Below are 288,358 nucleotides of genomic sequence, written 5' to 3'. Positions count from 1 at the left end.
GAGCCTTCCCTCGGGGTACTCCTTGCGGAGCCTTGGAGCTCTATCTCCACGGTGCTCTCCCCGTCTTCTTCCGTGCCGAGTTCTCTCTCGGTAGCGTTGTATTCCTCCCGGGGCTCATCGGGGACTACTTCTTCAGTACTGGCGGGGTGTGAAGTCATGTCTGGTTCCCACTGGTCCCCACCGTGAACTTGGTCAGTTACATTAGAACCCGTAGGGGCCTCTATGGTCGGGGTAGTCTGGGCGTTGGGGTTAGACATACTTTTACTTTCTAGTTTTACCGCGTTTACTGTTAGTAGAAGACTAGGTTGTTGACTGACAGCGTAAGCCTCTAAGTACTGAGGGAGCCGTCGTTCGCGCTGCGGGCGTTGGTTAGGAGGATCGTTTCGTGGAGTGTTCATCATAGGCCATTTCAATATTAATAACACTATATTAATATTACACTAATTACCATCCGGCTCGAAGGACCAATTGTAACTGAGGGGTACAATTCCCTGACTGTATTACTAGATATGATACTTACTACCACTACCTTTGTACTTAATATTCGGCCACCCAGTACTCGGCATAAATATATTATGATGAACACTGTCACGTAGATGAAACGGATCCAACACAAATGTACGAATTAGAAATAGGTCTTTATTTCTACACAGCGATGGTGTGTAGAGCAAGCACTTAATCAAATCAATCACATTTATGAATGGGAATTAGTATGCACTTTTATGGCAAGAGTATTCGTCGGTATATCAATAGAGAATGTCCAATCTCTGAAGGCGCAGGTGGTACATATACGACCTGGAATAGTTTAAGGAATAACAGCAATGATACTTGAATGATTATAGACTGGATACACTAGGGGGGGTTAATCCGGTCGCTTGTAAGCCGACAGGAGTAGGAAGGGGGGGGGGGTAGAATCCGGCTGCCTCATCCGGCCAAGGGTATCCCAGGTGAACCCACTGTAGTGCCGTTCAATGCGCCGGCGATCCTTGGACCACAGATGAAAGCAGGTGGACTCTTTGTGGGCCGGCGTCCTCCGGTCCACGGAGGAGAGACGTGAAGCGACCTCGTCTTGCAGAGCGTCTCCTCACCTTGCGTCCTCTCCAGGGGGGGGGGTTCCAACACACGGCAGTGTCGGGGGTCTTTATCCATGGAATAATCAACGTATACAAAGCATAATCCGTGCCGGGGAAGGCGGGCTGTCGTCGGTAGAATAATCCGGTATACAGGTCCACTCGCTCGTCGGCTCTGGGGCTCCTCGGGTGCAGCTTCACGTGGGGTCAACCACCCTGGATAAGCAGCCAGTTCTCTGCCCGAAACGATGGGGTACTGACTACGGTAGTATTCTCACCGCACGAAGCACTATATATTAACAGACTATTATTAGCTTAATAGACTACGTCCAACTCGACGATATAGTGCCAAATATGACTATTCAAATATTAATATACACGATGTCTCAATACCGATGGTAAGCCGAACTTGGCCTTACTCCCACACGTGGCGTCGCGGGGAGGCTTTACGTCTGTGACTCTATTGGAGGGTAAGAAACTGGACTGAAAAGGAAGTCCTACTTTAGTAGCGCAGTATATATACGCACTATGAACAAATAGTCCCATTAGTGGTGCGGTAGCCAGATTCCTACGCGGAACTAGGACTTGTTCGTACATGTTGAGCGGTACGTTTGAACTGGGTCTGAGGGGTATGGCAGCCTGGCACCAAGGTCTCGACCAATAGTAGAATGGAGACTATTATGGGATGTTCAGTAGGCTAGAATGGATATTCAATGCATATTGTACAAGGAATATACAAGGGATATCAGGGAATATTAGAGAATATACAAATACAATTAAATATATATATATAATAAATATATATATTCGGTTTAATCTGGCCCTTCACAACATATGCCATTGAAATATATAGCAGAACATTAACAGCTCGTTTGTTGTTTTGATTGTGTGTGTGTTCCTCAGGCGTCTGAGGTAGAGGAGGAGATGCGTCAGCTCCTGGAGGAGACGGAAACTAACAAGAGAATCGTGGAAGAGAAAATGAGGCGTCTCACCAGTGTCCTGCATGACTTTGAATGAGTTTACCCCTTGTGCTGTTTTGATTGAAATTTGTATTAACAGATTGCAGAATGGGTACAATACAGTACAGCTCAATACACACAATTGTTAAGGAGATGCAGACCAGAGAAAGGCGTTCGTCTTGTTTACATCATATAAATGATACATATATAAATGAATTGTAAATGTCAGATCTTCCATCACTAGCTTTCATGGATTTCCCACTTGAATGTCACAGTTGTTGCCAAATTTATTTCTCTCTCTCTCTCTCTCTCTCTCTCTCTCTCTCTCTCTCTCTCTCTCTCTCTCTCTCTCTCTCTCTATTCCATGTTAATTTATTAAAATAAACTTGTTTATATTGGGATTTAATAAAAACGTGTGCATTTGTTTGTGTGTGTGTACAAAGGGTGAACGTTTGGGCGAATTAGTTGAGTTTGGGAGGTAAGCAAGTTGGAAGCAACTTCCTTGAAAAGCAGATTTATTTTCTTTAAGCAGGTGGGGGAGGGGAGGGGGCGGGCTACCTAGGGGGAAGGGCACCAGAGGTACCATGGTAACTGTAATCGAACGTAACATCCGTCCATTTAAAAACCATACAAACTTAGAAATGTACGGTCGTCTTTCTGAACTAGTTTAGCTGAATGGGAAGAAAATCATTTTCTTTGAAGCCAACAAAAAACGAATCCATAAGTAGGACTTTGCCCGAAAAAGGATTTTTTTTAACCCGGAGCCAGAGACAATGGCAGAGTCCGTGCGCTCGAGCCAGTCGAACGGGACGCCTAGTCGACACGAGAAAAGTTTGGGTCTCCTCACCATCAAGTTTGTCAGTCTACTTCAAGAGGCGAAGGACGGCGTTCTTGATCTGAAAGTGGTCAGTTATCCCGACGATCAAGCTCACTTTATTACGTGTGGTATTTGTATACCTATGTGTGTGATGTTTTTTTCCCCAGCCAAGGTGAACAAAGGGCTGGCAGCTCGTGCCCCCTCCCTGTCAGTCACAAACAGCAGGTGCAGTGATTTGTATCCACGTGCGCGAGCCGCACCACCGGCACCAGCACTACTAACGCTAGGCTCGAGCCACAGTATTACAACTGGCCGTTTTAACTACACCTCACACACGACAATCAAACCAATATTGTTATGTTGTGAGTAGTAGCTTGAAGGCAGGATAACCAACTACTTGACAGTTCATTCAGTGGGATGCGCCAGGCAGATTAACTTGGAGGTGCCTTCAAAGTTCCTTGCCCTTATCCCAAAGCTTTCTATGTTCATTGTTTTCTCCAGTCAATAACTAACCATTTTCAAAAGTGGTTAGCATAAATAGGTGTGAGCAATGCTGATATTTCTAACCAAAACAAAGCTTTCAACAATCCATTCAATCATGCATATTGCCTAACTGGCTCCCTTGACAACCCCTTGTGGCTGTCCCATAACTGAAATGCCAAATAAATTATCTGCAATTCTTCCCTTTCCTCCTTGGCTGTAATGATAAGGAGGACTTTTCCCTCCCTACTTGCGCGCCAAAGCCGGGTAATGTTTACACAGCAGGCATCTTCGCCCCACCTCCGCCTCCCTGCTCCCTCTGCTATTGTGTGGCTCTTCATGTGGCTGAGCTGTGGGTTTGTTTGGGCAGCTTAATTAGCTAAATAACTTCAGTTCACTGGGTTCCACATGTGTCTTCCTTTTTAAAGCGTTTCCCCCTCGGGAATGTTGATTCCTCGCTAATCCTTGTTAAAAGTGTCTGCTGTGATACACCTGGTCCCCATAGACCTGTGTGAAGTACACACACACACACCGAGGAACACCCTCCGCAAAGTGTCTTTTGTCTCCACTTGACAGGCAGCGGACAGCTTGGCTGTGCGACAGAAGAGGAGGATCTACGACATCACCAACGTGCTGGAAGGCGTGGGGCTGATTGAGAAGAAAAACAAGAATATAATCCAGTGGAGGTGTGTATGAACTTGAAAGCTGGTCATGTAAAGCATCTCGGAACATATCCCGTACTCGAACGCCACACACACACACACCTTGAACCTCCTCTTGTCACCTCCCAGGGGAGATGACATGGGCGGCCAGAGCCAGGAGGTTCTGGAGCAGCTGGAGATGCTGAAGGCCCAGATCTCTGAGATGGAGGCCCAGGAGGGGGAGCTGGACAACCAGAGGACCTGGCTGGAGCAGAGCGTTGATCACATGAAGCTTGACCCCCTCACCTGCACATATCCTTTCATTATTCCTGGTGTTCCAACGCAGGCGTTCTGTCAGTCTCCTGCTGTGCTCCCTTGTCTTCCACCTGCTAGCCTTCATACTTCAGTCTCCTGCTGTGCTCCCTTGTCTTCCACCTGCTAGCCTTCATACTTCAGTCTCCTGCTGTGTTCCCTTGTCTTCCACCTGTTAACCTTCATACTTCTGTCAGTCTCCTGCTGTGCTCCCTTGTCTTCCACCTGTTAACCTTCATACTTCTGTCAGTCTCCTGCTGTGCTCCCTTGTCTTCCACCTGTTAACCTTCATACTTCTGTCAGTCTCCTGCTGTGCTCCCTTGTCTTCCACCTGCTAACCTTCATACTTCCCCAGCAATTCTCATTGACGGCTAATTAGGAGCCTTTACACCATTCATTTGGACTGATGAGTTATTCATCACATCCCTCTCTTCAGCATTGAAAGCCTGGAGCGATATAGGCTAATGGTGTAGGTTTGACAGTTTCCAAGATTAAATTTTATTGCCCGCCAGTTAGGTCCCCTATCTCAAACCCTGCCCTCTTTTCTTGATCCTCACAGCTGTTGTTTTCCTCTTGTCCGTTTTGGTAAATTTTGAGATGGGTCAATTAGGTCACAGGCAACATAATTGAAATTGAATCACTTTGGCAATGAACAGTAATTGGATGCATTTAAGGATCAATAGAAAAACGATATACAATGAGCAAATGCAATGATCTCACACCCTAGAGTTCAACAGAGCTATATTACACTATGGGGACACATGAGATACCTATTGGTTGGGAATCTATATCGTAACCCAGAGGTTAAGATCTGAACGTCTGTGTAAATTGGATGGACAGTGTCGGACACAACAAATGTAGCCTTCTTCCCAAAATGCTTACGGTACAAAACCGCCAGACTGAACCCCAGTGATATCGCTGCCCCCATATTGACAAATTGCACCGGCATGTCGTTTGATTTTATAGCCAAGACACGCCAAAGGAAAAGTGATGACAGACTGTATGAATTGTAGAAAAGAAAAAAATACTCATTAGTCACTTGACTCCATTGCAATTAAAGTGATTATGGAAGTTTTGTAGAACGTTCCTTTCACCCATTATGCTGTCACTCACTTTCCTCTGTGGGCGCTGTGCAGAGAATGAAGATTTACCCCCCCCCCCCTCCATTAATTTCCATGTGTTTTGCAAATCCTTCTGCAGCTAAGATATGAAGAAGGTTGAAACCGACAACATGGTCTCATCAGAAAACGTAAATAAAGTACTAATCGACCACAGGAAAAAAGGTACATAATGTATGTTATGTTATAGCCATATGTAATATATTTACTTATTGTATAAGTAATATATTTACATTTTGCATTGGCAAAAGTACAAAACAAACAGCGAAACCAGGAGTCGAACTAAAATTCAGATTCAGACAACTTTACTGATCCCACATGGGGCAATTTATTTGTAGCTTTGCACGAGTAACAAAACATTTTAACGATGGCAACAACAACATTCCATGGTATACAAAGTCCAGTAAAACAGAAAACTAGGTGTATAGGCTACTTAAAGTGACTACCGGTACTGTCTGAATTTAGAAGTCTGATAGCCGAGGGGATGATTGTGAAAATGATTGTGGTCGCAGGCGAGTGCTCTCACCACTAGACTAAGACACCCACCCACCCTGATACAAATACAGCAATACTATGATGATGATTTTATTTGAATTGATTGATTGAATTGAATTGATTGAAAACGTTATTAACAGATTGCAGAATGGGTACAGTACAGTACAGCTCAATACATACAATTGTTAAGGGGATGCAGACCAGAGAAAGACTTTCGTCTTGTTTACATCAGGGTCCCCCATTTTCAATTCATCGTAACATATGACATACATGACCTACAGATAGACAGTACTGCTACATCTATATATTTATGACATTCCAGATTTGTAAATACAGTACTGTTTGTGATACAGAAAGAGTCCAGAAAAAAAAGAGTGGGGGGTGTTTTTTGAGTGTTTTTGAAAGTGGGTAGTGATTCACATTCCTTTACAGCTTTGGGTAGGGCGTTCCACATTGATGTGGCATAATTGCGAAACGCGTTTAGTCCCTTGTTTGAGCCGAATCTGGGTTTAACATGATTTGTGGAGCTCCCTCTGGTGTTGTGATCGTGGTATTCACTGACCTTTGGGAAGTATTTTGACATGTACATGGGTACCTTGGTCGTGTAGTGTATCTTGTAGATCAGGCCCATTGCAGGTTGCTGTACTCTGTCGTCTACTCTAAGCCATCCTAAGTTGTCAAAGTGGGCAGGGGTGAGGTGGGTTCTAGGAGTAAGGTCAAGCAGTAGTTTAATGTTTAATTTAATGTTTAATGGTTAAGGTTAGGGTTATGGTTAGTTTAAGGTAACAGTGTGGTTACGGTAAGTGTTAGGGTTTGGGCGAAGCTATCAGAAAAGTGGGTCTTGGTAGTCTTGAGGATGCCTGCCATGCGAGCATCCTGGGTTCATTCCCCAGCAGGTGAACTGAAACCTTTTCAGATTTTTTAATATGTAATATATGTACTTATTTGGAAAATACGTCAATATATATTACTTTATATAACAGCTAGCTATAACATACATTATGTACCTACATATTTTAAGCGATATCTGGCTGAAACAGTCATCAAAAAATTGTCTGTGGTACAAGAGCTTTCAGCGCTATTCACTTTTACAAAAGAGGATCCGTCATGAAACGTAAAGGCTGCACATGTTTTGTGTCTTCCTGAGCTAGTGTGAAGATTTACTGTATCTATGTACTCAGAGTGTACCGGGCACATTTATGCACATGATGTGGGACTGTCCAGAAGTGGGAGAATTTTGGGGGAGGGTGGCCCTGACTCTATCCAATCTTACTGGCAAGATGATCCCCAAGGAACAGATTATTCTATTGCTCAATGATATAGAGCTGACAAGTAAAGAGTGGAAATTATGGTTAGCTGGACTGACTGCAGCAAAAAAAAATAGTAGTACAACGTTGGGTCCAGCCCCATACACTATGCACAAAGAAATGGCTGGAATACTTCTTGGAGGTCATAATGCTAGAGCTTTCTACAGCGAGGTTGAATAGAGCCAAGGCGGGGACGGTCGAGATGTGGAAGGGAGCTGCACTTATGGTTGGAAACCTTTTAGGTAGATGGAAAATGAAAAAGTGGAAGATACTTTCATGCCGAGACTGGAGAGGGAGGGAGGAGGGGGGGTGTACAGTGTGACAGGGGTATTTCTTTTTTATGTTTATTAATATGTGAAGTGAGTAAAAATAAAGGAAATTGATCATTTGCCAAATTGCAATTGCAAAAAAATGTATGATAAAAAATAAAATAAAAATGTACTGTCATTTCAGAGAATCTGGAATTTTTAAGAGGCCCCGTATTGTTCTTCCACTACGGTTTGAAATTGTGCTCTTGACGGCCCTCATCCCGTCTTCTGAAGAGGACACACTTATTTCATCCTGTTTTAAGTTGTTTGCTCGTTCGAGTGGAGCAAGTGCCAGATAGGGGGATTATAAATATAATTGGCACGTTCGTGTCTTTTTGAAGTTTTGCTTCGTTGTACAATCATCTTCCAGCCATCTTGTTTTTCCAGTTCATTGTCTCCCTGTCCTCGTAATCCTGTCTCTTGACTGTTTCCTTAACGGCCCGCACTTATAAGTATGTGACGCATGAGGACATCTGCAACGCCTTCAACGGAGACACTCTCCTGGCGGTGGTGTCCCCCTCGGGGACGCAGCTGGAGGTGCCAGTACCGGAAATGGTTGGTGTGACCAGTCGCTCCCCTAGCTTTTTAACCTATAGTCACCATTTCTCTCTCCGTCACAGGGCGGAGTAGCCTCATATAAAGGCAGGGTATATGTTAAAATAAGTGTTAAAGGGGACATGTCTTGCTATTCCTTTCACTATTTGGGCAACTTTACACAATTCCTGCCTGTGAGTCTATGGAACACATCTGTAACGTTTTTTTTTTCCAAAAAAATTCATTGTTTTGTATTTCTAATCAAGTACTCTAAAGCAGCATTTTTCCACTTCAAGATTTCAAGCTGTTTTTGGCTGGGCTCCGCCCATAAGCGCTTTGAGTGACAGTCACCCACAGTCTGCACTGGCAGAAAGAGAGATATAGAGAGATTGTGGGGGATACTAATTAATTTCGCTGCGGGGTGCATAATCCCACGGGACAATGCATTGGTAACTTGTTTCAATTGACAATATATACCCCTGTGAATATTATTATCATCAGACTCATATCTGAAAGCAGATACATTTGTTCCTCTTGAATCCTACTTTGAATGCGTCTCAGCCAGCCTTGCTTCCTTTCTTTCCTCCAGGGTCACAATGGACAGAAGAGGCACCAGGTGATCCTGCGTAGTCAGTCGGGTCCCATCCAGGTGGTGCTGATCAGCTGTGGGTCGGACTCCTCCAGGCCGCTGGTCTTCTCCCTGCCCCCCGTCGACAACATGTCCGCCATGCTCACTCCTCCGAGCACCCCCGCCGGGCCGCAGAGGTTTCCCCTCCCCCCCTCCTCTTCCTCCTCGTCCCTCTCCACCTCCTCCTGTAGCCATGACTCCCTCTGCTCGGACCACCAGATGGCAGTGGTGGAACGCGATGACTCCTTGACCCCATCGTCCACCCCTCCTGATGTACAGATGGGTGAGAGGAAGTTGAGGAACCACCTGTCCGGGGTGCATGTAGATCGTCTGAATGGCTTCCCTAAAACCCCTCTCTAAACCGAGTAGAGGCCAACGTATATCTACTGTAGCCGGCCCTGACCAGACTCTTTCAACCAAGAGTCTTGAGTTTCTCTAGAGCTTTGTTAGCGTAGCCGACAGATATTGCGTGGGTCGGAGCACCACTTTTGTCTGAGTAGAGCAATTGCATAGAACTGACCTAGATCAATGAAACATGACTCGTGTCCCCCCCCCCCCCTTGTGACCTTGACTTGGCTTTAGCGGTGAGCTTTTGCTGATACTTGTGTAACAAAAGAACCAAAACATGGGACCCGGGGCTCCTGCCAGGCCAACTAACCCACTGAATTCCTCCTTGCAGAGTGCCCGGTCCAGCCTGTGGCGGTCCTGGTGCAGCAGATGTTGGGCGGCCAGCAGGAGGTTCAGTCCATGCTGGATGTGGGCAGTCTGCTGAGGTTCAGCACCTCCGGGGACCACATGAAGGAGGAGAGAGAGGGTGAGTTGGAACAAGGGCCGTCTGTGAGCCGACTAACAAGCTACACTTGTGGCTAAGCGCTCCAGAGCAGTGGCGTCGCGTGGGTAAAATGACAGAGGATGCCAAGTCAGATAATCTTTTTCACAACCTATGTTTTGATAATGGGTTAAACGTTGCAGTGTCAAAACCACTAATATTACGCTCAGACGGTAGGTGCCGACGGTACGTGAAATAACAAGCCAGGAGACTAGAGTGTCAACTGTGCGTTAACTGTGCAAACCTGATGAACATCATAGCTATGATGGCTTACATCCTGGTCCCTGCTGGGACGTACCAACTGCACACACCACTGTGGGGGTGTTTATATAACATCCCCCATTCCCTTGTAACAATAAATATATAAAAAAAAAAAGCTATAAAAAGGAAACGGTTTAATGTGACTGAGCTAGAATCAGAATATTCTACCCATAAATAGCTAATGTCAAGTATAAATAACTTGACGGTCATACCAAACCACTAACTTTAGCTAGTTAGCCAGATAGCATCGGTGATTGTCTGATTTCGGTCGACTAACGGTTAGCTAATAGCTAGCTACAATAAATATGGTTGACATTCATAAATTAGTCTTCAGAACTCATACCACTGGTTTCATACCACTGTGTGTTGCACAATAACATAGTCTCCAGAACTCATACCACTGTGTCTTGCACAATAACATAGTCTCCAGAACTCATACCACTGTGTGTGGCACAAGTGTTCCAAAGTCCCAGGCAGGCGGGTCATTCACTCAGACATTGAGGAGTTCTCGGTGCCTTTCAGGTGCCTTGGGTGTCTTTCAGCTGAGTACTGAGGTTTATGATTGTAGTTGCTCATTAGCCTTTCCAGACACTAAAACACTTTTTATAGACCTTTTCACAAGAATTCTGTTGCTGTTGCGTTGCCAGGGGAATGGCTTGTCCCCCTGTTTATTTCCTCTCAGCAACTGTATTAACAAACATTGCAACAGGAAATACAAACAAGTGTTTATGTTGTCCAGTTAGAAAAGGTTTGGATGAGAATTGGACCAATAATTACGGAGAAAAGGACAAAACATCTCACCTCCTTCCCTGTGTTCAGAAGACCATTCTACTCAACCAACTAACCAACTGCTGCAGTTTTACACCCCGATATGAATGTAAATCTATTTTCAATGGTTAATTAAAGGTGCTATGGATAACATTCAGCCACTAGATGTCGCACTAGAGCACCAGCATGTCATTTATCCAATCGCGTGCATACTAGTGGGAAAATGGGAAGTAGGGAGGGGATACATGTGTGCAACATGTAAACATTAATTGTGGACCCACAAAAAAATATAATTAAATAGTAAATGGATCAATCAATAAAAACATACATTTGATTGGCATAGTGTCCATACAGTATATAGATCATCAGTTGCAAATAGTAGCATATTACCAAATGAATGATGATTTGATGCATGGTTAGATTAATGACATTTTATTAACAGGAAGTGCATCCAAATCTCTTTGTGTTTTTAATGGATAATTTTTAAGAAGCATTTGTACAGCTGTAACAAGCCTGCACACTTGTATCTCTCACTAGTGAAACCCTCCCCCATAGACCTACAGTTGTGATTGGAGGATCAAGGAAAGAGGGTGTGGTTTGAGAGGTCAATTGAATCACAGTGGAGCGCCATTATCTGGGTGTCTGGTGTTTTTAAGGAAAGGCAGGAAATTCAACTATACACCTTTTTTTTTTATAAAAATAACAAACAACATTTTATTTGACTAAAAACACACCTTCAAACAATAATCTGGAAAATAACCCTAATCTGTTTACTATTATGTACCTTACTACTACTAAACAGCGGTGTGACTCCACGACAACAGTTCCATTAGTGAGGGGAGGGGGGTATATTGATGAGGCTTGACAACAGAGGTTCAAAGATAACTTCACATTTATTGGCTATTAGTTTCCTTATATTGCTTCATGGATCAAGCTCCTCCAGCTTCCAAACCTGTGTTGATATTCTAGTGTGGCATCAACTAGGAGGCTCAAAACTCAAACCTAATGACTAAATGTCTGTTAGTTGTAAATGTAAACGGTTGTAAAGTGAGAGGTTTAATTTGTGTTATTGCCTTCTAGGAGTTGCTGACCTGATAGATGAGCTGATGTCCTCTGGTGGTAAGTAAGCACAACAACACCGAGTCTCGTTCAAAATATTGTCGACACATATTGTACATAGTATGTTTGGGTGACATTTAGGTCGTCCCATTCATCCCCATTGGTCTTGGAAGAATTCCCATTACTGCACCCCCCCCCCCCCCCCCAAAATGCAGGAGTCGACTACAATTTCAACCTGGATGACCCTGAAGGAGCGTGTGACCTGTTCGACGTGCAGATCCTCAATTACTGATGGCCGGCCCAAGCGTGTGTGCGGGAGCTTCTGGAAGGTTCCAGCGATACTCGTTTTCCTGCTCTTTTTGCCATTATTGCACTGCACCTGCCTAAACAAACTGCCACCCTAATCACCTTCTACGTATGTGGGGATTGGTTCCCGTGCTCTAGGGAACTCCTGTTTATTATCATGACCTCTTGTGGCTCTGCAATAACACAATATAGCGATAATATAGCTATAGAGATGATGACACAGCCTCGTGTCATTTAACTGCCAGAAGATATTTTATTGAAGTAACGGAAGAGTCATGATGTCTCCATTGTGTTTGTTTTTTTATTAGGGGGTTTATTTGGGTATTTGATTTGTAATGGAGTCGTGGTAAGTAACCGCTTACGAGGGGAAAGTCGACAACCTTTCGGCGAAATTGTAATTTATTCAGGACAAGTCTCTATGCCTCCCAGTGCACCTCTATGTGTATTTTAGTCGTCAACAGGCTCGAATTTATCAGAAGGCCTGAGGAGGAGAGCGGGGAGGCAGTGGGAGAACCTTTTGTAGCATAAACATATTTAGGCCCACGTCAGTGTTCACCTTTTTTATTTTTATTTATACCCCGTTCGATGTGAACGGACAGTGGCTCGAGACTCTCGGGTACTGGAGTGAACGGTTATTTATTTCTCAGTGCGTTAGTGGCGTTAGTGGATCTAGAACAGGGTATGTGTGATTATTCTTTGACTCTGAGCCATCTGTTTATGTGCCATGTTGACTTATTGCTCCACCGCGGCCCACTCCCTCCAATCATATTTCACAATATGGCATTCGGTTCTATTTAACCCTTTCACTGCCACACCACAGAAGGTTAACCCTTTACTATCACACCGTCGGTAGTGTGATAGTAAAGGGTTAACCTTCTGTAGTGTGGCAGTGAAAGGGTTAACCTGCTGTCATGCGGCAGTGAAAGGGTTAACCTTCTGTGTTCTGTGTATTGCCGCAGTAAAAAGGGTTAACCGTTTGGTAGTGCGGCAGTGAAAGGGTTAATGAGGGTATGTGTTTTTGGTTTCATCTGTAACCTTAAAGGTGCCGTAAGCAGTATTTCTTTGTTTAAAATAAGTGGTCTGGGTTTTAAAATAATAGCTCTACATTCCAACAGCTATCACTGATGTATACTCCTTGGTCAGTAACATGAGTCTCTTCCAGTCCCTCCGCTCTGCAGTAAACACAAAATACATGTTCTGGTATCCCGTTCCCACTTTATCCAATCAGGAGAGAGAACTCCACACTGAAAAAATTGTCTGACAAAAACAAGTTTAAAGGAAATGCTGTATATGCTTGAAACAAGTAAACGAATATGCCTGTGCAGTAAGCAAAAAGAAAAACGGGGTTCTCTCTCCTTATTGGATAAAGTGGGAAGGGATACCGGAACATGTATTTAGTTTACTGCAGAGTGGAGGGACTGGAAGACCCATGTTACTGACCAAACACTATATCTGTGATGGCTGTCAGAATGTAGAGCTATTTAATAGATATTTTAGCAAAGATATGCCACTTACAGCACCTTTTTAATCTCATGTTGAGACCCCACGTGTGAATGTACTGTTATGTTGTTTTGCAAATGACTGTGAAACTGCCATTTTAGGCAATTTTTTTTCCCTCATAACTATTTATAGTTATATGTTTGAATAGATACAATCATTATTTAAGTTAAAAGAGAAATTATTATTGGTTCTAGTTTAATGTTGTATTTGATGCTGGTTGACTGCCTTAATCGTAACTTAAAAATTTAATCGGCCACAAAATTATTGGTCTGTGTTTTCATGGACCAAAAGAAATGTTAAGTGCCTTTGGTAGCACTTTTTGTATATTTATAGATTATTTTATATATATATATATATAAATAATTAAGAGAATTGTTTTTGTTAAATGTTTATTTGCACATTTTTGGACCAATGTTTAATTTTTTCCCCTTTTCAATAAATCCATTCAAGCTTGGGTTTTGAACTCTGGTTGAAATGTATTTTCTTTTTTTTTTATCAATTTTTTCTATATTTTTCTCCCATCCCAATTTCGTATCATCCAATTCAACCCTCCCCTGTCACGAACGTTGTTTCTTGCCTCCCACAAGCCGGCTGCAATGTGGACTAAGTCATACATAGCACAAGTCCCCTCCGGTACTTGAGGTAACAGCAGTCGCATCTTTTCACCTGCGCAGCTCGATCTCTCAGTGGCGAGGAGTAACGCGTGGGAGGCTCACGCTGCCCCCGACACTTCCTGATTCTACTGCGCAGGCGCACCAACCGACCTGTAGGAGTCGCTGTCCACAACGCCCGATCCCCACCCATCAGTTTCCCACCCCCTAATACGGCCAATGTGTATTAGTACGGACGACCAGCTAAACTGAAAGCAATGTGGATCGCTGGGATCGAACAGGCAATCCCAGCGTCTCCGCATTCGTGGCGAGCGCCTTGCCCACTACGCCACGTAGCCGCCATGTATTTTTATTTTTTTTAACACTTTGACTGCCGGAAAACGCTTTAGAGCGCCATTCACGGCCATGCTCAAGTTGCCGGAGGACGCTGTACAGCGTCCTTATATCAATATTTCAAAAATCTGCGATCGGATTCATATTTCCCCTCCGCTGGCCTGAGATCCACCAGGAGGACCCACTGAGCTCTCTGGCGGTTCAGGAGCGCCATCTGGTGGCCGATCGGCGCAATCGCCAAACAGGAAGTGCTATGGAGGTTGTGCTGATCGACCATATTACTTCCGGGCACTCTGTTTGGCTCACGGGACTCGATCTCGACACAATACATAGCGATCGATTGCCAATAACTCGATAAACAACATGATTTGGACATATATACTATTATACAAGCTGGAAATGGACCCGATATTTCTACATACCATAATAGGTAAATGACTGTTCCACGCTCATCGCCCAACGGCGCGAGGAGGATACGGTAAGATTCAGTGTTATTTTTGATCGTATTCCATATAAACTGTTATGATGAACATATCACCCACACTAGATGAATGATATAACGCTGCCCACGGAATTATAAACGATCCCCCGCCCATCCGGTCATCATCAGATCATACGTAGATCATTCTAGCAGTACGTCCAATTGAAATTTTTTATATTGCCCAGATTGCCATCAAACTATTTCATCATCAATATAATGCATTTGGGGCTATATATCACGTTCTGGAGAAAGCTGCAGAAAGAGATGAAAACATACTTATACATTAGACCATACTTTACTATGAATATGTGAATGAAAAAGTTTAACGTTGCTACACAATGAACAATACATATAGGACTTTGAATGGACCCTAATAATGGCAATGTAGCAATAGAATTTAAAAAGTTATAGCCATGCAAAGAAGGGGTACTTCTCCATAGACAAATAGAGCCGGCAACCTATGGTATATAATGAATTTAACCCATGGCACCCAAAGTGTTAACATGCATTTGGTAACTACACAAATTAATTCATGACATGTTTATTAGCCTTTTGCTAATATGATTTGTATTCCTCGCTGTATATAAGAGGACAGTATAGCTACTACTGAACTGTCCTGCTTGTCCACCTCACAGCAGGCCATCGGAGCACTCTGGCATAGTTGAAATAAACCAACTGTGTAGTTCTGACCACTTCTTGTTTACAGATAGTGAACAGAGATCAAATCCTTTCCACATGTCGGCCTTAATCACATTGGACAAAACATCACTATTCAAGCATCAAAGACCAAGAAAACAAAGACTGGACACCAGACCGATAGTAGGGATTAAGTTTTGGGCCAAGGAGGAATTGCTGGAATTCTTCAGGGAGGAAGCTGCCTGATGAGCGTATGGTTTGGGAGGAAACCGGTTTGAATTGGTCTGAGATTTTGGTTTTGGCTGAGAATTTAGACTATTTAGTCGTCTGACTGAAACGCTACACATGTCTTTAAACAACTGGGCATAAGTGCCGGAAACCCGTCTCTAAATGACTACAGGAATTCCAAATGTAGGTCTAAGGTGTCCACAGGTGGACATGTGTTTGTGTGTCTATTTAGAAGACTTTCCACATGCTTACTGCACATTGTACTTAGCAGAGAGAGGATCTTGAGTAATGAGTGTATGTGTGGGTTTCAGATGTCTTGAAGAATGTAGGTCACACAGAACGGGGCCTTTTACATCAAAGGGAAGACATTCCCACTGGACATAGTGGTACCGGCAGGGGTGTAAAAAGTACCCAGAAATTATACTTAAGTGAAAGTATGGGTACCATCTCAAAATCGTACTCAAGTAAAAGTCAAGAGTATCTGGCAAAAAACACACTTGAGTAAAAGTAAAAAAGTGTCGACTTTTAAATGTACTTAAAAGTAAATACTTTTTTTTTATTGCAAGGGATGCACCAGGGGTCTCAAACCCATTGCATTGTGGGTAGGGATGCTCGATATTGGCTTTTATACCGATATTGTCCAACTCTTAATTTCTGATACCGATATCAACCGATACCGATATATGCAGGGTTTCCCCCCCCCCCCCAAAAAACTGAATAATTTCAGGTAATTAACATTACATATATCTTGTTGTGGAATTAACACAACATTATGCATACTTTTGACAATAAATTAAATCAGAATTTGTTCTTACTTGCTTGCCTGGGTAAATAAAGGTTAAATAAATGTAAAAAAAAATAAAATAAAAAATTTTAAAACCGATACCGATATTTTCCGATATCACATTTTAATGCCGATATCGGCCGATAATATCGGTAGGCCGATAATATTGGACATCCCTAATTGTGGGCCAAGTTTTCATTGTAACTACACATTTCACCAGGTGAGTTAGTTGAAGAGGTGAGCCAATTAGTGAAACCATCAGCTGGTGTTTAGGCAAGGCTGGAATGAAACCAAGCATACACTCACACAAGGACCAATGGGTATGGGTGGGTACATTTTCCATTGATGGGGGATTTGATTGGCTGTTCTTAAATAAAGTGCGGCCGCAAGTTAATAACGTTAACGTTAGTTCGGCCAGAGAAACAAATATACTAATTAAAATGGTTTGGACCAGTGAGATTTGTACTTTGTAGGACTGCATTTTAAATGTAAGGAGTAAAAAGTATTTTTTTTTCTCTGAAATGTAATTGAGTAAAAGTACAAGTATACAAACCTAATAATACTTGAGTAAAGTACAAATCCCCCAAAACAGTACTTAAGTATTGTAACACAGTACAATTACTCAAGTACTTTACACCCCTGCGTACTGGGCACCAGAGTGTTGTTGTCTGCAGTGTGAGTGGTCAGAAGCTCTACGTTTCTCCGAAAGATTTCATATGGTTCATATTATGCTTTAGAGGCAAAGTCCAATGATTAATGATGCACTGCTTCATGAATGGAGTCGGTATGACTTCCCAGAACACTTCGTCTTGGGCAAAATGTTTGCATTGGCCTCTTTAGATAAAAGAGGGGGAAAGTCTTGGCTGAAGCCATTATGATATTAAATAAGAAATGTAAGGGGGCTGAAAATCGGCACATGACATGTTTTTGGCAACACAGGAAAACCTCTCCATACAGCCCACATGTTGCTAATTTTAAAACGCCAATAAGAGGTCTGACAATAATATTTATTCTACTTAATTATCCAAAATGAAACCAGATATACTTTCCGTGTGGATAACAAGTGCAGTACAACGAAACGAGATCCTTTGTTATGCCGGCCATGGACAAGACCAAAAGCCGCCGCGAAGACGAGGAAAGAGAGCCGGGGTCCGGAACAGACTGAGGTCCAAACGACACAGAACCACATTGCCCAGCATATTGTTGGCCAATGTGCAATCGATAGGAAACAAATTGGACGACATCAGAGCAAGGATCCAATTTCAGAGGGACATTCGGGATTGTAACGTCCTCTGTTTCACAGAAACTTGGCTGAGTCCAGATGTCCCGAATCATGCAATAGAACCGGCAGACCACTTCTTCGTTCTACGCAAAGACCGGACGGCATTAGAGTCACTAAAGACGAGAGGAGGCGGCATTGCCTTCATGATGAACAAGGAGTGGTGCGATTTAGGCAACACAAAGGAAATGTCTAACCACTGCTCCCCAGACCTGGAGTTTATCACGATAAAATGTCGACCCTTCTTCCTCCCAAGAGAGTTAACGTCCATCATCCTCATCGGAGTGTACATTCCACCACACGCGAACACTGAGGTCGCACTTTCAAAACTTCACGACGAGGTAAACAAACTCCAGGCAGCTAACGTTGACGCGGCCATTTTGGTCTTGGGGGATTTCAACAGCGCGCGTCTTAAAAAGGTGCTGCCGAATTTCTATCAGCATGTGACCTGTCCCACCAGAGGCGAGAACATATTAGACCATGTATACTCGCAATTCAAGAATGGGTACAAGTCACAGGCTCTTAGTCCATTCGGTAAAAGCGATCACGCCGCAATTTTTCTTTTGCCTAAGTACAAACAGAGTCTCAAGCGAACGCCGGTGGTCTCGCGAGAGGTTAAGCGTTGGGCCGTGACGTCAGTGGAGTCACTCCAAGCAGTGCTGGGAAGCACAGAATGGAGTGTATTCCGTGATAACACAGCCAATATTAACGAATACACCGAAACGGTGATTGACTATGTCTGTACTCAGGTAGAAGTAATAATCCCCACCACCAAAATTAATATCTACCCAAATCAAAAGCCCTGGGTAGACAAATCCGTCCGTGAGGCTCTGAAAGTGCGCACATCAGCATACAACACCGGGCTGGTGACAGGCAACATGGAAGAACACAAGATGGCAAGATACAACGTCAGGAGAGCAGTAATAGAGGCAAAACGGCGTTACAGGGATAAAGTTGAACTTCAGTTTGAACAGGCTGACTCTAGAGGCATGTGGCAGGGCCTCAGAACAATGACAGACTACAAAGGAACCCCCCTCAAACTGAACAGTGACATCTCCTTAGCAAATGATCTCAACTCCTTCTATGCGAGGTTTGAGGCTGTGAATAACAACACCAGCCTACAAACCACGGCAATGGGGGGGGGGGGGGTCTGCTGATGGAGACTCAGTGTTCAGGGTAACAGAGCATGAGGTGAGACGGATCTTTAAAAAAGTGGATATCAGGAAGGCAGCAGGACCGGACGGCATCCCCGGCCGCGTCCTAAAAGTCTGTGCCGACCAACTGGCCCCGGTATTCACTGACATCTTCAACCTGTCCTTGGAACAGGCCGTCATCCCCACCTGTCTGAAGAAGTCCACCATCATCCCTGTACCCAAAAAATCTACGCCCGCTTGCCTCAACGACTACCGCCCTGTAGCCCTCACCTCCATAGCCATGAAGTGCTTTGAGAAGCTAGTGAAGGGCTACATCTGTTCCTCCCTCCCCATCAACCTGGACCCTCTGCAATTTGCATATCGCCCCAACAGGTCCACGGAGGACGCCATAGCCCATGTGCTGCACACAGCAGCATCACATCTGGACAAGAGGCAGGGGAACTATGTGAGAATGCTGTTCATCGACTACAGCTCAGCATTCAATACCATAGTCCCCTCCAAACTCATAGCCAAGCTCAGGGACCTGGGCTTGAACTATGACCTGTGCCAGTGGGTCCTGGACTTCCTGACGGGCAGACCCCAGGTGGTAAGAGCCGGCAACTGCACCTCCTCATCCATCACGCTCAACATAGGGGCCCCCCAGGGCTGTGTTCTGAGCCCCCTCCTCTACTCCCTGTACACACATGACTGCGTAGCACAGCGGAACAACAACACCATCATCAAATTTGCTGATGACACAGTAGTGGTGGGCCTGATCTCTGCCAACGACGAAAGGGCCTACCTGGAAGAGGTAGAGAACCTGTCACAGTGGTGTCAGGAGAACTGCCTCTCCCTGAACGTCAGCAAAACAAAAGAGATGATTGTGGACTTCAGGAGGTCGGGGGTCAAGGACTACAGCCCCCTCAGCATCGACGGGGCACCAGTTGAGAGAGTGAACAGTTTCAAGTACCTCGGAGCCCACATATCCGAGGACTTGACATGGACCACACACATTGACAGTGTTGTGAAGAAGGCACGACAACGCCTCTACTTCCTCAGGCGCCTAAGGAAGTTCCAAGTCAGTCAGAAGATCCTTAGGAACTTCTACTCATGTACAATAGAGAGCATCCTGACCGGCAACATCACCTCCTGGTTTGGGAATAGCACTGCACAAGACCGTAGCAGACTACAAAGAGTGACACGTTCAGCCGAACGCACAATTAGAGGGGGGCTTCCCACCCTCCAGAACATTTACAACAAGCGGTGCAAGGGGAAGGCTAAGAGAATTATTAAGGACTCGAGCCACCCGAACAACTGCCTCTTTGAACTGCTGCCGTCAGGCAAGCGATACCGGAGTCTTATGGCGAGCACAGAAAGACTCAGAAGGAGCTTCTATCCCCAGGCCATCAGGCTGCTAAACGAACAATAATCGCTAAACGAACAATAATCACTATGCAACAACCATCAAATGCACACAGCACACACACCCACACGCACACACTCACTCAAACAAACAACACACTGCAGCACCCACTCTCCACACTTTAGATCACACAAACACACTTACACTTTATATTTATTGATAAAGGATTTGCACTACAACTCGTACACCTACTGTGAATTGTACCTAAACTGCACCTCGTCCATTTATGCCTTGCACTATATAGTATTGTATATTAGTACACTGCACAGTATTGTATATTGTATGGTAACTACGTCTACGAACATTGTACATATGTCTAAACTGAACACTGTGACCTCTTTTTTTACTTCTAATTTTTACTATGTTTTTATTTCATACTTATCTTGTCATGCACAGTCTCTGGAGCGCAACAGTAAGAAGCATTTTGTACAAAAGTATTCTGTACTTCTGTATGACAACTATTAAAGAAACTTGAAACTTGTCATCTAACCAGAGTGCAAAGTGGCAGTATACTGTATAACATGTGAATATGTAGAGTATACTGTATAACATGTGAATATGTAGCAGTATACTGTATAACATGTGAATATGCAGCAGTATACTGTATAACGTGAATATGTAGCAGTATACTGTATAACATGTGAATATGTAGAGTATACTGTATAACGTGAATATGTAGCAGTATACTGTATTGATTGATTGAAAATTTTATTAACAGATTGCAGAATGTGTACAATACAGTATAGCTCAATACACACAATTGTTAAGAGGATGCAGACCAGAGAAAGACTTTCGTCTTGTTTACATCAGGGTCCCCCATTTTCAATTCATCATAACATATATGATACGTGACATACAGGTAGACCGTACTGTTGCATCTAGACATTTATGACATACCAGATCTACAAATATGCCGTACTGTTTATGTGTACAAAAGGAGTCTGAAAAGAGAGTATATACATTTGAGGGGGAAGAAACTGTACATTGGAGGAGGTTGGGGGGGGGGGGGGGGGGGGGGGGGGTTGGATAGGTGGGGTGGGAAACTGTACATTGGAGGTGGTTGTGAGGGGGGGACTTCATTGGAGGGGGTTGGGTTTAGACATTTACAGAGGCCAGTTTCGAATTGCAGTCTCCCGTAGGTGCTCTTTGAGAGTGGTTTTGAAAGTGGGTAGTGATTTACATTCCTTTACAGCTGTGGGTGGGGCGTTCCACATTGATGTGGCATAATTGCGAAACGTGTTTAGTCCCTTGTTTGAGCCGAATCTGGGTTTAACATGATTTGTGGAGCTCCCTCTGGTGTTGTTGTCGTGGTATTCATTGACCTTTGGGAAGTATTTTGACATGTACAACATGGGTACCTTAGTGGTGTAGTGTATCTTGTAGGCCAGGCCCATTGCAAGTTGCTGTACTCTGTCGTCTACTCTAAGCCATCCTAGGTTGTCAAAGTGGGCAGGGGTGAGGTGGGTTCTAGGAGTAAGGTCAAGCAGTAGTCTGACCAGTTTGTTTTGTGATGTTTGTAATTTTGTTTTTAGCGCCTTAGAGGTGCTTTGGTACCATGAGGTGCAAGCATAGTCGTAGTACCCTTGAATGAGTGCTCCTGCCATAGTCTTCAGGGTATTCTTGTTTACCAGAGAGGAGATCCAGTACAGGAATCTAGTTTGTTGGTTGACTTTTTTTATTACATTGGATGCCATTTTGTCACAGGAAAGATTTGCCTCTAGGATGGAACCCAGGTATGTAATTTCATCTTTCCTTGTGACAATATTGCCACCCACTGTAACTGAGAAGCCGTCGGTCTTGCTGAGTTTGTTATTTGAACCGAAGAGAATGGACTCTGTTTTACCCATGTGTAATTATAGTTTATCAGCGAGCCAGGTGCAGATTCTGCCTAGTTCCGAGCTGAGGGTTTTTTCAACCTGTAACTTGTTCCTGTCAGAGACCAGCAGGGCTGAGTCATCCGCAAACAGGAACAAGTTGCAGTCACAAGCTGACGACATGTCCTAGTATGCTTCCTTGTGGAACACCACAGCTCACTGGGGGGGGGGGGGGGGGTACCTTCACCATCTGTTCTCTCCCCTCCAGGTAGGATTGCATCCAGCTCACTGGTAAACTATCAAAACCAATTGCCAGTGTCGAAGGCCTTATAACATGTGAATATGTAGTAGAGTATATAGTCATAGCTACGGAGTAAATATGCCCAGCTAATGTACTGTGTACAATATTACATACAGTGGTACTAGTATGAATACATTATGGTAGTAACCCATACTAGCCAGTGGTATAACAAGTGTACTGTAGCTATGGAATGTATACAGATATATATATACAGAAGTATATACAGTGTGTACAGTCATATGTCAAAGATATTTGGTAAATATTTAGAGAAATAGAAGAGAAATAACCACACCACTGAATAGTCCCTTTAGTGGTGCATCAAGTTCACTGAAAAGTCCCTTTAGTGGTGCATCAAGTTCACTGAATAGTCCCTTTAGTGGTGCATCAAGTCCACTGAATAGTCCCTTTAGTGGTGCATCAAGTCCACTGAATAGTCCCTTTAGTGGTGCATCAAGTCCATGAAGAGATTTACCTCTGCATTCATCTACAAAGTGTCTACGTTTGGTCTCGATCTTCCTCAGGGCCTGTGGAAACACAAACACAGCAACACACTGACTGTACATCACATGGAGAACGTGTCAGTCTCCTGAGACTCGGTGTGAGAGTTAAATGACATGTCTATTCCCGGATCTTCGCTTTTAGCTCCTCTCCTCCTCCTCTCCCCGAACATCTTGGCCGCCTTCACCATGTGCTGGCGGAAGGAGGACCACACGAAGGCGTAGAGGATGGGGTTCAAGCAGCAGTGAGTGAGGGCCAAGCTCTCCGTGACCTGAGCCGCCCGGTCCAGTGCCTTGCTGACCCCGCAGTGGGTCACTAAGGCGTAGGCGTAGTCCACGGCCCGGTAGAACTTCACGACGTTGTAGGGCAGCTGTGTGACGACGAACGCCCCCACGATGACCAGCAGAAGGCGCAGAGCTCTCCACCTCCTGGCACGGCTCTCGGCCGGGAGACCGCTCAGCGCCCGGCCCACCTTCCAGTAGCAGATCGCCATGACCAGGAGCGGAACCAGGAAGCCCAGCAGGACCTCCGCCACTTCCAGACAGGCCTTGACCTCCCGCGCCATGCGAGGAGGGTAGACGGCCAGACACACGTTCCTGCTGCCCATCGACCTCACCTCGGAGAACACCAGGTCGGGGAGGCCGAGGACGAGAGCCATGACCCACACGGCCAGACACACCCTCCCGCAGTGTCTCCGGGCGAACGTCTTCCCCAGGCGTCCTCGGCCCGCGCCCTGAGCCCTGAGCGACATCAGGTAGCGGTCCAAGCCGACGCAGGCCAGCAGCAGCATGCAGCAGGTGAAGTTGACTGTGTAGCAGGCGGACACTACCTTACAGAGAGCCTCGCCCAGCTCCCAGCCCCTGGTGGCGTCGGCGGCCCAGAAGGGCAGAGTGACCAGCAGGAGGAGGTCGGCCGTGGCTAGGTGGACCAGGAAGACATCGGTCATGGTCTTCAGCCGCTTGTGGTAGGCGTACACCGCCACCACCAGTGAGTTTCCGGCCAAGCCCGCCACCAGACATGCCGCGTAAGCGACGGGGAGGAAGACGCCGGCGAAGGAGCGGACGTCGCTCTTCTCGCACATGGCGGGGTAGTCCTCGTAGCTGTAGTTCAGGCTGACGTTGTCGTGGTAATCGTAATCGTCTTCCTCAGAGAGATGCATTGTGATTGAATAAAGCTGTAAAGAGAGATGATTTGGTTCATTTGGAGACAAAAGAACGTGAGTTGTTTCTGTGCAGTAATTTACTGTACCAGAGTACATCTCTGGTAAGCACTAGGTTTAAAGCTGCAGTAGGCAACTTCGGAGAAAAGCAAGAGTGAGTTTACCTGGATTTTCCCATTCTAAACACTCGCACGGACCTGCCTGTATCTCCCTGGCACTGCTGCCTACATAAAAATGGCAATGACGATCAAATCCCGACAGGTGGCAGTACCTCGGGCTGCAGGAATCCCCTCCCCCTCAAAGTGAGCAGCACACAGCCATCTGTCACCGATTTGCTTGCCTGAAACCTATTGTTTTACGTATTCTAGCCAGGCCCAATGCACGCCGGTAATGGCGATCGCGATGGTACCTTCTGACAACGGTAAAGTCTATTTTAGGTAGTATTTTACCAAACCTAAAACATGCTTTTGGTAACGATCGCAGCTTCGTAAACGAAGCTTTTGGTAACGATCGCAACATCGCCCCCCCCCCCCCCCCCCCCCCCCCCTTGATGACTTTGTGTGGAAACATCTATATGGTATATACCTTTGATTTGGAAATAATATAGGTTTCAGGCGAGCAACCCGAACAATTTGCACATATGCATATAGCACGTCATATCTCACAATCTAGAAAACGAGACTGGATTATTTTGAAACGGGCGATGTTTAGCATGGAATAGCGCACAAACTAAAGTATGTAGAAATGAACTGGTTTGTCCCTGTTGGACTATAAATAGTGCCTGTCAATTGAGCCATACTATTGTCTCCATAGCTATAATATAGAATATACGATGGGTCCGCAAACATCGTGAAAATGGTCAATAGAGGTGATAGAGGCGCTGCTTTGCCTTTTTTACCACAGTGTCTATGTGTGTTGTCCATGTCAGGTCCTCTGTGATGCGGACTCCCAGGTACTAAACTGCTCAACATGTAGCCCCATTTATCCACAGTGGTGTGTGTGTCCCCTGCTGTATTCTCCTAAAATCCACGATCAGCTCCTTGGTCTTACCAATGTTCAGGAGTAGGCAGTTATCTTGGCACCAGCGTGCCAGGACATCAACCTCCTCCCGGTAGGCCTTCTCGTCGTTGTCAGAGATCAGACCCACCACCACCGTGTCGTCCGCAAACTTCACTATGGAGTTGGAGCTGAACCTGGCCACACAGTCATGTGTGTACAGTGAACACAGCAGGGGGCTGAGAACACAGCCCTGGGGGGACCCGATGCTCAGGGTGATGGTGTTGGAGGTGTGTCCACCCACCCTGACCGCCTGGGGCCTGTCGGTCAGAAAGACCAGGATCCAGGCGCTCAGGGTGGGCTTCAGACCCAGATCGATCAACTTGTCAGCCAGTCTGGTGGGGACTACGGTATTGAAAGATGAACTATAGTCAATGAACAGCAATCTCACATATCCCCCCTTCTGACTGTCAAGGTGAGAAAGGGTGTTGTGCAGTACCTGGGAGACCGTGTCGTCAGTGGACCTGTTTGTCCTGTATGCAAACTGCAATGGGTCCATGGTACTAGAGAGAGAGGGAGGCACAGATGTAATCCTTGACCAGCATTTCATGACCACAGAGGTGAGTGCCACCGGTCTGTAGTCATTTAGGCCTGCTGGGGAGGAGTTTTTTGTTTGGTACATGGATTATAGTGGACACTTTGAAGCAGGCAGGGACCACGAACTCAGCCAGGTATAGGTTGAATATAGTGGTGAACACTGGGGCTAGCTGGTTAGCACAGGACTTAAGTATTCGTCCTGTTATCCCATCTGGGCCTGCAGCTTTCCCAGTGTTCACCCCCATAAACGCTATATTCAAAGTGAAAGTAAATCTGGATATTAAGTCAAGCATTCAACAGCTATCATATCATACAGTATTTAGATTCGATTCGATTCTAATGTATTGTCATACAGCACAAGTACAGTACAACAAAAAGATGTTTGGCATCCAACCAGAGTGCAAATGTAATAGTACAGTCCAGTAGTAATATACTATGTACAGGTGATTAAACTGGGTATAAAATATATAAATGAGTACTACTGAGTATAGTGCTAATCATATGTATGTATTGTAAAGAGTTGTAGTATTAATATGTACAGTGATACAGGTACAAAGACACTATGGTAGTAGTAAGTCATACTAGCCAGCAGCGTAACTAGTAAAAGTAGGTAAGGGATATGTACAGATATAGATATAGAATCTACAGATATGTAAAAAGGATTATATGCAGGTATGTACAGACAGATGTGGATATATATATATATATATATATATATATATATGTATATATATATATATATGTATATATATATATATGTATATGGTAAGAATAAATATATATATACACTATATACAGCATTATTGTACATGCTATCATACAGTTATATGGGTTATATGCAGGTGTATAGAAGGATTATAATGCAGGTATATTCAGACAGATATGGATATATATAGAGGTCCACAATGGAAATAAGCCTTTTGGCTTTATTGTGTTTTTAACCTCGATGATTTTTTTAAATGTAGGTATGTATTCCTGCTGGGCAGTTTTATATGTATCTTTTATGAATTAACAAATAAATTCAAACAATCAATATACAGTAAATATAAATGTATATATGGTATATACAGCACTATTGTACATGCTATCATACAGAGTTATATGGGTAGACTATAGTATGAGTTGTAGACAGTGAAAGCAGTAGGCAACAGTTCAGACACAGTTCAGAGCTTTACTTACTTAGAGTTATGAGAAAGCTTCAGCCTCAAGGCTGGTGGTTTACAGTCGGGCATCAATAACAAAAACATCCTGGTGTTTAAAAAGGACACGTCAGTATGGAGATCAGCCATACCTTCTCTGTGTTGGTTTCTCTGGTTGCAGAGAATGAAGTGGCATTGATGAACGTTACCGTCCAGCTCTGGGCTCAGACGTGGGCGTTTTCTTCAGGGGGTGGGGGAGAGAGAGAGAGAGAGAGAGACACACACACACACACACACACACTGGCTACATGTTGTCTTCAAGGCCATGTTTACTCTGAAAATCATAACTAAATATTTATGTTATCTATCTGGCTCAACTGTATTTCAAAATCACTCCCTCTAGACTCTAGCAACAAAAACAACCGATTGGCAGAGAAATGTGCTGATAATGAGCTGGATTATGAAACTCCGTTAGCAGGGGCGTACCTCCCGCGGGGGACATTGGAATGTGTCCCCCGCATTTTTTCAGAATGCAGTTATGTCCCCCCCCCTTCTGACTACCTGTCCTATTATTATGCAAAGAGGAGTAGATGGGGGTCGCATTCTTACCCTTGCCTAGAGCTAAACCAGCAGCAGTGACGACACCAGCAGTGTGTGTGCAGTGGTGCGTTCCTGAAATCAACTGGGATTGCACTCGCTATTTGCATATCAATAGCGCCGGTCGTCAGGTGTGTTAAATACGACCGGCGCTATTGATATGCAAATAGCGAGTACTTATCTGGGCTTGCACTTAGTGCACCCCCGTCCCATGAACAGTGATGTACCTGAACGCGTTCAATGAACGATCGTTCATGAACGCGTTCGTATTTTGGGCGAACGTGAACTGAACGTACTGATTATCCGCTAAATGAACGTAATTGAGAACGCGTTCATTCTCAGCGCTGTGTAACGGAGTTCAAAAGTGCGTTCATTCTCAGCACTCTGTTATAACGGCGTTCAAAGATGTTCCAGATTTCATATGTATTTCAGCCGAAAACCCAGTTAAAATACACCGTAAACAGGCTTTAAAATTATGTGGAAAACCAACCGATCTGGCAACGCGCCTGTCAACCCCTGCTACGTCATCAGACTCATCACAACAACAGCTGAATTTGCGAGCAGAAGCTGAGAGCTGCGCAGCAGCAGGTCGAGAGCAGCACTCGCTCAGAGAACTCTACCTCTTGACGTCGGTGCTTGGGGATTTAAAATAGTTTAACGTTAAAGTCAGTACTGACTCAGACGGAAACAATCTAACGTTTGTCTGTAAACTTTGTCCACCCGGTTTGAAGAAGCAAGTCCCCACATCGACGCGACGACGTCGACAGCAACATTGAGAATATGCAAACGTCCTGTTTTAGTTTTCATAATAAAGACAATTCAAGCTAAGTTGTTCCTCATGTTTTTGAAAATATACTGTAGAGATGAAAGCTGCAGTGTGGACTGAATGCGCAGTGGCAAAGCGTTATGGAAATGCCAGTATTCTGATTGCTGTCTGTGTGGTTCAATATTTTTTACAAATAATAGTTTGCAGCAACGTATTGAAAAAAGAACTAACAAAATGGGCCGTTCAATATCTCCTTTAAATATGTTCGAAATGTCAAACAGACCTGGGTACCTACAGGCTACAGTCTATCACTACTTTTGGGAATCTAAGTGTTTATCCAGGTTCTGGGGCCAAGTGATTGATTGATTGAACACTTTATTAACATATTGCAGAATGGGTACAGTATAGTACAGCTCAGTCATGAATTGAAAATGGGGGACCCTGATGTAAACAAGACGAAAGTCTTTCTCTGGTCTGCATCCCTTTAACAATTGTATGTATTGAGCTGTACTGTATCAGGGTCCCCCATTTTCAATTAATCAGGACATACATGACGTACAGATAGACAGTACTGCTACATCTATACATTTATGACATACCAGATTTGCAAATACAGTACTGTTTGTGATACAAAAAAGATACAAAAAATGCGGTATTGCACCCCTGGTATTTAAAAAAAAATCTAGGTAGAGAGGGGGGGGGGGGGCCCCCCTAACCCCCCCCAGCGACGTCACTCGCCACGCCCACAAATCTGTCCCCCGCACACCTGGAGAGAGAGTTACGCCACTGTCCGTTAGTGACACTCCAGGTTAATCAGCTGAGATTTTCGGGTAATTCGTCTTCCGTGCGACGAGCTACTGAAAGTCAAGTTCACTGGACAACAGGCCAATAGTATCCAGCTGCAGCTGCAGCCCGGCAGACCATACTGGGCTCCTCCCACTGCCACACTCTCAGACCCCACACTCTCAGACCCCACGCTTTCAGGCCCCTCTCTCCCAATGGCTGAATTGGAGTATTGCACTGTGCGGGATTGATTGATTGATTGATTGAAAACTTTATTAACAGATTGCAGAATGGGTACAGTACAGCTCAGTGTAATAGTGTGTAACTAGTATGCATGCCCTCTCACACACTATTACACTATTACACACTATTACACTAGCACACTATTACACACTATTACACTATTACACACTATTACACACTATTACACTATTACACACTATTACACTAGCACACTATTACACTATTACACACTATTACACTATTACACACTAGCACACTATTACACTAGCACACTGTTACACTATTACACTAGCACACTATTACACTAGCACACTAGCACACTATACTATTACACACTACACTATTACACACTATTCCACTATTACACACTATTACACACTATTACACTAGCACACTATTACACACTATTACACACTATTACACTAGCACACTATTACACACTATTACACTATTAAACTAGCACACTATTACACTTTTACACACTATTACACTATTACACTATTACACACTATTACACACTATTACACTAGCACACTATTACACTATTACACACTATTACACACTATTACACTAGCACACTATTACACACTATTACATTATTAAACTAGCACACTATTACACTATTACACACTATTACACTATTACACTATTACACTAGCACACTATTACACACTATTACACACTATTACACACTAGCACACTATTACACTATTACACTATTACACACTATTACACTATTACACTGAGCTGTACTGTACCCATTCTGCAATCTGTTTATAACGTTTTCAATCAATCAATCAATCAATCAATCCCGCACAGTGCAATTCAGCCATTGGCAATTCAGCCATTGGGTGGGTGGTGCTGCTGAGCGGGCCTGTGGCGGTCTCGTGACCCAAATCAGCCATTGGGAGAGAGGGGCCTGAAAGTGTGGGGTCTGAGAGTGTGGGGTCTGAGAGTGTGGCAGTGGGAGGAGCCTGCCGGGCTGCAGCTGGATGCTCCTCCAACAGGCCAATTCTGGATATCAGTGTTGTGTAATGCTGCGCTGAGAAAGCTTGTCCCCTTCGCACCAAGTTCCAACATACCTCTGTGAGGCCGGATTTTCAGAGTAGAAGCGGATCTCCGCCAAAGCGCACGTGAACCATGAACGCATTTTCTTTTCATGTTCTGGCATGTTCTCGTTTTATAAATGTTTATACAGAAACAATTACGTTGCTTTTGTTGATAATATTAATTAATTTCATTGATAACATAGTGCTGTGATTGAATTTTCTAATAAATATGCATGATCATACCACGTGAACTTTGGAAATTACACAATAATCAACTAGGCTGCAGTAAAAAACTTAAAACCAGATTCTCAAACATAAACATAAAGACGGACAAAAATATAATCTACGAATTCCAATCTGGCTTCAGAACATCCCACTCCACTGACACATGCCTTCTCTATTTGAACGACCACATCAAACAAGAGGTGGACGCGGGCAAATACTGCGGCATGGTCATGCTGGACCTACAAAAGGCCTTCGACACTGTCAATCACTCCATTCTGATTGACAAGCTAAAAGCAATTGGTTTTGATAGTTTATCAGTGAGCTGGATGCAATCCTACCTTGAGGGGAGAGAACAGATGGTGGAGGTAAACAGTACTCTATCCCCCCCCCTCACAGTGAGCTGTGGTGTTCCACAAGGAAGCATACTAGGACCGCTACTGTTCCTAATTTATGCAAATGACATGTCGTCAGCTTGTGACTGCAACTTGTTCTTGTTCGCGGACGACTCAGCCCTGCTGGTCTCTGACAAGAACAAGTTACAGGTTGAAAAAACCCTCAGCTCAGAACTCGGCAGAATCTGCACCTGGCTCGCTGATAACAAACTATCATTACACCTGGGTAAAACAGAGTCCATTCTCTTCGGATCAAATAACAAACTCAGCAAGACCGACAGCTTCTCAGTTACAGTGGGTGACAATATTGTCACAAGGAAAGATGAAATTACATACCTAGGTTTCATCCTAGAGGCAAATCTTTCTTGTGACAAAATGGCATCCAAGGTAATAAAAAAAGTCAACCAACGAACTAGATTCTTGTACCGGATCTCCTCTCTGGTAAACAAGAATAACCTGAAGACTCTGGCAGGAGCACTCATTCAAGGGTACTACGACTATGCTTGCACCTCATGGTACCAAAGCACCTCAAAGGCGCTAAAAACAAGATTACAAACATCACAAAACAAACTGGTCAGACTTCTACTTGACCTTACCCCTAGAACCCACCTCACCCCTGCCCACTTTGACTACCTAGGATGGCTTAGAGTAGACGACAGAGTACAGCAACTTGCAATGGGCCTGGTCTACAAGATACACTATACGACTAAGGTACCCATGTACATGTCAAAATACTTCCCAAAGGTCAGTGAATACCATGACCACAACACCAGAGGAAGCTCAACAAATCATGTTAAACCCAGATTCGGCTCAAACAAGGGACTAAACACGTTTAGCAATTATGCCACATCAATGTGGAACGCCCTACCCAAAGCTGTAAAGGAATGTGAATCCCTACCCACATTCAAAACCGCTCTTAAAGAGCACCTACGTGAGGCTGCAATTCTAAACTGCCCACCGTAAATGTCCATACCCCCTCCTAATACTCAGTCTCCTCCCCACCGTATGTATATATTCTCTCCCCACCGTATGTATATTTCTCTCCCACCCACCCACCCCCTCCTAATGTACAGTCTCCTTCCCACCGTATGTATATTCTCCCCCCACCGTATGTATATTCTCTCCCCACCGTATGTATATTTCTCTCCCACCCACCCACCCCCTCCTAATGTACAGTCTCCTTCCCACCGTATGTATATTCTCCCCCCACTGTATGTATACTTCTCTCCCACCCACCCCCTCCTAATGTACAGTCCCCTCCACATCATATGTATATACTCTGGCAGGATCTATGGGTAACAGTACTGTATATTTGCACATCGTATATGTCACAAATGTAACAGTACTATATACCTGTATGTCATGTATGTCCCTATGCCATAAATGTCATGATGTCATATAATTATGTTGTGTATGTCATAAATGTCACTATGAATTGAAAATGGGGGACCCTGATGTAAACAAGACAAACGTCTTTCTCTGGTCTGAATCCCCTTAACAATTGTGTGTATTGAGCCGTACTGTATTGTACCCATTCTGCAATCTGTTAAATAAAGTTTTCATTCATTCATTCATTCATTCATTCATTCATTCATTCATTCATTCATTCATTCATTCATTCATTCATTCATTCATTCATTCATTCATTCATCAAGTTCAACAACGTGTGCTTTTATTTTGATATTCCTTATTTCCATGTTGAAATTACGCTATACATTCCGGTCACAAACTCGCTTCTCTACCCTTTAGGCCACCACTGCTCCTAAAGGTCGGCACCTTGCATGTTTGCCTCCGTGGTGTGTGAATGTGTGAGTGAATGGTTTAAAATCTGAGGAACAAATTGTAAAGCTCTTTGGATAAAATCACTATATAAATGCACCATTTACTATTGTTAATTATACATAGTTGTATGTATATATGATGCACATAGATACTGTGTAGACCTATCTGTAGCAGCACCTTACCATACACCAGAGCCCAACAATCGTTATAACCTCACCACAACCAAAACAACAGGGACGTACAGATTTACAGTTTTTATGGAATAATGTCCTGCTGAGGTCTGTGATCCAGGACATACCAGAGGCTGTGCTGCACCCCCTAGTGGCCGTATGAGGTAACAGCAAGCTGCTTCACTGGAACGCTGTAAAGCAGTGGTGCCCAACCAGTCGACCAAGTAGATCTCGATTAATAAAATTGGATTATAAAAAATAAATGATTTTTTCCCTTGTAATTGCTACACTACACCGTTACAATGATATATAAAATATCATATTATATTATATACCCATTCAATATGCACATGACAGAAAATATTATATGCCATATAATATGTTTTGTCATGTTCATATTGAATGGGTATTACTAATACTATTAATACTAATACTAGCCGAGAGTAGGTAAAATGTTGGCTGGTAGCTCTCGGCTAGGTGGTAAATTAAAAAGTAGATCTTGGTTCAAAAAAGGTTGGGCACCCCTGCTGTAAAGGACTGCGCTCCTCCTGTTTTCAACAAGCCTGTTAGTGTTGAATGATCCCTCAAAAGAGAGATACTGTATATCCAGAGTTCTCAGTACAGGATACAATTAAGATATATAATACATCCAGGGCAGGTTGAGAGTTGTGGCTAAAAATACATCATACATAGGCTACATATGGCTGCATGTTGAATGAAGTTCAAAGAACATTTCGATGAACGTTAGCATAAAAAAACGTTATTTGGTGTGCAAGAAAGTATAGGCTAAGTAATATATAAACTATAACTTTTAAAATATATCTTCCAAGTAGAAAATCTGAAAACCACACAATCATCCAAGTGCCTCATTAAAATATTGCTGGCTGCTGCCACCTGGTGGTCGCAATATGCAACACCAGCAATCAGTGGTCCCAATTATTCCCTGTAGTATTTCACTGATACTAATTACATATTAATTACTGATGTATTAATTATGTTTCAAACATTCTGTATGCGTTTACTGGCATTGAGGCCTCTGTGTGTCTGGTTCCTGATAAACATGTTACATGCCATAACTCAAGGTTTCTCATTGCTTGTCTGCAATAAAAAGTGTCTGGGAAGGTACAGATAACAGATATAGGAGGTACCAGCTCACAGTGAGTCTTTGTTAAATTGTAACTGAATTATGAGTTGAAGACAGAAGAAGATACCAATTGTCTGGTTTCAGACAGTTCTAAGCCCAAGGTCCCAGCAACTGACCATGTCGAACGGAGAAGCCATATTTGGACCCCAACTCTCATTGGTGGATTCTCTACATGTGGTTTGCCCGGAACATTAAGTATCATTGGTTAATTGCAGATCTACCTTCTATAGTGCATCCCAGGGGAGTCAATAAAGGAATATCTCATCTTAAAATAAGATCTTATCTTAAAACCGTGACCACGTTACACCAGTCCTGGCTTCACTCCATTGGCTCCCCATGAATGAATGAATGAATGAATGAATGAATGAATGAATGAATGAAAACTTTATTTAACAGATTGCAGAATGGGTACAATACAGTACGGCTCAATACACACAATTGTTAAGGGGATGCAGACCAGAGAAAGACGTTTGTCTTGTTTACATCAGGGTCCCCCATTTTCAATTCATAGTGACATTTATGACATACACAACATACTGTACGTGACATCATGACATTTATGGCATAGGGACATACATGACATACAGGTATAGTACTGTTACATTTGTGACATATACGATATGCAACGCTTTCGTATTGACTTTAAATGACTGCTGACTGTTTTTAAAGCTTTGAATGGGCTGGCTCCATTACACCTTGCTGAGCTCCTGTGCCAGTGCCACCAAACCCCAACCAGAGCCCTAAGGTCTGATGACCAGTTGCTGCTGGAGGTGCCCAGGACCAGGCTCAATACCAGGGGGGACAGAGCCTTCTCGCTCTTTTTTAGACTCTTTTTGTATCACAAACAGTACTGTTGAAGTCAGAGATTCTGTGTAGGATTGTTAGTAACTGTCTAACTGCACATATGGCTGTTTACATTAGTAACTGTTTAGTTGCATATATATCTGTTTCCACTAGAGGGCGCTCTAGGCGGAGCCACTCAGGTACACCATCTTGTGGTGAGTATAAAAGGAAATGTATCCTCCCACTTCCTTTTCTCCCCCAATGTCTCTCAGTGAGAGAAGACTTGTGTTACTGCTGCTTACCATGTGAATAAAAGAAGTCACGCCAGTTCAGGCTCAAGATAGAAACCAGGCCTCTTGACCACATTATTGTCGCCCTATAGTTGAATTCTGTTAACAGGTTATGGGCCCAGATAACGCCGGGGCGAAATAGTGGAGGTACTGTAGCAAGCTTAGCTGAAGTTATAGGCTAGGATAGCACCGGGAGCACCGTGTGGCTAGTCGCTAGGCCAACAAGAGCAAAAGCTAAGCATACCATTAACGAAGTGGATGAAAGCCAAGAAGACCCACAGGAGAGTCAAGAAGGCAGCAGCCAGGAGTCGCTGGAAGGCAGCGACCAAGAGCCCCGAGGAGGCGGCGCCGGGGGAGACGGAGCATGCTGAGCACGGCGGAGGCGAGGGGGAAAACCCCACCTTGGAACGCGTGGCGGCCAGAGGGAGGAACAAAGGGCCACCATTCAATGGAAAAGCAGAGAACTACGAACTCTGGGAAGAGCGCATGCTATGCTACATGCACGGTACGGGGCTGAAGAAGACGATCCTGATGGCCCCCACGGGAGAACTGACCGCGGAAGAGCAAGCCCTGGACGACCAGCGGAACGCAAGCGCGTACTGTGAGTTAGCGCCGATGCTCAACGACACCAGCCTGGGGCTGATATTCCGCGACACTAAAGACAGAGGTCGAGAAAGCCTGGCGGTACTGAGAGAGCATTTCATCGGGCGAGGAAGACCCCGAGTCATGGCCCTCTACATAGCACTGACGACCCTGAGGAAGGGACCAACCGAGACTGTGACCGAATACGTCAACAGAGCGGAGCAAATCACGACGCCATTGAGGGGTGCCGGAGAAGCACCAAGCGATGGGCTAATGATGGCGATGATAATGAGAGGACTACCGGAGCTGTACAAACTGTTCACACTCCTGGTAACACACGGTTCAACGGACATGACGTTGGGACAGTTCAAGGCTAAGTTAAGGAACTTCGAGGCCTCAGAAGATACCCAACCAGCCGCCGCGGAGGCGAGAGAGAGGGCACTAAAGGCCAGAGCGACGCCAAGGGAGAGGACCAGGACCACGACGGAGCAGGCATGCATGATGAAACGCAACCAGGGCGCGCGACATGCGCATGGACAAGATGGTGGCGATGGTCGGCGTGAGACGGGTCGAAGCGACGACTGGAGAGTAGCGGAACGAGAGGACTTCATCCCCAGGGCGCAGACGGCGTACGTCACTAGGCCAACGCAGCTGCAACAGGCCCAAAGGAAGGGACTGATCGTGGACACAGGTGCGTCGTCCCACGTCATCAACGACAGCAGTCTGTTCAAGAACTTTGACAGAACTTTCCGCAGAAGGCGCATCCACGGGTTGGCGAGAGGAAGAGGGGACGCACAGGTATACCTCACGGACAGCGGGGGGCGCCGGCGTACAGTGACGTTAAGGAACACTCTCTATGTGCCATCGTTCCCACAAGGACTATTCTCTGTAATGGCTGCTGCTGCGAACGGGGCCAGAGTGTCCTTCATGGAAGGTAAAAATGTTCTTGTAGAGCCCAATGGTACACAATTTGACATAGACGTGTATCAGAGAATGTATTACCTGAAAACAGAGTGTAATGACAATAATATGTGTAAAGTAACCGTCAGCCACGATATTCAGACATGGCATGAGATTATGGGTCATTGTAATTACGAGGATTTACTGAAACTGCAAACGGTGACAGAAGGCATGCACATTGAAGGCGAAAAGCGTAGACCTGATAAAGAATGTGTCTTGTGCATAAAGGGGAAGTTTGCTCAATTGAGAAACAGGAATCCCACAGAAAAAGTTAAAGTATCACTTGCATTGATTAACACAGACCTTGCCGGTCCAGTAATGAACGAGTCCATAGGAGGCTTTAGATATGTACAGTCTTTTACAGACGTGTACACAGGGGCAGTGTTTGTTTACTTTCTTAAAGCAAAAAGTGACACACTCCAGGCCACGGAAAAATTCCTGGCGGACATAGCCCCTTATGGTACAGTAAGATGTTTGAGGTCCGACAACGGGACCGAATTCACAAACAGAGAGTTTCAATCACTGTTGAGGAAGAACAGGATAAGACACGAGACGTCATGCCCATACTCCCCACACCAGAACGGAGTGGCAGAGAGAGAATGGCGCACCCTTTTCGAGATGGCTAGGTGTAAGCTAGTAGGCAGTAACTTACCTAAGAGCCTATGGCACTATGCGGTACAAGAAGCCGCCTACACCAGAAACAGGTGCTTCAATAAGCACACGGGCACCACCCCATATACAGCACTGACAGGAAAGAAGTGTAATCTAGCCAGAATGCACCGTTTTGGATCAGAGTGTTATGCATACCTGCAGGACAGAGGAAAGCTAGAGTCCAGGTGTGTAAAAGGGCTCTTTGTAGGGCACGACAAGGGAAGCCCCGCTTTCCTGGTTTATTATCCCGGTAAAGGGATAGTGCAGAAACACAGGCTAGTCAAGTTTGTCACAAAGACAACATGTGAGGGCGAGACACAGACAGAGGAGCCAGAGCTGGACGCCAGAGTAAGGTGAGTAGAAACCGAGACACATCAGCCCAGTGTACTTGTCACGGTCGTGCAGGCAGACAGTCAGCCACCCCCAGAGGGCGGTGATGAGGAGCACCCGAGGGTGGCGCCGAGTGCCCCAAGCAGTGGGAGGTACCCCTCGAGGGAACACAGACCCCCAAAGTATCTGACAGACTATGCTCGGAAAGAGAGTGACGAGGAGGAGGACAGTACACCCATCACCGTTGATTACTGCTACAGGGTAGACAGTGGGGTCCCGCAGACCTTTAAAGAGGCCATAATGTCCCCTGAAGCAAGTAAATGGGAGAGAGCGATGGACGAGGAGATGAGGTCCCTAGAGGACAACCACACCTTCACTCTCACCAAGTTACCGGAGGGCAGACAGACAGTGGGAGGAAATGGGTGTATTCAATCAAGGAGGGAATTGAAGGCCACGATAAATACAAAGCTAGGTTTGTAGCTAAGGGTTTCAGTCAGAGGGAGGGGATAGACTATGGTGAAACATTCTCCCCCACAGCCAATCTGACCAGTGTAAGGGTAGTGGTTCAGAAAGCAGCTGAGGACAATCTGATTCTACATCAGATGGATGTGTGTGGATCTGCACGCACCCATAGATAGGGAGATCTATATAGAACAACCCGAGGGTTACGAAAAGGAAGGAGAGAAGTTAGTGTGTAAGCTGGAAAAATCCATTTGCGGCCTAAAACAGTCTGGGCGAAATTGGAACGAGATGATTCATACATGCCTTATCAAAGATCACTTCCTACAGAACCCAGTAGACCCCTGTGTTTACTCGAGGGAATCAAAGGAGTCAGGGAAAGTGATCATCGTCATCTGGGTAGACGATTTGATCATAGCAGCGGACAACACCAGGAGCCTAGCTCAGGTGAAAGAGATGCTCTCCAATAGATTTAAGATGAAAGACCTTGGGAGGTTAAAACACTTTCTAGGTATGGATTTTGAGCAGTCTGCCAATTGTGTAACAGTATCCCAGAAGAGATATGTGGAAAAGATTCTGAAACGTTTTGACATGCAGGAATGTAGAACAAGGGATACACCATGTGATCAAAAGCTCGACTACCAGGAGGATGCTCAGAAACTGACAGATGTAAAAATGTACAGGGAAGCAGTGGGTAGCCTCATCTATTTGACGACATGTACTCGCCCTGACCTATGTTTTGTAGTGAGTAAGTTGTCACAGCATTTTGCTGATCCCACAGAGGAGCACTGGATTACGGTAAAACATGTTTTTCGTTATCTTAAAGGTACAGCCGACAGACAACTGTGTTTCAGAAAGAGCAGCGAGGGTCTAGGGCTTAAAGCCTACAGTGATGCAGACTGGGCAGCTGACACCACAGATAGAAGGAGTACCACCGGATATTGTGTGAGTTTGAACGCAACCAGCTCATTGGTTTCGTGTAAAACAAAGAAACAGCCCACCGTGGCTTTATCAACTTGTGAAGCCGAATATATGGCTCTAGCTATGACCATACAGGAGTGTATCAGTGGAGGTTTCTCTATGACAACACGTGAAACACAAATTCACTCATAATTAATTATTATTATTAATTTACATATATATATATATTTTTTTTTTTATTATTATTATTATTTTTATTAGAAATGTTTTCCTCTGTAAAAAAATGCCAGTGAATTTTTTTTCTTCAAAAATGGCCATAATTTACAGCTCTGAGCAGGCCTGCACTGCAGTAATGACTGCAGTAATATTCGTGCAGAATATCTGCACAGGTTGACCCAATTTAAATAAATAATAAATAATAGCCAATCAAAATAGGCTATTAACTTGATCTAAGCACTGTCTGTGCAGTTAAACTCTTGCCATTGAATGGGGGATTGAATTATTGACAGCCTTGACAATCCAATAATACACAGAGGATGAATGATTGGCAGCCTTGAAAATCCAATCAGAGATTGCTGCATCGCACAGTCAAAACGGGTCCAGCTGCAGGTTCGGAGGTTAGATTTAGCTCGGGCCAATCTCAAGTTTCATTATTAGTTGTCATACAGAAGTACAGAATACTTTTATACAAAATGTAACAGAAAGAAGCATTTTGTATAAAAGTATTCTGTACTTCTGTATGACAACTAATAAAGAAACTTGAGAAACTTGAGATTGGCCCGAGCTAAACCTAACCTCCGAACCTGCAGCTGGACCCGTTTTGACTTTGTGAAACATAGCAAGCTAGTAGTTTAGTAAGCTGTACAGCTATAACAACACAGGCTAAATTAAACTTTGCGCCAACATTAGGACCGAAGTATAAACCAGCAACTGAGCAACATGAAGAAGTGGACTTATGCATCTGGATCAGAAAAAAAGTTGTGGATGAAAAAGTAAGTAGGCTACAGTGTTTGTAAAAGCTTGTATGCTAACAGTAGCTAGCCAGCTTAGCCTACATCACAATGATGATCACCAAGCTAACTTACTGTACACACTGTAGGGCTGGGCAATTAATCTAAACAGATTCATAGACCTATGCAATCTCATTTCTAAGTTATGACGATTTTTCTTTTATTAAAAAAAAATGTTATAGTTTTTTTTTTTTTTTTTTTTACTTTTTAAATTATTTTATCTGGGTTGAACATGATTTGTGGAACTCCCTCTGGTGTTGTGGTCGTGGTATTCACTGACCTTTGGGAAGTATTTCGACATGCACATGGGTATCTTAGTGGTGTAGTGCAGGGGTTCCCAAACTTTTCAGGCCGGGACCCAGAAAATAAGGCGTCAGAGAGCCGCGGCCCAATGCACATCGTCAGGCTTTTTTTATTTATTTTTTTGCCAGGCGACCGATTTTTTAAGCCAAATATCACTTCAATCCTATTAAGTTAGTTCAAGGTAGTTATTCATTTATATGTGCTATTTATGAAAGGGCTAACTTGTTGCAAAATAATAATGATAATAATAATAGCCTCATTAAAATACTATTGTAGCTTCGGTTGTTTTCAGCGTTTTATGTGCATAATCTGTTATTTAGTTTGAAATGTTCGTTGAAATAATTAGATTTTTAGTTTTTGTTTATTTATTAAGTTAATATAAAACCATATAGTCACATTTTAGAATACAATAGAATAGAATTTTAGAATACAACTAGAAACACTGTCCTGGCCTGCTTCTAAGTTCAGTGGCCTGAAAAGAAAAAAAAAACGTTTTTTTTTTTTTTTTTTTTAAATCATCTCGCGGCCCTCCCGTGGCTGCTCGCGGCCCACCTTTGGGAACCACTGGTGTAGTGTATCTTGTAGACCAGGCCCATTGCAAGTTGCTGTACTCTGTCGTTTACTCTAAGCCATCCTAGGTTGTCAAAGTGGGCAGGGGTGAGGTGGGTTTTAGGAGTAAGGTCAAACAGTAGTCTGACCAGTTTGTTTTGTGATGTTTGTAATCTTGTTTTTAGTGCCTTTGAGGTGCTTTGGTACCATGAGGTGCAAGCATAGTCGTAGAAACCCTTGAATGAGTGCTCCTGTTAGAGTCTTCAAGGTATTCTTGTTTACCAGAGAGTAGGCCTGCCGCGATAAGCAATAAATCGATTAATTGCTGCGATAATTAAAATGAATGCAATGATTTTGACGGGCGCGATTAATTGCTATTTGCGCGTTTGTTTTAATGAGGCGGAACCAGTGCCGCTTGTCAGTCACTGTCCGTGTTGGGAGGCGGGCCGCTGACGTTACTAGAGTACAGCACGGGAGCTCCGTGGGGCAACGCCACAGCTTAACTACATTTCTCAATAGTGTTGCTCCTTTTAACCAAGTAGCATTATTTGTAGTGTAACGTTAGCTATTTTTAGACCCAAGTAGTTACTCGCTACTGCCCGGAGAAACTGGACTGCTAAATAAAGATGAAAGATAGAGCGTTGATTCTCATTCCATGCTAACAACATTAGCTAAATAACTAACAAACGAAATACAACGTATAGCATAGCTACAAGTACAACACAGAATAACGTTAATACAATTACATGCATCATTGTTTACAATGAACGGGTGGGGCTAGTCAAAGGACTGGACACGGGGACAAGTTAAACATGAATTAATTTATTATAACACTCCGGTAGTTTCGAGTCGTGCTGCAGTGCTTACGCACCACAGCTATTCTATTATATACTGCTTTGACGCTTCCTCCTCATCGTTGATTGCCTGTAGTAGCTGCATCTAACGTTAGTAGCTAACGTTAAAACTAACCTAAAGTTAGTTGTTCACCAACAATCTCAACATTTGTTATTAGCTCAAAAACAACCGGACGAGACAAGTTGTCGGCTCATATGTTCTGCTTAGGATAATCACAACAATACTTCCGGTCCGGTCGGTGGGCTTCAAAATAAAAGTCTAAAACCGGAAAAGACGGAGCGGTGGGCTTCAAAATAAAAGTTTTGGGAAATAAATTTCTCAAAAAAAATTCTCTAACCGGTCGCAATAATATCGCTTATCGCGATATTTTCGGGGGCAATTAATCGCCCAGCAAAATGTGTTATCGTGGCAGGCCTACCAGAGAGGAGATCCGGTACAGGAATCTAGTTCGTTGGTTGACTTAGTTTTATTACATTGGATCCCATTTTGTCACAGGAAAGATTTGCCTCTATAGGATGGAACCCAGGTAGGTAATTTCATCTTTCCTTTTAAGATAAGATAAGATATTCCTTTATTGATCCCCTTGGGGAAATTCAGGCATCATAGCAGCATGGGGGAAGTGGGGTACAGGTAGTGAAAACAACACAAGCAGTGTAAACAAATAGGTCAATATAATTTACTATCTAACTAACTGAAATATATTTTCACAGTGTCACATAAGGTGTAGTATGCATGAGGTAGTGTTATAATTTACTATCTAAATAACTTAAATATACATTATTCATTATTCACAGTATCACAGTATCCACATAAGGTGCAGTATGCATAAGGTAGTGTTATTGTCCTACTTGGGTTCCTATTAGTTCTAGGTCGATGTCTGGCAGCAGTCCCTGCCCACTGTTGTGGAGCCTGATGGCCACTGGTATGAAGGACTGTCCGAGGCGGTTAGTTGAGTGTCGGGGGGTATGAGTCTGTGGCTTCCTTGTCACCTTCACCTAATATGTTTTGATCTGGTCAGGTGCGCTGTCACCTAATATGTTTTGATCTGATCAGGTGCGCTGTCACCTAATATGTTTTGATCTGGTCAGGTGCGCTGTCACCTAATATGATTTCATCTGGTCAGGTGCACTGTCACCTAATATGTTTTCATCTGGTCAGGTCCGCTGTCACCTAATGTTAATATGTTTTCATCTGTGTCCACTGACACACAGTGGGGGATGTTTTAAAAATATAATTTAATATATAATATAATATAATAATTTGTGCTTCACCTAAAAATTTGGTCAGCAGCCTCCACTGGAGTGTATCTACCTGGAACAACTGCTCGAAGGGATGGATACCTATGTATATAAGAAGACTGTTGTTTATGAGGACAACCAGGGAACCATTGCGATTGCTAGAAACCTTGTGTTCGGCAGAGATGTAAACATGTCGATATAAAATATCATTTCATTAGATCTGTCATCAGAGAAGAAAGGATGACACTGATGTATTGTCCCACGGACGACATGGTAGCAGACGCAATGACGAAACCTGTCTCCAAATTGAAATTGAAGAGATTTGCAGAGGCCATGTTTGGTGTGTAGATATTGACTGCCATGTTCTATTGATGTTTTTGTGATTATATTATTTCCTTTGTAAAATGTTTTTTCAAGAAGTCAGCCAGTATGCTAATACAAACCTAAGTGGGAGTGTTGAAGTCAGCGATTCTGTGTAGGATTGTTAGTAACTGTCTAACTGCACATATGGCTGTTTACATTAGTAACTGTTTAGTTGCATATATATCTGGTTCCACTAGAGGGCGCTCTAGGCGAAGCCACTCAGGTACACCATCTTGTGGCGAGTATAAAAGGAAATGTATCCTCCCACTTCCTTCTCTCCCCCAATGTCTCTCAGTGAGAGAAGACTTGTGTTACTGCTGCTTACCATGTGAATAAAAGAAGTCACGCCAGTTCAGGCTCAAGATAGAAACCATGCCTCTTGACCACATTATTGTCGCCCTATAGTTGAATTCTGTTAACAAGTACTGTATTTGTAAATCTGATATGTCATAAATCTATAGATGACTGTCTATCTGTATGTCATGTATGTCATATATGTTATGAATCATAACATATATGACATACATGAGTCACATACAGATAGACAGTCATCTATAGATTTATGACATATCAATGATTAATGGAAAATGGGGGACCCTGATGTAAACAAGACGAAAGTCTTTCTCTGGTCTGAATCCCCTTAACAATTGTGTGTATTGAGCTGTATGTACCCATTCTGCAATCTGTTAATACAATTTTCAATCAATCAGTCCTGCGACAGGAAGATTATGTGAATTCTTTAAAAACTTTCATATAGGCTGACATTATGCGCGTCTTCAGTCTGATGAAAAACAACCAGCCTATATCTTCGAGGAAAGAAGCAAAAATAATAATAACAATAAAAGACATCAGTAGCGAATCAGTAAACCAATTAAGTAATTTCAGTTTTGAGCAATCAGTAATCAGTTACTAATTCGTTTAAGATCAGTGGGATTTTGAGGTTATTCTCGGTTTGCATCTCAAATCCAGCTTTTCTCCCGTGATAAAGGCAGATTGTAAGCACTATGAACATGTTTGAAACTGCAGAAATTGCTTTGCAGACCTTTTTATTCTCAGCATGTCGCGGTCAGGAGGACAGGAGTGGAACACAGGATACCCGTCAAACGGTTCATTATGATGAGCGGCTCCTCGTGGAAACAGCCTGTTGGTCTGGTGCCAGACGCGCGCACTGGGCAGGTGGTCATGGTCTTCAACTCCAGAACAGTCCTGGGAAAACAGACAGATGTCCTGCGTGGCTTGGGCCAAGGGGTCTTTCGTTGATTTTTTTTCTATTGTTATTCGTGAATGATATGACTGAGAATGAGATAGATTGTGAAAAGCGCACTATCTTTCCTAAGTACGAATCGCGTCGCGCGCACTGACACCCGGCACCGAGGTGCGCACAGCCGCTCCTGCTGGGATTTACTAGGCGACTACAGGTGACTAGGATTCGGACGGAGCGGTGAGTTTTGTTTGACTAGTTGGAGCAGATTTGTGTCACGCAAATATCAAATATGTCATAGATGTATGATAGTCAGCACGTTTTTTGGAACATATACTGCCAGGTACAATACTGTATCTGTATGCAGGGGTCCAATAGGCTATGTTTTCTTTTAGGCTAGCTAGACCACAGAACAATGATCAAATAGACTTGATACATGATAGAAGTACACAGTTCCTTTACATAATAAGTAAAAGTAGAAATACCCAGATAAAGTAATATAATGGTTAAAGTAAAAGTCCTCCATTTGAAATTCTACTTAAGTAAAGAAGTAGAGAAGTCTTTGATACTTTAATGTACTTAAGTATCGGCAGTAAAAGTACTTATTCTATATGACATCCTTGTATTTCTGTACATTCAAACCTCAATCTATTGACCTCTGGAGGTTATTTTTAAGTGTTAAAGTGGTCCAGTTATGCTGCTCTGATTATGTCCCCCCTAGGATTCCTACTTCACTTAATCTTCATCAATCCATGCAATGTCTTGTAAAATATATCTTCTTCCTCAAAGTAACTAGTAACTAATGGGGTCAGATAAATGTAGTGGAGTAAAATCTACAACATCTACTTCAAAATGTAAGTAGAGTAAAAGTACAAAGTTCCATAAAATGAAAATACTCCAGTACCTCAAAATTATACTTGTGTGCCGTACTTGAGTAAAAAGCGACTTAGTTATTTTACACCACTGGATACATGTTTTTGGTATTGATATTAATGACGGCTCCTCTCAAACAACGCTGTAAGGGTATTTTATGCTCATGATCAACATTTAGATGTTTTAGGCTACGTTCACACTGCAAGCTTTACTGATCAATTCAGATTTATTGCTCAGATCAGATTTCTCTGTTGTTGTTTGGTTGTTCACATCGTTCTTTTTAATGTGGCCAATATCAGATTCCAGTGTGAACCGGTCACGCTCCTCAACTGACCAGCATGCGCAAACAAACAATAAAGAAGATAGACGTAAAAATTATAATTGTGAGAAGTGTCGATCTAGAAGTGACGTGAAAGTCGCATGACTGTCCAGACTGAGGTCGCATTGCAAACAAATCTGACCTGTATCTGATTTAGGACCACAGTATGAAAGTGGCCCGAATCACAATCGAAAAGATCAGATTCCATGTGATTTGTGTTGTTCACACTGTTGTGAGAGAATCAGATCTGGGTCACATATGAGCAAAAACTAAATCAGATTTGGGCCACAATGGCTTACAGTGTGAACAACAGTGCCTTAATTGGGGCAAGAAAGTGCTATGGACCCCCACTGTCCCTCAGGAGACAAACTGTAGCCTTAGTTCCTGCAGGAAAATAAATGTCTGTGCATGGGAGATACACAGAGGTTAGATTTGATCAGTGAATAGGTTCTAACCAAAGTAGGAGTGCAGCTTTATAGACCCAATAAAAACCCTATAGTGAGACCATGATGGTCTACACACATTCATCAATATCAGTCTTCGAAAAGTTCTCACAGTCTCCCAACTCTTTTGTGAGAGGGATGAAACGTTTACTTTCAGGAATGCTAATGCGGAACAAACTAAATCCACTGTTGATTCTATTGAGTGCGCGGCTTATCATGTTGAAATGACCGTTCGTTCACCACCGGCCCACGGACAAGTGACTGTAACGAACCACCCTTCAGACTCAGAGTCACCCGGCGCCGGGTGTCTGCCCGCTTCGGTCAGCATTCAGGTTGTCTCCACACATCTGGTCTGACTCTGAATGCGCACTTAAGCCGTCCGCGGAGAAAACGGCTAATCAAGAGAGGCGGCTTTTCAATCAGCGCTTATTGTCGTAGCTAGTCCCACCACGTAGCAAAGCGTCGCCGCTGAATGGTGTTGAACCTAATAACCTTTATTTCAACTCGTAAGAGGTACCCTCATTTACAGCGACAACAAGCTTACAAAACAATATGTAGCAATCAGCAATTTCATACATATATAGACACAATAAATAAGAATGAACAATAACAAATCAGCTAAGACAAGACGACACACGGTGGTCGGAAATCATACGTTTAAATTTAGCAAGAGAAGGAAGATCCATTCCAACAGGGCATGCCAGGTGTTGGAAGCATCAAAGGGAAAAGCAGTTAAAGTTTATTTTCCCCCTTTGTAGGTGAGGAGAGTGGAGACACCGATTGGCCAGAGGGTTTGAGTGTGCGGCCAATCCTCCTGAGCCAGCGATGGGTTGGAAGCTGGATCTGTCGGGACTGACGGAGGACGAGGCAGAGCATGTGCTGGAGGTGGTGCAGAGGGATATGAAGCTACGCAAGAAGGAGGAGGAGCGCCTCAGGTGAGTCCTGACCCCTGACCCCTCAGTGTGTCCTGACCCCTGACCCCTCAGTGTGTCCTGACCCCTCAGTGTGTCCTGACCCCCTCAGTGTGTTCTGACCCTCAGTGTGTCCTGACCCCTTGCCCCCTCAGTGTGTCCTGACCCCCTCAGTGTGTCCTGACCCCTGCAGTGAGTCCCCAGGGTGACCCATTACTCAATGACTGTAGCGAAAATGTTTTGGCAAAACATCCTTAAAGGAACATGCCAACATTATAGAAAATGTGCTTACCGTCTTCTCCAGAGTCAGACAAGAAGATAGATACTAATTTCCTCTCTGTGCGTTCAGTAAAAAGCTATCCGGCTGCACGCTAGCCTAGCTTAGCACTAGCCTAGCAAAAACACCTCTTAACACATTGACTGCCATGCAATTCGGTTATCATTACCCTTAGAATGCCAGCCTGCTAGTAGTTTCCGTGGTCGTTGCACTATGTTTGCGAAGCTGTGTGTGTTCTGTATTATAGCTGTAGAGACACGGTGTGGCTCATTTTGACAAACATTACTTGCATGGGTATAATAGTTTGTTTCCACACGCTGTAGTTTGTAGTTTATTACACGCTAAACATCGCACATTTACAAGATAATACAGTCTTTTTTCATAGATCGCGAAATAAAACGCGTTATGTGCAATAAGCCCAAACAGTTTTGGCTGATCCCCTGAAACCCTGAATACTCCCAAATCGAAGGTATATGACATGTATATATATACCATCACAAAATCATCAAGGGGGGGGAGGGGTCGTTTTAACTCAAAACTATGATTGCGTTTGCCGAGCATGTTTTCCGGTGAAACACAGAACTGTGATCGTTAGAAAAACACATTTCAGATTTGGTAAAATAGATATTGGAATGTACCTTACCTTAACCAGAAGGTATTCCAAGAAGTATAATTCCAAGTGATCGCATTGCCATTGCGATTACCAGTGTATATGTCTATACACGTTTCGATGGTCAAATACGCTTAGGCGACGGAATTTCTAGGCGATCAATGTGAATCTATGTCCTAGCTGGAGGAGTGGTTACTGGCCAAGCAGAAATGAAAGTTAGAGTGTGATTCAACCCAAGCCATCGCAGTTCAGACACGGACGATACCGCCACCTGGTGATAGTCGATCGGCATTGCAGTTCTAATGTGTGGGGATGGTCTAAAATGATGCAGATCGCTCTGGGCAAGTCTGTAGAGCGGGGATCAAATTAAAAAAGATCAAACAATCCACTTTTTACGTTTTTGGCACTCAACCGTTGGGCCCAATAATAACTTTTTACGTGTTTGGCACAGAAAGTGTTAAGCTAGGCTAGTGGTCCATATCCACTTCCATTAATTTGTGCTAAGCTACTATAGGCTAGCTTGCAGCCGGATAGCTTTCTACTGAACACACAGAGAGGAAATTGGTGTCTATCTTCTTTTTTTTTGGATCCACTTTTTCTCCTTATTTTTTCAATTTTTCTCCCATCACAATTTCATATAGCCAATTCTCCCCTCCTCTGTTTTGGAACGTTGCTAGACTATGCCTCCCACTGGTCGCTTGTAGTGAGGATAGAAGCCTTGCATCACGTGTCCCCTCCGATACACGAGGAGGCAGCCTGTCGCATCTTTTCACCAGACAGCGTGGACTCTCAGTGGCGAGGAGTAACGCGTGGGAGGCTCACGCTGCCCCCGATACTTCCTGTCTCTGCTGTACAGGTGTCACCCAACCGACCTGTAGGAGTCGCTGTCCACAACGTCCAATCCCCACCCATCGACTTTCCACCCGCTACCTCTGCCAATTGAGATAGTATGACGACTGGCCCAAGCCGGAGGCAACGCTGACTCGGGGAGTCGAGACCGCGTCTCTTGCATTGGTGACAAGCTCAATCTCCGCTACGCCACCCAGCCACCCTGGTGTCTATCTTCTTGTGTGACTGGAGAAGACCTTAAGCACATTTCCCATAATGTTGCTGTGTTCCTTTTTTTTTAGAGATAATTTTTTTGATAGATTTTTTAATTGGTTTTTATTGGACAACCCCGGCAGAGAGGAAGGATGGGAGAAGATATGGGGGGAGGACATGTGGCAAAGGTAGCCAGGTCTGGGAGTCGAACCCGGGACGGCCGTGTTGCACTGCAGTGCGTTATGTGGTACGCCACCCTGGCACCCCGTTGCTGTGTTCCTTTAACTGTTTCAGGCATACAAGCTCACACATGACTTTGAGAACTGAACCAATGATGATGTCACAATGGCTACTGCATCACTGAAAGATATATAGACCGCAGTAACTATACTGCCCTGCAGAAGCTAACTGCAGTAACTATATTACCCTGCAGAAGCTAACTGCAGTAACTCTACTGCCCTGCAGAAGCTAACCGCAGTAACTATATTACCCTGCAGAAGCTAACCGCAGTAACTATATTACCCTGCAGAAGCTAACCGCAGTAACTATACTGCCCTGCAGGAGCTAACCGCAGTAACTATATTACCCTGCAGAAGCTAACCGCAGTGACTATACTGCCCTGCAGGAGCTAACCGCAGTAACTATACTGCCCTGCAGGAGCTAACCGCAGTAACTATATTACCCTGCAGAAGCTAACCGCAGTGACTATACTGCCCTGCAGGAGCTAACCGCAGTAACTATACTGCCCTGCAGAAGCTAACTGCAGTAACTATATTACCCTGCAGAAGCTAACTGCAGTAACTCTACTGCCCTGCAGAAGCTAACCGCAGTAACTATATTACCCTGCAGAAGCTAACCGCAGTAACTATATTACCCTGCAGAAGCTAACCGCAGTAACTATACTGCCCTGCAGGAGCTAACCGCAGTAACTATATTACCCTGCAGAAGCTAACCGCAGTGACTATACTGCCCTGCAGGAGCTAACCGCAGTAACTACACTGCCCTGCAGAAGCTAACCGCAGTGACTATACTGGCCTGCAGAAGCTAACTGCAGTAACTATACTGCCCTGCAGGAGCTAACCGCAGTAACTATACTGCCCTGCAGAAGCTAACCGCAGTAACTATATTACCCTGCAGAAGCTAACCGCAGTAACTATACTGCCCTGCAGGAGCTAACCGCAGTAACTATACTGCCCTGCAGAAGCTAACCGCAGTGACTATACTGCCCTGCAGAAGCTAACTGCAGTAACTATACTGCCCTGCAGGAGCTAACCACAGTAACTATACTGCCCTGCAGAAGCTAACCGCAGTAACTATACTGCCCTGCAGGAGCTAACCGCAGTAACTATACTGTCCTGCAGAAGCTAACCACAGTTTCAAAATTGAGTTATACGTGAAATTGAACTTCTCAATATCTGTTTTATATTGTGACAAAGTTTCAGAGTTCAATCTTGCTCTGTTTGAGAGAAAAGGGGTATAAATAATTGCAGTAACTACAAAATCACTGGATAGTCAAAGAATTTTAAAGCCATTTGTTTGTGTAGTTACTGCGGTTAGCTTCTGCAGGGCAGTAATTTACAGTTACAGCATAAGCAATTGTCCATTTTATACACATGGTGGAGAGCACACATGTTTGTCCTCCTCTGTACGCATTCCAGGCATTGTTAGAAGTGATTGTTAGAAGTAATTTCCCAGCCGGCCTCTGCGCCGCTGAGTGTGTCCCTCAAAACAGCAGACAGGAAGAGACCTCCCTTTCCTGTTGTACCCTTGACTCACTGCCTTTGCCTGTCTTCAGTAATCACACACTGTAAAACATGTCTACAAACACAGATTCCTCCTACAGCGGTGCCGTGCGTGCCGCTTAACCCACATGGTTTGACGTGCGGTCGTATGATAGCTAGTAGCTACAAGCGCCTTGGTTAGGCTAATGTGGCTGAAACGCAGCGCTGGCAGCCTGGGTTTGGACTGAGAGAGAGTGGCTATGTGCTCCACCCACCTCTTCAAGTACACAATAGAAGGAAACCAGTCGTCCGGTGTCTGAAAGGCCCATTCAGAGGTTAAGAATAACAGCATGATGTCATCGGCTAAACACTGTCGTCCAATAGCTCCTCCGGGCTAGACCGCATCCCACATGTGATGAAAACCTTGACCCCTCCCTCACAATATGTTATTCTTCTCCCAGGGTCTGTCAGTGACTGGGATGGTGCAGCATTGAGGATGTTTATTTACTGCTTAACTCATTGACTGCCATAAGCTTTCGTCATCTTTGCTAAATTGCGCCAGCGTTATTGACAATTTTAGCGATGTTTGTAGACCCATTGTGTGTTCTGTATTATAGCTATGGAGACAATAGTATGGCTCATTTGACAGGCATTGTTCATAGTCCATTACCGACTAATTAGTTAAATTCTACACACTGTAGTTTGTTACACGTTACACACTAAACGTCGGCCCATTTCCAGAATAATCCAGTCTTTTTCCATAGTTCGCGAGATATGACACATTATATGCAATAAGCCCAAATCGTTCTGGTTGATCGCCAAAAGCTCCAAATACTCCCAAATCAAAGGTATATACCATATTATGTGCATTCACAAAATCATCAATCATAAAAACTGTGATCGTGTTTGTCGAGCATGTTTTACGTCCGGTAAAACACAAAACTGTGATCGTTACAGAAACATGTTTCAGGCTCGGTAAAATAGACATAGAATATACCTTACCTTAGCCAGAAGGTATTCCAAAAAGAATAATGCCGAGTGATCGTATCGCCATCGCGATTACCAGTGTATATGTCTATACACGTTTATATGGGAAACACGCTTCGGCAACAACATTTCGAGGCGATCGCTGTGTGTCTCTGTTCAGGCAGGAGGAGGAGCCCTTGCCAAAAAAGAAAAAAAAGGAAAACGTGTATCCAGACCAAGCCATTCCAGTTCAAAGGTAGGCAATACTGCCACCTGGTGATATTCGATTGTCATTGCAATTCCAACGTAGGCATGTGAATCAGAGACACCTAGATGGCTCCGGCTGACAGTATAGAACGGGTATAGTATAGAAATCTCGGGTTTTGGAGTTCAATGCATGGCGAGATAACCCGAGAAATCTCTGGTATGGCAAAGAAGGAGTTAAAGGTGCTGTAAGTGGTATTTTTTTGTTTGTTAAAATAAGTGGTCTACATGTTTTCATCACTGATGTAGAGTGTTTGATCAGTAACATGGGTCTCCCAGTCCCCCCTGCTCTGCAGTAAACAGAAAATACATCTTCTGGTATCCCGTTCCCACTTTATCCAATCAGGAGAGAGAACTCCACACTGAAAGAATGGTCTGACAAAAATAAGAAAAAAAAATACTTTGTGCTTTAAACAAGTACAATAATCTACCAGTGCAGTTAGCTAATTTGGCAAGATGTCTTGAAATAAGTACAAATATCTAGGGTTCTCTCTCCTGATTGGATAAAGTGGGAAGGGATAACAGAACATTTATTTTGTGTTTACTGCAGAGTGGAGGGACTGAGAGACACATGCTACTGACCAGACACTATATATGATGACTGTTGGAATGTAGAGCTACTTAACACTTATTTTAACAAAAAAATACCACAGCATCTTTAAGCGACAACACACTGATGTTTACCATAATGGCACACGTCCAAGATAAACGTATGGTTATTACTGATAATCTCTTGAGATTTATTCAAGTGCCTTAACGTGGAAGGTGGTCTGAGCCCTGTATAATTTCTCCGCACCCGCTTGATGCCAAGTGGCTTTCATTCTTTTTGAATAATGCACACACCCCGTGAGATCCCCCCCCCCTGAGATTTCCCCTTGAGAGAGAGAGAGAGAGAGACTTCCTCTCATGTCTGATTTGAAGCTGAATGAGTTATGCACATTTCTGGCAACACATTCATACATTTAGTAATTTAGCTGATGCTTTTATCTAAATTGTGTACAACAAGTCAGCAGGAGGGGTACATCTCTCGTGGCTAAGGGTAAGTGGTATTGTTCGTCTAGCACTGCTGAACTTGAGTGCTTCACTTTGAGTACATGGCTGCTTTTTTATATAGCGCTTTTATCCAAAGCGCTTTACAATTTGTTCCTCACATTTGACCCAATTAGGGGTCAAGGATCTTGCTCAAGGACACATCGACACGCTGCCCGGGAGGAGCGGGAATCGAACCGGGAACCTCCGGATTGCCAGACGACTGCTCTACCCCCCGAGCCACTGTCATACATAGTAGTATAGACACATATTAGCATAGTAGGTAGTAGTATAGGCATAGTAGCATAGTACATGGTAGATATAGTAGTATAGTACATTATAGATCGTAGTATATAGACATTAGCATAGTAGGTACTCTAGTAGTATAGTATAGTAGCATAGTAGATAGTAGTATAATATAGTAGCATAGTACATAGTATAGTATAGTAGCATAGTACATAGTAGTATAATATAGTAGCATAGTACATATTAGTATACTATAGTAGCATAGTACTTAGTATTATAGTATAGTAGCATAGTACATATATTAGTATACTATAGTAGCATAGTACATATAATATAGTAGCATAGTACTTAGTATAGTAGCATAGTACTTAGTAGTATAGTATAGTATAGCATAGTACTTAGTATAGTATAGTAGCATAGTACATATATTAGTATAGTATAGTAGCATAGTACTTAGTGTAGTATAGTAGCATAGTGTGGTAACATCATGGCAGTGGTGTTGTTTCTAAAGGAACCTTCAGTTTCCTCTGCCCAGCTGCAGCTCCGCGTGACGGTTGTTGCAGGCGATTAGCTTGTGAGCTTTCTGGTGTAACGTGGACTGGAACTCTAAGCCAGGTGCTTACTGTACCAATAACTAATCTCATTGTTATTTTCTAAGTATGACTAGACTTGTACTGCAATTTTACTGCATTCCTCAAGTTTATTTATTTATTTGTTTGTTTATTAACCAAATTCATTTGAATTAATTAGGTTATTAGGTAAGTCTGGTCCTGGAGCTCTGAGACCTAAACTCCTTCCTTTCTATTCCTGATTCCACCTCATTGCATCCTGTTATTTTCTCAAGAGCCGTACAGAATTATAAGCAACATGAAGTTAAAGAGCACAGCCAGCTCTCAGTATGTTGAGGGGGCGTGGCTTAGTGCACTCTCTCTGAGCACAGCCAGCTCTCAGTATGTTGAGGGGGCGTGGCTTAGTGCACTCTCTCTGAGCACAGCCAGCTCTCAGTATGTTGAGGGGGCGTGGCTTAGTGCACTCTCTCTGAGCACAGCCATCACTCAGTATGTTGAGGGGGCGTGGCTTAGTGCACCCTCTCTGAGCACAGCCAGCTTTCAGTATGTTGAGGGTGTGTGGCCTAGTGCACTCTCTCTGAGCAGCACAGCCAATTATCTGTATGTTGAGGGGGCGTGGCTTAGTGCACTCTCTGAGCACAGCCAGCTTTCAGTATGTTGAGGGTGTGTGGCCTAGTGCACTCTCTCTGAGCAGCACAGCCAATTATCTGTATGTTGAGGGGGCGTGGCTTAGTGCACTCTCTCTGAGCACAGCCAATTCTCAGTATGTTGAGGGGGCGTGGCTTAGTGCACTCTCTCTGAGCACAGCCAATTCTCAGTATGTTGAGGGGGCGTGGCTTAGTGCACCCTCTCTGAGCACAGTCAATCCTCAGTATGCTGAGGGGGCGTGGCTTAGTGCACTCTCTCTGAGCACAGCCAACGCTCAGTATGTTGAGGGGGCGTGGCCTTCTGTTTATTGATGTCAAGTCATAATATGTGCAGCTTTCAAATGTAAACAAATTCATGGAACCAGTGAGATTGGTTGCTATGGAAGATTAGTCTGGATCACAGGACTGAGACTGTGGGCATAAGCTGCCATTGGCCGACTATTTCAGCCGGAATTCTTCTCCCCTTCTGCTATTTGCAACAGGCACCGTCACTGCATCCTGGCCTTAGCCCCGCCCAGGATGATTGTGATTGGTTTAAAGAAATACAAATAAACCAGAATATCCCCCCCCCTATAGCAGAATGACAATAGGTTCAGCCAGACCTCTCTTTATTATTATTATTTATGTTTTATTTAACCTTTATTTAACCACATCATTGAGATTAAAAATCTCTTTTACAAGAGCGTCCTGGCCAAGATAGGAAGCAGCACAGTTACAATTTCACATTTACAGACGATTTTTTTTTTTTTTTTTAAACATATACTGTAGCAATTAAAACAAAAAAAACAAGGACAATTCACAGAACCTTTCAAAGTCATTCAAAACATCTGCAGCCAGATGTGCTGGATTCCATATAACTTAGAAATGTTTTAAAAGCAACCAGTGAGACCAGCTCATGCAAATTCAGGTGGTTTTGTAGCTGATTCCAGGTGGAGGAAGCTGCATACCTGAATGCCCTTTTTCCCAGTTCAGTACGGACCAGAGGGACAGTTAGTAAAAATACGCCCTGGGAACGAAGACCATAACTGCCCATACCTTTTTGGAGAATGTACATCTGTACTCTCTGGCGCTGGCACAGTGCTAACATAGTGTGGAGAGAGGTATGGCTACACAAGACTAATGGGAGATTAGTCTCGTGTAGATTGGAGGGGAGAATCTCAAGCTTTGAGGACTGTTGGAGTTCATTCCATGAGCTAGAGGGGCATCATTTACATTTTACATTTACATTTACATTTTACATCATCATAGTGTAGATACAGATGTATCCTGTTCTGGGCAAACTCAGGAGGAGAGTTGGATCTGTGAACAGTATCCAACTGTGATGTGAGTGAGATGTACCAGCAAAATCACAGCATGGAGTCAAAGATCAGAAACAGAGGTGTAGGAGCCAACATTTATTTACTTGTTTTGACTGCACACATGCATTTAGGTTTCACTCACTTCCAGGTAATTAGCACCTGGGTGTGGTGTAACTTTATTTTACCTGGTCACCTGCACGGCGGAGCTGGGGAACAAAGGGTTAGTAGGGCTCTGATCATTTCTGTTGACCGCTATCCCCGTTATCGCGTAAATAGTTCTTCTTTTCTTATTTCAATATAATTGTTTGTTACTCTATTTTGTTTCATCAATAAACCTCCATAAAAGCATCTGGACGTCACCATGATTTTCTTTTGAACGCGTCACAATTAGGAGCCTACTTACCCTCTTAACGGCATTTTCTTTGTGAGCAGTCGCTACAAGAGGAAAAGCAAATAATGAAAACTACCCGTGTGTCTTTGCCTCTGGTCACTTCAGTAGGCCTGCTTCATGGTTGAGAGGCATCATCACTACGGTCTGTCAACCTCTTCTCTCTTCTAGCTGATCAACATGTAATACGTCAACCTCTTCTAGCTGTGCTGACTGAGACGTTAATCTGTGTCGACACCTGGCAGCAGTAGATCACCATGTAATACATCAACCTCTTCTAGCTGTGCTGACTGAGGGCGGGATCCACAAAGGGTTTGCACGGCTTTTTCCGATGCAAAGCCGGTGCATATAGCTCTGAAACTCAGTTTGCTATCCACAGAGGACGCGCAACGGGTGAAATGAGGTGGTAACTGCCTTCCGTCAGCATTGCGTCCGGTGCAATTATCGCGTATTTAAATGAGGTAATATGGGCGGAACATGTCCCCTTTCTATGCAAATGAGCCTCGTCCAAAAATGCTCCCAATCCACAAAGCCCGGCGCCAATTGCACCGAGCGGTTAATGCTACACACCTACCGTCTTCACAGACAAGGTGGTAACTAAGTGGAGCATGGTGCGGTTTGCTGTTGGTGATGTCGTGGAAATTACTAAGAGAACAAAGGATGAGCAGAGTAAATCTGAACTGAGTCGAGTTATATAAAAAATGAACATAGATTTATTCATTGTGGACACAGTGAAAATGCTCAGTTACTAATCAGAGACTACGAGTGTACACACGAGTCTGACCAGCAAGTGAGACAGAACCCCGGTCAGACGTACATTAAAGGGGAACTATTTTACTATTTCTTTCACTATTTGGGCACTTTTACACAATTCCTGTGAGTCTATGGAACACCTCTGTAAGGTTTTTTTCAAAGAAATTCATTGTTTTGTATTTCTAATCAAGTACTCAAAAACAGCATTTTTCTACCTCAAGATCTTAAGCCGTTTTGAGGCTGGGCTCCAACCACTGTGTGGCCTGGTGCCAACTGCCACACCAACTGCCACATTATTATGCAGCTGAGAAATCTCTGACATCACAGATATGCACATTTTCAGGTGACTCAGTTCAGTGAGGGTGAATATTGTGAGAGGAGAATTGGAAGAATGCGCCAATATGAGAATTAGAGACATAGATCCTATTAATATAAGTCCACATAGCTAGGAAACAATGCTAAACACTGAAAAAGGCCATTTATAAGATAGTTCCCCTTTAAATACATTATTGAAATTACGTACATCCAGATATGACAGAAAGGATAATCAAAATATGCCCAAAAGTGGAGAAATTAATAAACAAGCCTTGGCTAGGCGGTGTTATTGTTATGTCTTAACTGGCGAGAGAAATAGCTTTGCTACGGCTCACACACTAGAAAAGAAAAAGATAGGCCAAATGTGATCTTCTCCCCAACCTTGGCCGTTGTTAAAGAGACAGTGTCACTCTGTAGCCTAGTGTCTGGTCTGTTTAGTTGACCCATATTAAACTGATCTATAATGACATGATAATATTTGCCATGACAGTGTGAACGCAATCGAACTTGTGAGTGAGTGTGAATGAGAGAGCGTGTGTGTGTGTGCGAGCGAGCATGAGAGAGCGAGTGTGTGAGAGAGAGAGAGAGCGCGTGTGTGTGTGTGTTTGTGCGAGCGAGCATGAGAGAGAGTGTGTGTGAGCGAGCGTGTGCTGTTCAGGGGGATTTTCCCAAAAATGATCTGTCCAATAGAATGAATGACCTGGGCGACTGCATGTCCTTTGTTTACAAATTAGGTTAGCTCAAAAAAGGGCAGTGTGAACGCAAACCAAAATCAAACAATGTATCATTCCCACATTTGGTCCACCAGAAAGTTTATACAGTTTGTTTAAACAAGTGAACGTCCTCCGAGCTCTCTCTCTCTGCCTCGCTCAGCGCTGTCAGGTGCAGACTGCTCCGCGAGTCAACTGCGCTGGAGCAGATCAGGGAAAAACTCCACACAACTCCACACATAATCTGCGCTGGTATCTCATCCGCGCAATGTCCTTTGTGGATAGCTCGCAAAGATGGAGCAGATACCCGCGCGCAAACCCTGCGCAGTTAAGGGTGCAATTACCACCACGCAATCCATCCTTAGTGGATCCCGCCCTGAGACTTCACTCTGTGTCGACACCATGCAGCAGTAGATCACTATTTAATTAATATGTCACTTCTTCACTTTGTCTTACATGATTGTGATTACTACTCCAGAGATGAATGAATGCATACAGCACCAGAATATATCAGCTAATGTTCTCCTACTCACGGCAGAGGGGACACATTGTCTGGCCCTGATGTAATGTGATGCACATTTCTATGGGTGAGTTGCCACCTACAGTCCAGAAGGGGGAGGTAGTGAGCAGAGCTCTGTATTTGAAGTGATAATAATAATAATAATAATAATAATAATAATAATAATAATAATAATAATAATAATAATAATAATAATAATAATAATAATAATAATAATAATAATAATAATAATAATATAAAAAAGATTGTAATATATTTCTGACATCATGAAAAGCACACTTTAAACCTTGCCACACTTATTGTTTACAATAGATTTCTGACATTAAAATCTATAAAAGGCAGCAGATTAGCAGGTTTATGACAAAATAAAAGCAATGCATGAAGTGAAGACATAAAATGAGTATAGAATATGCAGAATAAGAGCAGTGCAAAAAGTGTAGACAAATTATATATATATATATATATTATTACCGTGTATATATAATTCTACAACTACAATCCATAGGACATTTCTTGAGATCTGCATAATAGATTTCACATGTAGCATTTCATCTGTGTTATTGTAAGACTGCGTGTTATTTTAAGACTCTAATTCAACTGATGCTGGCCTGGTATTGATTACAGCTGCTTAGTATATGATAATCTATACTTACTCAGTTCGGATTAGTATGTGATCCTTGCTAAATTGTGAGATTATGTGAAGAATGTACTGTATGTTGTCACTGAGGAGCAATGTTGTCTATAATCTGTGAAACGAGGCAACACTGGTCTGTAACTAGGGGTGCAATGGGACATTTAGACATATCACGATTCTGTTTCGATTCTTGGGGTCACGATTCCCGATTCAATATATGATTCTAGGTTGCTGTTTTGAGTTACTTTTCCCATCCGACTGCGGCAGACACTTAAATGGTAAATGGTGCATTTATATACAATTTGTTCCTCACATTTGACCCATTCACTCACACATTCACACACCGACGGCAAAGGCAACCATGCAAGGTGCCAACCTGCTCATCGGGAGCAATTAGGGGTTAAGTGTCTTGCTCAAGGACACTTCGACGCGCTGCTCGGGAGGAGCGAGAATCGAACCGGGAACCTCCGGATTGCCAGACGACCGCTCTACCTCCTGAGCCGCTGTCAAAGAAATTAAATCACACTGAATCAAATGTAAACCTTGATGAAATGGATTGCATAAGGTATTTATTTTCCAGCTTAGTCTACTCAATTTGAAACATAAATGCAATAATTTGAACAGAAACATGTTACTGTCAGTCTTCTGCAATAGCAAAGCTTTTAATTTTTTTCTTTTCAAAAATCGATTTTTGGAATTTGTGAATCGGTTTTGAGTCGGTAGAGATAGAATTGCGATTCTTATGTGAATAGATTTAGTTTTGCACATCCCTGTGTAACACTGGGGGTTAAATGGGCTTCTTACACCAGGAGACAGACTGGTTGAGACACACACACACACACACACACACACACACACACACACACACACACACACACACACACACACACACACACACACACACACACACACACACACACACACACACACACACACACACACACACACACACACACACACACACACACACACACACACACACACACACACAGCTAAAGCCATTACCTCTCTTCTGGTGCTCCGCCTCCCACACTACTACAGTGGTGGTAGCAGACCTGAATACGAAGTGGTAATGATATATGATGTATAATGATTTATGATATATAATGATACATGGCGATACATGGTGAATTCATCACAGTTGCAAACTATATTAGATACTGAATAACAAAAAAATCCATTGATGTTTTTTTAATTAAAATGATGACACCACTTTCATAACTGATTAGATATTAGTGAGTGAAGACAGGGATGCTTAGCCAAGGGATTCCTGGCTCAGTTCCATGCTGTGTGTGTGTGTGTGTGTGTGTGTGTGTGTGTGTGTGTGTGTGTGTGTGTGTGTGTGTGTGTGTGTGTGTGTGTGTGTGTGTGTGTGTGTGTGTGTGTGTGTGTGTGTGTGTGTGTGTGTGTGTGTGTGTGTGTGTGTGTGTGTGTGTGTGTGTGTGTGTGTGTGTGTGTGTGTGTGTGTGTGTGTGTGTGTGTGTGTGTGTGAGACAGGTGAGGGCAGGAGTTTGCGTTGAATAATGCATCACTGCAGCAGCAGCCTCTGAACCTCCATGCTGCTGCTGTATATATACTGTGTATATATACTGTATGTGTCTGTATATACTGTATGTGTCTGTATATACTGTATGTGTCTGTATATACTGTATGTGTCTGTATATACTGTATGTCTGTATACTGTATGTCTATATACTGTATGTGTCTGTATACTGTATGTGTCTGTATATACTGTATGTCTGTATACTGTATGTGTCTATATACTGTATGTCTATATACTGTATGTGTCTATATACTGTATGTCTGTATACTGTATGTGTCTATATACTGTATGTCTGTATACTGTATGTGTCTATATACTGTATGTCTATATACTGTATGTGTCTATATACTGTATGTATATATACTGTATGTGTCTATATACTGTATGTGTCTATATACTGTATGTCTATATACTGTATGTGTCTATATACTGTATGTGTATATATACCGTATGTCTATATACTGTATGTGTCTATATACTGTATGTCTATATACTGTATGTGTCTATATACTGTATGTCTATATACTGTATGTGTCTGTATATACTGTATGTATATATACTGTATGTGTCTATATACTGTATGTCTATACTACATGTACTGTATATATACTGTATGTGTCTGTATGTACTGTATACTGTATGTGTCTGTATACTGTATGTAACTGAGGGGTACAATTCCCTGACTGTATTGAAGAGTATGGTATATTAAACCACTACTAGTTATGTACTTTAATTACTGGCCATACAGTACATGAATATATATGGTGAACACCCACACAAGAATACGGCAATGACACATAAAGTACTATTTAGAGGGTATTTATTATTATCAAAGCAACGTTAGGTTACAGATTGAGAATTATGCTTGCGCTTGTATGGCGAAGAACACACGTAAAGTAAGTCAAGAGCGTAAGTCAATGAGAATAGTATGAATACTAAGATGGGTCTAAACTGACGCCACCTGTGGCATAGCAATTACATAGGGCACACTAGTACCAGCTGGAGACACTGGGGGGTTCCCTCCGGGTGTAAGGCCGGCCGGGTAGAGGAATGTTCGGGTACAAAGTCTGGGTCAATGAGGAATAACGAGGTTCCAGATACAGGAGCCAGTGCAGTACTCCCTTGATCAGTAGACAAAGCAACAGCTATAATCCAGTATGCTCGACAGCATGGAAGACAGCTAGCCAGCCTCTTCCTAGAGGCGGGCTCGAGTGATGATCCTCACGGGGGGTAGATCCCAAACGATAGTGGGGTCGACGGTTCTCTGCTCCAGCAGTCACGGTACCAAAGCAATATAATCCAACCAGAAAAGGTTCTGCAGTCGCCGGTGTAGGTTCTCCGGTGTACATATCCAACGGTTCTCGTCTAGGACTCCTCGGGTGGGGGCACGAGTTTAGGCCGCCCAGCCTGGATAAGTGCACTAGCTATATACACGACGAACCGGTGGCAATGCTGGTCACTGAAGAACGGTAGCCGCACGATACACTATAAATGATAGACTATTACTTCATATTAGAATAAGTCGAACTCAACGGTACTGCGTTAAACTCTGACACTTTAGCAATCTATTCGCACGCGGTTCTCAAGGCTCTATTTAGAGGCAAAGTTGCTCACTTCACTGCACGTTGTCTCGTGGTGAAGGCATCAAGGTTTAGAAGACAAGTGCTGCTGTGTACACCTGCGCCGTATTTATACGTAAGGTGAATTATCTAGTGCCAACCTCAGTTCTGTCTCGTATTACTGCGCAAACCCTGGGCATGTTGAGACATGCCTGGAGTTGCCTTTGAACTTGCCGTTGGGGGTATGGTCGTTGGCGCCTAGGGGTCGCTGTCCAATATGAGAGCGAATATTATGGTCTGGTTTGTACCCAGGTAAAGGGATATTCCGTGTATATATACAAATAATATACAAGGGATATCAAACGATATACAAATATTATACAAGGGATCTCAAGCAATAAATATATATATTCGGTTTAATCTGACCCTTTGTAACAGCCGCCTCCTAATTAGTCTACACCTAATTAGATAAAGCAAAGACAGATTAATCGTCTTGTCAACTACTCAATGTCTGTTGTGGGGGAGTAGGGCAATTTACAAAGTCAGTGGGTCATGATCGTCATCAAAGGAGTCAGGGAGCCTTGGCAACTCTATCAGCCTCGCCACGGGTCGGGTGTAGCGGTGAGGCAGGTCGGCCCTCCTGGGTATACTGGGCTGTGCTCGCCACTGGTGGTCTGGTCGAGTCCGCTGGAAGCGTCGTACTGCTTCTCTTCCATTCAGTATCCAATAGCGACGTCGGATCTCAGCGAAGACTCTCTCTGCCCCAGCGTGGTGCACATCCTCGTCGTATTTCTTTATGATGAGCTCGGTGACCTTGTGTCGGCTGTTGAGGACTATAGGGAACTTGACGTCATCCGTTAAGTCCGGGGCCCGTCTCAGACGACCACCCACTCTGATGAGGTCATGGGCGTCGCGCTCAGGGGCCAAGTGGAGCAGTCTGCTGTCTGACGGGACTGGCTTTGATCCCTGCAGACAGTCTAGCTCGTCGGGGAACGAGTCTCTTTGGGCTCGCTGTAGCAGAAGGAGTTCTGCTTCTTCGTAGTTAGCTGCATTAATGTCAGTAGTGGAGGGAACCTCAGGGTGGTGCCACAGGAATGTCTTTAACTGCACACTCTCAAGGGTGGGGCAGTCGTCTATGTTAGGGTCGGTGGGGACTGGTGTGTGCGTCAACCCACAGAACATAGATTTCTTGATCTCTGCCTCCTCTTGACTAGCCTCCCGAGGGGTGGGGTTGGGCCACTCTTCTTCCGGGAGCTTGAGGAACTCAGGACCATCACTGTAGATATTGTGACGTGTGAGGTCATCTAGGGACATCCCCCGTGTGATGACATCTGCTGGGTTCTGTTTCGTGTCCACGTACCTCCAGCATGCTGATTCTGTTAAGTCTTGGATCTCTGTGATTCTGACTCCCACGAAGACCTTGTATCTACACGAATCGGACTGGATCCATGTGAGTACGGTCATGGAGTCTGACCACAGGATTGTTCTTTGCACCGGGATGGTGAGTTCACGTTGGATTAACGTGGCGAGTTGCGCGCCTACCAGGGCTGCGCAGAGCTCTAGACGCGGGATCGATTGTTGCTTGCGGGGGGCTATCCTTGAGCGAGCCAGGATGAAGGCTGTGTGTATTTCTCCTCCCTCCTCTCGGGCCCGCAAGTAAGCCACCGAGCCGTAGGCTACTTCTGAGGCGTCGCTGAAGACGTGCAGGTCCATCTGGCACGTCTCCAGCCGCACTGTGGGTGGGAAGTAGCTGCGGCGTATGTTCACATTTGGGAGCGAGTTGAGTTCCTTTTCCCACTCTTTCCAGGTGGAAGCGAGGTGGTCGGGTATGGGGTTGTCCCAGCCCTGTTCCTTGTCCCACAGCTCTCGTACAATCATTTTCACTCTGGTGGTGTAAGGTAGGATACATCCCAGCGGGTCATATTGTCTGGCGAGTGTTCTGTATACACTCCGTCTGGTGGTCGGTAGAGAGGTCGACCTTCCCTGCTCCTTGGTCAGGGGTGTGTATCTGTAATGGAGCGAGTCTGTTTTGAAGCGCCAGACTAGTCCTAATGTCATTTCTTGGGCTTCACCTGGGATGGTCGCCATCCAGGTCTCGCTGCTTGCTGCCTTTGTCTCTGGGGAGAGGCTGCGCAGTACTTGAGGGTCGCTGCTGGCCCACTGCCGGAGATCAAAGCCGCCTTTGATCAGGGAGGCGCGGAGCTTGAGTAGGAGGGCTTCGGCTTCTTCTGGCGTCGAGACGCTTTGCAGACAGTTGTCCACGTAGAAACTCCTCTCTACACTTTGTCTGACCTCCTCGTCAGCTGCTGGGTCCTCTGCGACATGTTTTTGCAGTGCGAACGTAGCACAGCATGGGCTGCATGTGGTTCCGAAAGGGAGGACCTCCCATTGGTAGATGGATGGTTGCTCATCCCCGATCCTCTCTCTCCATAAGAACCGCAGTAGGGGCTTGTCCTCTTCTACTAGTCGCACCTGCAGGAACATCCCTTTGATGTCGCCGCTGATGGCCACCTTGTCTTGGCGGAAACGTAGTAACACGCCTAGTAGAGAGGGGCCGAGTGTTGGGCCGGGCAAGAGTTCTTTATTCAGATTCTGTATTCCGATCTGGTAGCTGCAGTTGAACACAATACGATCCTTGCCGTTGTGGTGGACCTTGTGGTGGGGCACGTACCATGATTCGGTCGTCTGGTCGGCCTCTTGAATGTCAATTTTCTTTATGTGTCCCGCTGTGATTAGCTTGTCAATCTCAGCGCGGTGCACAGTGGCTTGAGTGGGGTCTTTGGCTAGACGCCGCTCGGTGTTCAGTAGATATCGCTCCGTCGCTTCTTTTGAGGCGTGGAAGGTGGGCATACCTTCTACGGTTCCGGGTCACTTGGTCGGGTAGGGGAAGGTGCCCTAGACCCTTGTCGTGATGATGTCCTGGAGCTCCGTGCAGAGAGAGGGGGTGTCGCCCTGGCAATCAATTGTTCTATTATCTGCGCCTGCAGCCGGTCGCGCTCTGCTTCGCGCTGGGCATGGGCGATGTCGCGCTCTGCTTCGCGCTGGGCATGGGCGGCGTCGCGCTGTGCATTGGCGGTGTCGCGCTGTGCATTGGCGGCGGCGCGGCCTCTTTCAATGTTCTCTTCCGTCTGGAGGCGTCTGGTCTCCAGTCTTATGCGGTCGTCTTCACTCCTTTGTTGCGCCTGGAAGCGCTCTCGCTCGGTTGCAGAGTGTTCGCGTTCACTAAGGGCTTGCGCTTGGAGTTGCGCGTGAAGGCGCTCTCGTTGGTCTGCAGATTGTTCGCGCTCGCTCGTCTGTTGAGCCTGAAGGCGTTCTCTTTCCATGGTAGAGTGTTCGCGCTCACTTAATTGTTGCGCCCGGAGGCGCTCTTGTTCCATGGAAGAATGTTCGTGCTCACTAAGCGTCTGTGCTTGAAGTCGATCGCGTTCAGTGGAGGCTGCCAGGGTGGCGATGAATGCCTTCGCCAGCATCTGGTCCGCTTCGCTGGGGGATGACACTGACGGAGGTGATCGGCTTCTGACAGTGCTCGTTGGAGATCTGTTCTCTGGGCGCGCCCCGAGGTCCATCTCCTGGGCGCGCTTCTCTTGGCGTGGTGTGTCGGGTTCTGTCCCTGGAGCGCTTTCTTTATCCTGGAGCTCTCCGGGAACTATCCCGTTGACGTTGTCTGGGGGTATAGTCATGTCATGTCCCCCCTGGTCCCCCCCGTGAGCTTGGTCAGTTTCGTTAGAACCCACTGGGGTCTCTACTGGCAGGGTCGCCTGGTCGGTAGGATTTGACATGCTTTGACTATCCGCTTTATCCGCATTTAACGTCTGTTTAAAGCTAGGTATTAGACTGACAGCGTATTCCTCCAGATAGGGAGGTGGCTGACGTTTGCGCTGCGGGCGTTCTAGCTTGGGAGAGCCGCTTGGGGAGTGTTCACCGCTGGCCATGGTTAATATCAATATTATATTAGATATTACACTGATACTGTTACAAAGGATCAGATTAAACCGAATATATATATTTATTGATTGATATATATTGCATAGTATTTGTATATCGTTTGATATCCCTTGTATATTCCTTGTACATATACACGGAATATCCCTTTAGCCTAGTACGGACCATGATGTTTCATTCTCCTATTGGACAGCGGTCCACAGGCGCCGGGGCCGTGCCTCCAGAGTCAGGTTCAAAGCCACCGTCAAGACATGTCTGTACATGCCCGGCCTTGCCCAGGGATACGAGACAGAAATGAGGTTGGCACTAGATTGTTCGCCGTGCATATAAATATGGCGCAGGTGAATACAGAAGTAGAGTTACCCAATAAGTTGAAGCCTCACCCACGATACTCCGTGCGGTGAAGTATGGCCTGTTTGGCCCCAAAATAGAGCATTGAGACCGCGTGCGAATTAATAACTGAATTGTCAGAGTTTGGCGCTATACCGTCGAGTGCGACATATTTCTATTAAGTCAGTAATAGTCTATTTGTGTATAGTGTATCGTGCGGCTAAAGTTCTACAGTGACCAGCATCACCAACGCTTCCTCGTATCAGCTAGAGTGCTTATCCAGGCTGGGCTGCTTTCATGGCGCTTTCACCCGAGGAGACCTAGACGAGAACCGTGTGGACATGTACACTGGATTAATCTACCTGACGACTACATAGCCCTTTGCGGCTGGATTATATTTGTTTTGGTCCTGTGATTTATGGAGCGGAGAATCGCCGACGCCTACACGTGTGGGATTTACCCTGTGAGGAGACCAGTCGAGTCTGCGCCTCAGAGAGCCTGAGGCCGGCTAGCTTTCTTCACTGTGGAGCTACAGTCTACGGAGAACAGCTGTATTCGTCTATTCGACTATTGCACCGTCTCCTGTACTTGGAGTCTCCTTAGTCATCGTTGACCAGACTCTCTACTACCGACAGATCCTCTACCCCTGCTGGCTTACAACCGGGGGGACCCTTCCAGTATCTCCCGATATATATATTACTAGTGTACCATAGATATAATTCCCTAAGATTCAGGTTGTATAATTACCTCCTGCGTAACCAGAGAATGGACATTCATTATTGATTTGCCTACGCACATTCCTTTGCCTTATAAGCGCATCCAAAGTAAAATAGAGAAGTATATTATGTACCTTTTGCTGCAATAAATACTTGATTACACCTTTGCGTGGAACCGATTCATTGTGGGAAGTGTTCATCATATTTATATATCATGTACTGTATGGCCAGTAATTAAAGTACATAAAGCGGTAGTGGTTTAATGATACCATACTTATCAATACAGTCAGGGAATTGTACCCCTCAGTTACAATTGGTCCTTCGAGCCGGAGGGTAACTAGTGTAATATTAATATAGTGGTATTAATATTGACATGGCCTATGATGAACACTCCACAAAACGGTTCTCCTAAAGTAGATCGCCCGCAGCGTAGACGGCAGACACCTCAGTACTTAGAAGATTACGTTGCCAATATACTACCTAGCTTTCTACAGACGGTAAACGCGGAAAAAGTAGATAGTAAAATTATGTCCGACCCTATCGACCAGGCTATCCCGCCAATAGAGGCCCTAGTGGGTTCTAACGTAACTGACCAAGCTCACGGTAGGGACCAGGAGGGACCCGACATGACTTTACCCCCCGCCAAGACCGAAGAAGTAGTCCCCGGAGAGCTCCAGGATAAAGACAGCCCTCCAGGGATGGAACTCTACCCGCTACAAGAAGAGGAGAGCACCCCGGAGATGGATCTCCAGGACTCGCCACAGGAGAACAGATCTCCAACGAGTACTGCCAGGAGCGGATCACCTCAACCAGCGTCTTCCCCCAGCGAGGCGGACAAGATGCTGGCACAGGCATTCCTCGCCAGCCTAGCAGCCTCAACAGAGCGCGATCGACTCCAAGCACAGACGCTTAGTGAGCGCGAACATTCTTCCATGGAAAGAGAACGCCTTCAGGCGCAGCAACGGAGCGACGAAGATCGTATACGTCTAGAGATTAGACGCCTTCAGACGGAAGAGAATATGGTAAGGGACCGGGCCGAAGCCCAGCGCGCCGCCGCCGAAGCCCAGCGCGCCGCTGCCGGTGCCCAAAGAGAAGCAGAGCGCGACCTCGCTCTCACCAAGCGCGAAGCCGAGCGCGACCGATTACAAGCGCAGATAATGGAGCAGCTGATCACCAGGGCAACACCCCCTCCCTCCGCACGGGGTTCCAGGGCCTCGTCAAGACAAGGGTCAAGGGCACCCTCCCCTACCCGATCAAGCGACCCTGAGCCCGACCACCAGAGAGAGCCTATACCCCCCTCCGAACTCATTCCCCGACCGGTCCAAGTGAGACCCAGCTACAAGGAAGAAACGGTCTACACCGCGGAGAGGCTAAATAGACGACTACAGGATCTAGAGGACCTGCCAGAGGAAGAAGAAGAGGGAGAGGAGGAGAGTCAAGCCCGACAGCAGCACAGTACTCCACAGGACCAGGAGGTCCAGTACAGCCCAGGCTCTACCCCCGCGGCTCTGCGCTACAGACCCCCGACTCAATTCACGGGTGAGCTTGACGCACGACCAGCCCCGAGGAACAGCACCTGGATACGCGGGCCATGGTACCCAGCAGGTACCAGCCCACCAAGAGGCGTAAGAGGAGACTCGCCTAGGAGGCCTCTCTTCCAACGCTCACCGATGTGCCAGCCATCCATGGCATCATACATTGGCACACCGACGTTTCTGGACTTCACCCACGAGAACAGAGCACAGTACACGGAGCTACGAATGTGCTTAGAGACAATGATGTCCGATGTAGCTGATGAACCGTACAAGTATGCTATCCTACTGAAGCACCTCAAGGTGCCCCGAGCGCACAATATAGCGCTGGCCTATGCCACCTCTACTACCCCATACACAGCGGCTCTAGCAGCACTCGACCAAAGATATGGATGCATATGGGACTACGTAATACAAGAGATAAGGCATATTGACCGCCTACCCCCAGCCACAGACAATCGCTCACTAGATGACCTGTCTATCAAGGTACAATCCCTGGTAGGGATGCTGGGGGCGCAAAGAGAAAAGGGTATGCACGAACTGTACGCGAACTCTAATGTCGAGAGGATTTTAGAGAAGCTTCCGCCCGCCCGACAAGAGCGCTTCAGGCGGCAAAGAGACCACCGTGATCCTAACGGTCCCGAGCCATCCCTCCTAGACCTAGCCGACTTCCTGGCGAGAGAAGTCAACAGCCTACGGTTGGATACGTTCATGCGGAGCACCCCAAGCTCCAGAGAGGGACCTAGGAGAGCAAACGATGGCCGAAGATTGGTGACCGTCATGCACCAATCAGAATCAGTACCGAGCAGCAAGAACCACAGTACCCCCTCGATGAAAGAGAAGTGGAAGATGGTGTGCCCGTACTGCGAAAAGGAACACTGGTTGTCACAATGTGACACGTTCAAGAAGATGACCGCCGACGAGGTGAGTCAATGGATAAAGTCCAACCGACGCTGTTACCGATGTGCGCACAGTCACATGGCAGCCGATTGCCGCTTAAAGAAGAGGTGTAATCGGTGTGACGGAGCCCACCTAGATGTCCTACACGACAGTAACAGAAGAAAGCCTGCACCCTCAAGCAGCACAAAGGCAAGTGTTATGTACATTGACCCCGCCAGCAGCGGGGGCGCCCGGGTGCTCTTAAAGGTGGTCCGCGTAACACTGAGTTACCAAGATAAGGTCATGGACACTTACGCCGTCCTTGACGACGGGTCAGAGAAGACCCTTCTCCTCGCGTCCGCTGCGGCCCAGCTGGGGCTGCGGGGGAGCGAAAACCAGATGACGATTCGGACAATAAGAAGAGATCTAAAGACGATAAAGGGCGAGAATGTCTCCTTCACTATCGCAGCAAGCGGGCAGCCAGAGAGACGGTATAGGATTACTAACGCTTTCACCAGCCAAGAAATAGGCCTGTCGCAGTACACCTACCCCATCGCCAAGCTGATGGATAAATATGTGCACCTGCGTCAACTACCTATACCGCTCATAGACGGTGCCACCCCGACCCTGCTGATAGGCTCCGACCATGCAGACCTCATCGTCCCGATAGACCGGGTCCACACAGGGCCCAGAGGCTGTCCTGCAGCAGTCGAGACCCGCCTAGGATGGACATTACAAGGCCCCCTCGCTAAGTCTCTTAACCGAACAGCAGCCACTAACTGCCTCCACTCCAGAGTGACAGAAGAAGACACCACCCTCCTACAGCATGTCGAGAGGCTATGGACACTAGAGACAATGCCCTTTAAGAACGAAAAGAAAGACATTCGTTCCAAGGAAGACATTTACGCTATAGCCCTCCTCGAGCAGGGGACAAAGAGAGTCAAAGTCAACGGAGTGATGAGATACGCAACTCCACTCCTGAGGCGAGAGGGTATGCCTACCTTCCACGCCCCAAAAGAAGCGACGGAGCGGTATCTATTGAACACAGAGCGGCGCCTAGCCAGAGACCCCGCTCAAGAGACGGTGTACCGCGCTGAGATTAACAAGCTAATCACAGCGGGACACATAAAGAAAATTGACATTAAAGAGGCCGATCAGACGACCGAATCATGGTACGTGCCGCACCACAAAGTCCACCACAACGGCAAGGATCGTATTGTGTTCAACTGCAGCTACCAGATCGGATCACAAAATCTGAATAAAGAGCTCTTGCCCGGCCCAACACTCGGCCCCTCTCTACTAGGCGTGTTACTACGTTTCCGCCAAGACAAGGTGGCCATCAGCGGCGACATCAAAGGGATGTTCCTGCAGGTGAGACTAGTGGAGGAGGACAAGCCCCTGCTGCGGTTCCTATGGAGAGAGAGGATCGGGGATGAGCAACCAGCCATCTATCAATGGGAAGTCCTCCCTTTCGGAACCACATGCAGCCCATGCTGTGCTACGTTTGCACTGCAAAAACACGTCGCAGAGGACCCAGCAGCTGATGAAGAGGTCCGACAAAGTGTAGGAAATAGTTTCTACGTGGACAACTGTCTGCAAAGCGTCTCGACGCCAAAAGAAGCCGAGGCCCTTCTACTCAAGCTCCGCGCCTCCCTGATCAAAGGCGGCTTTGATCTCAGGCAGTGGGCCAGCAGCGACCCGCAAGTATTGCGCAGCCTCTCCCCCGAGGACAAGGCAGCAAGCATCGAGACCTGGATGGCGACCATCCCAGGAGAAGCCCAAGAAATGACATTAGGACTAGTCTGGCGCTTCAAAACAGACTCGCTCCATTATAAACACACACCCCTGACCAAGGAGCAGGGAAGGTCGACTGCACTACCGACCACCAGACGGAGTGTATACAGAACACTCGCCAGACAATATGACCCGTTGGGATGTATTCTACCTTACACCACCAGGGCAAAGATGATTGTAAGAGCGTTATGGGACAAGGACCAGGGCTGGGACGACCCCATACCCGAACACCTTGCATCCACATGGAGAGAGTGGGAGACGGAACTCAGCTCACTCCCAGGTGTCAACATACGCCGCAGCTACTTCCCACCCACAGTGAGGCCGGAGACGTGCCAGATGGACCTGCACGTCTTCAGCGACGCCTCCGAAGTAGCCTACGGTTCGGTGGCCTACTTGCGTGCCCGAGAGGAGGGAGGAGAAATACATACTGCTTTCATCCTGGCTCGCTCAAGAATAGCCCCACGAAAGCAACAATCTATCCCGCGTCTATAGCTCTAGCAGCCCTAGCAGGAGCGCAACTCGCCACGTTAATCCAACGTGAACTCACCATTCCGGTGCAAAGAACAATCTTGTGGTCAGACTCCACGACAGTACTCACATGGATCCGGTCTGATTCGTGCAGATACAAGGTCTTCGTGGGAGTCAGAGTCACAGAGATTCAAGATTTAACAGAAGTAGCAAGCTGGAGGTATGTGGACACAAAACACAACCCAGCTGACGTCATCACCCGGGGAATGTCCCTGGATGACCTCACCCGTCACAACCTATACAGTGACAGGCCAGAGTTCCTCAAGCTCCCGGAAGAAGAGTGGCCTACACCCACCCCACGGGAAGCGAGTAAAGAGGAGGCCGAAAACAAGAAATCTATGTTCTGTGGATTGAACACACTCGTCTCCACAGACCCCGACATAGACGATTGCCTCACCCTAGAGAGTGCGCAGCTAAAGACATTCCTGTGGCACCACCCAAAGGTTCAGCTCACTACTGACATTACTGCAGCTGACTACGAAGAAGCAGAACTTCTTCTCCTACAACGAGCCCAGAGAGACTCGTTTCCCGATGAGCTAGACTGTCTACAGGGAGCAAAGCCCGTCCCATCAGACAGCAGATTGCTCCACCTAGCCCCCGAGAGCGACGCCCATGGTCTCATCAGAGTGGGTGGTCGTCTGCGGAGAGCTCCAGACTTACCGGATGACGTCAAGTACCCGATAGTCTTAAACAGCCGACACAAGGTCACAGAGCTGATCATAAAGAAATACGACGAGGATGTGCATCACGCCGGGGCAGAGAGAGTCTTCGCGGAGATCAGACGTCGTTATTGGATACTGCAAGGGAGAGAAGCAGTGCGGCGCTTCCGGCGAACCTGTCTAGACTGTCGTAAGTGGCGAGCGCAGCCCAGTATACCCCGGATGGCTGACCTACCTCCCTGTCGCCTCCGACTCGGCGACAAGCCTTTTCACTCCACCGGTATGGACTGTTTCGGCCCGCTGTATATAAAGAAAGGAAGAGGAACCGAGAAGCGGTGGGGTATTGTATTCAAATGCATGACCACCCGAGCGATGCATATAGAACTCCTTCCAACCATGAGCACAGACTCATTCCTTATGGCCTTCCGAAGATTCACATCGCGGAAAGGCAAACCGTCTATATTATTGTCTGATCACGGGACAAACTTCAAAGGCGGAGAAAGAGAGCTGAGAGAGAGCTTCCAAGCTATGGGCCCAGAACTTAAGACCCACCTCGCTCCATCCCAGATTGACTTCCAGTTTAATCCCCCGAACGCACCTCACTTCGGTGGAACTTGGGAACGAGAAGTACGTTCAATAAAGACAGCCCTGTACGCCGTGCTTGGGGCCCAGACCCTGGCGGAAGAAGTCCTAATGACAGTCCTCACGGAGATCGAGGGAGTATTGAACTCAAAGCCCCTCGGTTACGTCTCAAGTGATGTAGCAGATGTCGACCCAGTCACCCCCAACACACTCTTGATGTGGCGGCTGGACCCCGCGCTACCACAGACAATGTACAGGCCTGAAGAAGCGAACGGCCGAAGAATGTGGAGGTACAGTCAAGTATTGGCTGACAAGTTTTGGAACAGCTTCCTACTCCACTATCTACCGTCTCTACAGACCCGCCAGAAATGGGTGAAAGAGAGAGACAATTTGACAGAAGGAACAGTCGTCATGATTATCGACCAGTCACTACCCCGAGCTATGTGGCCGGCTGGCCGCGTAAGCAAAGTGATCACCGGTGCCGACGGAAAGGTCCGAGCAGCCGAAGTGCTCGTCCAAGGACGGATCTACACCCGACCCGTGGCGAGGCTAATAGAACTGCCAAGGCTCCCCGATACTATCGATGACGACCATGACCCCATGACTTTGTGAACTGCCCGACCCCTCACAACAGACATTGAGTAGTGGACAGTGCGGTTAATCTGTCTCTGCTTAGCTAATTAGGTGGGACTAATTAGGAGGCGGCTGTTACAAAGGATCAGATTAAACCGAATATATATATTTATTGATTGATATATATTGCATAGTATTTGTATATCGTTTGATATCCCTTGTATATTCCTTGTACATATACACGGAATATCCCTTTAGCCTAGTACGGACCATGATGTTTCATTCTCCTATTGGACAGCGGTCCACAGGCGCCGGGGCCGTGCCTCCAGAGTCAGGTTCAAAGCCACCGTCAAGACATGTCTGTACATGCCCGGCCTTGCCCAGGGATACGAGACAGAAATGAGGTTGGCACTAGATTGTTCGCCGTGCATATAAATATGGCGCAGGTGAATACAGAAGTAGAGTTACCCAATAAGTTGAAGCCTCACCCACGATACTCCGTGCGGTGAAGTATGGCCTGTTTGGCCCCAAAATAGAGCATTGAGACCGCGTGCGAATTAATAACAGAGTTTGGCGCTATACCGTCGAGTGCGACATATTTCTATTAAGTCAGTAATAGTCTATTTGTGTATAGTGTATCGTGCGGCTAAAGTTCTACAGTGACCAGCATCACCAACGCTTCCTCGTATCAGCTAGAGTGCTTATCCAGGCTGGGCTGCTTTCATGGCGCTTTCACCCGAGGAGACCTAGACGAGAACCGTGTGGACATGTACACTGGATTAATCTACCCGACGACTACATAGCCCTTTGCGGCTGGATTATATTTGTTTTGGTCCTGTGATTTATGGAGCGGAGAATCGCCGACGCCTACACGTGTGGGATTTACCCTGTGATGAGACCAGTCGAGTCTGCGCCTCAGAGAGCCTGAGGCCGGCTAGCTTTCTTCACTGTGGAGCTACAGTCTACGGAGAACAGCTGTATTCGTCTGTGGATCAAGAGACTATTGCACCGTCTCCTGTACTTGGAGTCTCCTTAGTCATCGTTGACCAGACTCTCTACTACCGACATATCCTCTACCCCTGCTGGCTTACAACCGGGGGGACCCTTCCAGTATCTCCCGATATATATTACTAGTGTACCATAGATATAATTCCCTAAGATTCAGGTTGTATAATTACCTCCTGCGTAACCAGAGAATGGACATTCATTATTGATTTGCCTACACACATTCCTTTGCCTTATAAGCGCATCCAAAGTAAAATAGAGAAGTATATTATGTACCTTTTGCTGCAATAAATACTTGATTACACCTTTGTGTGGAACCGATTCATTGTGGGAAGTGTTCATCATATTTATATATCATGTACTGTATGGCCAGTAATTAAAGTACATAAAGCGGTAGTGGTTTAATGATACCATACTTATCAATACAGTCAGGGAATTGTACCCCTCAGTTACAGATACCCTCCGGCTCGAAGGACCAATTGTAACTGAGGGGTACAATTCCCTGACTGTATTGAAGAGTATGGTATATTAAACCACCACTAGTTATGTACTTTAATTACTGGCCATACAGTACATGAATATATATGGTTAACACCCATACAAGAATACGGCAATGACACATAAAGTACTATTTAGAGGGTATTTATTATTATCAAAGCAACGTTAGGTTACAGATTGAGAATTATGCTTGCGCTTGTATGGCGAAGAACACACGTAAAGTAAGTCAAGAGCGTAAGTCAATGAGAATAGTATGAATACTAAGATGGGTCTAAACTGACGCCACCTGTGGCATAGCAATTACATAGGGCACACTAGTACCAGCTGGAGACACTGGGGGGTTCCCTCCGGGTGTAAGGCCGGCCGGGTAGAGGAATGTTCGGGTACAAAGTCTGGGTCAACGAGGAATAACGAGGTTCCAGATACAGGAGCCAGTGCAGTACTCCCTTGATCAGTAGACAAAGCAACAGCTATAATCCAGTATGCTCGACAGCATGGAAGACAGCTAGCCAGCCTCTTCCTAGAGGCGGGCTCGAGTGATGATCCTCACGGGGGGTAGATCCCAAACGATAGTGGGGTCGACGGTTCTCTGCTCCAGCAGTCACGGTACCAAAGCAATATAATCCAACCAGAAAAGGTTCTGCAGTCGCCGGTGTAGGTTCTCCGGTGTACATATCCAACGGTTCTCGTCTAGGACTCCTCGGGTGGGGGCACGAGTTTAGGCCGCCCAGCCTGGATAAGTGCACTAGCTATATGCACGACGAACCGGTGGCAATGCTGGTCACTGAAGAACGGTAGCCGCACGATACACTATAAATGATAGACTATTACTTCATATTAGAATAAGTCGAACTCAACGGTACTGCGTTAAACTCTGACACTTTAGCAATCTATTCGCACGCGGTTCTCAAAGCTCTATTTAGAGGCAAAGTTGCTCACTTCACTGCACGTTGTCTCGTGGTGAAGGCATCAAGGTTTAGAAGACAAGTGCTGCTGTGTACACCTGCGCCGTATTTATACATAAGGTGAATTATCTAGTGCCAACCTCAGTTCTGTCTCGTATTACTGCGCAAACCCTGGGCATGTTGAGACATGCCTGGAGTTGCCTTTGAACTTGCCGTTGGGGGTATGGTCGTTGGCGCCTAGGGGTCGCTGTCCAATAGGAGAGCGAATATTATGGTCTGGTTTGTACCCAGGTAAAGGGATATTCCGTGTATATATACAAATAATATACAAGGGATATCAAACGATATACAAATATTATACAAGGGATCTCAAGCAATAAATATATATATTCGGTTTAATCTGACCCTTTGTAACACTGTATGTCTATATACTGTATGTGTCTATATACTGTATGTGTCTGTATGTACTGTATACTGTATGTGTCTATATACTGTATGTCTATATACTGTATGTGTCTATATACTGTATGTATATATACTGTATGTACTGTATACTGTATGTGTCTGTATATACTGTATGTCTATATACTGTATGTGTATATACTGCATGCACTGTATATATACTGTATGTGTCTGTATGTACTGTATACTGTATGTGTCTATATACTGTATGTCTATATACTGTATGTGTCTATATACTGTATGTCTATATACTGTATGTGTCTGTATATACTGTATGTCTATATACTGTATGTGTCTATATACTGTATGTGTCTATACTGCATGCACTGTATATATACTGTATGTGTCTGTATGTACTGTATACTGTATGTGTCTCTACTGTACATATACTGTATGTGGAAAAACAATCATCCATGGTATCAAAAATACAGTCAAAATACATGAAGGCTCTTTCGCCAATGACGCCACAAAATAGAATTGAACCTGGTGTTACTTTTGACATGATTAATTATGGCCACAATAACACTGTTCAATGAGTCCTCTAACCGACACATAAACCTGTACATAAGGTTTCTTACCAGTGCCTTAAATGTAGGTATACCAACACTGACAAACAGCTGGCTGGCACTGTGCCATCTAGGGACACGCAAGAACAGTCGTAGAGCATCATTATATAAGGCACATTAAGCCTTTGCATGCTGTTTTTCCTGTAGCTGACCCACAGGTGAGCAGTATACAGCGGCGTACAATACGCTCTGAACAGTGACATTTTTACATCTGAAGTGCACATATTAAATCTACGTATCAGCATGCTTGCCTATGAGTATAATTTACAAGGCTGTCTCTGAATGTCTTCATCATCAGACAAATCATCTGCAATACAATGGCCGAGGTATTTAATCTCATAACATACCTCAAGAACATTGTTACTCAGATAAAAATCAGGAAAAACTGCCTTACGATCTTCTATACACTGTACAATCATTATGTTACTCTTCTTGGCATTGTATTGGATGTCACATTCTCTACCGTACTGGTAACATATCCTAAGTAGCTGTTGTAAACCAGCACTATATGGAGAGAACACAACCAAGTCATCTGCATACATAAGTTGATTAAAAACAGTATTTCCGACAACACAACCAGTTGTACACATATTAAGTTGAGTGGACAAATCATCCATATACACATTAAATAAGAATGGAGAAAGAACCCCCCCCTGCCGGACGCCATTACCCACACTGAAATGAGCAGACACCAAATTACCCCATCTTATTTGCATAGCCTGATGCACATACCAAAATGCAATGATGAACTTGGGAATCCCGCTTTGGGACAATTTATTAAACAGTTTGTTGTGGTTAACACTATCAAAAGCCTTAGAGGCATCTATAAAGCACAAAAACATTGTTGAGTTTTGGCTTCTATATTTGGTTATTATTGAGCATGAGCATGTACAATTCAATTCTGTCCAACAACATTCTCTCAAGCACTTTAGATGCTGGCCAGGGCAATCGGTCTGTAATTATCTTTGCTGTTAATTTTCCCAGCTTTGTCTTTGATGACCGGCACAAGTAATACAGCTATCATGGAGCAATCATGTGAGCAAGCACACACTCATGCTGCACACGCCTACACTTATGGCCACAAAGGAAAGGTCACTTTAAAAATAGTATAGCAACAGTAACAGTGTATTGCACTACCAAAGGACCTAGCATGTCCTTCATGCTCTGTAAATAACTATGTACAAATACCGAGATGCCCCACTATGTTACCTGTTTATTGCACAATGTTGTTTTATTGGATTCTATTATATGTTGTACTACTGTATTGCACATCGTTGCGGGCAAGACCACCCGCATTTCATTGTATACTTGTATGCCGTGACAAATAAAACTCTTGACTTGACTTGATGGAGTCTGGTAAAATATGTTAAAAAAACCATGAAAGACAAAGAGCAAGAAGGGGGATGACCTTACATATTTTAAATGTTCAGCAGTAATATGATCCGCACCACATGCCTTATTGTTTTCTAGGTTCAAGATGGCACAGTGGACTTAGCTGACTGCTAAGTTCTCATTGGCGTCAACATCTTCACTCACAAATGCGTGACTTCTAATACAGTTAAATAAGTTATAATAATGCTGTCGCCAAAGTTCAGCAATTTTATCTAACCCACATACTCCATCAATGTTAGATGGTAAGGGGGCTTTACAGTTGTTTAAAACTCTCACCTCTTTCCAGAAATCAAAGTGACTGTTGTTACTCAGCTTCCTGGCGAGGAAGTCAGCCTGCATTGAAGCCTCATTCCTATTGATGAAGCGGACAGCATTATTTAAACAAGGCATTGGTATGTTTTTTGTGTTCAAACAAGGGCCCCTCTCTTATCCTTCCTGCCTCTGCCCACGACTTAAAAGCATCTCTAGCAACAGTGTGTAGTACTGCCACATGCCCCTTCCAGCCAGGTTTACCATGATGTGCTGTAGAACAATTATTGCTTTTATAAAAAGGTTTACCACCGACATAAATATAATTAACAATTGATTGATTGATTGATTGATTGAAAACTTTATTAACAGATTGCAGAATGGGTACAGTACAGTACAGCTCAATACATACAATTGTTAAGGGGATGCAAACCAGAGAAAGACTTTCGTCTTGTTTACAGTACATCAGGGTCCCCCATTTTCAATTCATCGTAACATATATGACATATATGACATACAGATAGACAGTACTGCTACATCTATACATTTATGACATACCAGATTTGCAAATACAGTACTGTTTGTGATACGAAAAGAGTCCAGAGAAAAAGTATATACATTTGACGTAGAAACTGTACATTGGAGGAGGTTGGGTAGGGGGGGGGGGGGGTACTGTACATTGGAGGTGGTTGGGTGGGTGGGGGGGGAGGGTGGGTAGGAGTGGGGGGGAGGTTGGGTAGGAGGGGTGGGTGGGGGACACTGTACAACTGTACAAGCAAAACTGTACATTGGAATATTGACAAGACCATACTTGGTAATTTTTACTGTACATTGGAGGGGGTTGTGTTAGGACATTTACAGGGGCCAGTTTCGAATTGCAGTCTCCCGTAGGTGTTTTTTTAGAGTGTTTTTGAAAGTGGGTAGTGATTCACATTCCTTTACAGCTTTGGGTAGGGCGTATAAGGTCATACATGGAACAAAGGGCTTTACCATGTTCCTAATTTTTACAGTTTACATCACAGCACAGTACTGTGAGGTAATTCAATAGAATCCAGCAGAATGTCAGTATGAGAGGTGTAGCTGTTAATTTCCTCAGAAGTTAAACACAACCAGTCTAGCTTCCCTGCATATCCTCTGTTGTCATCCACCGTTAATAGTGGTATGTTTTCAACATTTAAGTTAAGCACAATTGGAATAATGGTCTGTGGTGGCCCTACCTGTGGAACGCCCCCTACCCAAAGCTGTGTAAAGGAATGTGAATCACTACCCACTTTCAAAAACACTCTCAAAGAACACCTACGGGAGACTGCAATTCGAAACTGGCCCCTGCAAATGTCCTAACCCAACCCCCTCCAATGTACAGTAAATGACTTTGTCAATATTCCAATGTACAGTGTACAGTGTCCCCCACCCACCCCCTGTTGGCTCCCACAGCACAAGTTTGCTGGTTGGCAGCTCATGGTGTCTCTGGCAGTGACCTGCCAGCCTCATTCTCCTGACTGCCACTTTCTCGCTCACCCTTAGCACCCCCCATACAAGTTTGCATTAGTGACATGCTCATCCCTGTTGATGTTGAGCACCACACACATCATTCTGGTGTAGCACCCATCCTGGGACTACTGCAGGGTGGGCTTCAGGGTCCAGCATTCACTGCCATACAAAAGGACAGACTCAACTGTTGCATGAAAGAAGTTGAGCTTGATTTGACGGGGGAGGTTGGATTTCCACACATTGGTCATGCCGTTCAGAGCCATCCATGCAAGCGCCTTCCTCACTTTAAGGTCTTGCTCGGACGAGTTGACCCACAAGCCCAGGTATTTGAAGTCACCGACTTCCTTTAGAGCAGAGCCTCCTGTTGTCCTTAGAGGTGGATGATCCGGGAGGATGTTATACATTATGACCTCGGTTTTCTTGGCATTTAGCCTAAGGCCAACCTTGGCGCACTCCGTCTCCACTCTGCACAGGAGTTCCTGTGCCTGCTCTACGTGGTCAGAGAGCAGGCTGATGTCGTCCGCGTCGTCCAGCTCTGTTAGGACTACAGCGGGGTGTCGTCTCGATCTCCTTGGGGTTATTGTGACACCAAGTTCCTGCTCCCGTCCATTGATGGCCTTCCTGAGCGCATAGTCGAGGATTATGACGAAAAGGAAGGGGGCAAGGGTGTCCCCTTGCATCACTCCAGCCAGGATGTCAAATTCTTCACTGTTGCCGTCTGGGGTTACCACCTTGGCCCTTCTACCCGTTTGCATGGTCCCTATGGCCCGGAGTAGATTGGGAGGGACTCCGTAGGCCTTGAATATCCTCATCATCACAGCTCTGTGTATCGAGTCAAAAGCCTTTTTGAAGTCGATAAAGCATAGTACCACTGTCAGGTTGTTCTTCTTCACCTCCTTGATGATTCTCCTCAAGGCCAAGATCTGGGCCACAGTGGTCCTCTTCTCTTGGAAACCATTTTGGTTCTCCCTGAGGTGGGGGTCGATGGCGTTCCGTATCCGGTTTAGTATCATGCAATTGTACATCTTTGCAATGACACATGTCAGACATATGCCACGGTAGTTGTCTGGCTTCGAGAGATCTCTGGACTTAGGCACTGGGATGATGTTAGAGAGAGACCACATATCAGGCTGGTTGTTTTTCACGTTCCAAGACGGCAGATAAAGCCACCAGGATGCGTGAATATTAAAGGCAACCAACTTGTGTTCAGCTTTTCGTTCAGCGTTTCTCTGATTGGCCACACGGCCAATCAATCAATCCACTAGCACACGCCCTTGCGGCAAGAGAAGAGACGCGGCAGGAGCGCTGGTCGAACCAGCGGTGTTCTGTTGTGTGACTGTACTACAGCGGTGTTCTGTTGTGTGACTGTACTAAACTCTTCCACCACATGACCGACATTTGACATACAGTACACCTCCTATATATGTTGGGATTATGTTTGGTCATGACAAAACAATAAAAATCGCTACTGTTAGTAATGCTGCCACCACCCACTTCAATGACAGAGCTCTCATATTTGCGAATGCATAAACTATATCTTAAATTATGGCGATGTGTCTAATATGGCTGTCGCGAAGTCATTGATAAGCGACAGCCATATTAGACACATAGCCATAATTTAAGATATAGTTTATGCATTCGCAAAATATGAGAGCGCGCCGCTGTCATTGAAGGGCTTCCTACAACAGAGCACCGCCGCTGCTGCTGCTGAAGCTGTATCAAGCCGGCGGCGGCGCACGGAAGCCGGGGATAAACCACCGCGTCGCCCCGATGGCGCTTCAGGCTCAGCAGCCTCCACGGGCGAAATAACATATAACGTTACAGTTCCACACTGATGTACAGTGAGTGTCTAATATGGCTGTCGCGAAGTCATGCCTCTCCCTCTGAAAGCCCATCCACGCTGTGTATGTATTTTGCGCCATCTGACAATATCATAATGATGTGTTTTCTATATTATATCCACAATCATTCATCTAAAAAATTGTATGGGCTTTGATTAAACATGTAACCTACACCTACTGTAACTTACTGTACCTCTGCTTCCTACAGCACAGCAGGTAATGGCGTTAATCAATGGAGCGCGAAACATAATAACGTTACGCTTTCTAGTTCAGCGCATTTCATAACTGTATGGGCTTTGTTTATACACAAGTGAATCTGGTAGTTGGTTGTTAAAAACGCGAAACATAATAACGTTACGCTTTCTAGTTCAGCACATTTCATAACTGTATGGGCTTTGTTTATACACGAGTGAATCTGGTAGTTGGTTGTTAAAAACGCGAAACATAATAACGTTACGCTTTCTAGTTCAGCGCATTTCATAACTGTATGGGCTTTGTTTATACACGAGTGAAACAGCAGCCCAACACAAGTGCGTTGGAACAGCAGCCCATGGTACACAAGTCCCGCGCTGCCGCTCGCTTGCGCTCCTTGGATTTAATTTGGGACGTGGGACGACTGCGCTTGCCTGCGCGTGGGGGCGGGGGGGCGCGGCCAATCAGAGAAAAGCCGAACACAAGTTGGTTGCCTTTAATATTCACGCCACCAGGATGGCTCAAAGACTATGTTCAGTAAAAACTAAATTAAGTATTTCACCTTACCTTAGAAGGCACTTACCTGTATGGACAGTTTTGTTTATCTGTACAGGAATGTTATGTAATGTTACATTATGGTTCTCTTTAGAGTATTTCAAAATATACTGGAGAATGTTTGGTTTATTCCTGGGATCGGGAGAGATGTAATGGATGTCTGTACTGGATGTCTGAATATACTTGAGGATGTTAGGTTTATTCCTGGGAGAATGGGATATGTAGTGGCTGTCCCTTATGGGCATCCATAGCTGTTGCTGTAAGGCGTGAGACATGCGCAGTTGTAGGCAGATAATAAAGACGTTACTTGAAATGGCCATGGCGTCCGAGTCCATATATAATACACCACCTAAGCTTTACCACAGTTTCTCCTTCAAGTATTCACTCAGCGTGTGAGCCTCCAAGTCAGGGGCAAAGTTAGTGGCAAAAATGTTCACCAGATTTGTACTTTTAGAACTCGTACTTGTACCGGCAACTACTCCTATTTTCTTTCTCTTTCGTTTCAATGGCGCTTGACCGGCCCGAGGATTAGGATGTATGTCTCCAGGTTCAGGTGCCTTCTTTGGTTGTCGCCCACCTTTCTTCACAACTAAACTCTTTGATGGTGGTTGTGATGTGGATCTGGCCATTTGCCCTCCAGCGCTGTATGTGTCTCCTTCTCCAGTTGGCTTTACCTGGACAGCATTCACAGCAGCCCCTTCCAGGGCTCGCCTTGGCCTGACTGTCGGATCCAGGAGGCCTTACAAATGCAGACACACGGTTGTCCAGGGCCACCATTTCCGCCTGCAACTTCTCACAGGCCAGCGTTTGGGCCTCTAGAACACTCTTCACCCCACACATGTCCTTGTTTAGCTGATCCATTCTCCACAGCAATGCTGAAACATCAATGTGGTCAAATGAGAAAGGAGGGAGCACATCTAGGTAGTGGGAAACAAATCAAGGTATATCTTGCCCGCATTCATTCAGTACCTTCAAGCATGCTTGGATGTTGTTTGTGTCCTTCTACAGGCCTTTACTGAACACACCGCGTTGTGTGGTTGTGGTGGGACACACCTCAAACAGCAGCTTCTTAGAGGTTTTCTATCCACTCTGAACTGAAATTGTTTGCAGCCAGCAAAACAAACTAATCTTGACTGAAAGTTCTCATTTTGATGACAAGGAAATTAAAAAGTTTGTCCTCTACAATTACATTGTCATCAGTAGTTCTGTAGTCTTCTGGTTTAGCTCAGTATCAAGCTCGTGTTGATGATGTAAGTGGTTGATGACGTACGTACTCAGTTACAGGCTACCTGGCAGGCAGGCAGGCACCAGCACAGAGGAGAGGTGAGCAGTATGTGTCTGTATATACAGTATACTGTTTATATACTGTATGTCTGCATGGCCGCCTAGTTATAGTTGAAAGTGGGGGTGCAAGTATTTTTTTTATTCTTTTTTTTAAAATTTTTTTTTTTTTTTTTTTTTTGCAAGGGGTGGTTTGGAGGGAGTCCGGCACGACCCCCTCCACGGCAGATTTTTTTACATTTAATGAACACCTGTATGTGCAATTTCCTGCAATATAGAGCCTTCAATCTTGACCAAAATAAAGCTGCTCTTTTCACTATAAAACTCAGTTTATATTGCAGTATGATAGCTATAATAACTTCACTGCGAGGGCTCTTTTAGCTAACGCTAGCTAGGCACGTATGATAGCCAATTACTATTATAATAATAATAATAATAATAACTTTCCCATCCTCCCAAAGCCCCTCCAGCCCCGTTCACATCCGCCGCACCAACAACAAGTAACAACAACAACTAATTGACGCTATCAATAGCCCCAGTGAGCGCGGCGGCTGAATGAATGAAAACTTTATTTAACAGATTGCAGAATGGGTAAAATACAGTACGGCTCAATACACACAATTGTTAAGGGGATGCAGACCAGAGAAAGACGTTTGTCTTGTTTACATCAGGGTCTGTGCTGCACCGAGTGAATCCACAGTCACTTGCTCCTCAATGGGAAACCAACCTAGATTTACCATGAAGGACTGGTTCTGGCCGAACCGTTCGTTATACAAGTATCACAGAGACATTACAAAGGTGCTCAGAGTTGCACGAGGGGTTCGCACAGAGATACGGGATGGTTTGAAAGCTCGGCGTTGCTAATAAATATTTTTTATATTTTTTTTATAAACTGCTCAAAGCGGCATTATTTCCGTCGTTGGGTGATCACAGCGCCTGCGCAGTGCGCACCATCCCGTATCTCTGGATTCACTCGGTTCAGCGCCGAGGCTCACCATACGAGAAATATTCAGTTTCAATCTGTTTGCGCATTTAGTATACAGTCACAGTGTTCGACTTACGTGATGATTTGCTCCATTTTAATGTAAACGCCGAAGAATAATCCTCACGAGTCACAATGTTATCCAATATCCAGCCTGAATTTCGAAAAAGGTTCGAAAAAGCCGCCTCCCCCAACATGTCGTATACGTCATGCCGACAAACGCCCGTGGGCACTGGATCAAACCATTAAAGTGGGGGGTCACACAATCTTTGGAAACTTAAAAACTTGCTATTAAGTGTCATTGCGTATTATTAATTTGATTGAAATTACGTAGTTATGGTTCGATAAGATTTATAAATTGGGGGGGGATATTTATATCATATGATATGATCAAAAAGTGAGGGAGCAAAAAGACAAGCTTGCTCCCCCAAGTTCAATAGTCCTAGAGCACCCGCATCTTCTGCTCCATTAAGTGGGCGCCTATGTATGTCTGTATATATACTGTATGTGCATGCAATACTTTTATCAATGCAATATTCCCATCATAGGACCTCCATCTGGCCATAATATTATTCCCTATGTGAATAATATTAGTCAGACACCCCCCCTCCACCACCCCCCACCTATCGATTCAGAAAAGCTCCCTTTTCATTCATCTCAATTCAACACATGTCATTTGCAATTGATTGACAGTACAGTTTCAGCGCCTTCATTCTCAAGAATGTATTACAATGTGTAGATTGGATACAGATATTACAGTGGACATTGGACCTTTAAAAGAACCTCATGTAAAAACGATGGTATGGCATAGGAATGTCTGGGTTTTTTAATATTGAGGAAAATTCATCTCCTGAATTGGATTATATTGAAAGTGAATTGACCCCATACCTGACAGAAAGGTATCTATGCCAGTCGAGGGAAGTTACAATCTATATGGTAAATACCCCCTTACTTTATACCCAAGAACTATATCACAACTATCACCAAGCTATTTAATATTTACTTAAGGCTCAGATACACAGATGGCATCTCTGTCACACACACACACACACACACACACACACACACACACACACACACACACACACACACACACACACACACACACACACACACACACACACAGACACACACACACACACACACACACACACACACACACACACACACACACACACGCACACACACACACACACACACACACACACACACACGCACAAATAATACAGAATGCCTCACTGAATATGTAGTTATCTCTCTCTTCATTATGTTAGTGCTGTATGTGCCAGTGCAGGATATGCGGAAAGGATTGAGAGAGGCAGTGGACCAGAAGGACAGAGATAGATGAGAGAGAGGGAGAGATAAACAGAGGACGGGGGACTCAACAGGACAAGGACGTCCAGTGTCCTTTGCATATGAGATAAATAAAGACTCCCATTAGGGGCCTCAGTCACAGAATAATTTATATGTGATGAGAGCCGTGGCCAATGGAGTCTGACAAACTACAAGAGGGAGAGAGGGGGAGAGAGAGACAGACAGAGAGAGAGAGATAAACAGAGAGAGAAACAGAGAGAGACAGAGAGAGAGACAGAGAGAGAGAGAGAGACAGACAGAGAGAGAGAGATAAACAGAGAGAGAAACAGAGAGAGACAGAGAGAGAGACAGAGAGAGAGAGAGAGAGAGAGAGAGAGAGAGATTTGATTTTAGAAAAATATTTATTTACATAATTCTCATTACAATGTACAATGTGTATGTCAATACAATTAAAATACTAACTACACATTATATCGGGTAACATGTGTCCCCATCACACTTAAAACCACATGAGATCTCACAATTAAAAAAATGCTAAAATACACCTGTCCTTCTGCAACACAACAAAAAAACATTGAAGCTCCACCCAAACAAAAAAAGTATCCATACTTCCATTCAACACATAATATGTCATCAAGAACAACATATGAGCAACCCAAAAGGGTCCCGTCAGTCCATTTGTGTCAGTTTTTATATCCAGCGCATGAAAAAAGATCCCCTTCATCAGGACCTTCCGTTCCACCGAAATAATCCTGCAACAGGTATTGTTCCCCAACGCTCCGCGCTTCAGTCCAATCGTCCAGACAGACCCTGTTGTGACAGGCCGTCCTCAGCCCCAATAAAGAAGCCACTTTCTCTGACCCGGCTACATCCACAACATCTTTCAGTGTCATTGTCCCAACTGCTTGCAGACACTCTCCAAGCCCAGGTCTACTCCCTTCCTGAATGTCCAGACAGGCTCCACACATCAGAGGCTCCTTTATCATGGTAACATTATATTATTCAATTTTCTGAGCTTCTGCACAATTTTTCTCAGTCTAAAAACGTCCTGGGAAGTGTACCCCCCATTGTTCTTCAACCTCATTTGAGTCCTTGCTGAAAAAATAAACATCTCTAAATCTTCAAAAAAATCTTCCACTTTGACACTTCTCAAATTTTTTGTTGTGTGCAGGAACTTCTGTATCTGCCTGACTGCATAACATTTTTTCCGTTGTGAATCAGACACTTGAGAAGCATTTGGGAACTCATCTTCCTCAACACTTGAGATGTCATCCCCCCATTGTTTTTCAGCCTCATCCTCGTCCATGCTGGACTGAGAGGAACCTGTATCTTCTACACCCTCCTGACTCTCTTTGACCAAACTTGTCACTCCTTCCTTATCCTGAGAGCCCACCCCTCCATCACTTCCCACCACGCCATCCACTGTCTGACTGTTAACATTGTCCACCACATTCAGCTTTTTCCCTATTACTTCACTTGTCATATTTTTTGTATTCCTTTTTTTATACTGACGCGGTGTTGGGCTTGGGGGGACAAAACAAACTCTGCTCTCCCCTGTTACCTCGCCACTTGTTGAAGGGGGGGCAGCATCTCTGATTCCCACCTCCGTACCTACACAACCACTGGTTGAGGGGGGAAAAGCGTCTCCCACCCCTCCCTCCTCTGTACCTGCACCACCCGCACCCCCCCCCTGTTACCCCACAGTCGCCACTAGTTGAGGGGGGGGCAGCGTCCCTCACTCCTCCCTCCTCTGTACCAAGGCTCTGCTCCGTACCTGCTACACCGGTTCTGTGGCCCTGCAGCTGTATCCGGCAGGCCGGAAGAAATTAATCGGCCCAAGTCCGGTTGCCAGAATCGGCCAAGTAGGCGGCAATGACTGACTGGCCGATTCCAGCCCGAGTACACTGGGCCAGGTCCGGGGTTGCCGGAAGCGGTGAACGTCCGGAATTGGCGGAATCGGCCCAGTAGGCGGCAATGACTGACTGGCCGATTGCGGCCAGAGTACACTGGGCCAGGTCCGGGGTTGCCGGAAGCGGTGAACGTCCGGTTGCCTAAAGCAGCCCAGATGCGGCCCAAACACACTGGGCTAGGTCTGGTTGCCCGAAGCCTAGCCGACACTGCCAATGCAATACTGGTACTACACAGTAAATTCCGCAGAGTACATTTGACTCAAACTGAGTAAAGAAATTTTACTCAGTTTGAGTGAAATGTACTCAGTTTGAGTCAGCGGAATTTACTGTGTACCCAGTATTCTGCCAGAGCTACTCCACTATCTGCCTATGACCGTACATTACCGGAAATACAGTAGGAAATGGTTGATTAGTAATACAATGCCACATATTTAAGGACCCTTCCCTTTACCAATTCAGTATTGGCATGTCCCTCATTGAAAAATTCAGAAGTTTACATGCTGTCTCCTACCTCACTGAAATATATTCTCAGTGTATGTGCACATTGTACACAATATACATCATTCTGCAGTAAAAGCTCAAATATCAAGTAAAGTAACAATGCTACTTTTTCCAGTTAAAAATGACAACTTGAATAGATATTTAAACATTTATTAACAAAGAAATATCACATTAATCACATTAATGACTTTACTGGGCCATTACACCCAAAATGAGGTTTAATCAAATCAACATCACAATAAATCATAGTACAGATAGATTACTCAAATGCACATAAGGAGACTGGTATATATCTCCTCTTCTCTCTCTGGAGATGACCGTAAGCATGAATGATCAGTTTCAAATTTGTCTACCTATGGTGGTAATTACATTACCTTTAAAAAAAAAAAAAAAAAAATTGAATATCCATTATTGCTCATTATGTAAATATACCTACACCAACATACATATAGAATAATGTATTCTCTCTCTCTCTCTCTCTCTCTCTCTCTCTCTCTCTCTCTCTCTCTCTCTCTCTCTCTCTCTCTCTGTGAACATTAGTAAACATTTATTACCATAAAACAGGCCTTGAGAGATAATTAACAAAACATGTAACAAAATAAAATAGTCCATACACCCAACATGGGTGTAAAGAACAAAGTGCAATTAGTCAAAAGTACATTTGTACTTTACTTGAGTAGTATTAGGTTTGCGGATTGGTCCTTGTGCAAGACTATAGAAGGCGGGGATCTTTGATTAAACACTGCTATCAGAAGAATAGACAGTCAGAAAAAAAATTTGTACTTTTAACTAAGTACATTTAAAAGTAGAAACTTTAGTAGACTTTTACTCGTGTGTTTTACTTGAGTACAATTTTGAGACGGTACCCATACTTTCACTTAAAACTCCCAACATTTTGTGAAATTAGCTTACAGTCTTCTCCAGAGAGAGAGAAGAAGATAGATACCAGTCTCCTCTCTGTGCGTCGAGTAGAAAGCTATCTGGCTGCATGTTAGCCTAGCTTAGCACAATGAATGGAAGCGGGCATGACTGGTTAGCCTAGGCATTGTCCAACTAACACCTCTCCCGAAGGCTATACACAGTCATGTCCGCTTCCATTCATTGTGCTAAGCCAGATAGATTTCTACTCAATGCAGATACAAGACTGGTATACATCTTCTTGTCTCTCTCTGGAGAAGACTGTAAGCATGAATATGATCAGTTCAAAATGTTGTCTATACCTATGGTGGTAATGTTCTTATGTTGGTCCACCACTCCTGAATGAAGTGTAGAGGAAACTAAACAATTTTGTCTTTCAGATCCTTTACTTAGGGATGGCTGGGGGATTTACTGTGTTTGCATGTGTATACGACAGTGGTTAGGTCGGTAGAGCAGTCGTCTTTATCCGGAGGTTCCCGGTTTGATTCCCGCTCCTGGATAGATAGAAAGATAGATAGAGAAAAGTAGGGGGAGGGGACAGATAGTTAGTTCAGGGATGTGATTGTGCCTTAAGAAAAAAACATGAAAATCTTCTAAATGATTATTTTTTATATATATATATATATATATATATATATATATATATATATATATATATATATATATATATATATATATATATTATAAACACTCCATTTGAATGAATGAACACATTTTATTTGTATAGATTGAACTGTTCCCAGGGAAGAGGAAGGTGGGAGAGGAAAGGAACAAAGAAAATGCATCAAATATCTCAGTGTCCCCCTAAAAAATTTAAAGGGGGTCATCGGACCCCTCCCAAGTCATCCTGGCTCAAACACTAACGGTAGGACCTTATCTTTTCTTCTTTGCAACCAGATTGTGCAACACCTGTAACCGCCTCCTCTAGTCTTGCCTACTGTGAAGGGCTGCAGTTGGACTAATGGACTCTTTCGCTCTCAAGTCGATTTTGAGAATGAAGGTGGTGACATTTCTCCATCTGCTTCTTGGTTATGTCTAGGTTGGCTTCTGTACCTCATGCTTGAGAGTTTGATGTTTCTACAGAGCGGTACACTGGTGTCACCAGGGTGGAGTTTTCAATACAGTCTTCACTGTGATAAATCAATAAATTGTGATAGTGTAGGCTATTATAAGTGAAATAATCTGTCTGTAAACAATTATTGGAAAGATTATTTGTGTCATGCACAAAGTAGATGTCCTGACTTGCAAACACTAGTTTGCCAACATGAAATCTGTGGAGTGGTTAAAATGTAGTTTTAATGACTTCAACATTCAGTAAGTATGTAAACGTAGACAGACAGACCACAACTTACTAAGAATGAACTTGTCTCAAGGCCCGCTCTCTCCTTCCTCCATCTCTATCTGCTGAGAGCTGAAGCCACCTTTTAGTATAGCGCTCTACATCTGCATCAGATGCACTTTTAGTGCCCGCATTGAGTCTCACGGACCCTAAAAAAAGACAAAGAATGGGACAGGTGAAGCCCTATCATAAGAAACTTCCATACATTTTTTTCTTTAATGCTTTCTTGATACTCATCCAACTATAAGTGTTTTGAGAGTCGGTCAGAGTGATGAAAGGCATTAGATTTACATCTGCTCAGAGCTCAAATAAATCAAGGATGTGATTTTTCCGGCCTGAAAATGTGATCCACGTGAATCCACGTACATTTCCGTGCCAATTCACATTTAAAGTATACAGACATGAATGGTATCAATCTCCTCAACTCTGGTCAAGAAAGCAAATAAGCATATTACCCAAAATGTTGAACTATTCCTTTAGAAGATTAAGAAACCATATAATAATAAAGCAAAACGTACTCAGGACAACATCTTTAATTGCAAGTGGCTCGAAGGCCTGCTTGCCATTTGCCCCACGCCAGTTAATTTTCTTGGCCAGCTGGTTTGTCACTAGTTTCGCCATAGTCCTCCAAACAGTTTATTTAACAGTCAATCCCGCAGCCATCGCCAAGTAAAGGATCTGAAAGACAAAATTGTTTAGTTTCCTCTACACTTCATTCAGGAGTGGTGGACCAACATAAGAACATTACCACCATAGGTAGACAATTGGAAACTGATCATATTCATGATAGCAAAAAAAAGAAGAAAAAGCATAAGGCCTAGTGCGTAGAAGTAGCCCTAATCATGATCAAGTAACCAAATATATAATAATAAATAGAATGGGAGAAAAAAAGTAGATAAAAAAAGGGCCATAGGTCAAAAGTCTCAGCAAATGTCAATTCCTCAAATATACATTTTCACCTACCAATTTTTGCTTATAAACATCCTCCTGTGCAATGCGCTCATCAAGGGTTCTCAGGTCATCCAGGGTGGAAAGTGGTAACATCGTAAATGGAAGGCCATCTGGGACAAGTGCTGCTGCTGCTGCACCATTTTTTTGCAGTAAGGTGTGCATTTCCTTTATCATTTGATTAGTCATTGCCACAGTAGTTAAAATCTCACAGAGAATAGCTGTAAAAAACAAACACACTTAACATCTGAGATTTGGAAACACAGTAACATCACTACAATAAACTCAAACCGGTCTACATATAAATCAGAAAATCTGACAGGTTTGTCCAGATTATCTTAATTTGGAGGCCTAACCAAAAGTAAGCATATCTAAAATATCACAAAATCCATTACACATGGAAATTGGGTGCAGAACTGTGGTAAACTAACGGTTCTGAACTGAGACACAAATATCCATTGTCTTGAGTCATGGTTCCCTATTTCGTGTCAAGGTCTCACCCCCCCAGATGCAACACTTTGAATGAGATTTACTGTGTAGCAGAGGTGTGGACTCAAGTCACATGACTTGGACTCAAGTCAGACTCGAGTCACGCATTTGATGACTTTGGACTTGACTTGACCAAATCAAAAAATACTTTGACTTTAACACCAATGACTTGTGACTTCACTTGGACTTGAGCCTTTTGACTTGAGAAGACTTGAGCTTCCCCCATGCCCAAAGATAAACAATTATGTTATATTAAATACCGAATGGTTCGTTGCGTTATTTTTTTTTTATTATTATTTTTTTTATTGCAAAACAAAAATTATTAAAAGTCAGTACTCAACATATAATCATAATGAAACTAACAGACAAGGTGGCTAAAATGACATGCAAGTACAATTGCGTTATTTTTATGTAGATTGGTAGCGAGCTGCAGCGCAGTCCTCCTCTCCGGTGCCCCACAGTGGATTTTTCAATACAGATGCAACACTTTGAATGAGATTTACTGTGTAGTAGTAATTGCTGTAGAACACTTACGATCCCACTCGTTGCGATCCCACTCGTTGGTTAGCCTGGGCCGGGTACGGGGTGCCACGCTAGGTGTGGTGGGAGCTGTAGGACGGATTGGCGATGGAGAAAAGTAGGAGGGGACAGTTACAGTTAGTTAGATTGACAGTACACTGGTGTCATCACCTGTGAAGTCAAAAGATAATTATGAACTCCCCAATACCAGTGGACCATAACCAAACAGTGATTTGAGCCATGTGGGAGTAAGACGTGATTCTAAATGTTGACACCCACACAACAGCGCAGAATGACCTGTTCACTAAACAGATCATAATGTCATAAAGTGTAATCTTGTAAACTAAAATTAAAAGTTTGTGCTGGTCCGCTGAATACATGTAGGGGAGAAGAGAGAGCTCTCCTAATGCAGAGGTACAGACCAGAGTTAGTATAGCACAGATATAGGAGTCCAGGGAGAGCTACAGTAGCATCCGTGGGTGTTCTCTGTGCAAAAGAGATCACTTGAGGAAGTTGACGGATGTAGTAATGTTAGTCAGGGACAGGGTCAAAATTACAAGGTTTTCGTTTTTTTTATTTATTTGGAATTCTAGAACTCTATAGCTTTCAGCAGAATGTTTAGTTCTCAAAACACACTGTACATCACAATGCATCCATTACTTTATCCACACCCCTAGTCAGGGACGTGCACAGGACTTTAGAGGGGCAGGTGCTCAAAAGCTGAAAAGGGCACTACACTTGTGTGTATATATTAACCGAGCGCGCGTAGCGCGCGAGCACAATTTTTAAGGGCCCTTTTCGGGCGGGGGCCCCTTTTTATGCTTTTTGGGGGGTTTTGGTGATCAAATATTGAATATTGAACTATAATAATCAGTGCAGGAGCTCACTTATCCTTGAAAGACACTTTTATCACTGACTTAAAAGGCCCATACATCTCCATAAATGTTCAGGGGGGAGGGAATAAGTGCTTACCCTACAGACCCCAAGAAGTGCTGTATATTCTGTATTGTTTAATATAAATGCATTTTTTATTCCAATCACGATTTGTATTTGAGATTCCCAAATCCCATCGGACTTGACTTCTTCGTGTCCCTCAATGAGTGTAATACCAGCATTCAACTGTATGCACCACAGCGGTTTCTATCATCATCATCATCACCACCCACGCTATGCATAGAATATATAGGTCCGCGGAGAGGCACGCTGAGGAGGCCGTGCACACTGCAATGGAATACGGGGCATCTCTCTCTCTTTACCTAATATTTTGATTCTATCCTGAAATTGTTCAGTTGGAAGGGCAGTCTATATGCGTAATGGTAAAAAAATAAAATAAAAAAATCATTTTTTTTTAATTTTTTTATTTCAAAAAGGGCACTTTTTTGATGAGGCTCAAAAAGGCAGGTGCTCAGGCACCCCTTGGCCTCTATGTGTGCACGTGCCTGCCCCTAGTGTTAATGTACACAGTGGGTGCAGTGTGACTAACCTGTGCTCAGGTCCACTCCGACCAGCTGGCCAGACACATTGTACTCCGTCTGGAGCTTCACCAGAGTCTCCATAGAGTCATAGCCAGAGTTCTGGGCCAACACCTGGGGTGGTGAGAAAAGGAACGAGGGAAGAGTCATCATGGAATGAATGGAGGCTTTAATGAGGAACAAGAGGAACGAGACAAGTCCCCCCCCCCCCTCCCGAATGATGAATTGGTAGTGTGTGACAAAATATACTGTAGCATCCATCAACACTTCTTGACCTAAGAGCTAAAAGTAAGGACATTCAACATTCAGTATATGAAGGCATTTACAGGATGACTCTTTCCAGCTGTTGAAATGAAAGTCCCAGATTAAAAAGTATATATATACACAGTCACACACGCACAATAAAACATTTTATACATCACTTACAAGCATGACCACTTAGTACCGGTAGATCTTGACTGTCTTGGGAGAGAGAGAGAGAGAGAGAGAGAGAGAGAGAGAGGAGAGAGAGAGAGAGAGAGAAGGCATACAGGATGATTCTTTGAAATGATGTCCCAGATTAAAAAGTATATATTATATTATACACAGTCACACACACAATAATCACTTACGACCACTTGAAGTAGTTGTTCTTGAGCTGTCTTCTGCGTTCATCTCATTGATGAGATCCAGCACTGTAACAGTATTTGCAACAATGAAATTATATATTTTATTACAACTCTATCAGCTGAGTAACAATATTCATGAAAGTGTTGCGTGTTACAGTGTAGGTTAGTTTATTAGTGCATGACAGTAAGGTTAGCATACTTTTCACACTATAAGCCCCACCTGAATGATAGCCAGTTAGCAGCTCCGGGTACAGTAGGTACCCCAACGTTAGCTCTCATAACGTTAGCCAGTTAGCAGCTCCGGGTACAGTATATACCAACGTTAGCTCTCATAGTCATAACGTTAGCCAGTTAGCAGCTCCGGGTTACAGTAGGTACCAACGTTAGCTCTCATAGTCATAACGTTAGCCAGTTAGCAGCTCCGGGTACAGTAGGTACCAACGTTAGCTCTCATAGTCATAACGTTAGCCAGTTAGCAGCTCCGGGTACAGTAGGTACCAACGTTAGCTCTCATAGTCATAACGTTAGCCAGTTAGCAGCTCCGGTAGTTTACAGATCCCGCCAGTTTCATAATATCGAGCTAATAACGTTACAGTAGTCACTGAAAACACAGACTAAACAGCACTCATTTATATCAGCGGCACGCATTACTTATAAATAATAAAATATATGTGTTGCACAATTACCTGAGGAGAAGATGCAACAGTTGCTCACGACGTGGTGCAGGCTCTGTCTGTAACGCGCTTCAATTCAAATTTCAAACCGGGATCCCCCACAATGCAACGCATCAGTGTCGCCAGATTTGAGAGTCTGCCTTCATCTGACAAACCTTTGATAATAATGGGTGGTTCGGATATTGTTAATCCGATCTGGCAACCATGCTCTTCCTTGTTTCTCCGCACAGACTGACCACAGTTTTGATTGATTGATTGAAAACTTTGTTAACAGATTGCAGAATGGGTACAATACAGTACAGCTCAATACATACAATTGTTAAGGGCATGCAGACCAGAGAAAGACTTTCGTCTTGTTTACATCAGGGTCCCCCATTTTCAATTCATCATAACATGACATGTGATACAGATAGACACTTCTATACATTTATGACATACCAGATTTGCAAATACAGTAGGGCCTACTGTTTGTGATACAAAAAGAGTCTAGAAAAGAGAGTATATATTTGACGTAGAACCGTACATTATAGGTGGGGTGGGGGGGGGGGGGGTAGGTTGGGTAGGAGGGGTGGGTGGGGGACACTGTACAACTGCACAAGCACAACTGTACATTGGAATATTGACAAAACCATGTTTGGTACTTTACTGTACATCTGGAGGGGGTTGGGGTTAGGACATTTACAGGGGCCAGTTTCGAATTGCAGTCTCCCGTAGGTGTTCTTTGAGAGTGGTTTTGAAAGTGGGTAGTGATTCACATTCCTTTACATCTTTGGGTAGGGCGTTCCACATTGATGTGGCATAATTTGCGAAACGTGTTTTAGTCCCTGTTTGAGCCGAATCTGGGTTTAACCATGATTTGTGGAGCTCCCATGGTGTTGTGGTCGTGGTATTCACTGACCTTTGGGAAGTATTTTGACATGTACACATATACCTTGGTCGTGTATGTATCTTGTAGACAGGCTCATTGCAAGTTGCTGTACTCTGTCGTCTACTCTAAGCCATCCTAGGTTGTCACGTGGGCAGGGGCGAGGTGGGTTCTATAAGTAAGGTCAAGCAGTAGTCTGACTAGTTTGTTTTGAGATGTTTGTGTAGCAGGGTGGATTATCCCTACTTATGAGATGTACACCAGGTAGGGGGGACGCAGCAGATCTGAGTCCAACTGAATCCCCGACTTTAGTGCAGGAGTGGAGCTTTAGCAGAGGGAGTGGATGGGCCTATGATTTACTAACCTAGGTGTAGTGCGCTGGTCCAGCTTTAACAAATTATCTCTGTATCTTTTCAATGTAAATAATAAAGTAACCTCACAAAGATACTAATCTAATTATCTTTAAAGTGCACTATGCAGTGAGCTGCTGGTTAAAGGCATTAACCATGTATTGTTGGAGACTCGTGTGACTTGGAGACTCGTGTGACTTGGAGACTCGTGTGACTTGGAGACTTGTGTGACTTGGAGACTCGTGTGACTTGTGTGACTTGGAGACTCGTGTGACTTGTGTGACTTGGAGACTCGTGTGACTTGGAGACTCGTGTGACTCTTGTGACTTGGAGACTCGTGTGACTTGGAGACTTGTGTGACTTGGAGACTCATGTGACTTGGAGACTTGTGTGACTTGGAGACTTGTGTGACTTGGAGACTTGTGTGACTTGGAGACTCATGTGACTTGGAGACTTGTGTGACTTGGAGACTCGTGTGACTTGTGTGACTTGGAGACTCGTGTGACTTGTGTGACTTGGAGACTCGTGTGACTTGGAGACTCGTGTGACTCTTGTGACTTGGAGACTCGTGTGACTTGGAGACTTGTGTGACTTGGAGACTCGTGTGACTTGGAGACTCGTGTGACTTGTGTGACTTGGAGACTCGTGTGCCTTGGAGACTCGTGTGACTCTTGTGACTTGGAGACTTGTGTGACTTGGAGACTTGTGTGACTTGGAGACTCGTGTGACTTGGAGACTCGTGTGACTTGTGTGACTTGGAGACTTGTGTGACTTGGAGACTCGTGTGACTCTTGTGACTTGGAGACTCGTGTGACTTGGAGACTTGTGTGACTTGGAGACTCGTGTGACTTGTGTGACTTGGAGACTCGTGTGACTTGGAGACTTGTGTGACTTGGAGACTCGTGTGACTTGTGTGACTTGGAGACTCGTGTGACTTAAAGACTTGTGTGACTTGGAGACTCGTGTGACTTGTGTGACTTGGAGACTCGTGTGACTTGTGTGACTTGGAGACTTGTGTGACTTGGAGACTTGTGTGACTTGGAGACTCGTGTGACTTTTGTGACTTGGAGACTCGTGTGACTTGGAGACTTGTGTGACTTGCCGGGCCAGAGCCGGTTTATCTTTGGCGAGGCCGAGTCGGCTCTGGCACGGCAACCATTGCCGGGCCAGAGCCGGTTTATCTTTGGCGAGGCCGAGTCGGCTCTGGCACGGCAACCAGAGCCGGGCCAGAGCCGGTTTATCTTTGGCGAGCCGAGTCGGCTCTGGCACGGCAACCATTACCGGGCCAGAGGCCGGCTCATCGTTGGCGTGCCGTGCCGGACATGTGCCGAGTGTGCCGACCGGTAGCCGGAATCGTGCCGAGTATGCTGGCCACCTGGGTCTCCGCTGTTGTTTAGAATCATTAACACATGTCGCCTGTGTGAGACAACATGCTTTAAAAGCGAAGATTTACATCCCGACGACATTTTTCTTATAGGGGAAATTATCCTCCCATGTCGTGCTAGTTGACTTATCAATAGTTCGTCACTGATGAACGGCGGAATGTTGGAAATAAAGACCTTTCTGCCTGGTGTGGAGAGAGGCTCCACAGCAAGAAAAAACCCATCAACACTGATCCCTGATTGAACCAGTGTCTGCACCTTGTCCAATGAATCAAGAAAAATCACCACTCCTCCGTTCATTCTCGCAGCTGATTTAATACTTCTATGTCCGACAATAGAGAGAGAGAGAGAGAGAGAGAGAGAGAGAGAGAGAGAGAGAGAGAGAGAGAGAGAGAGAGAGAGAGAGAGAGAGAGAGAGAGAGAGAGAGAGAGAGAGAGAGACAGAGAGAGACAGAGAGAGACAGAGAGAGACACAGAGACAGAAACACAGAGAGAGACAGAAACACAGAGAGAGAGAGAGACAGAGAGAGAGAGAGGGGGGAGAGACAGAGAGAGAGAGAGAGAAACACAGAGAGAGAGAGAGAGAGAGACAAAAACAGAGAGAGAGAGAGAGAGAGAGAGAGAGAGAGAGAGAGAGAGAGAGAGAGAGAGAGAGAGAGACAAAACAGAGAGAGAGAGAGAGGGGGGAGAGACAGAGAGAGAGACAGAGAGAGAGAGAGAGAGAGAGGGAGGGAGGGGGGAGAGAGAGAGAGACCACCAGACATGGAGTGCTAAGCACAGTGTAATCACAATGTCCTGGGTTCCTATCCAACCTGTCATCCTCCTTCACTCCTTCCTCTGGCTTCCTGTCACTCACTGTCCCGTCCAATAAAGCTGAAACGTCAGAGTGCATTCAACACAAGACGACAGAGAACAGACGAAAAGAGAGGAGGGACATTGTCTTACCGGATTAAATCACAGCCGGTGGAGCAGACAAAGTAAACTGAGATCATGTACTGTAATAAATACCTTTGCTACCGATGCTTTTTGTGTTGTTGCTGCGACTGTTACGACCCTGGCTCATGGGTACGCAACCTATGTGTAATCACCACCAAAACCCTGTGCTCTAACTCAAAAATGCTACTAAAACAAGGAACTACTAATATAACTATAAACTAATGTACTGGTAACCCAACGGACAAGGACTGTAAGAACCTGACAGCTCTTTCACTAGGCACAGACAGTGCATGTGTGTTTCTGGGTCTGCCTTTGAAGCTCCCCAGCAGGTAACCAATCAGCACTAATTGGCTAATTGGCAGCCCTCACCTGCCTGCCCTGGTGACACAGGAGTGACCAGGCCTCTAGTACATAACACCTCCCCCACCAAACTGGTTGCCCAAGAGGCAACCACTACACAACAACCCATAAACAAAACAAAAACCAACTGTGACCCCTTAGTTGTCAGGGCCACTACCACAACAGCGATAACGGGTACCACAAACACCGGCACTATGATCGTGAGAGGGCGTCTGCTAGCACGTTGTCCCTCCCACGAATGTGGCGAATATCCAAGTTATACGCCTGGAGGAACAAACTCCATCGCATCAAACGATGGTTCGAATTCACCATGCTGCGAAGAAAAACCAAAGGGTTATGGTCTGTATACACAACAAGGGGCAAACTGGAGGATCCAACGTAAACATAAAAATGGTTCAAGGCAAGAACCGGGTCGGCCCCTGTCGAACACGACCACCGATACCGATCTGTCAAAATTATACTGCAAACCAAAATCAACCTGAGAACTGCGCTTAACAGAACAGACCACAGCACACCATAAATCACTGATACCACCACCGCACCCATATCCATCCCACCTGGCACTGGCAGTTCAGGATACTGCACACCGTGAACATCCAGAGTAGGCTGTACCGCCTCAGGTACAGCCCCAGTGTACCGGGAACCTGGCAGTACGACAGCCAGCATAACGTCTGGAACACCATCTAAAATGGCGTCACCCAAAATAACTTTGTCCTGATCAAAATCAAAATGGCTGCCACTCAACAGACCAGGTCGCGAAGGCGGCTCCTGCTCCACAGGACACAGGTAACTAGGGTGACCATCACACCTAGTGCATGGCAGAGAATCAGTGTGGACATGTGGATCAATGTCAGAATCATCAACTGACATACTGGGACCATCCCTGCCCACAAGTGAAACATTAGGGACAATAGAGCTATTGTGGGAAGGCTGGCAGCCTAAATCAAGCTTAGTAGCCCCTCCAACTAGAACGGTGTCACATGAAAAAACAGCACCTCTCATAGCATCCTTCCCACACTCCTCCTCCAATTCGTTCGTGGCCTCAGCCACCGTACAGGCTGGGAAGACCTTGAGACATTGCGCTGCCATATCATCTCCTGTCACATGCTTCTCCGGCACGCCTGTCAACTCTGGTTTCACCACCGGGCCTAACACAAAACCACAATCAAGAGAATAATTATGCAGAGGTACATCCACAGTGTGCTTTCCAAAATTCTCAACAGGTGCACCTTTTAATTCAACAAAGAATGTGTCACTAAGTGTAATGTCCCAAGTCGAAGTATCAACAACATCAATTTTGTCCTTTGACATTTCTCGTGCCACAGCACACACCGGAAACACTCCTGGATGTTTCTGTGCCAGCTCATTAGAGACCTCAGAAACCACAGGAATGGGAGTTACAACCGGAGTAGCCAACACTTTGTCACCAGCCAAATCATTCCCTAGAATGAAGGACACCCCCTTTATGGGAATGTGAGAACATACCCCCACAACAACATTGCCTGATACTAAGGGAGAATTGAGCGTGACCTCATGCAAAGGTGCATCCACAAATCCACCCCCAAAGCCCTGAACAACGACATCGGAATGCAAAGAAGAGTTTGATGAAAATGGCAAAACCCCCTCCAGAATGAGGGACTGAAAAGCACCGGTATCTCTCCAAATTGTTATAGCCTGTTTGGACTCTAGTGCATTAGTCAGGGAAACAAATCCATTCATCCTAAACCTTGAGGAACCCTCGAGCTCTTTGTCCACACGTTTGATACCTTCCCCATCCCCATCTAACGTTGGCATAGGCGTCCTGCATATGGTTTCTACCAGAGCCACGGTTCTGAAATTTTTCTGCTCAAGCACCGGGCATCCAGCAACGATATGACCAGGTTCCTTACAGTAAAAACAGATAATCCCTTCTGGGAATGCACCAGCAGAACCACCCCGCCTAGGAGGTGAAGTTAATTGACCAGCAGACACAGGTTTTGGGAAACGGCCCCCCTGAACAGGACGCCTATCCCCGGACTCAACACGGTAGTCCTCCAAAAACACGGACTTGTGTGTCAACACAAACTCATCGGCGAAGACAGCGGCGTCGCCTATCTTCGATACCCCACGCTCATTTAGATGTGTGGAAACGGTATCAGGAACACATCTTTTAAATTCCTCTAGGAGAATCAACTGCCTAAGCTGCTCTCTTGACTCTGCCTTCTGAGAAGTGCACCACCTGTCAAACAGGTTCTCCTCCTCCCTTCCAAACTCAACATAAGACTGCCCCTCGGACCTACGATAACCTCTAAAACGCTGACGATAGGCCTCAGGGACCAACTCATAAACCCTCAAAATGGAAGCTTTAACCAGCTCATAATCAGCGCTTTGTTCAAGGGACAGAGCAGTGTAGGCTTCTTGTGCCCTACCAACCAAAACACATTGTAGCAGCAGTGTCCAGGCGGTATCAGGCCACTTCAATGTGGTTGCCACCCGTTCAAAAAGGGGAAAATATCTTTCCACGTCTTTCTCAAAAAATGGTGGCACCATCCTAATATTCCTGCCTACATCAAACCCGGAACGTGACTCTGGCAGCAGAGCACCCGCCTGTAAGGCAGCATGCTTAAACTCAAGCTCCTTCTGCGCACGCTCGTGCACCAGCAACATTTGTCTCTCCTCCAGCAACATTTGTCTCTCCTTAAGCTCCCGCTCCTCTTTCCTCTCTTTAAGCTCACGCTCCTCTCTCCTCTCTCTCTCCTTAAGCTCACGCTCCTCTCTCCTCTCCTCACGCTCTCGCTCTAGCTGCCTTTCCCTAAACTCCAACTCCCTAATCCTCCACTCACCCTCTACACCAGGTAATAGCGGAGACGCGCCAGACGATGGAGGCTCCTCCACCCTCTCCTCAAGCACCTGTTCCCTAATGAGCAAAACCCACAAAGCACCTAAGGCAGATGGTTTCAAACGTTTCTCACTGGGAGTAAGCTCGACCTTGTAGTGCACAGCAAGCTCGAGCAGTTGTTCTTTGGAAAATTTGTCTAATAAGTCATGAGACGGGCGATCAACAAAGTCCCTGATGGAAGCCATTGTCACTGAACTAGACACCCCAAGCTACACACCCAACCTCACAGACACGAAGAACCACTAACGAACCACGAAGACCCCCCCAACGAACCACTGAAGAACAACGAAGAACCACTGAAGAACCATGAATAATGCTAATTGCCAACAATAACAACCAGAAGGGAACGCGGTGGAAATGTGAGCTCTACGGAGCGCACCTCTCCAGGTTGCACAAACAAACAAACAAAAATAATAAAAAAAACACACCCACCCTAAATAGACGTGTCATACACGCAGGGTGTTAGGTGCTACCAGGTATGCTCACCAAACACTTAAACAAACAAAATAAATCCAACAAAATATTCCAAACAGGTGCGCCTTCTAACCTGATGTGACCACATATGCTTCTACGTCTAAACTGCAGAAAACCCCGGCCTACCACATGTCTACCCTAAGAAACACTAAATCAAGCCCTACCACACTACCTGTTTCCTGGCCGCCCTAACCTACCTACCCTTAAACTAATGCCCTGTAGACCTAACTTTCTTCAACCACACCTGCTACCAGTCAAAGATCATATACAATCATTTCATTGACCGCCCCAGGAGTACGCGGTGCACCGGACGCTAACCAACAACCAGAAAATAATATCCCTATCTACATGTGGTGCCTACTAAACTATATATTTTAACAGCATAAGTAGTCACATCAAATTACAAACAAATACGGCATACTCACCTGTTTGATGAAAATGGCTCAGCCCCCATGTTACACCATGTGTAACGAACACCACCCAAACCATAATATGATGACACCCCGTGCAACACAAAAAAAAATCACCAAACAAAGTTCTAGGGGTAAAAGATCCCGGACGAGCGCCCAATTGTTACGACCCTGGCTCATGGGTACGCAACCTATGTGTGGAAATAGTTTGTAATTAGTTTCACCCAGCTGACAGAAACTGGAGGTGTGGCCTTTGTGCATGTGGCTTTTGTAAGTTAAGTGGGCACTTGTGACAGTTTTTTGCTTAAAGACCAGCTTTTTCTCTGTTGGAATCATTCTGATGACAGCAGCAGAGAGGGTAGGATCTTTGAACTGAATAATACTGTGTACATCATTTTGAAGTGTGTGACTAAATTGTGTTGTGGAAATAGTTTGTAATTAGTTTCACCCAGCTGACAGAAACTGGAGGTGTGGCCTTTTGCTGCAGGTGTCACTCATCAGTAATTAGTGATAGTGATTTAAGGACTTGCTGGCCTAGCGTCAGCGAAGCGTCGAGAAACGAAGAGGGACAAAGAGGAGTTTTCCTGGAGTTCTCAGCAGAGGGATCCACCGATCCACCCAGTGCTAAGCACACCATAATCCTATATTTCCCTCCCACTCTGCTATTCCCCTACTATCTCGCTTCCTCCCTACAACCTTCTCCCTGCCACTCTTGACACCACAATGTGCCTCATACCTATATCCACAATCTGCTCCTCCAGAACTGACTCTACCCATCCACGCCAGTTTGCTAGCAACCCGGCAAATCTCTCCTACCCTCCTACAGCCACTAATACACCTGTCACAGTACGGGGAGGCTTATGGAATTGTCAATCAGCAGTCAAGAAAGCTGACTTCATTACTGCCTACGCCCATAGTCTAAATCTGCAGCTCCTGGCTCTAACTGAGACCTGGATAACTCCCAATAACTCATCAACACCTGCAGCATTATCTACAAACTATAACTTCACTCACACACCTCGACCCTCCAGACGGGGTGGAGGCACTGGCCTCATGACATCTCCTTCATGGGCTTCAAACCTAACACAACTCCCAGAACTGTCACTCTCCTCCCTCGAATATCATGCAATATCTGTCTCTAATCCTTTCAATCTCACCATTGTTACACTCTATCGCCCTCCAGGTCCCCTCGATCACTTCATAGATGAGCTGGACATGCTTCTAAGCTCCTTACCGGAAGATGGTACCCCGCTCCTTCTATTGGGCGACTTCAACCTGCCTGACTCATCTCAGTCGGTCCCAGTGGTCTCCCTCCTACAACAATTTGACCTGACTCCCACTGCCATGCCTCCCACCCACAAAGCAGGCAACTCCTTGGATCTCATATTTTCCCGTAACTCCAGCATCATTAACACCACGGTAACTCCCCTACATGTATCTGACCATTCCTTCATATCCTTCTCACTAACTCTCATGCTTAACCGAAAGGTCTTCACCCCAACTCAAACCGTCTCACTCAGACGTAACCTGGCCTCCCTATCCCCCTCCACCCTCTCCTCTGACATAATATCCGCTCTACCTTTGAGTGACACCTTCTCTGCTCTCCCCACAGAGATGGCAACCTCCACCCTCCTCTCAGCCCTTGCAACCTCCTTTGACAAGCTCTGTCCCCTCGTTGAGAAACCTGCCCGCCGTTCCCCACCCAGTCCATGGCTGACGGATGCAGTGAGAGAACAAAGACAGGTCCTGAGAGCGGCTGAGAGGAAGTATAGAAAATCACGCCTCACTGCTGACATCGACACATATCACAACCTCTTGTTAACATTCTCCAAAACCATTACTAATGCCAAAGCTTCTTTCTTTCACCATAGGATCGAGGCCTCTGCCAAGAATCTTCGCAAACTGCATGCTACCATGTCCTCCCTCCTCACTCCCCCCCCACCCCCTCCTCCCTCATCTTTTTCTGCCGAAGACTTTGCGATCTTCTTTGAGGAAAAAGTGGTGAACATCCGCAGCTCCTTCTCCCAACCCCCACCCATTCCAAACGCTGAATCGAGAACCTCATCCTTCACTCTGTCATCTTTCTCTCCCATTACAGAAGCCGAGACCCTGACACTGGTAACGTCGAACCGTCCGACTACATGCCAGCTGGACCGGCTACCCTCCCCACTCCTCCAGACCATAGCACCGGACATCCTCCCATTCCTAACTGCAACCATCAACTCCTCACTCAACTCGGGGGTGGTCCCCACCTCCCTAAAACAAGCCAGAGTCACGCCCCTCATAAAAAAACCAACCCTGAACCCCACCGTCATAGCCAACTATCGTCCTGTCTCTCTTCTCTCCTTTCTTTCTAAAACACTTGAACGTGCTGTATCCAACCAACTTACTGCTTATCTCTTACAGAATGACCTCCTAGACCCCAATCAGTCTGGCTTCCGGACTGGCCACTCCACAGAAACGGCCCTCATTGCGGTCACAGAGGCACTTCACTTAGCAAAAGCGAAAGGCCTCTCCTCTGTCCTGATTCTCCTAGATCTATCTGCAGCCTTCGACACAGTCAACCATCAGATCCTCCTCGCGGCCCTCGCAGGAATGGGAGTGGCTGGATCTGCGCTGACATGGCTGACATCATACCTCAACGACCGCTCCTACCAAGTGTCATGGAGAGGGACTCTGTCGGCCACCCGCCCCCTCCGGACGGGTGTCCCCCAGGGCTCGGTCCTAGGACCCCTTCTCTTCTCCCTCTACACTAAATCACTGGGTAACATTATCACGTCTCATGGCTTCTCATATCATTGTTATGCCGATGATACTCAACTCTTCCTCTCCTTCCCTCCCTCAGATATCCACGTCTCTGAGCGGATCTCGGCCTGTCTGTCCGACATCTCCGCCTGGATGACGACCAACCACCTCAAACTGAACCTAAGCAAAACAGAATTGCTCCACCTGCCGGCCAAATCCTCCCCCCTGACCGACCTCTCCATCACAGTCGAGAATGCAGCTGTGACCGCGTCCCCGACCGCCAAGAACCTTGGTGTTGTCCTCGACGACCAGTTGAACTTCTCTGCTCACATCGCAGCGACAACCAGAACCTGCAGATTCCTCCTGAGCAACGTCAGAAGGATACGCCCCTTCCTGACAAAAGAAGCCACCCAACTCCTCGTCCAATCAACAGTCATCTCCCGCCTCGACTACTGCAACGCACTGCTAGCTGGCCTCCCGGCCACTGCCACCAAGCCTCTTCAACTCATTCAAAACGCAGCGGCCCGCCTGATATCAAACCTACCGAAGTCGGCCCATGTCACCCCACTTCTTAGGGACCTGCACTGGCTCCCCATTGCTGCACGTATCCGCTTCAAGGCCCTCGACCTAGCATACCGTGCAGCAAAGGGAACCGCTCCCGCCTACCTCCGGTCAATGGTCTCTAACTACACACCCTCAAGACCCCTACGTTCTGCATCTTCTGGCCGCCTCAGACCTACTCCTATCCAAGCTCCCGGAGGGTCATCAAAGAGAAGCCGCCTATTCTCAGTCCTTGCCCCACAATGGTGGAATGAACTACCCATCCCAGTTAGGACAGCCGAATCCCGTCCAATCTTTCGCCGTCGACTAAAGACTCACTTCTTCAACCATTATCTGAAATGATTAAAAAAAAAAAAAAAAAAAAAAAAAATCTAACCCTGACTAACCTTACTGTCATGCACTTGTCCTAATAAACTAACCTACACTGTAACATGCAACACTTGATGAACATTGTTACTCAGCTGATAGAGTTGTACCCTTCTTGCTGTCTTGTCGTACAGAACTTGTAAGTCGCTTTGGATAAAAGCGTCAGCTAAATGACTAAATGTAAATGTAAATGTAAATGTGTAATCACCACCAAAACCCTGTGCTCTAACTCAAAAATTCTACTAAAACAAGGAACTACTAATATAACTATAAACTAATGTACTGGTAACCCAACGGACAAGGACTGTAAGAACCTGACAGCTCTTTCACTAGGCACAGACAGTGCATGTGTGTTTCTGGGTCTGCCTTTGAAGCTCCCCAGCAGGTAACCAATCAGCACTAATTGGCTAATTGGCAGCCCTCACCTGCCTGCCCTGGTGGCGTGAATATTAAAGGCAACCAACTTGTGTTCAGCTTTTCGTTCAGCGTTTCTCTGATTGGCCGCACGGCCAATCAATCAATCCACTAGCACACGCCCTCGCGCAAAGAGAGACGCGGCAAAAGCGCTGGTCTACAGCGGTGTTCTGTTGTGTGACTGTACTAAACACTTCCACCACATGACCGACATTTGACATACAGTACACCTCCTATCTATGTTGGGATTATGTTTGGTCATGACAAAACAATAAAAATCGCTACTGTTAGTAAGCTGCCACCACCCACTTCAATGACAGAACTCTCATATTTGCGAATGCATAAACTATATCTTAAATTATGGCGATGTGTCTAATATGGCTGTCGCGAAGTCATTGCTCTGTCATTGAAGGGCTTCGTTCTACAACGGAGCACGGTCGCTGCTGCTGGAGCTGGACCGAGTAGAGCCGGCGGCGGTGCACGGAAGCGGGGATTAACCACCGCATCGCCCCGCTGGCTCTTCAACAAGCAGCCTCCACAGCTCCAGTTAACCTAATTTATACCGTAATGAATCATTAAAAAATATACCGTTAACTGGAATATGTTGTTTCTTTACACATATGTTGGATTATGTAATTGGGTTTTCATGACAAAACAATAAAAATCGCTACTTTACAACGGAGCACGGTCGCTGCTGCTGGAGCTGGACCGAGTAGAGCCGGCGGCGGTGCACGGAAGCGGGGACTAACCACCGCATCTCCCCGCTGGCTCTTCAACAAGCAGCCTCCACAGCTCCAGTTAACCTAATTTATACCGTAATGAATCATTAAAAAATATACCGTTAACTGGAATATGTTGTTTCTTTACACATATGTTGGATTATGTAATTGGGTTTTCATGACAAAACAATAAAAATCGCTACTTTACAACGGAGCACGGTCGCTGCTGCTGGAGCTGGACCGAGTAGAGCCGGCGGCGGTGCACGGAAGCGGGGACTAACCACCGCATCGCCCCGCTGACGTTAAAAACGCGAAATAACGTTACTGATGTACAGTGACACGGTACCCAGAGTTTCTAGTTACAGTAGTGACGCGTGAATCGAGATAGTCCTAACACTAGTCTGTAACAGTGTTTATTATTAAGAGTCAGATAGTCCTAACAGTGTTTATAGTCCTAACACAGTGTTTATTGGTAAGAGTCAGATAGTCAGTGTTTATTATTTCATAACTGTGTGGGCTTTGTTTATACATGTACAGTGACGAGTGAATCTAACTTTGGTTGTTAAAAACGCGAAACATAATAATCAGTCAGCAGCCCAAGCTGCCGCGCTGCCGCGCTTGCTCTTTGGATTTCATTTGGGACGGCTGCGCTTGCTTGCGCGTGGGGGCGGGGGGGCGCGGCCAATCAGAGAAAAGCCGAACACAAGTTGGTTGCCTTTAATATTCACGCGCCCTGGTGACACAGGAGTGACCAGGCCTCTAGTACATAACAGCGACCAGCAGCTCTACAGGTCACTCTATTGGTTGGTCAGTCGGTCAGTTGGTTGGTCGTTTGGTCCACAAAGACTTCCTCACCCTCTAGCGGCCAGTAGGGTTGGGCGTTTGGATTTGAACGATTCCGGTTCCGATTCCGATTCTCCATATCGATTCCTGTTCTGAACGATTCTCGATTCCGATTCTTTGAGGTGCAGGTCACAGCTTATTTCGCAGGAGTTTTTTTTTTTTTGTAAAACTTTAAATTTTTTTCATACTATTCACATTTTCAGTTGACTTGATACAGTTTAATTTGGTTGCTGTACTGTAACTACTAGGGTATTAATTAACAAAGTAAAAAAAAAAAAAAAAATATATATATATATATATATATATATATATATATATATATATATATATATATATATATATATATATATATATATTTTTTTTTTTTTTTTTTTTTTTTAGAATCGAAATGCAGGTATGTTACTTCCGGTTCCAGAACCGGAAGTTAGGAACCGGTTCCTAATTAGAACCGGTTTTCGGTGCCCAACCCTAGCGGCCACAGGTTTCACCCTAGGAGGCTGAAAGGGGGGCGACAGTGGCTCAGGAGGTAGAGCGGTCGTCTGGTAATCGGAAGGTTCCCGGTTCGATTCTAGCTCCTCATCCTGGGCAGCGTGTGGAAGTGTCCTTGAGCAAAGACACTTAACCCTAACTGATCCCGATGAGCAGGTTGGCACCATGTGTGAGTGAATGGGTGAATGTGAGGCATGAATGCAGTCCATTTACCGAAGGGGGCATGGAGGTTAAGTGTGTGTGTTTATGCCAAATGGCTAAAAGGGGGCCTGGTAATGGGAGTGGCCTATCACAGAAAGGTCACAGCGATTGTGAATCAGCGTTTGTTAAAAAAAAGTCTAAAGTTCTAAACTTTAAATAATAAACGATAAACTAAACTCGCCGGTCTCATCAGCCATATAATCCACTTTTCTCCATTAGACAGATCTGATATTCTTCTATGCATTGCTTTGATTTCTGACATTTTAGGGTAGTAGCCTACCCATCTGATGCCAGTAGGCCGTACCGGAACAGAACGCTCTAAGATCAATCTCTTGAGAAAGTTATCTTCTATAAATATTCAAATATGAATATATGACGGCGATAGCGTCAACGCCTCTGTCTGGCAGCCCCCTCTCTCACACACACACACACACACACGCACGCACGCACGCACGCACACACACACACACACACACACACAGGATCTATTGTCACCAGATGTACTGTTATTGTACAGCATTACAGAGCTGGCTGGCAGAGCAGAGCTTGGGAAGGCTAGTCAGGTTAATTGGGGCACACCTGGGCCGCTGTGTCCCAGTCATGATATTAGAGAGAGGCTGCCTCTGCTCTCTGGCGAACTCCCCACATATTTGGTCCTTTGGTTTGATTGGTTTGGTTCTTTGGTTGCTGTCTTTGGTTCCTTTGGTTTTGGTTGCTTTCTTTGCTTTTACACCTACAACATTCATGCTGCACATACACTCATACACACACTGCTGACATTCTGATATTCATTGGCTGCTCCTTTAGTTTAATTATAATAAATTCTTTGTTATTTCTTAAACTGTGCCTGTGTCTCCCCATTCTTGTTGCGAGCTTGAGCCAGTTCGTAACACATTTCAAACAACATGCATGGTCTGAAGGAACAAGAGAGAGAGCGACTTTGAGCTGGAATGATCCTATAACACAAGTCGTCTCCTTGGCGACGCACTGAACACAACTTCACTTCCACAGACTATATACCAGGTCAATCAGCAGGATTTATATCACCTCACCATCACTGCTGTGTGTGTGTGTGTGTGCGTGCGTGCGTGTGTGTGTGTGTGTGTGTGTGTGTGTGTGTGTGTGTGTGTGTGTGTGTGTGTGTGTGTGTGTGTGTGTGTGTGTGTGTGTGTGTGTGTGTGTGTGTGTGTGTGTGTGTGTGTGTGTGTGTGTGTGTGTGTGTGTGTGTGTGTGTGTGTGTGTGTGTGTGTGTGTGTGTGTGTGTGTGTGTGTGTGTGTGTGTGTGTGTGTGTGTGTGTGTGTGTGTGTGTGTGTGTGTGTGTGTGTGTGTGTGTGTGTGTGTGTGTGTGTGTGTGTGTGTGTGTGTGTGTGTGTGTGTGTGTGTGTGTGTGTGTGTGTGTGTGTGTGTGTGCGTGCGTGCGTGCGTGCGTGCGTGCGTGCGTGCGTGCGTGCGTGCGTGCGTGCGTGCGTGCGTGCGTGCGTGCGTGCGTGCGTGCGTGCGTGCGTGCGTGCGTGCGTGCGTGCGTGCGTGCGTGCGTGCGTGCGTGCGTGCGTGCGTGTGTGCGTGCGTGTGTGTGTCACTGCAGAGAAACACATGCCAGCTGTCCAAAAGCTCACCAGGTGCAGAGAGCAGAGCTTGTTCCTGTTTTGTGAGTCTGTTAACTAACTAACCATATTTCCCCTCCCCAAACAATGCATGGCTTATCGTAAATGACATATTATGCATAATTTCTTACTATGTGATGAATACAATTACATTCAGTTCTAGAGCTGGATGATAAACCTATAATTTACCGATACCAACATTGTGAATTTCTTACTGACCAAACTTTGACGATATCGGTATGGCTTTGACGATTCCTCATGACTGATTGAGTCTTTATAAGATGATGGTATCCTCGTTCCTCATGACTGATTGAGTCTTTATAAGATGATGGTATCCTCGTTCCTCGTGGCTGATTGAGTCTTTATAAGATGATAGTATCCTCGTTCCTCATGGCTGATTGAGTCTTTATAAGATGATGGTATCCTCGTTCCTCGTGGCTGATTGAGTCTTTATAAGATGATGGTATCCTCGTTCCTCGTGGCTGATTGAGTCTTTATAAGATGATGGTATCCTCGTTCCTCGTGGCTGATTGAGTCTTTATAAGATAATGGTATCCTTGTTCCTCGTGGTTTATTGAGTCTTTATAAGATGATGGTATCCTTGTTCCTCGTGGTTTATTGAGTCTTTATAAGATGATGGTATCCTCGTTCCTCATGGCTGATTGAGTCTTTATAAGATGATGGTATCCTCGTTCCTCATGGCTGATTGAGTCTTTATAAGATGATGGTATCCTCGTTCCTCGTGGCAGATTGAGTCTTTATAATATGATGGTATCCTCGTTCCTCGTGGCTGATTGAGTCTTTATAAGATGATGGTATCCTCGTTCCTCGTGGCTGATTGAGTCTTTATAAGATGATGGTATCCTCGTTCCTCGTGGCTGATTGAGTCTTTATAAGATGATGGTATCCTCGTTCCTCATGACTTTCACTGATGCTTTCAGTGTCTATTGCAGTGATCTATGTTGTGATTGCTGTCGGGCGGTAGTTGATTGGAGCCTTGTTGGAGGCATGTGCCATTAGTATTGATTATTATTGATTAATTAAGCATTACATCACGCGACGGAGTGTGTTATACGAATTAGATCATGCCTAGGGGTGGTTGTTAGACCCCGCTAGGCGCGATCTAATTCATATAACACACGACTTCAAGTGATGTAATGCGTTTATACAATGACCGAATTCAACCAACCTTATTGCTATTCAATAAACACACAGTTATTGAAGCATAATGGAGATTTATTCACAAAACCATCCACAGAAAAAGTTGGTCCAAAAATATCAAAAAGTTGCCTCCGTGTCTAGAAGCAGAGGGAGGCTACAAAGCATGCCATCTAACAACAAACTTCATATAAATCCCGTGATTTATTATTGTTTTGACAATGGGTCATCACTCATGACAAACCAATTACATAATCCAACATAATGTGTAAACAACTAACATATTCCAGTTGACTGTATATTTTTAAAATGATTCGTTATGAATATATCCATACTTCCATTGTGTCCGGGACATCCAGTGAAATCGCTTCGTGTGACAGTGTCCTTTTGAAGCAGGTGCAGAGGGAGGCTACAAAGCATGCCATCTAACAACAAACTTCATATATGCACAAGTTTACAGACTTTCGGATTGTGTATATTATTCAATGAGACTGCCAGCCAGCTTTTGCGCGACGGAGAAATACAATTTCAATTGTGACGAGAGAAGATCATCTCCCGATTCAGATACAATTTAACACACGGTTCCAAAGATATTAATGTTTTGCGGCAAATGTTCACCCCGCAATGGATTTAGGTGCGTCTCATCTCTCCTCTCTCATGTTGTCTGTGCTTCTCCTCTGCGGCACCCGAGACAGAGAGCAGTCAGCCAGTGGCCACTCCCCTCAGACGCAAAGTTCTGTAGTTTTTCACACAGCGAGGAAAATAATACAGTCGGACAATCTAACAAGAATTAACGTATTTACAAGTGTGTCAGTGTAATGGTGAAGTCAAGTGCTTTGAGCAGGATAAACTTATATTATATATATGTTACAGTATATAAAAATACCGTTTTACTTTTGTGCAGTAACTGAAGCTGCCACACCCCCCCTTCCAACGTGCCTGATTGTTATGCATTTTACTCTGCCAATTGGCGACCCAATAGAAACGGGTCCGCGACCCTAAGTTTGGGAAACGCAAGATCCAAGTCTGACAAAAAAAATTATAATCGACAGCTTTTTTTTTTATTATTATTATTTTGTTTCACAATGGGTCATGACAAACCAATACATAATCCAACATAGGCTATGTGTAACGAACTAACATATTCCAGTTGACTGTTCTTTTTTGGAGGATTCGTTCAAAGGCTATTCATACTTCCATTTGTCTATCTATGGCGGACTCATTCAGAAAAAGTTATTTGGTTGTGGGAGGGATCTGGGGTCACGTGGAGTGTGTTATACGAAATAACAACGGCTAACTTGACTGTTTCAGCCAATCAGAATCAAGATATTTGCATGCCATTGTATAATATTGATTAGTAGTGTATCTGTCCACCCAGTGGGCACCATGTGGTTGTATCTTTATTTAAATGTTTTTCCTGTTTTTTTTTGTCAATGTTATTTTTGAGATGTTGTTATTTCATTGTTGTTGTTATTGTCTGTTTTTCACTTTGTTGTGGGACCCCCTCGAAAACGAGATAGTACATCTCAAGGGGTTTATCCTAATGAATACAATTTCCAACAACAACAACAACCAAAACATGACACAGGTCCAACGTGATGGAGACTGATATTTGTGAATGATCCTTCCTTTCCTCTTATGGGGAGTTCTACTCTGAGTCTCTCTTGTATTTATAAAGAAGTTGCTCAAATGAGCCCTCAGCCAGCTCTGTGCCTATCGTCAGGCCAGAGATACAGCGCTAAACTACTGCACATGCTCCAGCTTCCTGTTTTACAAAGGACTACACTGGCATGAAAAAAGGGACGGGCCTCAGACAACGCCAGTCAAAGGTTGTCACACTCACTCCTACCAAACAAACACAAGAAGGGGAGGGGCTGAGCATTTGTTTCTGGTTTCTCCGTTACCTGGTGAGAAAGAGAGTGACGCTGATCAAGAGAGAAAATGGGCTTTTTTGAGATACATTTTGGCTTGCCTTGAAAACAAGCGAGAGTAGACGATTGCAGCCGGGGGAGGAGTCAGAAAGTCGAACACTTCAGAGAGTTGACGAAAGCCTGCTCGCCTAATCTCGCATGGCAGATATCACGTTCACTTTCCCACACACACCTGTCCAGCTCATTATAATGCGAGGGCCGTGTGGCGAGGAACACACACACACACACACACACACACACACACACACACACACACACACACACACACACACACACACACACACACACACACACACACACACACACACACACACACACACACACACACACACACACACACACACACACACACACACACACACACACTCACACACACAGCTGAATAATTCTGTTTTGCATCAATATATATATATATATTGTAATGAACCGCGTATAAAGCAGGCTTGCCACAGTCCAAAAACCCACAAGAACTTGTAATTTTCACACAAACGGCTTCTTTTGTTTCCTTTATTTAATCCACAAATAATAGCAAAACAAATCATACACCAGCAGACTGCGCTTCCCAATATCCCACTCACCACAAGCGCACGACAGGCAATTAGAATGGTCATACAGGGGGTCAATAACACAAAGGGGGGTTCGTTGCCAGAAAAGGGATTATAAATACTCAGGTTTCGTCGTCCAGAAAAGGGTCGGTACACAAGGGAGAATCTCAGCCAGTCCAAAGGGTCAATACACACATGATCTCCTAACTGCTTTCCTCTCTCCTTCCACTCCACCACTCACTGTCACGAACACTCTGAATATAATATCTCTCTCTCTACACAACACAACAACCACCTCCAACACGCTCAAACTAACCCTCTCTCCCTAGTGTTTTATGAATGGATGTGGTACCATGTGTGCACGTGGGATGTGTGTCTCTAATTATTGCGCAGGTGTATCTTATCCGTTCTAATCAACTAATGGGCGTGTCATGCATGCATGCGTATGAAGTGTGTCTGCCTATGTGCTGCACAGTGTGTATTCCGTCAGTAAATAAACATCTATTTAAACACTACCACTCTGTCCGCTACGGACATGTGCGTGGAACGAGGGAATAATCCTGTCCTGACATAGAGCGACGCGAGCGAGCGAGCGAGAAAAAGTGATTAAAATGTATTAGTTTCAATCAGACTATCCTGACCTGACCTGCCGCGAGCAACAGCGAACTGAGCAGCGATGCCATTCCCCCCTCAAATATTCGCTCGCTGTGTCTCTAGTTGAGCGATTACGCGGCAGACACCGGTTCCTGACAGGCAGCGAGCGAGCGAACTGGAGACGAAATCGCGCGCGACACTGTCCTGATATGACGCGGCGCGTGTCCGAGTGTGTCTGTGTGTGTGTTACCTAGAAGCACAGGGGCAAAGCAGCCTGCGATTCTCGACCAATAAAAAGTGTTTAGGGGCGGGACTCGGCCGCGTAAATCGTTCAACTAGAGACACAGCGAGCGAATATTTGAGGGGTGAACGACATCGCTGCTCAGTTCGCTGTCACTCGCGGCAGGTCAGGATAGTCTGATTGAAACTAATACATTTTAATCACTTTATCTCGCTCGCGTCGCTCTATGTCAGTGTAGCAGGATGGATTATCCCTGCTTTATGGGAGTGGTTGTACACGGCCACCTGGTAGCGGGATGCAGCAGAGCTGAGTCTAGCTGAACCCCCAACTTTAGGCCAGGAATGTCGAAATGGAGGTCGAGCAGCAGGAGCGGATGGGGCCTAGGATTCACTGACCTAGGGGTGGTACTCTGGTCCTTCTTGCCCTCCAGGGCGATCAGCAGTAGCTCCCCACACACCCCCACTTCCCCCAATACTTCCTTAGCCCTCCCACACCGGATGGCAGTAAGATGGATAATGTTTTCGCTCCCCAAAGCAGTACCCTTCCTTCTATGACCTGTAGAGACCTTTAACAATGAATTATGGACAGAGGTGGGGAAAGGGTTAAATAATGATAAACATTACCCGGGCAAAAAGGGTTAAGACACAGACTCAGTAACAGACACACACACAGTGCTCCCATTCAGTATTTGTTTAGTGTTTCAAGTCTGATTCCAGTTACAATTAAATACAGTCCCCTTCAAGTTAATTACACCCTGGGCACCAAGTGCTCTCGCCCTGCAACACAGACCAACGTGCTTCCCACAATGGGCTAGACCCAGTACCAAGACAAGATACAAGATACAAGATACAAGATACAAGATACAAGATACAAGAGTTTTATTTGTCACGGCATACAGGTATACAGTGAAATGCGGGGGGTCTTGCCCGCAACGATGTGCATAATACAATAGTAATAATATATAATAAGAATCCAACCAATAGAGCGACATTGTGCAATAAACAAGTAAACAAAGTAGGGCATATCGGTATCTGTACATGAGTTATTTACAGAGCATGGTAGGACTGAGGTCATGGAATGAGGTACGTCTAGATGTCCCAAGGTCTAGACTAAACACTAAAGGCGATGGTGGATGCCCCCAAGTTGTGAAATAGCCACTACAAGTCAAGTCAAGTCAGTCAAGTCAAGAGTTTTATTTGTCACAGCATACAAGTATACAATGAAATGCGGGTGGTCTTGCCCGCAACGATGTGCAAATAACATATAATAGAATCAACATTGTGCAATAAACAAGTAACATTGTGCAATAAACAAGTAACATGTTAGGGCATATTGGTATATGTACATAAGTTATTTACAGAGCATGGAGGACATGCTAGGTCCTTTGGTAGTGTCTTTCTGTACATGCTAATTTATACAATCTCCGGTTATACTATACTATTTTTAAAGTGACCTTTCCTTAGTGGCCATAAGTGTGGGCGTGTGCAGCATGAGTGTGTGCTTGCTCATGTTAAAGTGGCTGCTAGTGTGTGAGCGTGTACAGTGTGTGGGTTGTGTATGTGCTCATGTGTGCTTGTGTGTGGAGAGTTCAGTGTTCAGGGCTCTGATGGCCTGGGGGAAGAAGCTGAGCCGAAGTCTCTCTGTCCTAGTAGCTGGTGTTTGCAGGCGTCTGCCTGACTTCAGCAGCATGAACAGGCTGTTGTTGGGGTGGTGTGGGTCTTTCATTATTTTGCAGGCTCTGGATTTGCACCTCTTGTTGTATAGAACCTGCAGGGGTGGCTGAGCGCACCACTCTCTGTAGGGCCTTCTTGTCCTGTGCCGTGCTGTTTTCCATACCAGGCAGTGATGTTTCCAGTCAAGATGCTCTCTACAGCTCCGGAGTAGAAGGACTGGAGTATCTTCCCAGATACTCTGAACTTCCTTGCTTCGCCTTTTTTACGACTGAGTCTATGTGTGTTGTCCATGTCAGATCCTCTGCGTTGTGGACCCCCAGGTACTTAAAGCTGCTCACCCCGTCCACGGTAGCCCCGTTTATCCTCAGTGGTGTGTGTGTCTCCTGCTGTCCTCTCCTATAATCCACGATCAGCTCCTTGGTTTTACCAATGTTCAGGAGCAGGCTATTGTCCTGGCACCAGCGTTCCAGTACCTCAACCTCCTCCCGGTAGGCCTTCTCGTCGTTGTCCGAGATCAGCCCCACCACCACTGTGTCGTCCGCAAACTTCACTATGGAGTTGGAGCTGAACTTGGCCACACAGTCATGTGTGTATAGTGAGTACAGCAGGGGGCTCAGAACACAGCCCTGGGGGGACCCGATGCTCAGGGTGATGGTGTTGGAGGTCTGACCCCCCACCCTGACCGCCTGGGGCCTTTCACTCAGAAAGTCCAGTATCCAGGCGCTCAGAGCGGAGCTCAGACCTAGCTCGATCAGCTTGTCTACCAGTCTGGTGGGGACTATGGTGTTGAACGCTCCCTTCCCTTTAAGGCTTTACATATACTGTTCCACGACTCCAAATGTGGGGAGAGAGGGGAGGAAAGGGAAGGGATAAAAGGGTTCACTGAATGGGAATTTTATAAAGGAACACACATGTTATTACACTCAAAAGAAATTAACAGTGGTACCACAGTTAGCAAATAAATCTAAAGCCGGCAGTAATGGTTGGGGCGCCCCTTTTACACTGCTACTCCAGTGTGCATTCAAAGCACCGTTATCTTCACTCTATAGAGCTCGCTCCACACAGTTTACTGTCTACCGAACACGTCTCAACACTCCGAACACTGCTACTTATCCAAGATGGTGGGCCCAAACTCAGCACTGCTAGTCCGGGTGCTAAGATGGCAGACGGAGATCCCACAATAAGAGCCAGCGGGGCGGAGTGGGTGCTGGGGCAGGTGCTGTTGGCAACGGCTTGAAGATACTGGAGGGGTGTGCAGTGTAGTGGCGTCCTCTGCTGGGCTGAAGAGGGAGGTTCGTCGCGCGTGCTAATACTGTAAGGCTTGCCTAAACACAGCTAAACTGCGGGTCGTATTGCACCCCCCTACTATGACGCCTATATACACAGCTACCGCGAGGTGATCAATGGCTATCACCTGGTCTTCGGCTCCCCTCGCTGGGTGAAGCCTTCACAGTGTCTCTGGCTCCTTAGCCAAATGCTAAACTACCGCATATAGTTCTGGAATAACCCGGTTGGTAGCAGAGTATATCCCTTTCTCCGGTGCATTAATCAAACGCTCAGCTATCGCATGTATTTCTAGAATAACCCGTCTGGTAGCAGAGTATATCCCTTGCACGCTTGTTACCACTGAGCTCTCCGGTGCTGACGTGCGACCTCGTCTATGTCCCACGCCAAAGAGAAAGACACTCCCCGTTGCACCTTGCAAAGGATGATCTCTTCTTCTGGCGATATCTCCTTCCTGCCCAGCCTTCCACCACCGCCCCCTGCCGGCACTTGTAATCCTGTCCCGCTATCAAACGCCCAAGTTCAGAAGAGGAGGATGAAAGGGCAGCAAGTTATTAGTCAATATATAGGGAGAGGTGATCAAAGAGACCTGCACGTTATTTGTCCATATCCGGGCGGGTATGACCAAGAGTGGACCACTGGTTACAACGTCTTGTGAATACAGGGAATGCAAAAGATTACGTTAGCAATTCTGAATAATAACCAGACATATTCAGGTTGCTACATCAGGACGGGGTGAGAGTCCCGCCCCTAAACACGTTTTATTGGTCGAGAATCACAGGCTGCTTTGCCCCTGTGCTTCCAGGTAACACACACACACAGACACACTCGGACACGCGCTGCGTCATATCAGGACAGTGTCGCGCGCGATTTCGTCTCCAGTTCGCTCGCTGCCTGTCCACGTTATTATAAACGCTCCCATTCCTCGCTCCACGCACCAATAATCGGCCAACATGCCTTTCCTCATTCGCCGTATTCCGGCCGAAATCGCGCGCGACACTGTCCTGATATGACGCGGCACGTGTCCGAGTGTGTCTGTGTGTGTGTGTGTTACCTGGAAGCACAGGGGGCAAAGCAGCCTGCGATTCTCGACCAATAAAAAGTGTTTAGGGGTGGGACTCGGCCGCGTAATCGCTCAACTAGAGACACAGTGAGCGAATATTTGAGGGGTGAAGTGAACGACATCGCTGCTCAGTTCTCTGTCGCTCGCGGCAGGTCAGGATAGTCTGATTGAAATGAATACATTTTATTCACTTTTTCTCGCTCGCCCGCTCGCGTCGCTCTATGTCAGGAAGGAGATTGGCGAGGCGGACGCAGGTCTGCGCAGTTTTTACTACGGCCTTGCCAAGCGCGTTGCATGACGGTTAGAATGTTGTCTGACTTGCTCTGGAAATCTGACTAGGCGAGCCTTCAGAGCGAGGCGCCACAGTACCTCTCCAGCAACAGCTCGACGCAAATGCATGATGGGAAACGACTTGCGACGTCTGCGCAAAGCGCCCATTGGCTCAGAAAAAGTTGTCACCTCCCACAAGATAAACTTCATGAACTGTTTATCAGAGTACTGACGCTTTACACATTCCTCATGAATGCTGTCTTAATAACCATCTCTGCAATGGAGTTTATATTGGAGCTGCACTCCAAAAAAATCAATTCAGCATATAATTTAATCAGATATTGCCTCATTTGCATATTTAAACATACAATTTCAGAAAACATGTAATACTAATAACAATTGTATTGATGTTAGCAATCAACTTGGGAAGTTTCATGGTGATAACTGTTAGTTCATTCGTTTACCCTATTCACCTGTAGTGAATAGTGTATTGGCGGCTGCCGTCTTGAAAATGAGCCCTTTCGCAAGGTTAGATTTTAGTAGACTTTTAATATTATTTAGCATGACCAATGGTACCAGAATCCATTGAAAAAATTTTGAGGTTCAACCATATATTGACCCGTCTATTTGACCACATAGAGAGGATTAATCAGCTGCGCCTCGATCTTGTAAATAAGTTTAATGTTGCTTTGTGGTGGAATTTCATGTGATGATATTTGAGCCCTAATCAACCAGTTCTCAGCCGCTGAACCGACGCAAAGTGTAAATAAACTAGTGTAAACCTGAGGGACTGACTCAGAGCACAGTACGGTGCCAGTCAGGCAGGGAGGCATCGGCACCCATATGAACCGCTGTGACTCAATTTGTGGCACGTTAAAGCAAATATAGGTAATAGCCATGAATGAACTGCGTCAGGAGACGTTAATCTCAGCCACAGCGTAATGTGTGTGTGTGTGTGTGTGTGTGTGTGTGTGTGTGTGTGTGTGTGTGTGTGTGTGTGTGTGTGTGTGTGTGTGTGTGTGTGTGTGTGTGTGTGTGTGTGTGTGTGTGTGTGTGTGTGTGTGTGTGTGTGTGTCTGTGTGTATGTGCATGTGTTTCTGCTCTGATAGGTAACCAGATGGTGTGAAGTAGATGATGTTCTGTTGAATATTTGAATCTCACATATCTATTTAATTGGTGTATTAAAATATTATAATAATAATAGGGCGGCTGGGTGGCGCAGCGGACATTGCGCTCGTCACCAACGCAAGAGACACCGGGTTCGAATCCGGCTGTCGGCGTTGCCTCCGGCTTGGGCCGGCCGTCATACTAACTCAATTGGCAGAGTCAGCGGGTGGAAGTCGATGGGTGGTAATCTGGATGTTGTGGACAGCGACTCCTACAGGTCGGTTGGGGGACGCCTGCACAGCAGAGACAGGAAATGGCGGGGGTAGTGTGAGCCTCCCACACGTTACACCTCGCCAATGAGAGTCCGCGCTGGCAGGTGAAAAGATGTGACAGGCTGCCTCCTCGTGTATCGGAGGGGACACGTGATGCAAGGCTTCTATCCTCCCTACAACCGGCCAGTGGGGGGCATATGCGAGCAACGTTCAAGACAGGGGAGGGGAGAATTGGCACAGCGAAATTGGGATGGGAGAAAAATTGAAAAAGAGGAGAAAAAGTGGATAAAAAAAATAATAATAATAATGATAATAATATTATTATTGTTTAAAAGTATTTAAATCTGCGCTAACCTGTAACTTATTCATGAAAACAAGGAAATATGACAAAAAACAACATCACGGAGGGACGAGTTAAAGCTGAACAAGAGAAACCCTCACTCACAGTGAGGTTGCCCAGCTCTTCTGCTCGGGCAGGACCAGTGCCGCGACATCGGCCCAGCTCTTCTGGTCGGGCAGGACCAGTGCCCACGACATCGGTCCAGCTCTTCCGGTCGGGCAGGACCAGTGCCGCGACATCGGCCCAGCTCTTCTGGTCGGGCAGGACCAGTGCCCACGACATCGGTCCAGCTCTTCCGGTCGGGCAGGACCAGTGCCGCGACATCGGTCCAGCTCTTCTGCTCGGGGAGGACCAGTGCCGTGACATCGGTCCAGCTCTTCTGGTCGGGCAGGACCAGTGCCGTGACATCGGTCCAGCTCTTCTGCTCGGGGAGGACCAGTGCCGTGACATCGGTCCAGCTCTTCTGCTCGGGGAGGACCAGTGCCGTGACATCGGTCCAGCTCTTCTGGTCGGGCAGGACCAGTGCCGTGACATCGGTCCAGCTCTTCTGGTCGGGCAGGACCAGTGCCGTGACATCGGTCCAGCTCTTCTGCTCGGGGAGGACCAGTGCCGTGACATCGGTCCAGCTCTTCTGGTCGGGCAGGACCAGTGCCGTGACATCGGTCCAGCTCTTCTGGTCGGGCAGGACCAGTGCCGTGACATCGGTCCAGCTCTTCTGCTCGGGCAGGACCAGTGCCGTGACATCGGTCCAGCTCTTCTGGTCGGGCAGGACCAGTGCCGTGACATCGGTCCAGCTCTTCTGCTCGGGGAGGACCAGTGCCGTGACATCGGTCCAGCTCTTCTGCTCGGGGAGGACCAGTGCCGTGACATCGGTCCAGCTCTTCTGCTCGGGGAGGGCCAGTGCCGTGACTTCAAGTTGAGATATGACCCCGCTGCCACCGCCTCCTCCTCTCTCATCACCTCCTCTGCCTCCTTAGAGACACGTTATTCACACAGTATTCTGTGTAACGCTGCCTCTGTAAGCTGCAGTAGCATTAGCTCCTTTCACCAGACCTTCTGCTGTACAAGGTTCATCCTAGTACAGCTGTCGCTTAAATTTAGGAGATTTACTAATGGCAGACATGCAGAGAGGGCTGCCTCAGTCATACTTATTCAAAAGCTGTTGGACAGAATTTAGGCAAGTTTGATTGATTGATTGATTGAAAACTTTATTAACAGCTTGCAGAATGGGTACAATACAGTACGGCTCAATACAAACAATTGTTAAAGGGGAACTATTTTACTATTTCTTTCACTATTTGGGCACTTTTACACAATTCCTGTGAGTCTATGGAACACCTCTGTAATATATATATTTTTTTTATTCATTGTTTTGTATTTCTAATCAAGTCCTCAAAAACAGCATTTTTCTACCTCAAGATCTCGAGCTGTTTTGAGCCTGGGCTCCTAAACCACTGCGCAGCGTCGTCGTCGCCTGAACATTAACATGCAACGGTGTCTCTCTGACATCACATATCGCGCACATTTTCAAATGACTCAGTTCAGTGAGGGTGAATATTGTGAGAGGAGAATTGGAAGAATGCGCCAATATGAGAATTTTGAGACATAGATCATATTAATATAAGTTCACATAGCTAGGAAACAATGCTAAACACTCAAAAAGGCCATTTATAAGATAGTTCCCCTTTAAGGGGATGCATACCAGAAAAAAACTTTTGTCTTGTTTACATCAGGGTCCCCCATTTTCAATTCATCATGACATTTATGACATACAAGATATACAAATATACAGTACTGTTTCATCCAGACATTTATGACATACAAGATATACAAATATACAGTACTGTTTCATCCAGACATTTATGACATACAAGATATACAAATATACAGTACTGTTTCATCCAGACATTTATGACATACAAGATATACAAATATACAGTACTGTTTGAGAAAAAAAATGATATATATATATACATTTGAGGGGGAAGAAACTGTACATTGGAGGGGGTTGGGTGGGTGGGTGGGGTGTGTGTGTGCATGTGATAGTGAGTAACAGTGTATGATTGAAGAAGGCAACTTGTGACTAATCTCCTTAAAGGTCCAATAACTGGAGGCTGAGGGACCAGACAGTCTGTCCGTCTGCATTACACACACACACACACACACACACACACACACACACACACACACACACACACACACACACACACACACACACACACACACACACACACACACACACACACACACACACACACACACACACACACACACACACACACACACACACACACACACACACACACACACACACACACACACACACACACACACACACACACACACACACACACACACACACATATATCATATATACACACACATGCATACACACATGCATACACACACACACACACACACACACACACATATACACATATATCATATATACCATATATACACACACATGCATACACACATGCATACACACATGCATACACACATGCATACACACACACACACACACAAATGAAATCCCTGCCTCACTATTATCTCCTCCCTCTCTCTCTCCACAGTGATCTGAAGCTGGAGCTGGAGGAGGAGGGCAGTCGCTGCCTCCTGCTGGCCCGTCAGAGTCGCTTCAACCAGCGCTGCTGCATCCGCTGCTGTGCCCCTTTCACCTTCCTGATCAACCCTAAGAGACAGTGTCTCGACTGTGAATACAACGTCTGCAGGGCCTGCCGTGTCTGGCACAAGAGAGACCGAGCCTGGCTCTGTTCCGCCTGCCAGAAAAGCAGGTAAGAATGGTGATGGTGATGGTGCTGGTGATGGTGATGGTGATGGTAGTAGTGGTGGTGGTGGTAGTAATAGTGATGGTGATGGTGATGATGGTGATGGTGATGGTGATGGTGATGGTAATGGTAATGGTAATGGTGACGGTGATGGTGATGGTGATGGTAATGGTGATGGTGATGGTGATGGTAGTAGTGGTTGTGGTAGTAGTAGTGATGGTGATGGTAATGGTAATAGTAGTGGTGGTAGTAGTAGTGATGGTGGTGGTGGTGATGGTAATAGTAGTAGTGGTGATGGTGGTGTGATGGTGGTGATGGTGGTGATGGTAGTAGTAGTGGTGGTGGTGATGGTAGTAGTACATTTACATTTAGTCATTTAGCTGACGCTTTTATCCAAAGTGACTTACAAGTTCTGTACGACAAGTCATCAGGAAGGGCACAACTCTATCAGCTGAGTAACAATGTTCATCAAAGTGTTGAGTGCTACAGTGTAGGCTAGTTTATTAGGACAAGTGCATGACAGTAAGGTTAGTTAGGGTTAGATTTTTTATATATTTTTTTAGATAATGGTTGAAGAAGTGCGTCTTTAGTCTACGGCGAAAGATAGGACAGGGTTTTGGCTGTCCTAACTGGGGTGGGTAGTTCATTCCACCATTGTGGGGCAAGGACTGAGATAAGGCAGGTTCTCCTTGATGTGTAGTAGTGGTGGTGTTGATGGTGATGGTGATGATGGTAGTAGTATTAATGGTGGTGATGGTAGTAGTAGTAGTGGTGGTGATGGTAGTAGTAGTAGTAGTGGTGGTGATGGTAGTAGTAGTAGTAGTAGTAGTAGTAGTAGTAGTAGTAGTAGTAGTAGTGGTGGTGTTGATGGTGATGGTAGTAGTAGTAGTGGTGGTGTTGATGGTGGTGATGGTGATGGTAGTAGTGGTGGTGTTGATGGTGGTGATGGTGATGGTAGTAGTGGTGGTGTTGATGGTGGTGATGGTGATGGTAGTAGTGGTGGTGGTGGTAGTAATAGTGATGGTGATGGTGATGGTGATGATGGTGATGGTGATGGTGATGGTGATGGTGATGGTGATGGTAATGGTAATGGTGATGGTGATGGTGATGGTAATGGTGATGGTGATGGTAGTAGTGGTTGTGGTAGTAGTGTTGAAGGTAGTAGTAGTCGTGGTGATGGTGATGGTAGTAGTAGTGGTGGTGTTGATGGTGGTGGTGTTGATGGTGATGGTAGTAGTAGTAGTAGTGGTGGTGTTGATGGTGATGGTAGTAGTAGTAGTGGTGGTGTTGATGGTGATGGTAGTAGTAGTCGTGGTGGTGTTGATGATGGTGGTGATGGTGATGGTAGTAGTAGTAGTAGTAGTGGTGGTGGTGATGGTAGTAGTAGTAGTGGTGGTGTTGATGGTGATGGTGTAGTAGTGGTGGTGTTGATGGTGGTGGTGTTGATGGTGATGGTAGTAGTAGTAGTGGTGGTGTTGATGGTGATGGTAGTAGTGGTGGTGTTGATGGTGATGGTAGTTGTAACTGAGGGGTACAATTCCCTGACTGTATTACTAGATATGATACTTACTACCACTACCTTTGTACTTAATATTCGGCCACCCAGTACACGGCATAAATATATTATCATGAACACTCTCACGTAGATGAAACGGATCCAACACAAATGTACGAATTAGAAACAGGTCTTTATTTCCTACACAGCGATGGTGTGTAGAATAAGCACTTAATCACTTAATTACATTTATGAATTGAAATAGTATGCACTTTTATGGCAAGGAGTATTCGTCGGTATATCAATAGAGAATGTCCAATCTCTGAAGGCGCAGGTGGTAAATATACGACCTGGAATAGTTAAGGAATAACAGCAATGATACTTTAATGATTATAGGCTGGATACACTAGAGGGGGTTAATCCGGTCGCTTGTAAGCCGACAGGAGTAGGAGGGGGGGGGGGGGTAGAATCCAGCTGCCTCGTCCGGCCAAGGGTATCCCAGGTGAACCCACTGTAGTGCCGTTCAATGCGCCGGCGATCCTTGGACCACAGATGAAAGCAGGTGGACTCTTTGTGGGCCGGCTCTCTCCGGTCCACGGGGGAGAGACGTGAAGAGACCTCGTCTTGCAGAGCGTCTCCTCACCTTGCGTCCTCTCCAGGGGGGGGGGTTCCAACACACGGCAGTGTCGGGGGTCTTTATCCATGGAATAATCAAAGTATCCAAAGCATAATCCGTGCCTGGGAAGGCGGGCTGTCGTCGGTAGAATAATCCGGTATACAGGTCCACTCGCTCGTCGGCTCTGGGGCTCCTCGGGTGCAGCTTCACATAGGGTCAACCACCCTGGGTAAGCAGCCAGTTCTCTGCCCGAAACGATGGGGTACTGACTACGGTAGTATTCTCACCGCACGAAGCACTATATATTAACAGACTATTATTAGCTTAATAGACTACGTCCAACTCGACGATATAGTGCCAAATATGACTATTCAAATATTAATATACACGATGTCTCAATACCGATGGTAGGCGAACTTGGCCTTACTCCCACACGTGGCGTCGCGGGGAGGCTTTACGTCTGTCACTCTATTGGAGGGTAAGAAACTGGACTGAAAAGAAAGTCCTACTTTAGTAGCGCAGTATATATACGCACTATGAACAAATAGTCCCATTAGTGGTGCGGTAGCCAAATTCCTACGCGGAACTAGGACTTGTTCGTACATGTCGAGCGGTACGTTTGAACTGGGTCTGAGGGGTATGGCAGCCTGGCACCAAGGTCTCGACCAATAGTAGAATGGAGACTATTATGGGATGTTCAGTAGGCTAGAATGGATATTCAATGCATATTGTACAAGGAATATACAAGGGATATCGGGGAATATTAGAGAATATACAAATACAATTAAATATATATATATAAATAAATATATATATTCGGTTTAATCTGGCCCTTCACAACAGCCACCCCCTGAATAGGTCCCAGACCTAATCAGTTAAACAGAGACAGATTAATCGCGTTGTCTATTTACACATAAGGGTTTGCTGTAGGGGTCAGTCAACTTCACAAAGTCATAGGGTTGTAGGGTCATGGTCATCATCGATTGTGTCTGGGAGTCGAGGCAGTTCTATGAGCCTTGCCACGGGACGGGTGTAAGTGCGACCCTGGACGAGCACTTCAGCTGCTCGGACCTTGCCGTCGGCACCGGTGATCACTTTGCTTACGCGGCCGGCCGGCCACATAGCTCTGGGCAGTGATTGATCAATAATCATGACGACTGTTCCTTCTGTCAAATTGTCTCTCTCCTTTACCCACTTCTGGCGGGTCTGTAGAGACGGTAGGTAGTGTTTAATGTCATCCGGTAGATTGGGGGCTCTGCGTAGGCGACCACCCACTCTGATGAGGGTATGAGCGTCGCTCTCGGGGGCCAGGTGAATTAATCTGCTGTCGGATGGGACGGGCTTTCCTCCCTGTAGACAGGCCAATTCATCAGGGAACGAGTCTCTCTGGGCTCGCTGCAGTAGAAGCAATTCTGCTTCCTCGTAGTTAGCTGCTGACATATCAGCGGGGGACTTACACTCCGGGTGGTACCGCAGGAATGTTCTTTGTTGTGCACTCTCTATGGACGTGCAATCGTTTATGTTAGGGTCGGTGGAGGCTACGGTGCTCAATCCACAGAACACAGACTTCTTAATTTCCACCTCCTCTGGACTTGCTTCCCTCGGGATAGGCATGGGCCACTGTCCTTCCGGGAGTCTTAGGAATGCGGGGCCGTCACTGTAGACATTGCGACGGGTGAGGTCATCCAGGGGCATCCCCCGGGTGATGACGTCAGCTGGGTTCTGTTTTGTATCAACGTAGCGCCACTCTGTTTCTCCGGTTAACTCTTCGGTTAAGTCTTGAATCTCGGTGACTCTGACTCCCACGAAGACTTTGTACTTGCATGAGTCCGATTTGATCCAGGCGAGTACCGTCGTGGAATCTGACCACAGGATTGTTCTAGACACCGGTATGGTGAGCTCACGTTGGATGAGCGTGGCTAGGTGCGCTCCGGCTAGGGCTGCGCAGAGCTCTAGACGTGGGATAGATTGTTGCTTGCGTGGGGCTATTCTCGAGCGGGCGAGGACAAATGCTGTGTAGATCTCTCCCCCCTGGTCTTGGGCCCGCAAGTAGGCTACTGATCCGTATGCGACCTCTGAGGCGTCACTGAAGACGTGTAAGTCCATTTTACATGTCTCTGGCCTCACCGTGGGTGGGAAGTAGCTTCGGCGCATATTAACGCCTGGGAGTGAGTGGAGCTCCATCTCCCACTCTCTCCAGGTGGATGCAAGATGTGCGGGAATGGGGTCGTCCCAGCCCTGGTCCTTGTCCCACAATGCTCGTACAATCATTTTTGCCCTGGTGGTGTACGGTAGAATACATCCTAGAGGGTCATATTGTCGGGCGAGTGTTGTGTACACACTCCGTCTGGTGGTCGGCGCCGCCGCCGGCCTTCCCTGCTCCGTAGTCAGGGGCTTGTGTCTGTAGTGAAGCGAATCTGTTTTGAATCGCCACACCAATCCCAGGGTCATCTCCTGGGCTTCTCCCGGGATTGTAGCCATCCAGGTCTCGCTGCTGGCTGCCTTGTCCTCGGAGGAGAGGCTGCGCAGTACTTGCGGATCGCTGCTGGCCCACTGCCTGAGATCAAAGCCGCCTATGATCAATGAGGCGCGGAGTTTAATCAGGAGAGCCTCGGCTTCTTCCTGGGTTGAAAGGCTTTGTAGACAGTTGTCTACGTAGAAGCTGTTCTTTACGCTGTGTCGGACCTCTTCGTCCGCTGCTGGGTCCTCTGCTACATGTTTCTGTAGTGCAAATGTCGCACAGCAGGGGCTGCACGTCGTTCCGAAGGGGAGGACTTCCCATTGGTAGATGGCTGGGTGCTCATCTCCTGGCTTCTCTCTCCATAGGAACCGTAACAGGGGCTTGTCCGCCTCTACTAATCTCACCTGCAGGAACATTCCTTTAATGTCCCCGCTGATGGCCACCTTTTCCTGGCGGAAGCGGAGTAGAACGCCGAGTAGGGAGGGGCCGAGTGTGGGACCGGGCAGTAACTCTTTATTCAGATTTTGGGATCCGATCTGGTAGCTGCAGTTAAATACTATGCGGTCTTTACCGTTGTGATGGACCTTGTGGTGGGGCACGTACCACGATTCAGTGGTCTGGTCAGCCTCTTTAATGTTCATCTTTGTGACGTGTCCCGCTGTGATGAGCTTCTCAATCTCAGCGCGGTATACACTCTCTTGGGCGGGGTTCTTGGCTAAGCGCCGCTCCGTGTTCAGCAGGTACCGTTCTGTGGCGTCTGTCTTGGCGTGGAAAGTAGGCATTCCTTCTCGCCGCAGGAGTGGCGTGGCGTATCTCAACACGCCGTTGACCGGGACTCTCTTGGTCCCTGTCTCGAGGAGGTGAATTGCGTAAATGTCATCTTTAGAGCGAATGTCTTTCTTTCCGTTCTTAAAGGGCATTTGTTCTAGGGTCCATAGCCGCTCTACGTGTTGCAGGAGTGCGGTTTCTCCCTCTGTGACTCGGGAGTGCAGACATCTAGTGGCTGTACTTCGGTTGAGAGATTTGGCGAGCGGGCCTTGGAGAGTCCATCCCAAACGGGTCTCGACTGCTGCAGGACAGCCTCGGGGTCCGGTATGAACCCGGTCTATCGGGACAATGAGGTCTGCATGGTCGGAGCCTATCAACAGGGTCGGCATAGCATTGTCTATGAGCGGGATCTGTAACTTGCGCAGATGTGCATATTTCTCCATCAGCTTGGCGACGGGGTATGTGTACCGCGACAGTCCTATTTCTTGGCTGGTGAAAGCGTCTGCAATCTGGTACCGTCGCTCAGGCTGGCCGCTTGCTGCGATAGAGAATGAGACATTCTCGCCCTTTATCGTCTTCAAATCTCGTCTTATTGTCCGAATTGTCATTTGGGTTTCGCTTCCCCGCAGCCCTAGCTGGGCCGCAGCGGAGGCGAGCAGCAGGGTCTTCTCTGACCCGTCATCGAGGACGGCGTAAGTGTCCAGGACTTTATTCTGGTAGCTTAGTGTCACACGCACTACTTTTAGGAGTACTCGGGCTCCACTGCTGCTGGCGGGATCGATGTACATGACGCTCGCTTTGCGGCTGGATGGTGCAGGTGAAGGGCGCCGTCTGTTACTGTCGTGAAGTATGTCCAGATGGGCTCCATCGCACTTGGTGCACCTTTTCTTTAAGCGGCATTCGGCTGCCATGTGTGAGCGCGCACAGCGAAAACAGCGCTTGTTGGACTTTATCCATTGACCTGCTTCCTCCGCGTTCAGCTTGGGGAAGGAGTCACATTGCGCTAGCCAGTGTTCTTTCTCACAGTAGGGGCACACTATCTTCCACTTCTCCGTTCTGGAGGGGGTACTGTGGCTCCTGCTGCTCGGTACTGACTCCGATTGGTGCATCACAGTCACCGATCTTCTTCCATCATTTAGTCGTCTGGTTCCTTCTCTGGAGCCAGGGGTGCTCCGTCCGAATGTATCTAGCCGTAGGCTGCTGACTTCTCTCGCCAGGAAGTCTGCTAGATCGAGGAGGTTCGGTTCGGGGCCATTCGGGTCTCTGTGGTCCCTCTGCCGCCTAAAGCGCTCCTGACGAGCGGGCGGCAGCTTCTCCAGGATCCTTTCCACATTTGAGTTGGCGTAAAGTTCATGCCTCCCCTTCTCTCTTTGCGCTCCCAACATCCCTACCAGGGACTGCACTCTGATGGACAGGTCGTCCAGTGCTCGATTGTCTATTGCTGGGGGTAAGCGGTCGATGTGTCGGATCTCCTGGATCACGTAATCCCATATGCGCCCATACCTCTGGTCCAATGCTACCAGCGCTGCTGTGTATGGGGTGGTGGAAGTCGCGTAGGCGAGCGCTATATTATGTGCGCGGGGCACCTTTAAGTGCTGCAGTAGGATGGCGTATTTGTGGCGTTCATCCAATACATCCACCAACATGGTCTCCAGACACATGCAGAGTTCTGTATACTGGGCCCGGTTCTCTTGGGTGAAGTCGGGTACCATAGGCGTGCCAATGTATGACGCTGACTGTGGATACATCGGCGAGCGTTGGGGGAGAGGCCTCCTAGGCGAGTCTCCTCCCGCTCCTTGGTATGGGCTGGTACCGGCAGTGTACCATGGCCCGCTTGTCCAGGTGCTGTTCCTCGGTGCGGGTCGTGCGTCGTGCTCACCCGTGTATAGAGTCGGGGGTCTGTAGCGCAGCTCCGCGGGAGTATAGCCTGGGCTGTACCGGACCTCCTGGTCCGGTAGAGTACTGTGCTGTCTTCGGGCGTGGTTCTCCTCCTCTTCCTCTTCGTCTTCAGTTAGGTCATCCAGTGCTTGTAGTCTCTGGTTTAGCCTCTCCACAGGATATGCTGCTCCTTCCCGGTTGCTAGGTCTCGCTTGGACCGGTGGGGGGAGGTGGTCTGTGGGGGGTATAGACCTCGTCTGTTGGTCAAGTTCAGGGTTGTTTACTCGGCTAGGGGATGCCGCCCTGGAGGTGTGTCTAGACGAGTTCCTGGAGCCTCTGGCGGAGGGAGAGGGTGTTGTCCGTCTGATCAGCTGTTCTATTAGTTGCGCTTGCTGTCTGTCGCGCTCTGCGTCCCGTAGAGCACCAGCAGCTGCTCGCTGGCTGTCTGCTCGGTCTCGGGCCACATTCTCTTCCATCTGAATGCGTCTTATTTCCAGGCGTATGTGCTCTTCTTCGCTCCGTTGCTGTAGCTGCAATCGATCGCGTTCACCCTGGAGTCTATCGCGTTCAGTAGAGGCTTTCAGGCTGACGAGGAATGCCTGCTGTAGGGTCCTCTCTGCCTCGCTGGGAGAAGGCGGTTGTATAGGGGAGCCTTCCCTCGGGGTACTCCTTGCGGAGCCTTGGAGCTCTATCTCCACGGTGCTCTCCCCGTCTTCTTCCGTGCCGAGTTCTCTCTCGGTAGCGTTGTATTCCTCCCGGGACTCATCGGGGACTACTTCTTCAGTACTGGCGGGGTGTGAAGTCATGTCTGGTTCCCACTGGTCCCCACCGTGAACTTGGTCAGTTACATTAGAGCCCGTAGGGGCCTCTATGGTCGGGGTAGTCTGGGCGTTGGGGTTAGACATACTTTTACTTTCTAGTTTTACCGCGTTTACTGTTAGTAGAAGACTAGGTTGTTGACTGACAGCGTAAGCCTCTAAGTACTGAGGGAGCCGTCGTTCTCGCTGCGGGCGTTGGTTAGGAGGATCGTTTCGTGGAGTGTTCATCATAGGCCATTTCAATATTAATAACACTATATTAATATTACACTGATTACCATCCGGCTCGAAGGACCAATTGTAACTGAGGGGTACAATTCCCTGACTGTATTACTAGATATGATACTTACTACCACTACCTTTGTACTTAATATTCGGCCACCCAGTACACGGCATAAATATATTATCATGAACACTCTCACGTAGATGAAACGGATCCAACACAAATGTACGAATTAGAAACAGGTCTTTATTTCCTACACAGCGATGGTGTGTAGAATAAGCACTTAATCACTTAATTACATTTATGAATTGAAATAGTATGCACTTTTATGGCAAGGAGTATTCGTCGGTATATCAATAGAGAATGTCCAATCTCTGAAGGCGCAGGTGGTAAATATACGACCTGGAATAGTTAAGGAATAACAGCAATGATACTTTAATGATTATAGGCTGGATACACTAGAGGGGGTTAATCCGGTCGCTTGTAAGCCGACAGGAGTAGGAGGGGGGGGGGGGGGTAGAATCCAGCTGCCTCGTCCGGCCAAGGGTATCCCAGGTGAACCCACTGTAGTGCCGTTCAATGCGCCGGCGATCCTTGGACCACAGATGAAAGCAGGTGGACTCTTTGTGGGCCGGCTCTCTCCGGTCCACGGGGGAGAGACGTGAAGAGACCTCGTCTTGCAGAGCGTCTCCTCACCTTGCGTCCTCTCCAGGGGGGGGGGTTCCAACACACGGCAGTGTCGGGGGTCTTTATCCATGGAATAATCAAAGTATCCAAAGCATAATCCGTGCCTGGGAAGGCGGGCTGTCGTCGGTAGAATAATCCGGTATACAGGTCCACTCGCTCGTCGGCTCTGGGGCTCCTCGGGTGCAGCTTCACATAGGGTCAACCACCCTGGGTAAGCAGCCAGTTCTCTGCCCGAAACGATGGGGTACTGACTACGGTAGTATTCTCACCGCACGAAGCACTATATATTAACAGACTATTATTAGCTTAATAGACTACGTCCAACTCGACGATATAGTGCCAAATATGACTATTCAAATATTAATATACACGATGTCTCAATACCGATGGTAGGCGAACTTGGCCTTACTCCCACACGTGGCGTCGCGGGGAGGCTTTACGTCTGTCACTCTATTGGAGGGTAAGAAACTGGACTGAAAAGAAAGTCCTACTTTAGTAGCGCAGTATATATACGCACTATGAACAAATAGTCCCATTAGTGGTGCGGTAGCCAAATTCCTACGCGGAACTAGGACTTGTTCGTACATGTCGAGCGGTACGTTTGAACTGGGTCTGAGGGGTATGGCAGCCTGGCACCAAGGTCTCGACCAATAGTAGAATGGAGAATATTATGGGATGTTCAGTAGGCTAGAATGGATATTCAATGCATATTGTACAAGGAATATACAAGGGATATCAGGGAATATTAGAGAATATACAAATACAATTAAATATATATATATAAATAAATATATATATTCGGTTTAATCTGGCCCTTCACAACAGTAGTAGTAGTAGTGGTGGTGTTGATGGTGATGGTAGTAGTAGTAGTGGTGGTGTTGATGGTGGTGGTGGTGATGGTAGTAGTAGTAGTGGTGGTGGTGGTGGTGATGGTAGTAGTAGTAGTGGTGGTGTTGATGGTGGTGGTGGTGATGGTGGTAGTAGTAGTAGTAGTGGTGATGATGGTGGTGATGGTAGTAGTAGTAGTAGTAGTAGTAGTAGTAGTAGTAGTAGTAGTAGTAGTAGTAGTAGTAGTAGTAGTAGTAGTAGTAGTAGTAGTAGTAGTAGTAGTGGTGTTGATGGTGGTGATGGTGCTGGTGATGTCAAGTCAAGAGTTTATTCATCACATACATACCAGGGCATACCGTGAAATGCGGTTGGCCATGCCCGCTACGATTGTGCAATAAAACAATAGTAATAGTAGTAATAATAACAAGATAACTAGAATGATGATGGTGATGCTAGTAGTGGTGATGGTGATGGTGATGGTAGTGTTGGGGGTGGTGATGGTGATGGTGATGGTAGTGTTGGTGGTGGTGGTGGTGATGGTGATGGTAGTGTTGGGGTGGTGGTGATGGTGATGGTAGTGTTGGTGTTGGTGGTGGTGGTGGTGATGGTGATGGTAGTAGTAGTGGTGATGGTGGTGATGGTGACCACAATGGAAATAAGCTCTGAGCTTTTTTGTGTTCATCCTTGGCAGTATCTCCCGACTGTGCTTTCTGTCACATGTTATTTTTATATTGTCAAATAAATTCATTCATTCATTCAGTCATTCATTCATTCATTCATTCATTCATGGTAGTGTTGTTGGTGGTGGTGGTGGTGGTGATGGTGATGGTAGTAGTAGTAGTGGTGGTGATGGTGATGGTGGTGGTGATGGTGATGGTGATGATGTTGGTGGTGGTGATGGTAGTAGTAGTGGTGATGATGGTGGTGGTGATGGTGGTGGTGGTGGTGGTGATGGTGATGGTGATGGTGATGGTGATGGTGATGGTGATGGTGATGTTGGTGATGGTGATGATGTTGGTGGTGGTGATGGTAGTGTTGGTGTTGGTGGTGATGGTTATGGTGATGGTAGTGTTGGTGGTGGTGGTGATGGTGATGGTAATGTTGGTGGTGGTGATGGTGATGGTAGTAGTAGTGGTGATGATGGTAATGGTGATGGTGGTGATGGTGGTGGTGATGGTGATGTTGGTGATGGTGATGTTGGTGATGGTGATGATGTTGGTGGTGGTGATGGTAGTGTTGGTGTTGGTGGTGATGGTGATGGTTATGGTGATGGTAGTGTTGGTGGTGGTGGTGATGGTGATGGTAATGTTGGTGGTGGTGATGGTGATGGTAGTAGTAGTGGTGATGATGGTAATGGTGATGGTGGTGATGGTGGTGGTGATGGTGGTGGTGATGGTGATGGTGATGTTGGTGATGGTGGTGGTGATGGTGGTGGTGATGGTGATGGTGATGATGTTGGTGGTGGTGATGGTAGTGTTGGTGGTGGTGGTGGTGGTGGTGATGGTAGTAGTAGTGGTGATGGTGGTGGTGGTGGTGATGGTGGTGTTGGTGGTGGTGGTGGTGTTGATGGTGATGGTAGTAGTAGTAGTGGTGGTGTTGATGGTGATGGTAGTAGTAGTAGTGGTGTTGTTGATGGTGATGGTAGTAGTAGTAGTGGTGGTGTTGATGGTGGTGGTGGTGATGGTAGTACTAGTAGTGGTGGTGTTGGTGGTGGTGGTGGTGATGGTAGTAGTAGTAGTGGTGGTGTTGGTGGTGGTGGTGGTGATGGTAGTAGTAGTAGTGGTGGTGTTGATGGTGGTGGTGGTGATGGTAGTATTAGTAGTGGTGTTGTTGATGGTGGTGGTGGTAGTGGTGGTGTTGATGGTGATGATGTTAGTAGTAGTAGTGGTGATGATGGTGGTGATGGTAGTAGTAGTAGTAGTAGTAGTAGTAGTAGTAGTAGTAGTAGTAGTAGTAGTAGTAGTAGTAGTAGTAGTAGTAGTAGTAGTAGTAGTAGTAGTGGTGTTGATGGTGGTGATGGTGCTGGTGATGTCAAGTCAAGAGTTTATTCATCACATACATACCAGGGCATACCGTGAAATGCGGTTGGCCATGCCCGCTACAATTGTGCAATAAAACAATAGTAATAATAACAAGATAACTAGAATGATGATGGTGATGCTAGTAGTGGTGATGGTGATGGTGTTGGTGGTGGTGGTGATGGTGATGGTAGTGTTGGGGGTGGTGATGGTGATGGTAGTGTTGGTGGTGGTGGTGATGGTGATGGTAGTGTTGGGGGTGGTGATGGTGATGGTGATGGTAGTGTTGGTGGTGGTGGTGATGGTAGTGTTGGGGTGGTGGTGGTGGTGGTGGTGGTGATGGTGATGGTAGTGTTGGTGTTGGTGGTGGTGGTGGTGATGGTGATGGTAGTAGTAGTGGTGATGGTGGTGATGGTGACCACAATGGAAATAAGCTCTGAGCTTTTTTGTGTTCATCCTTGGCAGTATCTCCCGACTGTGCTTTCTGTCACATGTTATTTTTATATTGTCAAATAAATTCATTCGTTCATTTATTCATTCATTCATTTATTCATTCATTCATTCATTCATTCATTCATTCATTCATTCATTCATTCATTCATTCATTCATTCATTCATTCATTCATTCATGGTAGTGTTGTTGGTGGTGGTGGTGGTGGTGGTGGTGATGGTGATGGTAGTAGTAGTGGTGGTGATGGTGATGGTGATGTTGGTGGTGGTGATGGTGATGGTGATGATGTTGGTGGTGGTGATGGTAGTAGTAGTGGTGATGATGGTGGTGGTGATGGTGATGGTGGTGGTGGTGGTGATGGTGATGGTGATGGTGATGTTGGTGATGGTGATGGTGATGATGTTGGTGGTGGTGATGGTAGTGTTGGTGTTGGTGGTGATGGTGATGGTGGTGGTGGTGATGGTGATGGTTATGGTGATGGTAGTGTTGGTGGTGGTGGTGATGGTGATGGTAATGTTGGTGGTGGTGATGGTGATGGTAGTAGTAGTGGTGATGATGATGGTGGTGATGGTGGTGGTGATGGTGGTGGTGATGGTGATGTTGGTGATGGTGGTGGTGATGGTGGTGGTGATGGTGATGGTGATGATGTTGGTGGTGGTGATGGTAGTGTTGGTGTTGGTGGTGATGGTAGTAGTAGTGGTGATGGTGGTGGTGGTGGTGTTGGTGGTGGTGGTGTTGGTGATGGTGTGTCTGGGGAGACACTTAATAAAGAGGCCATATTATGCTTTTTATATTTTCCCCTTCACCTTTAATGTGTTATATAGCTGGAGTGAATGTAGAATGTCTGCCGAGTTACAAAGTCTAAATGCCTTGTTTGTAGTCCAGTCTTTCTAGCTAGAATGTCTTGTTTGTAGTCCAGTCTTTCTAGCTAGAATTTCTCGTTTGTAGTCCAGTCTTTCTTCCATTAATAACTACGTCACTATGTAACACAATAGTTTATTCTTGGCATATACTGTCTATTGATGTGTATTACTGTTCACTCTTAAGATATACAATAGCTGGATCTGATCTGCAACGGCTAGTTTTACAGTTTGATCTGAATGTTGTGAACGAGGAAGTGCAGCCACACAGCAGCTAATTTTCATGTAATGAGACCAGAGTGTCTGCTTGAGGCTGACGAGCCTGCTGAGTGACACAGTCTGTACAGCATGGAACTATGTGCCTTTTGACCATAGAAACATGTAAATGTTTGTAAATAGACCATGAAAAGGAATATATTAAACTGAGAAATGGCCATAATATGGGCTCCACTCAGTGTCAACACATCCACACACACACACACTCTCTCACACACATGCGTGCCCACATGCACACACACACGTCACCTGACCGCAGTGAACAGATGGTCAGCTGTTACTTGAAAAGAAAATGCCTCCAATTTTCCCAACATCACCTTTAATTTCTAAACATCGAACTTCTCACATCGTTCTACTTCCGCCGTCCCTCCGTCAATAGAACAACAACACGCGTTGTGTTTAAGATGTGTTAGACACACGTCCTCTAGGCCTGTCCCTGACTAAGGATTTGTATAGTCGACTTTGATTGGCTGGTAGTCGACTACCCCCCCCCCCCCTCTCCCCGAATGCAAATTTTCTTTAAAAAATATTATATATATATAAAAAAAAATTATCATTCAATTTGGGCTGTGGTGGGTACTTAATGTCTGAAGGAGTCGACTGAAGACTTCTTGTCCTCTGCGAAAGCATACAATTTGTTTACTGATGGATACATCTTGATATTTGTCTAGTGTGTTCATTAGATGGGTGAATTCCTCTTTCAGTGCCTCTGTGCCCGTTTTCTTAGGCAGTTAGCCTCGCTGGTATGCGCGCCATTAGCGTTGGCCACGCTTCTAGGCCTCTTTGCTTTTGGAAAGAATGATACTTAAAAAAAATATATATATATATTATCCTTTATTTAAATTTAAATTTGTTTTGCATTTGACTAAGAGGTTGGCAGTCGACTATGGCTCCTTTCGATCGATTAGTCAACTATTCGACTAGCCGAGGTCAGCCCTAACGTCCTCACATGCAGTAAGCCCGGTGTATTTCCATGAGTATTCTGAGAGCTGTGCTCAGTGCAGCTCAGGTTGTAGGTGACTGGGATCCCCGGGGACACCAGGAGGTTGTCTCTCTAAGCTATAAGCAGCGCTCATCAAGCTCATGGTTTATTCATGGTTTTCATGCCCTGTTGTCTTGTAAACATCCATATGAGGTCCACTGGTCCTGGTCGCATTCAGATGAGCTGCTTGCTGCATCTATGAGGTAGAACATGGTTATAGTCTGAGGGATACCGGTGTATACCGGTAGGTACAATACTGGAGGATGTGCAAGTCATTTAAGATAAGATGAGATAGGATGAGATCAGATCAGATCAGATCATATCAGATCAGATAAAATGAGATGAGATGAGATCAGATATTCTTTGGGGGAAATTCGGGCAGCATGGGGGAGGTGGAGGGGAGGTACAGGTATGGGCAGGGTAATAGTAGAAAGACATAAATATAGGCACTAAAATGATTTCTGAATATAAAAATATGAGAAACAATTTACAGTGTTATGTTATCTTGCACACACACACACACGCACGCACGCACACACGCACAAGAACAACAGGTCTCCAGGCTGGCTGAGTTGTTAGTTATCGTGTCTTACTAAGCAGCTGGACCGTTGGAAGAGGACACAGTATTATCCTTCAGTTGTACCTTCTGTTTTTATTTACTTTAGCTTTTAAAAGCTTGTCAGTTGTCCGTTTTCACTTGACACAAGTCAAGTCAATTTTATTTATATAGCACATTTCCAGGCAGCGGTAGCTGGCACCAAAGTGCTTCACAGACAGGTTGATAAAAACAAAATAATACGATGCAAGATATAAAATTAAAACCACAGTAAAGCAATGAAAGTAATAAAAACAGGTAGGACACAGTAGAACAAAGAGGATAGAAGGGCCAGGGGTCTAGTGGTGGACACAGGCCAGTATTATTCGGTTGCATCCAATTTCACTTTATCAAGTGAATTATTACTAATTCATCATACCTACTCTGAAACTGTGGAAATTATTGTTTTGTAAAATGAGTGAAAGCTGTGGTAGAGAGATACTGAGGTGAGAGAGTTTGTTGTTGTTCCATAAGTCCAGGACCAGTTTAACCTAGAAGTGCTAATCTTACAAACTCTTGTGGGTGAATAACTAATTGAAACCCGATATATATTATTAGCTTGCAAATTCGTCATTATTTTGATTAATTACTCTGAAATCAAAGCTGTGGAAATAATTGGTTTTCATGCGACAAGTGAAAGCCCAGGCGAGGAATGTTTAGTGTGCGTGTGTGTTCTACTTCGTTCCCCAATCGTCAAGGACAAGTTTAGTGGAGAATTGCTAATCTTACAAACTCATGTGGGTGAATAATTAATTGAAACCTATATATATGCAATTTAAATTTGTAAAAAGAAAAAAAAGCCTATAGCCATAAGTAATGCCTCCTTACAGACTTTTTAAATAAATAGCCTTCCCTGTATTCATTGAGGCACCAGAGAATGAACAGAAGTGCATTTACAACATCATATTGATCTGGTGTGCACACACTTAATAGATAAAATGACCAATTAAGCTATAGTGACCTCAGCAAAATACCCCTTTATTAGGTATTATTATGTGGATAGATGTACCTATAGCACTGTATATAGTAGTATATATTGCCTGGAAACCACTGCAGTGTGTGCGTGTGTTGTACCCTTCCTGCTGACTTGTCGTACAGAACTTGTAAGTCGCTTTGGATAAAACTGTCAGCTAAATGTAATGTGTGTGTGTGTGTGTGTGTGTGTGTGTTTGCAGAAGAAGTGTTTATGTAAGTGTCAGGACATCTATACTATATATTTTTAATATTGAACATAGACTTGTAATACTGTAATCTGAGAGAGCATGCTGTGTAATCCTCCTTTGGCCACAGAGCCGTATTCCCTGTAGCATCACTGGAACTCACAAGGTTTACCACCATTGGGAACGGCAGGCTGAGCTGAGCAGCTAGCCGTCACTATAATCACAAAATCACGTAGTGCAGCGTGTGTTGTACGTGTTCTAACCAACTCCTCATCTCTCTCTCTCATCTTTTCTCTCTCTCTCTCTCTCTCACTCTCTGGCTGGCTGGCTGGCTCGGCTCTACTTTCTGTTTCTCTCTGACTCTCTCTCTCTCTTTCTGTCTCTCTGTCTCTCTCAGGCTATTGAGGACCCAGTCCTTGGAGTGGTTCTACACCAATGTGAAGTGCCGCTTCAAGAGGTTTGGCAGTGCCAAGGTGCTGAAGACCCTGTACAGGAAGCACTTGGCGGAGCACGGCACGCTAGCGGAACTCACAGGTAAACCATCCTGTTTGCTTCAAACTGAGCTGAATTGTTAGCTTTTGATTTAGGATAACTATGTTACCCAGTGATACTATACTATTTTATTAGTGTTTATTTGCTGTGTGTGTGTGTGTGCACATGAGGGGTATGCACATTGCACACCCATTGTGTACGTCATCTTCATGCTTGACGTGGGTGTGCCATTTCCCAGAGCCATAGGGGGGAGAGAGTCCATGTGGAGCTGTGAAGGGAGAGAAAGAGAGAGAGAGACAGAGAGGGAAGGACAGGAAGTGTCCTGCTGGCTTTCATTCCACATAACTTTAGTTAGTCTTCTGGTTATGGTGTGGGACCAAAAGGATGCTCGCACAGAGGCTCCTGAACTAAATTGTTGAGAACTCCTGCAAACAGCCACAGAAATAAGTATTATATGATTAAATACAATGCTTACAGGAACACACAAACATTTTGGGAAATGCGCTTACAGTCTTCTCCAGAGTCGGACAAGAAGCTATCAATTTCGAATCTGTGTGTTCAGTAGAAAGCTATCCGGCTGCAAGCTAGCCTAGCTTAGCACAAATGGAATGGAAGCGGATACGGACCTGGCCTAGGTTCAAACTCTTTGGCCAACAGCTAGGCTAGCTGGTCTGTATCCACTTCTGTTATTTGTGCTAAGCTAGGCTAGTTTGCTATAGCTTTCTACTGGACTCACAAAGAGGAAATTGATAGTTATCTTCTTGTCTGACTCTGGAGAAGACGGTAAGCACATTTCCCATAATGTCGACTTCCTTTACCGTTATGCTAGGGTGACAATATTTTGATTTCCAAAAAAGAGGACATGCTGGCCCCAGCCTCGAGATATTTAATGATACTAAAATATGCCTTATTGTTATACTATATTTAAAGTATGCCTCCTCTTTATGGATAGACAATTATTATTTATATTATTTTATATAACACAATAATATCTCTCTATAACCAAATACACCAAACCAAAGTTACTCAATAATCAACATGCTTTATTATGCCTAAAATTATCTCTCTGACAAATCTCAATGGCACAAGAATAACAAAATAATAGCTCTCTTTTCAAGTCTTACTGGACAAAAAAATGTAATAATATGAAATAATGTTCTAAATAATACCTCTTCTATAGAAAATCCAGCTTTAACAAATTATCTCGTTGTATCTTTTAACCTCACAAAGATACTAATCAAATTATTTTAAAAGTGCACTATGCAGTTTTGGATTTGCCCATTTGCATAACTTACCATTAGTGAACATAACATGTATTACCTATGTTTATTACATAAATCAAACCAAAAACATTTTGAGGCACCATGAACCAATTATAAGGCTACTAAACTTTTTGGCGGTGTCTGGAAATGTCTCTTTTAGCAAGGCACTAGTGCAATCCATGGATCTGTAGCTGTTGTGATGTTTCACAGTATGAAATGCAAACGCATTTACAGCATCCTCTGTTTCGGGTCTAACAAAGAATTCGGTCAACTTTGCAGACAAACTCTCACCTTGCAAAGCTTTTTAAAAATGTTTTTCTGTGTCCATGTGCGCTTTAATATCTCCGGCACCATTAGACACAGACACGTATGTGCAGCTTTGCACACGGTGCACTCCGCCTCCCATTTGTTCCAACCGGGATGGTACATTTGGAATTTTGAAGTTCATCTATAAACGTACATTTGCGCTCTGGTATTGTGATTGTGAGCTGCAGTCCGATCTCTCCGCTTCCTCTGTTGTGTGTGAGTGAGCATAGTAGAGCCGCCCACAAAGCTTCTCGGTGATTACGTCACACACGCAACAGAGTACCTTACTATTCTGTGCAATGCGCCAGTCAATTTAAGTACATGCATAACGGTCCGTGAAAAACTATGAAACCTGGACATTTTCATGAATTTATTTAAAAAAAACGGACGCCCCGGACAGGGCGTGAAAAGAGGACATGTCCGGGCAAAAGAGGACGTTTGGTCACCCCACCTTATGCCAGCCAGGAAACCCTGCCAAAAAAACAGAAGTACTAAACCAACAAGAACGACATCAGACATACAGGTGTCATCACCTAATTCACCTAATGTGAATTCAATTGTTGACGGAAGACGTTGGCGGTGGGTTTGATTGAGTCATAATGGCGGTAAAAGTGGCATCAGAAGTGAGATTGAAAAGTCAATCAAACAGGATTGAGGAAGCAGAAGGAGGGATTGGCAAAGTGAAGGACAAACTAGGATCTCCACACAACACAATGTCAAACACTGGGAGAAAGTTGATGACCAGGATAACAAGACCCAGAATTATTGGTCTGCCCAAAACAGTTGAAGGAGAGATGAGCCGGTTCTAGAGAGATGGCCGCCAAAAACACCGGGCTCTGCCACTTTCCCCTCCCCATTAATAATAGAGTGAACCCATCGAATCAGGCGAGCAAACTCTAACCGTCATGCGACACCGAGACAGGTGATAATGAAGTTCCTCAACCCGCAGAGAGAAAGAGAAAGCCATGACTGGCAGCATGAAGACTGAGAAATACACAATACCAACTGAAACTTTACCCCCGAACCTTTCAGCGGAGTGTCATCGGCAGCGACACTGTTTCGACGGGGTGAAAACAGAGCTGCGAGCCATGGGCCTCCGGTACGGAATATACTATCCTGCAACCCTGGTGATCACATACGAAGGGAGGCGGCACTCCTTCAGGACGGGCCCCGAAGCGGAGAAATTCATCCAGGAGATAAAGGAACATGCAGCCGGATCTGCGGAGTCGGACGATTAATCCGACGAGAGACCCTGTGGAGAGAGACCCTGTGGAGAGAGACCCTGTGGAGATAACTGACTGTCTAGGAGAGACCCTGTGGAGATAACTGACTGTCTAGGAGAGACCCTGTGGAGATAACTGACTGTCTAGGAGAGACCCTGTGGAGATAACTGACTGTCTAGCTGTCCACCTGGGGCCGTTACTGAAGATGTCTGGGGCCAACAGGGTAACGACGAACATGTATGCCTGATCTGTGTGATATAACAGTAAAGGTGCCTTAATAATGGCCTAACAAATAGCCTAATGAACTATGCGAGCTAAAGAGCAGGTTCAAGTAGCAGCGCTCAGCTATTTCAGTACAGTTGGTGATTTTGTTATTAGTAATGCTGTTATGTTCCTGCATGCAATGGTCATGATTACTGTTACTGTTTTTTTCTATTATTATTATTATTATTATTATTATTAAATTTTATTTCTAACGGTATGATATGTAATATAACAAAGCACGTGATGGGAAGCATTTAGAGCTTATATTTACTGAGAAATTATAAGATATACACGCTCCAAATTAAAATCCCAATAATTGGCCACTCTTGAGACTCGAATTAATAAAGACCTAGAACTTGAACTGTATCAAAATAATCTCCCAGGAAAACACCAAGAGCTCATTTAGCTTAGAACTTAAAACAACAAGCTCTCCAGAATGGCTGCTAATTTTTTTCAAAACTTTGTTTATTGGAGTTTTTCATTGCAATATGAAATGAGCATAAGGTCAAACTGTATATGCCAGACGTATTGCACATATCTACATATAAGTAGTCAAAATATAGGTCTGTTGAATGTAAACAATATACATATTGCACAAAGCTACGTATAATTAGTCAAAATATAGGTCTGTTGAATCAATGTAAACAATATACATATTGCACAAAGCTACGTATAAGTAATCAAAGTATAGGTCTGTTGAATATAGACTACAGCGAGTACACCACAAAAGAAATATATAGATATTGTTTCAGACATACAGTCAATTGAACAGATATGTGCACTCAGGACAAGGATTGTACAGCAGAAAGAGAGGAATGGAACTTTTTTTTTTAAGTGAGAGGGTAAACATCGGGTTACACCTGCTGCACATATAGACAGGTCAACCGACCAGACAATGCTAGGCTAGAAGTGAGCATTATTTATGGGGGGTCGATTGAACCTTGTTCCCCAACATAAGTAAAGAAACTACCCCATGTTTTATAAAATCTAGCTGTAGAACCCCTTATGACACACCTTATTTTCTCCATCTTAAGGAAGTGCAAAATATCCCTGAGCCACATAGAGTGAGATGGAGGAGTGGGTGACTTCCAATGCAGTAAAATGAGACGTCTAGCCAGGAGAGTAACAAATGCCACCAGGTCAGCTTTATATCGTGGCAGAGACAGGGTAGTAGGGGAGACACCAAAGCAAGCAGTTATGGCAGTCGGGCTGATTGGGATCTCAATACTATTTGAGATAGTTTCAAATATTTCAGACCAAAAATTATGTAGGGAAGGGCAGGACCAAAACATGTGACTATGTGTAGCAGGGGCACAATGGCATCTATCACAGGTGGGATCAATGTTGCCATAGATCTTGGCTAGCCTGACTTTAGTCAAATGTGAACGGTGAACAATTTTACATTGGATCAGTCCGTGCCTGGCACAAATTGAAGAGGAGTGGACCCGGCGTAGAATATCCTCCCACAGGTCTTCTGTAATGTCCTCACCCAGGTCCTCCTCCCATCTCCTCCTGATCTTTTCTAATGAGGTAGGGCGCAGTGAGGAAATCAAACCATACAGGACAGATATAATACCCTTTGTGACAGGTGTAGGCTTTAATAAAGTGTCAATAGGAGTGGCTTCTGGAAGATTGGGGAACTGTGGGTTGACATTACGTACAAAACTGCGGACTTGCAAGTATCTAAAGAAATGTGACCTCGAAAGAGAAAACTTGTCAGACAGTTGTTCAAATGATGCAAAAATATTTTCTATATATAAATCTCTGAACGTTCTAATACCAAGAGGGGACCACGAGAGAAAAGCTCTATCTATCACAGAGGGGGGGGGGGAACAGGGTTAGCTGTAATTGGAGCTAGTAAAGAAAAAGATTGTAAACCAAAATGTTGTCTAAACTGATTCCAGATCCTAAGTGTTGATTTGACAATAATATTTTTAGAGTAGGGAGAGGCAGGAAAAAGTAGAGGTGCGTGAGCAAGAGCAGCCAGTGAGGCAGGGCTGGAAGAGGAGGATTCCAAATGCAACCATACAGGAGATGAAGGTGTGTTTTCAAACCGTGCCCAATGTTGTAATACTCTAAAGTTGGCTGCCCAATAATATAATTTAGAAATTGGGCAGAGCCATCCCTCCTAGAGGTTTTGTGTTTGTTACTAGGCTTGAGTAAATTGTGATGAACCAAATGAGAATATAAATATATATATTTTTTTCATCTATGACGGTGAATGACACCATGCTGGAAAATACATGGAAAATTGAGCTGAGCTCATTTAGCACCTTCTTGAGATCAGGTGTACAAAAAATCTAAGCAAATGAATAAAGGGAAGATGATTAAACAGGAGATTTTGTAGAGACAGTACTGAATTCTGCCATCCGGACACATGCAATTTTAAATATGATTATAGAATATAGAATTTCAGACCTATAAATGACCTTACTATGGCCAAGTTGCACATCTATGGATCGGGCCAAATCTCCCCTTTCCAATGGCAGAGTTAAATATGGATTTAGTACCACCAGGCGTGCAGCAAAGAAATCGACTGTAAGTACAGGTACTTTTTTATAATGTAAATTTCTCCGCCATTTTTCTTCAGATTGCAACGCCGTTTTTTTACTAGACACGTCACAGAAAGGTAGAGGAACTCTGCGTTCCGTTTTATGGCAATAACGTTCAGGTTTGTGGGAGATGATCCTGAAAAATAAGAGAAATAAAAAAGTAAATCTAGGACTTGGATGATTGACAGGGGCTGGCCTGAGCAGGGAAGTGTAGTCTTTTGAAATTCGAAAGCCCATCGAAAGTCCTGGGTCTCCTCTCCTCATCATTTCCTAGCATCAATTCTCATCTTTTTCCGACTAGATTTCTATAACTCATATTTCACTAATAACACTTTAAACCATTGGTATACAAACGTATTGCTGAAAATATACACTTTGACTGCTGTTTTGACAGGGTTAGGGTCTTTACTCTTGGCTACATTTAAAAAAATAAACGCAACATTAATTCATACATTCTGTAGAGATGGATTTATGGTGTGATGTCATTTGCGGTCCAGTACCGGACCGCTCGGGCTTAAGAGGTTAATAACTCTGGTCCTAAAGCCTGGCAAGCCTTCCTCTTAGAGGGGATCTTACTGGTCGTTATCATTAATGTGCTGTGATTGAAGGGTGTCCATCCAACAACACACAGGGTTCTCGCCTCGGGCATCAGAATACAGGGAATGTGAGCACTGCATATCTCTCTTTGCAGATGATATTGTTCTGTTCTTGTCTAACCTTAAAACATCAATACTGATACTAACTAAACTTATTGAATCATTTGGGGAAAAGGTAACCATTCCAAATCGGCTTTACTATTTTTAAATAGGAATCAGAGGCAGAAACCTGTAGTCCACACTCTTTATACAGCAACACAGAAGGGATTCACATATCTTGGTGTTAAAATTATCCCTGAAAAGTGTCCCTATCGATAAGATTCCAACCTCCATAGTACAAAACTTGGTGGTGTAGGTCATGAGGAGGTGGGGAGGTGGTGTAGGTTGTGGGGAGGGTGGTGTAGGTCATGAGGAGGGTGGTGTAGGTCGTGGGGAGGTGGGGAGGGTGGTGTAGGTCGTGGGGAGGGTGGTGTAGGTCGTGGGGAGGTGGGGAGGGTGGTGTAGGTCGTGGGGAGGTGGGGAGGGTGGTGTAGGTCGTGGGGAGGTGCGGAGGGTGGTGTAGGTCATGAGGAGGGTGGTGTAGGTCATGAGGAGGGTGGTGTAGGTCATGAGGAGGGTGGTGTAGGTCATGGGGAGGGTGGTGTAGGTCATGAGGAGGGTGGTGTAGGTCGTGGGGAGGGTGGTGTAGGTCATGAGGAGGTGGGGAGGGTGGTGTAGGTCATGAGGAGGGTGGGGAGGGTGGTGTAGGTCATGAGGAGGTGGGGAGGGTGGTGTAGGTCATGAGGAGGTGGCGAGGGTGGTGTAGGTCATGAGGAGGTGGCGAGGGTGGTGTAGGTCATGAGGAGGTGGCGAGGGTGGTGTAGGTCATGAGGAGGTGGCGAGGGTGGTGTAGGTCGTGGGGAGGGTGGTGTAGGTCATGAGGAGGTGGGGAGGGTGGTGTAGGTCATGAGGAGGTGGGGAGGGTGGTGTAGGTCATGGGGAGGTGGCGAGGGTGGTGTAGGTCATGAGGAGGTGGGGAGGGTGGTGTAGGTCGTGGGGAGGGTGGTGTAGGTCGTGAGGAGGAGGCGAGGGTGGTGTAGGTCATGGGGAGGTGCGGAGGGTGGTGTAGGTCATGGGGAGGTGCGGAGGGTGGTGTAGGTTGTGGGGAGGTGCGGAGGGTGGTGTAGGTCATGGGGAGGTGCGGAGGGTGGTGTAGGTCATGGGGAGGTGCGGAGGGTGGTGTAGGTCGTGGGGAGGGTGGTGTAGGTCGTGGGGAGGGTGGTGTAGGTCATGAGGAGGGTGGTGTAGGTCATGGGGAGGGTGGTGTAGGTCATGAGGAGGTGGCGAGGGTGGTGTAGGTCATGAGGAGGTGGCGAGGGTGGTGTAGGTCATGGGGAGGGTGGTGTAGGTCATGAGGAGGTGGCGAGGGTGGTGTAGGTCATGAGGAGGTGGCGAGGGTGGTGTAGGTCATGGGGAGGTGGGGAGGGTGGTGTAGGTCATGAGGAGGTGGGGAGGGTGGTGTAGGTCATGAGGAGGTGGCGAGGGTGGTGTAGGTCATGGGGAGGAGGCGAGGGTGGTGTAGGTCATGAGGAGGTGGGGAGGGTGGTGTAGGTCATGAGCAGGTGGGGAGGGTGGTGTAGGTCGTGGGGAGGGTGGTGTAGGTTGTGGGGAGGTGGAGAGGGTGGTGTAGGTCATGAGGAGGTGGAGAGGGTGGTGTAGGTCATGAGGAGGGTGGTGTAGGTCATGAGGAGGTGGAGAGGGTGGTGTAGGTCGTGGGGAGGGTGGTGTAGCACAGCCCTCTGAGCCATTAGATCAGATCCTGTGATCTGACAGAACAGATGAGGGAAGAAGTGTCCATGTTTATAGGGGAGGTCCCTGTAGCCGGAGCAGATGATGCTCCACACGGAGCAGACAGCAGCACACAGGACTGACGTAGGCAGGATTCTACCGGCTCCGTCCAATTTAACTGTTGTAGGAACCTGGGTTTTACATCTGTACTGTGTATTACACTCTTCAACCACAAGGTGTTGGGATAACACCAGGTGTGTTGTTGTACCTAATGAAACACATCACGGTTGTTAAGTCTGACGCCACGCTGTCATGTCCGGGGCCAAGCGCTCCGCTTCAGACAGCAGGGAGATACTAGGAGCACAAACCCCCCAAACAGTTTGTTATGACTCAGATCTATAAAACAACAAGGGACAGGGCGGCTGGGTGGCGCAGCGGACTAAGCGCTCGTCACCAACGCGTGAGACACTGGTATCGAATCCGGCTGTCAGCGTTGCCTCCGGCTTGGCCGGCTGTCATACTTGGCTCAATTGGCAGAGTCAGCGGGAGGGAAGTCGATGGGGTGGTAATCTGGTCGTTGTAAAACAGCGACCCCTACAGGTCGGTCAGGGCGCCTGCACAGCGAGGAAGGGAGATGGTGAGGGTAGTGTGAGCCTCCCACACGTTACACCTCGCCAATGAGAGTCCGCACTGGCAGGTGAAAAAATAAGTGGCTGGCTGACTCTGCATGTATCGGAGGGGACATGCGATAGTATCTATCAACCCTCCCTATACCGACCAGTGGGGGGCACATGCGAGCAACAACCAGGAAGCGTGAACACTTAAGGCAACGCAGTTGTACTTCCGCCTTTCTCTGATTGGCCGAGCGCCTTCCGCGTTTCTCTGATTGGCCGAGCGCTAAGCTCCAGGAGAGAGGAGAGAGGCTGAAGACCCGCCGTTCTTGCCCGACTGATGGGAGCCGAATCCCGGATCCGATTTGTCTGATGAATACCCGCAAAACATGGAGGTCCCGAATGCATGGAAGTATTGATTGCGCCGTAATGAATCATTAAAAAAAGATACCGTTAACTGGAATATGTTGTGCCTTTACACATATGTTGGATTATGTAATTGGTTTGTCATGACAAACAAATAAAAAAATCGCGATTTACCTGGTGGCTACAACAACACACAGTGACTACTTTTTTATTTGTTTGTCATGACAAACCAATTACATAATCCAACATATGTGTAAAGGTACAACATATTCCAGTTAACGGTATATTTTCTTAATGATTCGTTACGGCGCAATCAATACTTCCATGCATTCGGGACCTCCATATTTTGGGGGTATTCATCAGACAAATCGGATCCGGGATTTGGCTCCCATCAGTCGGGCAAGAACTGCGGGTTTTCAGCCTCTCTCCTCTCTCCTGGAGCTTAAGGGGGAGCTTAGTATTCCTGTCTCTGAGGAGCGCGTCGCGGCTCATGCGCATGCGCGCGCTCGGCCAATCAGAGAAACGCGGAAGTACAACTGCATTGCCTTAAGTGTTCACGCAACCAGGAAGGGGAGGAGGGAATTGGCACGACTAAATTGGGATGGGAGAAAAACACAGAAAAACAGGAGGAGAAAAAGTGGATAAAAAAAAAAAACAACAAGGGACACTGAGGCGTGTTGAAAAGACCAGAGCCTCAGTCAACGCAGGAAGCTTGGCCCCCGGAAACTGATTACTGGAAGCTCGATGCGTCACGACTTAACAACCGAATTATGGTGGGTGTGTTGGTAGAAACAACCCAGTTCTAAGCTAATATTATGTCCTTTTTCAACACGGCAATATGTGTTGATAGCTAGGGGACAACACCTCTGTGTTATTTCAACTTTTCTAAGATTTTACTGTATGTATCACACAATGTATCACGCAGCGTATTGTCATAACTTGCCTTTTCTGTCAAACCGAGTCACATCACATAATCGTCTGTACAAGCCTGACTCGAATTCACAAGCTGAGAATGATATGAAGACTTGACTTGTGCTGTAATTTCACTTGAGAACAATGAACGGCGAGAGCTGACATTCACAAAAAGGCCGTGGGCAGAGTGGTCGTCTTGCGGAAGCTGCTGTGGGTAACGCTTGCCTCTTTAACACCCAGTGACTCAACGCTGCCCTGAGACACTTCTCTCTGAATGCCAAGAGGAGGTGTTGACACGGCTGGAGGAGTAGCAGAGAAAGGACTAAGCTACCACACTGTTTCATGGGCTACATTGAGCCAACTGTTAATTTTTCATCTGTTTTATTTGAGAGATTGTGGACGGTAAAATAAAGGATTTCTTGAGTTGAGTTTACTCTCTTCTTTGCTTGTTTGTCTTTTCTTACTGACCATACATGCCTGTATCTTTTTCCTTTTTACAATTGTATGGGGTATTGGACTGACAGGACAGTGCACAGAGTAGCACGGCACGGTGGCACAGGCGGTGGTGTAGTGGTTAACACTGTCGCCTCACAGCTAGAAGGGCCAGGGTTCGATTCCTCCTTGGGGACCAGGTTGGCGCGTTGCCAGGTACCCAGGTGGGGTATCTCCCGGACCTTTCTGTGTGGAGTTTGCATGTTCTCCCCGTGCTCGCAGGGGTTTCCCCTCCAGAATATAAACCCAATGGAAAAACATGCAGAACAGATGATCGCTGACGAAGACGGACAGGAGCACTTGGGTTGGTCCCTGGGTGCGGCCCCACGAGTCCACGACGCTACCCAATGTCTGCTGACAGGACAGTACAGAGAGTAGACTGACCTGGACAGTATACAGAGTAGACTGAGGGGGCAGTACACAAAGTCAGTCTACTACAGTAGGTGTACTGTCCTGTCAGTGTACTCTGAGTACTGACCTGTCAGTCTACTCTGTGTACTGTCCTGTCAGTCTACTCTGTGTACTGTCCTGTCAGTCTACTCTGTGTACTGTCCTGTCAGTCTACTCTGTGTACTGTCCTGTCAGTCTACTCTGTGTACTGTCCTGTCAGTCTACTCTGTGTACTGTCCTGTCAGTCTACTCTGTGTACTGTCCTGTCAGTCTACTCTGTGTACTGTCCTGTCAGTCTACTCTGTGTACTGTCCCCTCAGTCTTTTGGGGTCACCGATGAAACTTTGTCTCTGTGCTTCACCCATCCCGTCGTCCTCCCCCCCCCCAATGGCAGCCGGGAGCAGACACGGGCCGCACCCGGGGACCAATCCAAGTGCTCCTGTCCGTCTTCGTCAGGGATCATCTGTTCTGCATGTTTTTCCATTGGGTTTATATTCTGGAGGGGAAACCCTTGCGATCACACGGGGAGAACATGCAAACTCCACACAGAAAGGCCCGGGAGATACCCCACCTGGGTACCTGGCAACGCGCCGACCTGGTCCCCAAGCGGGGATCGAACAGGGACTGAAGGGGGTATGGTTTGAATACCATGGGCACTGGCAGTGGTTTGATTGTACTGGCAGTGTGTCAAACCCAAAGAGAGACCTTTCACCAGACACATGTCACTTTTGTTAGGAACAACAGAACGTGCACCTTGCAGTGGTGCCCAAATTAATTCTAATAAAAAATGTCAACGAGTTGAAATAAAGGTTTGAAATTTTATTTTATTTCATTTAATTTCATTTCAAACCTTTATTTCAACTCGTAAGACACTGAGGTTACCATCAGTTACAGCGATAACAAGCTTACAAAACAAGACACAGTTTATCAGCAATTTCATACATATACTGTAGGCACAATAAATAAGAATAAACAATGAAAAAAATCAGCTAAGATAGTTACAAGTCGACACACAGTGGTTGAACGTGTAGAATAGGTTCCAAGATTCCACTCCAACAGTGTTGTGCTGTAAAAGGGAACTTTACCAATTATGGATGATAATAATAACTAACATCCACAAACACAACCATAACCTACTGTAGGGCCCACAATATATTCCTATACAGTATCCTGTGGGCTCTGTGTACCTTTGTGAGCCCACCTCCCCGACAGGCTTGTGTTGACATTGGAGTGTGTGCGTGTGTGTGTGTGTGTGTGTGTGTGTGTGTGTGTGTGTGTGTGTGTGTGTGTGTGTGTGTGTGTGTGTGTGTGTGTGTGTGTGTGTGTGTGTGTGTGTGTGTGTGTGTGTGTGTGTGTGTGTGTGTGTGTGTGTGTGTGTGTGTGTGTGTGTGTGTGTGTGTGTGTGTGTGTGTGTGTGTGCTTCAGTGGTGGTGATGGAGGGTCTTTTCATTTTTCCTGTGTCAGGGGGAATTGGGTCCTGGTACATTTGACATCACCGTCGGCAACGCAGCTGCCCCCCCCCCCCCCCCCCCGCCTCTGACAACCTATCAGGGGCCATAGAAACAGGATGTATGGCCCAAGGTCATGCTGTTTAAAAGTAGAACAAATACCTTGCGCAGGCTCCTAATCCCCTCCATCTTTCTCTTCTCTCTGTCGTCGTGGTTGTGTAGGAGCAGCCCAATCCCGCTTAAAATATGTAAATAAAGTACTTATCGACCACAGGAAAAAAGATACATAATATACATTATATTTCAGCCATAAGTAATATATTGACGGATTTAGGAACATTTGCGTGGGTTGTGTACGTATTACAAATTAGTAATATACTTATACTATTACTACACAATATACAAAATATACTTACACAATAATTGTTAGTTTGACTGCGCTGTTTGTTTTGGACCTTCGCCGATACAAAATGTAAATATATTACTTATTTATACAATAAGAAATATGTTACTTATGGCTATAATTGTGAAGTTTGGTCCGCTCCCCGCCACACGCTCCGTTCCTTTAAGGTACTATGTTGATTAATGCATTCCCCGCCACGCGCTCCGTTCCTTTAAAGGGGAACTATCTTATAAATGGCCTTTTTGAGTGTTTAGCATTGTTTCCTAGCTATGTGAACTTATATTAATATGATCTATGTCTCAAAATTCTCATATTGGCGCATTCTTCCAATTCTCCTCTCACAATATTCACCCTCACTGAACTGAGTCGTTTGAAAATGTGCCTATATGTGATGTCATATAGTCACTGCTGCATGTTAATGTTGAGATAGACGACGACGAAGCGCAGTGGTTTAGGTGCCGCCCTGCAGCCCAGGCTCAAAACAGCTCGAAATCTTGAGGTAGAAAAATGCTGTTTTTGAGGACTTGATTAGAAATACAAAACAATGAATTAAAAAAATATATATATTACAGAGGTGTTCCATAGACTCACAGGAATTGTGTAAAAGTGCCCAAATAGTGAAAGAAATAGTAAAATAGTTCCCCTTTAAGGTGCCGTGTTGATTGGTGCTTTCCCCGCCACACGCTTTTGGAGCAAGTATCAATCTCATCCCGCAGCTGTCACAGTTTGTAATTAGCGCCCCTGAAGGCTTTATATACACAGACCTCCTTACTATCGATGTTGGGTCGTTCTGAAATACACCTGCATATACCTGCCTTCCCCGTCGCTGTTTCCTGTTTTTTGCTCTCCAGGACCTTTTGTGGAGAACCGCTGTGGAGAACCTGGTTCCCCGTTCGGAGCTGCGCCTCGTTATCTGCCCGCTTTTCGCGTTGCGCTCTGGTGAGTTTTTGGATACAGTCTTTTTGGATTATCAGTTTTTTGTGTGTTTGGTGAACACCGAAGAAATCCCGTTTTTGTTTGTACTGGACTCACCTATTTTTGTGTTAGATTAACACTGAGGATTACCGTATTGTTTTTCTCTGGACTCAGCTAACTTGTGTGTGGTACACCGAAGATCAAGTCACTTGGATTAATACTGGACCAGTCACCTCTCTGCCTCTGTGTGTTCGTTGGGCTAACTCTGATTTCTCTCTCTCTCCGTTTCCACCGGGAGTGAAAGCTGGGAGTATCTGCAGAGCCGCTTCAACGTCACTTGCCAATTCCTCACCATTACCTACTGGGAGTATCTGCAGAGCCGCTACATCGTCACATGCCAGATCCCCGTTTGTTCGATTGCTGTACTTCATCCATCTTGTGACTCTGTAAATAAATACGCCCTAGCTTTTGGCTAACTCTGAACTTCCTCTCTGTGCCGTTGCGTTTGAGGTCAGTTACAAACCATAACAATAACATAACCTAATAATTGTATTGGAATTGGAATAATTTTTTTTAATTAAAGGTAGAATATGTAATGCCGTCAAAAACAGCGACCTCTAGGGAAAAGAGCCTGGCTTGGTATTGCACTTTGTTTACGTTTTTTGTTATGGTCTGATGTGTGGGGCTTCACATAATGAGCATGTTTTATGCTGTGACTTTCTCCAGACCTCTCTTGGCAGAGCTTGAGGTGTGGCCAACAATAGCAGCCCCCCACGTGACCCTTTCCCCACCCCCCATCGCCACTCAACTCCAACCCACACATCAGCCATAACAATCAGGCTCCCAGGAATGCTATGCTCAGAACATTCCAGCTTTGTTGAAGAGCGAAGAAGCATTTTCTAGGTATTTCCTTCACAAATTAGCTCCAGGAATGAGATTACAGCGCTAACATCACCGCCATAGCCCAGGTCACCCCAGCGCTAGTGCTTTGCAAAAACGGTTTCCTAGCATCAAAATGGAGTGCTCTGTTTTGTTTTCAGATTTAGTCAGGCCGGTTAAGTCCCATCTTTGCCCCTTAAAATGATTGGAAATGACCCTGTGTACTCACCCCCTTGCCACTGGACCGGACGGGACGTGGTAATACCACACACGAGACTGCTCTAATGCACTTACACAACCACAAACAGCGGCATTGTTGTATGAATATCTAGCTTCCCTGATGTGAAAAGAGCTCAAGGCTCAGTGGAGGCCGGTCTACCGTATCTCTCTCAGCCCCGGGTTTCTGCTCAGTCACTGGGCTGCGACTCCAGCCTCCACTGAGCCTTGAGCTCGTTTCACATCAGGGAAACTAGACTCCATAGTTCAAAGTAACATGGACTCCTCCTGACAGTGCGGCGGTGGAGAGCGGCCGTCTGGTAATCGGAAGGTTCCCGGTTCAATTCCGACTCCTACCGGACGTGTGTATCGGGAAGTTTTAACCCCTAACTGCTCCCGATGAGCAGGGCGGCACCTTGCACGGTTGCCTCCACCGGTCGGTGTGTGTGAGTGAATGGGTGAATGTGAGGCACAAGTCGTTTGGATAAAAGCGCTATATAAATGCAGTCCATATAGTGGGTGTGTATTTAGAATAAAAAATATTATTATTTTATATGGTTTATATATTATCATTATGATACTGTGAATTCACCCGTTTTCTTGTCATTTTAATCTTTCATGTATTAATCTTTCAGGGACTCACCGCACACTCAAAAGAATCGTCAAATAATAAATGCCTGTGTTATATTTAGCCTGGGCGGAGTTTCACCTGGTGACCTGTATTGAGGATCCATCCCTCTCCCTGGTGTGGCTATTTATTATGACTGCTATGCCATGCAACATTCTCTCTCTCTCTCTCTCTCTCTCTCTCTCTCTCTCTCTCTCTCGCTCTCGCTCTCTCTCTCTCTCTCTCTCTCTCTCTCTCTCTCTCTCTCTCTCTCTCTCTCTCCCTCTCCCTCTCCCTCTCCCTCTCTCTCTCTCTCTCTCTCTCTCTCTCTCTCTCTCTCTCTCTCTCTCTCTCTCTCTCTCTCTCTCTCTCTCCTCTCCCTCTCCCTCTCCCTCTCCCTCTCCCTCTCTCTCTCTCTCTCTCTCTCTCTCTCTCTCTCCCTCTCCCTCTCCCTCTCCCTCTCTCTCTCTCTCTCTCTCTGCAGAGGGCAGTGTCTACGAGGAGAGCATCGACAATGAGGGCAGTGTCTGCGAGAGCGACGCCACCTTCTACAGACAAAGTGCAGGTGCTCATTGATCCAAATGGAAACTTAACTACATGAATATCAACTAGCTCTACGTGTCGCTACAGGAACAGCTCTTTCGTTACAACAGCGACTACACAGACAGTAGGGCAGCATGTGATAGTCTACACCCTCCCCAGAATGACAGTAGGGCAGCATGTGGTAGTCTACACCCTCCCCAGAATGACAGTAGGGCAGCATGTGGTAGTCTACACCCTCCCCAGAATGACAGTAGGGCAGCATGTGGTAGTCTACACCCTCCCCAGAATGACAGTAGGGCAGCATGTGGTAGTCTACACCCTCCCCAGAATGACAGTAGGACAGCATGTGGTAGTCTACTCTACACCCTCCCCAGAATGACAGTAGGGCAGCATGTGGTAGTCTACACCCTCCCCAGAATGACAGTAGGGCAGCATGTGGTAGTCTACACCCTCCCCAGAATGACAGTAGGGCAGCATGTGGTAGTCTACACCCTCCCCAGAATGACAGTAGGACAGCATGTGGTAGTCTACACCCTCCCCAGACTGACAGTAGGGCAGCATGTAGTAGTCTACACCCTCCCCAGACTGACAGTAGGGCAGCATGTGGTAGTCTACACCCTCCCCAGAATGACAGTAGGACAGCATGTGGTAGTCTACTCTACACCCTCCCCAGAATGACAGTAGGGCAGCATGTGGTAGTCTACACCCTCCCCAGAATGACAGTAGGGCAGCATGTGGTAGTCTACACCCTCCCCAGAATGACAGTAGGGCAGCATGTGGTAGTCTACACCCTCCCCAGAATGACAGTAGGGCAGCATGTGGTAGTCTACACCCTCCCCAGAATGACAGTAGGGCAGCATGTGGTAGTCTACACACTCCCCAGAATGACAGTAGGGCAGCATGTGGTAGTCTACACCCTCCCCAGAATACACCCTTTGAAACCTTATTTCACACTGTGTGTTACATTATATATAGTCCGGGCGGATAATTTGGACTCAGGCAAGTAAATCGCTTCATCCGAGCACTTTGGAACGCGTTCAGCACACTTCATGCATATTTTGTGCCAGTTCATGTCAGGGACCCGATGGACATCAATACTGGAAATCGCAATCAGACAATTGGAATATTATTTTTGGGATACCTCCTAGTAAAGGTAAGGACTATATGACATCAATTCTACTTTGATCCAACAATGATTTATCATCGATCGCAACGATCAACGTATGTAGTATGAAAAAAAAAACTGGCGATCAGAGCATCAAAAAACGACCCTCCCCCTTTGATGCATTCATGATGAAACATAATACCTATTATATACCTTTGATTTGGAAATAGTAACGTGTCCAGGCGAGCAACGTGAACGCCTTTAGCAAAATTCACATAGCGCTCCATAACGCAGCTTCCAGGAATTAGCCGGGATCACTCTGAAACTATACAATATTCACCACGGGATAACACGCAAACGTATGAAAAAATTTACAATTTTTTAGATGTTGGACGAGAGATAGTGACTGTCAAATGAGCCATAGTATTGTCTCCATAGCTATATTATAGAATATAGATATAGCTCTGCAAACATCGTGACGCACAGTGAAAATGCCTATCTTTTAAAGCGTGGCCCATTGAATACAAGGATGGAGATAATGGCTGGTGCTGAAAGTGTTAAGGTGATGATCTGCACAAACAAAAATACTCTTAACTCGCTGAAATCTTGACGGATTTACAAACGGTTTGGTTTATTAACGTGGCTATGATTCTTGCTTGGAAGAATTCTTAAAAGAAATAATTTTTTATATGAAAGTCCATTATATGTATGCAGTATGATAACTACATCTCTGACGTTTTTAACAAACCAAACGGTTGGAAATGTAGCAAGCTATGGTTATTTTAATAGTACATGCACCATAGACATGCATGTTATGAGTGGGCATGCTCCACCCATGCAAGATGGCCGCCATGTGGCAATGTCAGTCTCCGTTGGCCAGCAGCGCGGGTGAGTCATCTAGTGATATATATCTATGGTATACATGACTGCGCTCTAGATGTGGTGAAGAGTATGCGATATTTGGGTCACAATATCACTGATGACATGTGTGATGATGTTCATGTGCAGCGCCAGTGCTGCAAACTGTATGCACAGGCCAATATGCTGGCATGGACATTTGTGTACAGACAATGTCAAAATAAGCCTGTTCAGAGCCTATTGTACTCCATTGTACTCCATTTTACACACTGAAACGGGTCGGTTCGGCACGGATACGTGTACCCTTATAGTAGAAATACATAAATATAGGCAATGAGATACAATCCGAATATATAAATATGATAAGAATAAACGGTGTAAACAATGTAATTAACTCGAGTAATTAATATGAGAATATGAGAAAAATAAACCGTATACACAAGGTGCAAGTGAGATGCCTTGCTAATGGAGACAAGGCACAACACTTCAAGGCTCTGCCTTCTCTGATGACGTGCTCTCTGGTGAAGGACCCAGGGTCAGAGTAATCCCCTCATGCACCACTGAGCTGCTATTGGCTCCCAGCGGTGCTGCTGTGTTCACTCTGCGGCCCTCCAGGCCAGAGGAATGCTTAAGCAGCAGAACAAATTATGGTTCAAAGGGCCTGGGAGGTGCTGGTCTCCAGGCCTGGGAGGAGCTGGTCTCCAGGGCAGGGTGAGGTGCTGGTCTCCAGGGCAGGGAGGTGCTGGTCTCCAGGGCAGGGTGAGGAGCTGGTCTCCAGGCCTGGGAGGAGCTGGTCTCCAGGGCAGGGTGAGGTGCTGGTCTCCAGGGCAGGGAGGTGCTAGTCTCCAGGGCAGGGAGGAGCTGGTCTCCAGGGCAGGGTGAGGTGCTGGTCTCCAGGGCAGGGAGGCGTGCATCGCTTCCGCAACGGAATTCGGTTTCCGGGTTCGCCTGATTGGCCGCGACGGCCACGTGACACGCGTGGCCCGCCCCCGCATCCAACGCTCTGCCGCTGCCGCTACGCGCTGCTGTGTTGACGCTCGCCTGTGTGTTGACGCACGCCAGTAAGAAGCATTTGCACTGCAACTCGTACACCTTACTGTAAATTGTACCTCATCCCATTTCTGCTTTGCACTATAGCGTATTGTATATTAGTACATTGCATAGTATATTGTATATTGTATGGTAACAGTCTCTGGAGCGCAACAGTAAGAAGCATTTGCACTGCAACTCGTACACCTTACTGTAAATTGTACCTCATCCCATTTCTGCTTTGCACTATAGCGTATTGTATATTAGTACATTGCATAGTATATTGTATATTGTATGGTAACAGTCTCTGGAGCGCAACAGTAAGAAGCATTTGCACTGCGACTCGTACACCTTACTGTAAATTGTACCTCATCCCATTTCTGCTTTGCACTATAGCGTATTGTATATTAGTACATTGCATAGTATATTGTATGGTAACTCAGTTACTTCTATTCTGCATCGAACATTGTACATATGTCTATACTGAACACTGTGACCTCTATTTTTACTTCTATTTTACATGCTATACTATTTTATTTCATACTTATCTTGTCTAGCACAGTCTCTAACAGTAACAGTAAGAAGCATTTTGGATAAAAGTATTCTGTACTTCTGTATGACAACAATGTATGCCTTTCAAATGTTAAATGATAAATGATTAAATGATACACACTGAAATCTACGCTCTCTCATCCTGCTTTCCACAACGCGACTATATTATTAAACAAGAGAGCTGCGTCATTGAAGTGGGAAAAGTGATTCTTGAATCAAGATGACTATGTGAAAAGCGACAATAGCATTAAACAGCAGCGTTTCTGCACTCAGAAGATGGCGCGACAATATTATTAAACAAGCGAGCTCTGTCATTGAAGTGGGAGAAGTGATTCTTGACTCAAGATGACTATGTGAAAAGTGACAATAGCATTAAACAGCAGCTCTGTCATTGAAGTGGGAAAAGTGAGCATTAAACAGCAGCTCTGTCATTGAAGTGGGAAAAGTGATTCTTGACTCAAGATGACTATGTGAAAAGCGACAGCAGCATTAAACAGCAGCGTTTCTGCACTCAGAAGATGACGCGACAATATTATTAAACAAGAGCGCTCTGGCGTTGGAAGTGTGAAAGCGGCAGTGAAGTCCATGCCGCGCGCGCGTCAACACACAGGCAGCGGCAGAGGCAGAGAGGCGGATAGCGGCGTGGGTCACGTGGCCGTCGCGGCCAATCAGGGGAACCCGGAAACCGAATTCCGTAGCGGAAGCGATACACGCGGCAGGGAGGTGCTGGTCTCCAGGGCAGGGTGAGGTGCTGGTCTCCAGGGCAGGGTGAGGTGCTGGTCTCCAGGGCAGGGTGAGGTGCTGGTCTCCAGGGCAGGGTGAGGTGCTGGTCTCCAGGGCAGGGTGAGGTGCTGGTCTCCAGGGCAGGGTGAGGTGCTGGTCTCCAGGGCAGGGGGAGGTGCTGGTCTCCAGGGCAGGGAGGTGCTGGTCTCCAGGGCAGGGAGGTGCTGGTCTCCAGGGCAGGGTGAGGTGCTGGTCTCCAGGGCAGGGTGAGGTGCTGGTCTCCAGGGCAGGGTGAGGTGCTGGTCTCCAGGGCAGGGTGAGGTGCTGGTCTCCAGGGCAGGGTGAGGTGCTGGTCTCCAGGGCAGGGTGAGGTGCTGGTCTCCAGGGCAGGGTGAGGTGCTGGTCTCCAGGGCAGGGAGGTGCTGGTCGGTCTCCAGGGCAGGGTGAGGTGCTGGTCTCCAGGGCAGGGTGAGGTGCTGCTCTCCAGGGCAGGTTGCCACCACCTGCATCCCAAACAGCAGCCCCCTTTCTCACTTATAATATGTAAATGAAGCACTATCGATCACTACGTATTGTATCAGCAATGTTACACATTGTGTCTTGCTCTACTTTCTGTGTGTGTGTGTGTGTGTGTGTGTGTGTGTCTCTCTCTCTCTCTCTCTCTCTCTCTCTCTCTCTCTCTCTCTCTCTCTCTCTCTCTCTCTCTCGCTCATGTCCCCCCCCCCCCCCTCTCCCCTCAGTGCACAGCCTGTCAGAGACGCTGGCAGTGGCGATGCGGGTGGCTGAGGAGGCCATAGACGAGGCCATCTCTACAGCTGAGTTCCACACTGACAGTCAGGTTAACAAAAAAAAAAACTCTAACCCTAACTAACCTTACTGTCATGCACTTGTCCTAATATACTAACCTACACTGTAGCACTCAACACTTTGATGAACATTGTTACTCAGCTGATATGTACCCTTCCTGCTGTCTTGTTGTACAAAACTTGTAAGTCGCTTTGGATAAAAGCATCAGCTAAAAAAGCATCGGCTAAATGACTAAATGTAAATGTACACACTGCCTACCTTCCATCTGTCTGTCTGTCTGTCTGTCTGTCTGTCTGTCTGTCTGTCTGTCTGTCTGTCTGTCTGTCTGTCTGTCTGTCTGTCTGTCTGTCTGTCTGTCTGTCTGTCTGTCTGTCTGTCTGTCTGTCTGTCTGTCTGTCTGTCTGTCTGTCTGTCTGTCTGTCTGTCTGTCTGTCTGTCTGTCTGTCTGTCTGTCTGTCTGTCTGTCTGTCTGTCTGTCTGTCTGTCTGTCTGTCTGTCTGTCTGTCTGTCTGTCTGTCTGTCTGTCTGTCTGTCTGTCTGTCTGTCTGTCTGTCTGTCTGTCTGTCTGTCTGTCTGTCTGTCTGTCTGTCTGTCTGTCTGTCTGTCTGTCTGTCTGTCTGTCTGTCTGTCTGTCTGTCTGTCTGTCTGTCTGTCTGTCTGTCTGTCTGTCTGTCTGTCTGTCTGTCTGTCTGTCTGTCTGTCTGTCTGTCTGTCTGTCTGTCTGTCTGTCTGTCTGTCTGTCTGTCTGTCTGTCTGTCTGTCTGTCTGTCTGTCTGTCTGTCTGTCTGTCTGTCTGTCTGTCTGTCTGTCTGTCTGTCTGTCTGTCTGTCTGTCTGTCTGTCTGTCTGTCTGTCTGTCTGTCTGTCTGTCTGTCTGTCTGTCTGTCTGTCTGTCTGTCTGTCTGTCTGTCTGTCTGTCTGTCTGTCTGTCTGTCTGTCTGTCTGTCTGTCTGTCTGTCTGTCTGTCTGTCTGTCTGTCTGTCTGTCTGTCTGTCTGTCTGTCTGTCTGTCTGTCTGTCTGTCTGTCTGTCTGTCTGTCTGTCTGTCTGTCTGTCTGTCTGTCTGTCTGTCTGTCTGTCTGTCTGTCTGTCTGTCTGTCTGTCTGTCTGTCTGTCTGTCTGTCTGTCTGTCTGTCTGTCTGTCTGTCTGTCTGTCTGTCTGTCTGTCTGTCTGTCTGTCTGTCTGTCTGTCTGTCTGTCTGTCTGTCTGTCTGTCTGTCTGTCTGTCTGTCTGTCTGTCTGTCTGTCTGTCTGTCTGTCTGTCTGTCTGTCTGTCTGTCTGTCTGTCTGTCTGTCTGTCTGTCTGTCTGTCTGTCTGTCTGTCTGTCTGTCTGTCTGTCTGTCTGTCTGTCTGTCTGTCTGTCTGTCTGTCTGTCTGTCTGTCTGTCTGTCTGTCTGTCTGTCTGTCTGTCTGTCTGTCTGTCTGTCTGTCTGTCTGTCTGTCTGTCTGTCTGTCTGTCTGTCTGTCTGTCTGTCTGTCTGTCTGTCTGTCTGTCTGTCTGTCTGTCTGTCTGTCTGTCTGTCTGTCTGTCTGTCTGTCTGTCTGTCTGTCTGTCGGTAAGCAATACTTTTTCCCCCCAAGTGTGTTTATTCAAAGCTCAGTACAACATTGGTCCACACAATCTAATCAGTGTGAGCAATATTGACAGTTAGAAATATATAATGAAAATATGGTGGTGCTAGAGGAAAGGTCAATGGGGTCACCAAATGCAGTGGTCCTTCACAAGGTTCAAGGTGCAAGCAGAGAACCTGTGTAGCATCGCGCTTGTGCATTCAAAATATGTAACTTTATCCTGAATACTGATTTCAATGGACATTGGTAGAAATTAATTCAAATAAGATACTTGTCGTTGATCGCTTGGGGAAATATTCAGGGATCAGGTCCTTGGCCTATGTGGAAAGTATTATCCAAACGAATTCAGACCTGTAGGAACTATGGATGGTGCAGACAGACAGACAGACAGACGGACGGACGGACGGACCGGCGGGCGGGCGGGCGGGCGGGCGGGCGGGCGGGCGGGCGGGCATACAGACAGACAGACAGACAGACAGACAGACAGACAGACAGACAGACAGACAGAGACAGACAGACAGACAGACAGACAGACAGACAGACAGACAGACAGACAGACAGACAGACAGACAGACAGACAGACAGACAGACAGACAGACAGACAGACAGACAGACAGGCAGGCAGGCAGGCGACAGTGGCTCAGGAGGTAGAGCAGTCGTCTGGTAATCCAGAGGTTCCCGGTTTGATTCCCTCTCCTCCCGGGCAGCGTGTTGAAGTGTCCTTGAGCAAGACACTTAACCCCTAATTGCTCCCGATGAGCAGGTTGGCACCTTGCATGTTGCCTTTGCCGTCGGTGTGTGAGTGAATGGGTGCTTGTGTGACTATTCCATGCAATTACTATTCAACACAAAACCAGTTCTAATATTAGGTAAATATTATTTTGTAAATAAACTACCATCTCTGTGTTGAATCCAAAAATTTATTTCTGCTTCTTTAGCTGCTTTGACATATTTAGCTGCAGATGTACTATGTAATATGGCCCATGTTTAGAGGGGTCATCAGCTTATAGCGTGCGCCACACTGATGTTTGCTTATTTATGAGGTTTCTGTTGTTGTTGTTGTTGTTGTTTATTTGGCAGGAGAAGCAGGATGAGGCTTGTTATCTGCAAGAGCACAGAGACGAGCTCATTCAGGAACTGGCCAAAACTATCGTGCAAAAAGTGAGTCGCCATGTTGGATGTTTTTGTTGTTATATTAGTGGAAGGGGGGGGGGGGGTGCAGCTGTCTCGTATGCCAATGGTTCTATACTACACTATACTACACTACACTAACCTACACTAGACTACACTACACTACACTACACTACACTACACTACCCTACACTACACTACACTACACTACACTACACTAACCTACACTACACTACACTACCCTACACTACACTACACTACACTACACTACCCTACCCTACACTACACTACACTACACTACACTACACTACACTACACTACACTACACTACACTACACTACACTACACTACACTACACTACCCTACACTACACTACACTACACTACACTACACCAGGGGTTCCCAAACTTTTCAGGCCAGGACCCAGAAAATAAGGCGTCAGAGAGCCGCGGCCCAATGCACATCGTCAGGCTTTTTTTTTATTAATTTTTGAATTATACTATACTACACTACACTACACTACACTACACTACACTACACTACACTACACTACACTACACTACACTACACTACACTACACTACACTAACCTACACTACACTACACTACACTACACTACACTACACTACACTACACTATACTATACTATACTACACTACACTACACTACACTAGACTAGACTATACTATACTACACTACACTACACTACACTAGACTACACTACACTACACTACCCTACCCTAAACTACACTACACTACACTACACTACACTACACTACCCTACACTACACTACACTACACTACACTACACTACACTACACTACACTACACACGATTCTTACAGTCAAAATCTGTTGATCAACTTGACAGTTTCCATTAATTTGCATTCACATCACTGAACTCTGCTAAGCAATGTGGTCTATACAAACACAAACCTGACACAAACACAAAGATATGTTGTCCCGACGTAATAAGAAATGCGCTGTGCGGAATAAGATGGTTAGATTGTATCGCCGCTTAGGATGAAGGAACGACCTTGATTGTCAGAGCATTTCATTATAAGCATCTTGCAACGTTGGTTAAGATATCAATCGTGCATTGCAACGTTAGTTAGGATATCAATTGTGCATGAAAGGACTATATTGTTTGATTAGTATTGACGAGATGCCCTTACAGATTCTTACAGTCAAAATCTGTTGATCAACTTGACAGTTTCCATTCATTTGCATTCACATCACTGAACTCACCAAATGTCTGCGGTGGTCGAGATGTAGTCCAGCAGCCCCTCAAACCTTTTCTTAAGCTAATTTCCATTTTTGCATATTCTCTCTCCAAGTAGTTGGAAAAAGTGTTCCGTCCCATTTGTCGTGTGCCGGTGTTGTGCCGAAAAAGTTAAGGGCAAGGCACCTGCTTAGCCCTGCCGGAATATGACTGCCCCCTTAACTTTTGATTGCAAAGTCTGACATTGACCCAATTTGATATTCCTGCACCTGATGGCCTCTAGGTTAACTCTACACCCCTAAGGCTGCTATCCCTATATGCCTAAAGATATAAACGTTATGTGATATGCAAAGAGACAATGATAATATGTGGTGTATTGTGTAATAAATAAATTAGTTGACCTCGCATTGTGCCAATATTGACAAAATCATTGCTTAAACAATCTTTGAAATAGTTGGATTTAGCATTTCTTGTTTTAGTTGTAAGTTCCGTATTTGTTTATATGCATTGAAGTCGGCAGAGTCCTTTGTCAGGTGATGCTTTTCCCAAGCCTTATCTCTTTGTTTATACATATTTATAAGTTCACTATTAATCCAGGGCAAGTGTCTACCCTTGACTTTGAGTGTCTTCCAGGGAGCATGATGGTCAATAACATTAGTAAGCTCAGTATAGAAGAAATTCCATGCATCTTCAACAAATGGAATTAATTTAATTTAATGGTATAGATGTTACCATTATGTTAAAATATATCAAATAGCAGGGTAGCCGGACCAGCAATCTCAGGTTCAATGTTTTTAATGGCAGCCTGAATAGATAGCAGACATGTTTCGGACAATGTCCTTCTTCAGTGATATGGCTAGCAATGGAAATACATTCAAGATGGTAGTTAAATACACCTGGCAGGTAATTACATGACATGACACGGCAGGAAATGACATCACAACGCAGGTGTGCCGGTGCAATGTGACCAAAGGAATGACCTATCAACGTAGAGTCCAATCATAAATCCATAAATTATACATATATATATATATATATATATATATATATATATATATATATATATCTATATCTAACACCAATCTATATTATAAACAAAACAAAACAAAATTACCAGAAACTTGATATTATAACATATAACATGCCCATTATTTTCTAGGGCTAATTGAGCCCCTTTACATATTTAATTAAATAGTTTCAAATTATACATTGGGCATCCTTGAGAAACATACCTCTTGTTTAGCAACAAACAACAACTTTAATAATAAAACCAGAAATAACACAGTAGGTGTAAGGAGGTTAGAGGAAACATATATAATATATGATATGCAAAGAGACAATGATAATATGTGGTGTATTGTGTAATAAATAAATTAGTTGACCTCGCATTGTGCCAATATCTCTCCGAACTCATCCACTGGGCTTACCTTACCTATATATAAATACCTGTAAGTACATTAATATGAAATGGTACATTAATATGAAACTGTGGTACAATCACAAACACTTTATAATACTCAGTGACTGACGGACATTTCCCGATAGCAGACAATGCGCGATCTCTCCGAACTCATCCACGTTGTTTACCTTACCTGTATATAAATACCTGTATATAAGTACATTAATATGAAACTGTACATTAATATGAAACTGTGGTACAATCAATAACACTTTAATACTACTCAGTGACTGACGGACGAACATTCCCCATAGCAGCAGCAGCGGACAATGCGCGTTCACGCGAACGGTCACGTGGGGGCAGTCGGATTTCGGCATGCAGTCATTTTTCGGCACAACACCTGGACATAGTATCATGCTAACTAGATGCCTGAAAGCGGGTGCCGTGTGGCTTCGGATGAGTCCTGGTCGTTAACGTTAGACTCAGCTACTAGCTTCGTTGAAGCATGGGCAGTAGAATAGGATCTTTTAACTAAAACGTTCTTTTAATTGTGCTCGACAAAAGAGAAATAGTGAGAATATCCATGTGTAAAAACTCGACTAGTGGGCGCCGCCATGACTAGACTAGAGTAAACAAAACACGCCCACAACGTGTCTCCGCAGGTGACACAGGAGTCAGGAGGACTGCGCTGCAGCTCACTACCAATCTACATAAAAATAACGCAGTAACGAACCATTCAGTAACGGTAACTGCGTTACTGAATTTTAAAAGTAATGCGTTAGAATACTAGTTACTGCCAAAGGTAACGGCGTTACTGTTATCCCAACACTGACTATACTACACTACACTACACTAACCTACACTACACTAACCTACACTACACTACACTAACCTACACTATACTACTACACTAACCTACACAATACTATACTATACTATACTATACTATACTATACTATACTATACTATACTATACTATACTATACTATACTATACTATACTATACTATACTATACTATGTCCAATCCTGTCTCTCTCCATGTCAGATCATCAGTAGGAGAAGAGGTCTGGCTGAGATGAAGCCAGACGGTGACCTGGACGACAGCACTGACCCCAGCCAGCCCCCAGGCTCTGTCTCCTCCTCAGGCACCCTGGTCTGTAGCCAAGCCCGTTCCCCCCTGAGCCGCCGCAGCCCCCTCAGCCCCCTGAGCCCCCTCAGACCCAAGCTCTGGGTAAAAACCACAAGGGGGACGACAGGGGAGACAGGTTGTGTCTGTGTGTGTGTTGTGTGTGTGTGTACATCTGTTCATGTGACATAACCACATCATTATTCAATGTACAGCTTGCTCTTGTATGTACCTGTTATGAGCCATAGGCTTCTAGTAACTGAGAGGTAGAGAGCTCCATATGTCCTGTAGCACCAGGTGAATCTTGTCTACTACACTACCTCTGTTGAGATAGTCTGCCCTCTGCTGGCTTGTCATAGTAATGGCATCGGCTGTGTTTGTTAAAGGGGCACTTCACCAAAGAAATAATGATGGTTTATTTTGCATATAATGTCACACGCATCCAGTTTGACAGCCATTGAGAATAAATTAGTTTGAATATGGCCACCTGTGATGTCATCGGGGACATTGAACCCTTGTGTTGTGTTAATTATCGCTTGAGTCCCTATAAGACAAGGTATTGCTATTTTCTTCCTCTGCATCAGTTCATGGACACAAGGATTCAATGTCCCCGATGACATCACTGGTGGCCATATTCAAACTCCCAGTAACTGTCAAAAGGAATTTGTGCAAAACTGTTTTGGATGTGTGTGAGATTATGTGCAAAATAAGTCAGCATTGTTTTTTTGGTGAAATGCCCCTTTATCAAATGCATTCACAATGTCGCGCAAGGTCAGATATTCTGTCCGCAAGGATGTCAGCTAAGATCAGAGAACCATAACAGGTCGTTGTGTATCACATAATGTTTAGTGTTGTGTTCTTAAAGGGGCACTTCACCAAAAATGATTATTATTCATTATTATACTTATTTATTTATTTTATTTATTTAATCTCACACCCACCCAAAGATTTATTCTTTAACAACATACCCGTGTGAGTGTTGTTTTTTGCAGACTGAAAGCATTCTTCCCGATGCCTTAATGAATACTGATAGAATGAACTCCAATAGATCAAGTAATGGTCTCTTGTCTCCCTCAGAGGTCACGCTCCGCATTCTCCCTGCTGGACATCGACACTCACTGCTCCCCAGAGACGGCCCCCAGCCAGGACCTCCTGCTGGGCCTAAAGAAGGAGGGAGGAGGCTCTGCCCTGTCCACCTGGAAGAGTGTGGACCGGCTGGATAACAGTAAGACCTGGTTCCTTGTGGTCAGGGTGTGAATGTGTGAGTGAATGGGTGAATGTGAGGAACAAGATTGTAAAGCTCTTTGGATAAAAGCTGCTATATAAATGCACCATTTGCCATTTGTGTGCGTGTGTGTGTGTGTGTGTGCTGTATGTGTGTGTGTGTGTGTGTGCGTGCACGTGTGCCTCTGTGTGCGTCCTCAGTGCTGAAGAGCCCCGACGGGAACTGGATCGCCCTGCAGAGCAGCACGCAGCAGCTGTCCCGGCCCAGCCTGTTCACCAAGAGGAAGAGCCTGGTATTCACGGCGCTGGAGCACGAGTCCGAGGTGGCCTCCGCCTACGAAGGCATGGGCTCGGACAACGAGGGCAAGGCGGAGCCCGACAGCTCCTGGGGCGCCGCCCTGCTGGAGATCCACAGGAAGATGAACGACCCCGCCTACGAGCTCCCCCGGGACGCAGAGGACGCCCGCGGTCACCACCTGCCGCCGCCGCCCACTCAGCGTCGCAGCAGCCGGGACGAGCTTTACTCGGATGCCGAGGGAAACCCCAAGCCCCGCCTGGCGCTGCTGGCGCTGCTCAAGAAGGCGGTGCCCCAGGAGATCCGGAGGCTTTCGTCGTCCCGGCGCACCAGCATCATCGACGTGAACTTCAACCCGGACGAGGCGGAGGGCGGCGGGGCCGCGGAGCCCGAGGTGAACAGAGGGAGGAGGTCGCGGAGGAAGAGGAGGAGCAGGAAGGAGCAGGCGCCGTTTTCCTCTCCGGTAAGAATCCAACGGATTCAGAGTGGGCATCGCAGTCCCCTCATGATTTTGTCTTTTTAAGATAAGATAAGATAGGATTATATCTTATTGATCCCCTTGGGGAAATCCGAGCCTCATGGGGGAGGGGAGGTATGGACAGGGTAATAGTAGAAATACATAAATATAGATCTGAATATAAACATTTTAGAAAAATAAATAGATAAATAAGTAGAAAGGCTGAGAGGGAGACAGAGTAGGGGGTACACAGGAGAGAACGTTCTGGGCGGCCTGCAGCATTTGATCCCAGGCCAGTAGGGGTACATGTTGTTCCAGTTCCACTATTCGCTACACCATCTCTGGGCACAGGACAACAGATTTTTAGCTGAAGAGGAGTCAAAACCGCTGACATGACTTAGAGACTAAACATCAGAAGTTAACACTGAGTCGGATTCTTTCCCTTGGGTGCCATCCAAGTAGATTTAAGAACACTACAGAATTCAGAGTTTCAGAAAAACATTTATCTTACAGTAGATGTGTCCAGAATGTGTGAATTGCATCTATTTGTGTCTAGGAACCCACCGTATTGTTCCAATGTCTCCCTAAACCCACAGGAGTACAGCAATATGATTCTGGACGCTCTGACCAAGAGTGTGAATCTCACGAGTGTGAAAAATGGCAACCAATACGAGAGCGCCTCTGCCGCCGTGACCCCCGACCTTGTGACCTCCGGCGCCGCCTCCTCCGAACCTTTAGATCTCGACCGACGAGCGGCCAATCAGGAACTGCCGTTCAAACTGCAACAACATCTAGCGAGTCAGGTCAGCAGCCCCTGCCTCTCCGGTACAGAGGATGAACTAGAGCGAGGGAGAGAAGACGAGGGAGGAGGCGGGGACAGAGACTGGGAGACGATGGACACCGATGTGGATGAAGGAAGAGCGGACGGGGGCGAAGCAGACGTAAAGAGGGCGGAGGAGGGCGGAGACCACGAGGAGCTGAGGTACCAGCTGTGCAGCCTGGCCAGGCAGTCCAGAGTGACCCAGCTCTCCTCCACGGAAGACGAGCTGGACCGAGTGGGCCGGGGGGAGGGAAGTGGCGGGGAGAGGGAGAGGGAGGCGCTTGCGGATGAGGAGGAGACCGACGGAGAGAGGGAAGAGCTCACCTTCAAGCTGCGCAAGCTGGAGCGACAGGTCCAAGCCAACCTGTTCTCCTCCACGGAGGACGAGCTGGACAGAGTCGGCCTCGACGAGAGGGAGAGAGGAGGAGGAGGAGGAGGAGGAGGAGGAGGAGGAGGGGAGGGCGGAAAGAAAGAGAAGGAGTTGGCGTCGACGCTGTGCAGGCTAGCTAAGCAAGTCAGCGTCGCAGAGTTCTCGTCCACCGAGGACGAGTTGGACAGAGTGGGCAGAAGGGAACGAGAGGAGGAGAGGGACGGGGGGGAGGAGGAGGAAGAGGAGGGGAGCGCAAGGGAGAGGGAGGAGGAGGTGGACGACGAGACGCTGTGGAGGATGGAGGCGGAGAAGGCGGTGCAGGCGTCTCACGTGCGCGACCTGGCGAGTCTGGTGAGTGCGTGTCAATTCTCCTCCACCGAGGACGAGTTGGACAGGATAGGTGAGAACGGAGGTGGGTGGGAGGAGGAAGAGGAGGAGGCGGAGGAGGAGGAGGAGGTGGAGAGCGGCATGGAGAACAGGGAGAGCATGGGAGAGCTAGACGTGAGAATGTTTGAGTTTGGGTACGACGTCGCGACGAACGGAGACCAGGCGGGTGCAGGTGAAGCAGGTGCAGGTGAACCAGGTGCAGGTGAACCAGGTGCAAGTGAAGCAGGTGCAGGTAAACCAGGTGCAGGTGAACCAGGTGCAGGTGAACCAGGTGCAAGTGAAGCAGGTGCAAGTGAAGCAGGTGCAGGTAAACCAGGTGCAGGTGAACCAGGTGCAGGTGAACCAGGTGCAAGTGAAGCAGGTGCAGGTAAACCAGGTGCAGGTGAACCAGGTGCAGGTGAAGCAGGTGCAGGTCAAGCCCCTGAAACAGACACAACGGGACATTCGGACGTAGCAGGAGACACAGACACAGCGGGACGTACAGATGCAGCAGGACATATGGACGCAGCAGGACATATGGACGCAGCAGGACATATGGACACGGCAGGACGTACAAGCGAGGAAGAGGTAGTGACGCGGTTCGAAAGTGGGAATGAAAGAGAGGAGAGACGAGAGCAAGAGGTCGACACCGAGGCGGCCGTGACCACGGCTACGCGTACAACGAAAGCGCCGCACAAGAAGAAGTTACGTACGCCAGAGGCGAGGAGGTCGCGCAGAGAGGACGGAGGACAGAGGAAGGCGGAGGGAGAGATCAAAGCGGCGGCAGACATCTGGGAAAGGTGGGGTAAGGCGGAGAATGAAGAGGTAGACAACGAGTTTGACCAAATAATCAGCAGCATGTTGATGCTGTCTCTGGGCGGGCAGCGCGCGGAGACGTCGACCGGCGGAGAGAAGGGAGAGAGGGGAGAAGGAGAAGAAATGGGCGGAGAAAGAGAAGAACGAAGCGAAGGAAGAGTGTATGGAGAAGAGAAGGGGGGAGTCGATGAAAGAGAGAAGGAGCGGCGAGAGCCAGAGATAGATATGTTTGGAAGGAGCGCTCGGCTGAAAGTGGAGAAGGAGCACATATTGGATCGGACCGACACTGGGATGTATAAAGACAAGACGGGGCTGCTAGCCAGATGGCAAGGCAAACGGCTGAAGAGGGAGAAGAGAAAGGAAACAGAGGAGACAGGAGGAGACAGGTCAGAGGAGGAGCAGGTGATGGATAGACAAGGAGACAGGCCAGAGGAGGAGCAGGTGATGGAGAGACAAGGAGATATTCTCGGAGATGGTGAAGGGTGTGAGAAGGAGGAAACGGATGAAAAGACCAAAGGAACTGAAGAGAAACTTCTGGAGGATCCAGAGGAGACCGCCCCCTCTGGTCAGGAGGGAATCCTGTCACCAGAGGAGATTCAGAACGTAAGTGCTTCAATTCAAAACTACCTTTTGACTACTTTAACCCTTTCACTACCACACTACAGACGGTTAACCCTTGCACTACCACACTACAGAAGGCTAACCCTTTCACTACCACACTACAGACGGTAGTGAAAGGTTTAAAAAAGAAGGTCAGCATTTTTTTTGTCAACATGGCCCACAATGCTTTTCTCCTTCTAATGAGTACGGTCCATCTACCGTAGCCAACACCAGATTATACTCATATCCACAAGTTTTAAAACGAGTCACAAAACATCTTTGGACAACAATGGAGTTCTATTTTTCATTTAATTTCAAACCTTTATTTGAACTGGGGTTTCCCTCATATACAGTCACGTCGAGTGCACATACAGAAATGAGCAAGAAAAAGCATATAACAATGCACAATACACAGCTTATAAAATCATAACAATAAGACAACAAGACGAGGCAAAAAGCAAGGATAACAAAATCAATTAAAACATACAACTTGATTGACAAAGGTTGGAGATCGAGGTTTTAAACTCTGCAACAGAGGGGAGAACCTCAAGCTTTAACCTCGTAACATGCACCCCCAAAAGTGGCCATTTTAGTTTTAGTTTTTGAGGACTGCATACTTTCTTTGCAAACCAAAATACTATACTTTATACATGCATGTGCCGTGTCTCGTTTGAAAGATAACATTATGAAGTTTCTGATACAATAATGAAAATTCACTTTTAGTGCTAATGAAATAGAGTAACATAGGTCTGAACTTTTTCTGTAGTAGTTGCAATATCCAGAAGTAGTATATCCAAAAATAATTGTATGATCTGGAAAACGCCCTAGCCCACCCTAGTCCATATAGCCTGCAGTCTTATATAGTACATGTCCAAATTTCATAAAAATCCGTTCAGTGATAAAAAAAGAAGCTCTGCCGGTTTCAGTTTTCTCATTGACTCCAATGCATTCAGCATTTTTTTCTCTTCCTGTTTTCGCTCGTGACTTTTCACCTAGATCCCTGATTTGCTCATCCCCACGTGGGGTATCATTGGAAAGCCACACTCATTGGTTACAACCCTGTCCAATAATAATAGGAACACGCCAACATTTTGGGAAATTAGCTTATCATCTTCTCCAGAGAGAGACAAGCAGATAGATACCAGTTTCCTCTCTGTGCGTCCAGTAGAAGCTATCTGGTTCCACGTTAGCCTAGCTTAGCACAATACATGGGAAATTAGCTTATCATCTTCTCCAGAGAGAGACAAGCAGATAGATACCAGTTTCCTCTCTGTGTGTTCAGTAGAAAGCTATCTGTGCCGATTAGCCTAGGCATTGTCCAACTAACACCTCTCCCGAAGGACATGTCAGCTTCCATTCATTGTGCTAAGCTAGGCTAACATGCAGCCAGATATAGATTTCTACTGAACGCACAGAGAGGAAGGAAACTGGTATCTATCTTCTTGTCTCTCTCTGGAGAAGACGGTAAGCAAATTTCCCCAAATGTTGGCGTGTTCCTTTAATGACTGTTGGAGTTCATTCCATGAGCTAGAGGGGTATCATAGCAAATTGCTGATTTATTGTGTTCCGAGCAAACTCAAGAGACCTTAAGGACCTGGGCCCTCATTTATCAACAATTCTTAGAAAGTGTTCTATTTTAGTACTTAAGCACATAATTTAGAATGTGTGTACGCACAGAAATATCGGGATTTAACAACCGTGCATACACGGTTCCTACGCACACTCCGTATTGATAAATACCATTCGTCCTTACCGTCAATGCTCGTGCATGATTATCCATATATGGTCATGAAACACCCCCATGGGATGTGAAATAATTGACTAACCCGAGCGAACTCTGAGAAACTTCACTGAGAGGGAGATTGTTCACGGAGGTCTAAGCAACTAATTTAACGCGCTGGCGAACCAAGAAGACACAACGCGTGTTATGGGAGAAATTAAATACAATCTATTTTGTTGTCGGTATTAGGTATAGCCTACATAAATTATATATGCATAGCCTACATTATGCAACAGTAATTTGCACATAACGCAGCATGGCACAGACATGTCACACGGAGCCCCGCGATGCCTGCATTGTCCTTGTATCTTATATCTTTACATCTCCTCGCTGACGGACCCATGTATAGCCTATATCATATTCATATATGTCTCCAGGGAATCGTGGGGCTCGGAAAAGAAAGGGAACCCCTGCTATAGCCTATCTTTTATAAGCTATTTTATTTACAGTAGTCTATTTATGATTTGTTTCCATAGCCGGTCTCAGTTATGCTGTGGCTGGATGGGTCGGGATTAATGAAGCTGATAGGAGACTGCTTCTCGGCTATACGAATTAAAGCCACGATTGAAAATAATGTACTTCCTTCTTGACAATAGCATATACTATAACAATAATACGAGAGCATATACAAGAACAATGAATCTCACTGCCATGTATGATGTAGCCTACGCCATGTGTAGCCTGCCTATATGTGATCAATAAAAACGCGAACTTGAATCCCATCATCATATTTATATGTTGTGTGTCCACTATGTTTGTTACTTTGTTATTCCACCCCCCTATCTATGTAAAGCAACCTTGGGTCTCTTGAAAGGCGCTATATAAAATGAAGCTATTATTATTATTGTTATTATTATTATTATCACGTCTGTGTGCGGAGCTCACAAAAAGTATTTTGTTTGAGTCTCAGACTAGTTTCAACAGGGGTAATCTATTTTAACCAACAAATTGAAGTAGAAAGCATTTAGTTGTGGCCAATCTTATTTGGAAACATGACACACAAAATAATAGTATTTCTCTTTTTATTTGAAACAATATTTAATCGCGTTTGGAGGTGGGTGTTCTGCGTCTGCCCCCCTGTGCCGAACAAGCAGGCAGGCCAACCTCTTGTTTGCGAGTGAGCCCATTATAATTACACTGTCGCTATCTTACAATGAACTATAATGAATTACGGTTCATACAGAAGTTGAACACGTCATTGTTGAAACTAATGCACATGAATCTTATTTCCACGGTTCAATATTCTACCACCGGGCGCCAGCTACGCATGCTCCAAGCTGTGCGTATATATATATATATATATATATATATATATATATATGTTCAAATTGATAAGTCCCACACTTTGCTTAGAAATGATCGTACGCAGGGGTTACGCACATATCTGTGCGTACGCAACGTTGATGGTCTGTGACTTCCAGATATGAGCTATGGACCATACCTAGTTATTAGAAGAAATACAATGTACGTCATTTTAGTTTTTCCGTGTTCCACCCTCTGTTCCACTTAATGTATTTCCCCACTGCCCATTTCTAAATCAGCTCGTTTAAAACAAATAAAGCATGGACATTGGCATGGTGTACCCTTCTGTGTGTATTCATCCACAATCTATTGCTCAACATGAAAATATTCGCAATTAATCGTAAAGGTAGCTAAATAACAACGTTTATGTTTTCGTTCACTGGGAAACTACACTGCCATTTTGGCGCTGCTGACTGACGTCGCTACAGCGTAGACTCCTGGCTTTAGTCGCAGACCTAGGATCAGATTTCCCTTACATTCCATAAGCTTAACAATTCGTACAATGGGAAAATAACTGATCCTGAATCTGTGGCTAGTATCTCTCTGGTGATCATAACCATTAATCATGAAGCCAACCACCATTTCTAAAAGCAACAACCATGTTATCATTATTTGTATTCGCTGCATATTAAATCACTGTAAATACTAATGTAAATCATTGTTTCGTTTGGGTATAGTTTCACAACGTTATTGTTTTTACATAACGTTAGTAGCTAGCTAGCTTGCTAGCCATTCCCGAAAACTCCTCTACATGATTTAAAATGGTTCTCTCCTCTTTGCATACTTTTGTCCTCACAAACAAAGTATTCTGCCAGGGAACTTATGGACACGACAGTAGTAGTTATAAGGTTTTTGAGCTTGTAACGTTAACGTTAGTTAGCTATCGTGGTATCAACTGGCCGTGACGTGTAGCTAGCTAGCTTGCTAGCCAATATGATGCGTGCAGTGCTTTGCCCCAGAGTGTAACCACAGGTCTGAGAAGGACCTGCACATTTGACTTGTTCCCGAAACTCCTCTACATGCCCCGATTTAAAATGGTTCACGACAGTAGACATTGCTAACGTCTAGTACATTTAGCGAGGTAACGTTAACGTTAGCTAGCTAGCTTGGTATCAGCTGGCCGTGGCATGGATTAGGCGACAGCACTGAACAACAGGCTGCCTACTGGTAAATGTAGTTATTTTTTTACGACAAATTAAAAACCTTATAACTACCTTTATTTCAACCAAAATGCTTAAACAATAATGTTAGTGGTAGAAGGGAACTCATTTTCTGCAAAAATGGAAGCTTGTCAATTTCCATGCGGCAGAATTGTTACAATAGCCGATAATCCATTTTCCCAATGATGAATCCTATACGGGTGGAACAACCAGTGACGTCAGACTACACCTCCCTATATTGCGTGTTTTTGGTAACAGCCTTTGTTACGCAGTTGTCCAATTGGATTGAATAGCAGCTTGGAACCTTGAGTGCCCAGAACAAGTCGCTTGTGATGCAGTTAATGGAATTTCGTTTGGAATAGATGGTTATGATGCCAAAATGATAGAAGAATTGGGTCAAGATTGAAAAATAAACCCAGTTATCTTTTAATAAGTAAACTCAGAATGAAGACTAACATTCTGCTTGATACCTTTGTCTCTCTATTGATCCTCTTTCCTTCTCTGCATGCTAGGATGCTAAGATAAGATATTCCTTTATTGATCCAGTTCATGGGTCATAGCAGCATGGGAGAGGGGGGAGGGTATGGGCAGGGTAATAGTAGAAAGGCATACATATAGGCAATAAAATGACATCTGAATATAAAAATATGAGAAGAAATAAACAGTCTAAACAATAGAATTAACTCTGAATATAAAGATATGAGAAAAAAAACAGTGTAAACAAAGGTGCAGATGAGGGTCTTTATGCCCTATGGGTTATATACTGTATGTTACAATAAATATAGGCAATTTTAATCTTAATATACTATGAGTAGAGTCAAAGTAAACAGTATACATTGTATACACTGTCACGGCTGAGCGTATTGAACTTTTTTGACCATTTTCATGATATTTGCAGACCCATCGTATATTCTATATTATAGTTATGGAGACAATAGTATGGCTCATTTGACAGGCACTATTTATACTCCAACAGGGTAAAAAACATTTATTTCTACATGCCTTTGTTCGTGCACTATCCCATGCTAAAAATTGTTTCAAAATACTCTGGAACGCGAGTTATGACGTGTTTTGTGCAGCATGCGTATTTTAGTGTGGGTTGCTCGCCTGAAACCTATATTATTTCCAGGTCAAAGGTAAACACGACCATAATGGAATGTTTCGACACTGGGATAATTACAAAGGCATGTTTTATGATGGGGTTCGGTGAAATAGACATTATCTTTTGTCAGCAGGTCCACCAAAACCCTGTCCACTCTTGTTCCAAGTGTTTTAGGTCAGAACAGGATCAATAAATATAATGTTAGTTGGCCCATTAGCAGCGTCAGGCTAACGTTACATACAGGAACGTACATCCAAATAGCCTGTTTGAAAATACTAGAATCCAACATAGTCTGGTGAAAACACACCTTATGTTATGGATGGATCGTCACCGTTTGTCCTCTTCCTTTTCATATCTCCAATAGTTCGCTCTAGGCGATCGCCATTGCCGAAGGTTAGTTCGCTGTAGTCTTGGGAGTTCTCAACTCGGCGACAAATAATGTTACCTCCTCGGCCGGTTTGACTATAGTATTTTTATGATTTACCAGAAGTGCTGAGTCCAATGTAGTCTGGTGAAAACGCACATTATCATCTATAAGTGTGATCGTTTTGTCATCTTCATAATAGTATGATCGCGATCGCCATACTATTGTCTCCATAGCTCTACTATGCACAATGTGACCTGTATGTGCTTTGATATGCGTTGTCATGGAAACTTGTGTTTGTCATGTGTCGGCTGTAGAGGTACTCTGCCGTGTCCCTGCGCAGCATCACCACAGAGGTGCTGAAGGTGCTGAACGCCACAGAGGACCTCCTGCAGGACATGGAGGGGGTGGAGTACAGCAGCCCCCCCGCCCCCTCTCTGCCCCCCAACGCTGACCCCCACAAGCTGGACCAGAAGTTCTCCAGACTGGAGGAGAACGTGAGCCTGCCCAGCTTTATTCATTACCTTTTCTTTTCTTTTCTTTTATTAGCACACATACAAATACACAATACAAATACAATATAGTATTTATGAAGTGGATGTGCAGGTGAGAAACCCATCAATGTTGAAACCTCAATTTAGTTTAGTTTAGTTTATTTGACAATTATTAAAATACATTACATGTTACAACAAGTCATGCATCCTAAAATTATCAAGGATAGCATGACTAGCAATACAACCTAAACATTTAAATCATAAGAAAATGGGGGGAAATAATAATATATTATATATATATATATATATATATATATATATATATATATATATATATATATATATATATATATATATATATATATATATATATATATATATATATATGAATATATATATATACGTCACATGGTATATACATCATTATTATACATTATACATACAGACTTATGGGTTATATGCAGGTGTATAAGTAGGTATATAGAAGGATTGTATGCCTCCTTTTCGTATGCATAGTGCATACAAACGCACATATTCAGACAGATATGTATATATATATGTAACGGTTATGATATCGTCACCTTAAACTTTGATGCCCGAGGGAGTTTTGAACCCGTGGTCTGCCGAACCACGGGTTGACAGCACAGACCGCTATACCAAGAGGTGAACTCACTGCTTTGCAACATGTCTATGTGTCTTTTAAGGGTGAGAGTGAGTTTAACCCATCGCTACTCGCCACAGTCACTTCACAACATCTGAAGTCCATCGTGACTGCGCCTCACGGTACCATCCGTTACATATAGATATATAAGCGGTAAATATAAATATATAAATGTATGTATACGGTATATACAGCACTATTGTACATGCTATCATACAGAATAATATGGGTAGACTAGCATGAGGTAGATAGTTATGATTGATTACTATGATTACAGTGTAGGGCAGTCGAATACACGTTGTGACTGTAATAATAATAATAATAAATTGAATTTGTATTGCACTTTTTGTTCGCTGGGATCCCAAAGTGCTACAGGGTTAAAACATAGTTAAAAATAAAAAAAAATTAAAAATTTAAAGTTATTAGTAAAACAAATAAAATACAGAATAAAAATAAGATAAAAAAATAGAACATAGTTAAAAACATAGTATAAACAGAAAATTAAAAACAATGGCACAAGAAAATTTAAATAAAAAGCTAACAGTCAAAGGCCTTTTTAATTGAACAGATAGGTTTTCAGGCCTTCTTTAAAAGAGTACAGGCTCTGTGGTGCCCTCAGCTAGATGGGGAGGCTGTTCCACAGGCGTGGTGCAGCCGTGCAGACGGCTCGGTCCCCCATGGTGCAGAGCCGGGTATTGGGGACCCGAAGGAGCAGGCTACCTGCAGATCTGAGGGTACGGGTGGATGATTGTGGAGTGATGAGTTCCTGAAGGTAGTAATATATTGTATATTTGTTGTATATTATATATACCTCTCAGGTGTATGTGGCAGCGGGCACGGTGTTCAGCCTGGAGGCGGAGCTGGGCGACCTGGAGAGCTGTGCCCGGGGCGTGGGCGGCTCCACCTCCAAGATGGAGCTGTCCTTCCTGGAGGAGCAGGTGGCCTCAGCAGCTGCCAAGGTGCAGCAGTCTGACATGCAGGTGAGTTCAGCAGGCAGGTGAGTTCAGCAGTCTGACATGCAGGTGAGTTCAGCTGTCTGACATGCAGGTGAGTTCAGCAGTCTGACATGCAGGTGAGTTCAGCAGGCAGGTGAGTTCAGCAGGCAGGTGAGTTCAGCAGTCTGACATGCAGGTGAGTTCAGCAGTCTGACATGCAGGTGAGTTCAGCAGTCTGACATGCAGGTGAGTTCAGCAGGCAGGTGAGTTCAGCAGGCAGGTGAGTTCAGCAGTCTGACATGCAGGTGAGTTCAGCAGTCTGACATGCAGGTGAGTTCAGCAGGCAGGTGAGTTCAGCAGGCAGGTGAGTTCAGCAGGCAGGTGAGTTCAGCAGTCTGACATGCAGGTGAGTTCAGCAGGCAGGTGAGTTCAGCAGGCAGGTGAGTTCAGCAGTCTGACATGCAGGTGAGTTCAGCAGGCAGGTGAGTTCAGCAGTCTGACATGCTGAGTTCAGCAGTCTGACATGCAGGTGAGTTCAGCAGGCAGGTGAGTTCAGCAGGCAGGTGAGTTCTGAAGAGGGCGAGGAAGATCATGGCCGACCCATCCCACCCCGGTCACAGCCTCTTCACCCTGCTCCCCTCTGGGAGAAGGCTGAGGATCCCAAAGGCTGTGAAAGCTCGACACAGACTGAGCTTCTTCCCCTCAGCCGCCAGGCTGATCAATGCCCCAGCATTTACATTTAGTCATTTAGCTGACGCTTTTATCCAAAGCGACTTACAAGTTCTGTACGACAAGACAGCAGGAAGGGCATAACTCTATCAGCTGAGTAACAATGTTCAAGTGTTGAGTGCCACAGTGTAGGTTAGTTTATTATGACAAGTGCATGACAGTAAGGTTAGTTAGGGTTAGATTTGAATAATATATATATATATATTTTATTTATTTTTTATTTTTTCAGCAGTCAGGTGGTGCAGCAGGTGAGTTCAGCAGCAGTCAGGTGAGTTCAGCAGCAGTCAGGTGAGTTCAGCAGCAGTCAGGTGAGTTCAGCAGTCAGGTGAGTTCAGCAGCAGTCAGGTGAGTTCAGCAGTCAGGTGAGTTCAGCAGTCAGGTGAGTTCAGCAGCAGTCAGGTGAGTTCAGCAGTCAGGTGAGTTCAGCAGCAGTCAGGTGAGTTCAGCAGCAGGCAGGTGAGTTCAGCAGTCAGGTGAGTTCAGCAGCAGTCAGGTGAGTTCAGCAGCAGTCAGGTGAGTTCAGCAGCAGTCAGGTGAGTTCAGCAGGATGGTCCTCCTCTCTGCTGGAGCATGTTTCTGTCCCCATGCTGTTTGATCATCACTTGATCAGAATTGTTTTAAAGGAGCACTTTGCACAACATTTTCTTTAGTTTAGTTTTTACCTTTATTTAACCGGAGTTCCTAAATGGTTGAGAGTTCCTCAATGGATGTTTTTTTTTTTTTTTTAATCTTTTCCCCCCTCCTTTTTCCTCCGATTTTCTCCCATCCCAATGTTAGTCGTTATGCCAATTCCCAATCCCCTTCCTGGTCGCTGCGTACTTACCCCCCACAGTCGGTCTGGGAGAGTGGTGGCTACCACATGCTTCCTCCGACACACGTCCAGCCCAGGGTTTCCGTTAGAAAAAATTGTTGCCGGTCTCCGTGACCTGCAAGATTTCAATCTACCGGACAAATGAGATTAATTCCGGTCATAGTTTATTGAGCTTTAAAACAATTGATAGGCAGGCTATATAAAGAATGTCATCCTCAAGGCATGTAGATTTATAATATTATTACTTAAAACTAGGCTACTTTTGCGTATACAGTCATTAATATATTCCAAATAAAATAAGTCCCTCGATACTCCGTGCTGCTGCTGACTTGAAATAAAATAGACCGCGTATGTGGGCAGTCGGTCCGACACTAAACAGCAGTCTGTTATAATCACATTTTTATGAGCTAACGAATTCCGTTATATTGGACATTTGTATTAATTATATCAAGCGAAGAACTGAGAAAGCAGAGAGACGGCAACATTATCGTGGTTTGCGTGACGACTCTCTCCACCTCGCAACGACTTATTTGCAAAGAGTATGGCGCTGCAGAGCAGCTCATTTAGCTGTTATTGGCTCTTTTCTGGGAACCGCACAGCAGCGCCCCCCACCCAACATTGGCTGAAAATGGCTGAATTGGAGTACTGCTGGAATACTGCATTGTGCTGTTGTTGCTCTGGCTCTGCAGCTTCACAAAAGTTCGCACACCCAGCAGTAAGCTCTCGCTGACAACGTCGTTGTCATTATTAGAAGCAACGAGGAAACAATTGTAATGATCGTTTCGTTCATCGCATAGGCTATTTAATTTTAGCCTATTTTAATACAATTCAAATAATCAAATTGTGCTTAGACTCAGGGAATTATTTTCACCGGACATTAAGACCGGAGAGATTACATATGTCGGACTTCAACAGATTTTGCCGGTCAAATACCGGTAATTACCGGCTAGCCAATCAACCGCTTCTTTTCACCTGGCAGCGCGGATTCTCACTGAGAGGGCGTAGCGTGTGGAAGGAGCACACTATCCCACTTAGATCCTATCCGCGCTTAGCAGGCGCCCCGACCGAACTGTAGGACATTTACATTTAGTCATTTAGCTGACGCTTTTATCCAAAGCGACTTACAAGTTCTGCACGACAAGACAGCAAGAAGGGTACAACTCTATCAGCTGAGTAACAATGTTCATCAAAGTGTTGCGTGTTACAGTGTAGGTTATTTTATTAGGACAAGTGCATTTTTATATCATTTCAGATAATGGTTGAAGAAGTGAGTCTTTAGTCGACGGCGAAAGATTGGACGGGATTCGGCTGTCCTAACTGGGATGGGTAGTTCATTCCACCATTGTGGGGCAAGGACTGAGAATAGGCGGCTTCTCTTTGATGACCCTCCGGGAGCTTGGATAGGAGTAGGTCTGAGGCGGCCAGAAGATGCAGAGCATAGGGGTCTTGAGGGTGTGTAGTTAGAGACCATTGACCGGAGGTAGGCGGGAGCGGTTCCCTTTGCCGCACGGTATGCTAGGTCGAGGGCCTTGAAGCGGATACGTGCAGCAATGGGGAGCCAGTGCAGGTCCCTAAGAAGTGGGGTGACATGGGCCGACTTCGGTAGGTTTGAGATCAGGCGGGCCGCTGCGTTTTGAATGAGTTGAAGAGGCTTGGTGGCAGTGGCCGGGAGGCCAGCTAGAAGTGCGTTGCAGTAGTCGAGGCGGGAGATGACTGTTGATTGGACGAGGAGTTGGGTGGCTTCTTTTGTCAGGAAGGGGCGTATCCTTCTGACGTTGCTCAGGAGGAATCTGCAGGTTCTGGTTGTCGCTGCGATGTGAGCAGAGAAGTTCAACTGGTCGTCGAGGACAACACCAAGGTTCTTGGCGGTCGCGGACGCGGTCACAGCTGCATTCTCGACTGTGATGGAGAGGTCGGTCAGGGGGGAGGATTTGGCCGGCAGGTGGAGCAATTCTGTTTTGCTTAGGTTCAGTTTGAGGTGGTTGGTCGTCATCCAGGCGGAGATGTCGGACAGACAGGCCGAGATCCGCTCAGAGACGTGGATATCTGAGGGAGGGAAGGAGAGGAAGAGTTGAGTATCATTGGCATAACAATGATATGAGAAGCCATGAGACGTGAGTCACTGTTTACAACGACCCGGACCCACCCCGCCAGCTTCTCCCACCCTCTAATACTGCCAATTGTATTAGTGTGAACGGCCAGCCAAGCTGGTGACAACCCCGGAGCTGTGAGCTCCGGGGTTGGTGACGAACGCAATCTCAGTTACGCCACCTGACCGCCCTTCTCAATGGATGTTTTGATATCGTTTTGCTTCTCATATTTTTCTATTCAGAGTTCATTATATTGTTTACACTGTTTCTTTTCTTCTCATATTTTCATATTCAGATCAAATATTATTGCCTATATTTAGAAGAAATATTCAACTGTTGTGCAGATTAACACACACACACACATGCGAGATGGGCGACACACAGGAACACACACACACACACACACACACACACACATGCACTGAGTCGCTGATTAAATGTCTCTCTGCAGTTTTCCCATCCCGTCGTCCTTCCCCCCAAGGGCAGCCGGGAGCAGTCCAAGTGCAATGCATCCGCATCCGCATCTTATCTTATCTTATTGATAAGTATCTTACCGCATCGTATCGTATCTTATCTTATCATACCTTACCTTACCGTACTGTACTGTACCGTATCGTATCGTACCATACCAGTGGTAAAGGCATGTTTTTCCAACTCCGCACCATTGCTAAACTCAAAGCCCTTCTCTCCTCTGCAGACCTTCAGAGAGTTATCCACGCTTTCATTTCATCTAGATTAGACTACTGCAACTCCCTCTATATAGGCATTAACCAGTCTTCCCTGTCCCGCTTACAACTGGTACAAAACGCCGCTGCCAGACTGTTGACCGCGAGAGAGACCACACCACCCCTGTCCTTGCCTCCCTTCATTGGCTTCCAGTACGCTACAGGATAGATTTTAAGGTTCTCCTATTTGTTTTTAAAGCCCTTAATGGTCAGCCCCCCTCCTACATCTCAGACCTCCTATCCCCCTATTCCAACACCAGGTCCCTCAGGTCAGCCGATCAGAGGCTCCTGACAGTCCGGAGGTCTAACCTCAAGCTCAGGGGGGGCCGTGCCTTTGCTGTCGCAGCCCCTGCACTGTGGCACAGCATCCCCACCTCCATTAGGCTTGCCCCCTCGATAGATGCCTTCAAATCTAGGCTCAAAACCCACTTCTACCTACTAGCCTTTCCCGTTCACTGACTCATGCCCTGTTTTCCTGTGTGCTTGCCTGTGTGCCCTCCCATAAAACGGAGTTGTGATTGTTGTCTATATGTATCTATGTATCTACCCTCTGTACAGCACTTTGGTTGACACGTGTCATGTTAAATGTGCTATATAAATAAATCTGATTGATTGATTGATTGATACCATACCGTACCGTACTGTACTGTATCTTATCAAGAACTGTTTGGATTCTATATTCACTGTGGAGGCATGCGTGGGAAAATAAACAACCTGTAATTGATTGACATAAAATTATGATTTTTGGGTCAAGTGCTCCTTTAATTAAACCACAGTGAAGCCAAAGGAAAAACAATACGTGGACAATCACATTCTATTCTATTCACAATTCTGAATTGTAAGCTGTGTCATTTCCCTGTGTTTTTTCGCTGCTCCAGATATCCGATATCTCTGCTAGGATTGCGGCTCTTAAGAACGCAGGCCTGAACGTGGATCCCCATTCACGTGCCAATAAGGCCAGGACCATACCGATCATGGTACAGTACCAAAACACACCATCACTAACCAACGGCTTGGAACAAACATTCTCTTTGTTTTGTACCATTTGAGAAATAATGAGCGGGGGGGGCGGTGCTTGGCTTGTAATTCTGTCTGCAGCCTATCACCCTGGACTCATCGAGACAACTGAGGAGGAGGTTACCTGCACCACCACCAGTTAAAGGTAAGAGAGCCGAATTTGACACACCTGTTAAAATGGTCATCTGCTCCCTGTAACACCAGGGCCCTATTCCCCGTACCTGGTTCAACTAAGTCGATCAAGAGTCCCATTATCCAGATTCAATTAACCCGATGTTTGAAGCCGGGATTTTCCTGTTCCTCGAAGGTGGATTCAGTCTCGTTAACTCGAACCAGACTTTAGACCCAGGATAAGTGCGCGCGGCCGCTTCAGTTGAAAAGCCAGCAAGTATCGATAGCAGAAATCCGGATTTTCTAACGGCATTGATTGATTCATTGATTTAAAACTTTATTAACAGATTGCAGTACGGCTCAATAGCCTCGCCGACAAGTTAAATGCATAATCTATAGGCTAATTTTAAGTCCCTCATTACCCCAATCAATCAGATTATATTTCTTTAAACTTGCCTGCTGGCAGTAGGTTTATGGAATGGATAATCAAATGAGATCTTGCTAGCGAAAATAATTAGTTCAACTGTTTCAGAATAAGGATACGGCTCTCTTACCCATTGATTGATGTATGGTGGATGTTTTACTTATCTGCACTGTGGTGTGACGGTTTGTCTTTTTGACTTTCACGCAGACGACCCGCGTTCGAATCCCACTTCTTCTAGTCTTTTTCTTCTTTTTGCAATGTAGGAATAATTCAATTTGGTGCACGTTGAGAGCTATATAAAGAATGACATCCTCAATGCATGTAGATTTATAATATTTTAACTTAAAACTAGGCTACTTTTGCGTATAATCATTAATATTATATTCCAAAAAAATTATATTGGAAACGCGGGGTCTCGAACTCGGGTCGCCCGCTTGCCAGGAGCGAACACTGGCCGTTGCACCACTGTGCCAGACGGGATATATCCATTGTATTATCCATCAATGCACAAGAGACCCGTGTTTCGAATATTTTTCTTTTGAATGAAGTTTTATCTCTTTATTCTCAAATGCATTAATGTGACGTCAACGGCTCATTCAATTTCTCAAATCCGTCAAACAGCGCATCTCATCAGACATTTTAATCCCAGTTACAATATCACAATAACGTGTGAGTGATGATACAATTCAACAATCCTCAGAGTCCTCGTAATTCATAATCCACAAAAACCACAATCCACGCATAGACACTTCAATTTTATGCTTGAATGAAACACAATCCGGGCGCTCCGTTAAGCAAATCTACAGCGGAGAATATATGAAACTAATCAGAGCCAAACGGCCGATAGGTTTCATTCATTAAAAATATCCCCGCGGGATTCACATTTGCAATGCGCCGTTATTAAAATAACCACATGCAGCGTGTATCGCACTCCGAGCGCCGTATATGACGTGCATTATTTTATTTAGGACAAAGTACATCTATAGGCTGAATATGATTTATTATCAGCATTTAGTTCTATTATTATACATTTCAAAAGCCGCCTCTAGGAAAACGAAGCACAGAAACATAATTCAGAATGGTATAATGCAGATCTAGACTGTGAGAATCATTTCAGGAAGCGAGCTGGCATTTCTTTGCGGGGGCGTGGCCATGGTTCATCCAGCTAACTGAATTTAACCCTGCTCTCGACCAGGCTCAAACTTTTTGATCTGTTGTCATGGTGATTTAGACAATCGAGGTACGGGGAACGGGGCCCAGAGCTGCTCACCATATCTCACTAGTTGTTCCCAGTGTTAACACTTCCTTTGGTCAATCCTCCTTCCAATTTGCTGCTCCCAGCAGTTGGAACACGCACCTGCAACTGTCACCCAGCCGTTTAACTGTAATTTGTCTAATTACTTGAGTCAATATTTACTATACATTGTCAGCTAATATTTTACCGATTGTGTTCATTCTGTATTTCATTCCGTATTATTATTATCATTATCATTATTATTATTATTATTATTATTATTATTATTATTATTATTATTATTATTATTATTATTATTATTATTATTATTATTATTATTATTATTATTATTATTATTATTATTATTATTATTATTATTATTATTATTATTATTATTATTATTATATACCTACATCCTTCTATATACCTACTTATACACCTGCATATAACTGTATGATAGCATGTACAGTATATACCATATATATGTATTTATTCTTAACGTATATATACTGTATTTATCCACATCTGTTTGTACACACCTGCATATAATATATCCTTTTTACATAAGTGTAGATAATATATCTGTACACATCCCTTACCTACTCTTACTAGTTATACTGCTGGCCAGTATGACTTACTACTACCATAGTGTCTTTATACCTGTATCACTGTACATATTAATACTACAACTCTGTACATACATCTGATTAGCACTACACTCAGTAGTACTAATTTATATATCTTATACAGTTCAATCACATGTACATTGTATATTACTATTGCACTTTACTGTTACATTTGCACTGTGGTTAGGTGCCAAACTTATTTTCATTGTACTGTACTTGTGTAAACATTTCGATTATGCTTGTTCTGCATAACTTTCCCAAAAGCTCAAAAATAGACTGCAGGTTGCACAGAACAATGTGTGTAAATACATGTTAAACGCCCCTCTCAGGACACATATAGGATCGATAGAAAGAAAAGAAGTAGAGTAAAGAAGAGCTAAACCACATGTATAACATTGTTAACGACAGGGCCCCTGAATATTTGAAATGTCATGTGGTTATGGTAAGAGAGCTACACAATCATAACACCAGAGCTAGCATTATATCTTGCAGTGTTCTTAAAGTTAGGAGTAAGATAGCAAGAAGCTCCTTTTTTTTTTTTTTTTTAACACAGGTGTTGTACTTTGGAATGAACTACCTCTGCCGACCAAGCAAAGTCAAACCAAAAGCATTTTTTAAATAAAGGTAAAGGCTAAATTATGGGAAGAGCAAATGGCTCAGCAGCCACAGGGCAGACAATCTGATTCCAGAGCTAGAGTAGACAGGGGTACTGTACTCTAGTTATTCCCAGTAGGCTATAGGTGCTGTGTTTTTATGTTTTATTATTTTTTTTTTTTTTAATGTTTTTATGTCTTCCATCGAGGACCACCTTGGAAACAAGTGTTTTAATTCATGCTTTTAGGTGATATCCTCAGGAATACAAATTGGTCATGATAATTTGTTTTTATGATGTGTTTGTAATTTCCAAATAAAAATCAAATCAAATCAAATCAATATAACATTTAAATACATTTGAATTTATTCTAATTTAATTTGAATCAGACAGTACACTAAATACCGTTTCTTTGTTCCACCGTGTCTGGTTAGAAAAAAAGAGAGACCCTATAAAGATCCAGCCAGGACCCTCGTAGTATCAACTAACCTCACAGCGGTGCCTTGAGACTCTGCAGCCTACAGGTCCTCTCACTGGGCTGGTAGGACGGACGCCTTGACCTCACACTTCACTAAGAAAACACCTTCAGTGACTACAGGACAGTGCTATTTCACGGAATCTCCACACGTTATGTGAACAAGGTTGTTGTACAGTATGTACTGTAGGTCTTTTTTGCAGTGGTGAAATTAATACAAATTATATGTAAAAAAAAAAATGATGTAAAAGATATTGCTAATGTTCAGAGCAAAATCTGTTTTTGTAGGCTATAGGGCATATATCTTACCTGTAAATATGACATTGAGGAAAATGTAAATCTTTTTTTGTTTGTTTGTAATAACTAGTTCAAGAGCCAAGCACGTCATACTCAAACAGTGGAGAAGACCGTTTTGGTCAGTAAGAATGCTTGAAAGACTGATGAGAAAACCAAGGAAAGTCTGCTTCAGGTGAAAACATGAAATAAAAGCCTTTAATAAATGACTTAAAACGTCCAGACTAGGGCCTTTATCAGGGAGTGCAAGTGTGAACATGTCATAATTTGTACATCTCCTATTTCTTTTTTTGATCCACTTTTTCTCCCCATTTTCTATTTTTCTCCCATCCCAATTTCGTATTATCCAATTCTTCCCTCCCCTGTCTTGAACGTTGCTAGACTATGCCTCCCACTGGTCGGCTATAGTGAGGATAGAAGCCTTGCATCACGTGTCCCCTCCGGTACACGAGGAGGTAGCCTGTCGCATCTTTTCACCGCAGCAGCTCGAACTCTCAGTGGCGAGGAGTAACGCGTGGGAGGCTGACGCTGCCCCCGCTATTTCCTGTTTCCGGCGCACCGGCGTCACCCAACCGACCTGTGGGAGTCGCTGTCCACAACGTCCAATCCCCACCCACCGGCTTTCCCACCCTCTAACACTTGCCAATTGTGTTAGTATGAACGACTGGCCAGCCGGTAGCAACGCCGAGAGCTGGGCTCGAACCCAGCGTCTCCTGCGTTAGTGGCGAGCGCCTTTCCCACTGCGCCAATCAGCCGCCCCGTATATCTCCTATTTCTATGTGTTGGGACTCAACCTTAGGCTAAGGTGAGGTAAGGAACAAGTATGGTTAAGGTAAGCATAAAGGATAATACCGGGCTAGGGAGGCGAAGCGGCAGTGTTAAAGCCCGACCCTGGTTAGCTGGCGGCTAAGTAGCTTGTGCTACTTTCCATAGTAAAGGGGACACATCTTACAGCAAACAAACAAAGCACCAGATGAGGTTGAAAATCACTTGTCACCACCTTCCGTTACAAAAGCAATCATGTGATGGACATACATTTGTCATTTCTGTTGAAAAAGGCTTGGGTACAAGGCGGTTTACTTTAGGATGTAGAATATTGTCACCTGACCACACTCCTGCAACACTTACCCCGCGATGCTTGACTGTTGGTGTGAAAAGTCTAATTAGCAAAGTTCGGTAGTAGCCTAGATCGTTTCCTAGCAAGCGTAATGAACAACACATTCTTGTTTCTAGCCCTGCTAGGCCGCAAGGGGCTTTTAAGGATGACGGTCTGTCGGTCTCACTTGATCCAAGTGTAACTGAGTGGATTTTAACCTGGGACCATAGGATCCACAGGTGGTCGCACTAACCAGCTGAGCTAAAGGGTCTGACCTGCTAGCGGATGCTTGTTGACTGCGACCAACTCCTCAGTAGTTTACAGTCGTCCTCCCCCCAAGAAGTGCGTCCTCGCACTTTATTTTGTCAATGCGCGCATTTCCCCAGGTTTATTTTTTTAATTATTATCTTTTTTCCCCCCTCCTTCTTTTTTCCGATTTTTCTCCCATCCCACTGTTAGTCGTTATGCCAATTCCCAACCCCCTTCCTGGTTGTTGCGCACTTTCCCCTATTGTTGGTCCGAGAGGCCGGAGACTGTCACATGCTTTCCTCCGACGCATGTGCAGCCAGCCGGCAGCCAGCCAGCCTGGCCGCGCAGATTCTCACTGGGAGAGTGTAACGTGTGGGAGGCCGCACTACCTCTCACCAGATCCTACCTTCGCTGAGCAGGCGTCCCGACCGAACTGTAGGGGTCGCTGTCCACAACGCCCAGGACCCACCCACGGCTCCCCTCCCCCTAACTCAGCCAAACGAGTTAGTATAGCGATCAGCCCGAGCCAAGGCAATGCTGACTCTCCGGGAGTCGAGACAGCAGCCTCTTGCATTGGTGACGAGCACAATCTCCGTTACGCCACCTGACCGCCATTTCCCCAGGGTTAAGGCACTGAGATCCACCCCATTGCTGCCTAACCCTGTGGACAGATTCACAGGGCAGTGAGATCCCACCGCTGCCACCAATGTAACTGAGTGGATTTGAAACTGGGACCATAGGATCATGGTTGACTATGACGACTCATCAGTAGTTTACACTAGTGTGGCGTGCGCTAGTAACGGCAATGTAAATTCAGTCCAAACATTAGGGTGCCAAGGTAGCAAATGGCTGTATGGCAACGTAGTAAGTTAGTAACCAGTCGTTCTCAAATCTCCTGTTAGGAGCTTTTAGACTCTGAACTACAAGCATTTCAAGAGTCTAAATGATCATTCTACTGATTATTACCAAAATGTTTTTGTTGCGAGGTAGAAAGTTCCCCACACCAGAGTTGGTACATATAATTTTTGTGATTTTTCATGGTTTTCACATTTTCATTGTCCTTAAATACTTGCTGTAGTTCCCAGCGTGACGTTGTGGTACCCGGAAGTGATTGCACAAGTATGTACATGTACCTGAGCTGTAGTCGGAATAATAAAGTGTCAAACTAAAGTAGTGGTCCGGTAATCATTGTTATACAGGTGAGATAAAGAAGTCCTCAGGATATAACACAAAGCACTGCCAACCTTAGCATAACCCCTCACCTAACACTATACAAACTAGAGTGCATTAGCATGGTTCTCCCAGAGTTGCTCAAAAGTGAATGCTAACCGTTTCATTTATGTGAATGGAAAATGCTAAAACTATTAGCGCCATACTCCGGGAGGTATAGTTGAATAAAAACACGGATTTGGGTGGTCTAACCTAGTTTGTAAGTTAAGTCGATTAAGTAGGGTGCATTTTATAGATTGTCATTTATGTTTGTATGAGTCTATACATAATTCTACTCATTATATCTTTAATCATTCCACCATTAACTGGGTGGTTAATAACACATTTTTCTGTGGTGTGACAAACTCAGAACACATATTTATTATTGCTTTAGAGGGACTTTAAATGTACAATGTGTATGTTTCTGCTGCTAGGAGTCTCTCCTCAAAACAATAGCAAAAGATGGCTTTGATTACGTCGTAAAGGAGCGTGGGATCATGGAAGTCATTGTCTTCATTGTTAAAATGTACATTTCTTTGATTTTAGCTAGATTAAGAATTCAAATTAGCCTGAAATGGTTTGAAAGCAACATGGGTATCACCCAAATCTCTATTAATCACAGAGTTAATAAGTAGCTCAAAAGTGTTAGCACAGCAACGCTAATGTTAACCGTTTCATGCATGGAAAATGCTAGCACCATTAGTGCCATACTCCGGGAGATATAGTTAAATACACCTAGTTTGTTAGTTAGGGTTTAGTCAATCTTTCTAACCAGTAGGGTCCATTTCATAGATATGGTAGTTTATAGCAAAACGTTTCAGTTTTTTTATGGAAAATAAAACTATAGCTACTTCTGTAAAAAGAAAAGAAAGGGGTTAGGGTAAGAAAAGCTACTTTCGCTAAAAGGGAGCTATCAATCAAGCGTGATCTGATCACGCCCCTAAAGAGCCATCTCACAGCACGGCAGTTCGACATGCTGCCGAGTGGGTCACTGGGTCAGGGGGGGTATGACACCATTGACAGGCGACCACAGAGACTAAAAAGAAGAAGAAAAACAAAACTTGGTTAAACTTACAGATTTCTCAGGGTTTGAACATTGTCTGAAACATTTGGGTATAATGTAAGTACACAACTCAACAACATACAGTATAATAACATAGGTCTAGTCGTTTTTGTACATTTTAATGGAGACATTTTACATCTTTAAATTCCACCAATTGAATTCCATTGGAGTGGAGGGATAAATATGAACTCATACGACATCAGAATCGGAACTATACGGTTGGTTGTTCTATATAATATATTAAATTATATAATTTATATAATATTTATATAATATTCTATAATAATTTTGTTTGTCTGTCAACACTATATCTCGTAGTGGCTGGATTGCCATAAAATTTTCTGTGCACATTCATGACTCCAAATGGAAGAATAGATTTTGGTGACCCTGGGTTCTTTCCTCTGCCACCCACCATCAGACCAAAACGTTTCACATCCATTTGTCATACAGCTGCAACATTTGTTGTGTACATTCATGACCCGAAGATTAATGGAACCTTTTGATTTCGGTGACTCCATGACCTTTCCTCTAGCGCCACCATCAGGATAGTATCTCCTCACCTGTTAGTCATACAAGATAACATTCCACTGTCGTACTTGTATAATGATGTGTACGTGACAAATAAACACTAAGGTTTGGGGAAAATAGGATAGAAAATGTAGTTGACCTTTCAACCCATGGATAAATAAAGCCATTGGCATACAGTACAGGTGCTGTAAGTGGTGTTTTTTGTTAAAATAAGTGGTCTACTGTACATGTTAAAATAATAGCTCTTTCCTGGTATCCTGTTCCCACTTTACCCACTAGTTTTAAGCAAATATGGGCTTTAAACAAGTAAAATAATCTGTCTTGGCAAGATTTCCTGAAATAAGTTAAAATATTTAGGGTTTTCGCCTGATTGGATAAAGTGGGAAGGGATACCAGGAAATGTATTTTCTGTTTACTGCTGAGTGGAGGGACTGAGAGAGGCCCATGTTACTGACCAAACACTATATCGGTGATGGCTGTCAGAATGTAGAGCTATTTAACAGTTATTTTAACTAGAAAACACCACTTACAGCCCCTTTAACCAAGGAGACAACTCTTATGCTATGATCAACTATCCAAAAACAAAACCAACAATGAGTTACTGTATGAAACTTGTGATTAATACTTATTTTACACGTTTGTCAAATTAATAAACAGATTAGAGCTATCAGAAATCCTTAAAAAAAAAACTGTATAATGTTCGTTATCAGTCATTTCTTATACTGTCATACTGTATGTTGATTAACTGTTCACTATGGAATATACAGGACCTTTTTTTCAGGTAAACATTTTGCATTAAGGTGTGTGGTTGTTTGTAATCGTGTATGTTTGATTTTACATTGTAAATTGTGTACAATAAAATTATCTGCAAATTGTTCACGGTTTTATGCATTTATTTGGATTAACTACAAATTAAATACATTTTAAATAAGTCAACATTTTCTTCCTGTTATTAAAATTTTACATTTTGGCCTCCATACTCCAGGAAGTAAATTCACAGATGTAAACAAAATTGGAAAAGCCACTTTGCGTGCCTCCTTACAACCTGGCTGCATTTGATTAAAATTACCATTTAAAAAAGGACCATACCAGTTTATTTATTTTATTATAATTTTTTTAACATGTGGGTTCCAAGTCATTCTTGCCTCGATACAGAAATCACTGTGCTGTACTTTTTTCACAAAATTTGACTGGTTTGGTAGTTCAATTGGGTAGTTATTTTCTCCCGATTCGCCACTGCCATTGGCATTGAGTATATCTGAAAATGTGTAGAGCAACGTTTCAGGGGCATTTTAGTCTGATGTTTGAGCTGTACTGTACTGTACCCATTCTGCAATCTGTTAATAAACTTTTCAATCAATCAATCAATCAATCATGTGGTGATCTTCAAGGGATTATTTGGTGTTTTAACCCTTATACTACTAACCCGTATACTACTAACATGGACTTGGAACCCACATGTCAAAAAGACTGGTATGGTCCCTTTTACGTGGATTCAAAAGAGAAAAAATAACGTATTTGTGAAATGACCTACAGATTGGAATGCTTCATTTGAGGTACATCGTCGTGTCTCTAGGGCAGACGAAGGTGGATGAAATCGTGAGGAATTGAGTGTGTTTTGGAGCAGAGGAAGTGGCACTTGAATGCAACATTCTTCCTTCTGGAGGAGGAGGATGAGTGGGCTTTTGAGAATTCAGGGGAATAACAGGGACAAACACGCTGGAGAGACATATGCAGACGTGGGGAAATAACCCATAACATTTAATCCAGCTATTGTAATTCAGTAGATTCTTTTGTATAAAACAAGCGGGCAGAAAAGTGGCAATTTTTGAACTTGAGGACTGCATACTTTTTTTGCAAACCAAAACAACATACTTTATCCTTATAGCACATGCATGAGCCTGGTCTCTTTTGAAAGATGACATTCTGAAGTTTCTGATTACAGAAAAGAAATTCACTTTTAGTGCTAACGTAATAGAGTAACATAGGTCTGAACTTGAGTTGTAAAAAAAAAACATGTTACTCAAGTTTTTCTGTAGTAGTTAGTAGTCCAGAGGTAGGATTTCCCCAGAAGGTAGTATGGCTTACAAATCCATACGGAGCCATAGCCTGAAGCCTTATGTAGTACATATCTAAATATCATAAAGATCCATTCAGAAATGAGTGATTCGGAGAGATTTTGGTAAAGTGTACAAAGAAAAACTCAGTTTTCTCATAGACTTCAATTCATTCGGCTGTTTTGCTCTTCCTGTTTATTTAGATCCCCATGTGGGGTATCATTGGAAAGCCACACTCATTGGTTACAACGACCCACAATCATTTTAGAGATCGGATGTAGATTGACGGAACTACTGCACCCTGAGTCGGGAGTGGTATTTTGCGCAATACCGTGTACTTTGCACAAGCCTCAAATACCGGCATGTAACTCGAGAACCGCTGAACGGATTTTGTCGCTATCGACAGGCAACAAATAAGCCTTCAATTTGATATATATATATATATATATATATCTTGTATTACAAAATATGCACACCCGAGCCACTAGGGGCCGCCAAAGTGCCAGTTGCAAAAAATCCGAAAAACGTCCCGTATGAGGGACGTTGCAGCTTAAGAGGATCTAAAACACTCATGTCATTCTGGACATTACAACCCTGGGCTTATGTTATTGACATGGCGAAAATGATTTTTTTAGTGTGCCACTCTTTCTTAAGTCATTCTCTACTGAAAGGACAACACTGGTACAATTTAACTTTAGCTTATTGCCAGCATCAAATCTTAAGGGACACACCAACAGTATGGGAAATGTGCTTACTGTCTTAGAGTTAGACAAGATAAGATACCAGTTTCCTCTCTGTGCATTCAGTAGAAAGCTACCTGGCTGCAAGCTAGCATAGCTTAGCACAAATTAATGGAAGCGGATATGGATCAGCTAGCCTCGTTCTTGGCCAAATACACCTCTCCCAGAGTTTTAAGATATATAGGATAGTGGTCCATATCCACTTCTGTTCATTTGTGCTAAGCTAGGCTAGCTTGCAGCCAGATCGCGTTCTACTGAACGCACAGAGGAAACCGGTAACCATGTTCTTGTCGGACTCTGGAGAAGACGGTAAGCGCATTTCCCATAATATTGGCGTGTTCCTTTAACCTAACTCTACTATACTATTTTCAAGATTTAGAGCGACGCAATCCAAGTTGGAGTCTGAGAGTATCTCTCGATAAAAAGCGATCAGCATCATCATTTCTGGTATATTCATTCTATTTGCATGTTTTTGCCATAATGTATCACACTTCTGAGGCAATAAGTATTGTATGTCTTTTTGACTGAGTCATATGTTATCATGGACATACTGACCTCTGCAAACACAACAGATTGTAAAATGAGAAAGGAGGTTTGTACATAAAAGTCAGACAAAATAAACCAGACAATATAGATGAGTGTGATCTGATGCCGATGATGAGCCGAAAGTAAAATCATACGAGTGTTATCGTTTGAAGTATAATTTCACTGCAGTAAGTAACAGAACGTAGGTAACACTAGGGTTGGGTATCGAACTCTTCACGTTCGATGATTCACTTTAGATCAATTGGTACCGTTACATGTTTAGTACTGTACCCATTCTGCAATCTGTTAATAAAATGTTCAATCAATCAATAGTATAAAAGTGTAATATGTGAGTTATATTACTTACAAATACAAATACTATATTACTGCCCCGTCTCTTGGGTCTTTAGAGAGACCAGATGAGGTCAGAGGAGTTTGATGATATTTACTGAGGATGGCCAGATAATGTTGATATTTAAACATTTAAAAACATAATACATGATCATGCAATTTATTTTGTGTGGTGTGTTACAACAATAAATAAAAACAAAATAAATAACAATGTTGAAATTGAGATGTTTGGACTTATTTTTTACAACTGAAACAAATTTTTTGTTATTACAGAGAAAGTTAAATACCGAAAAAAGGTACCATTGGGTACCGATACCGAACTGTAGGAACTGGTACTGGTATCAGTTCAAACGTGAACGGTATCCAACCAACCCTAGGTAACACATATGTCAGCACTGTCTCCGGAGAGATTAACACAAAACATACATTGAAGGAACGTCATCTCTTCCCCTCTGTGACGACGCAGTAAACATGAGCCCTGAGCACGGTAAACACAGTAAGTTAGTTTGGATCTATTTGTCCTTCTGACGTCAACGTCTTGTTCACACGAACCTGTCACGAAACAGACAGGCGGTGGGATTATTTACATTGGCGTGCGGTCTATGCGGGTCACATTTCTCCTTTTTGTTAGTCACAGCAAATCCCTGGATAAGGTACAGTTCCACAAGAAAACACCATCAGGCAGCCACACCGCCCACAGCCTGGTCATTAGTAAAAATGTCATTATATACTTTAGCGCTGAACTTTACTTCCTCACAGAGGTCTTGAGATGTCCTTTCTGAAACGCTCAGATTCCATCCTCAAGATGAATTTGAGAAAACAAGTCGAACACGACGACAGAATATCGGGGGCTTTTTCAAGGAAGTCCCTCGCTTCATCATAGCCCCCCCCCCCCCACATAGAGAGCCAGCTCTATCCCAAAGCTCTCTGGGATATGTAGTTCTCTGCTTTTGGGGGGTCAGGAGCTCTCCGAAACCAGGAAGCGCTCCCTCTGGTCGGGGACGATGAAGATGCTTTGGTCGCTCTCCCTCCTGGCTGTTATGATGAAGGCCTGCTTGGGGTCGACCACCACCATGCTGTCCTTGTCCTGGCCCACCGCCTCCACCTCGGCGTAGGAGGGATTGCCTGAACTCCGGCGAAACTTCATGACCGGCCAGCGGATGGGGCGTCTCTGGAGGTTTGGGGAGCACAGTATGACAAAGTAAATTAATATAGAGGGGTGGACTGATGTGTGGAATGATAGATAAAGTCCATTTTAGGTCATACAGTTCTGGTCATTCTCTCCAGAACCCGACGGGGCTGGCCCTCTACAGCCCCATCTCGCTGAAAATGTGGAAATAAAGTATTAATCGACCACAGGAAAAAAGGTACATAATGTACGTTATGGATATAAGTAATATATTTACGTATTGTATCGAAAATGTATACTGTACATGTTACACATATTCATTTATTTTTTAACTTTTTACATTTATAGAAAACCTTTAATTTCCCCTGCTGGGGATGGAACCCTAACCTTAACCATAACTTTGTCTTAACCATAACCGTTAAGCGAATGTTAAAACTAACCTCAACTCTTATTATAATCATAGTGAGATAGTGGTGAGAGCACTTGCCTGCAACTGCAATGATAGTTGGTTCAACTCCTGGTTGCAGCGTTTGTTTGCCTTTTGCCCATACAATGTGTAAATATATTACTTATGACTATAACATAACGTACATTATGCACCTTGTCATCGATTAGTACTTTATTTAAGTTTTCTGATGAGACTGTGTTGCCCTCTACAACAGCTTCATATAACTGCTAAATCTTTCACTAATAACCCAGAAGTGCAAAGTGTGTGTAAACTGACCTCTATGAAGAACAGGCTGGCACTGGAGGTGGGGTGGTTGTACATGTAGATGGTCAGGACGACTGCGGTTGCCATGACGACCATCACCAGGACGATTCCCACTAGGAGACCGGTCTGCAGGCGCGTCTCACTCTCCTGGACCTGACTGGCCTCCCTAACTGCTGTCAACGTGTCATTATGAGACTCAGTAATGCCAGTCATATTCTCATATTCAATAGACTTTTTTTGCTCCTCAGATCAACATTTTAGATCTACAAACAAATGGTGTAACAATTGCAGAAACTGATATAGCATATTTTATTGTGTTGATAAGGGGTGGGAAAAATGGATAGAGCATAGCATGACAATTTTGTCTGGCAATGTTGTATCGATACAAAGTATCAATATTTTCTCTCTTTTTTTTGGGCTGCAATACAAATTATTGAAGTGAGATGAACAGACTGAAAACGTTATCTTATTAGATGAAACAGATGTTGACAGTTTCTTTGGGGACATAATTTGCAGTTGAAAAAAGGTAATAAATCGCAATATATGTATATGTACCGCAATACTATCGTATCGTACCTTAAGTATCGTGATAATTATCATGTTTTAAAGGATTCTATTTTTCCATTTATTAGTACAGTGCTATTTATCTTTGTACTCTGTAAGATGTATTGATATTTACATGATTGTAAATACTCAACGACATTGAACGCGAGGGCTGCGCCTCAATGTAATTCTGAGTCTAAACAAAGGAATGAACAGTATCGTATCGTACCAACAAATACTGAACACTGCGAAAGGTATATCTCAGTAACATCACACCGATTCATAAACACACGGGCCAACTTACGAGCTTCGTTGATGTGAAGAGAAATCTTCGTGACATCTAGAAGGGAAAAAAACAAAAAGAAAGATTGACTTATAACATCTCAGAAGAAAACCGTTCCAGGAGGAACGTGTCAAAGCAAACAGTAGAGTGGCCGGGGCCTACGTATGCGTAGACGCTGTCGCTTCCGCAGCACAGTCGTCACCTATTCTGACCGCGCGCCAGAACACAGGCGGATACACACGCGCAGTCTTCCTTCAATAGCTGAGGGCAGTATGCAGTATTTAACATGGCGTCGTATACACTGGGCTCCGAGCTGACAGAGGGCTGGGAAATAGTTGACCACTTGACCCTCCGCCTCGCGGAATAACTCGGCCCCGAATACCATGCAATAACAACGGGCCCTTATTGATAAGACCGTAATGACAGCAGCCCTACCCCGGACTGAAATAACAACGGGCCCTTATTGATAAGACCGTAATGACAGCAGCCCTACCCCGGACTGAAATAACAACGGGCCCTTATTGATAAGACCGTAATGACAGCAGCCCTACCCCGGACTGAAATAACAACGGGCCCTTATTGATAAGACCGTAATGACAGCAGCCCTACCCCGGACTGAAATAACAACGGGCCCTTATTGATAAGACCGTAATGACAGCAGCCCTACCCCGGACTGAAATAACAACGGGCCCTTATTGATAAGACCGTAATGACACCAGCCCTACCCCGGACTGAAATACAGTAACAACGGGCCCTTATTGATAAGACCGTAATGACAGCAGCCCTACCCCGGACTGAAATAACGTGCGACTGGAAATTACTGTATCTTAAGAAGGTACTAATCAAAAGATCGGAAGCCGCGACCGGAAAGGGATCGAACGTGGAGACTTGGTGAGGCCTTGTGGAATTCCAGCTTCGTCCCACGCTCTCGCCAGGGACCACCTCTCAAGACTGTGGTTTTGTGAGCTCGTTTTGTGAGCTTGCAAAGCATGTCTATGAGACCTCCAAGCAGGAGCAACGCGTGGCTTTTACCGTGTAAATGGACTGTGTTTATATAAAGCTTTTATCCAAAGCACCACACCAACGGTGGAGGCGACCATGCAAGGTGCCGACCTGCTCATCGGGAGCAGTTAGGGGGTTAAGTGTCCTGCTCAAGGACACTTCGACACGCTGGCCGGGAGGAGCACGACCGCTCTACCTCCTTCTTCTTTCGTGTAACGTCAGAGGTCCAACTCCCTATCTTGTAGCCATGCCCTTAATTCTGGTCCCACATCAAAGAGGCTGGCTTCCGAGGGTGGTTTGTATAGGGGGCAGATGGTCAGGATGTGGTCAACAGTCTGCTCAGGGTCTCCACACTCACATGCAGCCACTGTCTCCCATGTCTTCCCTGTCACACTCAGTAGGAGCATGATGTCATCTGTGGACTCCATACCATACTAAATGGTAAATGGTGCATTTATATTTATATATTTACATTTTTGTCCCCCACATTCACCCATTCACTCACATTCACACACCGACAGCGGAGGCGACCATGCAAGGTGCCAAGCTGCTCATCGGGAGCAGTTAGGGGGTTAAGTGTCTTGCTGAAGTACACTTCGACATGCTGCCCAGGAGGAGCGGGAATCGAACCGGGAACCTTCCGACCCGCTCTACCTCCCGAGCCCCTACAACACAGTAAAGGTTTGGCGCCACTGCACGTTGAGTACTAAAACTCAAATCCAAAACGCTACACCGGCAGCGATGTTGTCGTACTAACTCTCTGTAGGGCTGCTGCTGCTGGGTGTCTGGGGAGCGCAGAGGGTCCTCAGGGTGGTGCTCGTGGTCTTTGGGGGGGTGGTGGTGGTGGTGGTGGAGGTCTGTGTGACGGGGGTGGAGGTGGTGCCGGTGGTTCCCTGCTGGGCTGTGGTTGTCGTGGCGACCGAGGTGGTGGTGTGCGTGAGGTTCTGAGACGCCGTGTCCAGGATGTTCTTCATTGGGACACAGCTTGGGTCCTTTTTCTGCAAAAGATTATAAAAAGTTCCATTTAGATTCTTATCTAAACAGGTGCAACTTCATAGTTCTATCATAGTTCTTTTAATTTTTTATTTATTCATACAGGTAAGCACTGTGAGACCGAGGTCTCTTCTTCATGAGTGACCCGTTTACAATAGACAATAATAGAAAACACAATGGGAACCAGAATCATGTCTGGCAAATTACTAGGTTTGGGTTCTGTACTTTTAATGGTACTGACCGAGTAGTACCAATTCACTTTAGATCAATCGGTACCAAATTTGGTGTAATTATAATAATTATTATTTTATTATTACTGAAATGACTCCCGATGGGTGGAGCATCCCTTTAAAAGCTAGGTGATACGCACCTCCTCAAGGCAGCCATGGTCGACCCAGTCCTGTCGGTTACGGTCAAAACCACTGGAGCATCTAATGAAGGAACCAAAATTACATTTGTGTTATTCATATCATTCATACAGTATAGTGATATGCGACTGTAAGTCATACTGGCCAGCAGCGTAGGAGTAGGTAAGGGATATGTAGAGATATAGATATAGTATCTACAGATGGATATCTACAGATACAGTATGTAAAAGGATTTATATGGATTATACCCTAGGCCTTAATATGAACTGTACTGGTTGTATACGCGTCTGTGTGCCACCATATCATCATGTATGGTCTACACCAGGTTTACTTTAACTTGGTATATCATAAGAATTATGTACTTAATGTAATACTGACCAATGTACTGTATGTACTGTCCAACAACAGAGTTCCTTTGTTTGTATTAAGTATATAACTGACCTCCATATATGACTCTTCACTTCACTGTCTCTTACCCTTCACTTACACCCATCTTCTTGTATTTCTTATTAATGAAAAATGCTGGTTTATTTTTCTCATATTTCTTATATTCAGAATTACTTATATCCCCTCCCCCATGCTGCCATAATGCCTGAATTACCCCAAGGGGATCAATAAAGGAATAATCTTATCTTATCTCATCTATCATATTGAATGTAGAAGTTGTCTTCTGATCTTTATAATATAAATATAATTTAAGTATTACATTCTTCATATTTCATGATTCACTATTCTCCAGAAAAGCATCATTACAACATTCCTTTGGCCTCCAAGGCGTCTCTCTAATAATAATAATAATAATAATAATAATACATCTATTTTATATAGCGCTTTTCCAGATGCTCAAAGACGCTTTACATGGGTAGAAGAAACAAAACTATGGCAAAACAAAAACAGAACAAAAATAATACATGACAAAATCAAATAAAACCGACAGAATTAGAGGTCAAAAGCAAGATTAAAAAGGTGGGTTTTGAGGGCTTATTTAAAAGATGTCAGGGTGTTTGCATCACGGATATGGCTGGGGAGGGCATTCCAGAGGGAGGGGGCAGCAGCAGCAAAGGCCCTGTCACCCCAGGTCCGGAGCTTGGGCGTGTGACGGTGGAGGAGGTTGGACAGGTAGGGAGGGGCAAGGTTGTTGAGGGCTTTACATGTGATGAGAAGTATTTTAAATTGTATCCTGTATTTCATCGGAAGCCAATGGAGGACAGGGGTGATGTGATCAGAGCGACGGGTGGAGGTGAGCATGCGGGCAGCAGAGTTTTGGACATATTGGAGTTTATCTACCTCTGCAGTCGGCTGCACCAGCTGCAGTTGAAGCCGGTGTGAGACGCCACACATGGACCACAGCTGGAGAACTGGACGCACGCTGGGGACACGAGACGACAACACACGGGAAGCACGTGAGAATGTGAAGAGAGAGAGACGGCCTGCTGCAAGGACACTAGGGCTGTCTTAAATACTTCGAAGCTTCGTGCGATGGGCATGGGATTCGAATGGGGGGAAAAAATTCTAATATATTAACACTAGCACAGCCGACAAGGGGTCAAATGACCCCTAGGCATTTTCAATAAATGTATCCTCGTCACTCGGTCGAGCTCCAGCTCTGTCACTCAATGACTTTTCCTAAAAGTACCCGTTTTATCTGGCACGGTTTCTGAAATTTCAAAATGACTTCAGGAAAATGTAATTAGAACGTTATTCCACATAATGGGCCGTTGGAACAGACGAAAGTCACAGCACTTTGCGAGCATCTAGCGCAGGGCTGGCCAACCCATGGCTCGCGAGTTGCATGTGGCTCTTTGCCGGTCAATGTGTGGCTCTTCCATCAAAAAAATAAAAATAATATATATATAATATTTGTTTAAAGGGGAACCATCTTATAAATGGCCTTTTTCAGTGTTTAGCATTGTTTAATAGCTATGTGGACTTATATTAATATGATCTATGTCTCTAATTCTCATATTGGCGCATTCTTCCAATTCTCCTCTCACAATATTCACCCTCACTGAGCTGAGTCATCTGAAAATGTGCTGATCTGTGATGTCAGAGATGTCTCAGCTGCATAATAATGTGCACGGTTGGCCCCTTGCAGCACCACCGTTGCCTCCCAGCCTCAAAACGGCTTAAGATCTTGAGGTAGAAAAATGCTGTTTTTGAGTAGTTGATTAGAAATACAAAACAATGAATTCAAAAAAATAAAAAATTACAGAGGTGTTCCATAGACTCACAGGAATTGTGTAAAAGTGCCCAAATAGTGAAAGAAATAGTAAAATAGTTCCCCTTTAAAAAAAAAAATTATATTTTTTTTACGTCACTCAAACCTACATTTCATTGTGGTAAACCTCATATTTTTATATTCAGAGGTAATTATATAGTTTACACTGTTTATTTTTCTCATATAAGCTGTCGGGTCATCTGACCCGTTCCCGGCGGTAATCAGTGAAATTCTCTCCATGGCTGTGCTAGTGTTAAAAATTAAAAAAATAAATCAATTTTTTATATATTTTTTTGCTCAATCAACTCTGCCTCTCTTTGTTAATTACAACAAGCAATGCTGTTTGTTATTTAAGATGAGGTCGGACTCGGCACTGACAGATTTGTGTTCATTGTGCTGCTTTTATAAAGCCTCAAATGACGGCTTACAATATTTCATGAAAGCAAAGTGTTTTGTTTGTCTAAGATTTAAAAAGGTTTAAACTTTACAGCACTGACAAAGTTGAACAAAGTGCTGTACAAGTCCCACAACATAAAAAAATATATATATATAAAAAATATATATATATATATTTTTTTTTAATCTCGAAGCTTCGAATTAAAATCGAATCTCGGCCCCCCGAAGCTTCGAATGCCAAAAAGAAATGATGGATCAGACCATCTCCTTGTTCACGAGCTGTTGTTTAAAACAAGTTATTACCTCGATTGATGTGTATTTCCTCAGATAGCTGGTATATCTTTCATTGTAATACAGGCTTCAATAGAACTGGCACCAAAGTCTGGCACCAAGCAGAGCATAGAATGCTGGTATTCTGATGTGGTGACCCTTCCTTCTTTTATAGTGTCCTTGGCCTACTGTGAGAGTCTGGAAGCGTGAATACTTTGGGCAGCCGAAGAGTGCTTCCGCGTTGTCGCGATTGGCCAGCGCCCTCCTTCGTGAATACCAGCTCTACGATCGTTTACCCTACGCCGCGCATGAGGCTCCCCCCCAGGTGCTCGTTTGCGTGCTACGGCGCGCATGAGGCTCCCCCAGGTTAATACGCCGCCCTGGTTAATCACAGAACACGCCATATTAGCAACGCTGCACCTATGCATAGCAAAACCTATTAATATTACCTATGTGTTGGCGGAATCGCGTCAATGTAGTGACGACAAAACCTATTAACCTATGTGTTGATGGGAATCGCGTCAATGTAGTGACGAATGCATAATTTAATAATTATTCTAAGTATTGCTATTATTATTATGCATAGCAAAACCTATTAATATTACCTATGTGTTGGCGGAATCGCGTCAATGTAGTGACGACAAAACCTATTAATATTACCTATGTGTTGATGGGAATCGCATCAATGTAGTGACGAATGCATAATTTACACTTGTGCCAATTGCGTGCGTTTGTCTAAGTATTATTATTCTAAGTATTGCTATTATTATTATGCATAGCAAAACCTATTAATATTACCTATGTGTTGGCGGAATCGCGTCAATGTAGTGACAACAAAACCTATTAACCTATGTGTTGATGGGAATCGCGTCAATGTAGTGACGAATGCATAATTAAATTATTATTCTAAGTATTGCTATTATTATTATCTACCGCCGCTGCAAAACCTATTAAAACGCACCTATTAACCTATGTGTTGATGGGAATCGAATGCGCATGCGCGCGTTACCGGCGTAGGGCGAAGCGGGGGTAGGCGGGCGTCGGCCAATCAGGGCAACGCGGAAGCACTCTTCGGCTGCCCAAAGTATTCACGCAGTCTGGAACCCTAAATGAACCTTGTATGATGAACACAGCGTGACTCACTGGGGAGAGGCAGCATCTCCACGGCTGTCCAGTTGGTGATCTTAGACTTCAGGATGTCCACCTTGTGATACTCATAGATGGTCCTCCTGCGCACATCTGGAGTGGAACAAAGAACACAGGTGTTATTAACGGTGCTGTAAGCGAGATGTTATTAAAGGTGCTGTAAGCTAGATGTTATTAAAGGTGCTGTAAGCTAGATGTTATTAAAGGTGCTGTAAGCGAGATGTTATTAAAGGTGATGTAAGCGAGATGTTATTAAAGGTGCTGTAAGCTAGTTGTTATTAAAGGTGCTGTAAGAGAGATGTTATTAAAGGTGCTGTAAGCGAGATGTTATTAAAGGTGCTGTAAGCGAGATGTTATTAAAGGTGCTGTAAGCGAGATGTTATTAAAGGTGCTGTAAGCGAGATGTTATTAAAGGTGCTGTGAGCGAGATGTTATTAAATATGCTGTAAGCGAGATGTTATGTTATTAAAAAAGGTGCTGTAAGTGGTATTCTATTGTTAAAATAAGTGTTAAATAGCTCTACATTCCTACAGCCATCACTGATGTAGAGTGTGGTCAGTAACATGGGTCTCCCAGTCCCTCCTCTCTGCAGTAAACACAAAATACATGTTCTGGTATCCTGTTCCCACTTTATGCAATCAGGAGAGAGAACTCCACATTGCAAAAATTGTCTGACAAATAAGAAATATAATTTATTTTGTTTTAAGCAATAGGCCTATGTGCTTAAAACAATCTACCAGTGCAGTAAGCAAATTTGGCTTGGCAAGATTTCTTGAAATAAGTCAAAAAAATATCTAGGGTTCCCTCTCCTGATTGGATAAAGTGGGAAGGGATACCAGAAAATTTATGTTTCGTTTACTGCAGAGCGGAGGGACTGGGAAACCCATGTTACTGGCCAGACACTCTATATCAGTGATGGCTGTCGGAATATAGAGCTATTATTTTATTATTTGAACGTAGACCACTTATTTGAACAAAGATATACCACTTATAGCACAAATTAAATTGTGGTGAGATTGCAGAATGCATGGCCTCCACACAGGAACACTACTGTGCTACTCACTGTGGTCAGATTGCAGAATGCACGGCCTCCACACAGGAACACGGTGCTACTCACTGTGGTCAGATTGCAGAATGCACGGCCTCCACACAGGAACACGGTGCTACTCACTGGGGATCTGCTCGATGTCGTGCAGCACCACGAAGGCGTCCGACAGGCCCACCTTGACGGGGTGATTCTGAGCCCCGATGTCATTGATGTCAATGGGAATCTGAATAAAGGAACAACATCACATGCAGTTTAGACCTCAGACCTCAGTTTAGTTTGTAGGGCAAATATAACTGAGAGGGCATACATTACCCTCATCTTGCACCTTGTTGCCCATATGTCCAGAGTTAATTATATTGTTATATTGTTTACACTGCCTTTTTATTCTATTTTTACTTCTCCACTGTACTATAATTCTATGTACCATGTCTTCTACTACCTGTACCTCCCCTCGCCCCCATGCTGCTATGGTGCCTGCATTTCCCCAAGGGGATCAATAAAGGAATATCTTATCTTAGACCTCAGTTTAGACCCTTAGGAGGAGGAGGTTTAGACCTCACTAGGGATGTCCGATATTATCGGCCTACCGATATTATCGGCCGATATCGGCATTAAAATGTGATATCGGAAAATTTCGGTATCGGTTAAAAAAAAAAAAAAAAACATATTCTATAACCTTTATTTACCCAGGCAAGTAAGTAAGAACAAATTCAGATTTTATTTATTGTCAAAAGTATGCACAATGTTGTGTTAATTCCACAACAAGAGATATGTAATGTTAATTACCTGAAATTATTAAATTGTTTTGGGGGGGGACCCTGCATATATGGGTTGATATCGGTATCGGAAATTAAGAGTTGGACAATATCGGTATATCGGTATCGGTAAAAAAGCCAATATCGAGCATCCCTAGACCTCAGTGGCTTTCATGTCTTTCTCAGTAGAGGTGGAGGGAGCAGGGAAGAGGGAGGAGGGAGAGGAGGAAGACAGAGGGAGCAGGAAGGAGGGCACCTCTTTGTAGGCAAAGATGATCCTTCCATCGCTGTGCAGCGTGGTCTGGAAGGTGAAGGGTCCCACGTTGAAGTTGTCCTGGAGGTGGACATGGTTCCACTGCACCACCAAGGCTGTGCCTGAAACACACACACACACACACACGCACGGTTCGAGTTATCACCCGAGAGCTATGGGGGCCCCCTGAAAAAAAAAAAAATCCTGAAATTGTGGCTGTTTTTGAAGTCATTTAGAGGAATATCTCATTAGGATTGGAGTCTAATACTAATGAAAACTAATGAAACTGGCCCCCGTAAATGTCCAAACCCCCCCTCCCACCCAACCACCCCCTCCTAATGTACAGTTTCCTCCCCCTCGTATGTATATATTTTCTGTTAGGATCTCTGTTTAACAGTACTGTATATTTGTATATATTGTATGTCACAAATGTAACAGTACTGTATATCTGTATGTCATCATGTATGTCATTAATGTCATGATATATATATCTGTATATTGTGTATGTCATAAATGTTATTATGAATTGAAAATGGGGGACCCTGATGTAAACAAGACAAGCGTCTTTCTCTGGTCTGCATCCCCTTAACAATTGTGTGTATTGAGCCGTACTGTATTGTGCCCATTCTGCAATCTGTTAGTTTTCAATCAATCACATCACACAACAGTCTAATCATTAGACTATTGTGTGATGTCATTATTCAGTCTCATTATTAACCATCAATATGTTCATTTTCTTACTCACCTCTGATATAGAATGCCATATTTACTTATTTGCATTTTGCATCCGATCAAATAATACAACAATTTAATTTGAAAAATTAGACCAAATGTATTAACATGAATGAACATGTATATGTCTCTGCACTTATAAATAAAAAACTAACAAAAAAATCTGGAAAATAAATAGTTGTATGGCACATAACAGCAGCATTTACCTCCATTTACCTCCTTGGCAAATAACCAGCTGTATTTAGTTTTCCAAAAGGTCCACTGACTCGGTCCCCAGCATTGTGGTGGTTGAGCAGCAGCGCAGTCTAGGTGGAGACTCTGGTCTGGCAGTGGCAGCCGCGGTAACATTAATTAACAGGAGCAGGGCTAACACTACTAGCAGTGTCAACCAGTAGCGCTGCTAGCTGCTGCGCTAACAGCATTAGTCAAAAGTCTTTGACTAGTCTTTGGCCTTTTTATAAAGACGAAGCTGTCCAGCCTTGTACAGCCTTGTGGCGGGTTAAGCATTTTTTCCGGCGGCATGTGGTGTACACCGTTTACTTTTTACTTGAGTTGCAGACTCGCAGTTGCAGGACATGAGGACCATGGGCAGCCTGCTGTTTACATAACGTTAAGCTTGCTGCTTCTTCTTCACCAATGGGTTGGAGGAGTAGCGTTAAACATGCTCATGGGTGGGGGAGCTCCAGTAGCTCACCGCGTACCTCGAACGCTATTTCGGCGTCGGGGACAACCGTGCGCGTCACGGATCTGGGGTAGCGAGTTCGACTCCCGGACAAGCCGTACTTTCTCAGAGTGTCTTTCCCCCCATCTATACCCCCATTCAACCTGTTTCTGTCGGTCATACTTGACCAGAAAAAGCAATAAACGCGAAAAGAACCAGCTGACTGGTCAAAGTAAAAAAAAAAAAAAAAAACATGCTCATGGGCGATGCATAGGGGCTTGGAGGTGAAACACAGCCTATTCCACAACATTAATTACTCGGTTATTTTAAAAACTGAAAAGACTAATATTATCTATTAACAATTTATTTAGGTAACATAAATAATACTAATTTGTACATTGAAAAAAAAGTATATATATATATGGTATATAAAAAAAATATGTATATACATTTTTTGAGAGACCCCCACAGCTGTTGTTGACTATGGGGGCTCAAACTCTATCTATGGGGGCTGAGCCCCCATTGGCCCCCACATAATTCGAACACTGCACACACACACACACAACACAATACAAAGTACATACAACATAGACCTTCCCAGTGAGTTATCTTTCCAATAGCTGATCATGTCTCCCTCTCTTACCGTTGTCATAGTAAAACAGCGTTGAGTTTTTTGATAAGCTGGGGTCAAAGTTCGCCATCAGAGGGGCAACGTACTGAGTGGCTGTTAGCATCCTATGGATGATATCTCCTGTGTACAGAAAACCTGGCAGAGGCACGCACACACACACACCATTAGACAATTTACACATATGACAGGCAAATCGAAGATACATTCATTAAATCAGTATTAAAATACAATTTTAAAGTATTATTATTAGTTTGTACTAGATGAAAGATGACACGTTTTTATTATAAGAAAGGAAGTCTTACCTCCTGTTGCCACTGTGATTTCTCTCAGTGTGTGGCCATAGAATGGAAAATCAAAGGAAAGATTCACTCTCTAGAAGCAAAGAAACAAAACGAAGTCTTGTTAAAATCTAAACTAAACTGTTCTGTTCCCTGCTTCATGAGAACAGACCAGTTTGATTTCAGAATGACGTCATGAATACATGAGTAACCATCTGCAGGTTTCAACAAGTTACATTTAAATGTACCTTTTAATACCACTTAGAGCTAAATTTAATACCAATTTCACGACCATACTAGCAAAAGAAAAACATAGACTCTGAACTGACAGCTGCACTTGCGTGCCAATAAAAATGCTTGCACATTCCATACAAGCTCTCTTAATACTTTTTAAGACTTTCTAAATACCCCGCAGATACCGTGGTAATTTGCGTTGGGAAAACAAATCAGACAGGTGTTGGTTATGGTGTTCATGGCAGTGTTGTATTTGAGTTACTAAACAGAGTCTCGAGTCCCCAGTGTTCGAGTCCAAGTCCAAGTGACCAAAGATGAGCCCGAGTTGAGTCCCCATTACCCTAGTCTGTGTCCAAGTCATCAAGGTTGAGTCCACTCCATTCTGGCAGTCAAAGAGCTGACATACAAATAAAAAAAGGTCTACATTAATCTTAACCTCTCGTGCACTGGCACGTATACGTGCCGTTTTGCCTTTGCTCGAAAGTCACGGCACTTTGCAAGCGTCTAGCGGCTCGGGCTGCATTTTTCGCCAAACATATAAATTACCGCTCGAAAGATCTATTTGTTGCCGTTCAAACGCCACCTCACTCGACCAAATCCGTGCCTCTGGATTTTCGAGAGCTTTTTTTTGTTGCACGGTTTACCCGGATCCCTCTCAAAGACCCATTTCTGAATGGACTTTTATTAAATTTGGACATGTACTACATAATACTTCAGGTTATGGATCCGCTGTGTTTTCCAGCTTATACCTCTATGCTGGAATATTGGAATATGGAATCTTGCAACCACTACAGAAAAATGTGAGTACACAAGTTCAAGTTCAACTCAACTATTTCATTAGCACTAAAAGTGATTCTCCTTTTTTGCATTAGTAACTTCAGAATGTTATCTTTCAAAAGAGACCATGGCTCATGCATGTGCTATAAGTATAAGGTATAAAGCTATGCTTTGCAAAAGACAGCAGTATGCAGTCCTCAAGTTAAAGTAAAAAGAATTGCCACTTTTCTGCCCGCCTGTTAAAGGAAAACTCCAACATTTTGGGAAATTTGCTTATTTAACATCTTCCCTGGAGTTAGACAAGAAGATACATACCTTTTTTGTCTATCTGCATGCAGTAGGCTTAGGGAACGCCCGCACCGTTAGCGTAGCTTAGCTTCATCACTGGAAGTGGGGCAGTCCTTTACCCTGAAGTTCCCTACAGTCCCCTACAGTCACGAAATACACTCCAAATACAACTCCAAAACGTTCCTGTAAACATGTCGTGACCTGTGTATTTACCACATGGAGAAATAAAAAATAATTGAATTCGACATTTACGTTTTCTAAGCAAATATACTTGGAACAATTTTTTGCCGAACCACTCCTCTCGGGGCGCAGTGATTTCACGCAACGCAGTGCTACTTTCTAACGTGACGCCAGTGTTTGTTTACATTATCATTTCATTCAAAGGATCCGAACCGATTGACGTTTATGGATACCATGCCTTGTCTAAATCCAGGGAAGATGTTAAATAAGCTAATTTCCCAAAATGTTGGAGTTTTCCTTTAACACGTTGAGTGCCAACGACGAGAATTCTCGTTATTTCATGCCAACCTTTCAGTGCCAACGACGAGAAATCTCGTTATTAATCGCTATTTTTTTATTAGCGATTTCCACGAATTTTTCATCAATCTAGCCTCACGATACCACTGGGACTCTCTGAGCTCGAACAGGGAAAATACCGCCCCCTATCGTCTCCCGGATGGTAATGCACCCTTTGGATTGGACTGAATGAAAACGCATGGGGAAAAGAAAATCCGGAATCCACATTTTACTTGTCAGGCATGTAATCCGAGCCGATGCAGTCTTTGTGGTCCCTCAGAACAGCGTGGAATATGTCTTTCAAGCACCCAGCGTTGGATCAATAAACGCGATCGATATTTGGAATGGCGATCAGGAATTGGAATAATCTTTTTGGAGAACATCTGATCTGAGGTAAGGAATCTATTTTACCAGTCTTGGGGTAATCAGAGCTTTTTTCACAGATATATCAACGTGTCCCCTATGTGTGCTGATCAGGAAATAAGATAAAATCATTTTCAGCCCGCTTCTCTAGCGTGCATAAGTACACATATACTATCGATAATCTGGAGTTTATTTGAAAACGATTCATAAATAGGCCGAACAATTACAACGTTTTTTTGTGTATTCCAGTAAAGGGCGATTCTTGCAGAATCACTTATTTTTTCTGAAAATCTCCAAAAACGAGCATTTTTCAAAATGGTATCAAACGGAAATGTACAGATGAAAAAACCTTCCGTTTCGACAATGTTGACTGCAAGCAAGTCATTGATAAGCGACGGGCGTATTAGACACACAGCCATAATTTAAGATATAGTTTATGCGTTCGCAAATGTGCTCGCCTTCTCATTGAATATAGCGTTGGCACTCAAGCACTAAATCGTGCGCCCCCCTGCTGGCACTCAAAGTGTTAAGAGGATAAATGACACAGCGGTCACCATTTCAAAAAGGGAGCTTATTTACTTTGTGACACAATAGCCAAACAAATGCACACTAGCCGTCAATATCTTATGCCAAATGATTAGGGCAGAGTCCTCGTCTGCACCTTCCAAGTCAGAGTGCAGTCAATGCTCGAGTCCAAGTCAAAGTCTGGAGTCATCAGTGCTCAAGTCCATGTCGAGTCACGAGTCCTGAAAGTCAGTCCAGGACTCAGACTCGAGTGCTACAACACTGGTTCATGTGTTGGGTGTCATTGTGTCCAGGCGGTCCAGACCTACCGCTGCTTGTCTGTGAGTGTTGGACAGGAAGATGTGCACCTTCCCTCTGCCTCCCTCTACGTCCTCTACTGGGATGTCCACCCACAGCCCGTCTCCCGCCATGTCCTCCACCGGGACGTCCACCCACAGCCCCCTGCTGGCAGGGTCTCCAGGGCCGTAGATTTTGGACGTGTAGTAGATGTGATCCATGTCCTGTCAAAGACACCGTTATTGAAGTGGACGTGTAGTAGATGTGATCCATGTCCTGTCAAAGACACCGTTATTAGAGTTGACATGTAGGGGTGTAAAAAGCACCCAGAAATTATACTTAACCCATTGAAACCGGGAAACACATTTGTGTGTATATGCAGGCTATATAGTGCATTTTTTGAAGGCGTTTTAGGTCTAAATGGGTTAAGTGAAAGTATGGGTACCATCTCAAAATCTTACTCAAGTAAAAGTCAGAGTATCTGGCTAAAAACACACTCGAGTAAAAGTCAAAAAGTTTCTACTTTGAAATGCACTCAAGTACTAAAAAGTAAAAGTAAAAACTTTTTTTTATTGCAAGGGATAGACCAGGGCCCTCATTTATCAATGGTGCGTACGCACAGATATATGCGTAAACCGTGCATACGATCATTTCTAAGCAAAGTGTGGGATTTATCAAAATTAACGTGTGCTTGAGATTGTGCTCAGACCGTGCGTACATGTCACCAAGCGGTAGAATATGAAGACTGCAGACGGACAAAATACACTTTCATAAGTTTCATGCATTAGTTTCAACACTGATGTGTTCTGTATGACCCGTAATTCATTATAGTTAATTGTAAAATAGCGACATTAGTGTATTGTCAAACCCTAATATACAGTATATACTCAATGTATACTCTACACAAACGTATACATTGAGTATACGTTTGTGTATAGAGTAGACATTGAGTATATGTGTGTGTATAGTATACATTGAGTATACGTTTGTGTATAGAGTAGACATTGAGTATATGTGTGTGTAGAGTATACATTGAGTATACGTTTGTGTATAGAGTACATTGAGTATATGTTTGTGTAGAGTATACGTTTGTGTATAGAGTAGACATTGAGATAGTGAGCCTACCACTATCTGGGAGGAGTTGTCGTGGCCCTCTTCGGTCAGCAGGTCTGCGTCGGACTCTTCTGGCTGGTGCTGGCCCCGGTAGTGGCCCCTCCTGTCAGTGGACCAGCTGGGGGCCCCGGCTTTGGGTCTGGATTCCCACCTCCTCCCCATGGATTTGGGGGCGTCCACGTCCCTGTCCAGCCCTCCCTCTGGGGGGGCCTGTGCGTCAGCGTGGTGGACCCCTGGGGATTGTTGACGTTATGATTATAACGTATCATTCTAGTCTAATTTACAATCAAACGCAAGATACTTGTGCCCTGATGATCAGGATAAGTGCTCACTGAAGAAACACACTCCCATTGCCAAGAGAAAGTCTAACATGCCTATAAATATTTATACTATGGAATTACACACTACAAATGTATTATGTGGCCCATAATGGCCCCCAAACAGCATTGCCAACTTCAGAGATACTTCAGAGAGATACAGTACATGACTGTTAACATCACCTCCTGGTTTGGGAATAGCACCGCACACGACCGCAGCAGACTGCAGAGAGTGGCCCGATCAGCCAAACGCACAATTGGAGGGGGGCTTCCCACTCTCCAGAACATTTACAACAAGCGTTGCAGGGCCAAGACTAAGAGAATAACTAAAGACTCTAGTCACCCAAACAACTGCCTCTTTGAACTATTGTAGTCAGGCAAGCGCTACCAGAGTCTCATGGTGGCCAGTACAGAGAGACTCAGAAGGAGCTTCTATCCATCAGGATAGGGCTGGGTGATATAGCCAAAAACGTTATCGCGATAAAATTATAAAATTATTTTCATATAACTCAATATCGATAATTATTGTCGATATAATGTCTGTCAAGTTTAATTAACTTATTATGCCCGGCGCCGATGGACTTGTTTTTCTGCTGCGAATGTCTCGAGTTGATGTCGTCATCAGTCCACGCACGTTAGCAGTTAGCCAGAGCGAGACAATCCCATGACAATGTACTAGTAAATATCCCTAAAATACTCTGTTCCGCCCCAATAAATTGCAACGACGTCCACCGTATACCACACACTACTATAACCGTGGCATCAGAATTCACGCCACATACATACTCTGCACGTAAATATATAAAATCGCGCCGTGCAAGCTAATTATCATAGCCACGCATGTATCCAAATGTCCTAAATATCCCTAAAATACTCTGTTCCGCCAGAATACATTGCAACGACGTCCACCGTATACCACACACTACTATAACCGTGGCATCAGAATTCACGTCACACGCATACACGGCACGTAAATATATAACATAGAGCTGTGCAAGCTAATTATCCTAGCGCCAGCCTTGAGTCCTAAACCAAAACAGTGGCGCATCTGGAGCTGTGGTGCGTAAGCACGTCACGTCATCACGTAACGTTGGCTGTTGTTAGTGAGTGTGTTGAGCCGAGGCTGAGCGGGCCAAACTTGGAAAATCGATATATCGAAACTTTGCGACCACGTTTCATGTTTATTTGGAGGAAATAATTTATCGCGATATTTATCGTTATCGTTTTATCGCCCAGCCCTACATCAGGATGCTCAATGACTCCATGTAACAACCCATCATCTACACCAGGGGTTCCCAAACTTTTTCAGCTCGAGACCCAAAAGAGAAATTTGGTGTTTCCCCGGGTCCCAAACTTACAAAAATACTAGGGATGCCCCGATCACGTTTTTTTGCCACAGATATCGATCACCAATCGTTGTGAGCCATATCGGCCGATACCGATAGTTTTTGATTAAATTTTTTTTTATATAATATTTTTTTTTATATAAAATATATATATTATATAATTAGACTTGTACTTGTATTATCTGCGAGACATCGCCACCACGCAACAAGCTCCACTGTCTGTGTGTACTCTAGTAGCCTCCAGCTACGGCCAGGATTCTCCGGAGCTGCAGCTGGACCCTATACTAGAGTAGCCTGCAGCTACGGCCAGGATTCTCCGGAGCTGCAGCTAGGCCCTATTGATCATATTCAACAACATGCCCTCAGCTCGAATACGCATCGAATGAATGTTATAAAACATTGATATCAGGAGCTATCTGTGGCTACTGCTGGCCGGCTATATAACGTTGATACAGTGCCTCTGTGAACTATTAAGTTCAGTGGGACATTTCGTTTTGAACAGTGAGCTGGCGTCAGCTAACATGAGCTAGCTGAGGTATCATACACTAGACTTGCTGGAGCGTTTGTTGATGTCAGGAGCTATCGGTAGCTGGCCGGCTAGATACCGTTCGGTTAGACAATGCCTCATCATGTATTGGACTGGAAGTGAATGGTTGACTGGGTCATTTTGTAACGGTAGCTAACGTTAGCTAAGGGAGACGCTGTCCTCCCGTCCCACTAGACTAGACCCATGTTTACATGCGCGCGGGAGGGGCTGGAGGGAGGAGCAGACGCCGCACAGCTCCCGGTGTCTGAGACAGAACTCAGCGAGACGAGCGAGTGAGATCGGTTTTGACGATCGGCGAAAATAAAGCATTATCACCGATCACCGATCGCATATTTATACTGATTATCGGCTGATAACGATCAGTGGCCGATCAATCGGGGCATCCCTAAAAAATACATCATGAATTGCCATAACATACATTTATAAACTACTGATAAAGAACACAACAAACCATGAATTTCAAATGTATATGAAATGTATTTATTTAATTATAAAAGTTCACAGCAATAATCAGAGTGTAATGTTAAGTTGCTCACCACCTCATAACATATTATGTACATACAATTTTGTAACACTTTTAAATGAACAAACATGTTCTACTCTCCTTTCTATTTCTCACCCCTTTTTCAACTCTCCATTTCTTACCCCCTCCCTCAGTCCCTCAACCCCAACATTGAGCAACATTCTGTTTAATTTGTACCGACTTATTTTAAAATTCTACTGACATGACATCATGCTAGAAGGGGTATAATATTTCATCTATGGCACAATGACATCTAATGAGAGGTATGTGGCTGGTTGAAGTTTTCAACCAGCAGATCTATTCTGGGCTTTGTTTTTGAAAGTGCTATTCTGAGGTCATGCTGAGCATTTATTTAGTCTGTTTCTGCATTTGTTTTTCAGGTATGCTAGAGTAGAAAACCCAGATTCACATAAGTATGTGGTGCCAAACTGAATCAACACATCTACAGCTTTTTTTTTATAATTTTTTTTTGTATTATTTATTTTGATTGGCGACCCAATAAAAACGGGTCCGCGACCCGTTTGGGAAACGCTGATCTACACTCATTGCACACACATCCACATGCACACTCTCATTTTAAACAAACACTCACTTTAACACTACATTATATTTAATTTATTTATCTATTAACACTTTGATCGCCAGGGTTAAATTCATAATTTACCATCCTTCGCCAGCCCTATTTAACATGGAGAAGTTCCCCTTCATTGCAGGGCTATAACTTTTTAAATTGTATTGCTAAATTGACATTACTATATGGCCCATTCAACGTCCTATATCTATTGTTCAGGGTGTAGCAACGTTATACTTTTTCATTCACATATTCATACTAAAATACGGTCTAAAGTATAAGTATGTTTTTATCGTTTTCTGCAGCTTTCTCCAGAACGTGATTTATAGCTCCAAATGCATTATATTGATGATGAAATACAGTTTGATAGGAATATGCGCGAGATAAAAAATGTCAAATGGACGTACTTCTAGAAGTTACTACGTATGATCTGATGATGACCGGATGGGGGGGGGGGGGTCGTTTATAATTCCGTGGCCAACGTTAGATGATTCATCTAGTGTGGGTGATATGATCATTAGAGCAGTTAGTATCGAACACTTTGAAAAATAACGTTGAATCTTACCGTAGCTTACTCGCGCCGTTGGGCGATGAGCGTGGAACAGAAATATTCCTATTATGGGATGTAGAAATATTCGATCCATTTCCAGGTTGTATAATAATAGTATATACACGTCCAAATCATGTTGTTTATCGAGTTATTGGTAACGGATTGCTATCCGTTGTGATCAGCTCGAGTCCTGAGACTATTACCGAGTGATCGGACCGAATTGAAATGAGCACCAGCTTTCATTTCCTGTTTCCGCCACCAGATGGCGCTCTTGAACCGTTGGAGAGTTGAGAGGGGCTCAACAGTAGATCTCAAGTCTCCGGGGGAGAAATATGATTTCGATCACAGATTTTTGAAATATTGATATCAAAGACTTGGTACGGCGTCTTTGGCAGAATGAGCATGGCAAGGAAAGACGTCGTACGGCGGTTTTGACGACCATAGTGTTAAGCTGTAAGCCGTATTTCGCCGTAGGTACATGCCTAAGTAAATGGAAGATTGCTCCACTTCTGCAAGGTCAATTTGCATGTTCTTGGTATCTAGGAACATCTAGGGACCTGGGGGTATGTATTTCCAGTGTCAGAAATATTGTGTCTGTTACTAGGCTTGAGTAAATTGTGATGAAACAAAGGAGAATATAAATTACGATTTATGATTTTTGCATCTTTGATCAACAATTGATACGGGTAGGAGAAAATGCTCACTGAGCTCATTCACCACCTTATTGAGATTATGTGTACAAAAAATCTAAGCAAATGAACCGTGGGAAGATGATTAAACAGAAGGATTTGTAGATACAGTAATGAATGATAATAATATAAATTCATATTTGACCTTGAACTTGACCTTATTATGGCCAAATCATACATCTATGGATAGGGAAAATGCTCCTCTTTCCAATGGCAGGGTTGAATCTGGATTTTGTCATTTCCTTGCGTTTTTTACGATAATTAGCATTTTCCGATAAATCGTATAAAACATTGCTAAAAATGAAAATATACACTTTGACTACTGTTTTTGATAGGGTTATGGTCTTTACTCTTGGCTAAAAAAAATTATATTTAAAAACATTGACCTCTTAACATCCAAGGGCCCACATGTGGACGATTCTTTGCCGACCTCTAGTGGCTCAGGTGTGCATTTCTTTTAATACAATAATATAGATAAAATTAAAGCCCTATTTGTTGCCTGTCGATTGCCCTTTCAGGTGACAAGATCCGTTCAGCGGTTCTCGAGTTACATGCCGATATGCGAGGCGTGCCCCAAAGTATGCAAAAGTACACATTACCACCCCCGACTCCCGGGGCTCTAGCTCCGTCAATAATTTGGCGATCTCGAAAATCTTTGCACAGGGTTGTAGCCAATGAGTGTGGCTTTCCAATGATACCCCATGATATGATAATCGGGGATCTAATACGGTCTCTATTGATCGATTTATGATAAAGAAAAGCAGGGTCCCCCTATAGGGGGACCTTAAGGCTTAACAGAGATTTGCACTACATTCATACCTCAAAGTTTTGTACCTCATTTTCTGCATTGTACCTCACCGTTTATTAATTTTTACTACTTTAGATTGTATATTGTACTGTATATTATATATTCCTCTTTGCTTACTTTCTTTTTAATACTTACTTTTTACTTACTTTCTTTACTGTATGAAGCACACTCAGGGGCTCATACAGAACCAAGCATTTCACCGTAAAGCACGTGTATTTTATTGTGATATTTAATAAACAAACTTGAAACAGTATGTCTTTTGCTTTGCGGTTTAGAAGTGGTCAATATTGGACAGCGAAGGATTGTCCACGGCTCAGAATATTCAGGCTCTGATGTGTTGGATGAGATTCTCACTATAAAGGCTGGTTCGTCAACAACGCTGAACAACAATGGAATGTCCTTTAAACCAGGAGTACTCGCACTTTGTTTAAAAGGAGGGTGGGCCATCCACTCCCCATACATTTAGTCGTCTTTACTTAGACTACGTTCACACTGCTTATATTATAATGTGACTCAGGTCCGTTTTTTTGGGCCACTTTCTATGTAGGTCTGATTTGTTTTAATTAGCCACCACTGCATTAAACTTAAAATGAAACCAGGTGACTTCAGTGTCTTCCATGTTTACATATATCATATTATTGTAAACATTATCGTCTTCTTTTTAGCTCTTTCTTAGCCCTACGTATTTGTCCATCTTTGTTTTTAACACGTACTAAATAATTGTATGTTATGTATTAACTGTTTTTAAATGGCTGTTGATGCTGTGATGGACATTTGAATCTCCCCTCTGGGATACATAAATGTTTTCAATAATGTGTGCATGCGGTTCAGTTCAGGAGTGAGACCAGTTCACCCTGGAATGTGATCCTGGCCACATAAAAAAATATATATATGTATGTGAACAGCCAAACAAAGAAATTGGATCGAAGCAATAAATCAGGATTGAGCGCTAAGGCTTACAGTGTGAACGCAGCCCTAGACAGTTGGAAGACAGAGGGACACAGGAGAAAACCCAGAGGCCTATAGGGTGCTTGTGGCTCCAGAATGCAGGAGTCTTAACACTTTGAGTGCTGCGCTGTTTTCGGGCCCCATCTATTCACTGCCAGGCTATAAAAGATAGGAGTCCGTCACCTTGTTTGTAGAGCTATAATAACTATATTCTATATTATAGCTATGGATACAATACTATGGTCATTTGACAGTGACTTTCTTCCGGTCAAGATGCAAAAAAGAGATAATTTTTCCATGCATACATTCGCACGTTATACCATGGTGAATATAAGTATGTTTTTAGATCGGTCTGGGGTAATTCCTGAAATGCTGAGCAATAGCCTTATAAGTGTATTATACTATAACTGTTGCCGTTTGTTGCCTGGACCCGCTATTATTCTCAAATCAAAATCATAGGTATTATGTTTCATCATGAATGCATGAAGGGGGGGGGGGGGGGGGGGTTTTGACGCTTTGATCGCCACCAACAGCATACGTTGTGGACTAACGTTATACACAGACGTGAGGATTGAGGTGAAGACATGCTTGGATCAACGCAAGATTGATATCGTATAGCTCTTACCTTGACTAGGTAAGATACAAGGTTTCAAAGGGTGCTCCATACCGCCGTCTAGCTGGATGCGGCCGGTATTGCACTTTGGCGACCTCAGACTCATTCCCTATGGTAGCAAATTAGACCCAGGCCACTACCGCCCTGTTTTTATTCTTACCTCCATCTCGAAACTCATGGAAAAAATTGTATACAAACAGGTCGAAAAGTACCTTGCGGAAAGAAATCGAATCTACAAATTCCAATCTGGCTTCAGAACATCCCACTCCACTGACACATGCCTTCTCTATTTGAACGACCACATCAAACAAGAGGTGGACGAGGGCAAATACTGCGGCATGGTCATGCTGGACCTACAAAAGGCCTTCGACACTGTCAATCACTCCATTCTGATTGACAAGCTAAAAGCAATTGGTTTTGATAGTCAGTGAGCTGGAGGCAATCCTACCTGGAGGGGAGAGAACAGATGGTGGAGGTAAACGGTACCCTATCCCCCCCCCCTCCCAGTGAGCTGTTGTGTTCCACAAGGAAGCATACTAGGACCGTTACTGTTCCTAATTTATGCAAATTACATGTCGTCAGCTTGTGAGTGGCTGCAACTTGTTCCTGTTCGCGGAAGACTCAGCCCTGCTAGTCTCTGACAAGAACAAGTTACAGGTTGAAAAAACCCTCAGCTCGGAACTATAGGCAGAATCTGCACCTGGCTCGCAGATAACAAACTATCATTATTTATACCTGGGTAAAACGGAGTCCATTCTCTTCGGTTCAAATAACAAACTCAGCAAGACCAACGGCTTCTCAGTTACAGTGGGTGACAATATTGTCACAAGGAATGAAGGAAAGATGCAATTACATACATGGGTTCCATCCTAGAGGCAAATCTTTCCTGTGACAAAATGGCATCCAATGTAATCAAAAAAGTCAACCAACGAACTAGATTCTTGTACCGGATCTTCTCTCTGGTAAACAAGAATACCCTGAAGACTCTGGCAGGAGCACTCATTCAAGGGTACTACGACTATGCTTGCACCTCATGGTACCAGAGCACCTCAAAGGCACTAAAAACAAAATTACAAACATCACAAAACAAACTGGTCAGACTACTGCTTGACCTTACTCCTAGAACCCACCTGACCTCACCCCTGCCCACTTTGACAACCTAGGATGGCTTAGAGTAGATTACAGAGTACAGCAACTTGCAATGGGCCTGGTCTACAAGATACACTACACCACTAATGTACCCATGTACATGTCAAAATACTTCCCAAAGGTCAGTGAATACCACCACCACAACACCAAAGGGAGCTCCACAAATCATGTTAAACCCAGATTCGGCTCAAACAAGGGACTAAACACGTTTCGCAATTATGCCACATCAATGTGGAACGCCCTAGTACCCACAGCTGTAAAGGAATGTGAATCACTACCCACTTTCAAAGCCACTCTCAAAGAGCACCTACGGGAGACTGCAATTCGAAACTGGCCCCTGTAAATGTCCAAACCCAACCCCCTCCAATGTACAGTTTCCCCCACCCCACCTACCCAACCCCCCCCCCCCCCCCACCTACACAACCTCCTCCAATGTACAGTTTCTTCCCCCTAAAATGTATATACTCTCTTTTTAGACTCCTTTTGTACACAAACAGTACTGTATATTTGTAGATCTGGTATGTCATAAATGTCTAGATGCAACAGTACTGTCTACCTGTATGTCATGTATGTCATATATGTTATCAGGGTTCGAAATTAACGGGGGCTTGGGGCATAATGCCCTTGAAAATGGACAAAATGCCCTCGAAAACCAGTTAAGGGGGGCACTTAATGCCCCCGACAGTTTACTAATTATATATATTTATCCGGTAATGGAGCGTCTGTGTATCGTACGGTTCAGATGACGTGCAAATAAAAAAAATCATTTGGCGGAGCCTGTGTTCTGCACTGGCTGCAGGCAGCAGCAGCAGCAGCAGCAGTCAGTTTGTGTAAAAATGGCACGCACAATATAAATCAATCTTCATTACGACTTTAAAAACATAGCCATTAACATTACATAGGCCTACACACATCTTGCCATAGCGTTAGCAGTTTGTAAACACAACGCACGTTTTAACTATGGTAGCCCGACGCAGCCCGCAAGCTAATACTGTACAGTCAATGAAATGTCACCGTAGCTACTAGCTACTGTAGCAGAGGAGGAAATGGGAGTCTGAGAGGCGGGGTGTTTAAAGACAATGATAGGCGTTTATTCAACATCCAAGAAGGCTAACATACAACTGTGTTTTACTAACTCCAACCGGGACTATTGCCGCTTTCGCGCTGCTTGTTGATGTTATGAACGTGACCGGAACTGAAGGTGCCACACGCTAAAATGTCCGTGGGGACCCGGCGCCAACCCATAGATAGTTCCAACTCACCGAATTACTTAATCCACCACAGTTGCACTCAATATTTAAATAATGTTAGTCTAAATAAATGTAGACAGAAACATAATAATTTCAAGCCGAAAATGAATCTTTCCATTAAGAACTGACAATCAGGGAATTGGGCGGCGTGGCTCAGGGGTAGAGCGGGTTGTCCAATGATCGAAGGGTTGGTGGTTCGAATCCCGCTCAAGCCCATGTCCATCCCACTGCCGTTGTGTCCTTGGGCAAGACACTTAACCTACTTGCCTCGTATGAATGTGTATGCATGTGAATGAATGTTGGTGGTGGTCGGAGGGGCCGTAGGCGATGATTATTCGCCACGCTTCCGTGAGTCTGCCTCAGGGCAGCTCTGGCTGCAATTGTAGCTTACCACCACCGGTATGACTGTGTATGAATGAATAATGGACTCTGTGAAGCGCTCTGGGTCTCATGAAGAGCGCTATATAAATCCAAGTCATTATTATTATTATTATTATTATTATTATTATTATTATTATTATTATTATTATTATTATTATTATTATTATTATTGTTTTTGTGTGTTTATATTAATTAAAGAAAGGAAAGTCTAGTGCTGGCTGAGCATATTGTTTGTTTGCACTAAGTTAATACTTTGACAAATGTAGCCTATATTTTTCAGTCAGTTCGGTCTTTGTGTGCCAAACATTATTTAAGGCTGTAAACACTGTAAACCTTTTATTTTATTTTTAATAAATGAGAAGCATGTTTAGATTTGAGTGTTAAATTTTTTTTAATAAAAATTAACGTATATCGAACTGAAAACCGTGACCCTAAAATCGTGATACGAACCAAACCGTCCATTTTGTGAACCGTCCCACCCCTACCGTTTATCATAAAAATTCAGTGCCCCCGAAATACAAAAAAAAGCCCCCGAAAATCAATTAAGGGGGGCAAAAAAAGCCCTTGAAAAAAAATGTTAATTTCTAACCCTGTATGTTATGATTAATTGAAAATGGGGGACCCTGATGTAAACAAGACAAAAGTCTTTCTCTGGTCTGCATCCCCTTAACAATTGTGTGTATTGAGCTGTACTGTACCCATTCTGCAATCTGTTAATAAAATGTTCAATCAATCAATCAATCAATCAGGACTGACTCTGCAGGAGACACTATATCGGTGATGGCTGTCAGAGTGTAGAGCTATTATTTTAACATAGAGACCACTTAATTTAACAAACAAAATATATCACAATACAGCACCTTTAACCACTACACCATCTCTGGGCGCTGGCCACTATCTTTGACGTGGAGAAACAAGGGCCAAGCTGGAGCATGGTGGACTAAGATTAAGATTTGTTTATTAAGGACAATGCAAATTAATGAACATCATTTACATGTGTATGCATAACATCACAGCATGATAAGGACGTAAATATGCCGGGAATAGCACAGGGCTAATTTCCACCCGTAGTCCTAACATAAAACAAACACAAAACGGACCATACAACGTTCATTCATAAAAACTGACATCACTGACATGACCACACTAACATGACATTCAGTCAGTACAACATCACTAACATCCCTAATGAGTGCATATTTGGCTGTCTAACAGCCATTTCCTGAGTTGGCCCTTAAAGGTGGACAGGGTGGGACATTCCCTTAAGGGGACCGGAAGGCTGTTCCATGTTCCACTTCCCTTTATCGATAGACAATTTTTGCTGAAGGCGGTCTTTCTAAAATGGACCTCACAATCCCCTCTGGTGTTTGATCTAGTGGCTAATCCAGTGTTCCTTTTCTCGTGGATAAACTCCTTGAGAGGGGGAGGGGCTAATCTGTGCAGGCATTTATATACAAAGCAGGAACTTTTATAACGTCTGAGGTTTTCAAAATTTTTAATTTGATGCTTATCCAGGATTTTACAGTGGTGGTATGAGTACTGTTTCCTGTCATATACCTTCAATGCTCTGTTGTAGAGTTGTTCTATGGGTTTCATGGCTGTGGCCCCAGTAAATGACCAGTTTAGAAGGCAATATTCAATGTGAGAGAAGACCATACAGTGTAGGTATGTCTTTGCGGCTTCAAGTGTTAGGGAGGGCCGTATTTGTTTGAAGTTGGAAATGTTGAAGTTGATGGTGTCCCTCACTTTCTTTATGTGTTTCTTAAAGGTCAGGTTTGAGTCCAAGATGACCCCAAGGAATTTGAAGTGGGAAACAAGTTCTAGTTCTTCCTTCCTTCCCTCCTTCCTCAGGAACACATTGGACCGCTTGATGGTTTCTGGACGCTTGCTAAAGAACATGCACACAGTCTTTTTCGCATTAAGTAGGAGACAGGTGCTGTTTAGCCAGCATTGTACCTTGTCTAGTGCGCATGTGAGCCTGGATGTAATCAACTCTATGTCCTTGCCCTGTGTGTAGATGACTGCATCATCGGCATACATCTGTACATTGAGTTCGGGACACACATTTGGCAGGTCATTGATATACAGGGAGAATAGCAGGGGCCCAAGGATTGATCCATGAGGGACACCTACAGGGTTGTCTAGATATGGGGACTTGGCGCCATTGACCGTGACACATTGTTTTCGGTTTGATAAGTAGGATCTAAACCATTCTATTGTAGCAGCTGAGAAATTGAAGGAGTTAGTTTGGTTAGGAGGATATTATGGTTGACACAGTCGAAAGCCTTGCTAAGGTCTAAGAAGACAGCACCAACATACTTGTTGCTATCTAGTGCACTCTTGACCTTTTCAACAAACAGACAGTTGGCTGACTCTGTTGAGTGAAGGGCACGGAATCCAAACTGCATTGGGTTAAGTGGGGTGGGGCCCAAGTCGAGATGTTTAGTCATGAGATTCGACACCCACTTCTCTGCAACTTTGGATATGACAGGAAGTATACTGATGGGCCTATAATTGGTCACCAGTGCCTTGTTGCCAGATTTAAAGATAGGGGTCACCATGGCCATCTTCCAGGATGATGGAACTTCCCTGGAGGTGATTGATTGATTCACTAGTAGAGTGATGGGTTTAATGAGTGCATCGGAGTATGTTTTGAGGGACAAAAATAATAACATTTGACATAAAGACAAAGACATAAGAAGCAGACGCTAACTTCTCCAGTTCTTATGTCATGCAGTTTATGACGTTACAGTAAACAGGTTGTCTCGAAATCATTCCTCACATGTAATGAAACCGTTTGAACAACAGACAAATTATTAAGAGCATCTTATCGCTCACTTTGAACGGGGCCAAGATACGGTTCTGGAGGGCCAGCTTTGAAGGACAGTAACTGATCGAAACAGAATCTCACTATGTCTGTGTCGGAGAACAACAACAACAAGCCCCCGGTCTTGGTCCATGTGGCAAAACACACATGGTCACCCCACCGTTCCGCCCGGCAGTGACAACAGCGTAGATCCTGACTGCCTCCTTCACAGCACAGGGTGAAAGCATGCCTCGCATTCTTCACACCAGCAGGCCCGGGACATGGTATATGGATGGGGGCTGTGGCAGAGTGGGTGTTGTGTCTGCGTTTCTCCATGTCACAATATTATCCACGATGCATCCGCGGGACACACACACACACACACACAGGACACCGGGTCTGTGTGGCTACTCATGTTGTGAACAGTGCAAACAATCTCTCTCAAATAACAACTTTTGATCGACTGGTGGTGGACTGGAGAGTGGATACTGCAGCGGTGGGGTGTGACAGTGGACACAGTTGTGTCACTGGAGGCATTTGAATGTACAGTTTCTACGTCAAATGTCTTTTCTAGACTCTTTTTGTATCACAAACAGTACTGTATTTGCAAATCTTGTATGTCATAAATGTATGTAGCAGTAGGCCTACTGTCCATCTGTATGTCGTGTGTGTCATAATGTTATGATGAATTGAAAATGGGGGACCCTGATGTAAACAAGACGAAAGTCTTTCTCTGGTCTGCATCCCCTTAACAATTGTATGTATTGAGCTGTACTGTACTGTACCCCATTCTGCAATCTGTTAGTAAAGTTATCAATCAATCAATCAATTCAATCAATCAATGGAAGATCATGGGGATGGCATGGGTGACTGATTATGACTTGATAATACCCCCTTTACAATAGCCTGCCATGATGATACACCGTGACTATCATACACCACACAAGCGCGCTAAAGTACCATACCGAATATTTAGCTGTTCGACAATGTTTTTATTTATCAAAACGGACCATTTGATTTACCGTAGACAGGCATCAGCTCCGTGCGGTGGATTTGAGACAGGAAGACAATCACCTGCACTCCTGTAGCGAGATGAAGTATCTTTGCCACAGTCATTATTGTATCCTCGCCTGTGCGTAATGCGACTTGAAGGCGCGCACAGACACAGTGGCCCCCCGGTGCCTCTGCGCCCTGCACTTCTGGTGCCAAAATGTCCCACTTTTTTTTGGGCCGCCTGGTTGTCAGGTTAAAAGGCGCTCTCTTCTTTTAAAACACATATGCCAAGAAAGAAAGTAAACGACGGAGGCTCGTTGCATCATTTGGGTCAATTTCGTTCCCTCGCAAGCTTGTTTCCCTCGGCGATGTCCATGGACTGCAAAGTACGTGCAGGTAACAAGTAGCTCGTTAGTATCTATCTCCTTCGGGGGCAAACGGTAGACTGACTGCGGTGAGGAGTCGCTGATCTCTCCTCCTTGTTTATCTTCTGTGTCGTGGCTTCACGCGCGCTTCCCCGTCCCGCCCACAGATTACGCACCTGATTTGCCACAAGCAATTTCAACAAATTCGCAATTTAAAGGTGCTGTAAAAGTGGTATTATTTTGTTAAAATACGTGTTAATAAGTAGCTCTACACACTGACAGCCACCACTGATATATAGAGTGTTTGGTCAGAAACCAGTAACTCTGCAGTAAACACAAAATGCATTGCCTGGTATCCTCTTCCCACTTTATCCAATCAATCAGGAGAGTGAACCCTAGATATTTAAATGTATTTCAAGTAAAACATCTTTGCTGGAAGATTATTTTACTTGTTTCAAGCACATTGTTTGTTTTTATTTCTTATTTTTATCAGACAATTTTTGCAGTGTGGAGTTCTCTCGCCTGATTGGATAAAGTGGGTAGGGATACCAGAAACTATATTTTGTGTTTACTGCAGAGTGGATGGACTGGGAGAGGGAGACCCATGTTACAGTGATGGCTGTCAGAATGTAGATGTATTATTTCAACATGTAGACCCCTTATTTTAATAAAGGAAATACCGCTTACAGCACCTGTAATACATAATTGCCTAATTTGAGACCAGTCTCTAGCAGGCAGGCAGGCTATGGCTACTTTTATCTGGAGAGAGAACTAAATGAGTAGTGGGTGTTTTCTGGTCCTGCCTGCAATTCAATACAACATGTCTTTTTTAACTCTGAAAGGACACATTTAGTAATTTTGCGAATATCCGTTGTCCGTTAGACAAAACATTAATTCTAAAAACAAACTAACAAACACAGCAGTTAATCTGATAGAAATCGACACCCTTCTTAATTTTTTTAATAGATTTTAATTAATGACAGAAATCTATTACAATCTTTTCAGGGAGGTTTTAATGTAAATTCTCTGCAAATTTTAATCTACTGTATGTCTTTTATGCCTATATGTCTATTTTGTGTCTACAAATCTGCTGTGAAGCACTTTGGGCTGCAATCCTTGTATGAAAGGTGCTATACAAATAAAGTATATTATTATTATCAATTCAGTTTGTTAAGATGCATTGACCAGAAGCCTGGCGTACGTGTGCTGTATATGTTTTCTGTTGACTTCATACAGTCAGGACTTGGCAATCAGGGTTAGCAGGTTCCGCTTCCCTGCTGTAAGACATGGCGGTCCGTAGCCTGCGCATGTCTTTATGTCTTCAGGTCTTCATGGGGCGACAGTGGCTCTGGAGGTAGAGCAGTCGTCTGGTAATCTGGAGGTTCCCTGTTTGATTCCCGCTCCTCCTGGCAGTGTGTCAAAGTGTCCTTGAGCAAGACACTTAACCCCTAATTGCTTCCGATGAGCAGGTTGGCACCTTGCATGGTCGCCTCCACCATCAGTGTGTGAATGTGTGAGTGAACGGGTCAAATGTGAGGAACAAATTGTAAAGCACTTTGGATAAAAGTGTTATATAAATGCAGCCATTTACCATTTACTGTCTTCATGTCTTCATGACTTCATGTCCTTGTGTCTTCCTGTTTTCATGTCTTCATGTCCTTATGCCTTCATGTCCTCATGTCTTCATGCGTGTTGTTCACCTGCAAACCCGTTGGTTCCTGTGAGTGTCCATTGGCTGAGTGTGACATGTCTCACATGGTTGAGAGGGGCCACTGTCCCGCCACTGGGCTGCGTGTGTACGCGGGGGAGAGAGAGAGAGAGAGAGGGAGGGAGAGTGTGTGTGTGCGTGGAGGGGTCCAGTACCCTATTTTGTGTTATAAGGTTTCAAGGTGCAAGTGGTATTGTATTTAAGCATTACATCACGCGCAGGAGTGGTTTGTGAACAATAAACCATGCCTAGGGGTGGTTGTTAGGCCCGAGGCGCAGCCGAGGGTCGTTAGACCCCCCTAGGCATGGTTTATTGTTCACAAATCACGACTGCAAGTGGTGTAAAGCTTTTATACAACTGCCACATTAATCCAACCTTATTTCTATACAATAAACACACATTAATCGAAGATTTATTGAAAAAACCATCCGCCAGAAAAAGTAGTTCCCACAACTACAAAAAAGACAATTTGCCTCCATGTGGAAGCAGCTTGAAGTGCATCCAACCAAACTAACACATCCAACTGTGTATTATTGGAATGATTGAGAGAAGTTGCCTCATGTGGAAGCAGCTTGAAGTGCATCCAACCAACTAACTCATCCAACTGTGTATTATTGGAATGATTGATTGAAAATTTTATTACCAGATGCAGAATGGGTACAATACAGTACGGCTCAATACACACAATTGTTAAGGGAATGCAGACCTACTTTCCATAGAACTTCATTCTTAGATGCTTCTATAGAAGGTAGGTAAAACAAATTAAAAAGTTTTCTTTGCCCTATAGGAAAAAAACGTTTTCTTCACCCTATTTTTTTATTTATTTTTTTAAACCTACTGTAGAGGGCCTAAACTTAACCAGTTGGAAACCAAGCGTACAGTAATAAAATTAGCAATCAATCAATCAATCAACTCAATAGGCCATGCTCACTTAGAACAGAACAGCACAGCACCCAGCTCTCTCTCAGTCTGACTATCCCCCGCGTTGCAGGCAGAGTGTGTGTGTGTGTGTGCGTGTGTGTGTGTGTGCGTGTGTGTGTGTGTGTGTGGGTGTGTGGGGGGGGGTGTGGCGGTGGGTGGAGACTAGAGCGAGCGCTGACAGTCGAAAGGAAAATAAATTGAAAAAAAAATTGAAAATGAATCAATCAATCCGCGATTTTTCTTTTGTTACAGAATTATTCAAGACCCATCAATTACATCATCCAACATTGTTTAAATGACTAAGACATTCACTGTGACAGAATCGCTTGATATTTAGTCGTTTAGTCGCTATCAACATATCCATTTGTAAAGATTATTGTCCACCTTCTTGTGATCCGGCGGAGTGATGTGATGTGGTTCGGTTGTGGGCGGGTCCTGGGCCAGCAGCGTGGAATTGTTGCCAATAAAGACGTGTAAAATGACTGTTTCAGCCAATCAGAATCGAGAAATTTGCATGCCGTTGTATAATGTTAAAATAAGTTATATAGCTCTACTACATCCTGACAGTCATCACTGATACAGAGTGTCTGGTCAGTAGCATGGGTATCTCAGTCCCTCCGCTCTGCTGTAAACGCAAAATAAATGTTCTGGTATCCCGTTCCAATGAGGAGAGAGAACACTAGATTTATTTTCCACATTTGCTTACTGCACTGGTAGATTATTTGACTTATTCCAAGCACAGAAATAAGAAATATAAACTAGTTTTAAGCAAATATTATAATTATTTATCGTTTTTGTCAGACCATTTTTGCAGCATGGAGTTCTCTCTCCTGATTGGATAAAGTGGGAACAGGATACCAGAAAATGTCTTTTATGTTTACTGCAGAGCGGAGGGACAGAGAGACCCATGATGTTACTGACCAGACACTCTATCAGTGATGGCTGTCGGAATGTAGATATATTATTTTAACATGTACAGTAGATCACTTATTTTAACAAAAGAATACCACAGCACCTTTAACATACTTGCAATATTTTCCTATTTTGCTTTCTCAAAAATCCATTAGATGCAGTGCGGTCGTCATGGTGACGGGGACAGACCGGCCTTGTTCTAAGACGGCCTTGACACTGTGACACGAGCGGATGGGGAATGTAGTCAGCAGGTTCCAAAGCTGCTGGAAGAAGGCATCTGTAAAAGGTTAAGGGATTTTGGTTGTTCCTAAATCTTGGCACGCAACCAGGATTATGTCTAGTCTCTAATGGAAACAAAAGCAGTACCACAGTCAGGACCCGAGGGAGCTGGTGGGCTGGTGCTTCCCCTCATAGCCAGACACAGCCCCCTTTTACATTTTTTCTCTCTCTTTTTTCCCCCTTTCTTTTTCCAGCTTTCTGCCATCCCAATGTTAGTCGTTATGCCAATTCCCAATCCCCTACCTGGTCCTCGCGTGTTCTGCCCCCTACCGTCGGTCTGGGAGGGCGGAGACTATCACATGCTTCCTCCGACACATGTGTAGCCAATCCCCACTTCTTTTCACCTGGCAGCGCAGACTCTCACTGGGGGAGTGTAACGTGTGGAAGGTCACACTACCTCTCCCAGGACCCGACCTTGCTGTGCAGGCGCCCCGACCGATCTGTAGGAGTCGCTGTTTTTACAACGACCAGGACCCACCCTCGCCGGCTTCCCACCCACTAACACTGCCAATTGTGTTAGTATGGACGGTCGGCCAAGCTGGAGGCACCACAGCTGGATTCGATCCCACTGTCTCTGTGGTGGTAGACAGACGCTTAGTCCGCTGCGCTACGCGGCCGCCCCGACACAGGGCCCCCTTTAGCCTACAGGGCTCATAGCTAACCCTGCAAGTTAAAGGCCTACTGATGTGTCTTTACCATACAGCTAGCTGTATGAACCCTACAAGTTAAATGCCTACTTTTACTGCTGTCTTTACTGTACAGCTAGCTGTATGAACCCTACAAGTTAAAGGCCTACTTTTACTGCTGTGTCTTTACTGTACAGCTAGCTGTATGAACCCTACAAGTTAAAGGCCTACTTTTACTGCTGTGTCTTTACTGTACAGCTACAGTAGCTGTATGAACCCTACAAGTTAAAGGCCTACGTTTACTGCTGTGTCTTTACTGTACAGCTACAGTAGCTGTATGAACCCTACAAGTTAAAGGCCTACTTTTACTGCTGTGTCTTTACTGTACAGCTAGCTATATTAACCCTACAGGTTAAAGGTCTACTTTTACTGCTGTGTCTTTTGTAACTGCAGCTATGGTTAACAGTTGGTTAATATAGTTATTTACGTTTACAATTTATATGCTTATTTTTGTATATTAGTAATAATACACTCAATTGCATTTCACTGTATTTCTTATTTGTTTATATAAGATATATATTAGTGGCGCACTATTTTTCTATTTGTTTGCACAATTACTTCATCTCACGAGACTTGGCACACCTGGTATCCGGTGACGTGTTTCCGCCCTCTCTCTTGAGTTGCGACAATGAACTTGGATGGATTATTGACTTACCTGTCGATCCTAATAAGCAAAGGACAATCCATCAAGACAACTTAACAAGACAATCTTCCAAGATACGGATCGAAGACATACTACCATAACGCATCAATGTTCTCTTATACTGGCACGCAGCCAATAAGGTATTGATTGTTTTAGATGATGATTGTGGTATATGTTACAGTGATGTTCTGACCATGGTTTTAATGGACTTCAATGTTAATGGTATCTTTTGTATGCATTTGTATGTCATACAGATTTTACGGTTTGGATGAAGGTTTCAGTTCAAGAAATCTACTTGTGTTTTGCGTCGTGCCCGGAGGATGTCACATCTTTACTGTACAGCTAGCTATATGAACCCTACAGGTTAAAGGCCTTCTTTTACTGCTGTGTCTTTACTGTACGGTGCTCCTACAGTAGCTATATGAACCCTACAGGTTAAAAGTCTACTTCTACTGCTGTGTCTTTACTGTATGGTGCACCTAGCTATATGAACCCTACAAGTTAAAGTCCTACTGCTGTGTCTTTGACCCCCGTTTCTATAGACTGGTTTCTCGTCCATGTGATTGATTGATTGATTGAAAATGTTATTAACAGATTGCAGAATGGGTACAATACAGTACAGCTCAATACACACAATTGTTAAGGGGATGCAGACCAGAGAAAGACGTTCGTCTTGTTTACATCAGGGTCCCCCATTTTCAATTCATCATAACATCATTCATAATTACATCATAACATCATTCATCATTACATCATCCTTTTTGCTCCTTGATGCGCACACACACTGAGTCATGTCAGACTCAGTGTGCGTGCACATCAAGGAGCAAAAAGGAATGTAATCCTGTTCAAAACAAGAGGGAAGACTACAACATATTTGCATTTGTTATCCGCGCTAGTGATCTAAACAATCAATCCATGCCAACGCTAGATATGTAAAAGGTGAAAGACTCACACTCACAGCTATGCGGATTTGGCAAAATGACATCGAGCCATTTTCGTTTTAAAACAACTTTTAGTCAGGGGAGTGGCATGGTTTCTCCATAGAGCTCCATTATACTTTTAGTCAGGGCAGTTGCCATGGTTTCTCCATAGAGCTCCTTTATACTTTTAGTCAGAGGAGTGTCATGGTTTCTCCATAGAGCTCCATTATACTTTTAGTCAGGGGAGTGTCATGGTTTATCATGTACATTGTGTGCTGGTTGTGTTTTGTTTGGGGCAGGCTGTAGCCTATATACAGTCTGAGAGCTCAGTGCTATAAAATTCATTAGAGCAGGCATGAAAAACAAAAATGCTGTCATGAAAACTTAAAAGGTGCTATAGATAACATTCAGCCACTAGATGTCGCACTAGACCACCAGCATGTCATTTATCCAATCAGGTGCATGCCACGTGGGGAAATGGGAGGCAGGGAGGGGATTATGTGCCTGCGACATGTAAACAACAACATTCATTTTGGACCCGCACATTTTTTTTCAATGATAAATGAATGAATCAATAATTCCTTTGGGGGAAAAGCAATACTTTTATTCTGCACATTTCTAAAAGCTCTGTGGATGTATTATTAAAAACAAAAAAGAATAATTTCAACATAGAAATTATACTTTTTAATTTAAAGAGCATTTTAATTGGAATAAAAACACATTATCTACTAATTGTTCATCTGTCATTGTCCAAATTGCTATATAACAGGTACATTAATAAATGCACAATATATACACAATGTTAACCTAGGGCTGGGCAATATGAAAATGTATTCAAATTTTATTTAGTTCAACTCTCATTTCAGATGATACAGAACGAGAAAATACAGTACACAATAAATACCAAAACAAAAACACAGAAAGTCAATAAAACAATCAATAAACTATTAAGAACAACTGCAGACTGGGGTGAAATGGTTGATTATTAAGGAACTGATTATTTAAACTGACCAATGGATACTAATGCATTGAGTTATAAAATCCTCTTATCAAGCGGGCAGAAAAGTGGCAATTTTTTAACTTGAAATGAGGACTGCATACTTTTCTTGCAAACCAAAACAACATACTTTATACTTATAGCACATGCATGAGCCTGGTCTCTTTTGAAAGATAACATTCAGAAGTTTCTGATTCCAGAAAAAAATCACTTTTAGTGCTAACGTAATAGAGTAACATAGGTCTGAACTTGAGTTGTAGAAAAACTTGTTACTCAAGTTTTTCTGTAGTAGTTAGTAGTCCAGAGGTATTATTTCACCAGAAGGTGGTATGGCTTACAAATCCAGACGGAGCCATAGCCTGAAGCCTTATGTAGTACATATCCAAATTTCATAAAGATCCATTCAGAAAAGTCTCATAGACTTCAATTCATTCGACTGTTTTTCTCTTTCTGTTTTCTTTCTTTTGTTTTGTTTTTTAGATTCATACATGCATGTGGGGTATCATTGTAAAGCCACACTCATTGGCTACAATGATCCACAATCATTTTTGAGATCGGATCTAGATTGACGGAACTATTGCAGCCTGAGTCGGGAGTGGTATTTTGCGCAATACTGTGTACTTTGCACAAGTCTCAAATACCGGCATGTAACTCGAGAACCGCTGAATGGATGTTGTCGGATTTTGTCGCTATCGACAGGCAACAAATAAGCCTTCAATTTGATATATATATTGTATTACAACATATGCACACCCGAGCCACTAGGGGTCACCAAAGTGCCGGTTGCAAAAAGTCCGAAAAACATCCCACATTATGGGCGTTGCAGGGGCACTCCCACGTGTCGGGGGCGCAGCAGCTGAAGGCAGGTTTCCCAAGTTCAGTGTAAACTCTGGGGGCTTGAAGTATAAGACAATCATTGGAGTGAGTTTGATAAGGTCCAGAGGTCCACTCTAATAATGAAATGCGGGAAGATCTCCAACAATGGCTTTATAAAGAAACAGATGTCAGTGTACTTCCTACGTCAGCTGAGGAAGTTCAGGCTGCCGAGGACCATGATGGTCCAGTTTTACACCGCCATAATCCAGTCCATCCTCACCCTCTCCATCATCACCTGGTTCCCTGCAGCCACGGTCAGAGACAAGGCCAAGCTGCAGCGGGTGATTCGCTCGGCGGAGAGGGTGATCGGCTGCCCCCTTCCCTCCCTCGAGTCCCTACATTCCACCAGGGCCTTGAGGATAAATGAAATGATAAAAAAAAAAGAAAAAAAAAAAAAAACTAACCCCGACTAACCTTACTGTCATGCACTTGTCCTAATAAACTAACCTACACTGTAACACGCAACACTTTGATGAGCATTGTTACTCAGCTGATAGAGTTATACCCTTCTTGCTGTCTTGTCGCACAGAACTTGTAAGTCGCTTTGGATAAAAGCGTCAGCTAAATGACTAAATGTAAATGTAAATGTAAATGAGGAAGATCATGGCAGACCCCGCCCACCCGGGTCACAACCTCTTCAACATGCTCCCCCACGGCAGGCGGCTACGGCTGCCCAAGACACTAAAGTCCCGCCACAGACTGAGTTTCTTCCCCTCAGCAGCTCGCCTGGTAAACGAGTCAGGTGTCCCCCTGCTCCCCCCCCCCTCTATGGCGAGCTGCTAGGGCTGGACTTCTGGACTTGAACTTTGTGTTGCACTGTATCCATGTCCCCAACCACCGCACTTTCACAGTCTTATTGTTGTCTCACTGTTCTGTCCTGTCTTGCACTTTACTTAAAATTATTTATTTACTGTTGTATTGTTCTTAATTGTGAAAAAAGTATGCACTGTAATGCCAAAACACGTTCCATTTTGTACCTGTATGAAATGGCGAATAAAGTAATCTGAATCTGAATCTGAATCTGTAAATCTAGTCTCTCTGCCAGGACCACCCAACTTTATTATACAGGATACAATGATAATACGAATAATACACGTTATTTGTATAGCACCTTTCATACAAGAATTGCCAGCATCATGGAGTAGAGACGTGTACCAAGACCGCTCCCAGACTTTTATAATTAACACCTTTATTACCCCACTAGTCTTTTATTTAATTTAGATCTTTATTAGGGAAATCGCAACTTAACAACTTTATCACGGAAATGGCAAGCAAACAGGCTGCTGGACGAGGTGGGGCGATGTCGGCAGTTGACAAAACGCAAATCCGCTTGCCATGTGATAGCCTATCAGCTATCAAGCAGCTAATTGCAGAAATACTGGAAGAGCATGTCGTACCGACAAACGGTAACAGCTGAGATAGAGGCAGCTATTGGGCCAGTGAGGGAGAAAATGGAAATACTTCATGCAGAATCATCCAGCAATTCTAGAGAGATTGTCTTGATCACGGAGGAAGCTAGCCGACAAAGTGAACATTTACAGCGCATGGAGAAAAAAATGGCCGACAAGCAGACTGAGCTGACCAGGATTCAAGCTAGACTCAATGAGGTCCAGTCTCAAGAAAGACGTTTTAATATAAGAATAGTTGGCGTACCAGAAGACAATGAAGGAATTTGTTCCCGGTTTATTACAGGAGATCCTGGGTAATAATTAGTTTACTGAGCCACCGGAATGTGACATGGCAAATAGATCCAACGTAGCCAAGCCCGGGAAGGACCAGCAGCCAAGAGCCATCATTGCTAGGATCCACAGACTGCAAGTAAAGTAACTGATTATTCGTGAAGCCCAGTCCCAAATGGGGAATCTACAACCGCATCGCCATATATGAGGACTACACGCCAGAAGTGTTTGCTCAGAGGGGTGAATACACACATGAATCACATGTCAAAACTTGTTGGAAAATTTGGATGCCGGCCAATGCAACTTTTTCCGGCCAAACTTGCCATCAAGCTGAAAGATAAAGCAACGACAAGGATTTGGTCGCTGGCTGAGGCGGAGAGTTACTTGAAGGAGAGGCGGCCAGGCGGGTCGACCTGGAGGCTGATGAGGGTGATTGCTAACGGTGTAGGTATTGGGCTTAGCTACACCGAACTGAGCTAAGCTGGCTAACAAACTTTGGAACTTTCGTTGTGCCGAGCTAAACTAAGTAATAAACTCATGATAATGACAATTGTATGACATTGGGCTAACCCGCAAGCTAGGATCTGTTTAAATATGCCAAGGAACATACGTGCGTTGGCTGGTTGGCTAGCGGACTATGTAGCTATACAGCATTGAGTTAACCTTGTTAGGTTAGCTCCGGATCATTGCACTAAGGCTAACCTTGTGTTCAATTAAATATGCCAAGGAGCAAGTGCATTGGCTGGTTGGCTAGCGGACTATGTAGCTATGCAACAACTATTGACTAACTACTAAGCTAACCTCGTGTTCAATTAAGCTAACGGAACACACTCTTGGACTGAAACTGTACTGCATCGAGTTCACCTTTTGGGCTAACGGCTGGTAGTCTAGCGGCCTTGATGCAATGGATATTGAACACACTTTTTTTTATTAAAAGGTTTTATTACAATACTGTGTACTGTACTGTTAGCTCATGGTTAGTGTAATGTTATAGTGTTGGGGATATGTGGGCGGAAAGGGCTGGCGTGATCTATTTTCATGTGTACTGAAAAGCCAGACTCACTTCATTCACTTTATTCGTTCATGACCATCGCTGTTCTTGTTGTGTTGGGAGTGGTGGGGCTGAGCTGTTTGGCTCTGTTACTTTGTTGTGTTTGGCTGGTTGTCAACTCGCCATTAGCCTTTAGTTTGTGGATACGCGGGTGGCGGGGACTGACGCACATCGGGTGGGTAGGGACGAGGAGCTCCTGGGTGGGGGGACACTATGGGCTAGATCCACAAAGGATGGATTGCATGGAGCAAGTTGCACCCTTACTTAAAATTCATTATGAATTGAAAATGGGGGACCCTGATGTAAACAAGACAAAAGTATTTCTCTGGTCTGCATCCCCTTAACAATTGTGTGTATTGAGCCGTACTGTATTGTACCCATTCTGCAATCTGTTAATACAATTTTCATTCAGTCAATCACCGTGCAGATTGATTCATTGAATGAAAACTTTTTTTTTAGGTCGATGGCCATTTCATCACTCGTACTATCGTTTGTGGCCATCTTCTGTAGCTTGTCACTCTGACTGTCTATTCTTCTGATAGCAGGTGTTTAATTAAAGATCCCCGCTTTCTAGTCTTGCACAAGGACCAATCAGCATGGGTATGGGTGGGTTCATTTTCCATTGATGTGGATTTGATTGGCTGTTTTGAAATAAAGTGCGGCCGCAGGATTAATAACGTTAACGTTAGTTCGGCCAGAGAAACAAATATACTAATTCAAATCGTTGGACCTGCGAGATTTGTACTTTGTAGGTCTGCATTTTAAAGGAGTAAAAAGTATGTTTTTTTTCTCTGAAATGTAATTGAGTAAAAGTACAAGTATACAAACCTAATAATACTCAAGTAAAGTACAAATCCCCCAAAACAGTATGAAGTACAATTACTCAAGTACTTTACACCCCTGGACTCACCTAATGGTAACTGATGTGGCAAGGCTGGTGAACCGTTACTACCATGTAATTTCCTCATCCTCTGCTAGCAACAAAATGAGAGGTGTCGCTATAGTGACAAGATGTAATTTCGATATCAAGGTGATGGATGTGTGGGTTGACACAGAGTGGAGGATAACAATGGCAAAAATTGAATATTCTCACAGGAAAATCACAATCATTTCGTTGTATGCTCCTAACACATTTGATGCAGATTTTTACAAAACAAAGCGATCAAGGCACATGGGGTTCCGTGGGCTCAACACTACATCCACACCCTTTTATTAAGCTTATAATAGGCAGAACAACTTCAAGGGGCTTTGTCTCAGATTTCTATACACTCTTAATCCAATCCACATATAAAAAAACCTATCATTAGATATAGTCTGGCGAGGGGACATCCCAGAATTGGACCCTGAGTTTGACTGGCATGATGTTTGGACTAATGTCACAATATTGGCTTCCCGTAAACCCTAATCACCAGCAAATCAATTTTAATTATATTCACAGGACGTATCTCACACCTAGGAAACTGTGCGCTATGGGGTTGGTGGCTGACTCTCGGTGCACTTTGTGCACTCTGAGGGCCACTGGCACTTATATGCACATGTTTTGGGAATGCCTACCGGTAGCTCGTTTTTGGAAATCTATAACAACTAAACCTTCAAACATATGTAACCTGACAATTCCACTTGCAGCAGCAACACTACTCCTAAATGATATATCACTAAAAAGAGTCATCCAGGAGGGCGTTACAGCAGCCAATAAATTGATAGCCATGAGGTGGAAACAACCTGAGAAACTTACAATTGGTCTCTGACACTTTTGGATGTAATTTATATGGAGATCTCCACTGTCCGGGTGATTGGAGTTGGGCAGTCCAACATCGAACTATGGGTCTCAGTGGCCGAGAAAGTAAAAGCCATGATCTAGCAGCGAAGCGGGATCGGGTGTTGGTCCTGAGGGGTCCTGGGGTCTGAGTCGGGGAGGAAATGTCTTTTGTGGTGTCTGTGATAATATAATTAGATTTTTATATTCTGTATTTATTATTTCTAATTGTCTTGTCGTTATTGTAATTATTATTGTTGAAGTACTGTCCTGTGATCATGTCTTGTGTATTATTGTTGTTACTGTATTGTGTTGTGTTTTGTTTAAAATGAAAAATGGAAAATAAAGATTTGATAAAAATAAATTAAGAATTGCAGCCCAAAGTGCAAGTCTATTCTACACAATAGACATAAATGAGCATAAAATAATCATAAAAGCAATGCAGAGAATAAGAACAAGGGTAAAAGCAATGCAGGTAATAACAATATAAATATTGACTCATAGTTTAAAACCTGAGTCTATTTAGTGAGCTAACCTCATAGGTTCATGTCCCATAGCTTTGGTGCTTAATTAGCAACGGCTGCATCCCCGATTTTCCCCGAACCGGCGTTTTCCAATGCATATCATACTGTAGCCGTTAGACGTGAGAGGAATCCACAGCAGCGTCTGCTACTTCTGTGGATTCGTACAATCTGTTGGAGAACGACGTGCTGGTTTCCCTTCCATGTTGTGTTCCCTGAGAGAGAGCAGAATGTACGTCTCAGTGTTTTATCGTCTGATCTCTATGGAGGCTGCGGGATCTGTTATTAGTTGTTTGGGAGACATACTGTACACTTACATTTATTTTGCAGTCGTACAGATCAAACGCAGAGTCTTGGGCAACGGAGTCGTCTACCAGGATCCTTGGTTCCTTCCTGAGAAAGACATGAATGAAGATCTATAGCCTTGTTCAAAACAAATCATTGTCATGGTCATCATCATCACCACAATCATCGTCATCATCACCACCACCACCACCACCACCATCATCTTTTTCATTATCATCACCATCATCATCATTATCCTCATCTTCATCATTACCATCATCATCTTCATCATCATTGTCAACACCATTATCATCATCATCATGATTATCATCATCTTCATCATCTGCATCTTCAACATTATCCTCACCATCATCATCATCATCATCATCATCATCATCATCATCATCATCATCATCATCATCATCATCATCATCATTTTCATCTTCATCATCATCATCATCATCATCAGTACCATCATCCTCATCATTACCATCATCATCATTGTTGTGAAGGGCCAGATTAAACCGAATATATATATTTATTTATATATATATATTTAATTGTATTTGTATATTCTCTAATATTCCTTGATATCCCTTGTATATTCCTTGTACAATATGCATTGAATATCCATTCTAGCCTACTGAACATCCCATAATAGTCTCCATTCTACTATTGGTCGAGACCTTGGTGCCAGGCTGCCATACCCCTCAGACCCAGTTCAAACGTACCGCTCAACATGTACGAACAAGTCCTAGTTCCGCGTAGGAATCTGGCTACCGCACCACTAATGGGACTATTTGTTCATAGTGCGTATATATACTGCGCTACTAAAGTAGGACTTCCTTTTCAGTCCAGTTTCTTACCCTCCAATAGAGTCACAGACGTAAAGCCTCCCCGCGACGCCACGTGTGGGAGTAAGGCCAAGTTCGGCTTACCATCGGTATTGAGACATCGTGTATATTAATATTTGAATAGTCATATTTGGCACTATATCGTCGAGTTGGACGTAGTCTATTAAGCTAATAATAGTCTGTTAATATATAGTGCTTCGTGCGGTGAGAATACTACCGTAGTCAGTACCCCATCGTTTCGGGCAGAGAACTGGCTGCTTATCCAGGGTGGTTGACCCCACGTGAAGCTGCACCCGAGGAGCCCCAGAGCCGACGAGCGAGTGGACCCGTATACCGGATTATTCTACCGACGACAGCCCGCCTTCCCCGGCACGGATTATGCTTTGTATACGTTGATTATTCCATGGATAAAGACCCCCGACACTGCCGTGTGTTGGAACCCCCCCCCCCTGGAGAGGACGCAAGGTGAGGAGACGCTCTGCAAGACGAGGTCGCTTCACGTCTCTCCTCCGTGGACCGGAGGACGCCGGCCCACAAAGAGTCCACCTGCTTTCATCTGTGGTCCAAGGATCGCCGGCGCATTGAACGGCACTACAGTGGGTTCACCTGGGATACCCTTGGCCGGATGAGGCAGCCGGATTCTACCCCCCCCCCCTTCCTACTCCTGTCGGCTTACAAGCGACCGGATTAACCCCCCCTAGTGTATCCAGTCTATAATCATTAAAGTATCATTGCTGTTATTCCTTAAACTATTCCAGGTCGTATATGTACCACCTGCGCCTTCAGAGATTGGACATTCTCTATTGATATACCGACGAATACTCTTGCCATAAAAGTGCATACTAATTCCCATTCATAAATGTGATTGATTTGATTAAGTGCTTGCTCTACACACCATCGCTGTGTAGAAATAAAGACCTATTTCTAATTCGTACATTTGTGTTGGATCCGTTTCATCTACGTGACAGTGTTCATCATAATATATTTATGCCGAGTACTGGGTGGCCGAATATTAAGTACAAAGGTAGTGGTAGTAAGTATCATATCTAGTAATACAGTCAGGGAATTGTACCCCTCAGTTACAATTGGTCCTTCGAGCCGGATGGTAATTAGTGTAATATTAATATAGTGTTATTAATATTGAAATGGCCTATGATGAACACTCCACGAAACGATCCTCCTAACCAACGCCCGCAGCGCGAACGACGGCTCCCTCAGTACTTAGAGGCTTACGCTGTCAGTCAACAACCTAGTCTTCTACTAACAGTAAACGCGGTAAAACTAGAAAGTAAAAGTATGTCTAACCCCAACGCCCAGACTACCCCGACCATAGAGGCCCCTACGGGTCCTAATGTAACTGACCAAGTTCACGGTGGGGACCAGTGGGAACCAGACATGACTTCACACCCCGCCAGTACTGAAGAAGTAGTCCCCGATGAGTCCCGGGAGGAATACAACGCTACCGAGACAGAACTCGGCACGGAAGAAGACGGGGAGAGCACCGTGGAGATAGAGCTCCAAGGCTCCGCAAGGAGTACCGCGAGGGAAGGCTCCCCTATACAACCGCCTTCTCCCAGCGAGGCAGAGAGGACCCTACAGCAGGCCTTCCTCATCAGCCTGAACGCCGCTGCTGAACGCGACCGACTGCAGATCCAGCAGCGGAGCGAAGAAGAGCATATACGTCTAGAAATAAGACGCATTCAGAGAGAAGAGAATGTGGCCCGAGACCGAGCAGACAGCCAGCGAGCAGCTGCTGGTGCTCTACGGGACGCAGAGCGCGACAGACAGCAAGCGCAACTAATAGAACAGCTGATCAGACGGACAACACCCTCTCCCTCCGCCAGAGGCTCCAGGAACTCGTCTAGACACACCTCCAGGGCGGCATCCCCTAGCCGAGTAAACAACCCTGAACTTGACCAAAAGACGAGGTCTATACCCCCCACAGACCACCTCCCCCCACCGGTCCAAGCGAGACCTAGCAACCGGGAAGGAGCAGCATATCCTGTGGAGAGGCTAAACCAGAGACTACAAGCACTGGATGACCTAACTGAAGACGAAGAGGAGGAGAACCACGCCCGACGACAGCACAGTACTCTACCGGACCAGGAGGTCCGGTACAGCCCAGGCTATACTCCCGCGGAGCTGCGCTACAGACCCCCGACTCTATACACGGGTGAGCACGACGCACGACCCGCACCGAGGAACAGCACCTGGACAAGCGGGCCATGGTACACTGCCGGTACCAGCCCATACCAAGGGGCGGGAGGAGACTCGCCTAGGAGGCCTCTCCCCCAACGCTCGCCGATGTATCCACAGTCAGCGTCATACATTGGCACGCCTATGGTACCCGACTTCACCCAAGAGAACCGGGCCCAGTATACAGAACTCCGCATGTGTCTAGAGACCATGTTGGTGGATGTATTGGATGAACGCCACAAATACGCCATCCTACTGAAGCACTTAAAGGTACCCCGCGCACATAATATAGCGCTCGCCTACGCGACTTCCACCACCCCATACACAGCAGCGCTGGTAGCATTGGACCAGAGGTATGGGCGCATATGGGATTACGTGATCCAGGAGATCCGACACATCGACCGCTTACCCCCAGCAATAGACAATCGAGCACTGGACGACCTGTCCATCAGAGTGCAGTCCCTGGTAGGGATGTTGGGAGCGCAGAGAGAGAAGGGGAGGCATGAACTTTACGCCAACTCAAATGTGGAAAGGATCTTGGAGAAGCTGCCGCCCGCTCGACAGGAGCGTTTTAGGCGGCAGAGAGACCAACGAGACCCGAATGGCCCCGAACCGAACCTCCTCGATCTAGCAGACTTCCTGGCGAGAGAAGTCAGCAGCCTACGGCTAGATACATTCGGACGGAGCACCCCTGGCTCCAGAGAAGGAACCAGACGACTAAATGATGGAAGAAGATCGGTGACTGTGATGCACCAATCGGAGTCAGTACCGAGCAGCAGGAGCCACAGTACCCCCTCCAGAACGGAGGAGTGGAAGATAGTGTGCCCCTACTGTGAGAAAGAACACTGGCTAGCGCAATGTGACTCCTTCCCCAAGCTGAACGCGGAGGAAGCAAGTCAATGGATAAAGTCCAACAAGCGCTGTTTTCGCTGTGCGCGCTCACACATGGCAGCCGAATGCCGCTTAAAGAAAAGGTGCACCAAGTGCGATGGAGCCCATCTGGACATACTTCACGACAGTAACAGACGGCGCCCTTCACCCGCACCATCCAGCAGCAAAGCGAGCGTCATGTACATCGATCCCGCCAGCAGCAGTGGAGCCCGAGTACTCCTAAAAGTAGTGCGTGTGACACTAAGCTACCAGAATAAAGTCCTGGACACTTACGCCGTCCTCGATGACGGGTCAGAGAAGACCCTGCTGCTCGCCTCCGCTGCGGCCCAGCTAGGGCTGCGGGGAAGCGAAACCCAAATGACAATTCGGACAATAAGACGAGATTTGAAGACGATAAAGGGCGAGAATGTCTCATTCTCTATCGCAGCAAGCGGCCAGCCTGAGCGACGGTACCAGATTACAGACGCTTTCACCAGCCAAGAAATAGGACTGTCGCGGTACACATACCCCGTCGCCAAGCTGATGGAGAAATATGTACATCTGCGCAAGCTACCGATCCCGCTCATAGACAATGCTATGCCGACCCTGTTGATAGGCTCCGACCATGCAGACCTCATTGTCCCGATAGACCGGGTTCATACCGGACCCCGAGGCTGTCCTGCAGCAGTCGAGACCCGTTTGGGATGGACTCTCCAAGGCCCGCTCGCCAAATCTCTCAACCGAAGTACAGCCACTAGATGTCTCCACTCCCGAGTCACGGAGGGAGAAACCGCACTCCCGCAACACGTAGAGCGGCTATGGACCTTGGAACAAATGCCCTTTAAGAACGGAAAGAAAGACATTCGCTCTAAAGATGACATTTACGCCATTCACCTCCTCGAGACAGGGACCAAGAGAGTCCCGGTCAACGGCGTGTTGAGATACGCCACGCCACTCCTGCGGCGAGAAGGAATGCCTACTTTCCACGCCAAGACAGACGCCACAGAACGGTACCTGCTGAACACGGAGCGGCGCTTAGCCAAGAACCCCGCCCAAGAGAGTGTATACCGCGCTGAGATTGAGAAGCTCATCACAGCGAGACACGTCACAAAGATGGACATTAAAGAGGCTGACCAGACCACTGAATCGTGGTACGTGCCTCACCACAAGGTCCATCACAACGGTAAAGACCGCATAGTATTTAACTGCAGCTACCAGATCGGATCCCAAAATCTGAATAAAGAGTTACTGCCCGGTCCCACACTCGGCCCCTCCCTACTCGGCGTTCTACTCCGCTTCCGCCAGGAAAAGGGATTGCATCCACCTGGAGAGAGTGGGAGATGGAGCTCCACTCACTCCCAGGCGTTAATATGCGCCGAAGCTACTTCCCACCCACGGTGAGGCCAGAGACATGTAAAATGGACTTACACGTCTTCAGTGACGCCTCAGAGGTCGCATACGGATCAGTAGCCTACTTGCGGGCCCAAGACAAGGGGGGAGAGATCTACACAGCATTTGTCCTCGCCCGCTCGAGAATAGCCCCACGCAAGCAACAATCTATCCCACGCCTAGAGCTCTGCGCAGCCCTAGCCGGAGCGCACCTAGCCACGCTCATCCAACGTGAGCTCACCATACCGGTGTCTAGAACAATCCTGTGGTCAGATTCCACGACAGTACTCGCCTGGATCAAATCGGACTCATGCAAGTACAAAGTCTTCGTGGGAGTCAGAGTCACCGAGATTCAAGACTTAACCGAAGAGTTAACCGGAGAAACAGAGTGGCGCTACGTTGATACAAAACAGAACCCAGCTGACGTCATCACCCGGGGGATGCCCCTGGATGACCTCACCCGTCGCAATGTCTACAGTGACGGCCCAGCATTCCTAAAGCTCCCGGAAGGAGAGTGGCCCACGCCTATCCCGAGGGAAGCCAGTCAGGAGGAGGCTGAGAATAAGAAGCCTGTGTTCTGTGGATTGAGCACTGTTATCTCCGCAGACCCCAACACACTCCTGATGGGGCGGCTAGATCCCGCATTACCCCAGACAATGTACCGGCCTGAAGAAGCGAACGGCCGACGAATGTGGAGGTACAGCCAAGTATTAGCCGACAAGTTTTGGAGCAGTTTCCTACTGCACTACCTACCGTCTCTACAGACCCGCCAGAAGTGGGTAAAGGAGAGAGACAATTTGACAGAAGGAACAGTCGTCATGATTATTGATCAATCACTGCCCAGAGCTATGTGGCCGGCCGGCCGCGTAAGCAAAGTGATCACCGGTGCCGACGGCAAGGTCCGAGCAGCTGAAGTGCTCGTCCAGGGTCGCACTTACACCCGTCCCGTGGCGAGGCTCATAGAACTGCCCCGACTCCCAGACACAATCGATGATGACCATGACCCTATAACCCTATGACTTTGTGAAGTTGACTGACCCCTACAGCAAACCCTTATGTGTAAATAGACAACGCGATTAATCTGTCTCTGTTTAACTGATTAGGTCTGGGACCAATCAGGGGGTGGCTGTTGTGAAGGGCCAGATTAAACCGAATATATATATTTATTTATATATATATATTTAATTGTATTTGTATATTCTCTAATATTCCTTGATATCCCTTGTATATTCCTTGTACAATATGCATTGAATATCCATTCTAGCCTACTGAACATCCCATAATAGTCTCCATTCTACTATTGGTCGAGACCTTGGTGCCAGGCTGCCATACCCCTCAGACCCAGTTCAAACGTACCGCTCAACATGTACGAACAAGTCCTAGTTCCGCGTAGGAATCTGGCTACCGCACCACTAATGGGACTATTTGTTCATAGTGCGTATATATACTGCGCTACTAAAGTAGGACTTCCTTTTCAGTCCAGTTTCTTACCCTCCAATAGAGTCACAGACGTAAAGCCTCCCCGCGACGCCACGTGTGGGAGTAAGGCCAAGTTCGGCTTACCATCGGTATTGAGACATCGTGTATATTAATATTTGAATAGTCATATTTGGCACTATATCGTCGAGTTGGACGTAGTCTATTAAGCTAATAATAGTCTGTTAATATATAGTGCTTCGTGCGGTGAGAATACTACCGTAGTCAGTACCCCATCGTTTCGGGCAGAGAACTGGCTGCTTATCCAGGGTGGTTGACCCCACGTGAAGCTGCACCCGAGGAGCCCCAGAGCCGACGAGCGAGTGGACCCGTATACCGGATTATTCTACCGACGACAGCCCGCCTTCCCCGGCACGGATTATGCTTTGTATACGTTGATTATTCCATGGATAAAGACCCCCGACACTGCCGTGTGTTGGAACCCCCCCCCCTGGAGAGGACGCAAGGTGAGGAGACGCTCTGCAAGACGAGGTCGCTTCACGTCTCTCCTCCGTGGACCGGAGGACGCCGGCCCACAAAGAGTCCACCTGCTTTCATCTGTGGTCCAAGTATCGCCGGCGCATTGAACGGCACTACAGTGGGTTCACCTGGGATACCCTTGGCCGGATGAGGCAGCCGGATTCTACCCCCCCCCCCTTCCTACTCCTGTCGGCTTACAAGCGACCGGATTAACCCCCCCTAGTGTATCCAGTCTATAATCATTAAAGTATCATTGCTGTTATTCCTTAAACTATTCCAGGTCGTATATGTACCACCTGCGCCTTCAGAGATTGGACATTCTCTATTGATATACCGACGAATACTCTTGCCATAAAAGTGCATACTAATTCCCATTCATAAATGTGATTGATTTGATTAAGTGCTTGCTCTACACACCATCACTGTGTAGAAATAAAGACCTATTTCTAATTCGTACATTTGTGTTGGATCCGTTTCATCTACGTGACAGTGTTCATCATAATATATTTATGCCGAGTACTGGGTGGCCGAATATTAAGTACAAAGGTAGTGGTAGTAAGTATCATATCTAGTAATACAGTCAGGGAATTGTACCCCTCAGTTACAATCATCATTATCATCATCTTCATCATTATCACCATCATCATCATCATCATCATCATCATTATCCTCATCTTCATCATTACCATTCTCATCATCACCATCATCTTTATCATCATCTTCATCTTCATCATGAACGCCGCCCCCTATCTCCCTGTCTCCGGCTGTCTCGGAGCGATGACCGGAGTGTTGAACGTCCCATAAGACGGGGAGGACGCAACCCTCTTTGCGCCGCCCCTGTGCCTCAAATAGATTCGCTATCAGCTCTAACTTTAATCTTTCAAAATGTTCAGTTGCTATTGCTATCAGCTCTATCTTTAATTTTTCAAAATGTTCAGTTGCTATTGCATGCACTCATCTGTGTTTCACTACACACGAGTGCATGCTTACCAACTGTCAGTCTGCAACACTACTATCACCGACATCTAAGAAGGGAGATCCCCCCTTGAATGGCCCTTCTAAGGTTTCTCTCCTCCACACTGCCTGTGGTGAATTTTCCCCTATTGTTAGGTTTTAGTGAGTTTTTCCTTACCTTCGCGTGGGGTATGTCTGGGAGTGTTTGCATTCATTCATTTATTTGCATTTATTTTAAATTTGTTGGACCTTATGGTGTTCTTGTTTTGTTCTTGACTTATTGTTATGTTTCTTCTTGACTTGTTTAAAGAAGACGTGTCCGGCCCATGGGGACATTAACGTGTGTTGTCGGGCCTTACAAATAGATTTGATTGGATTTGATTTGATCATTGTAATCACCCTTATCATCATCATCATCATCATCATCATCATCATCATCATCATCATCATCATCATCATCATCATCATCATCACGTACGTGAAAAAGCCCTTTTTGTTGAGCTCATAGAGGACTATGATGATGATAACCACAGCACACAGAGTCAAAACAGCTCCAAATCCTATTCCCATGGCATCTGAAACAACACAACACATTATACTGTAGATCCAGCCCTATTCCCATGGCATCTGAAACACACAACACAACACATACTGTAGATCCAGCCCTATTCCCATGGCATCTGAAACACACAACACAACACATTATACTGTAGATCCAGCCCTATTCCCATGGCATCTGAAACACACAACACAACACATACTGTAGATCCAGCCCTATTCCCATGGCATCTGAAACACACAACACAACACATACTGTAGATCCAGCCCTATTCCCATGGCATCTGAAACACACAACACAACACATACTGTAGATCCAACCATCAAACCATCCAACACAACAACATGGATGGCCCTACAGAGAGTGGTGCGCTCAGCTGAGCGTACTACGGGTATTGCACTACCACCCCTGCAGGTCTTATATAACAAGAGGTACACATCCAGAGCCTGCAGAATAATGAAAGACCCTCACCACCCCAACAACAGCCTGTTCAAGCTGCTGCGGTCAGGCAAACGACTGCGAACACCAGCAACTAGGACAGAGAGACTTCGGCTCAGCTTCTTCCATCAGAATCTTGAACACTGAACTCTCCACACACAAGCACACATGAGCACACACACAACACACACACTGTGTATACGCTCACACACTAGCAGTCACTTTAGCATGAACACACACACACACACATGCTGCACACACTCACACTCAACGGTCACTTTACACAATGAAAGGTCACTTTAAAAACAAGAACGGGAGTGGTTCTTGTATAGTAAAGGATAGAGACAGTGAGGTCAGAGATAGAGATAGAGGATAGAGACAGTGAGGTCAGAGATAGAGATAGACGATAGAGATAGTAATAATAATGAATAATTCATTACATTTTTATAGCGCTTTTCTAGACACTCAAAGTGTAGCTCTATAGCTCTATAGAGATAGAGGACAGAGGATATAGACAGTGAGGTCAGAGATAGATATACATAGAGATAGAGGACAGAGACAGTGAGGTCAGAGATAGAGGACAGATGATATAGACAGTGAGGTCAGAGATAGAGATAGAGGGGCGGCGTGGCTCAGGGGTAGAGCGGGTCGTCCAATGATCGAAGGGTTGGTGGTTCGTATCCCGCTCAAGCCCATGTCCATTCCACTGCCGTTGTGTCCTTGGGCAAGACACTTAACCTACTTGCCTTGTATGCACGTGAATGAATGTTGGTGGTGGTCGGAGGGGCCGTAGGCAATGATTATTCGCCACGCTTCCGTGAGTCTGCCTCAGGGCAGCTCTGGCTGCAATTGTAGCTTACAACCACCGGTATGACTGTGTATGAACGAATAATGGACTCTGTAAGCGCTCTGGGGTCACTGGGGTGTCACGAAGAGCGCTATATAAATCCAATCCATTATTATTATTATTATTATTAGGATAGAGACAGTGAGGTCAGAGATAGAGATAGAGGATAGAGACAGTGAGGTCAGAGGTATAGATAGAGGATAGAGACAGTGAGGTCAGAGACAGAGATAGCGTGGTGGTGAAGGAGGCAATTTCCACCCTACATTGTAGGGAGCGCTTTGAGTGTCTAGAAAAGCGCTATATAAATGTAATGAATTATTATTATAGACGATAGAGACAGTGAGGTCAGAGATAGAGATAGAGACAGTGAGGTCATTACTGTCAGATGTAGGAGCGACAGTAGGCTCTGAGGGGCAGGGACCAGGGAGGATGGTGATGTCATCAAGAGCTACATCCCCACCGTTGTTGTGGCCCCTCTGATACACAAACACCACCTGCAGACAAAGGCCCACTTTGATTAGGTGCCGACAGCGTAGGGCAGCATGACCGTAGACTCTCCATAGATATTTCTATGTTGTTTAACATCCATTCAGAAGACCAACAGCAGCAGCATTGATCTGATCTGCTACTGTAACCCCATGGCATCACAATGGTACTCTTCATATTGTGGTATTTATGGGTTTTTATGATATAATCCTGGTATTTAAGGATTTGTATCATAGACCTGATATGTACAGTATGGGTTTGTATTACATAGACCTGGTATTTATGGGTTTGTATTGTATAATCCTCGTATTCATGGATCGACCTGGTATTTATTCATTTGTATTATATAATCCTGGTATGTATGGGTTTGTATCATATAGGCCTGGTATTTATGGGTTTGTATTGTTTAATCCTGGTATTTAAGGGTTTGTATTATATAATCCTGGTATGTATGGGTTTGTATCATATAGGCCTGGTATTTATGGGTTTGTATTGTTTAATCCTGGTATTTATTAATTTGTATTATATAATCCTGGTATGTATGGGTTTATATTATATAGGCCTTTATTTATGTGTTTGTGTTGTATAATCCTGGTATTTGTATCATATATGCCTGGTATTTAAAGTTTTGTATTGTATAATCCTAGTATTTATGGGTTTGTTTGTAATAGACCTGGTATTTATGGATTTGTATCATATAATAACAATGCTAAAATAATATTGCAAATGTAATATGCATATAACCTTCCTGATGTGAAAGACAATCACATTTGATTTAGTAATATTAATATAGCCTTACTGTTAAGGGTTACAGCATACAACTGCTGGTAAAACATTTAGCGGCAAGACACATAATCATGGCTACGTGGTACATTGCCCCATTGTTGCCTGTATTCTGTATCATTGAACGTCTCATCTCCTTGGTCTGTTAGAGAGATGGAGGACAGCAGGGTGAACTGACTGAGGCCATTCATTATTTACCCAGAATGCTTTCCCAGGGTGAAGAAACACACTGGTCTCCAGCCACCTGTCTCTCTGGCTTCCAGACTCTGTCCACTTCAGCAGCGTATCCCCACCAGCGTGTGTTTTCCTGGGGGGAAAGAGCAGGCTTTCATGTGGAGATTGACACCCTGTGCTTTTTCATGGAGCATTTTTATTTTATTTAGAATTTTAACATTTCTAACTTCAAATTTCCAAAAGATTTCCAGCAGATGGCAGCACGTGAGCACATGGCTACTGTACCTCTCCTTTGTGTAGACTTTGAGAGTCCCGATGTCAGAGCCATAGATGTGGTGCCAGAAGTTGAGACAGTGCCCCCTAGAGGCATGTGGGAGTACCTCACTGATGAGGGGAGCGAAGTCTCCCTTCTGGCCAACTGAGCTGTCGACATACAGGTAGTGACCTGAGGGAGAGATGACAGAGTCACACAACAGACAGACAGGTACGTAGTGACCTGAGGGAGAGATGACAGAGTCACACAACAGACAGACAGGTAGTGACCTGAGGGAGAGATGACAGAGTCACACAACAGACAGACAGGTAGTGACCTGAGGGAGAGATGACAGAGTCACACAACAGACAGACAGGTAGTGACCTGAGGGAGAGATGACAGTCACACAACACCTGAGGGAGAGATGACAGAGTCACACAACCAGGGATGCGTTCTTCATGGGAAGGGTTGCACTCCGTGCACCCAAAGATTTGAGCAGAAGCGCGTGCACGCACATGCACGGATGTGCACGGCACGCGCATGCACACAGGAATGCGCTGCACTCGCCAACTCGCTAGCTGTCAACATTGGCAGGAGAAAAAACTTGCAAATTTTAGCCACGCCCCTTATCCCGACCCCGCCCCTCGGTCCGCCCCCTCCCACCTGGCCCCGCCCCCTCCCAATGGAGCTGCCTCGTCGCTGCCATCTGCTGGTCAAAACCTGTATTAAGGAAATTCACTGTATTATTTTACAGATTACTTTTGTTTTCCTACTTTAAGTGTAAATGCTATAAAAATACAGTAAATTACCTTTTATCAAAATATTAACCATTAAATAAAGGTTGTAATCTGTAAATGTATTTGATTTTACTGTAATTTGACAGTATTTGGAAACCATAGCTATAGCCAGACATTTAGTTTTCTTGCAGCTTTTTTTCTTACAGTGTACAGTCAGTGAATCCTAAATCTCCACTAGGCAACCACTTAAAGTTATCAGTCCAACAAGGACTGGGTGAACTAGTTGCTACATTAAATTAATCAGATACCTGGTTGAAAGTGAAATGCTGTGAACATCCCTGCATTAAGTGTAAGACAAATTCAGTATAAATTCAGTTTATGTAGTAGTAGCATTAACATGTTCATATTTATTGAAATCTTACAATTCATACATAAATGTTATGATGAATTGAAAATGGGGGAAGAAGTCCTTCTCTGGTTTGCATTGCCTTAACAATTGTGTATTGCGCCATACTGTATTGTACCCATTCTGCAATCTGTTAAAGTTAGCAATCAATCAATGTATTACCATAGTGTCTTTATACCTTCATCACTGTAGGCTACATATTAATACTACAACTCAAGAATAATCAAGAGGTTTATTTGTCACATACATAGTGAAATGCAGGTGGCCAGACATTTAGTTTTCTTGCAGATTTTTTTCTTACAGTGTACAGTCAGCGAATCCTAAATCTCCACTAGGCAACCACTTAGGCCTAAAAAAATAATGGTTTGTTTCCGGTTGCCGACCGACCCTGCCGATTTAGGTGCGACCCAATATATTTTATGAGTTAAAAAAAAAAAAAAAAAAAAAAAAAAATCCAATTATTATTATTATTTTTTTCTTTTTTGAAAAAACTTGCCAATTCCGTGAACCGTGAATACCGTCAATACCGCCGCCTGGTAGGTTGCGGCCGGTATTGCATATGCTTTGAAACTCTGTGTATTGGGGTGTGCGTCGATTATATAGGTCCGGGCGGACTTTTCCTTGTCGTGCATGACGAGCGTTTATAACGCATGGATTGATATGAATCAAACACTCCCGATTCATGTTCTTTGGTGGATTATGATGGCGACACGATCGACATCAATACTTGGAATGGCGATCAGATAATTAGAATATTCTTTTTGGGGTACATCCTAGTCAAGGTAAGGGCTATATGGCAGGGGTTCCCAAACTTTTCAGGCCGCGACCCACAAATAACGGTGTCAGAGAGCCGCAACCCCCACTATTATAGGAGGTAAAAAAAAATTATTAAACTTTTTTTATAAATGGAAATGTATGGTTGAAACATGCACACGTTCAAACGCACACACACTAATAAGCATTGGAGGCTTTTAACCAGGGCCGGACTGGGGAAATCATTCAGGCCAGGAAATATAGTGCAAAATATAGCCCCAGTCAGGCCACTTTTTAAGCAGGGGGTCTGGGGGTCCCCCACCAGGACATTTCTTGTTACAAAGACTTAATTTCCTGCATTCTGGTGCAGGATTTCTTTTTATTTGTACCCTTTAAATGCCAGTGTTTGTGATGTCATCACAAATTATTGTTAAAAAACAGGCTTGCATATGTATGATTAACAACAACACTGATTTAGATGGATTTTCAGTTTTTTTGTAATGTCAGATTGAAAATAATACAATCTTTTATTCAACTTCAGCCCTGAATATAACAGAAGGGCAGCGAGGGCTCTCATTGGTGAAGTGTAACGCGTGGGAGGTCACGCTGCCTTCCTCAAGTCCTGCCTCCACTGAGCAAGCGCCCAGACCTGACCTGTAGGCGTCGCTGTCCACAACGCCAGTTTCCCACCCACGGCTTCCCTCCCCCTAACCCAGCCAAACGAGTTAGTATAGCGATCAGCCCAAGCCAAGGCAATGCTGACTCTGGGAGTCGAGACCGCAGTCTCTTGCATTGGTGACGAGCGCAATCTCCGCTACGCCACCTGACGCCCCTTATGGTATTAATCTTGCGTTGATCCAAGAATTCCTTCATTGCGATCGGAGCGTATGTGTATTGTACTGTGTAAGGTATTCCGTTGGTGACGATCAAGGCATAAAAAAAAACAGATTTGATTTGAGAATAGTAGCTAGTCCAGGCAAAAAATGACAACGCTTTTAGTAGAATACACGCATACGGCTATTACGCAGCCTTTTGGGAATTACCCTAGACCGCTCTAAAACTATACTTATATTCACCACGGTATAAAACGGGAATGTATGGATGAAAAAATTATTTCTTATTATTGAACGATAGATACTCGATGTCAAATGGGCAATAGTATTATATCCATAGCTATAATATATAATATAGTTTTAGCCCTGAAAACACCGCCACATATTCCTATACTTTAAAGCGTTGGCCTTTCAACCACACAGTAAACAGCGCCCTCTGGCGCTGAATGAGTTAATGTCTGCTTAAAAAAAATAAAAGCAGTTTATTTGTTACACGAATAACTTAAAGAGTCCCTATTATTTGCTAGTGACCCAAACACCCACAGCCCTCACAATTGTATTGCTAATTACATTCTGTATTTGTTCTGTTATTTTCTTGTGAGGACCCCAGAAAGACTAGCGGTCATTAATTTGACAGCTAATGGGGATCTTAATAAAACAAACAAGTGGCTAGAGCTCTCTACCGGCAGGCTCTGCGTGCGCTCACCATGCGCTGAGCCGGTGGTGTGGTCGGCGCTCGGCCCTCCGTTAGGGTTGGGCCTGGTCCCTCTGCCCCTCTGCCAGTCCCGCCGGTTGGTGATATTCCAACCGCCAACGTTGCTCCAGTCACACATGCTCCTCTCAAAGTCACAGTGCCCAGGAGACGGACACCGGGAGTCCGTGAGACGCACGTCGTCAAACGCCATATCCCCTGCCTGCGTGGGACCCGCCTTCACCCCCTCCACCACGATCTGAAACGCAGAGGGCCGCATAGTCGTCATCTCACCGCTAATGGAGGTGTCAATATACAATGTGAGATCAGTGTTGTTTTTAGTAGAAGGTTTACAGCTGATTTAATTTGAGTCTTAGTCTTCTGAGTATAACTTAGTTAGTTTTAGGCCCATTTGAGTCAACATCCAGTTTAGCTTTGATCATTAAAGAGTCTTTAGATATTTTGATCTACTTATTCATCACATGAACTGTTAGAGGGAGTGCTTGTGTCTGTATCGTACTAGAAATACATGAAGAAAGACATAACATCTAATTAAAATGACAGGTTAAATATTCCAGGGCGAACCCAGAGAGGACACTAACCCTGTAGGCCTGCCCCAGAGTCAGTAATGAAACCTGGATGAACCCAGAGAGGAAACTCACCCTGTAAGCCTGCCCCAGAGTCAGTAATGAAACCTGGGTGAACCCAGGACACTCACCCTGTAGGCCTGCCCCAGAGTCAGTAATGGAACCTGGGTGAACCCAGGACACTCACCCTGTAAGCCTGCCCCAGAGTCAGTAATGAAGCCTGGATGAGCCCAGGAAACTCACCCTGTAGGCCTGCCCCAGAGGCAGTAATGAAACCTGGATGAACCCAGGACACTCACCCTGTAGGCCTGCCCCAGAGGCAGTAATGAAACCTGGATGAACCCAGGACACTCACCCTGTAGGCCTGCCCCAGAGGCAGTAATGGAACCTGGGTGAACCCAGGACACTCACCCTGTAAGTCTGCCCCAGAGGCAGTAATGAAACCTGGATGAACCCAGGACACTCACCCTGTAAGTCTGCCCCAGAGGCAGTAATGGAACCTGGATGAACCCAGGACACTCACCCTGTAAGGCTGCACCCGAGGCAGTAATGTAGTCTGGGCGAACCTCCACAGCTGCCCCTGGTCCTGTCGCCGGGAGAACAGCAGGAAATGTTCCCCGGCCTCACTCTGCTGGTACACGTTCAGGGTCCCCATGCCTCCTCCGTACATGTGGTACCACAACTGCACGCACCGCCCTTTACCTTCACAACCAGAGGGGGAGGGGGGGGGGGGGGATGGGCATTATCAGACTTGTTTTGTTTTGTTTGCTACCTCAGTATGAGGAATTGTTTTAAACTTAATTGCTTTCTCTTTTCACCTGTGTTTCTGTCCTATTGATGCAAATGTATTTGTTCCCCGTTTATATGTATTATGAACTGTTTGATCTTGTAATGTCGATGGCATTGCAAATTAGGGTAAAACCCCAATGTCCATTTTGAAAATAAATAAAGCTTTCAATCAATCAACCAATCAATTGAATCAGCAAGGAACCGATCAACTTTAACTATAACTGTAGATCTCAGCCTGTGGATCTCAAAGGAAATGATCAAATCCCTCACCTGCAGGGTACAGCTGGGAAGCCATGCTGGCGTTCTGGCCAGCCCGGTCCGCAGCAGAGGACGGCAGGTAGTAGTAGTGTCCGGCGGCTGAGTTGGTGGTGTGGTCGTAGTCTGGTCCCGTGTGGGCGTTAGGGGTCGGCCCCGACTGTCTCACCCAGTCAGAGACATCGTTCGCCTGCTGCTGCCAGTTACAGCTTCCCTTCTCAAAGTCACACAGGTCTGGAAGGTAAAGTCACACAGGCAAGGCCAGATTAAGACTTCAGAGGCCCCTGGGCCAGATTCTTGTGGAGGCCCCCCCACACACACATACACGTGCACGCACGCACAGTGGCGTTTTTATATGTCACTTTAAAAAATATATAGAATATTTAGAAGTGGTGGGCTCTGAGGGCCAAGCTAAAAGGACTTTGATCACCCCGGCCCACTTTGACAACCTAGGATGGCTTAGAGTAGACGACAGAGTACAGCAACTTGCAATGGGCCTGGTCTACAAGATACACTACACAACCAAGGTACCCATGTACATGTCAAAATACTTCCCAAAGGTCAGTATCACAACACCAGAGGGAGCTCCACAAATCATGTTAAACCCAGATTCGGCTCAAACAAGGGACTAAACACGTTTCGCAATTATGCCACATCAATGTGGAACGCCCTACCCAAAGCTGTAAAGGAATGTGGATCACTACCCACTTTCAAAAACACTCTCAAAGAACACCTACGGGAGACTGCAATTCGAAACTGGCCCCTGTAAATGTCCTAACACAACCCCCTCCAATGTACAGTAAAGGACCAAGTATGGTTTTGTCAATATTCCAATGTACAGTTTTGCTTGTACAGTTGTACAGTGTCCCCCACCCACCCACCGAACCACCTCCAATGTACAGTCCACCCCACCCCCCCAACCCCACCGCCCCTACCCAACCTCCGCCAATGTACAGTTTTTACATCAAATGTATATACTCTCTTTTCTGGACTCTTTTTGTATCACAAACAGTACTGTATTTGCAAATCTGGTATGTCATAAATGTATAGATGTAGCAGTACTGTCTATCTGTATGTCATGTATGTCATATATGTTATGATGAATTGAAAATGGGGGACCCTGATGTAAACAAGACGAAAGTCTTTCTCTGGTCTGCATCCCTTTAACAATTATTCAGCTGTACTGTACTGTACCCATTCTACAATCTGTTAATAAAGTTTTCAATCAATCAATCAAGAAGAGAAAATAAACACATCATGTTTAGATGGGGGGATGGCGCCATCCTCAGGAAAAGAAAAAACATGCACACACTTTGGAGACAAGAATATAATATTAGAATAGTAAGCTTACTTTTACGTGAATGTCAATTTAAATTATAATTAGGGAAGGGAGGGGGTTGAAATGTGTTTTTGTCCTGTGTTACTGTCTGTGAATGAATGAATTAATTAATGAAAATTGTATTTAACAGATTGCAGAATGGGTACGGCTCAATACACACAATTGTTAAGGGGATGCAGACCAGAGAAAGACGTTTGTCTTGTTTACATCAGGGTCCCCCATTTTCAATTCATAGTGACATGTATGACATGCACAACATATAATGACATCATGACATTTATGGCATAGGGACATACATGACATACAGGTATATAGTACTGTTACATTTGTGACATATATGATATGCAAATATACAGTACTGTTACCCATAGATCCTGACAGAGAGTATATACATATGATGGGGAGGGGACTGTACATTAGGAGGGGGTGGGTGGGTGGGAGAGAAATATACATACGGTGGGGAGAGAATAATATACATTACATACGGTGGGGAGGGGACTGTCTATTAGGTGGGGGTGGGGCTGTATGTATGTATGTATGTATGTATGTATGTATGTATGTATGTATGTATGTATGTATGTATGTATGTATGTATGTATGTATGTATGTATGTATGTATGTATGTATGTATGTATGTATGTATGTATGTATGTATGTATGTATGTATGTATGTATGTATGTATGTATGTATGTATGTATGTATGTATGTATGTATGTATAAAAGAAAAAAATACAATAGAAATATTGACTGACGTTTCTTAGGCGACTCTTTCGAAGTTGGTTAAGGTTAGCGTATGGAATCAGGGCTGGTGTTCTATCGCCCTGCTCTAAGACAAACTCTAACCTTAACCAACCTCGAAAGAGTGCCTAAGCTTAACCGGTGAAAGAAAGAGGCGTCACGCTATTGGCGCTACCAGAAATGTCAGTGGCCAATCAGAGCGCAGACCGCGGAACTGGAAATCCGTTGGTAAAAGTATTCAGGCGTCGGGGCTGGGATGTGGAGATGCAAGTTTTGACTTTTTATTGCTGTTTTTACCTCAAACGGAAAACCTCAAACTCTTATGGAGAGGAGAAAAAATACTCAAGATTAGCCACTTGCAGACGGCAGGGTGTGACGTACTGTATATTTTAGTTGATGAAATATTTTTGTTGATGAAATATGTTTTCATTTCAGTGTCACAGTATGACACCGATCTCCAAAATAAGAAAAAAATATAAAAAAGGTGGGGCCTCTAGTGACGAGGGGCCTCCAAAATTTTTTTAAATAAAAGTAAAAAAAAGATAAACAAATATTTGGGGCCTCTAGTGACGAGGGGCCTCAAAAAAAAAGGAAAAAAGATAATAATAATAATTTGGGGCCTCTTGTGACGAGGGGCCTCCAAAAGGCCTCTAGTGACGTGGGGCCTTCAAAGAAATTAAAAATTAAGTGACGAGGGGCTCTAGTGACGAGGGGCCTCAAAAATTTTTTTTTTAATTAAATTTTTTTTTTTTTAATTTCTTTTTTGGGGGGCCCTCATCACTAGAGGCCCCACATTTTTTATTTTATTTTCTTATTTTGGAGATCGATGTCATACTGTGACACTGAAATGAAAACATATTTCATCAACAAAAATATTTCATCAACTAATAAGAGTAACTCCATAAGAGTTTGAGGTTTTCCGTTTGAGGTAAAAACAGCAATAAAAAGTCAAAACTTGCATCTCCACATCCCATCCCCGACGCCTGAATACTTTTACCAACGGATTTCCAGTTCCGCGTTCTGCGCTCTGATTGGCCACTGACATTTCTGGTAGCGCCAATCGTGTGACGCCTCTTTCTTTCACCGGTTAAGCTTAGGCACTCTTTCGAAGTTGGTTAAGGTTAGAGTTTAATCCGGCCCTGCACACAGGGCTGGAAGGTAAAGGCTCCCTTATCAAAGTCACACAGGTCTGGAAGGTAAAGGACTATGGAACACAGAGACAGGGGGTGCAGTGGACATGTCCCCCTAGACAGAGGGTTGCAGGGAACATGTCCCCCTCCATATTGAGAAGAGGTAAATTTGTCCCCCTCAAAAAATATAGCTAATATGAAAGACAACCCCCTCCCCAAAAGAGGTAAGAAATAAGGGGGTTAAAACATTTATATATATATATATATATATATATATATATATATATATATATATATATATATATATATATATATATATATATATATATATATATTATACAGGATAATAAATATTTTAAAGCAATACAGAATACCTGAGAGCCTTACTGAATTATATTTGTGTCAGCGGGTACATGAATGTTGTCTTTTCCTTTACATAAATACATTTAAATTTCCACCATAAATTGATGCAGAAAAGGCACAAATCGGAAGTAAAGCTGGGGGAGGACCCCTAGACCAGGCGCTTAAAGCCCCCCCCCCCCCCCCCCCCCCCCCAATCATGAAACCAAATCTAATCTATTTATATTGTGGCAGATATCAGTTTGTGAGGTGAGAGGTAGTTGTAAGGAGAGGATAGAGCGAGAAGGTGTTTGTGGTACTGAACCCTGGACTGGCTGAGATACCCCCTTGTGAAGCTGACCCTGGACCAGACGACAAACCCTGAGTATTGAACATTCCCTTTTTGTACGAGAGCATGGAACGTGTTTTGACCCTGGACTGTAATTTGACTACTATATTGCCCATCGGACCTGTACTGTTGATCAATAAATACCATTGTTTATTGAAATTGTGCTTGTGTGGACATTGGAATTGTTTGTTTTGGTCTGTTAATCTGTTAATACAAAAATGTCAACCAATCAATGTTGTTGTTGTTAATGAGAATAACAGAGAGGTTCTCATTCTATAAGTTGGCTGTACGTTTGACTACAGTCTAGAAGAAGCCTTTACAACCAAAATGTTGAAGTATCAACTGTTAGAGCATACCATATCACAACTGGGCTACAACTGTAAACTTTTAGTTTTCATATTTGGAAGCCTGGGTCATGTTCATACGTTATATTAGGTGTTAGAGGCCTTCAGATGGCTGGCTCTTCCGAAGGGAAGAACCAAACAGTTAGCAAGATATTGCTCAGTGTCAGCTATTATTGGCAGCAGCGCAATTTGGAGAAGACGTTGCTATATCTGTACCCATGAGCTGTATGCTACTTGTCTGGTTCATCAGCCTATGTGTGTGTGTAACTTTGATTGCCATTGCCAATTTGGGCACAAATGTAAAAGAATAACCCACAATGTCCAATTGCACTGATAATATTTGTGTCTTTAGACATTGTATTTATGTGGACATAAATAAAGATTCTAAATGTGTGTGTGTGTGTGTGTGTTTGTTTTAAAATGTTTGAGTTTCCTTTAAAACACATTTGCAGGCATGTGTCCAAACTCATATCTAATATACTGCACATACTACATTTTACAATATGGACCAGCAGGTATGAAGGTAATTTTTCTGCTAAACTGAACCCTTCCTAAAGTCTATTGGTTATAATAACGGCCACATTGTTGACCCAACAAAAAACACAGTATGTTTTTAAGGTGCTGTAAGTGGCATCTTTCTTTGTTAAAATAAATGTTAAATAGCTCTACATTACGACAGCCATCACTGATGTAGAGTGTCTGGTCAGTAACATGGGTCTCTCAGTTCCTCCGCTCTGCAGTAAACACAAAATAAATCTTCTGGTATCCCTTCCCACTTTATCCAATCAGGAGAGAGAACCTTAGATTATTTAATTTTATATTATTATAATTTCTTTGTAACTTATTTCAAGAAATCTTACCAAATTTGCTTACAAGATTATTTGACTTGTTTCAAGCGCATATTTGCTTAAAACTAGTTTTCATTTCTTATTTTTGGATCTCTATCCTGATTGAATAGTGGGAAAGTGGACAAGGATATACCAGAACATTTATTTTGTGTTTACAGCAGAGCGGAGGGACTGGGAGACCCATGTTACTGACCAAACACTCTATATCAGTGATGGCTGTTGGTTGGATTGTATAGAGCTATTATTTTTACACATATTTCAACAAAACAAACAAACAAAAGACACTTTTAACACCTTTAAACAATAGTCGATCACAGGACTAAGTATAGTCCTAAACTCAAAACCATGTGGAACGCAGAGCGCTTAGTTTCTTTTCCCCTCCAAAACCTCAGTCTTCTTTTGGGGTCAAGTACCTGAGACCGGACACGGACCGGCTACGAAAGAGACGTCGTCGACAGCAATGTCCCCGGCCTTCCCCCCCACTGTGGCCTCCAGGATGACCTGGTGAACTTCTCGTACGGTCACGTGGATCTGGGCCTCCAGCCACCCGGCACCCTGGCTGCCCGCCTGTTGCCACACCTGCAGGAAGCCAAGCAGGCTGAGTCATTGGGCGCAATGAGGATGTTGTGGAGCGTCTAACTGGAAGAGACACACTCCCTCCTCCTCTATGTGCTGTGATTGTCATTTCACAAGAGGCGTTTCACAACTGTGTGACATAGATAGGCAGAAGGAAAAACGGCATGGTCTTATGGTGTGAGAGCGACGTTTAGAAATAATAATCCTGCACACGTTCCTGCACATTTCACATTTTACTGCACATTTCTACTGTATTACTGTATATTTTTGGACTGTATATTTTAGAATGTATATACATATTTTAAAATGTATATCTCTGACTGTGTACTCTTATTCTTATTTTTATTTTTATTTTTATTTTTTTTACCTGAATGTTCATTGTGAGCGATCTGTGGTGCTGAATTTCCCTCTGGATCAATAAAGTACTTCTGTTCTATTCTATTCTATTCTATTCTATTCTATTCTATTCTATTCTATTCTATTCTATTCTATTCTATTCTATTCTATAATCTCAGCGAGGGTTTCTGTAAAACGGTAGCAAGGGGACATAATCGATGCATCACTGATAAAAATGAAGCTTTCCTACAGTATATCTATCCCATCTTCCTTTCTATATAATAAGATAAGATAAGATATTGATCCCCTTGGGGAAATTCACGCATCATAGCAGCATGGGGGAGGGGGGAGGGGAGGTACAGGTATGGGCAGGGTAATAGTAGAAAAAAACATGAATATATAATGAATATAATAAATAATACATTTAGATCTGAATATAAAGATATGAGAAACATAAACAGTGTAAACAATATAATTAACACTGAATAAAAAAAACATGAGAAATAAACAGTGTAAACAAAGGTGCCGATGAGGGTCTCTATCGGTAATATTATACATTACTCTCAATAAATATAGGTAATAAAGAATTTGAATCTGAATATATACTATGAGTAAGAGTAAAAGTAAACAGTACAAGGTGCAGTATACACAAGGTAGGTACCCTAACTGGCATGATATATCTCATACATTGTAGTCCGTGCAGGTTTTGGTGGTTAAGAGTCAGACACACTTAGTGGTCAGACATTCCTACTAGTAGTTCTCGAGTTCTGCAGACGTTAGTTCTCCAGCTGCTGGCAGCAGTCCATGCCCACATTGTGGATTATGCATCTTAACAGCCCTTTTCATCTTTTAAACTCTTGTATATACACTGTATAAATATATATATATTTTTACCATTGTTCTCTTCAAGGGATTAGCTGTTTGCAGAACCATCTTCAGAGAGCCTACTGTGGCTCCAAACATGTGGTACCAAAAGGTGAAGCAGTACCCCCCTTCACCAGCAGGTGGCAGCAGCGATGACTTCAGCCGGGCCTCACTCCCCTCATCACTAGGAAGGGAACTCTCGATGTAGAGGTATTGGCCTGTAATACACCATTTAATCACGACCGAATATGAAATCAGACATTTCCATTAAAGATGAGTGGGTTTCTATGATAATTCCAGATCATACTTTTGGTCTCAGTCTTTTTGTCTCACTAATCCTTTAAGGGAGGACAGCACCCCCTAATAGGGAAAAAAATACTTGAATAGATATCACTATGAAACTTTCCCAGTTTGTTATGTACATATAAACTAAGAAAAAATATATTACAATTACAAACATATTGAATTATATGTTTAGATATGCAAATGAGGCACTTCCACCATTAAATATGCACATATTTGCATGTATCGCCAAGACTTGCGTCACCAAAATGGATAATGCCAGATTAAAAAACTTGGTTTCATTTTGTTGATACATTCAAAACGAAACTTTGTATAGAAAGACTTTGTGGATATGTCCTCTTATCAGCCCATACATCAGGAAATACTGTCTACTGTCATAAAAGAAAACGATTTTTCGCCTAGTTTTGGTATAAAATGTACTATAAACCTGGCTATGAATGATATATATCAAGAAAACTTTCTATAGAAAGAAGCATAATATAGATCGGAAGAAATGTGGAAAGTTTGGTGTGTGTAGGTACTAGGGAAATGGAGTTCGAACTCTTTGTGTGTAAGTAAAATGCATAAAAACTAGTTTTTCAGAAAACGACCTCAAAGTGTTGTATTGTAAAATGCCATAATTTTTTTTTGAAACAGCTATTTACAAACACAACACACAATCAAACCATTAGTAATAGACAACCTAAACACATGCCTGATAACTGAATAATAATAATAATAATAATAATAATAATGATGTTATTGAACTGAACAGAACTACACACAGGTGTAGTAACAGTGTAGTACCCCCTAATAGGCAAAACAATAATTGAATAGATATCACTATGAAACTTTCCCAGTTATGTACATATAAACTAAGAAAAAATATATTGCAAGTTTCCTGAATTTTATGTTTATATATGCAAATGAGGCACTTCCCCATTAAATATGTGCACATTTATGGATGTATCAGCCAAAATGAAGTCAAATAAACAACTAAATGTGTGTTATTGACATTTTATTGTCACTAGTTTCATAGAAGACATGTTTAGGAAGCAAAATATAACAAAATCTCAATATCGTCGAAAAAAAGCAAAAAGGCAATTTTGGGGGTGCTGTCTCGCCTTAAAGGTGGTAGAACCAGTTAATTTGGCATCTGAAAATGTAAAAAGTTTAACGTTTTTGAATATGTAATATTATGTACTTATTTATAATACATACACATGTACATTAACAAAACATACATTATGTACCTTTTCTCCTGTGGTCGATTAGTACTTTATTTACATATTTTGGGCCTGTACCACTGGGTTGTCGCTGAACCCTGATCTCAACATAGGATGACCTTTTTATACTAACAGTTGACACAGGGGTGTAAGCTGCTAACAAGACACTGACCCGTGCCAGTGGTGTGGTCTCCCTCTGGGCCAGTGTAAGCTAGCCTATAACGAGACACTGACCCGTGCCAGTGGTGTGGTCTCCCTCTGGGCCAGTGTAAGCTAGCCTATAACGAGACACTGACCCGTGCCAGTGGTGTGGTCTCCCTTTGGGCTAGTGTGAGCTAGCCTATAATGAGACACTGACCCGTGCCAGTGGTGTGGTCTCCCTTTGGGCCAGTGTAAGCTAGCCTATAACGAGACACTGACCCGTGCCAGTGGTGTGGTCTCCCTTTGGGCTAGTGTGAGCTAGCCTATAATGAGACACTGACCCGTGCCAGTGGTGTGGTCTCCCTCTGGGCCAGTGTGAGCTAGCCTATAAGACAACACTGACCCTTGCCAGTGGTATGGTCTCCCTCTGGGCCAGTGTGAGCTAGCCTATAAGACAACACTGACCCTTGCCAGTGGTATGGTCTCCCTCGGGACCGGTGTTGGGGGTATCGGTGGGGCCAGACCTTCTCAGCCAGTACAGTTCATCCTCTGCCCCCTGGACCCAGTCACACATACTGTCTTCAAAACTGCAGCCGTAGGCAGACAGAGCTGAGGGAGGAGGAGGAGGGGGAGGAGGAGGAGGAGGAGGAGGAGGAGGAGGAGGAGGAGGAGGAGGAGGAGGAGGAGGAGGAGGAGGAGGAGGAGGAGGAGGAGGAGGAGGAGGAGGAGGAGGAGGAGTGTTTTTCTTTTTTGTAACGCAGTATTGTGTTTTGACACAAAACACATTTCCGGATCAACAGACAATAAAGAATTATCTTATCTTATCTTACATTCACGCCTGCACGCCTGCACGCCTGCACGCACGCATGCACAAACACACACACACGCACGCACCCACACACACACACACACACACACACACACACACACACACACACACACACACACACACACACACACACACACACACACACACACACACACACACACACACACACACACACACACACACACACACACACACACACACACACACACACACACACACACACACACACACACACACATACATATTATTATTAATAAGTGTCATAATAATGATACTAACAATAATCATAATAATAATAATAAAAAAGAAAAACGTCTTCTACTATACCTGTATATCTACTGTACGCATGTATCTAAACTCTATGCACCTGGTGGCAGGAAGAGGTCTTGACAGTTTTGGAAAGAGATGTCATCCACTGCGACGGCACGACCTGCGCTGGCGGACCGAGGAGATCCTTCCTCACCACTGAACAATATCTGAGGAGACACAAGGCGCCGCTGTTAAAGGTACAGTTCCCCTCAAAACACACAAACCGTCTGCCTCTAGCGGCAGGGTGGCGCAGCGGTCATTGCGCTCGTCACCAACGCAAGAGACACCGGGTTCAAATCTGGCTGTCGGCACTGCCTCCGGCTTGGGCCGGCCGTCATACTAACTCAATTGGCAGAGTTAGCGGGTGGGAAGTCGAAGGGTGGTAGTCTGGTCGCTGTGAACAGCGACTCCTACAGGTCGGTTGGGGCGCCTGCACAGCAAAGTCAGGAAAATGGCGGGGTCAGTGTGAGCCTCCTACACGTTACTCCTCGCCAAATGAGAGTCCGCGCTGGCAGGTGAAAAGATGTGACAGGCTGCCTCCACATGTATCGGAGGGGACATGTGATGCAAGGCTTCTATCCTCCCTACAACCGGCCAGTGGGGGGCATATGCGAGCAACGATCAGGACAGGGGAGGGAGAATTGGCACGAGAGGTCAAATTGGGATGGGGAGAAAAATCACAGAAGAAAGGAGGAGAAAAAGTAGATAAAAAAAAAAAAAAACTTCTGCCTCTGTCTTTCAGGAACACGCCAACATTATGGGACATGAGCTTACCGTCTTCTCCAGTCAGACAAGAAGATGGATACATTTCCTCTCTGTGCGTTCAGTAGAAAGCTATCCGGCTGCGAGCTAGCCTAGCTTAGCACAAATGAATGGAAGCGGATACGGATCACCAGCCTAGCTTAAAACTCCGGGAGAGGCGTTTTTGGCCAACAGCCAGGCTAGTGATCCATTGATGTGTACAACGAGTACAAAGTGTACAATGAGTACAACTAGTTGTACAACGAGTACAACGGCCGTGTGCATCTTCTAGCATGGTCGGCCCCAGTGTGTATTGGAACCCCTGATCCTGGTTGTGTTAGTCGAGCCACGCTCTTCCCCGCTGACCTACAGGGCCCCCAAACATCCATTAAATCCCTGCATTGATTCGGACTGAAATAGAATTCAATGAATTCAGTCAATCTGTATCTATAGGCCTACTGGATGAACACACTGAGCGATTCAAGTGTCGTCGAGATGCTACATTCACGAGTGTCGTAGCGCGTTGATAAATACAGAAGCACCAGACAATCAGAACAATTAAGAGCAATTCAAAAACAATTACATATTGTGGCGACCTGATTGGTCATCAAGGTTCTAAACCGACCCATAGACATTATTAGAGTGTCTAGTTTCAGAGTTTCCTGCAGGGTATTCCGTGGCAGAGAAGCCAAAAGCAGATCTAACAAGTTCAGTACAAACTCTAGGCACTTTAAGAGTAAGACAATCACTGGATCAAGTTCAGTACAAACTCTAGGCACTCTTAGTGTAAGACAATCACTGGATCATGTACTGTATAACAGCGTCCAGTGGTCCATTCCAATAACTCAACTCTGCAGCACTCAAGTTTTTTTTAACATTGTTACTCAGCTGATTTGTTGTACCCTTCCTGCTGACTTGTCGTACAGAACTTGTAAGTCGCTTTGGATAAAAGCGTCAGCTAAATGACAAAATGTCATTTGGTCAATCGCTAATTATGGCTTTATAAACTACAATAAAAATGATTGCGGTGATAAATATAATGGCTGAATGACAGTCTAAGGGCTTAAGAGTGGATGCTGCTGCATGTCTAGAAATCACTGGATTTCATGGTTTTGTATTATTAATTTATCATTATTATCCATACATAATATACATCCATTGAATCCCTGCATTGATTTGGACTCTTAACGAGGTCAACGGAGCCCCCAGAACACGCACCCTGAAAGGCCGCTGCTGTCGTCCCAGAGGCAGGGACTCCGGGGTCCAGTGGGAGCCGGTGTTCTGGCTGCGTGACCACAGGGTTGCTTCACTCTGCTCAGCCTGCTGCATAAGCACTCTGAGTGACCTGCCACCAGCACTCTCACCACTGATGTGGAAGTGAAACCTGGACTCAGGCCAGAGGGAAGGAAGGAGAGAGGGAGGGAGGGAGGGAGGGAGGGAGGGAGGGAGGGAGGGAGGGAGGGAGGGAGGGAGGGAGGCGGGTGAAGAAAGGATGGAGGGGGAGGCGTCATTGAGCAATTCATACACTACTACAGTATCAATTTTATGATCAAAACAAATGTTTCAGGCCGGAGAGGAACGGCATGAGGAGTGACGTGTGGGTCAGGGAAACTTTAAGAAAGTTATTAAAACATATATTTAAACAAATAAACAAGGGGAAATATACTTCTATATATTTGAGACATTAGTATATCACTATGTTCGTGGGAGCTACATTTACATTTAGTCATTTAGCTGAACACTTTTATCCAAAGTGACTTACAAGTTCTGTACAACAAGTCAGCAGGAAGGGCACAACTCTGGCAGCTAAGGGTCAGAGAGATTGTTCATCAAACAGTGTTGAACTTGAGTGCTACAGACTGGAGTGTATATTAGCATAGTAGGTAGTAATATAGACATGGTAGATTACTTAGTATAGTATAGTAATAGTAATAGTAAAAGACAGCTACAAGCAGCTATGCTCACCGTCAACTAAAAATACACCTCTTCAAACAATATCTGAGATAAAATAATACTGTCTTTTTACTATTATATACTTTACTACTATGCTACTATACGTATACTACTACCTATCATGCTAATATGTTTATACTATTATGCACTTAGAGTGCAAGTTCAATACTATTTGACGAACAATGCCACTGACCCTTAGCTGCCAGAGTTGTACCTTTCTGACTTGTTGTTTGGATAAAAGCGTCATCTAAATTAAATGTAAATGTAATGAGCAGCACATTTGCTGTTATTGTCACAGCCGTCACTCACATAATGCGGCAGTAGGGAGACGAGGGCGGGAGGGCGGGGCTGAGGAAACGGGCCTCGTCTTGCACCAGTTCCTGACTGAAATTCACTCTCATGAAGTGGCCTGGGAATGGGGGAGGGGGGGGAGGAAGGGAGGAAGGGAGGAAGGGAGGAGGGGGGGGGGTGGGACAAACCATACATCAACAGTTGACTTGTGAAAAACCCGCCTCCTCAGCTGAGTTAAGAAAGAGGTGAAGTAACGGTCGCTTTGTGCCTATTCTCCACTTGCACAACCTGAAAGTAGGCACTTCCGGCTGACTTCCGGTTGCCAATGGTACTTCCTGTCCCATCCAAATACATTGGTTTTAGCTACTTTTCTCCCCTTATTTAAACAACTTTGTCGTCACAGAGAGGCAATGAAACGTTTGTATTATTATAGTATAGAATGTATTTAATAAGCAAACGTTTGTCAGCAGGGTTTTTGGGCTGTATTTCATGTAAAAACGTTCACTGGGTTAGGGTTAGGGTTAGGGTTAGGGCTAACAGAAGCTAGCGCAAGAAACGACGCCGAAAAGTATTGTTTATAGTGCATTTCTTGCCACGTTATAGCATTTGTACATTTGTATGACAGTCTATAATGCTCCCGTGAGGTTTTTCCAGACGTTTTGGTAATGATTTTCACTATAAAATCATATTTCTAAATGACAGGAAGTTGATGAAAACTGGCCGGAATAGCTTTGAGCTAACGGTCTTTGCCGATGCATTCCATTCTAAACGTAACGTTAGTTGTTCAAAACATTACCCGTCTATATAATTTGTTCCTCAACATTAGCTTCTTACTGTAGCAGGCTGCAGCTTGCTGGCTAACGTTAGCTTCTAACTGTAGCAGGCTGCAGCTTGCTGGCTAACGTTAGCTTCTAACTGTAGCAGGCTGCAGCTTGCTGGCTAACGTTAGCTTCTAACTGTAGCAAGCTGCAGCTTGCTGGCTAACGTTAGCTTCTAACTGTAGCAGGCTGCAGTTAGTTTACAAAACATTACCCGTCTATATAACGTTGAGGAACAAATTATATAGACGGGTAATGTTTTGAACAACTAACGTTACGTTTAGAATGGAATGTATCGGCAAAGATCGTTAGCTCAAAGCTATTCCGGACAGTTTTCATCAACTTCCTGTCATTTAGAAATATGATTTTATAGTGAAAATCATTACCAAAACGTCCGGAAAAACCTCACGGGAGCATTATAGACTGTCATACAAATGTACAAATGCTATAAGGTGGCAAGAAATGCACTATAAACAATACATTAGCGTGAGCAAGTAAACTAACAGTGAACGTTTTTACATGAAATACAGCTCAAAAACCCTGCTGACAAACGTTTGCTTATTAAATACATTCTATACTATAATAATACAAACGTTTCATTGCCTCTCTGTGACGACAAAGTTGTTTAAATAAGGGGAGAAAAGTAGCTAAAACCAATGTATTTGGATGGGACAGGAAGTACCATTGGCAACCGGAAGTCAGCCGGAAGTGCCTACTTTTAGGTTGTGCAAGTGGAGAATAGTCCTGTGTGAGATAAGTGAGGTGAGGTGAGGTGAGGTGAGGTGAGGTGAGGTGAGGTGAGGTGAGGTGAGGTGAGGTGAGGTGAGGTGAGGTGAGGTGAGGTGAGGTGAGGTAAGGTAAGGTAAGGTAAGGTAAGGTAAGGTAAGGTAAGGTAAGGTAAGGTAAGGTAAGGTAAGGTAAGGTAAAATAAGAGGGTAAGTGTAAACAAATAAACTAAGCTAGTTACCTTGAATCGACAAATCCATTATTCATAAAGTCCTGCACATTCAAATTTGTAGATATGGTGTACATAAAAACATTGGAAATAATTTCTCGTGCTAAGAGTAAAAGCCTACCAGTTTGTATTCAATGTCTCTTTAAACCAAGAGAAGGAAAGTATAATTTAAGAGGGTTATGTATTCTTAAAACAAAAAAAGTAAGAACTAATGTAAAAGCTAGATGTGTTTCAATTTTAAACTATGGAATATCCTTAGTGACGGGTTGAAGTTGTGTACTACTTCTCAGAGAAGATTTAAAAAAAAATATTGAAAAAAATATTGAAAAAAACAAATGTTTGATGTTTTACTCAAAACTACAGTTTTGATTAAAACATCAAACATTTGTTTTTTACAATATTCTTTTTTTTAAATCTTCTCAGGGAAGATTTAAAAAAGCCTTAAAAAGTATTTTATTATTACATTTTTTTTATATTAAAATATATTTAGTTTTTTAAGAATTGTAAAGGATAGGCAAAAATAAGCATGTGCTTCAGCCTATTCCTTTTTTCGGTCATTGAGTTTGGATTTTGTGTGTGAGCTTACTTTGAATATGTACATTTGTGATATTTTTTTTTGTAGGTCCACACAAGTGTGTTTTTGATTTGTTGTAAACAAAGACCGAAAATAAACGATTCATTCATTCATTCAGGTGCAGACGAGGGTCTGTGTGGGTTCGACAGGTCACCTGTGTGGGAGGTGTGGTCAGCGGGTGGAGTCGTGTGGTTACTGGCTCTCTGTCTCTGCCACCTGCTCTGCCCGTCGCTGGTGTCACTCCACTGGCACTGGTCGCTCTCAAATGTGCACGGGCCTGATGAGGGTGGGGGGGGGGGGGCACGGAGCATGAGCACCCTATGATTTTCACTCCCAGAAATGATACCAAGATAACGCTGCTTGTTTCCTGAAGTATTATTTAACCCTTGCGTTCGGGTCTGTGGGACCCGTTCTCAGAATCAACCACCAGACCTGTGAACGTTGGGTGAGTAACAAAAACACGAACACCACACGAGGGTTAAGGAGACAGCTAGTTTCACCAGCCTACTGTAGGCTGTTCTGGAACATACCGTAGCAGTCTAATGCCTTGTCTCCATTAGCTATGTTCAGCCTGTCTGTGGCTAACCATGGCCAGGTTTGGTTTCAAGTTCTGTTTTTGTTTTATTTGTCACATATAAGGTACATGTCTGTATTTTTATAGAGCACTTTTATCCAAAGCACTTTACAATTTGTTCCAGTATGCTCTCTATTGTGCCTGAGTGACTCAGTTTGAACTTCCTTAGACGCCTAAGGAAGTAGAGGCCGTGCCTTCTTCACTACATTGTCTACAGTATGTGTGTGTCTAGATCAGTGATTCCCAACCTGGGGTCCGCGGACCCCCTGGGGGTCCGCCAGGGGGCGCAGGGGGTCCGCCAGACCACAGATGATTTGAGTTTTTTTTTTCAGAGAAATATTTAATTAGCATATTTTTATCATCAGAAGCATGAATAGTCTCTCCACTACAATAAAAAATAAAGATAAATAAATAAACATCTAGACATGATTTTTGAACGTTAACAGTAGGCTACCGGGTAGCCGCTAAAACGCGAATCAGTTGACTGTATCACTTTCTGTAGCTAGCCTAGCACGCTAGTTAACTTTCTCGGCTCGTCTGCAGTCAGCCGCCAGAGGCGAAAATGTGTGACAAACGAAAAGGAGATGACAGCAGCTCATCTGCAAAAAAAGTTAGGACCTACAGCAATCGCGAAAATTACATCACCATGGGCTTCACTGAGGGACCAGACAAACGACCTGAGTGTGTGATTTGTGGAGAAAAGTTGGCAAACTCGAGCCTGAAGCCCAGCAAGCTGAAGAGACATCAGGCGTCTAAGCACCCAGAAACCGTTGGGAAGGATCCGGACTTTTTTCGGAGGAAAGAACAGTCTCTCAAGGCGAACAAGCCTGTTGATGTTAGAGTAGCGTGGAGCAGGGGTGGCAGTGATTTACAGAAAGCTACCGAAGCCTCCTTTGAGTGTTCGCTTTTAATTGCAAAAGCAAAGAAACCGCACAATATTGGCGAGCAGCTCATCAAACCAGCCTGCATCAAAATGGTTTAGAAACTGTGCGGCCCACAGGTGGCGGATAAACTAAAATCAGTACCACTCTCGAACAATGTAGTGAAAGACCGAATTGATAAGATGTCAAGTGATTGCGAGCAGCTGCAGAAAAGCTTAGAAAGGGTCCATTTGCCATACAACTTGATGAAACTACAACTGTCGCAGACGAGGCTGTGCTCATCGTTTATGTGCAATATATCGAAAATGAGGATCTGAAGCAGGACATTCTCATGTCAGTCAACCTCATGTCAGAGGTGAGGATATTTTTACTGCAGTGGATTCTTACTTCATTCAACATAAATGCAAACCGTTCACCATTAGGGCCTGATTTGAGAGGATGAATACAGGATTTGAATATTGGCCAAACATTTTGAAATACATATGGTGCAAGATGAGATTTGTTGATTGAAGGCACAAGTTAAAGAAGCATAGTGGGTCTAATTGTGATGCATATGCCTGCAGCAGTTTGTTATTAAAATGACAAAAAAAAAGTATTAAACCCAGCTAGGACAGATTCTCTCTGCTACTGATTGGAATTTCTTGTCTCATACTTAGTTTAATTTGTTGCATTGATTTGTTCCATAAATGCAAACCGTTCACCATTAGGGCCTGCATTTGAGAGGATGAATACAGCATTTGAATATTGGCCAAACATTTTGAAATGCATATGGTGCAAGATGAGATTTGTTGATTGAAGGCACAAGTCAAAGAAGCATAGTGGGTCTAATTGTGATGCATATGCCTGTGTATAAGCAGTTTGTTATTAAAATGAAAAAAAAAAAAAAGTATTTTATGGTATCTTATTAGGAGGGGGTCCGCGAATTTCATCAGAGATGTTTGGGGGTCCCTGGGGGGAAAAAGGTTGGGAACCACTGGTCTAGATGACAGCTAACGGGAATCCGAATGAACAACAAACAATAAATAATCTCTCACCACATCCGTCCTCGTCCTCCCCCAGGGGACAGTCTGTGAGGTAGTCACACTGAGAGGCGGCCGGGACACACAGGACGCCCTGAGACCTCCAGCAGAAGAACTCATGGTTCTAGAAGACAAACGATGGACCATTTCATTTAGAATAACAGAAATAACAATTGAATTTGGGTGTCACCAAATCCCTTCTACTTCAAATCTACTTTTTCTCCTCCTTTTTCTGTATTTTTCTCCCATCCCAATTTAGTCGTTATGCCAATTCCCCCTTCCCCTTCCTGGTCGTTGCCCGCATTTGCCCCCCACTTGCCGGGTCTAGGGAGGGTTGATAGATACTAACATGTCCCCTCCGATACATGTGGAGTCAGCCAGCCGCTTCTTTTCACCTGACAGCGAGGACTCTCACTGGGGGAGCGTAACGCGTGGGAGGCTCACACTACTTCCCCCAGTTCCCTCCCTCACTGAGCAGGCTCCCCAACCGACCTGTAGGAGTCGCTGTTTACAACGACCAGGATACACACCCCGCCGGCTTCCCACCTGCTAACACTGCCAATTGGTTAGTATGGACGACCGACCAAGCCGGAGGCACCGCTGACAGCTGGATTCGATACCAGTGTCTCTGCGGTGGTAGGTAGGCGCTTAGTCCGCTGCGCTACCCAGCCGCCCACCAAATCCCTTCTTGACGCAATTACTTTCCTCTCTAATTGGCAACTGCATAACTCTTTTGTCCAAGGTGCTTTACAAGTTATGCCTCACATTCACACATTCACTCGCACATTCACACACCGACGGCGGAGGCGACCACGCAAGGTGCCGACCTGCTCATTGGGAGCAGTTAGGAGCTTAAATGTCTTTGCTCAAGGACACTTCGACACGCTGCCCGGGAGGAGCCGGAATTGAACCGGCAACCTTCTGATTACCAGACGACCACTCTACCTCCCGAGCCACTGTCACCCCAGTTGCTGTTGGTTGGTTATTTGTAGTAAGACGTACCTGACATGGATTAGGTGGAGTTGAGGGTTCAGGGGGAGTCGTGGGAGAGGAGGTCGATGTTGTAAGAGTTGTAGAAGTTGTAGAAGTTGTAGAAGTTGTAGAAGTTGTGGAAGTTGTAGGAGTTGGAAGAGTAGGAGAAGTTGTAGACGTTGTAGAAGTTGTAGGAGTTGGAAGAGTAGGAGAAGTTGTAGAAGTTGGAAGAGTTGGATTGGTCGGAGTAGGTGGAGGAGAGGGAGTGACAGGGGAAGTGGGCGGGGCAGTGGTGGACGAGGCAGGCAATTGGCTGTTGACGGGGTCAAGCGCACAGTCTTTGGAGAAGGAGATATCGTCCACGGCAACGGACCCTTTCTGACCGGCTCCTCCGTCGTGGCGGAAGACAATCTGGGGAGCAGAAATACTGTATGAACTCTCTGAACTATTATACATTTCATACATGTACAGTTAGGGCTACATTTGAGTCATTTAGCTGACTCTCTTATCCAGCAGCTAAGGGTCAGTGACATTGTTCGTCAAATAGTGTTGAACTTGAGTGTTACAGTGCATAGTAGTATAGACACACTAGCGTGATAGGTAATCGTATAAGTATAGTAGCATAGTAGTAGGGTACATAATAGTCAAAAGACAGTAAGAAGGTTATTTATTATTTATTTTTATTTATATTTCAGATATTGTTTGAAGAGGTGTGTTTTTAGCCTGCTTCACTTTGACGACCCCCCAGGAGCTCGGATAGGAGTGGGTCTGAGGCCGGCCAGAAGATGTAGAGTGTAGGGGTCTTGAGGGTGTGTAGTTAGAGACAATTGACCTGGAGGTAGGAGGGAGCCGTTCTCCTCGCTGCAAGGTAGGCCAGGTCAAGGACCTTGAAGAATTGTGCGCCAATGGGAATCTATTATGCAATACAGTTGATAAAGCACGACGTACACAAAGTTTAGGCCATAAATGCGGTGGAGGTGGCGTATGGTTTTTTTGATCAGTATCTGTTATTGTCAACTCAGTCAACTCGGCAGCTTCAGTGAGGTGTTCCAGGGGTGAGGAACGCATTGAACCATGTTCTTGTGATTAGCTTGAGAACCTGAGACCAAATATAACCCATAGACAAAGAGGAAGATGGGATTAAAAATTGAATACATCACTGTGAATACTCATTTTAGAGAGCAGAGAGAGCAACAGAGAGAGAGCAGAGAGAGAGAGCAGAGTCAGACTAACTCAAGTGGCAACAGGAGAGAAGGTGAGGGGACGTGGCTTCAAAACAAGAATTGCTGACTGGACGAACCTGTAGATCTGAAGTTAGTATAAACTTGATCATAAAAGTGATCCAACGAGACTTAAGGCAAGTTATTACTGTATGATTATTATGTTATTGAAGCAATAAAGGGGCTATCTTTCTGGATAACGTTTATTTATTTATTACCTCCACCAAGGTGACGCCAGAACAGTAATTGTGTTGTGTGTGTGTGTGTGTGTGTTGTGTGTGTGTGTGTGTGTGTGTGTGTGTGTATCTTTTCTCTTATCTTGCAAAGTAATGGCTGGTTTGCCATGGAATTCACTGTGCACATTCATGACCCAATGAGAAAGAAACCCCATGACCCTTCCTCTAGTGCCACCGTCAAGCCAAAAAACGTCAGACATATCTAGACACTAAAAACGGAATACATCACTGTGAATACTCATTTTGCGTCCAATGAAATGCTTTTCATTAACATTTACAGCACATTGTAGCTTGCTAACGTTACTAACCATGGGTCGACGGTAATGTACATTCAGCACTATTGGCTACATGGTGGCCCTGGCGCAGACCAGGCTGCAGAAACAAATTAGTGGGGGGGGCATAAAATGTTCTCGGGGGGGCACAATGGTTTTTCAACACAGGTTCCCTTTTATATGTTTCAGCTGGGACAACGGCGCGGTGGCTTGCTTGGCGCTGCCCACGGTGCTGAACTAAACAGCAGAGAGGCAATTGAAAAATCAAATTTCTCTCTATCTTAAGAACATTCACTTATACAAAAACAGACTGAACGGATATATATAACAGACCTGCTGGGGCAGCGGACTGAGAGCAGGGGACACAAACAGGCTGGATAAGATGGTCAGGAAGGCCAGTAGCGTGGTTGGGGTGGAGCTGGACTCTAGCGAGGGTGGCGGAGAGGAGGAACCTTGCTAAGCTCCAGGCCATCAGGGAAAACCCCTCCCACCCACTATACACAGACTTGGCTGACAGGAGGAGCATGTTATAGGCTCACACTACCTAAATGCAGCACTGAACGGTACAGGAAGTCCTTCATTCCGACAGCCCTCAGACTATACAATGAATCACTGTGCCTCACTGCATCACTGAGCACAGAGTGACAGTTACCATCTTCCTGGACTCTTACTTTTTAAACAGCACTGTGCAATATTACACCTACTGTAGACTTCAGTATATTTTTACTGTATTTATTTACTGTATCTTTTATTCTATTTTTATTCTATTTCATATTATTCTATTCTTAGGCCATTTGTTTTGTTATTCTTATTTGTGACTTGTTCTGTCTAAATGTTTATTGTTGAGTGATTTGCAGTGTCAAATTTACCTCAGGATAATACATTTCTATTCTATTCTATTCTATATCTTTGAAAAGTCTCCATTTATTCAACACTTCTGAATTCACTGACAAACTGAACTGAACTGACAAAAATAAGGTGCATAAAAAACCAAACAATTCCTCCACAGGCTACTCACCATCATTAGTAGAGCGGCAAGCGGCGTTTGGGGACAGAGTGAAATCTTCTTAAAACACTGCCCCTCCACTCATTCCTGAACTTTTTTGTTAAGTCCTTCTCAAATGCCAATTGAATTAAATTGGCCTTAGTTGCGTCGATGAAGCATACTAAGGTGATGTTCTGTAAAGACGTTCTTGAGGGTAAAAAACGAATTCTCACAGAGTGCCGTGCTAGCTTCAGTAGTGTTGTTGTTGTCATCAGTGCCCACTAGGGCTGTCCCCGACTAAGGATTTGGATAGTCGACTTTGATTGAAAAAAAAAAATATATATATATGTTTTTCCCCCCAGGGTGGGCACAGCTGACTCAGTGGGCGGGCCCGGCCCCCTAATGCCCGCCCATGGCGCCGGGTCTGCCCTGGCGCGCTGTCAAAGTGGCACTGCACCCCTATACCATTATTGAGGGAAAGCCCTGTAGCCATATTAGGGTTAGAACATTTATGTTGAGACTTGGGAGGCTATGGGTCAACTCTCGTCTGTTGTTCAGGTGTTGGTGCAGTGCTCCTTGCTGACCTTGCTATTGGCTGCGGTGGAGACGGTGACCTCAGCCCTCTGCCAGTCGTAGCTCTGTGATTGGCCCCCGAGCCACAGCGCTGCGTCACCGTCACCGGTCTGCACTGTCCTGGAAACGACGGTGAGTCTGGCAGCGGCGGCGGCATCGTTCAAGCTGTAGTAGTAGAATCTTACCTACGTGGACAGAGAGAGCAGAGAGAGAGCAACAGAGAGATTAGAGAGAGAGCAACAGAGAGAGCAACAGAGAGAGCAGAGAGAGAGCAACAGAGAGAGAAGAGAGAGAGCAACAGAGAGAGCAACAGAGAGAGCAGAGAGAGAGCAGAGAGAGAGAACAACAGAGAGAGCAGAGAGAGATCAACAGAGAGATTAGAGAGAGAGCAACAGAGAGAGCAACAGAGAGATCAGAGAGAGAGCAGAGAGAGAACAACAGAGAGAGCAAAGAGAGATCAGAGAGAGCAGCAGAGAGAGCAACAGAGAGAGCAGCAGAGAGAGAGCGAAGCAGAGAGAGAGCGAAGCAGAGAGAGCAACAGAGAGAGAAGCAGAGAGAGAGCGAAGCAGAGAGAGCAACAGAGAGAGAAGCAGAGAGAGAGCAGCAGAGAGAGAAGCAGAGAGAGAGCAGAGAGAGCAGCAGAGAGAGAAGCAGAGAGAGAAGCAGAGAGAGAGCAGAGAGAGCAACAGAGAGAGAAGCAGAGAGAGAGCAGAGAGAGAGCAGAGAGAGAAGCAGAGAGAGAGCAGAGAGAGCAGCAGAGAGAGCAGCAGAGAGAGAAGCAGAGAGAGCAACAGAGAGAGAAGCAGAGAGAGAGCAGAGAGAGAGCAGAGAGAGCAGCAGAGAGAGCAGCAGAGAGAGAGCAGAGAGAGCAACAGAGAGAGAAGCAGAGAGAGAGCAGAGAGAGAGCAGAGAGAGCAGCAGAGAGAGCAGCAGAGAGAGAGCAGAGAGAGCAGCAGAGAGAGAAGCAGAGAGAGAGCAACAGAGAGAGCAACAGAGAGAGAAGCAGAGAGAGAGCAACAGAGAGAGAAACAGAGAGAGAAGCAGAGAGAGAGCAACAGAGAGAGAAACAGAGAGAGCAACAGAGAGAGCAGAGAGAGACCAACACAGAGAGAGTAACAGAGAGAGAGCAGAGAGAGCAGAGAGAGCAGAGAGAGCAGAGAGAGCAGAGAGAGAGAGCAGAGAGCAACAGAGAGAGAGAGCAGAGAGAGAGAGCAGAGAGAGAGCAGAGAGAGAGCAGAGAGAGCAGAGAGAGCAGCAGAGAGCAGCAGAGAGAGAAGCAGAGAGAGCAGAGAGAGCAGAGAGAGCAGAGAGAGCAGAGAGAGAGCAGAGAAAGCAGAGAGAGCAGCAGAGAGAGTAGAGAGAGTAGAGAGAGCAGAGAGAGACAGAGAGAGAGCAGAGAGAGCAGAGAGAGCAGAGAGAGCAGAGAGAGAGCAGAGAGAGCAGAGAGAGAGCAGCAGAGAGAGTAGAGAGAGCAGAGAGAGACAGAGAGAGAGCAGCAGAGAGAGAAGAGAGAGCAACAGAGAGAGAAGCAGAGAGAGTAGAGAGAGCAGCAGAGAGCAACAGAGAGAGAAGAGAGAGCAACAGAGAGAGAAGCAGAGAGAGTAGAGAGAGAGCAGCAGAGAGCAGCAGAGAGAGAAGCAGAGAGAGAGCAGCAGAGAGAGAAGAGAGAGCAACAGAGAGAGAAGAGAGAGCAACAGAGAGAGAAGAGAGAGCAACAGAGAGAGAAGAGAGAGCAACAGAGAGAGCAGCAGAGAGAGAAGCAGAGAGAGTAGAGATAGCAGAGAGAGAGCAGCAGAGAGAGAAGAGAGAGCAACAGAGAGAGTAACAGAGAGAGAGCAGAGATAGCAACAGAGAGAGCAGCAGAGAGAGAAGCAGAGAGAGTAGAGAGAGAGAGCAGAGAGAGAGCAACACAGAGAGAGCAACAGAGAGAGTAACAGAGAGAGAGAAACAGAGAGAGAGCAACAGAGAGAGTAGAGAGAGCAACAGAGAGAGAGCAGAGAGAGAAACAGAGAGAGAGCAACAGAGAGAGAGCAACAGAGAGAGAGCAACAGAGAGAGCAACAGAGAGAGAGCAACAGAGAGAGAGCAGAGAGAGAGCAACAGAGAGAGCAGAGAGAGAGCAGAGAGAGAGCAGAGAGAGATCAGCAGAGAGCAACAGAGAGAGAGCAGAGAGAGCAACAGAGAGAGAGTAACAGAGAGAGAGCAGAGAGAGAGCAGAGAGAGAGCAGAGAGAGAGCAACAGAGAGCAACAGAGAGAGAGCAGAGAGAGCAACAGAGAGAGAGTAACAGAGAGAGAGCAGAGAGAGAGCAGAGAGAGAGCAGAGAGAGAGCAGAGAGAGAGCAGAGAGAGAGCAGAGAGAGCGGAGAGAGAGAGCAGAGAGAGCAACAGAGATAGAGCAGAGAGAGCAACAGAGAGAAAGCAACAGAGAGAGAGCAGAGAGAGAGAGCAGAGAGAGCAACAGAGAGAAAGCAACAGAGAGAGAGCAGAGAGAGCAGAGAGAGAGCAGAGAGAGTAACAGAGAAAGTAACAGAGAGAGAGCGGAGAGAGAGCAGCAGAGAGAGAGCAGAGAGAGCAGAGAGAGAGAGCAACAGAGAGAGAGCAGAGAGAGAGAGCAGAGAGAGAGAAACAGAGAGAGAGCAGAGAGAGAGCAGAGAGAGAGAGCAACAGAGAGAGAGCAACAGAGAGAGAGCAGCAGAGAGAGAGCAACAGAGAGAGAGAGCAACAGAGAGAGAGACAGAGAGAGCAACAGAGAGAGTAACAGAGAGAGCAGCAGAGAAAGTAACAGAGAGAGCAACAGAGAGAGCAGAGAGAGAGCAACAGAGAGAGAGCAACAGAGAGAGCAACAGAGAGAGAAGAGAGAGAGCAACAGAGAGATAGATCAACAGAGAGAGAGCAACAGAGAGAGCAGCAGAGAGAGCAGAGAGAGAGCAGAGAGAGAGCAACAGAGAGCAACAGAGAGAGAGCAGAGAGAGCAACAGAGAGAGAGTAACAGAGAGAGAGCAGAGAGAGAGCAGAGAGAGAGCAGAGAGAGAGAGCAGAGAGAGAGCAGAGAGAGAGCAGAGAGAGCAGAGAGAGAGAGCAGAGAGAGCAACAGAGATAGAGCAGAGAGAGCAACAGAGAGAAAGCAACAGAGAGAGAGCAGAGAGAGAGAGCAGAGAGAGCAACAGAGAGAGAGCAACAGAGGGAGAGCAGAGAGAGCAGAGAGAGAGAGCAGAGAGAGTAACAGAGAGAGAGCAGAGAGAGTAACAGAGAGAGAGCAGAGAGAGTAACAGAGAGAGAGCAACAGAGAGAGAGCAGAGAGAGAGCAGAGAGAGCAACAGAGAGAGAGCAACAGAGGGAGAGCAGAGAGAGCAACAGAGAGAGAGCAGAGAGAGAGCAGAGAGAGAGAGAGCAGAGAGAGCAACAGAGAAATAGCAGAGAGAGTAACAGAGAGAGAGCAGAGAGAGTAACAGAGAGAGAGCAACAGAGAGAGAGCAACATAGAGAGCAGAGAGAGAGAGAGAGCAGAGAGAGAGCAACAGAGAGAGAGCAGAGAGAGAGAGCAGAGAGAGAGCAACAGAGAGAGAGCAACAGAGAGAGCAGAGAGAGAGCAGAGAGAGCAGCAGAGAGAGAGCAACAGAGAGAGAGCAACAGAGAGAGAGAGAGCTGAGAGAGCAGCAGAGAGAGAGCAACAGAGAGAGAGCAGAGAGAGTAACAGAGAGAGATCAACAGAGAGAGAGCAGAGAGAGAGCAGAGAGAGAGCAGCTAGAGCAGAGAGAGTAACAGAGAGAGCAACAGAGAGAGCAACAGAGAGAGAGAGTAACATAGAGAGAGCAGCAGAGAGAGCAGAGAGAGTAACAGAGAGAGAGCAACAGAGAGAGAGCAACAGAGAGAGAGTAACATAGAGAGAGCAGCAGAGAGAGCAGAGAGAGTAACAGAGAGAGAGCAACAGAGAGAGCAACAGAGAGAGAGTAACATAGAGAGAGCAGCAGAGAGAGCAGAGAGAGTAACAGAGAGAGAGCAGCAGAGAGAGAGCAGCAGAGAGAGCAGCAGAGAGAGCAGAGAGAGAGCAGAGAGAGAGCAACAGAGAGAGAGAGCAACAGAGAGAGCAGAGAGAGAGCAGAGAGAGAGCAACAGAGAGAGAGCAACAGAGAGAGAGCAGCAGAGAGAGTAACAGAGAGAGAGCAGCAGAGAGAGCAGAGAGAGAGCAGAGAGAGAGTAAAAGAGAGAGAGCAGCAGAGATAGTAAAAGAGAGAGAGCAGCAGAGAGAGCAGAGAGAGAGTAACAGAGAGAGAGAGCAGAGAGAGAGCAACAGAGAGAGAGCAGCAGAGAGAGTAACAGAGAGAGAGCAGCAGAGAGAGAGCAGCAGAGAGAGCAGCAGAGAGAGCAGAGAGAGAGCAGAGAGAGAGCAACAGAGAGAGAGAGCAACAGAGAGAGCAGAGAGAGAGCAGAGAGAGAGCAACAGAGAGAGAGCAACAGAGAGAGAGCAGCAGAGAGAGTAACAGAGAGAGAGCAGCAGAGAGAGCAGAGAGAGAGCAGAGAGAGAGTAAAAGAGAGAGAGCAGCAGAGATAGTAAAAGAGAGAGAGCAGCAGAGAGAGCAGAGAGAGAGTAACAGAGAGAGAGAGCAGAGAGAGAGCAACAGAGAGAGAGCAGCAGAGAGAGTAACAGAGAGAGAGCAGCAGAGAGAGCGTGTGTGTGTGTGTGTGTGTGTATCTTTTCTCAAATTATCTTGCAAAGTAATGGCTGGTTTGCCATGGAATTCGCTGTGCACATTCATGACCCCATGAGAAAGAAACCCCATGACCCTTCCTCTAGTGCCACCGTCTAGTGGCACATTCATGACCCCTAATGGAGGAAGCCTATTGATTTTGGTGACACTATGACCTTTCATCTAGCGCCAACTTGACAACAACGTCTCTCAAAAAGTAATGCTCGTCCGAATGCCCATACAATTTGCTGCGCACATTCATAACCCCAATAATCTCCTCTAGCACCACCATCAGGCCAAACCTTCCATTTTCAAACAAGCGTATCTCCTGACCGGTTAGTCATAGAGTCACAAAACCTGCTGTGCACATTCATGAGGGAGAAACCTGTTGATTTCAGTGACCCTGTGACCTTTTCTCTTTCCACCACCATTATGCAATTATAGCCTGGGTCTGTTGAGACTGGCAATATCTGCAACTCTTGTTTCTGTCATCTACCCAGTACAATGCTGCATGGGAAGGAACTGGCAAAGACATTGTTAGGCCTTGGTTGAGGTCTGCACTCTACTGAGTGCATTCTTCCAGTTTGTACTGGGCAGGTCAAGTCAAGTCAAGTCAAGTCAAGAGTTTTATTTATATAGCTATTTATATAGCTATGTATAAGATATAAGGTATAAGGTATAGCTATGTGAAAGAATGAACACTCACAGTGCAGTTGCTGCTGGGTAGTAAGGTGTTGGAGAGCATCTCTGATATCTGCTTGGTTTCAGTCCCAGGGATGACATAGTGACCTGGGTAGAAACAATACACAACAATGAAATGGACATTTACAGGATATTGAAGTCATACTTTTTACTTTAAAGATTTTATTAGACGCAGCACAACGGAGAACAACAGGAGAGATGGGAGAGAATGACAGGAGAGATGGGTTTTTGTATAGATTTCTCTCATTAAAATGTATAAGAAAACATTGTAATATTTGTGTCATTAAAATCTATACGACGGAATTGTAATAGATTTCTGTCATTCAAATATATAAGAAGGAATTGTAATAGATTTCTGTAATTAAAATCTATAAGAAAAACTTGTAATAGTGTGTGTATATGTATGTATGTATGTGTCATCCACCTGCTGTGGGTGTGCTTGCATATTGTATATGCATATACATACCAATTATTTGCTTGTTCTATTCCCCATCCATCTATCATTTACATTTAGTCATTTAGCTCTTTTATCCAAATCGACTTACAAGTTTTGTACAACAAGTCAGCAGGAAGGGTACAACTCTATCACCTGAGTAACGTTTATTTTTTATTATTATTATAATTTTTTTTTAGATATTGATTGAAGAAGTGTGTCTTTAGTCGACGGCAATCCATAGCAATACCATTATATCACGACACCCTGTCCATCTGAGGTTTCCTATTGCTAGGTTCCAGGGATTTGTTCGTGAGTCTGGGGAGTGGGGGTGTTGCAAAATTTTGGATTTTATGGTTTTTATTGTGCATCTATTGTGATGTTACTTGTTGATCTGTGAAGCCCATCGAGGAATAAACTGTTTTAATAGATTTCTGTCATTAAAATCTATAAGAAAAAATAGGCTTGTGTTCTACAGCAGCAGCATAAGAGTGTAAAGGTCTAAAATCGTATTTCCGGTGCCAGTGATGAGCGCATGGCTGCTGAACTTCCACCTTGAATCGAACCCTCGATGTCGCAAATAATGTGGTTCACCCGCGCTGAGCCATCTTGGCCGTTTGAGCCATCAGGATGCCTGTGTGCCAGGGGTCAGCCACCTTTTTCTTGCACAAGATCTACTTTGCCATTTTACCCAGACTGGAGGGATCTACCATCACCTGGCGTGCAGACAGAGCTGATTTTAGGTGTTATTATAGGCTGCTAATTGTATTGTGTGTGTATTGTATTGTGTGTGTATTGTATTGTATTGTGTGTGATGACTGAATAAAACTACTACTATATGTAGACACCTGAATATGTCTAACAATAATTCAATGTGTCTAACTCTAATTCCTTGTACTCTACTGTGCTCACTGCTGTGTTCAGGATAACGTTGTGTAAACTAACTCACTGACCCGTCTGATTCTCCACCTCCTAACATTGACATTTAATAGTGGGACATGACACTGGACTGCCGCCAGGGGCAGCTGGTGCGACGTTGGGCAGGGGGACAACAGGTGAAGAAGTGGCTGGCTGAAAGTGGAGCTCTTACAGCGGGACTTCCTCTTCATCGTTTTTCCACAGAAGCAAGCAGACGCGTAGAGCTGGAGCTCTAGACACTAAAGACACGCGGAATACGACCCCCGTCACGGTGCGGGTTAGTAATGTCGTATGCGATAGTTTAGCTTTCCAGTTAGTG

The 288,358-nt window shown here is 44.7% G+C and overlaps 4 protein-coding genes across 5 annotated transcripts in view; 3 read left to right on the top strand and 1 right to left on the bottom strand.

Moving 5' to 3' along the window:
- The window catches only part of lrrcc1 (leucine rich repeat and coiled-coil centrosomal protein 1), a 79,878-nt gene extending 77,573 nt beyond the window's left edge, over nt 1-2,305 (top strand). For both annotated transcript variants that reach the window (XM_084326833.1, XM_084326832.1), the window contains one exon: nt 1,974-2,305. In XM_084326833.1, coding sequence (XP_084182959.1) covers nt 1,974-2,087 — 114 coding nt within the window. In that variant the 3' untranslated portion in view covers nt 2,088-2,305. The remainder of the gene's footprint in view (nt 1-1,973) is intronic.
- A 497-nt stretch (nt 2,306-2,802) lies between these two features.
- On the top strand, nt 2,803-11,878 carry e2f5 (E2F transcription factor 5; the record flags this gene model as incomplete). Its single annotated transcript, XM_084326834.1, has 8 exons — nt 2,803-2,934; nt 3,903-4,012; nt 4,118-4,286; nt 7,961-8,062; nt 8,631-8,952; nt 9,349-9,483; nt 11,608-11,646; nt 11,760-11,878. The coding sequence occupies 8 exons, from the start codon at nt 2,803-2,805 to the stop codon at nt 11,876-11,878; spliced, it is 1,128 nt and encodes a 375-aa protein (XP_084182960.1).
- An 11,099-nt stretch (nt 11,879-22,977) lies between these two features.
- On the bottom strand, nt 22,978-24,072 carry ackr4a (atypical chemokine receptor 4a; the record flags this gene model as incomplete). The annotated part of the gene is made up of 1 exon (XM_084327598.1): nt 22,978-24,072. One exon carries the CDS (start codon nt 24,070-24,072, stop codon nt 22,978-22,980), a length of 1,095 nt encoding a protein of 364 aa, XP_084183724.1.
- Nucleotides 24,073-46,910: 22,838 nt separating this feature from the next.
- Nucleotides 46,911-190,147, top strand: myripa (myosin VIIA and Rab interacting protein a; the record flags this gene model as incomplete). The annotated part of the gene is made up of 16 exons (XM_084327597.1): nt 46,911-47,020; nt 124,385-124,606; nt 141,114-141,250; nt 156,902-156,982; nt 161,968-162,065; nt 164,686-164,766; nt 168,402-168,587; nt 169,560-169,707; nt 169,908-170,464; nt 171,055-171,675; nt 172,030-173,433; nt 179,456-179,635; nt 181,112-181,273; nt 186,462-186,560; nt 186,682-186,745; nt 190,022-190,147. 16 exons carry the CDS (start codon nt 46,911-46,913, stop codon nt 190,063-190,065), a joined length of 4,194 nt encoding a protein of 1,397 aa, XP_084183723.1. The 3' UTR covers nt 190,066-190,147.
- Nucleotides 190,148-288,358: the final 98,211 nt, after the last annotated feature.

This window comes from Notolepis coatsorum (assembly GCF_963971535.1).
Source record: "Notolepis coatsorum genome assembly, chromosome: 13".
Taxonomy (NCBI): domain Eukaryota; kingdom Metazoa; phylum Chordata; class Actinopteri; order Aulopiformes; family Paralepididae; genus Notolepis; species Notolepis coatsorum.
Note: the sequence above shows the minus strand (reverse complement) of the source record. Positions and strands in the feature narration are given on the sequence as shown.